General features: G+C 46.1%; 1 protein-coding gene and 1 long non-coding RNA gene across 8 annotated transcripts; both read left to right on the top strand.

The window, feature by feature from the left end:
• The first annotated feature begins 47,539 nt into the window (after positions 1-47,539).
• LOC131811438 (uncharacterized) lies at positions 47,540-60,847 on the top strand. 5 transcript variants are annotated; one of them, XR_009345935.1, is made up of 5 exons: positions 47,540-48,037; positions 52,051-52,154; positions 58,321-58,658; positions 58,818-59,026; positions 59,728-60,847. It is a non-coding gene; the product is annotated as an uncharacterized LOC131811438 (long non-coding RNA). The 5 variants fall into 5 exon arrangements; XR_009345931.1 differs by lacking the exon at positions 52,051-52,154 and having other exon boundaries at positions 47,549-48,037; XR_009345934.1 differs by lacking the exons at positions 47,540-48,037; positions 52,051-52,154 and adding an exon at positions 57,913-58,020.
• A 7,333-nt stretch (positions 60,848-68,180) lies between these two features.
• Positions 68,181-237,081, top strand: CCDC60 (coiled-coil domain containing 60). Of its 3 annotated transcripts, none has more exons than XM_059140267.1 (14): positions 68,181-68,471; positions 141,650-141,729; positions 183,325-183,495; positions 191,424-191,528; positions 199,923-200,030; positions 210,003-210,093; positions 214,511-214,745; positions 222,979-223,063; positions 226,060-226,131; positions 229,144-229,206; positions 229,859-229,981; positions 231,969-232,100; positions 234,123-234,312; positions 236,937-237,081. In XM_059140267.1, exons 1-14 carry the CDS (start codon positions 68,382-68,384, stop codon positions 236,988-236,990), a joined length of 1,599 nt encoding a protein of 532 aa, XP_058996250.1. In that variant the 5' UTR covers positions 68,181-68,381; the 3' UTR covers positions 236,991-237,081. The 3 variants fall into 3 exon arrangements, with proteins under 3 accessions (XP_058996250.1, XP_058996249.1, XP_058996248.1); XM_059140266.1 differs by having other exon boundaries at positions 236,352-237,075; XM_059140265.1 differs by lacking the exon at positions 236,937-237,081 and having other exon boundaries at positions 234,123-236,202.
• The last annotated feature ends 16,384 nt before the right edge of the window (positions 237,082-253,465 follow it).

Below are 253,465 nucleotides of genomic sequence, written 5' to 3'. Positions count from 1 at the left end.
GAGATATAATATGCAATAGCCAGCACAGACTTAAAAAGTACAATTTGAGATTTAAATGTATGTGTACACCAGTGAAATCATTACCACAATCAAGATAAGAGCATTATCCATTACCCGCCAAACTTCTTTCCTCCTCTCCTAATCCTCCCCCACCCCTTGCCTTAGGCAGTCACTGATCTGCTTTCTGTCACTAAAGATAAGCTTTACATTTCCTGAATTTTATTTAAAGAATCAAACAGCATATACCTTTTTTTTTTTTGGTCTCACTTCTCCCACTCAGCACAATTATTTTGAGATTCATCTGTGTTGGGTGTATCAACACTTCATTCCTTTCTATTGTTAAATAGCATACCATCATATGTATATCCCGGTGTGTTTAACCATTCATCTGTTGATGGACCTTCAGCTGGTTCCCATTTAGGGCTCTTACCAATAAGGCTGCTACAAGCATTGTGTGCAAGTTTTTATTTGGACATATACTTTCGTTTCTCTCAGGTAGATACCTAGGAGAACAATAGCTGAATCATACAATAGATATAATTTATTTTTTTTAAGACTGCCCAACTGATTTCCAAAATAGTTGTGCAATATTCCATTGCCAAAGGCAGCATCTAAGAGTTACAATTCCTTCATTCCTTGTCAGTGCTTGGTAGGGTTGGTCTTTAAAATTGTAGTCATTCTATAGCTGTGTGTCGTGGTATCTCGTGGTTTGTTTGGTTTTTTTTTTAGCTTAATGACGAATGATGTTGCGCATATTTTATTGTGATTTTTGGCATCCTCATAGCTGTCTGTTCAAATAGTTTGTCTATTTTTATTTATTTATTATTTTTAAAGATTTTATTTATTTATTTGTCAGAGAGAGTGAGCACAGGCAGACAGAGAGGCAGGCAGAGGCAGAGGGAGAAGCAGGCTCCCTGCTGAGCAAGGAGCCCGATGTGGAACTCGATCCCAGGACGCTGGGATCATGACCTGAGCTGAAGGCAGCCGCTTAACCAACTGAGCTACCCAGGCGTCCCAGTTTGTCTATTTTTAATTGGATTATTTGTTTCCTTATTATTAAGTTTTGAGCGTTCTTTATATATTCTGGGTACAAAGCCTTTATCAGATATACAATCTGCAAAATTTTGTCTTCCAGTCCATGGCATGTCTTTTCATTCTTTTAATAGTGCCTCTGAAGAGCATGCAAGCATCATCTCTGTTAAAAATCCTATGGAATCTGCCAAAAAGCTACTGTATCTAATAAATGAGTTTAGCAATGAATTATTAATAACAGCAAAGAATTATCTAACCCAACATGTCAATAAAAACTGAGTGTTTCTGTGTTCTTAAAATTCGTATGTTGAAATCCTAAGCATCAAGGTGATGGTATTAGAAGGTGGGGTCTCTGGGAGGTGATGAAGCCAGGAAGACATGTGGAGGTTGAGAAAGTCAAGGCCATCCCACCTCAGGTTTAGCCTTAGCATAAGTACAGTCATCTTAGCTCCGGCAGCCATCTCAGACCCCTGTGCCCAAGGGCTGAACTTACCCGCACCCTGCTTTAGTAAGCCCCACCCTGCTTTGGTTCCAGGAATCCCCACCCTGGTTTAGTAACAGAAAACCATAAATACCCCTACCTTAACTAAGCTCAGGGTCCAAGTCCCTACTCCACTGCTTCCAGTATATGTGGGCCCAAGCTTAAGCATGTCACCTTGGGGTCCAAGTCCCTACTCCGCTGCATCAGGTATACTTGGGCCCAAGCTTAAGCTTGTCGAATAAACCTTCGTGTGATTGCATTGGTGCTTGGCTCCTTGGTGGTCTCTAGAACGGTAAAACTTGGGCACAACAAGACAGAGCCCTGTTGAAGGGGATTAGTGCCCTTACATCAGAGAGCCCAGAAAGACAGCTCCCTCTCCCCTCTTACAGTGGGAGGACACGAGAATGTGCATTCTATGAACCAGGAAATGGGTCCTCACCAGACACTGAATTTGTTGGCACCTTGATCTTGGACTTCCAGCCTCCAAAACGGTGAGAAATAATTTCTGTGGTTTATAAGCCACCCAGCCTGTTGTACTTTGTTACAGCAGCCCCATCAGACTAGGAGCAGAAGATTTTAATTTTGACATGAAGTCTAATTTGCTCATTTTAGATCATGCTTTTATGTCATGTCATGTCAACGCATGTTTTGCTTAAACCAAGGTCACAAAAGTTTCCTCTTATGTATTCTTCTGAAACAAGCATTTCTCTACTTTCATACTATTGACATTTTGGGTTAGATAATTCTTTGCTGTTATTAATAATTCATTGCTAAACTCATTTATTAGATACAGTAGCTTTTTGGCAGATTCCATAGGATTTTTAACAGAGATGATCCCGTTGTCTGCAAATGAAGATCACTTGCTTCTTCCTCTCCAATCTGAGTGGCTTTTATTTCTTTGTCTTTCCTGATACTCCAAACTGTGTGAGCTATGATGTCAGTCAAAAGAACATCAGGATCAACAACAATTTAATTTATTTGATCAAAGCGGAATACAGAGACACAGGATCTGGTCCCGTGTGGATACGTGGGCTCTGAATTATTCAAATTCTTCGATTGGACCGTTGTGCTGAGGATGTCTATAATCGTGACTGCCCAGCCACAGAGCCTCAGAAAGGCAAATGTCTCTCCCCCATGCCCTGATTAAGAGATGGCCCCAAGGCAACCTTGATCTTGGCCCAGGGCTGATTGGACCACACCTGACTAGACCCACTTTATCTGATCCTATAGACTTGGCTGATGTAGCAGGGTAGGTCTCTGGCAAGTGAGGCTCTGATGGACCAGGAGCAGGAAGAGGCTTTGGGGAAGCAAAACAGAGGGTGAGCGGAAGGCACAGTGTGAGTGGGGAAGAACCCAAAGAAAAGAAGCCATGCCCGAAGAAAACCCAGCTAGTTCCTAAAGCAGCTTCAATTCCCAAATGTTCCCATTCCATTTCCGGCTGCAATTCACACGTATCCCTTTTGGAAATAACTTTTTTCTTTTCTGAACAGAAAAAAAATCGGCACAGAAAAAGCTCAGAAAAGAATGTAAAAATAACCCTCATTCTCAACTCCTCACACTGCTTTTATATATATCCCCCCCCCCCATTAAAACTGAGATCATACTATCCGCTACCCTGTTTGGTTTCTTTCACTTAACAATGTATCATAGAAATTTTGCCATTCAATACTCTTCTCAAATATGCTTCTCAATGATTTTTTTAAACAGTTTTTATTTATTTATTTGACAGAGAGATCACAAGTAGGCAGAGCAGCAGATTGGGGGGGCAGGCTCCCTGCTGAGCAGAGAGCCCGATTTGGGGCTCAATCCCAGGACCCTGGGATCATGACCTGAGCCAAAGGCAGAGGCTTAACCCACTGAGCCACTCAGGTACCCTGCTTTTAAATGATTTTATTCAAAGGCTATACCATCATTAATTTATGTAATTCCTTGTCATTGACGATTAGGTTTTTCAAGGTTTTTTGTTTTTTCCTTTGCTTTTACAAATAATGTTGCAAAGAACACAGCTGTAGTTGTCTTCAAACACGGTTAAGTGATTATCCTCTTATAATAAATGATTAGAAGGCTAATTGCTGGGTGAACGGGCATGCACATCTCTTAAATCTTTTGATAGATATCGTTACATTGCACTCCAGGAAGGCTGCAAAAATTTATATTCCCACCAATAGTGTATGAATGTGTCTGATCCAAGTTGTATTTTCACTGATTGTACCAGATGTTGGACACCCTATGGCCACTGTCTGGCTAGGTGTCTTGGTATACAGCAAGCACTCAATCCGTGCTTGATGGCCCAAACTTAAGTCACAAGGAGTGACTGAAGAATCTTGTTTCTTTCAAGTTTGGTTGATGATGGCTCTTGTATTTTCTGCAGCCATCACCCAGCTCCAACACACTTCCTAACCAGGTCTTCTCTGGGAAAACCATTTTTAATTTCATCAGAGAATGTAGAACCCGTGGGCAGAGACCCTCCCATCCAAATTTGAGTCCATGGTCGCCTAAGAGTAGAGCCTATCCTTTCTTCTCCACAACCCATGACCGGGTAGAGAAAGACAGAAGAAAATAAGACAGATGGAGGGCTCATTAAAACAATCAATTATTTTGATGCATTTGGACATGACAAAGTACACTGGGGCGTGTGGGTTTTTAATAAGGCCTATGCCGGGAGAGCAGCCGCAAGACCGACTGGCAGAGAATGAGACATTGCTTTCTAGAAGGCACCTACTGTGATAATGTTACCTGCCGCTTATGCTGTGGCAGAAAATAGACACGGAATCAGAGAACGTTAAATCTGAGATAATGGGTTTTTTAATTGTTTTCAAATTTTGGATGAGCATTTTAATTGAAGTGGTTGGGAGGTTAATATAACTTTTGTATTTGATTATCTGGCAAGGAGAGGGGGAAATGAAGAAAAGTGGGGTAAATGGAAGTAGTTTTTTTTTTTTAAACAAAACCTCTCATAACACATAACATGATAAATTCCGTTTTTGTACAATCATTTTCATTATATGTGGCAGAAGCAAAATGATTTCTGTACATAATTAGTGCCAAGATTAGAGAAATGCTAACAGCCTGAGGTTCTAAGTTAACCCTCTGCCTGCTGGGAAGAAGAAATGTTCCTTCTCTCAATTGTTGTTAAGTGTTGAGAAGGATCTGGTATTTTGGAGTGGCCACTGTTGACAGACACAATGCCAGCCAACTTCCATATTTTCTTTTCCTGTCTCTCACCAAGTCAATGAGATGTCTTATTACTCTTATTCTACAGATGAGGGAAATGTGGCTCAGAAAGGGTAAGCAACTTGTTGAAGGTCACACAGCAAATAAAAGCTCTGACCCAAACCTAGCTGACTTCAAGGTCAGCATCCCATCAGAAACAGAGGGGAGGGCCCGCAGCCTGGGTTCAGATCCCCCCTCTAGGTCCTCTGTGACTTTGGGCTTTACTTACTCAACTTTTCTGAGCCCCCAATTTCATCTTCTATCAAATGGTAATAACAATAGAAAATTATGATAGCATTTACCACCTGGGCTTTGTATTTCCCTTTGTTTTTGAGGATTTACTGAGGTAATGATTACTAAAGCCCTCAGCGTGGTTCCCAGAATACGGCAAGTAAACAGTGGCTGTGAGTATTAACAGGAATCTGCCTGTCTCTGTATAAAGCGTCTACCTATTTTCCAGGTCCTTTAAGGAAAAGAAGTTTCTGAAGGCATCGTTTGCACCCTGGGGGAGTTTACAGTATGTTGAGATGGTGGACCAGATTCCCCAGATTTCCAGGCATGTCCTCTCTGGTGAGTGGACAGGAGGTTGACAACCAAACATCCTTCCCCCAGTTTTTCTAGAATGTCAAATAGTCTATTTTATCATCAAAACATGCCTGCCCCTACCCGACCCTCATGAACTGCATGGATCTCAATTCTTCATTTTGGAAAAATATGATCCTTTTCTAGGTGATTCCATTCTGGCTTACTTTAACGAATGGCTGCTACAGACAGAGCCACAGTGCCCATGCTCTATTTCGAATATTCTGTTCTATTAGCAAGGCATCTTTTGCCATTTTGGATGGGGGTGGGGAATGGGCACGACAGGGCCTGGATTTTTTATGTTGCAGAAGAAAAGGGAATACTAGGGTGCTTGAATGCACAAGAGATGGCCTGGGGCAAATCACTTAACCTCTCTGAGCTTCTGTCTCTTCCCCTGTAAACGGGGACAAGAGCTGAGCAAATGCCCACCTGGCACCCACGGCTTTCTTCAGCTCCCAACATACGACACGCACCTTCCCTTTCTCTCTCTCTCTCTCCCTCTCTGCTGTCCTCTAGGATCTGTTTTGGTCACACCCAAGGAAGCAGGATGAGGTTAACTGGGGAGGAAGAGGGAGTGAATGGAGCCCAAACCTGGAATGAGCTCCCAGGTCACGAGAGGGAGTGAGGGCCAGCCGGAAGCCGATAGAAACATACATGGGACTCTTTGTGCCACATGGGCACAAGCAGAATAGCGGAGGCCTTTCTCCTTATCACCGCAGAGGATGACACCCCTGAGATCATCAGCATCACAGCGTCTCCCTGGCACGGACACTGGTGTTCTTGTAATGAGCACAGCAGGGGCCATGTCCCCACTCCGAGTAGCTTCAGTGACTGAGGACGTGTGGAACCAGAATGGAATAGGACAGCCTCACGGCATGTGTTGGGTGCACCCGCCTTTTGGGCTTCTCCCACAACTGGGAGTGGGAGAACATGGGACAGGGGCCTTCCATCATGCATGAGCAGGCTGGGACTCATGCCAAGCCAGGATGGATATGGAATCCCACCACTTCTCACCAGCCCCACGGTTGCCCCCTGGTCTGAGCTACCATTGTCTGTCATCCGGATGCTTGGAAGAGTCTCCTGACTAGTCCCCTGCTTCCCTCTTTTGCCTCCCAGACTGTTCTCAACATAGCTGCCAGAACTGTTAAACCTAAGTCAGATAGAATGACTTTTCAGCTCCAGACTCTGCAGTAGATAACCATTTCATTCAGAATAAAAACCAGAGTCCTTACAATGGCCATGAGGCCCACATGATTCAACATCTCTGCCTTTCCTGCTCCCGTCTACCTTTACTCTCCTCCTCACTTACTTAGTTCCTGAACACTGGCTTTCTCTCTAGTCTCCAAACATACCACAGGGCCTTTGCCCCTGCTATTCTTCTCTTCTTGTTATACTCTTCTCCAAAATTTGCGCATGGCTCACTTTTTGCCTGCCATATTGTAATTTATAATAAGAAATATATATTTGGTCTTCATCATTTCTGGCACAGAGCTCCTAAAACCCTTGGAATTTCCTAAGTAATGAGAGCGATACAGGTGCTTTTGTCATGTTAATGAGTGGCTTTTGGATATCTCTACCCCCCACCTAAGGATGGGGGCTGGTGGCCAGGAGAACCAACCCTGTCATTAGAGGGTTACAAAGTTCAGTCCCACCCATGACCTCCCAGAAGTGGAGAGCTGAAGTTTGAATCAATCACCAAAGGCCAAGGCCTGGATCAATTGTGCTTATGTCATGAGGCCTCTATAAAAATCCAAAAGGAGAGGGTTCAGAGAACTTCAGGGTCAGGGAACACATGCAGATTTGGGGAGAGTGGTGTGCCTGGAAAAACCATGGAAACTCCACACCTTCTCCCCATACCTTGCTCTATGCATCTCTTCCTGCTGGCTGTTCCCTCAATTATATCTTTTCGTAACAAACCACTGATCCCGTAAGTGAAACGTCTTTGAGTTCTGTGAGTCGCTCTAGAACCTTAATCAATCCCAAGGAGGGGTTCTTGGGAAAGTCGGGTCCACCGAAAGTACAGTTAACAAACTAGGCTTGCGCCTGGAGTCCAGCGAGGGGGTTAGGGGCACTCTCGAAGGACTGAACCTCTAACCCCTGGGATCTGATGCTACCCCTGGTAGACAGTGTCAGAATTAAGTTGAATTCTCAGACACTCTCCTGGTGTCTGTGAATCGTGTGGTGGTGTGGGGAAGCCGCCAACCACATATGTTGGAACTGCCACAGAAACCCAAAGAATTGGCTTTTTTCAGGTCTTTTCTCAAATGTCACCTTTTCAAGGGAGGCTTTTCCTGACCACGGTTCTTAACATTGCAAGCTCACCCTACCACACCCTGGCCACCCTGATTCCAGGCTTTCTCGTTCTCTCCTCGTCTGACACAAAAGGTGGACTTACTTGTTAGCTGCTGTGGACCCACAGCCTTTGAGAACACAGAGTATGGTCTTTTGGTCTGTCTGCTCTTCAGCGGGATCCCCAGCACCTAGAACAGTGCCTACCATACGCTGGGTGCCCAGGCAATGTCTGTTGAGTGAGTAAAGGAATGTATGAATGAATACAGAAAGTGTGACCTTTCTGATCATCACAGGGCAATGAGGCCTGACACAGGCAGGCTAGGCTGCCTCTTGGGTCATCAGAACATCAGCCGGGCTACGGGGCGTGAATGTGGGTGCACAGTACGCACTCAGTGAGTGGGAAGTATTATTCTCCCTGTCATTGTTATTGTCCCTCTGTCCTGGACACTCCCTGGTCCTATCCTCTCTGCACAATATTCCCAGCTCCCCTTATCCCCTGAACTTGTTCTCTATGGGTCTCCTCTCCTCATTTATCAGCTCCTAGCAGCCCTTCAATTTTCCTCTCTTGCAGCTACTCAGGGAGGCAGGCCAGCCCAGCGGGCTCCTGGGACCTCATTCTGTGTCTCCGCTGGGTCTGTCTTGCTCCCTGGGAAAGCGAATCGTCGTGAATCACTTCCTCCCTGGGCCAGAAACCCAAAGCATCCTTGACAACATGCACTGGTGCTGGCTACCGACAGACCTTTTCAGATGGGACAAGCTTCAAATCAATTTTCATTTCTTCCAGGTGAGAGAGAAAGGCTGTTTGGTGACCCAGGGGGCCCCTGTGAGCCTCCAGCAAGAAATCACTTTGGCTTCTACTTTTCTGCTTAGGTGAGCTGCCGGCCTCTCTGCAAAATCGGATCTTTCTCCAAATGATTCACAGAAACAAATGCTCCCCGAAGGCAGAGGCAGGCCCATGCCTATGTGCTGCACGGGCATCCCAAAAGAGAGCGGCCTTATTACTTATATTTAAGACAATCACTAAGTAATGGTGGTAATCATGAACCCTCACAAGCACTAACCAGGTGTCAGGCCCTCAACTGGTTAATAGTTGCTTATTTAACCCTCTCCACAACCTTGGTGGGAGATACTAGTCCCACTTCATAGAGATAGGCACAGAAATGTTCAGTAACTTGCCCAAGGTCACACAACTAATGAATGGAGAAGCCAGGATTTCAACCGAGTCAGTCTGGCTCCATTACTGAACACGTATTCTATGGCCAGACCCTGCTGGGTGCTAGGAATGCAGGAGGGAAGAAGAGAAGACACAGTCCCGGGGCGCCTGGGTGGATCAGTGGCTAAAGCCTCTGCCTTCGGCTCAGGTCATGATCCCAGCATCCTGGGATCAAGCCCCGCATCAGGCTCTCTGCTCGACAGGGAGCCTGCTTCCTCTTCTCTCTCTGCCTGCCTCTCTGCCTACTTGTGATCTCTGTCTGTCAAATAAGTAAATAAATAAAATCTTTAAAAAAAAAAAAGAAGAAGAAGAAGAAGAAGACAGGGGCTCTCATGGAGCTTATGGTCTACTGGAAGGCAGGGGCATGAAATCCTTGTAGAGCCACAGGTTGTCATGAGGCCGGGAAGGGAAAAGAGCCCAGCAGTCCCTTGGGCATCGTCTTGGAACAAATGATATCTGGAGAGTTCACTTTCACCAGGGCCCACCGGTAGCTTTTAATCCACAAAGACCTGGGCTCAGAGAAGCTAAGTAGCTCTATTATTTCTTGAGCACTAGGTAACAAAGGGCATGATTCCTACCCAAACACCTTTCATTCATTTCATTTTCATCCCCTTTGACAGATGGGAAACAGACTCAAAGAAGTCCAGGCCTTCTACCCGCAACAGTCAGAGCCAGGGCTGGATGCAACAGAGTCCAATGTTTTCTTCCGGATTATAGATCTGATTTCTCAACCTCGAAACCAATGACACTGGAGACCAGATAATTCTTCACATGTGGGACTGTCCTGTGCATTGCAAGACGGTGAGCAGCGTCTCTGGCCTTTACCCATTACAGGTCAGTTGTAGCCTCTCCCCAATCATTATGACTAAAGAGACCTCCAGACTCTTCCCAGTGTGAGGGGTGGGGGTGGGGATCGGTCCTGTTTGAAAACCATGGCTGTAGATGCCCACCCTTCCCTACCCCGTGAAGACTGCCTTCTTCATCCTCGACAACCTAACACCCAGCACAGCGTCTGGCCCACAGCTGGTGCTCAACAAAGTTTGTTCAATAAAAGGAAAGGAGGGGCGCCTGGGTGGCTCAGTGGATTAAGCTGCTGCCTTCGGCTCAGGTCATGATCTCAGGGTCCTGGGATCGAGCCCCGCATCGGGCTTTCTGCTCAGCAGGGAGCCTGCTTCCCCCTCTGTCTCTGCTTGCCTCTCTGCCTACTTGTGATCTCTCTCTCTGTCAAATAAAATAAATAAAATTTAAAAAAAAATATTTAAAAAAAAAATAAAAAAAAAAAATAAATAAAAGGAAAGGAGGCAGTGAGACAGGGAAGAGGAAGGACAAGGGACGGAAGGTGCCCTACTACGGACAGTCTGGAGATGATTCAACTCCAGTTGATTTTTTTTTTTTTTAATCTGACACAGAGAGATCACAAGTAGGCAGAGAGGCAGGCAGAGAGAGAGGAGGAAGCAGGCTCTCCACGGAGCAGAGAGCCCAATGCGGGACTGGATCCCAGGACCCTGGGATCATGACCTGAGCCGAAGGCAGAGGCTTTAACCCACTGAGGCACCCAGGCGCCCCTCAACCCCAGTTGATTTTGTGACCCAATCTATTCGAAGTACCCTGAGGGTAAAGTCAAGGTTTTAGAGAATCTTGTGAGAAATTCTTACATGAAATGAACAGTCTTTTCATGATATGATTTGGTGCGTACATACGAACACACACACACACAGAGGCAAAGATGCCTTGCAGGTTTGACTTTCCTACATGGTTCAGCCAGGGACCACCACCCTTGGCTCGAAGTGGGTTGAGCCAAGCCATCACCACTCCATTCAATGGGAATTCAATTACCCGTTTGGCAGAACACCCCAGGGCTCATGGAACAATATTTGTCAGTGATTGCTATTATGACCAAGAGGGTCCCAGTTGGCCTGGGAGACGTGTCTCACCACCCAGGTTCTCCCACTTCCAGGATATGGCTGGTCATACCACAGTCTCCGCTCAGAATGTCCCTGGACACAAGGACAACTTTTCTGTTTGCACGTTTGAATCAACAGAAGCTCCACTATTTCCAGGGCAGATGTTTCCTGTCCGTACTTTCTGTGTCCTGGGCGGGTGGCCTGTTAAGACTGCATTGTTGGACAAGCCTTTCAGTCAGTTTTTTATTCCTGGATATGAGTGATGGGCAACAGGAAAGGCCATTCTGATGTCAGAGCCAGGCAGGAGAGAACTGTGCAATCCACCGTCTCCGTGTGCTCCCACATGAGACCAAGACACATCCCTGCCTTGGGCGCCTGGTGAGGAGCCAGGCACGTGAGAGCACGCACGTGAACTTAAATCCCACCTTCAACATTTAGTACTTGAGTGGCTAGGAGAACATAGAAAAAATAGATATATATTGGCCTCTGCCCCTGGTTCCTGACACAAGAGTCCTAAAACCCTTGTAATTTTTTTAAGTGTTAAGAGCATGAGGAACATCTTTTGCTCTGGTAAGGTGACTCTGCATGGGGGTTGGTCCCAGAAAGACCAAGCCATGATTAGAGGCACCCCCCCATCGCCTAGCAAAGGGAGAGGATCTGGAAATGGAGTTAATGATTAATCCCACCTATGGGAGGAAGCCTCCACAAAAATCGCAATAGCATGGTTTTGGGGGAGCTTCCAGGCTGGTGAAGACATCACATACCGATTGGGATGATGAGCCTCAACTCCCCAGGAACAAAGCCGCTGTGCCCAGGATCCTCTCAGATCTCCCCCTGTGTACATATTCATCTTGCTGTTCATCCGTTTCCTTTATCCTGTCTTCTAACAAGCTGTAAACCTAAGTGTTCCCCAAGTTCTGTGAGCCATTCCAGCCAATTAATAGAACCTGAGCAGGGGGTCATGGGAACCTTCGATTTGAAGCCAAGTCTGACAGAAGTTACAGGTAACCTGGGAACCTACTATTTGTGGTTGCATCTGAAGGGGTTGGGGGCCAGTCTTGGGGGACGGAGCCCTTAACCTGTGGGATCTGATACACGATCTTCAAGTAGATCGTGTCACAGTGGAGTTAAACCACAGGACACGCAGCCGGTGTTGCGGAGAATTGCTTGGTGTGGGGAAAACCCTCCACATGTTTGGCGATCCCAAATGTCTGAAGTGAAGAGTGGTTCTGTGTGAGCAGTAAAGGAAATACACAGGAGGGGAAAACTGGGTTTTGTTTAATGCAGTGACTTCAGAGTGGCTGCTTTAGCTCTCTGGGTCACAGTGCCCTTGTTTATAAAATAGAAATGCTAATATTACCTACCTCATAGGTGGCTAGATATATTGTTAGCCAGTTCCAGGTGCTGTAGGTATAAACGATTTTTATGGAAATGAATTGGAATCCTGGAAAAAGCAGTGTGGCCAGGGTGGGGAAGTGATAGTCACAGTGATTTGATTTCTGACACAAGAATTCACTTGCGTATGTTAAACCTGAGTCAGCTTGACTTAGAAGGGTGTGTGCAGGGCCTTGAACAAAGCACTTGAAACTTGCTTCCATACAGCTATTTCCCCTAACAACACTGGAATTCCTATGCACTCAAGACAATGCCAAGTACTCCATCGCTTTCTCTGTTATCTGGAGTTTGGGCTGTCTGTATTGAATGGGCATGGACAGGAAGTTCCTGGCTCAGAATGATGGGCAGGAGTTTTCCGGTGTTTTTTTTTTTTAAAGAACAGAGCTAGTAGATTAAGTATGAAGAGTTGTTGGATAATTCTCCAGATTTTTTTTTTTTAAGATTTTTATTTATTTATTCGGCAAAGAGAGACACAACCAGGGGGAGTGGGAGAGGGAGAAGCAGGCTTCCCCCTACCGAGCAGGGAGCCGATGCGGGTCTTGATCCCCAGACCCTGGGACCATGACCTGACCTGAAGGCAGATGCTTAACCACTGAGCCACCCAGGCATCCCTAATCCTCCAGGTTTCTAGAGAAGCCTGGCATTTATCACATTGGATTTGAGACAGAAACCCTGAATTTATATCTTAATCCTCAAAGTCGGAGTCTGTGTGATGGGCAACAAGCCCATATTTGTCACAAAGTTAGGCCTCCTAACGTCTCTGAGCAGACACTTTGGGTTGTTTCTCCATACCACTTTCCCCTTTTCCACCAGAACATTCACATTTTTTTCTGAGTCACTCCTTCCAGGCCACCTTCAGCTCCCTTGCTGTCAAAGGAATTGATTCCACCCTCAGCTCTGTGGTGGCCTCTGATTGGCTTAAAACAATTAGTGCATATTATCTGTCATCCACTATGATTGGTTGAAGGATAGGTCTCTGACCAATAAGACATGAGGACAGGTTTTCTGAGATTTGGGGGATGAACAAGTGCACTGCTCTACATAAGACTTATTAGACATCATCTGTGTTCCTTTGGGGCATTGTCATGTGAGGATATAAGAACTGGAGGCCTCGGGGCACCGAGGTGGCTGAGTCAGTTAAGCATCTGCCTTTGGCTCAGAACATGATCCCAGGGTCCTGGAATTGAGCCATGCCTCAGGCTCTTTCTCAGTGGGGAGGCTGCTTCTCTAGCTCCCTCTGCTGTTCCCCCTGCTTGTGCTCTCTGTCTCTGTCTCTGTCTCTGTCTGTCTGTCTGTCTCTGTAAAATACATAAAATCTTAAAAAAAAAAAAAAAAAAAGAAAGAAAAGAAAAAGAAAAAAAGTGAATCAACTCGAGAAGGAAGCCAATGAGGCAGCAGAGATTCATCCAGAAACAAAGCCAGAGTCTTAATGACAGTGTGAAGCTTGGGATCAAACCATTCTTGAACCAGAACATCCCAGGGCAATTCAATTATATGAACCAACAGTCTTCCCAGCCCCCACCCAATTTCTTTCTTTCCTAAGCTAGTATAGGTTGAACTTTCTGTTGCTTGCAACCACAATATTCCCAACTAGAGCACTGTTTTCTCTGCCTTACTCCCTCCTTAAATTTCTGGAAAAACAAAATAAGATAATAAGGTATGGAAAATGATCTGTAAACTGTAAAGCACTGTACCAAATAGATGTGACAAAAATCAGAACAATTACTGTCACTGCCTCAAGGACTTCCTAGCCCAGAATAATTCAATTTGCAGCAGTTGTGGAATATTTCCTCCCATTCCTCTGAAATATATTAGTTTCATTATGTTGAAATTATTAGATCACACATTGATAATGGTGCTTAATGGGGCCAACAGTATTATTCTCCTGTAAACAGAAATGTATGTAATTAATAACTCTTTAAGACTTCTTCTGTTCATGGGTACTAGCTACGACTCAGTCTTTATTGATGTGAGTCTAATCTGAGTATTTGGCGTGGAAATGGACACCCCATCCTTGAGGAGAGAAATATGAAGACTGCACATTGGCACTGACTGCCAACCGGCAGCTTTGTCTGAAGTGGAGAGCACAAGACTGTGTTCCAGCTCTGCCACTGAATCTCTCTGTGACCTTGGACATGCCCCTTAACCTCTGTAGGCCTCAGTTTCCCCAACTACAAAATAAGGAAGTTAGACTTACTGGAGATTTCTAACTTTCAGTGAACACCCGTGAGAAGCTGCTGAAAATTCTGGGTCTTCTCCAGAGTAATGCTCTTCTGCTTTTTATTTATGGAATAATATTATATTTTATTGCAGAAGGCCCATGGAAAGCTTTATTCCCTCTCTCTTTTTCATCAAGCCAAACCAACAAGAAATCTAGATAAAATGACCTCTAGGGGCCCTTTAAGCTGTATTAAGTGTCCATAATTCCATGATTCCCAAGTAGTTATATTTGGGTTTTAGAAAGATTACTTTAAAAAAAAATGGAAATTCTCTGGGCATAGGTGTCAGTGAGGAGAAGTTAAAATGGGGAATCAATGAAGAAGTTGCAGAAGAAGAAGAATGTTTCTTTCTCAGGGGAAAGACATCTGGGGATAGACAGTCCAAGGCTTTGGGGAAGCTCTTCAATATTTAGAGAACTTGGTTCTTTCTACCTGTTCTGCCACCCTATCACATAAGTTCTAGCCTTAGGGCACAAAATGGCTGCAGGAGTTCCAGCCATCACACCAGTGTTTCAGAGTATATGAAGAAGAACTAGTGGAAGTGTAAAATGGAGCCCCCCTAAACAGCTTTCCAGGAAGCAAAGTTTCCACTTGTACCTCACCATAGAATAGAGTCATGTGGCCACACCTACCTGTAAGGGAGGTGGAGAAATGTAGTAATTAGTGAGTTGCTAGGCATATTGCTCAAAAGGGAAAAGGCTTGAACCAGAGCTAAAGATTTGAGAACCACTAGGATAGAAAGGACACATGGAATGAATCATCTCAAAGCAAACCTGATGGTCTCAAACTTCCATGCCATCCTCAAAGGAGTTCATGGTCTTCTCCCAGCTCTCAATGGTGAAAAATCCTTCAGGTCATCTACATCGATTTGTCATTTTCCAGCCCCAACCACTTCATGCCACTTACCCCTTTGCTTTCTAGAGCCAGGACACGGTCATCCCTGCTAAGGTCCTTGTGAGTGTCGGCCAGCCCCCCTCCTCCATCTCCAGCTCTCACATTCTACTGAATCACTTTCGTTGACCTTTACCAGCCTGGTAGAGTTGGAAAATGAGACTACTCTCCCCATTTTATAGTAAGCATAATACCAGCTCAAAGAGGGACAGGCTATCTCTAAGGTTACAGAACGGGTAAACAGCAGAACCAGAAATCAGAGCTGAATCTTCTAGCAGGTGGTACCCTGTTATCTGCATCCAGCATGCCTGACTGCTACCATTGGGGGTCTCTCCATTCTCTGATAAGAAAGGATGGAGAGAGAGAGAGAGAGAGAGAATGAGAGAAGCCCAGGACATTCAAAGAGCTGATTCCAGTGATGAGCTTATTCAATCAGTCCCGACAAAACCTTGCCTCATCGCTCTCTTCCCCGCCCCCTCCCCCACCCACCTTTCCTTCCCACTTCCCAGAAAAACTTGATTAATCCATTAGGTTTAACCTCTCTTTAACTTCCTGATTAGTTACATTTATAAACTCCATTTGTTTTTGCTTTCTCATCAAGCCAAACCAACACCCCCAGGGGGAAAAAAAAAATAGGCCAATTTTCAGTGCCACTGATTTACTGCAATTTCTGAAAATCAGACCGAACTGAGGAGAGACACGCCTGGAATTTCAATTTCTTGTGTTCACATTGCAGGGCTCTTTCCTGAATGCGAGGTAAGAACAATAGAGAAGAAAACTCAGTGATGGCAGGATCCCAGATTTGACCAAGGCAGCAAAGGACCAAGCCTGTTCATAAGGCAGATGAATTAATTCTGTAATATCCACCTCCTGGTTGAGGGACAAAGCCACAAAGTACAATAACAACCACAACAGCAGCTAAAGGTAAGAGATGATATGTTTTCATTGGCAAAGCAAAAGACTCAAAGTGGTGGTTTGAATGGTTGCATGGATGGTTGGTTTCCCTGCCTCTGTTTCCCTCTCTGCAACCCACAGTCCCCACAGCAGCTAGAGGGGATATTTAAAAATTAAACTCGTTCATATTTTAACAAGAATAATGCATGTACATAAAGTCCAATTTTATTGTAAAATTAATGACAAACTTTCAGAAGTCCCTTCTACTTCCTCATACACCATCTTTCCCACACCCCACGCCACCAAGGCAATAACCCTCAGTCCTCTGCGCTGTCTTTCCTGGTACTTAGCTCCATATTTTAAGTAACGTACCAATACTGTTATTTATGGGTTTATCACTTGTAAGCACTATTATAGTCCTATTATGAAGAATGAGAATTTGATTCTCTTATGTCATGATGACTCCCCCTACATCTCTCTCTCTCTATTTGTACATATGTAATAGTTTAAGGCACTGATGCATTTATATCCATCTTCTAATATTACTGTTAGCTGACTGGTGCCATTCAGATTCTTTTTTTTTTTTTTAAAGATTTTATTTATTTATTTGACAAGGCGAGATCACAAGTAGGCAGAGAGGCAGGCAGAGAGAGAGAGGAGGAAGCAGGCTCCCTGCTGAGCAGAGAGCCCGATGCGGGGCTCGATCCCAGGACCCTGGGATCATGACCTGAGCCGAAGGCAGAGGCTTTAACCCACTGAGCCACCCAGGCACCCCGCCATTGAGATTCTTGCATGTAACCTGTATTTCAATTTTTCTTCCCCTCTGGGATGCTTTTATGATATTCCTTTTATTCCTTCCATTTGAAAACAGCACAGTCATATGCCTTAGAGTGGATATATTTTCCCTTTCCTGATATAGATCGCTCAAAAGAGCCTCTTAATCTGAAATCCCATACCCTGTGGTTCTTGAGCATTTTCTAGTACTGTTTATTTAATGATCTTACTGCCTCTGTATTTTTTTTAAAGATTTTATTCATTTATTTGACAGAGAGAGATCACAAGTAGGCAGAGAGGCAGGCAGACAGAGAGAGAGAAGGAGAAGCAGACTCCCTGCTGAGCAGAGAGGCAACTTGGGGTTAGATCCCAGGACCCTGAGACCATGACCTGAGCCGAAGGCAGAGGCTTAACCCACTGAGACACCCAGGCACCCCTACCTCTGTATTTGAAATATTCTCTTTCTAGAACTCCTTTTATTCACATTTTGAACCTCTTACACCAAATCTCTAATGTCCTTACCTCTTCCTACTTTCCAGTTCTCTTTTTGTCCACCTTATGATATATTTTTTTCAACTTTTCCTCACAACCACTGTATTGATTTTTTCTTAGCAGTGTAATTTATTTTATTCTATTTTTAATCTTTTAAGTTGTAAAATATAATATAATATAATATAATATATATATGTTGAATAGTGGATAAAACAAAGATTGTACCCCCAGTGATTTATCACAAAACATCCATGTTCTCTTAAATTATTTTAATAACTCATTCTTGGGGCACCTGGGTGGCTCAGTGGGTTAAAGCCTCTGCCTTCGACTCAGGTCATGATCCCAGGGTCCTGGGATGGAGCCCTGAATCAGGCTCTCTGCTCAGCAGGGAGCCTGCTTCCCCCTCTCTCTATGCTTGCTGCTCTGCCTACTTGTGATCTCTGTCAAATAAATAAATAAAAATCTTTGAAAAAAAAAAAAACCTCATTCTTAACTCTTACTGCCCCTTTTGATAGTATCCTTTTCTTGTTTCATGGATGTAATAGCTTCTCTGAACTCAAAAAGGATATTATGTATTTCTTTCCTTTTTGCTTTACTTTAGTTTTCTGTTCCTCTATCATCTCTGTTTTCATCCAATTTCTGATTTCTGTGTGTTAACTTTGTATGATTCATGTTAGAGATTTTTCTTCAATGTTGGCCAATCATTGTATGTCCTGACTTATAATGTCATGTAACATATTTATCAGTTTAAAATAAACTATACAGCCAACTGGAATTCTTTCTTGTTCACAGGATTTTTCAACCCATGGACTTTATAAAAAGTGTCTAGATAGGAATCGGTCCCATCTTCTGGGTGTGTGTGTTGGCGGTATGGGGTGTCACCCCCGGTGTCTGATGCATAGTTGATTCTCAACAATTACTTGTTGAGTGACTAATATTAATTCCTGCATTGTTTATGTTAGTGAAAAGTTGGAATTTTAAAACTTCTTTTTTACCTTTTTATTATGGAAATTTCAAAGATACATAAAAGAAAGTTATCACGAATGCTGTGTATCCATCAGATTTTGACAAAGTTTGTTTCATCTGTATTCCACTCTCCAGAGGATTTTCAAGGAAATACCTGACATCAAATCACTTCACCTGGAAATAGAAAACACTTTTTGACATGTTGCCTTTGCACATGGGAGGAATATCTCTGGTTAGAACTCAAGATTGTGGGGATTTTCATTCTTCAGTTACCCCTGGTTTCAGGGGTAGCTCTTTGTCTCCTTCTACAATGGTGGGCCAACCCCACCAATGCCTTTGGGCTCAACCCAAGGAACAGTCTTAGGAATATTAGCCCCACGGAAATAATAATTCATTTCAGCAGAATCAAGACCTGTCCTTACCAGGTCTTGCTCTTTGAGAAATAAGGACAAAGGAAACCCTGCTAACAGAACTTTTGGAAGCTTTCCTGTCCTCAGGAAAGCCCACGATATCATGGCAGCAGGCGATGAGATGTTTAAATCTAAGCTCCCACAAGGAAAGTTAAACCAACTTTTGTGGAGCTTAATCTGCAGTGCCACCTTGCACAGTCCTCTGTACCTCTCCTGCCACTTTAGCAACCCATAATAAGTAGTCAGGACATTATCAGAAGAGACAAAAGGAGCTAGCCTGAAAATCTAGACTTCATTCCCTATCATTCTGGATTCCTTGATGCTTTCTTCCTGTAGGTGTTTGGCATCTTGTGATCCACAAGACCTACCTGTTGTGTCTGGAAACAGCCCCAGATGAGGAAGGATGCTCATAGCATCTCTGCATCAGGCTCATTCAACCCAAATTTCCCAGTCCTACACCCATTAGTATTACATGATTCTTAAGAGTTTCAGCTCGGATTTTCCAACCTGCTAACAGTGGTCAACCCACAAGGCACAGTTTCTAACCCAATGCTTCTTAACTTATCGTGAAAGATTAATTAGTTTTCCTAATCCTTCATAAGCCAAAACTTGTGGTCTATACTCTGTTCAGTAAGATGAATTTACTTATCACACACTTGGATGTTGTAATAAATGTTAAATTGCTCTGTAAGTTTTTAAATGCTTACCCTTGATTTCTGTGTTTATCTTGTCATGGCAAATAACAAACAGTTCATGAACCAGTGTACTCTCTATCAGTGTGTTCTGCCATTCGTGGATGGAGTGGGCATCCATCATGTGGCCAGGCTATCCCAGCATCTGTCTCTTCCTCCCACTTCTTTCCAACAGCTCTTAATTCCCATTTGGGGATCCACGTTTCTCTGGGGAGGATGACACCATTCCTGGCTATAGGCATGGGACATGTGACCTAAGAGAAGCCAATCAGTGAATTCCATCCCTCTGGCCTCAGAGATTGACTCCAGGGTTGATACATGACCCAAACTGGTCCAACTGGCCAAGTGGAATGAATCTCAAAACATTGCCTTGGAAGGCTGGGGAAAAGATGCTCTCTTCCCCTTCCCACACCCATTTGTGGTGTGTGGGTATGAGTTCTGATTCTGTAGCTGCTAATTTTACTGTAATGAGGCAAGCCCTCCTAAGGACAAGGACACAAAAGATGGCAGATCTGAGAAAATTAGAGAGAAATGAAGTCATAGTCCAGATCACACCCTGAAACTCTGGACCAAAACATACCCCAGCCCACCTTACATCTGAACACTTCTCTCTTTTTGTTAAACCAGATCAAGGTGGATTTTCTGTCCTTAATACCTGAAAGCTTCCTTTTCAATTCCTGAGTTGCATGCATTTTTCCTAACAGGCACCTATTAAGCATCTACTGTGTGCCAAATATGGTGTTAGGTCTAGGAAAAAAGCCCTCCCCACAAAAAAGACTATGAATGAGTCCAGGGAGTGTGGGTGGCTAATAAAGTTGGAAGCATTCATGGATAGCATCCAGCTTACATCAAGAGCCCCATGCAATTTTAAGATAATATTTAAAGCACAGGTGTTTGCATTTTATTTGCAAATTATTAACTTTGAAATTAAAAAATAGAGCCATTTTAAGGTTATCCCTAGAAAGACAACCTGACTTCCTCTGATGACAAAATCTGCTAATTTTACCATCTTTTCCATTTTTTGCATACCATCTATTCATTTTTATTTTAATACTTTTAAATTGATTCACTCACAGAACTTAAATAAATGTATTTGAAGAGGAAACTTCTATAATCCTCTCTAAATGGAAAAACGTGAATAGAAGGTAAGCGTAAAATAAATTCAACAAAATTATAGAATGTTAATAAATTCTGAGTTTTGTAATTTACCAAGGTCCTACTCCTCTGTCTTTCATGAAAGGAGAAATTAGCAAGTGTTTAAAAGATGTGTTTAAAGACCCGTGAATACCAAAGCTGAGTTTTTTTCTTTGTTGTATTTAGATGGCTTGAAATGAAATTGAAGAGGGGGGATTAATTTCAAGGAATTCACTGTTATTTGACACTGCCTCTGTGTATAACCGCAAATTCTCTCCTCTGTATAAATGTTTTCTCCTTACCACTTTTCAGGAAACACTATTCTGGCCAAACCCCATTTTGGACTCTACCAAGGCTTTCTGATTCCCAGCCTGCTCAGCTACCCAATATTCACTGATATTTGATGACTTGCATTGAACTCATACTGCGGTTACCTTCTAATCACGACAAGTGGCTCTGGTTTTTTTATTTATGGTCGTAATATCACATTTCCTTTCATCGTAAGCTTTGGTCGCTATGAAAGCTTCCCACAGTTGAGGCCAACTTGAAACAAGGCCCTTAGCATTGTTGCCAGCTATGTGTCCGCCAAGCATCCCCCCCCACCCCGCCCCAATCCCCATCACTCCCAGCTGTCAGCAGACACAGAGGACTTTCACCATCCTCTACTGCCCCTTGCTGGCATCCCCAGAAATGCCCCGTGATTTCAGCCCTTCCCTCCCTAGGCCTGTATGGAAAACTAGAAGCTGAGATGCAGAGGTCCTCTGAAGCGGGGTATCTCACTACGGCCATTTGGGGCTGAATAATCCTTTGTTATAGAATCTGTCCCGTGCCTCACTGGGGGGTTAGCAGTGCCCTGGCCTCTGCCCGCTAGATGCCAGCAGCACGTCCATCCAAAAATGTCTCCGGACATTGCCAAATGTCCCCTGGGAGCAAAATCATCCCTCCTCGAGCCACAAACTTCTCTGGCTGGCTGGCTGGCATGTTCTTATCTCAGCCCTACAAATTTTCCCAATAAACTTGAACTACAGAGCATCCCTTTGCCACAGCGTTGGGGCAACTGAAGTTATTTTTAAAAGGCTATTTTCTAAGAAAGGGATGTAATATCAGCTCCCCATAAGTTCACTCCCTTTAGACCATTCCTCCCAAGAGAAGGAAGTCTATGCGGTAGCACCTTCAACAACAGGTCCTCGCCCCTGCCCCCCCCACCCTCCCCACCCCCCCCACCCCCGGCTTCTCCACAGGGCCTCCTGGGGTGGGTATTTATTTCCTCTGAACCTTGTACAACTTTTGAAATTTAAAACCAGGGGCATTTCCGGGCCTCATCCTGGCATTTGAGGTCTGTTCACGGCGATGGTGTTAATGATGAAATGTACCTGAGAAAGTTCGAGAAAGTCTTAGGGTCCCAGAGAGCTACGTAAACTTCTTAGAGGAATAATCGATGTTAAAATACAGGTACTCTGGTAAAACGCGACTGAGTGACTGAATGAATGAAAGCATATGGGTGTTTACCCATTCATTATAAAATGCCATTGTCTTCTTTGGGGTTCCTCTAAAAAGAGACCCTGAGATGAGAATGGGTGCAAGGAGTTGATCTGGGACTGATCCCAGGAGGTGCAAAGAGAAAGGAGGCTGGGGGGACAGGAGACAGGGAAGGGAAGACAGGGAAGGGAATAGAGAGCCCATGAATGGGCTGTTTCTTACTGTGGGCTGCCGGGGCTCGGCCCTGCTGGGGACTTCGAGGAGGCAGGGCAAAACCTGCTGCCAACTGTCCCACTGAGGGGCATGGGAGCTAGGTTATCTGTCCATCTCTTCCTGTTCCTCACTGGTTGAGATGTCTCTCCTCTGGCTTTTCCTGCCTCCTCTGAGGGATACCCAGCACCCTGCTGTAGCCAGAGGACACCCTGAGGCTGAGAGACCAAGGAAGTCATCAGAGCTCGCAAGAAGTCATCAGAGTGCACAGAAACTGCACAGTCTCGGGGGTAAGCCTAGGGGACACAGGTGGATACCAACAGCATCTGCTTGGAGTAAGCACAGGAGGCTGCCAAGCTTGGAGGAGGTGACACTTGCACCTGGACCACCGCCCCATCCATGCACAGCCTCTGGGATCATTATAACAACTTCCTTGTCCTCATGTCTCCATTTGTCCCCTCTCCACCCGGCAGCCAGTGCGATCTTCCTAAAACATGAGTCTGGGTATACGCCCATCCCCCTTAAAACTCCTCAGGGGCTTTTAGGGTACCTTAGTGGCTCAGTGGGTTAAGTGTCCAAGCCCGTGTCCAGCTCTGCATGGGAGTGGAGCCTGCTTAAGATTCCCTTTCTCCATCTCCCTGCCCCTCCCCCCTCTAAAAACAAATAAACAAAAACAAAAACCAGAAAAACTCCTCAGAGGATTCAAGATGAAGCCCAAACCTTTCAACCATCCAACCTCATTTAACCTTGTAGACCACACCTTCTCGACTGAACTCCTGCAAGTCCCCAGACAGAGCACCTAGTAATGCCCAGAATTGTACCAAGCCCTGGAGATGAAGGAGACAGTACAGCCCACTCCCCATCCTCTGTGACATCATGAGGTCTATGGAACAGTCTAGCAGGGTCGTGGGGGGCCAGGGAGACCAAGATGGAAACAAGGAATTCTACTACTGTATGCCCCAAGAAGCTACTATGGAAAGATTGCATCACCTAGATGGAATCCACAAACACAGACTCACTCATTTCAGGATGAACCCTTTCCCCTTTGTAGTGACCTCCCAGAAAGTCAGAGGAGGGAGACACAGGACAGCTATGTTTGCAAAGAGAGTCTCTCCTAAGAGGTACAATAGTCGGCATATGAGCCCAGGAAGCAGTGGCATGGTGCCAGCTCTGGACGGAACCCAGAGGCAGAAACAGAAGGTGCAGAGTTTTGCTTCCTTATTAGCAGGCTTTGTGGCCCCAGGTGACAGCCCCTCCAGGGAGTGTCTCGGGATCCTTGGAGTTCAGCAGCCCCTACAGACTGATGAACCTCGGAGGTAGCTGGGCAGCTCCAGGAAGCTATAAGCAGAGCAAAGGGCGGGGGGGGGGGGGGGGTAGTGGGAGGGTGGATGGGTCTAATTATGCAGGAACCATTTTCTGTTTACATAAAATATCTCCAGTAATCAGCAGTGATGAGCAAGAAGAGGAAAGAGCCTGCCTGAGAGTCTGAGGATGTTATGATCAATTAAATACCATCTTTGCAAGCGTTCACAGAGGGAAATTTTAAGGTGGAACTGACTTTCACTTGGCCAAGGAAGATTTGAGGTGCTTCTCCTTGGGGCTCCCAAATGTAGACATATCTGCCTAGCCTCTGTTGCTAGTTTCACGAAGGTATATATTCCCTGGGTGTTATCACCCTACAGTTATAGGATAAGTTTAAAAAAAAAAAAAGAGTAAATCATGTTGCCTACTCCATGCCAGGGGTTTTGCAAATGTCTGAACTCGTGAAAACCCCCATAAGGACAAGCATTAGAATTCTAAAGAAACAAAGGCTTCAAGAGGTAAAGTGATTACTCTAAGGGGATATGAAGGGGCAGAGAGGTAAGGTCCATTTTCACAGTTATGCAAAGTTGGTGTGACTGCCTCATTTCCATTTCCAAGGTCAAGAACAAGGGTTGGAGAGCTGCCAATGCACCCCTGTCCCAGAAGACGGAAGCTGGGCTTAGCATGAGGATACCAAGATCTCACACCAGTCTCTTCTTCCTCTTCACGGCACAGCAAGACAGGACTTCATGAGAAACAGGCCCTACTAAACTCTTGTGGCCTCTCCTGGTCGGTAGGTTTGGTCATGGCCTTGTTGCTGTGGAAAGGAAGTTTTCTTTTCTTTTTTTTTTTTTTTTTAAAGATTTTATTTATTTATTTGACAGAGAGAAATCACAAGTAGATGGAGAGGCAGGCAGAGAGAGAGAGGGAAGCAGGCTTCCTGCTGAGCAAGGAGCCCAATGTGGGGCTCGATCCCAGGACCCTGAGATCATGACCTGAGCCAAAGGCAGCAGCTCAACCCAGTGAGCCACCCAGGTGCCCCAGAAAGGAAGTTTTCTGAGCAAAGAGCAAGGTGGAGATTATGTGTATTTTGGAGCCAGACAGGGTCCACTTGCAAGCTGGGTGATCTCGGAGAAGTTATTCAACCTCTCTGAGCTTCAGTTTTTACACAAGTGAGTGGGAAGTGAATAGACTCAGAATTACCAGTGCAAAATTCAATGTGATGATGTATGATCATCAATGAGGTATGATCCTCAAATGATCAATGACGATGATGATGCCATGCCTGGCACAGAGTGTGTGTGTTAAAGTGAGCCACCTTCCCGGTCCAGTCTGCAACATCCTTCCAGGCCAGCCCTGAGTTTGGGGTCCTTATCCCCTTCATGCAGGAATGCCTGTGTTGTGTTTAGAATGGGTCAGTTCTGTGAACTCCGCAAGTCATAGTCAGAGCACGATGATAAGAACTGTTATCATAAGGACCTTTCATTATTTTGTTATCATTGTTATTATTCTTTAAAAGTGTACCCCTGTCATCCAAAGAGGGATTAATAGGGATTCTATTAAGATTTTCACATATACCCTTACAGATACATAGAGTGTAAGAGAGAGGTCATACGGTACATACTCTTTGCCCTGAATCAGCCACCTAACTTCTATATTGTCAACCTCTTTTCATGCCCATGAATACCCATGCACACCATTACTTTTTAAAAAAAACTGTACAGTATTCTAGTATGTTTGCAAACCTGGAAACTTGCTGGATATTTAACTTTTTGCTCTTTTAAAGCTGCCATGAATACTACTATAACTAAGCTACCACAAACGTTCTTACTTCAGTTTAAAAATGCAGAATAAAGGCAAGTCATCAATTATATATTTATTGATTCATTTATTTAAAATGATGTCCTACAGCTGGATACTTAGGTCGTATGCACGTTTTGGCTCCTATAGATAATATTGATCCAAATGTCTGCAGATCACATCTTCATAACTTATCTGATTATTTCCTTGAGATAGATTCTTTTTTTTTTTTTAAGATTTTATTTATTTATTTGAGAGAGAGACAGCAAGAGAGGGAACATAATGGGGGAAGGGGACAGAGGGAGAAGAAGAAGCAGGCTCCTCCCTGAGCAGGGAGCCCAATTCGAGATACAATCCCAGAACCCTGGGATCGTGATCTGGGCAGAAGGCAGATGCTTAATGACTGAGTTACCCAGGTGCCCCGCCCCTCGTTGAGAGGAATTCCTAAGAAGGGGAATAAAGGGAGCCAGAGGGAATTTATATATATATATTTTTTTTAAATGTAGTTTTTTTTTTTAAATTTTATTTATTTATCAGAGAGGGGGGTGTGGAGAGCGAGCACAGGCAGACAGAATGGCAGGCAGAGGCAGAGGGAGAAGCAGGCTCCCTGCTGAGCAAGGAGCCCGATGTGGGACTCCATCCCAGGACGCTGGGATCATGACCTGAGCCGAAGGCAGCTGCTTAACCAACTGAGCCACCCAGGCGTCCCGGGAATTTATATTTTTAAGGTGTTGCAAACACTCTGCAAAATTGCCCCCAGAAAGTCTCCCAAGGGCTCATTCACCGGAGGTCTTACTCAAGCACTTGCATTCATTCAACAAACATTCCCTTTGTTGGGAGGGGCTCCTAACCCACACTTTCCTTCTTAATAATGCACTGCTGCAACCGAGCCCCAGCTAGATGTGCACTGGAGACTTGGCTCTGTCCCCCTTTGGCTGCGTGACCCTGGGCAAGTCTTTTCCCTTCCCTGAGCCCCTCTCCCCACCACCTCTCCAACCTGCAGGTTCACTGGAACAATCACTGAGAAGCAGGTCTTTGAAAGAGCTTTGGGGACTGAACAAATTGACAGGGACATGTTGCTAACACAAAGGGACTTTCTCATGCAGAGTTCTCATTATTGTGGTTTTTTTGCACAGAAACTTTAAGTTTGCCAGGAGACTCCTTATTAGGTTTTCTTAACTCTCCCTGCTGTGGTTACCAAGACACAGATGGAATATAATTTCTGATGGAGAAAACAGGCCCAGAGAGACTCGTGGTTTTCTCCAGATCACATCAGCCTCGGGGCTGCTACCCAACTTGCCATCAGCCCGCTCTCTGAGCCGTATTTCCTTTTTCTAGATTAGCAGCATAAAAATGGCTATTACCCCCAGAAGATGCACTTGTATTCATAGTGAATCTGATGGTGCCGGCAATTTAAAATGGAAAGGCAATTTACCATTTAGTGCTTTGTAGCCAAATAAAATGCAGTGACCCTTTCTTTCTCTTTCCAGAAGATTTGGAATTGTCTCTGAGGGTTGGAAGGGAGGAAAGAGAAATTATAAGACTGTGAAGGTTCCTTGAGCATCAAGTTTGCTATGTTTTTTCTGTGTTTACCATGGCATCTGAGCACAGCCCTAGGTCCCCATCGGAGGCATCCGTTGTGCCAAAGAATAAGCATTAGTGCCAAAGCCTAAAACCTATAGCCTAAATGGTTTTGCCACTTACTAGCTGATCAATCAATGTGTAACTTACCAGTTGTCTGCTTGGTGTCAAAACTGCCCTTAGTGGAGCACCTGGGGGGCTCAGTGGGTTAAGCCTCTGCCTTCAGCTCAGGTCATGATCCCAGGGTCCCAGGATGGAGTCCCACATCAGGCTCCTTGCTCAGCAGAGAGCCTGCTTCTCCCTCTGCCTGCCACTCCCCCTGCTTGTGCACTCTCTCTCTCATTCTAACAAATAAATAAAGTTAAAAAAAAACAAACTGCCCTTGGTGCTGTGCAGCTTTGAGCAAGCTCATTCACCTCTCTGCAACTTTGTTTCCTTTTCTAGATACTGGAGATAATTTCTACCCAATATGAGAATAAAAGGAAAAGATCTAGAGAAAGACTTGGTCATGTTGTGGAGGTTCAATAACGAGTCTGAATAAAACTCATAAAAAGACTGTTCCAATGACACGGCAGGACTGCTTTGAGTAAATATGTTAATTGAGCCCAGGACGTACAACCCCCTGAAATTTTGACAAAGGGAAGTGTGACTGCCCTCCTCAGGTGCCCCCCTCCACGGCATATAAATGATGCGGGGTCAGTAATATAGGACATACCTACCAATATATACCTACCAATATATTCCTGCCCTTGCCCACAGCAGACATTATTAATCAAACACATTGCTCTTTGCCAAAATCCTTCTCAAATAAGGACTTCCAGCCAGTTACCGCCAACAAAACAGGATTCACTGGTGTGATGAAACTTAGCCAGTCCCAGATTTAATTGATCAGAGCAACAGTTGTATTAAATAATCCTCCCCGGAGGATTTTCTTCTTGTGGTTGCTAAGTCACAATGCCCCTTTAAGGATTGTGCTGGTGAAGTAACACTTCCTCTCCGCTGAGGATCATCCCAGTACTCCTTTCAAGGGGGTTCATACTTCATAACCAATGGACCACAACAGAAGCTTCTTACAAATGCCGGGAATGCCAGAGACTTCTCAAGCCAGAAACCTCCGAAGCTCGGGCTTACTAAAGAGGGGGGTTTGCTGCCAGTTCTGAGTGGCTCTTGGTTCTACCCTCCACCCCTCCTCCAGAGAATGTATCCAGTCCAAAGTCAAACCAGCCTTCCTACTAGATGTTTAACCTTGGACAAGTTATTTACCTCTTTGTCCCTCCATTTGCTCAACTGTAAAATGGGACAATTAACAGAGTCTACCTCATCAATTTGCAAGAACATTAAATGAGATGATGCGTTTAAAGCCTGGGCATGTGGTTGGTGCTCAGTAAGCATTACTTATTAGTCGTCATTATTATTAAGCACTTACCAAGTGCTAGGCATCGTTGAGCATTATCTTAATTGCATCTTGAAAACAATCGTATAAGGCAGGTTTCCTGTTGTTACATTTTTTTTTTTTCAAAAACTAATTGTTGATTGATTTGTGCAAGCATATGGTGTTTGTTGGTAGAAAGCATTTAATGAGGAGTCTGTTGAGTTTCATGCCCCTTCGTTCCCGGGAGTCCTTGCCACCGCCGAGGAACACCAAGCTGGACATCGAAACCCTTGAATTTTACATGGCTTCGACCAAACAATGCGGCCATCACGTGGTGGGGGTCAAGATTTGAACCCAGGGTATGTGATTCTGTGGAGCCACGAGGCCCCCTCTGGGTCTCTACCACCCCTCTCTTCGTATCCCCTTTCATACAGAAAATAAAGACACAAAAACAAAACAAACAACATCAGAAACCTAACCTTTGTGCTTTTCTGGTGTACCAGGTAATTTCTTTTCTTTTTTTTTTTTTTTTAAGATTTTATTTATTTATTTGACAGAGATCACAAGTAGGCAGAGAGAGAGAGAGGAGGAAGCAGGTTCCCTGCCGAGCAGAGAGCCCGATGCGGGACTCGATCCCAGGACCCTGAGATCATGACTCGAGCTGAAGGCAGTGGCTTAACCCACTGAGCCACCCAGGTGCCCCTACCAGGTAATTTCTAACATGTTTATCCTCTCCGCTCACATCATTGTCACAAGAGCAACCCTTGAAAATACAGTCTTCCGGGGTGCCTGGGTGGCTCAGTGGGTTAAAGCCTCTGCCTTCGGCTCAGGTCATGATCCCAGGGTCCTAGGATTGAACCCGGTGTCGGGCTCTCTGCTCTGCGGGGAGCCTACTTCTTCCTTTCTCTCTCTGCCTGCCTCTCTGCCTACTTGTGATCTCTGTCTGTCAAATAAATAAATAAAATCTTAAAAAAAGAAGAAGAAGAAGAAAATACTGTCTTCCTGCCTTAGGCCCCTCCCACCGCTTACTGCCTATGGGAGCAAGGGCTCGTCCTAGATCCTCCATGTCTTTGTCTTTTAGAGATGGGAGTAATTACCCTGAGCCCCCAAGACTGCCCTTCATTAATTTGTTTGCTAAACATGTATTGGACCTCTAATGCCAAAAATTGTGTTACATGCCTGGTATATATAATGGAGGAAACAAAATGGGCATCATCTCTGACTCAGGGAGCTTCCTGTCCAGGGTTAAATGAGATTATTTGTATAAAAGTCTTAGCACAGAGCCTGGCAAAGAAAACATGCTCGGTAAAAATTCACATCACTGTTACTGATACTGTCAGGACCCAGTCAGGAGGCAAACAAACATATTTTGGGTTCTAAAATCCTTTCCATAAAATAGAGTTTAGTAGGAGGCCAGCAGATGAGAATAGAAGAGGACTTAGGGATGTCGAGAGAGGATTTCAGATGCTCACTTTTTAATATGTATAATAGCAGAATGCATTCCTTATCCCTCCCAAGCATTTTTTTTTTAGGTATTCTCACTTTCTTTCTCATCATCGAGCCCAGCCAGATGTATCCATCTTTAAATTTCCATAAACACACCCCTCTCTGTGGGAAAAAATGCATTTTTCCCTTGAATGTGGACCCCGTGTGTTTGATTTGCCTGGAAAGGTGTGGAAACCACCCAGACACGGTGCTAATGGGATGTGACAGAACTCGCAGCTTCCCCGGGCCTGGAAGGAAGAATGTTGACGAAGGGGAGCTTAATGAGCTTCCACCCACATTTCAATTATCCTAACAAGCTGCCAAAGGAAGCCCTGTTTGCAGTACTGTGTTCTGGAAAGTTTTGACAAGCCCAGGAGGAATCTATCTGGGCCGAAGCTGAGTATGTCTAAGGAAGGAAAACACTCTTCCTCTGGGAGAGAGGTATACAGCTGATGAGGCCCAGGTGGCAGTCAGCTTTGTCACCTGGTACTTGAGAGGGCCCTTCTTGAACACAACGCCCTCATTAGCTCTCCCCAGGCAAGTGTATCAGCTATCCACTGCCGCCATAACGCCACATAACAAGGGACCACAAAACCTCAGCAGCACAGCATAGCAATTTTTAATCGGTCAGCTGGGTGTTTCCAATCATCTGGGCTGAGTACAGATGGTTGGCTAGGTGGCTCTGCTGATCTTGGTTGGGTCGTCTCACTTGTCGGGGCAACTGGGCTGGCTTAGTATTTCTCTACACGATCTCTCATCCTAACCACAGGTTTCCTGACAGGGTAGTGGGAGTGTTCCTAGAGGGAATCCAACATTATGCAGGGTCCCACTGAGCCACCTAGGCGCCCCCGGATCCTACACATAGGAAAGGTGTAATGTCACTTCTGAGTTCTGTTGGTCAAAGCAAAAACAAGCCGAAATGAAATTCAAGTTTTGGGAAGTAGACTCCATCTCTTGATGGGAAAGACTACAAAGTTACAGGGTAGAATGTAGATACAGAAAGAACACTGATCGGGTCCATCAGTGCAGTCAGTCTCCCACAACGAAACGCAAAATAACAACCACCATCATTGAACGGCAACTCTGGGCCTGCTTTCTGTATATAAAAGGACGTTAAAATGGAATGCTTTGGGTCTTGGCTTCAGCTGAAGCCAAGAGTAAAATGAGACGTTCAAACACCTGACATTTCAGAGCAAGATGCTGGCTGGCCCTGCAAAGATCCCAGGCAAAAATAGGTTTGTAACCCTCGGTCCAACATCCCCCTCCAAGGCATAAAAGGGTTGAGTGGAAAACCAGGGAGAGAATTTTTGGAAGGAGTAGTCCAGTGTGAAGTGAGTCTCTGTCCCACTCGAGAAGGAGAGAGGCAAGGAGAGAGAGGGTAGCCATGGAAGCAGGTGCCAAGGATGTGTGAGTTTCCCATAGGTCAAGGAGATCAAGTCATCTTAAAAGTATCCTGCCCAAAAGAAGCAGGATGTCCCCCACCTGGCATGGAAGCTGGGAAGGAGGGGAGGAAACTAAAAATCTCCACCATGTCCAGGGACTGGGTCACACAGAAGGCTCTACAGGGGGCCCCCCAAAATCCTGGAAGAATACACTCAGTTTTGAACACCTGCCAAACCCAGAAGAACTTTAAATACTTGCCAAGCAGACTGTACCAACACCAAATTGTGACAGACAGTACTAGCCACAGAAGGCCTTCCCTGCCCTCACCAACTGTCCCTCTGTTCCTTCAGGCCCTTTGGGAGCAAGCAGGGAGGAGGTAGAGACAGAGGGAATCCAACCCCCTTCTCTAATGCCTGAGCTAAGAAAGGGGCAAAGCAGAGATACTACTCATGAACACTAATACTATGCCTTTGAACTAAAAAAAGATGTCCTACAAGAAGTCTTACTTCCATCTGCCTGAAATTTGTCCTGATATACTATAGTGTCTATTAGCAATAACAAGGTTTCCCAAAACTTGGTGGTTTAATACAACATTTATGACTTCATGGTCTCTGTGGATCATGCCGTCAAGGCATCCGCTGGGCTATGATCTCATCTGAAGGCTTGACTAGGGAAAGATCCACTTCCCAGCTCATCCGCATGGTTGTTGGAGGGCTGTTGGCTAAAGGCGCTCTTCAGGCCTTGCCATGTGGGCCTCGCTGTAAAATAATTCAACATGGAAGCTTTTCTCATCAGAATGAGCAGGGAAAAAAGCAACGAGGAGAATGCCAGCCAGATAGAAATCAGTCATTTATAATCTAATTTCAGAAGTGACATCCCATGACTTTTGACTGGATTCTATTCGTTAGACACAGGTCACTAGGTCCATCCCCAAAGCAGGAGATCACACAGTGTATAAATACCCAGAGGGAGATAACAGGGTCATCACAGAAGTCGGATGCCACATATACTGATTTTATTAGCACTACATACCACTGCTATTGCCAAAAGTCTGTCACAACAAACACACAGATCTACAATGCTACAATAAGAACAACAGCCACTAGTCTCATGTGCTGTACAACTTGCCAATCAGATGTGGTTGCTTTGTGCGGATGCTTTAACATTTTAAAAATATTTTTTGGTGGAAGTTTTCAACCAACTACAAAAGTAAGGGAAGTAGTAAGATAAAATAATAAAACAGAAGTGGTCATTCTTGTTTCACTTATGCCCCAACCCACTTGCCCCGTTGTCCCCAGTTGTTGAAAAGCAAATCCCAGACATCACCTTATTTCAGCATTAGGAATTCAACACCAAACCACATACCACATTTACCATTACACCATTAACAAGAATCCCCTAATTTCATCTACGAATTCAGTCAGTGTTCAAATTGCTCCAATTTTTTCCAATTTCAGTAGTGTCGTTTTTACAGTTGGTTTGTGTGGGGCGAAGAGCTTTGACATAGATTTTTTTAACCATGACTTAAGAGTGGGCATTTTAATTACCAAGATGGAACTATTCTGTGAGTGGAAATGACCGCAAGGCATTTTATTATGCAGGAAAACCAGTGAAGTGATGGAGATTGCTCGAGATTTTACCCGGCGGCTGACAAAGCCTAGCTCATCATGGCCTCGTTCACGGACATGACGGAAAAGAAGGCCACCTCCATTTTGGTACTCGATCACATGCTGTTTCTTCATCAGGGTGGCAACACACAGGCTATCTCGAATGCTCACTGGAGTCCTTCAGGCTGGGTGTTCTAACCCTCATGTTCACACGTGAGAAACTCTAGATGCAGGAGAAGGACCCTGCCTCAAGTCGTACCGCATTCTCCTGAGACAGCCAGTGCCCCAGCTTGAGTCTGCCCACCCTCCCCCAAAGGACCCTGGGAACAGGCTCTCATGTGGCCCTAGCTCCTAGGATGTGAAGATACCATCAGTGCCTTGTTAGTTGACCACATCTCTTCCTCATGAAAGCCTTTCTACCTCACGTTGGCAAGAACCAGACTATATCACTTCTGTTTCCTAGTACTCAGCACAGAATTGGGTACATCGTAGATGCCTAGCAAATGTAGCCCATGTAAGCCTGGCTAGCCTGCTTCAGCTCTGAAGTCACCATAACACAGAACCTCATGCAAAGAAACCCTATCTGACAGTCCCATAGGTCAAGGAGATCAAGTCATCTCAAGTCATCAAGTCATCTCCAGTATCTGATCCAGTCTGAGGAGAAATTTATGTTCCCTGCCCCAGCCCTGTCAGCCACAGAAGGGCAATGAGACAGATTCACGCCCCCACTGTAGACATTTACCTGGGAACATTCCATTTTCTTGGCTTTCTGGAAGCTGGGTGTTGGGAAGAATCTGGTGGATGCATTCCCAGCAGCGAGATCACAGGACAGCTATCATCCAAGGGTATTCTCCCACTACATGAAGCTTTCTCGAAAGCAGTTACTTGAGTCTGAAACCATCCATACACCCTACCCCCTCTCTTTGCCTGACACACTCCAGTTCCTTCAGGGTTCAGTATAAATCGCATCTGCCCTATGAAGCCTTATCTGTCTTTCCAAAGGAAGCATCACCCCCCTCTGATGTATCCATCACGTGCTCATCTGTCTTTCCCTCAGAACTACAAGCCTGATAAGGCAAAGACAGCATCTGTCATGCCTGGAACATATTAGGTACTCAATAAGTATTTGTTGATTGATTGTTTCATTTTAATTTTTTTTTAGGTTTTATTTATTTAAGTAATCTCCACACCCAACATGGGGCTCGAACTCACAGCCCCAAGATCAAGTGTCTCACTTTCCCCCAACTGAGCCAGCCAGGTACCCCTCTTTTTATTTAAAAGAAAAAAATCCCACGATTTGAAAACTGCATTTACTGTCTCTTAAAAAATACCACAGAGCCCAGATGCAAGGTCTCCAGAAAACAAGGCAAAACTTGAAATGGACTTTCTTCTTCCCATCGCTGTTGCCACAGTTCACTCCACCAAATCCCTCTCCTCTATTTTGCCAGCTTCCTAAACTCTCCAGACCTAACCGAACCAGCAGGCTCTCTAGCCTCGTCTTTCAATGCAGCCTTTTCTCCTATAATTAACGTGGCCCCCCTGTCTCTATTGACCCGTTCACCCATTCATTCATTCTCTGGATCCCAGAAGCAAAGTCTCGAGAGTGAAAAGAATCCTCCCTCCTTAGAAGGTGAGAGAGAATAATAAACTGAGGAAGACATGGGTTCTGGCCCATTTTCTTACCTGCTGTGCTCTCAGTGTTTGGGATAGCCCTTATTACATAGTTGGTGCTCAGTCAAGATTGCCTGGTTGGGGGGTGCTTGGTTGGGGGAAGCCTTTGCCTTCAGCTCAGTTCATGATCTCAGGGTCCTGGGATCTAGCCCCGCATCGGGCTCTCTGCTCAGCAGGGAGCCTGCTTCCCCCTCTCTCTGCCTGCCTCTCTGCCTACTTGTGACCTCTCTCCATCAAATAAATAAATAAAATATTTTTTTTTTTAAATTGCCTGGTTGGGTAATATATTTTCTTTTAAAGTCACATATTTTCATTGTTGTTACATGAGTGGGTGACTAAATAACGAGGTGTTTCGTGACAGAAAGAAAGCAAGGGAAAGACGAAAAACAACAACAACAAAAACCCACAATTCTTTTTTCCCCTCTATTTGGAGGACTGAGATGGGATGCTTGCCTGAAGAACCAAGGAGCCATAGCAAGTAGGGCACGGCTCCCGGTCACTCTCAGACTTAAAGGGCCGTCTGCTGCTGAATCAGCAGGAAAACAGCAATGGGGACCGGGGCTAGGTGCAGCCTGGCAGCGTGGCAGCAATTTAGCTGACAATTTCCTTCTATGTTTCAGCATAATTGAATTAGCATCCATGGAGACTGTCTCCCAGACATCGGCGAATGCAATCCTGTGAAGCAGGCGCCGCAATTCATCTGGCATTATGAGGCACTGAATTGCCATCCAATCCCGCACCTCTCCTCGTTGCTTTGTGTGTGCTCGTTAGAGGAAATTAGGTGGATGCGACGAGCCTGGGAACAATTAAAATCTTCCCACTTAGGCGATTCCCAGCAGTGGTACCCAAGTTCTCTTGAAAAGCACTCAGGTTCGCTCAGCTACTGAGCCTGCCCGACGTTCTGCATGTGCTTTCTTGTTTTGAGCAAAGGATGGCGAGTCACTTTGCTCCAGCGAAGGCTATGGACTGGTAGGGGACAGAGCAAAGAAGACATACAGGGACAGCTGTGATACGAACTAGCCAGAAGAGCATCCATAAGGGACAGTGCCACGGCTGGGAGTCTTGGGACTCAGTCCAATGGGGAAGAGTATTGCTCAAGATGAGTGTATTGGAAGGGGAGATGAACCATGAGAGATTGTGGACTCTGAAAAACAATCTGAGGGTTCTGGAGGGGCGGGGGGTGGGAGGTTAGGTGAGCCCGGTGGTGGGTATTATGGAGGGCACGTGTTGCATGGAACACTGGGTGTGGTGCATAAACAATGAATTCTGGAACACTGAAAAAAAATTTTAAAAATAAATAAATAAAAATAATTGGGAAAAAAAAGATGAATGTAAGCAATGGGGCTTGATGGTGGCCCACAGACCAGGACCGGGAAGATGGCACCCAGGGCAGCAAGTTGAGACTAGACACTGGGGAGACTAACAGTGGGATTAAGTGGGGGAGTGAAGAGTGGCATTTGGGCACATGGTTCAGAACCAAGGTCCTGAACATCAAAAGTGTGCTAGATTGAATATACTTTGAGGCTAGGAGTGGCCACTTAAAGGACGGTGTTTTACTAGCTGGAGGGAATGGCTGATAGCTGCTGGGGAGCAGAGTGGTATGGGAGAAAGAGAAGAGTTTTGGAGAAATATGGATTTGAGATTGCATACCAGTCCTACCCTGTTTGGTGGTTAAACCACGTCACCCCTAGGATCTTCCACCTCCTCGATGGAGAAAAGAAGACCTCTATCTTGCAAGGCTTAGAGAGGCTCAGGGTTGTGCTAAGTGATGCTGGAAGGGATCACGCGTTACAGGACTTTGTCTTGGTTTGGGTTCCACAAGAAAGGGACCTTGAGATAAGGATTATAAGGATCTGAGTGCAAGCAGTTTATCTGGGAGATGATGGAGGAGAAGTGGGAGAATGAGGCAGGGAAAGAAAGAAGCCAAGTGAGGATCTGTGATAGAGCCAGCAACCACTGAGAGCTCCAGAACTCATCCGCGGGTGACTCTGGGAAACCACACAGAACACAGGTCTTAGTATCAGCTTAGTGAGCAATCTGGGAATTTTAGACACTGACTCCCATCAGTCGTTCGCTGAGGGCTGCTCCTGGGGGCTATTCACTGCCAAGCACTTCTGGTGTGCCTTGGGAGTGGGCAGACCTGCCTTCCTCATCTTCAGAGAAAGCCTCCAGGCATGAAGGAAGTTGGCCTTTTCTGCTCTGAGATGGGGAGTCCTGAAGGGGGTACTGACAACTTCTGCTGGTGGGTGACATGTTGTCTCGGTTTGGACTGGGCTCCCTAAGCAAGCCAAGAACGAAACAGTAAGTACCAAGTGTTCCCGTGTTTCAAAGGCAGGTATAAGTCCCCCAACAAGACGAGCAAACTATTTCGTGACCCTTAGCCTTTCACCAAATTTGAGGATAGGGAATGGGAAGGACGGTTTCTTTAGAGAAAGTAGATGGAGCATCATAGTTCTCTCCCCAACCCCACAGGGACGAGAAGAGCTGGGCTCCCCTCACCTGCAGCCTAAAGGAAGAAGCTAAGAAGCTAAGAGGGGAACACATGAGAGTGTGATTTGCGTCCTCTGAAGATTGGAGTCCTTACACGCTGGACTTTGACTTGTGCCTGAGAAATCTAAGAGATACAAGGCAGGCTGAAGAAGGTTGCAGTGTGACAGCTGCTCTCCGGCCAAGTGTTTTCCTTGGGGTGGAGAAGGAGAGAGAGAGTGCGCGTGCGCATGCACAAGAGCTGACCCAGGGATGTTTAAAAGATGCATTGCCTAATAAGGCCCTCTAGAGGAACGAAAGTCCATCAAAGACAAACCACGAACAAAGAGAGCCAGAGGTGATGTCATTACTGGACAGTTAGAACACTTCTCATGCCAGACAACAGGTGACAGATGTGCACCCAGGGTCCCCGCGGACAGATGCCCACTCAGTGCACTGAACAAGGGGTTGGCTCAAGAGGATGCGTGTTGCAGAAATACAGCCACGCTCTGCTCTTATGGCTTGCAAAAACCTAGAGAACTTCCAAAAGACAGCATCCATGAGCCAAACTAGGCACCCACGAGACTGCATCTGAAGGCAGGGTAGATCTTTTTTCTAATTCCCACAAAGTTTTTGCTGTGTTTCAGAGCCAATGGAGACACATTCAAAGTTCACACAGCAGTCCAGGAGAGAGCAGTAGCTTGCAGAGCTCAGCTCATAGCAGTCCAGCCACAAGCAACCTTCTCTTTTGCTGTCCCCACTGCACCCTCGCCCACCTCAGAGAGGCAGAGCAGCCTGGCTGGGGTCGGGGTTGGAGGGCAGAATCACCACTCACTTAAGGGCCACTCAAGAAGCTGACTGGTCCTTTCCCCACAGCAGCTTCTGCCTGCAGCCAGCCTGAGCAAATGAAACCCAGGGGTTTGACTCTTGCACCAGACTGGACATAGGAATCACTGAACTGCCAAAGATGTGTTTATAACCGACAAATAAGCAGATGAGCTAAAGGGTCTGTCCAACATTCATTCAGAGACAGAGAGGGTCAGTCCTGGGATTACACAGGGGAGACTGGGGAGAAACAGAAGTAGCTCGATGATTGTACCCTGCAAGTCCTGCTCTTTCAATATATGGATTATTGAGAAAGCATCCAACAAGTTCTGTATATGGGAAGCATCTAAAATGTATCAATAGGGATGCCTGGGTGGCTCAGTTGATTAAGAGACCGCCTTCGGCTCAGGTCATGATCCTGGAGTCTGAAGATCGAGTCCCACATAGGGCTCCCTGCTCGGTGGGAGCCTGCTTCTCCCACTAACCTCTCTCCCTTCATAATTACACTCTTTCTCTCTCTCAAGTAAATAAATAAAATCTTTAAAAAAATAAAATGTATCACTAAACAGCCACTCTTGTCATTATGAGCCAATTGTTCAGGTGAGGGTTAAATCACAATTTTCAGACCATCAGGGCCAACTCCCAGCATCTTAGAACTTGGTACAGCCCTGGGCTGTACCAGCTCCCAGCACGGTGGGAGGAAATGAATGACAGAGAACAGGGTCTGTGTTACCAAGCAGAAGATGAGGGGCTCCCACACTCCACCCATGCTGTGGGGCATCAGCCCCAGGAAGACTACACTGGCTGTGCCCGTGATGCTGGCTCCTGGGAAGGCATTTGCTTATTCCCACTGGACAGCAACTATAGGAGGAGACTTGTTCATTGTTCTTCCGGAAGTTAAACCTCAGTGTACATTGAGGAGAGCAGTGGGGGTAGGAGCCAGGACGGTCTGCTGCCTACAGCAGCATCAGAGGACAGCAAACTGCTCACCCTGAGCTCAGATCCCAGGCAGTTGACAGGCCTTGTGAGAGAGGAGTGAAGGCTTATAAAGGCAAAAGCCACAAGGTTCCATAACTTGTTTTGAAAGAATTACGATTGGTCCCGACAAGGTTAAACTGACCATCTCCCTAACAATTGGCCATTTAGTTAACAGATACTACATTATCTCTGTTTCAGTCCTAAGTAGAAAGATGTGTTCTAGGATGCCAGTGGCGATGCAACTGACAAGATACAACTGACAACCATCAATTCCTGGTATTCCAAGAATTGAAACAGGGGAGTTCATAGGACCTGCTTCCACCACATGCTCCCAACCCTATGTTGAGGGGCTCTCTTAGCTATGTATACTTCACTTTGGAATCTGCTTTCATATACAAATCCCGGGACCTAGACCAGGGCTGATATAGGAGGAGAGTGTTTCCCAAGTCATGGTTTGAATCCTAGCTCTGCCACTGACCAGCTGTGTGACCTCAAGTAGGTCACTTCGCCTCTCGAGGGTCAGCTTCCTCATCTGAACCGTGAAAAAAAAAAAATACCTACCACCCAGTCTGGAGGAAATATAACTATATTTAATGCACTGATTCCAGTGATGGGCCCCCAACAAAATAGTAGCTGTCATCATCGTCATTATTTTCTGTGGACATCCTCTCATTTCTTCACAGTTATGTTAGACAATTCTGGTTCTCTTACAGAGTTTTAGTACAAAAATGGCTGGATCATTCATCTACTCAAGATGTTTGCCATTTTTGGTAAAAATCCATAGACATTGTCAGAGCTGAAAATGCTTTTTCATTATCAGATAAGAAAATCACTTTTGCAGTCTCCTCCTGCTCTAACTCTGCCTCCAGTTGTTCCTAAGAGATAGTAATCTTGCATGACACTTTAGGTTTGGAGCTAAAATCAAATTTAGCATCCCAGTTCCCAATGGGGCAAACCCAACATTTTCACACACTTCTCACATCTCAAAGAGAATAGATGCTTCTTTTGTTTCATGCCAATTTTCTCCAAGTCAGTTTTCTGCTTAGTAGTTTATTTGAGCCTTCATTGTTCCATCTGTGAAATGGAACCACTGATACCATCCTCTTTCATAAGGTGCTCTGAGAATGGATTAGTGATCAGAGAACTCGGGTTATTCATGCTGTTCCTTCCATAGATACCCTGCTGTGTCTGTGGAGGAAATGTGTGGTTCTAGTCCATTATGGCTGCTGGCCAACATTATGTCCAGGCTGAATTGGAGCTAATTTTCTCTGTTCAGCAAAACTGATCATCTAGCACACTTTTTGTGAATTCTGATCAAATATCCATCTGGTGTAACTGGAAAGGCCTGTTTAGTTTTCAGTGTTGTTAAACTCAAAAACAAACTCTCAGTTTACCAGCAAAAATGGGTTTATTCAGGACTAGCAAGACAATCGCAATTAAGGAGAAGCAAGCTACAGCAAAACCATAGGCAAATACCCAGAACAAAGGAGAGGAAGTCTCTTTTACAGGGTTGGGAGTGGGGGTACTGGGAGAGCTGCTGTAAACAAAAAGGCCACAGAGGAAACGGGGAATTTGAAGTATAGTGGCTTCTCATTGGCTGGGTTGTGATAGTTTCTCATTGGCTGGGCTGTCGCTGGGGGAGGGGATAACTTTTCTTCCTCCCACTGGGGTAGTAAAGTAGTATGACTTACAAGGTGTCTCTCTTCCTGTTGGGTTTGCAATTGATGGCAAGTGGTAGGGCATGAGAGCTCCCCCTGTTGGCCTCTGGACTCCATTTTAAAGAGGTTTCCTTTTATTAATTTTCACAGTGTTGGACCATTCAGAACTCTAATCTATACAAAGAACATGGAAGGGGGAGGCTTTAGGGGAGTGGTTAGGGACAAAGCTAAAGGAAAAAAAGGACAGGACCTTGAAGGTGAAGCTGCTGGCTGCCAAGTGGAAGAGCCTGAATGTTCTCCCCTAAGCATCAGGGACTGATCAGAACAGGAAAGAGTGCCTATCCCTTGTGCAATTCAATCAAGTGACCCCACATGGAAAAGTGTTCATTTCTGGTGTGGAAAGTCACCAAGGAAGGACAAAGGAGAGGTCAGAGAAAGTAACAGTTGCAGCTACAATTGCTATGTCTACACCTTAAATATGGCAGACATGCACCCCCTCCCGATAACCCAATGATGTAAGTCTTACTGTCCTCCTTATATAGAGATGGTCATTAAGCCCGGGGAAGTGCATTTCTCAATATTCCCCAAATGACTCTTTCTGCCCGGCCTTTCACGTTTCCATCTTTTATTCAAGCTTCAACAAGTATTTACGGAGTGTCAGGCCCCACATCAGGCACTGGACAGATTAGTATCAGGAAAGCAGGAAACAGAGAAGACTTCAGATGAAGGGTTCTGGGGGAACAGAAGTCCAAAGCCAGAAGCTGGTTTTGTTTTTTTCCAAAGTGCCCACAATGATGGTGCCAGCAGCTTGTGCCTAAAGGCAATCAGAAACAAAAGCAGAACCACAGTTCCTGGCAGGGAGAGGGTGTTCCCTCATCCTATCAGAGACCTAGCTGTCCTTGAATCAAAGACTTCCGGGAAGCACTCAGAGTAACAACAACCAGTAACACTGAACAATTTGCTTTGTGCTGAGCATTTTATAGGCTCACTTCACCCACACCAGCCCATTTCACTGTAACAATGATCCCATGAGGCAAAGAAGATTATGAGCCCCATGTAACAAACGTGCTGAAGCCCAGAGAGGTGAAATCACTTGCCCAAGTGATGAAGTTCAAATGTAAAGACTCACAGCCCCACGTTGGGCGCCATATGATGAAGTTCTAGAACCTAGGTGAGGTTTGGTGGGCTGAGGTCAGGAGCCGATGACCAAGAAAGAATTCTTGAGACATCTTTGGTGCAAAATGGTGGTTTATTAAAGCACGGGGACAGGACCCGTGGGCAGGAAGAGCTGCTGCCCCGGGTTGTTAGGAGTGGTTGGTTATATACACAGGAGTTGGGTAGGTGAGGACAAAGGGGTGTTCAGAAGGGCTATTGGGGCAAAGAATACCATCAGGATATTGAAGGCTTAGTTGCTATCAAGTAAAGACAATTGGAAGTCTGGTGGAATGTTACATTCCTGCTATCAAGCATCCTTGTTAATGAGATTTAAGTTTAGAAGAAATTTAACTTTATTTACTTTTCCTTCTACCTCCACCTCCTTCGGTTTTTATGGAGGGGAGGGTGACTTTAGGCTTGAGGAACTGAGTTCTGTGTCTTTGGAAATTGGGCTATTGATAAGGTAACTTCTTTGTTGTAATCTCAAGGACATTTGCAAACCAAGGGAGACTCCTGTCTTGTAGGATTGTGATCTCAGCAAGTTAACTATTTATCATTTTATGGCAGTCAGGGGTGCCTGAGGAATGCTATACCTATGGAGGGGAGCGGATGAAAAGGGGGGGTGCAAGGCGCCAGCTCTTGCTTTGTCCTCAGCCAGCCTCCTGCTCCCTCATCACAAGGACACACAGATTGGAAGTGGGGGAGTGGAGATCCAACTCCAGATCTACACAGTTCTAAAGGCTGTGTTCTGACCTTCCCCATGACACTAGCCCTCCCGCAGCTCGGGACTGCCCTCAGGGACTCACCCCACTTCTCTGTGGACAAGGGCTGACCACTCCTGGGAGGGTTTTAGCACATGAGAGAGGCAAGGGCAACCACACAACAGCTGGGCCACTTAGGAGCTGTGTGACGTTGGGCAAGCAACTTCACCCACGGCAGCCTCAGTCCCCTCATCTGTAGAATGGGAACTATATCAGAGAGGAACTGTGAGGACTTTACACAGGGCCTCATCTGCAGAAAACGGGCACACTGTCCACACTCCACCTCTCTTAAGGGTCTCCCAGCCCATCCTCGCTGCTCACAGGAAAACGGAGACAGAAGTCCCTGGAATAACAAAGAAAAGGCAGCAGCTCTTCTGTTACCAGGGGACTGTGGGACCCAGAGGCTAGGGAGGTGTCTCATCTGTTTTTCTCGCAGGGCTGGTCACATGACAGGCAGGTAATGACTGTTTCTTGTGAAAACACACACACACACACACACACACACACACACACACACAGCACAGGAAGGAAATACATCAGCATGTTCATCCCGGTTATCTCTGAGTTATGGCACCTTATCTTGCTTTTTGCTTATCTGCATTTTCTGACTTTCCTATAATAACATGTATTATTTGTGGCATTATCTAAGATCTTGAAAGACATACACCCAACTGGTACTATAGGTTACCTCTGGGAAATAGGGATGGGACGGCCTAGTTAATTGGGGGTGGGGATTTTTTTTTTTTAAACTTTATGTACAGCCCTACTTTTTGTGTTACTTTTGTAGTTTTTTAAAAGGGTTTTTATTTATTTATTTGATAAACAGATCACAAGTAGGCAGAGAGGCAGGCAGGCAGAGAGAGAGGAGGAAGCAGGCTCCCATGGACCAGAGAGCCTGACGTGGGGCTCGATCCCGTGACCCTGGGATCACGACCTGAGCCGGAGGCAGAGGCTTTAACCCACTGAGCCACCCAGGTGCCCCTACTACTGTAATTTTTTAAAAGAAAAATATAAGCCATGTGGCACATAATGGCAGAAATAGCAAGAAGGTCAGTGTGAGAAAGACTTGCCTTTAAATACGGACTCATCTACGAAGTAACCGCTCTGGATCTCAGTTTCTCCATCTGTAAAATGGGGTAAAAAATGCTGGTTCATTAAGTTTGTTGTAAGGATTAAAGATAACTTGTGCCAAAACACCACATTTCAGTACACAGTAAGTGATCAATAATTGAAAGCAGTTATTAGGGGCTTCTTTGGGGGTTATCTTGTCCATGGGTTTATTCTACATAAAGAGATGCTTTTCCAGGAACAAATATGGTGAAAAATAAACCCTTGCTAATCACCCAGTCAAAACTCTACATCTCACTACAGGGAAGCACATTAAAAAGGAAGCTATGGGGGCGATGGGTGGCTCAGTGGGTTAAAGCCTCTGCCTTCGGCTCAGGTCATGATCCCAGGGTCCTGGGATTGAGCCCCACATCGAGATCTCTACTCAGTAAGGAGCCTGCTTCCCTCTCTTTCTCTGCCTGCCTCTCTGTGTGTCAAATACATTAAAAAAAAAAAAAAAAAAAGTAAGGTGTTTGTGAAATAAAATGTCTATCTACCTTCTCTAGTATCAAATTTGACTCCTTAAGCTCCCTTAACTCAGCAGTCAGTGACAGATCTAAGCTGGACTTCTCTAAGCTGGGCAGAAAAATCTGGAGTATTTTGTTTTGTTCAGATTTATTGGTTCTTTTTCTATTCCTCCACAACGCCATCCTCTGGCTGGAAAATTTACTAGAACCCCTCCTCCATGCCTAAAAGACCACAGGGAAGTGAGATTTACCTCAGACACAATGGGGGAGCCCAGCTAATGTTTTCTTCTGTCTTTGGGAATTTGCTTGCCTGTTGACCCAGATGCCCTACACATGCTCACAAAACCCTTCTGCCAAAATTCATTAGCCATTTAGGCTTCTGTGGTGTTATTCTGAGTCCCTTATTTTCTGGCATTAATTTAAAGCAACATTTTCTCACCTCCACTGGCATGCTTCCACGAGTTAGAGGCTTAAAAAATGAATTGCAATGGATTTTGTCACAAATTGCCTAAAATCAAAATGTTTGGTTTCATCTCCTATTTCATTTCCAAATGATTAGCAGAGGCTGCCTGCAGCACCTGTTAGCAGGGCTCAGAGACCATTCCCAGGCAAAGCAAAAAACAAAAAACAAAATAAAAACAAAGTAAAATCATCATCAACAACCAAAAAACACCACAGTCTTGTCAATTCGTGTTTTCCACTAATGAGTTACTGATGTCTGTCATGGGCAGGAGATCAAGGACTGGTGACAATATCTGACATCCCAAATCTAATAAGCATTTTTTTTTTCTGTTCACCCCAAAGAAACGCACTGGTGGGAATTCCACATGGTTCAGCGTGACAATAGGGACAACTATTATTTATAGAGTGCCACTGTGAGCTAGGGTTTTTTCTATACATGATACCTCTTATAACAACTTCTCGATTATCAGGACAGTCTTGGTTGCAAGTATCAGACAACCAGCTCACACCAGCTTAAACAAAAGTGGAACTGTTTGGGCTCATGTAACTAAGAGGAGAATAGACTTTGTGCTTGGAATCACAGGAAGTTTCAGGAAACAGCGCCAGCAAGAAGCTCCAGAAACTTCTTTTCACATGTCTCATTTTTACTTCTCTGTTTGTCTTTGCCTGTTGGTCACGATTCCTCCTACTATAGACAGGGCTACTCCAGCTGAAGAGGAACATGGCTATCATGCTCCCAATGGATATAAAATGCTACTTTCTTAAAAAAAAAAAATGCTACTTTCTCCCAACTTGTGTATATTGGCCCCAGGGAAAAACTCTGATTGGACTGCCTGGGTCACATGCTTATCCCTTGGACCAACCACCATTTGTAGTCAGATGATTTGGCCAGAAATGGGTTATATTCTCATCCTTTTGGCCAGGGGTCTGCGTCTATTCATAGGAGAAAGGTTTTAAAAGCTTAATAAGGGGTTGCCAGGGTAGCTCAGTCAGTTAAGTGTCTGCCTTTTGCTCAGTTCATAATCCCACAGTCCCGGGATCGAGGCCCATGCTGGGCTCATTGCTCAGTGGGGAGCCTGTGTCTCCCTCTGCCTGCCACTCCCCTTGCTTGTACACATTCTCCCTCTGACAAATAAATAAATAAATAAATAGCAAGAAACAGTAAAGCTAGGATTCGAACCAGGGTCTCTGGCTCCAAAGCTCATGCTTTCCATATCATAACTCACTCAGCCACCTGTTGGGGTGTGGGGCTCACCAGGCTCCTAACAGCATGAGGAAGAAGTGAGATGAGTGGATTCTTTGTGCCTCTTCTCTTCGCAAAGCCAGCTATCCCCATAGGGATAATCTAACTAAGAAAGCCAAGCCAAGCCCAAGATAAGACACTTCACGAAAACTGTTTGCAAACAGCTTGGAAGTCATGGTGTTTCCCTTAAAAAGGTAATTTCTTGCTTGGAACAGTGAGAAATTAGATGCAATCTGTTTTGATTTCTTCCCAATTTAGGACACGCTTTAGTGACCAATCTGAAGACATGCCAGCATCCTTCTGTCTCGAGGATATGTTAGCTTCGTTTATGTCTCTGTTCATAAAGGACATCTAAATCATCCCAGAGGAAAGGCAGCCCAGAATTGATACAGCAGACATGGAGACAGACTGAGCTGCCTCTTCCTGGGTATTATTATTAATAAGAATAATAATAATTACCATTCACTGGGCATTTACTGTGTGCCATGCCTGATACTAGAGACATCCATCACTGTGCAGCCCTATTAGAAAGTCAGGGCAGGGTGTGGTTATTTTGGCTCCTCAGCATCTGAACATCTTTTCTGTTGGAGAAAAATCCTCCACTGGGTGATTCTTGGTGGAAGCTTGACCTGCTTCCTCCACAAAACCAGAAGAGATCAAAACTCTGTGAATTCCCCCATATCCTTCCAGAACATTCCATGTTTGCTTAAATTAACCAATGTCTGTGTCTGTTGTTTCCATCCAAGCGCCCTGCTACCTAAGTGTTCTCCCCATTATATAGGTAAGACTCTGAGACTCAGAGGGTATGAAACTTGGTCAAAGAGTTAAAAAAAGTGGGGGGTAGAGGGGAGCCTAAAGGCACAAGGAGGGCATAATGCGGTCAATATAAGCATGTAGTCAGGCTGCCTTGGGATATGAATGCCAGCTTCACCCTCTGGGGGACCCCTCCGCAAGTTATTTAACCTCCCTCTGTGTCTCAGTGTCTTCATCCAAAAAATGCAGATGGTTGTGCCAATACATGGAATTCTCGGGAGCATTAAAAGAAACCATCTAAAGAAAAGAAAAAAGAAAATCACCTACTACTGCTCCCAACATCATGTGTGGCACACAGAAAGTGCACAACACATGTTAGCTGTTGTATCTACCGTTATGACTCGTACTCATTAACCACTTTCTATCATGTCATAAGTGGGACTTATCTGACCATCTAGTAGGATTGTTTGCTTTGTCTCATCATCCCTTCCACCCCCCAGGGACATGGTTAAACAAAGTAGAGAGTGAATAATAAGTCCACCTGGAGTAATATTCTACCTCGCGGCACGGGGGTGACTTCTGAAACCAGACCTTCACTCGGGTTCTCTCCGTGTCTCAGGAGAATCCTGGCACAGACCCGCAAAGGCTCAGCCTGTGCTCATCGATCACACTAATGACGATGGATTTCCACCCCTTTGCCACTTGATCACCAGCTGCCCAGAGTTTTATCACCATTTCCCAGGGCAGAGCAGGCCACCCCCAACTCCTGCCCACAAGTGCCTTTTTGTTTTTCCTTACTCCGTGTCACCCAGAACAGAGCCAATTAAAGAACTCACTCATGTCTCCACCCTCCACCCCTTTAATTACAAACAGTGCTGAGAGTTGAATAACACAGAACAAAAGAGATTTATTTACCCCGGGATATAAACAAGATTATCAGAAACAAGCATTCAGGAGCCCTTAGCTCCTGGGAGAATTTTAATGGGCTGACCCCCTGCCTTACAGAAATCTCTGTTTTTTTCACATAATTATAAAACCCCAAGAGTTTCGCCCGTTTGAGTTATTTGTTGGCACACATTCACCATCCTGGCTCCTTGCTCTCATTGGCCAATCCTAAGTATCTCTGCTGGGGCTTTAAACCAGGCTCTTCCGAGACAACGCAGGAAGCCTGGAAGAAATTGCCTTTTCCTAGTGAAATTTCCCTTTCCTATTGCAGACTACCTGGGATGACCAGGGTACGCAAACGCGAGCAGCGAGGAGGCAACGCTACCCTGGCTTTCGGTCATGAATCATTTAACCTCGCATGGAAAGGACATGAACCAAAAAAAGGGAATGCACGGGCTCCTGGAACTAAAAAGTCCGCCCATAAAGCCTCGTTCAGGCATAGCTCAATTCAGCGGCTTCAAGCATGTCACAGGGCTCAGGCTCTCTGGACACGCCTCACCTGTCTTCCTGAGCAAGCTTCCTTCTCATGGGAAAGACGGTCCCCACAACTCTCAAGCTCCCAGCCTCTCAGCTCCTAGAATTGAACGCCATTGGATCCGTTTGGGTCACGTGCCCATGCTTGAGCCAATCACTGTGGCCGAAGGAAGAACTACACTGATTGGCTAGATCTGGGTCACATGCCGGATGTCGTCTCTGGAAAACGAGGCCGGTGTTGTTTGAAGGAGATGGACTGAGGATGTCAGGTGGGTGAATCCCCAAGGAAAAATCTGGGGGCTGTACCCAGAAGAGGGGAGATGGATGCTGGGCAGATGAAAACAGTGGATAACCGTCAGAGTGTTCCGTGGGGTAGGGATTGTAGAACACCCCCAGACGTCCAGAGGCAGCTTGGAAATGGTCCTTCAGCGTCTTCCCCTCCCCCCAAAGATTTTGTTTATTTAATAAATAAATATTGGACAGAGAGATAGAGAGAGAACATAAGTAGGCAGAGCAGCAGGCAGAGCGAGAAGAAGCAGGTTCTCCGCTGAGCAGAAAGCCAGAATCGGGGCTCGATTCCGGGACCCCGAGATCATAACCTGAGCCACCCAGGCACCCCTAGCAAGATGACGTTTTTAGCAGGAGTTTGGGGTGTTGGGAAATATCTCTCGGAGCAGATGAAAGGGGGAGGGGCTAACGTTAGAAGAAGAGAGAAGGGATGAGCCACATGAAGGCGGAAGGCAGAGGCGGGGAGAACGTTCCAGGTATTGAGACGCTTGAGAGGAGGAGGACAAGGCCCCCCCGGGTCACAGGGAGGTTAGGAAAGTGATCCCAGATCTCCGGAGCTTCCTCGCTTTTAGCAAACTCCCTTCCTTACCTAGTTTTCTTATTTCAGAGGCTTATTCATCTGGAAACTGTTGAGTATGACCCAGGTTCTGCTCTGAGGTTGTCTGGTACAGATATCACACGGGTCACATAGTGCACTTTTAGACTTTTCTAGGAGCCACTTTTAAAAAGGGGAAATTGGTGAGATTGGTTTTAGTAAGATATTTTATTTCACTTAATATACAAAGTATTGTCTTTGGGCATGTAAGCATATAAAAATGGTTGAGATATTTTGGCATCCCATTTTTTAGTACTGTCTTTGAAGCTTGCCTACATTTCATCCTTACAACATGACTTCATTAGGACTCCCCGCATTTCAGGTGCTCAGTAGCCAGATGAAGCTATGGCTACTGCCTTGGACAAATTCATCCCTAACCATCTGATGGGAGGAGAAAAGGGGCCCGTGGGGAAATTCTTTCAAGAATGTAGTAGGAGCGCAGTGCTGCAGGTGCACGTGGGCCAGAGTATGGGAATGTCATCCTGACTTCATGTCTCTTAACCTCAGTCTAAGAAAATAGGTATAGTAATGATATTAAAGTTGTCCAGCAGAGAGCCATGGGGCCCGTGATCTACCTGATAGTGGGGTGCCCTTTGAGGAGTGGAAATTCCCACGGACAGACATCCTGGAATGAGGTTAGGCAATGAGGAAGCAGAAAGGCCAGTCTTAGGCCGGGCAGGCCATGTGAACTCCCTTTCAGGCAGGCAATGCCAAGAACACTGTAGATGCTCACAGGGTAGAGGGAGCTCTGTAAATGTCCATGGGGTTGGATCCATGGTGGGCTCTGAGCATGGTACCTCCGGCAGGTAGCTGGAGCATTCGATCCTGGAACAATCCAGTCAAGTCAGCATAAAAGATGGAGCCTGTTCTTACTGTCACCCTGGGCAGCAGGGTCCGTCCTGTGCTGGAGGGGAAGTGCACAGGGCAGAGCCGCAGCAGCTGAAGGCAGAAGGAAGGGAGCTGAAGCAGAGAGAGTAGTGCCTCGTGGGAAATGTGAAGCAGTGGTCCAGAGAGCAGCGGCTGGCTGAGGTGACAAACAAGATGAATTTGTGAAACATGCACATGTCCTCCAGGGACGGGGGGAGAAACCTGATTTTACAAAGGAAAATAAAAAGAAAATAAGAGGGGAAATAGAAAGGAAGAAAGAGAAACTGAAAGGGAGAGAAACTTCTAGAAAATGAGAGTTTAAGCATCACAATGAAGGCCTTAAAAGGAGGAAGAGCACAACAGACTGGTAAAATCTGGGTCCTGTTGGTGAATGAATGAATGAATGAATAACTGTGTGTCCAGCTGCTGGAATGAGCCCTTTCCATGGCCCATTTATTTACTCCTCACAACAGTGAGGAGGCCTCCTCCTAACGGTGAGGCCAGTATGATTGTCTCACTTTATAGATGAAGATATTGAGGCTCAGAGAGGTTAAATAATTACTCAAGGTCACACAGCTAGAATCTCCGTCAAGGACTGAACCCAAGTCTGCTCTGAAGTGCTACACTCAAGCTTGTTGAGAGGTGTTCTGCAGAACAGCACACCCAGAGGTCTCTGTTAAAAAAGACACATATAATACAAAATAGGGGGAGGAAAGCAGGTTGGGAAGTTTGACCAAATAAAACTGCACAATGTGGCGTATTATCACCCACTTGGAAAGTCACAGCACACAGCAGGAGACTGCCACAGGCTGTTCCGTTATCTATTGTTGCACAACAAACAGCCAATGATGGTTTCCCCTTGGGAAGGGGATCCTGAGGGCCTCCAGGGAGGAGTGAAGAGGGAGGAGAGGGGGTCCTTCCTGTTTTCCGTTATGCTGCAGACTCCCACCTGGTTCTCAGGAGTCACTCTAACTGGGTCCCCTCACAGCAGTCTCACCCTCTCCGGCCTACTCCTGCACATGTTCCCCACTGCCTGCCTCTTCATTCTCTCTCCCTCATTTTCTTCCCGTGGAGACAGTGTTTTCTGTCCCTTCTTTGGCCCAGACCCAGCCTGACCAACAACAGCCATTTTTTAGGCTCAGCTCTTGAAACAGGAACGAGTATCTTCACTTCAGCCAGAAGCATGGTCTTTGATGCTTCCAGGGCCCCAGGGTCTCTCAGGAGGGAAGAGAACTGGGCCTGACCCAATCTGAACTATCTGACCCTCAGAGGTGGACCTGAGACATCCTCAAGACCCTAACATTTCTCCTTGGATAGGGGACCAGAGGGGCTTGGAATGTGGCGTAAAAACAAGGAGAAGTCACCTAAAGGATGTCAATGTTCTCTCCCTCTGCTTGGGTTGCATTTTCCAAAGTCACACTTTGCAGGTCAGCATTTCTAGTGAATATACAGAGTGAGACCACACTGGTGTGGACCCCTCCCCCTCAACCTTGGCCCTTTTCCGCTAATCAGAAACCAGGCAAGGGATCTCAGAAGACATAGGGGGAGGGCAGGGAAGATGCTGCGTGTTTTTGGCATAACTTCACTGGGATTTGGAATTCTTTTCTGTCTGAACACAAAGCCTGTTCTAGTCCTAGCTGGACACTTTGGGGGGGTGGGGGGTGAGGGTGGGGGTGGGGAGAATACTGTAATGAAACTGGTTAGTCAATGTTGTCTTAATATTGTTGACAATTCTGTAAAGTTTCTTTTTATGAGTATTTCTGTTTAAGCTATTTCACCTTTGTTTTGAAATCCTTCCCTTTTAGGAGAAAATGTAACACTTGTGAAAAAGCTTGTAAGAAAGCCCCTCTTCCATGACCCTTTTTTTTTTCCTTTAAACCTCCTTTAAATGACAAATCTAGGTAATTAAGGTTGTGAATTTTTATTTTTGCTTTGTTTTTAATGAACATTTGTCTTTCAGAATAGGAAAAAAAAAAAAAAAACACTCATGTACATGTCACCATGAAGGTGTTTCTTAGATGAGATTAACAGATCAGTAGTCTTTAGGTAAAGCAAATTAATCCTCCATAATGTGGGTGGGCCTCACCCAATCAGTTGAAGGCTTTACCATACACACACACACACACACACACACACACACACACAAAGACCAAACTCTCCTGAGTAAGGAAATTTTGCCTGCAGACCATGTTGGGACTCAAGCTGCAGCATCTACCCTTCCCTAGGTCTCCAGTCCCACCCTGCAGATTTTGAAAATCACGTATACACTTTACTGGTTCTGTTTACCTAAAGCACCCAGACTAATACGTTATATGTACGATATTACATAATACTAATGTCTTCTATATAATTATATAATAGTCTTCTATATAATACTATATAATGCTATGTCTTCTATATCACTTACACCTTATAATACTAATACTTTATGTATATGTGGCGTATATAAAGTGTGTATGTATGTGTATATGCATGTACATGTGACATATATAAAGTGTGTATGTATGTGTATATGCATGTACTTATATACAGGAGGGACCATTCATCTTTATTCCACTGTGGCTGGGCTTTCAACTCCAATGCCTCCTCCAACAGCTGGAATTATAACAGCTACAGCCAGAAGTCCCATTTCCCAGGTAACTTTGCTTTCGCCCGTCTGGCAACTCAAACAGATACCCAGAGGGGTGGACTCAGCTGGGACTGCTGGCCACAGAGTCTCCACATGCCCCTTGGGACAGGGCAGCCTAATATGCCAGCAAACAAGGTTGAAGTGGTATGTCCTTTTATGATCCAGCCTCAGATGTCACACAATGTCATTTCCACCATACTCTGCAGGCCTCACATTCCAGGGGAGGGGTCGAAGACCCCTCCTCTCAGTGGTGGTGTGTGTGTGAGAGATTGTGCAGCGAGGTGGTAAAACCTCAACAGAGGCCCCGAAGTAAAGACACCTGTTTCCTCTTGCTTAACCTGGCTTTTCTCATGATTCTGTTTATGTACCATCACAGGTGAAATTGTGTGTCAAAATTCAGAAGCCAAAGTCTTGACCCTCCCCCCCTGCCCCTGGTTTGGAAATACGGTCAGAGCAGGTACAATCAGTTCAGTGTAGATGAGGTCAGACTTGAGTAGGTGGGTCCCTAATCCAGTATGGTCAGCTCCTTATAAAGGGGGGGAATTTGGGCCCAGACAGACATGCACACAGGGAGAAAGACATGAGAAGATGAAGGCAGAGGTTGGGGTTAGTTATACATCAGAGACTGCCACCAGCCACCAGATGCTAGGAGAGAGGTGTGGACCAGATTCTCCCAGCCCTGAGAAGGAACCAACCCTGCTGATGCCTTGATCCTGTCCTTCTCGCTCCAGAACTGTGCGCGAATACATTTCTATTATTTAAGCCACCTACTTCCTGCTACTTTGTTACAGCAGCCCGAGCTGACTAATACAAGCATAAACTCCATTCGTGCATTCACTGACTCATTCAATCATATTGCAGACCCTTCACAATTCTCAATACCAATACCATTGCCATCTCAATACTCAATACCAATGCCATTCTCAATACTAATTCCCCTCACTTTCTGTTTCCTGAAGATTCAATAAAATAATACACTAAGATATATACTAAATAGGAAGTGCACAATAATCAGTCCCCTTTCTACAGCAGCATGTCCCCTCCTGGTTACTCCTGCTTGTTCTACTGACGATGCTGCTTGGGTTTGCCTTTCTTCTTAGATCTTGCATTCTGAGCCTCTCTTCCAGACATCTGAGCTGCCAGTCTCCTGAAAAGACTAGAACCCGACTCTTAAATAAGCTTCTCCTTCAGGTGCCATGCAGAGCCCCCAGGCAGCCCCAAGGCATGGGTGCAGGGCTCATGAGGGCATGCACTCAGGGAGAAAGAGCCTTGGGACATTTTCGGGGTTTGATGGGGGCAGTGGAAAAGAGGAAATGTTGCATGAGCGGACACACTGCTGAGCCTCACCAGGAGACTGCGCTCCATCTGGGCTCTAATAAAAATTAGATATAATGTATATATTGTATATGTATACACACACATAATAAATATATTATATTATATTATATATATTATAAAATATAATATAATAAAAATAAAAATAAGCTGCGTGATTTGGGGCAGGTTTTTGAAACTCTCTGGGCTTCAGTTACCCAGTTTATGCAACCCGGATATCCTCAAGGATTCTCTTTCCTTCATGATCTAGACAAGCTTAAAATAGTTATCTTTGTACAGGATACAAAGGAATTCAGCTCCTTCCTCAGCCTCCACCAAGCTAACTGCTCATTTGAAGCCCATATAGCTTATTTGATACCCACCTCTGACTCTTCCAATGTGAACCGAATTTTCTGGAAACCACTCTACATCCACCTCAAACCAAGTAAATATGGATGCAAGGCCATCTCTGGCTCTGAGGGTGAGCAGGTGATCAGAGCATCCCATCGCCATAGCCACAGTGATTAAGATGGCCATATCATCAATCAAAGATGGCCCTATGATCCTAGTCAATCAAATGAGAATTAGCTGTGGGCCTTTTGGGGAAAAAAAACAAAACAAAGAAAAAAAAAACTAGGAATCAATAGCTGGGAATGAACAGTTGGCCTAAAAAATAAAACTGCCAATTAATTTAGCAGCAAGAAAATGCATTTTCTGAGGAATAGCAGAGGATTACAATAAAGGACAAGCCAGCTACTGCAAAATCATAGGCAAGTCCTCAGGGCAAAGGAGAGGAACCGTCTTTCATAGAGGACAGTGGGAGTTGGGAAGGCTGTTAAAAAGTCCACTGGAGTGAGGCACCTGGGTGACTTGGTGGGTTAAAGCCTCTGCCTTGGGTTCAGGTCATGGTCGTGGTCCCAGGGTCCTGGGATTGGCCCCACATGGGGCTCTCTGCTCATCGAGGAGCCTGCTTCCTCCTCTCTCTCTGCCTGCCTCTCTGCCTCCATGTGATCTCTGTCTGTCTGTCAAATAAATAAATAAAAATCTTTGTTTTAAAGATTTTTATTTATTTATTTGATAGAGATCACACGGCGGCAGAGAAGCAGGCAGAGAGAGAGAGAGAGAGGAATGGAAGCAAGCTCCCTGCTGAGCAGGGAGCCCGATGGGGGACTCGATCCCAGGATCCTGGGATCATGACCTGAGCCGAAGGCAGAGGCTTTAACCCACTGAGCCACCCAGGTGTCCCTAAACAAACAAAATCGTAAAAAAAAAATCCACTGGAGTAAACTTAGAGTTTGAAGTACAGTGGCTTCTCATTGGCTGAGTTGTGACAGTCTCTCACTGGCTGGGCTGTTGCCAGGGCAGGAGGAAAGCCTTTTACCACCAAACTACTTTACCACCTACGCCAAGGTTCCTCTCCTCTTTGGTTCTGTAATTGACAAGGAATGGTAGGGCATGAGAGCTCCCCCTACTGGCCTCCCAACTCCATTCTAAAGGAGGTTTCCTTTTTCTTAATTTTCACAGAACCAAAAAAAGAGATAGAAAAGGACTCCAAATGTTGGGGCACTTGGGTGGCTCATTCAGTTAAGCGGCTGCCTTTGGCTCAGCTCATGATCCTTGGGTCCTGGGATGGAGCCCCTAATCGGACTCCCTGCTTCTCCCTATGCCTACTGCTCTTCCTACTTGTGCTCTCTTTGTCAAATAAATAAATAAAATCTTAAAAAAAAAAAAAAAAAGAGAGAGAGAGAGAGATACCAATTGTCAATAATGTAAGGACCTATTTTACTGTCCCTGCTCCCCTTCCCCCAGGGGACTTAAAAACAAGTCCTGGAAACCAGCTCCAGGTGTGGAGGCCAAGAAAAACAAGGCTGTACCCACCTCGAGTCTAGCCCTGACATAAGTACAGCCATCTTGGGAAAGCAAAAGCTGGCACCTTGCACTGTAAGAGTGGGTTAGCATAAGAATGGCCATCCTGAAGGCCGGGAAGCCATTTTACTGAGCGTCCCTAACCAGCCCACACTGCACACGTAACTTGAGATAAGAGAAAGTAGCTAAAACCTAAGAAACAACTTAATCATATACCACCAGGGCAGTTAGGTGATGGCGCCACAGGGACCAGATGTTAAAGAAAACAAATAGTTAACTTGCAGAGATCACAATCCTGCAAGACAGGAATCTCCCTTGCTTTGTAAATGTCCTCATGATTTACAACAAAAAGGCCCAATTTCCAGAGACAAAGGGCTCAGTTCCTCAAAGCCTAAGGTCGCCCTCCACACCATAAAACTGAGGGAGGCTGAGGCAGAAGGAAATGTAAATAAAGTTAAATTTCTTCTAAACCTAAGTCTCACTTAACCGCCAGGATGGCGCCAGGATGATGCTGGGGTGGCAAAAGGTTAAACAAAGTTAAACTATCAAAGTGGGGCGCAAGATATGTATGTAGCTATGGAAAAGTGCCTTGAAAATGCTATATAAACCCTTGGCTTTGAGGGCTCGGGGTCCTTATTGAAACCCGCTGTGCCGGGCGGATACTTGGACCCCAGCTAGCTGGAAATAAACCTCGCTGTGTGACTTGCATTATCGAGAGTGTTCTCTGTCTAATTGAGGGGTGGTCGACTCCGTACCCTAACAAATAACATGATTTAAGGCCCCGGACTCTGAACCCACCCATGTCTCGTGTATTCAGTTCATAAGCAAATAAACATTCCCAGCTTATTTTTTCTTAATCCAATCTGATTTTTTATCTCTATCACTTCTTCCCAAAGACACCTGATATTAAACTTCACTGAAAACTTGAGAGAGTAGATGAATTTACAGGGTAGCAATGCAAATAATATAAATTCAATATCAGATAGTTTAGTTCCTAGATATTCTTTGTTTTGCTATCTAAGCGTCTGCCCACTTCTGCCACAGGGCTCAATGATCTCCATTCCGAATTCCTGTTTATTCTTTGTATAGCTACTCCCAATGCAACACCCTTCCCCACTATAAGCAGTTATAAAGTATTTCCCTAAACAAAGAAAATTCCCTCCCTGAGGAGAATTCTTGTACCAGCTATTGAGAAAATAAATTTTCACTCCCCTGCCTATTCAGTGAAGAGGCAGGACAAGACTTCCTCTCGATTCCATGCAACTTAAAAACTCTGCAGTTCAAAATACAATAAAGCCATTAAAATTGTGGCCTAGGAGAATGTTTTTCAAAATGTAAGTCATAACCCATTAGTGGGTCTTGAAATCAATTTACTGGGTCATAACCAGCATTTTTTTTTAATGAAAAAGAACAAAATAGGAAAATAACCAGAGTACATCATATATAATAGAGGTGAGTAGTGGTTCATGAAACTTTTATTCCAATTAGAAACTGAGAGGTGCTGGACACAACAGTGAACTAGATCATAGTTTCAAATGTATTTCTCACCATGGTACAGAAAGTATGAAAGCTAAAGGTGAAAATCAGTACTTGCTGAGAGTGAAAGATGTCAGTAAGTTAAAAAAAAGTAAAAATCTAATTTTTGTCAAAGAAAACAATAGAAGAGACAAGACACAGATGTAGATGTGGATATGATGTGGGAAACCAAGGCAGAAGAAAAATTACTAAATTTCCTTACTACCTACAGTCCATTGACAAATCCTTGAAATAGGCCAAGTGACATTCCTCTAAGGACTCCACTGCCTCAATGTTAATACTTTGCTAAGGGCAAAATGCAATCCTAGCTTGAGCCCCCCTCCCCTTCCCCCCAATCCTGTAAGTGTACTTTAATGTATAAAAATTCCTTTAGAAATTTCCTGCATCTCCAAACCCCCTAAGATACATCTTAGCAATCACCCCCAAAGCCTGTGGCCCACCGCTACGCATCTGAAGGGTCTCGTGACTAAGGTATTACTACACAGTAATAAATAACCTTTCCCAGCTATAGCTAGCCCCTCAACGTCCTGGAAACCTTGCTTCCAAAATTCCTTCGAGACTTACACTGTCTCTAATCCCTTCCCAACTCCAGTATCTGATGCGCCCCTCCTCATAACCCCAGGGCAGTTCTTTCTGCCCTTGGGTCCTGTTCCCCTGCTTTAATAAAATCACCTTTTTACACCAAAAACATCTCAAGAATTCTTTCTTGGCCTCGTCTTTGAGCCCTAATACCTTTCCCACATCATTATGTGTACCGAAAGACTAAATTACTATCCCTACATGGGGGAGGAGGGATTTTGGTGTTTTTCATTTTCCTTGTATACCTTTTAAATCTTGCTTTAAAAAGAAAAAAAAAAAGTTTACTTCTATGATAAATTTAAATTTAACTTACTCCTACAGTAATTTTAAAAATTCATTAACGCCTATTTTTTTTAATTTTAAAGATTTATTTATTTATTTGACAGACAGAGATCACAAGTCGGCAAGAGGCAGGCAGAGAGAGAGGAGGAAGCAGGCTCCCTGCTGAGCAGAGAGCCCGATGGGGGGGGGGGGGCTCGATCCCAGGACCCTGGGGTCATGACCTGAGCTGAAGGCAGTGGCTTAATGCACTGAGCCACCCAGGCGCCCCTCATTAAAGCTTATTTTTGTTTTGAAAGGTAAGTATACTCCTAAAACCCTTCCAAGAAGAGAAATATACCCAAATATTAACAGTGGTTTTGTTTGTTTGTTTGTTTGTTTTCCTTAACTCTTTGTTTTCAATGTCCCCAGCACAGACAGGTGTTACTGTAAAAAGAAGAGGGAAAGGGTCTGTCTTAGTTTCAGGATTCTTCAGTGGGAGAAGTTTGCAGACAAAACTGGGAATATCAGAACATATAAAGAGGTGGGGGTCAGGATGAAAGATATGCAAATCCTTTGAATGGATTTTCCACACCAGCGAGGTCCCTTTCTTCTTTTAGCTACTGTCTGAAGAAGGTGTATATTCAAATGCAACTATTATATATTCCAAATGTCATATTCCTCAACACCTGTTTGAAAGAGCACATTTTATCAAGAAGGAACTGTCACCGAAGCTACGAGAAGGACAGTTTCTACCAAAGTGCCGGAAGTCAGGGGACTGTCAGACAAGAAACTGCTGTGTCCTTCTGAGGCTGTCCTTGACCAGGATGCGGATGGCAGCAGAGGGCAAAACCCAAGAGGGGTGGCAGAGAGAGTCTCTTCAAGGAAGATATTGTCAGGAAATTGAAAAATTGGGCTACCCCATCCAGACTGTCTAAACAAGAACGCCTGAAAGAAGGTAAGAGCGGGAAAATTGCCTCCCAAATGGTGAATTGAATTGTGAGCTCAAAATTATAAGTTATAAAAGGAAATTACGGGGGGAAAATGGGAGGGAGGGAAGAGAGGAACAAGGGAGGGAACAATAGTGGTGGATGAAACTCTTACTGTCACTTTTCAGAAGAACAGGGGGAAACGCAGCCTGGGGAAGAGATGCATTTGGGGTCAGAGAAACACAGATCTGGACATTTCCAACTTGTCATGGTAACCATCAATCGAGCAGCCTCATCCAGAATGCCGAGCGCTCTGGGATCCGGGGAAGAAGCTGTTATGCCCAAGCTTTGTGCCTGGGATGAGAAGCCGCTGGTTCTTGCCTCTTCTTTTCAGAGGGTAATACTTTCAGCTTCTGGGTGTAAAACGGGGAAAGGAACCCACAGTTACTTTTATTGGTGTGTTTTTAAAGTGACTCGGGCACACGAGTTAGGAAAAAATTGAAATACAACAAAAGGCCATCGCCTGTAAAGGAAGATAGGCTTTAGGCTATACAATGGCTTGCGCCCCTGCCCACCCCAGCTCCACATCCACTTTCTACTTGTAGGGCCCCAACTGGCTCCTGTGCCTTCTCGCTTCTAGGTGGGTCGAGCCAATGGGAGCCCCCAGGAGGAGATCAGAGGAAAGAAGTGGGGAGTGTTTGGGGCATCCTTAGTGTGAGTTTGCCTCAGTTTGCCTCAGACTGGCTAGGTCTCTCAGCTACAGATCACCACTCCTCCCAAGGCCCCTTTCTCTACAAGATCTCTCTCCTTCAGACCCTCCCCTCATCCCCTAGAGATGGCCTCAGCTTCAAGGATTCTAGCCCGCGGCCCCTGCACTTTGTCCTTGCCCCCCACACCCATGCTCGTGGAAATGGCCACATGGTAAATACACCTGCTTCCTTGACTTTGCCATCCTGACCTGCTGGGCCCAGACCTCACCTTGACTCTGCCATCCTGTCCTGCTGGGCCCAGACCTCTCTCAGTCCCTCTCTCTCCTCTCTCTCTTGCCTGAAAGTCAGCCTGTGATATACTTTGTTTTCCTCTCTTTGGTTTTTTCAGACTTCACGTATGTTGAAGATCCTGCTGGATGGTTTCTCTTTGCTCAGGTTCTACCCCACCCATTCTCTACTCCTCACCACCACGTTCAGTGCTTCTGGAGGCTGACCTGTATGGACTCGTCAACGGGCTCCTTGGCCCTGTCGCATCTAATTGGGCCTTGCTGTTGGGGGGCCAATTACAGATCGGAGGTACCTGCAACAGAGAAGCAGGCAACAGGAGAGTGAGCCTTGGGGTTCATCCCTCTGCCCCCTCCCTGCCAAGTTGCTGCTGTTGACTGTTTCCCTCTTCAGAAGGCCATAAATCCTCCAACAGGACAGCTCTCCTCTACGAAAAAAAAAAAATTATATAAATATCTTGAGGCTTTGAATAACATCACTCTTCAGAGAGCGATACTTTTGATTGATTGTTAGCAGTTAGGAGAGGGAAGACCACCCTTAATCGAGTCAGAGATTGAGCTGATTTCAAGGTGATTTTTTAGTCTTGGCAAAGGAGGGTTCTTGTCCTGTTTACTCTTATTCTTATAGTATTAGACCATCAGGGGATTCTTTTTTTTTTTTTTTTTTTTTTTTTAACTTAAATTCGATTAGCAAACATAGAGTACAGCATTAGTTTCAGATGTAGTGTTCAATAATGTATCAGTTGCTTATAACACCCAGTGCTCATTGCATCACGTGCCCTCCTGAATGTCCATCATCCGGTTACCCGTCCCCCAACCCACCTCCCCTCCAGCAACCCTCAGTTTGGTTCATATACTTAAATGTCTCTCATGGCTTTTCTTCCACTCTGATGACCTCCCATTCAGTTTACCCTCCCTTTCCCATGATCCTCTTCACCATTTCTTATAGTCCGCATATGAGTGAAACCACATAATTGTCTTTCTCCTAGATCTCCCTGATATGAGGAATTTGAGAAACAAGACAGAGGATCACAGGGGAAGGGAGGGGAAAATGAAACAAGATGAAACCAGAGAAAGAGACAAACCATAAGAGACTCTTAATCTCAGGAAACAAACTGGGGGTTGCTGGGGGTGGGAAGGTATGGGGTGGCTGAGTGATGGACATTGGGGAGGGTATGTGCTATGGTGAGTGCTGTGAATCACAGCCCTGTATCCCTGTACCCCTGAAACAAATAATATATGTTAATAAACTTATATAAAAATAATTATCTTTTTCTGATGGACTTATTTCACTCAGTATAATACCCTCCAGTTCCATCTGTGTCAATATAAATTATAAGTATTTATCCTTTTTGATGGCTGAGTACTATTCATATATATAGATGACATATATATATACACACACACACACACACACACACAAAGAAGATTATATATATAATCTTCTTTGTCCATTCATCTGTCAATGGACTTCTAGGCTCTTTCCCTAGTTTGGCTATTGTGGACGTTGCTGCAATAAACATTGGAGTGCAGATGCCCCTTCGGATCACTACATTGTATCTTTGGAACAAATAGCCAGTAGTGTAATTGCTGGGTCGTAGGGCTCTATTTTTTACTTCTGAGGAGCCTCCATACTGTTTTCCATAGTGGCTGCACCAGCTTGCATTCCCACCAACAGTGTAGGAGGGTTCCTCTCTCTCCACATCCTCACCAACATTTATCGTTTTCTGTTTTGTTAATTTTAGCCATTCAGACTGGAGTGAGGTGGTATGTCATTGTGGTTCTGATTTTTATTTCCGTGATGCCAAGTGATATGGAGCATTTTTTCATGTGTCTGTTGGCCATTTGTATGTCTTCTTTGGAGAAATGTCTGTCCATGTCTTCTGCCCATTTCTTGACTGGATTATTTGGTTTTTTGGTATTGGGTTTGATAAATTCTTTTTTTTAAGATTTTATTTATTTATTTGACAGAGAGAGATCACAGTAGGCAGAGAGGCAGGCAGAGAGAGGGGAAGGGAAGCAGGCCCCCTGCTGAGCAGAGAGCCCGATGTGGGACTCGATCCCAGGACCCTGAGATCACGACCTGAGCCGAAGGCAGCGGCTTAACCCACTGAGCCACCCAGGCGCCCAAGTTTGATAAATTCTTAATAGATCTTGGACACTAGCCCTTTCTCCATCAGTGGATTCTAAGGAGAAGGAAGAAAGGAGGGAAGGGGAAGGAAGAGAGGGAAGTTTTCCAAGACAAAAAGCTGATTGTGTTAGCCAGAGTTTATTTTGTACCTATTATGTGTTACATTTCTTACCTAGCATATGCATTAACATATGTTTTGTATCCAGTATATGTAGATGACAGAAAAATATAAGCAAAGAGATAGATAATTATGTCGTTTAACCTGCTAATGGCCCTATAAGTTCAGTGATTCAGTTTTTATTCTTTATTATAAGGAAACTGAAGCTTATATAAGTTAAGAAACTTGCCCAGGGTCACCCAGCTAACATACAGGATTAAAAATCAGGATTTAAACTCAGTTCCATTTGGCGTAAATGAATGTTTACATCTTATGTAAAACAGCAGCTTACAAACAGGATGTGTGGCAGGGTTCCTTCCCCGTCCCTGTGTGTTAGAATCACCTGGGAATTTTCTTTTTATTTAATTGAAAATTCAGTGATGCCTAATATTATATTTTAAGTCACTACCTCTACAGAGCCGTGCAGAGCCTCCTTCTATTATCCTAAGCCCTCAGAGCCATCCTGCTATCCCCAGGCCTGGGAAAGTCACATTTTGAGGGCGTAAAGAAATTGAGAAGAGGGAAGTGAAACCGAAGGAAGATGCGTGATGTGCTTGTTCTGTGGGGCTGCTGGAACAGCTTATCACAAAATGAGTGGATTAAAACAACAGAAATGGATTCTGTCGAAGTTTTGAAGCTGAAGTCCAGAATCAAGGCAGTGGCAAGGAACATGGTTCCTCCGAAGGTGCTAGGGGAGGGCCCTTCCTTGCCTCTCTCCTAGCTTCTGGCTGTTGCTGGTAATCCAGGGTGTTCCTTGGAATCAGAGGCATCCCCGAAGTCTCTACCTTCGTTGTCACATGGCGTTTGCCTTGTGTGTCTTCTGTCTCTACGTTCAAATTTCTTTCCTAAGGACACCATCCATGGGATTAGGGCCCATCCTAAACCAGCAGGACCTCACCGTACCTTGATTTTATCTGCAAAGACTCTTTTTTTTTTTTTTTTTTAATTTTATTTATTTATTTGACACAGAGAGAGATCACAAGTAGGCAGAGAGAGAGAGAGAGAAGCAGGCTCCGCTGAGCAGAGAGCCCGATGCGGGGCTCGATCCCAGGATCCTGGGATCATGACCTGAGCCGAAGGCAGAGGCTTTAACCCACTGAGCCACCCAAGACTCTTATTCCAAATAAGATCACGTTTACAGGTACTGAGGTTTAGAACCTGAACACAACTTTTGAGGGGGACACAATTCTATCCATATAGGAAGGAAGCACGTACTGAACAGCAAATTGAGGGCGACTTGAAAATCCATGGGAATACCTGGCAAGGGAGTGTTTTCCTACCCAGGATGGGGGTTGGAGAAGTCTTCTGTGGATAAAACAAGGCTGCCCACCCCCCTCAAGGCTAGCACGGAAGTTTTCCAGATGGCTTGGAAATCCCAGTTGTCTCTGCAGGGCTTGAGGATATGACCCTCGTGTGTGTGTGCGTGCACGCGCACACACACACACACACACACACACACACACACCCCTCTTCAAAGGAAAGAGCGTCCAGTCTGTGCGACAGAGTGCTGAAGGCAATCGCTGAGTCACTCATCAAACCTGGGTTAGTCTCAGGCAATCTCCACCGCTAACAACGTGCTCAATCCCACTAGCTTTGATTTTGACCTTTGTAAAACGGGACTAACAATTCCATAATTCCAACCTGTCCCCCAGCTCAGGATGCTGTGAGATGAAGCATGGCCAAGTGGGGAGCATTATTCATGGTGGAAGCTTGGGCTGCATCCTAGAATCCAGTGCGGGGGAATTCACTAAGAATATTCCTGAAGCCACACTACTTCCCCCACGACTGCGCCTGGTACACCAAAGCAAAGAAAAAAAGAGGAGGGAGACGATCCTAAACATTGCATTTTCTTCTCCTCATTTACAAAGATCCATCCTTCTTGGGGTGGAGCTTGGAGGGTAAGGCAGAAATGGGCTCCGGGATCACAGACCTCCCAAGGGGCCATGCAGCAAGTAGGAACTCTTCTTTAATCTCACGAAGTACAGGTGTCGTCGGAGGGGGTGCGAATACACATTAGCCAGTGGTATTTCCTCCTGGCATCAGTTCATTGATAGACTGCCAGCTACCAGGTGTCAAGGGACCCCCAAGTTTTCCTTTTGCCTTGGGCCCCATAATTTGTAAATCCGGTGCTGGCATTTCCGTAGAAACGCCCAGAAGGAGTTCTCTGGGTGCTAGCTGCAACACAGAAAAGTATATTAAAGATATTCAGAAAACGATGACTTTTCCAATAGGTTTTTAATGCCAAACATATGTACTCCTCGCCAAAATTCGAGTGTTTAGCAGATCCTGAGATTTCACTTCAACTACCCCAGCTGGCGTCCGACACTCCACAATTTTTCTTCTACTTGATACATCTATTTTTAATCCCTTCAGATGCCTTTCTTTTTGGCAAATTGGGAGGAGAGAGTGCCTGTCGCTCCGCGTCTTTCAATTCGTATTTTGCATAAATCAACCGGGACTTAAGAATTAAACAATCACTTCATATCTTAGTTGTCAAATATTTCACTGTTGGGAGATGCATTTGCATATCTGAAAACATGTTGGCCTCTCGGTACGTCAGGGATGTGGAGAATATATAAAGAAACTCACTGGGACACGGATGAGAACAACAGCAAGACAGTGATTTGGGACCAGGTGGTCAAAGAAGGTGGCAAGTCCACGGCCCCGTGTAGGTGAGGGGGAGGGCCCAACCTCCCTGGTTATTCCAGTCAACATTGACCTACATCAGGTTCCTCAGACACAGACCCAGACCAAGAGTTTGGATAGAAGGGGTTTCCTTGCGGGGGGGGGGGGGGGGCATCCAAGCAGACCTCAAGGGGGTGAGGAAGCGAAACAGGGAAAAAGAAGAAGCCAGTGCTGGGTCATCTGTGAACAGGCAGTTGCTACCAGCCCATCAGTCCTGAAGGAGACCTCTGGGGGAATATAGAGCACACCCCAGAGATGTCCCACCCGAGAGGCCAGCAGGTAAGGCATTAACCACAAACTCCTGCCCATCATTATTTCCGTCTACCCCTGTGCGTGTTAACTTCTCGCACATCCAGGCTGCTCAGCTCAAAAGAAAACACGGGCTTATGGCCTTATGGTTCCCAAACTAGGCGCCAAGGCACCCCAGGGTACCACAGAAAATTTGCAAGAGAGGATAGGGACATTTTAAATATTTGAGGGAAACAAAGCAATATCTATCCAACACTGTGTGAGCTACTAAGGGGAGGTAACTCAGTGGTATGGGTTGATTTGTGACCCCCCCACCTCAAATTCATATGTTGAAGTTTTAACCCCCAGTACCACAGAATGTGACCTTATTTGGTTGAATACCTCCAGTGCTGGGGAGCTCATTCTCTCCCTATGGAACATACCCCTTCCTAAACAGAAAAGGGAAATAGCATGCCTCGAGCCCTTACTGGGTACGAGGCTCTATAAATTATTTCACTCGGTGCTCCCACCTGTATAAGGAGGGCATAACCATCACTGTTTACATATGTGGTGAAAAGGACTTGGAGAGGTAAAATCCCTTGGCCAGGATCTCTTTACCAACAAATGGCAGAGCCAAGATTTGAACACAGGTCTTTTCAATTCCAGAGCCTTTCCTACTTGCAAATGTTACATGGCTCTTACAGGTCAGTAGAACAACAAAAGAAAAGAGGAGCTGACATTTACTGAGCACTTCCTTTTCCCTAGGCCTGGTTCTTCACATGGATTATCCTTTTGGTTTTCTTCATAGTCCTAGAAGATTACCGCTGAGGCTGCTCAGCAACCAAGTACGTCTGGCCCCAGAACTTATGCCTTTTATTTATGTATTTATAACGATTTTATCTATTTATTTTAGATAGAGCAAGCGAGGCAGGGGCGGGGCAGAATTAGAGAGAATCTGGAGCAGTCTCTGCCCTGAGCACAGAACCTGATGAGAGGCTCGATCCTATGACCCAGAGATCGTGGGTCTCATGACTCAGCTGACTGAGCCGTCAAGGTGCCCGGAACTTATGCCTTTTAAAGGGTAATCTGCTATGCATTTCCTCATATTGAGCCTAAACCCTCTTCCTGTTCTCTGGATGCATACAGAGCTATGAGTCCTTCTTCACCAAGCCTACCTCTCAAAGCTGTATGAAGACAGCCCTTTGTCTTTCTGTTCAGAGCTAAACATTTTTCCGTCCCATCTCGCTTCTCATCCCACCTCATCCCCAGCCCCATCTACAGAACACGGCTTGGTTTATCTGCATCTTTCTGAAAGTGCTTTCTGGTCGCTTAATGCTGCCCACAAAGGAAGCGAGAGGACTTCCTGTGGAAGGGAAGGTCAGACTCAGTCTTCAGACGATGGTGAAAAAATGATGACTTCCAAGCATCAGCGTCTGTAGCTGTGTGGCAGGGCATTTTGTACTCGATGGAGGGTCACCTTCCAGCGGATGCCTTCTAAGGAGAAACTGAGGTCATTGCGCAGCCGTGATGATATCATAACCATCGGCAGCTCAAGGTTTGTAGATAAAACATGAATCAGATTGATTTCGTGTGAAATAATGCCAAGGATAAAAGGATGCAAATCAGAACATGTGCCATAGATCTTCTGCAGGCTGAGAACCCACCCCATAGGGTTATTGGAAGACTTAAATAAATTAATGTATGGAAAGTGCTTAGTAGAGCACCTGTTACAGAACGAGCGATCAATAAATATTAGTATTAATATCAGCTGTGAAAAGAACACTGCCTGTAAAAATGAGTAATTCTTTCTGGGGATGGGATGTGAGGAAATAATAGTTGCCAATAGGCAACTAATAGTTGCCAAAAGGATTCCTTGTGTGCTCAGCCTTTTACATAAATTATCTGTTTTAATCCTTGACAACCTGTGGAAAAGTTATTTCCCCATTTTAAAGATATGGAAGCCAGGGCTCAGAAGAGTTAGGCATCTTATCCTGGGTCATGCAGCTAAACGGTTAAGAACTTGGGTTTTAGGGGTGCCTGGGTGGCTCAGTCTTTAAGCGTCTGCCTTCAGCTCAGGTCATGATATCATGGTCTTGGGATCAAGCCCTGAATCAGGATCCCTGCTTCCTGGGAAGCCTGCTTCTCCCTCTCCCACTCCCCCTCCCCCTGCTTGTGTTCCCTCTCTCACTGTGTCTCTCTCTCAAATAAATCAATAAAATCTTAAAAAGAAAAAAACTTGGGTTTTAGCCTCAAACAGGTCTGGCTTTTTTTTTTTTTTTTTTTTTAGATTTATTTATTTTGGAAAGAGAGAGTGAGCACAGGGGGAAGGGCAGAGGCAGAGGGAGAGAATCTCAAGCAGTCTCCCCATTGAAAAGTGAGCACAGAATGTGTAGGGTTCCACATGGGGCTTGATCCCACCACCCCAAGATCACGACCTGAGCCAAAATCAAGAGTCTAATGCTCAACTGAATGAGCTGCCTGAGTATCCCAAATGGTTCTGGTTTTGAATCCCAACCCAGGAGATTTCTGAGTGACTGGAAGCATGTCATTCAATTTCTCCGTGCCTCAGTTTCCTAGTCTGTTAAACAGGTTAATAAAATACTTTCCTTAAAGATGTGCTGTGGAGAGTGAATCAATATATGTAAAATGCTCAGAGCAATGTCTAACACATTCTAAATACTCACTAGAAATATCCATGTATGGGGGGGCTTTGAAGTATGCATAGGAGTTTGTCAGGCGGAAAGAGGAGAGAACTGCACATCTCAAGTTAAAGTAATTGTGGGGCTAAAGGCAAACATTTAGCTACCCAAGCTAAGGCATAAGAAATCACTAGTGGGTTAGTGGCAGGACAGAGTACAGTTTGGAAGGAAGGAGTTGCTTGTAGTTTGGCAGACAGAAGAGGTCAAGGTCCTCAGGTCTAAGAGGAGAAACCTGAGTTTGGAGAATGTGGCTCCCTGGTTAGTGGCCAGCTCCCAGCCGCCAACCCAGCAGCTCAGAGGAGTTCGCGACTCCGCCCCCACCAATCCCAGCCAATGAGCAAGCCCTGAGCCGCGTCTCGTTGCCAGGCAACCGAGTTGGCCCCTTCCTGGCAGTTAGCCGGCTTTCTCTAACTAGCAGTGGAAACCTGAGCCTCACGCCTGGGCCACCTTAGGGTAGGGGTCTGGTGGCCCCTCTGTGGGCCCCCTTCAGATTTTGTCAGTGGAGTGTTTTTTTGTGGTTTTTTTCGTTCGTATTTTATTTTTGTCTGTAGGAAAGATATCTCCTTACAAAGAAAGGAAAGCTCCTGAAAGTCTGTAACTTTCTAAAAACTTATGTAATTCCGGACTTGCCTGATTCCATCCCCTCTGGACTTCCTTATCCTGTTTGTGGGAAACCCAGATGACTTGCTTTCCTTACTCCTGGGTCAGAAGCCTATTTGGAATCTGTGTAATTGGCTTTACGAATCAGGAAGAAATTGCTGGAGCCTCTCATACCAGTGGCTGCTGAGGTAGAAGACTCTGGAAAAAGAAAAAACAAAACTTTTGAGGGGCCCAGGCTATGCCTGAAGGATTTCCAAGATGACCAAGATACCAGCCACCAAGAAGATGCAGAGTGCCCCCAACACAGGGGCCCTCTGGCCCTTTTATGCCTCAGAACATCTAACACAGGTAGGTCTTCCCGCTCTGCCGAAACCAATCATGTTTTCAAGACCAAGTGAAATAGGAATTAGCCTTCAGGCCAACAAGGGACAGAGGAAGAGAGGAGTCATGGTGTAATTAAATTGTCGAGACACATCCCTGTTGCTATCAATGGTTGGTTTCTCGTAAAGAATGAAAATGCCAGGCAGAACACTGAGCCGGGCCATCCTATTAGCCAGTAATTCCAAAATGATAGAATAAATCAGCAGTGACACGGTAGAACATCAGAAAAAAATTAAGATGAATTGTAGGTTTGCCATTGCAGAAATTATTTTCAGAGATCCACTGGGCTCGAGGTACGGGCACACCCTCTCTCTTACGGAAAGACTGCAGAGTCAAACTTTCAGTTGTGAAGCCTGAATTTTCTACTCACCAACTACTGAGATAAGACCGGTTGCTTAGCATCCCTGAGCCTTTATTTCCTTGTGTCTACAAAGTGAGACCAGGAACATCAACTAGGCAGAAACAGTGTTAGGACTAAGGAAGCTATGGAAGTTGGTTAGCAGGATTCTAACACTTGATAATGTATATATGTGACATAAAATACTTTTGTTGATCAAACACACACACACACACAACAGAAAAATCATTAATAGGTACTCAAAGACCCCAGTCAAGTGTTTCTGTTTTCAAATGGTCATTCCTGGACAGTTCTGTGTTGGTTAAGTGTGTCTTTGTTATTGTATCCACACACGGTATGTTCCCGCTGACTGGCCAAGGTAGGGGAAAGTGGGAAGGAGGGTCCCAGGCAACCCCAATCCACTGTGGTGTATCTTATGGCTCTTTATGAGTCCTGCCCCATAAAGGAGGGCCTGGGGAGAAGTCAGGGCACAAAGGAGAGCTTAAAAACCACCCTTGGTTCCCCAGTAGTCCAAGGTGTTTCTGAGCGTCTCCCTTCTAAGAATTAACACATCTGTACCCACCCCTCATTTTTCAGCTCTCTTAGTGAGCTCACTCTGCAAGATGCAGTCTTCCTGTTATCTCCTTTCATCTCAAAACGATACACAGAAGTGAGTTCCATCTGGAGCCGTCCCCTCTGGGACTGAACTTCCTTAGCAGTGGGGGAAGAGAATGAGGAGTGAGGTGGGCTTTTTGGAAGCAGGTGGAGCGTGAGAGCATGGGCTGTGGACCCAAACAGCCTGGATCTGAACCCTGGATCTGCCCCTTAGCAGCCCTGTGACCTTGGGCCATCTCCAGAATGTCTCTGCTTCTGTGTTACCACCTGTCAAACAGGGAAATCTCATTGTGCCTTCGCTTGATACATAGCAAACACTCCCTAGAATTCAGTTACATTGTTGTTTCATTCATTCAGCAAACATTTATGGAACCCCTATTATGTGCTAAACACCTGCTCTTGTAACAAATGGGGCTTGATTTTAAAAATTTCATGATCTATAGTGTGTATGTTTGGGAGGTGAAGGATAAGAAATAGATAATGATAATGCAGAGTGAAAAGCATCATTGGGTATTGTGAGAACTCAGAGAACGCTAACTCGTGTGTGTGTGTGTGTGTGTGTGTGTGTGTGAGAGAGAGAGAGAGAGAGAGAGAGAGATTTGAAGAACTAATGTACCCAAGTAAATGCAATAGAGTTTTCCATCCTGGGATAGAGAGATGGAGAAAAGTAGACGAAAGTACAGAGGTTGGAATGGCCATGTATTTCTTGGGAAAAGGGTTGATGGGACTCAGGGAGGTCAAGAGAAGGGAAGGAGGTTTCCAGGGAACTGCTGAATCAACTAAGACTTCAGACAAAAAAGGTTCATTGAAATCCCGCTGCCCTTGCCCCACTTTCTAGGAAATCATAACGACCCTAGGGAGTCACTGGCTCACATCTGAATTATCATGCTTTTAGAAATTGCAACTTTTTAGAGCTACTGTAAAGCACTGGTTCACCTAAATGAGGCTGACTAGCAAGAGACGAGCCACAAGGAAATGTGTACAAATTAGGATCCACTTCTGGTGTCAAACCAGTAATAACTACAGAGATGTTAAGGCCGATGGTAACAGCTGGCATAGCCTGAGTATTTACCACCTGCTGGATTCTGAGCTAGATCTTCCAGAACCATCTGCAACACTTCAAGGTGAGCTGTTAACCTCCTCACAAGATAGACGGCAACATGAAGGCCCAGAGAGAACAGATCCCTTATCCAAGGACACTGGCCAGCAGGGAATGGACTTGAACTTGGATCTGTCTGTCTCCAGGGTTCCAGTGCTCCCTGCGTCCGCATGTGGATCAAGCAGTGAGAGAGAGGTTAGCCTGCACCACAGGGGGATAGAAAAAGAGGGTCACCGGCCAGTCACTGGCTTCAGATCACCTTCAGGTTTATTGGGGAAGGGAGGCACAGGGAGAGGGCACATAGAGGCCCCCCTCACTCACCCAAGTGAGTGTCCGCTGCAGAGTGATTGAGGAAGGAGTTAGTTTCTCAGAGGAGAAGGGTGAGGCCACATTGGGCTGCATGGGAATCCCACCAACTATGGGTCCACCATGCTCTAGTGCAATGACATGTGGGGGGAATCCCTCCCCAAAGGGTCATGAAGCCCTCTGAAGCTAGGCATTGTCCTTCCAGGAAGGAAGGTGCTACGTCCTAATGTTATAATGGCACCGTCCCTTGCACAGTCTTCCTGTAGTTTTGAAAACCACAAATATGATATTCAAATCCTCTGCTGGAATGTCTTTTGTCCAGCAAACCTTATAGTTCCCCTCACCCCCACATTGGGCTCCCTAATCTTTGAGGGAGTTCCTTTTCCCTTTATTTCCCAAGGAAGCAGAGAGAAGACTAATGGGATTAGCCATGGGGAAGGGCGTGTGTGCAGATTACCAGGGATACATTCTCTTCCTTTAAAGGGGCTAAAAAAAGAGAGGCACTTGGCACCCCCCCCCCACCATGTTCTAGAATGGAAATGCAGAAATGGCATTTGGCAAAAATTCTAAAGCTGTGGAATCCTTTAGACAAGCTCTGTCTCTTGGTGCCTTAAATTTCTACCACGCTGTCATTCAACACCCAGAGAGAAAAGTAGGATCCCTAATTTGGGCAGATCTTGACTCTGCCAGGAGTCCTACTCGGCGCTCTGTTCATATCCTAGCTTAGCGATCTAAAGAGAAGATCCTTCAGCAAACAACGTGAGTTCCAAGCCCAGCTTTGCCACTTGTGGCCTTGAGCAAATAAATGAGGCCCCTGAGCCTCAGTTTGCACATCTGTGAAATGGGTGCATCGCATTTTTATCCAACTTAAGACACCTTCCATTTCAAGATGCGTCATCATCTTTTCGTGCCTCTAAGAAGGAAAACTCTGCTGATTAAACTATAACCTACTTTCAATTATGAGATGTGCCCCAGTTTGAGAGATGCTAAATGCGGAAAGAAAATGTGTATCTTAGAATAGATGAAACAGCTAAAAGTGCTCCCCTGTCGCAGGGTGTCTGGGGATTAGATGAGCTGATATGGGTAAAGCTCTCAGAAAAGAGCCTGGCACAGAGTAAATACTATGAACTATGAGCCATTATGGCTTTGTTGAATCCTCTGGCGGCTCTGTGACAGAGGTGTTCTTCTTAACCCCCTTTAGCACCTGGGTAGACTGAGGCTGAAAGAGGTCCAGGGTCTAGTTCTCTGCCAAGAGGGGAGAAGGGGGCAAATTAAGCAGAATCCCAGGTATAGAGGAGATTGGCCTGAGCATCTCTGCCCCCTCCCCCACTCTCCAGCTCCACCCCTGTCCCGTTCATTGCCCCCCACCCCACCCCTTGATGAGAACAGAACTGCCCAGATAAGATCTCAGGGGTCCAGCCCGGTGTACCGCCAGTTGGGCTGCCTGGAATCAGAAAAGGAGAACGAAGATATTTCAGAAAGAGATCCTCCAACAAGAGAAACCTGGACTCTCAGCATAAGACGTTCCTAGCCGCACAAACATGATATGATTTTCCTCCTTGTCCAGACAGGAGAAATTGTGGCCTGCAGAGGTTAAGTGGCAAGTCACCACCCATCTTTGTTGGAACTGGTCTCAGCTCTGGGTGATTTCTCTGGCCTCTAATCACAGAGGCCACGCCCCCTGCCCTGAATCACTGATTATGCCAGGGGTGGGAGGAATAAAAGCTCCCCAGACCACTCAAGATTCAATTCTGAAAAATGTGGCCAGCTGCACCTTCATTTTTTATACGACTCATGACTTAGGCGAGGGAAATAGCAACCAGTCTTTTTCTTTCTCCAAGGGATTCTTCTGGCTCCGTTGTTAACTGCCCGAGACAATTGCAGAATTCAAGATGCTTTGTTTTGTTGTTTTCTTTCTGCCCTGATGCTTCGAACTGGTAATGCCTGCTTTGGTGAATCTTGCTGTGTCTAATTGCAGGTCCATGTGACAGTGAGTTCCCCTCCATGATAAATTGCTGGGAAGGTGCATGTTCATTACCTCCTGACACAGGAAGAGCGATAGGCACTTTCTTTATGCTGGACAAAATGAAGCAAGCTCTTTGTCTTGGCTCCAAAGAGGCAGCTGCTCTGCATGGCAGGGTGGGGGAGGTAGAAGAAACACATCAAAGAACCTAATGGATGTGATATAAAGTTAGTGACTAGGGAGGAGTCCTGCCTTTGAGGTCCTGGAAAGGGGGGTTCAAATCCCCTCTTTGACAGTCTCTACTAGGTCGCTCTGTGAAGTGGGTCCAATTATAATCGGGTCTACTGCATCGATGTTTGGAAAGATTCAATAAAACGACACATGTGAGATACTGAGCATAATATCAAGACACAGTTAACACTCCCTCACACACACACAGCCGCAGCTCACTGGCCAGTAAGTGATGGCAGTAGTTATTACCAGTGCTCCTTGTTCTCGGACCAGACAGGAGTGTCTCTGTCACCACTTGGGAGACGTGTCAGCCCAGACATGAAGTCTGGAGGAGGCTGTGTGTTAACTGCAAAGTCACACAGTGCGGCGCATCATTAGTGAGGCTAAGTCCCAGCTTAAGGGGGGAAGGGAAGAAGGGGATCAGGGTTATTTTTTAGAACTGGCCTGAGAGTAGATGTGCATGAACGGGGGGGGTGCTGTTAACTGGAGGAGAAGGGTCATTCTGGTGGCAGAAATGTTTGCCTCAGTTAAAAACCCGAGTTGTAGAAAGGGGAGGGTGCCCCTATCATAATTTGAGTTTCTTGGATTTAATTCTCAGCCCATGCTTGAATCCCATGAAGACCCAGAAGGAAATGAAAAAAAGGGGGAAAACTCTGTGTATCAATTGGGATCATTTTGTAAAGCAGTGACATAAACAAATATGAATTTATTTTCCTCATATAAGAAATCTGGAGGTGAATGCCTGCTAGTTTTGGTTCTGAAGCTTGCTCATTTAGAAACAGGCAGGTCTTTTCCCCTCATGGTCATAGAATCGCTGCCCCAGCTCCAGGCATCACATTCCTATCCCAGCACAAAGAGAAGAAGGATAGTGTGAGCTATGTTTGTCCCTTTCATGAGGCAAACAAAGGCCTTCCAGGAACTTTCCTATTTCCTCTTGTGTTTCATTTGCCAGAATAGCGTTGCCTGCCTTTTCCTACCGCAAGAATGCAGTGTGCCTAGCGTGAGTGTGGAAAGCAAGGGCAAAGGAGAAACGAAAGTATGAGAAATAGGTATTGGATGGAGTAATCAGCAGTGACTATGAATCCCAAATGATTTTCCTAAAGCTCAGATATTGGGTGTCCCAAGCAACCCAGTGACTGTGGGGTTCTGGGGTCAGGGGAAGGTAGAAGCCCTCAGTGGAATCATTCAGTCCTTCAGGGAATATTTGTATATGACAACCATGGTGCTAGGTGTTGGGGATAGAGAAGTGAAAAAAGACAATCACATGGGACACCCTTCTGGAAACTCTGAAAAAATATGTAGAGGGATAACAGGAAGAGAGAGAGCGGTGACAGTGCAATGTGCAATGTGTGCCAAGGCGGCACACATTTGTGGGGGAGGGAAGCTTAAAGAAACTCGGGTTATATACAAGGCTTTGCACAACTATGGAATGAGCCCTGCCCTCGACACCCCTTCAGCAATCTCACAGCCTCCAAATACTCAGCCGTGAGCTGTGAAATTCAGAAGCTGCAGTATCCATGCGGGGTTCGGTGGCAAGTGAGCACTTACAGAAAATCTGACAGAAGCCAATTAAACCTTTATTGGACTGAATAAATCAACATATTTTTCTCGGAGATCTTTCTGACAGCTAAATTCAAAATCATGATGGTCGGTAATGGGACACCTTCTATCACGAGATGGTGGCGTTTTTCCTTTCTAAATTCCTGTGTTCAAATTCTCCTGAGAAAATGTCTTGCAGGGCTCAATTTTGATCGAATGCCTTTCTGCCTAAATTGGAATTTATGCAATCAGTAGTTTCATTTAATAACTCGAAAATTAGCCATGTCTGGCGACCAGCTTGCAAGCCTGGAAATGCCTCGGGGTTTCTGGGTTTCACAAAGGGAGAAGATTGTACTGCTGGGATGGGTTCAGTGTTGACAGGGCTTCAAAGAGTCCATGGTGGGCTGTAGCTCAGTGGTAGAAAAGACAGGGACTAATGCTCCAGAAACCTGTGTTCGGATCTTGCCGGATGTCCCCTTGAGGGCAAGATCATCTCCAGTAGAGAACCATGACAGTGAGGGACTACTAGTGTCCTCAACACCTTGCCCCAAGTTGAATGCTTCTCTGATGGGGAGATATTTCCCATTGCAATAAATGATGCCATTGTGTACCCAACTGTTCAGGCAGAAACCCAAACTTCCTCTTTGACCCCTCCTTCCCCAACAGCCCTTAGGTCCAGCCAGCTGCCTCAGGGCAGGTGTTCTGCAGGACTCTGGTTCCTTCCCCAAGGTCACTGTCTGGTCCAGCCCACCACTGTCTGTAGCCCGGCCTATTCCACCGGCCCCTGACTGCCCTCATTACCTTCAATTTGACCTTCTTCCAACCCATTCTCTTTCAGTGCAAGTAGGATATGGTCATTCCTCTGAATAGAACAATCAAATGGCCCTCCATTGCCCTCAAAATGAAGATTAATGTCTTTAACGAGGTTTAAAAGGCTCTGCAGGACCGGGTCCCTGCCAACTCTGCCTGCCTCGTCTCTCATTACTTGCCTCCGACTAGGACGCCAAGGTAGTTTCTGAATATGTCATGCTCTCTGTCTTCTTCCTCCTCCCGAAACATCCCCTGCCCTTGTTCCTCTGGGTTTCCATGGCAAGATGTTTCCAGAGCTCTGGACAGTGGTGGGAGAGGTATGGCCAGCTTCCAATCCCAGCTCTCCCACTACCTGGTCAGATCATTTAACCTCCTTTGCCTTCTTCATGTTTATCTGCAGGAGCAGGAAATTGAACCTCACAGTTTTGGGGTTCCCATCCTGCCATGAGACTCTGGAGAGCAAATGATGACTATCACTTGCTGAGTATCTGTGGTGCATCAGGTGCCTTGCATACACTGTTAAAATACACCCATGCCACGGGCAGGTGCATTTATTACCCCTATTTGCAGAGATAAGGAAACTGAGGTGTAGAAAGGTGACTTCCTTTGAGACGCCCAGAAAGTAGACGGTGGAGGCAGGATTTGAACCCAGGACCGATTCACTAGACAGACCCAGTGCCCTTAAGATAAGCCTGTCGACTGCAGTAACAATGGGCAGTAAGTAGATAAACAGCTCTCGGAAAGGGGCACCTGTCGGTTTGATTTTTAAAGCGTATATTCCCGAGTATCTGGCGCGAAAAAGGAGAGTGCCAGTTTTAGCTGGAGGCAATGCAAGCAAGAATGTGACGGTGCCTGTGACCACAGACAAGGACATTTGCATTTGCTTGAGCTCTTGCTAAAATATGCCAGTGAGCTTTTCTGGAAGAGAAATACAGCTAAGGATGGAGTGGGGGGAACCCTGGATGTGGCTTAGACTCATCTTTCTAAATAATGCTCATTTCAATGAAGATTTATAAATCACTTCTAATTAAAGCCGCATTTCTAAGAAAGGCATATTTTGATCCCGGGTCAGTATGCTGCCAAGACCTGCTAGATAAAACAGAATGGAAGGCAGGCCCAGCTAATGAGCAACGAGGTTCTAGTTTGTATGTGGCTAAGATGTTAATAAGCGTAAGCAGCTTAATTGGGTTGAATAATTTGGGCAAATATCTAGTTAAATGGATTCAGTTTGAATCCAAGCTCTGACCCACTGAATTTTTTATTTTCTACCAAAAAAAAAAAAAAAACAACCTCTGCATCATAATTGCCTGTTGATTTGTTCAACCCTACCCCTAAACTTGGAGCTTTTTGAGGGAAAGGACCGTGCCTTGCTCACAATTCTATCCCCAGAGCCTAGTGCGATGCCTGGCAATGGGTAGAAGATCACTTTTCTTTAGCGTCTGTTCTCAAGATCAAGAATAATCCCAGGTACCAGGTACATCCCTCAGAGAACTATAAATCCATCCGGACCAGGGCCACAAATGTTTTACTCACAAGTCATCCGCAGCATGTGCTGGGTGCGCCATAAATACAGATACCATTCTGGTACTTGCTAGGTGTGTGACTTTGGACAAGTTATGCTCTGGTGCCTCAGTTTCCTTGTCTCGCATGTGGAAGTTGTAACAGTCCCTGTTTTGCAGGGTTGTTGGGAACATCAACTGATGATGCTCAGAAAAGCCCCTGGCTATGAGTAAGCCCCTTGCCCCTGTAGTAAGTGCTCCTTATTTAGTGCTCCTTATTATATAGCACTGTAGTAAGTGCTCCTTAAATGCTGTCTTTTCATATTCCCGCTTGAGGATCAAAGCCATGGGCTCCCAAATATCAAGCATTAAAACATTTAAATACTGACATTTCCAAAGACGATGACTCTCATGCTGCTCATTTTTATGCATTCAGAAAAAGGCAGCCCAAAGAGTAACAGGACAAAAATGTTGCATTTCCGAGAGCCCTTGAAGAAAATGCCCAAAAGGCAATTAACGCGTGACTTGCCTGTGTTGTTATGGCTTATTAGCTCATCCCATCCTCTGCGAATCATATTGCTTCTTTGATATTTTTAGACCTTTTAAAAGAGGCCTTTCAAAACTCAGGAAGCCAAGCTTGTGGATAGGTACCAAGGAATGTGAGCTATGAATCTGGCATCTTCATAGAGATGGAAATGGAATGGAAAAATGGCAGACATGGGGAACATTCTCTGCGGGAGCCACGGGAACTGCCATAGGCAGCCTGAAGCCTTCTGTAGCCTTAACTAGCTCTCCTCACCTTCTCCCTCCCTGCCTCAAACCAACAAATCATCCCCCTTGTCCCCCTTTTCTGTAGCTCCAAGGTCTGCAATTTAAATGATCTCAATAAAGGGCAATTCTTGAGTTTCCTTGGCTTAGTACACAAACTCATGTCTTAGCATGATTGCCTTGGAACCGGGGCCATGAATTACCCAGGCTTCTAAGGCTTGGTTCTGCTGCCATTTGCCTGCTCTGTGACCCTGGACTATCTGCTTCACCTCTCTGATGCTGCATTTTCTCAAATGTGATTCAATCTTGTGAAGATTCAAGATAATATCCCTAAAGACTGGGTCCAGTGGGGAAGGATGATTGCCCACCATTTGCATTGACATGGATGGAACTGGAGGGGATTATGCTAAGTAAAGTAAGTCAAGCAGAGAAAGACAATTATCAGATGGTTTCACTCATATGTAGAACACAGCAATAACATGGAGGACCACAGGGAAAGGGAGGGAAATCTGAGGGGGGAGAAATCAGAGAGGGAGAGGAACCATGAGAGACTATGGACCCGGGGAAACAATCTGAGGGTTTCAGAGGGGAGGGAGTGGGAGGAAGGGTTAACAGGGTGATGGGTGTGGAGGAGGGCACGTGCTGTGATGAGCACTGGGTGTTATATGTAACTAGTGAATCACTGAGCACTGCATCAAAAACTAATGATGTACTAGACAGTCGCTAACTGAACATAATAATAATAATAATTTAAAAAGACTGGGTCCAGAATGATAACTGAGATTGATTTATGATGAATACCATTCCACATTTTGGTGCTTTAAGTACATCCAACCACCCCCAAGTGCTGTTGTGTGTAATGCCGATTTTTTGTGTATAAAATTTTTTGTGTGTAATGAGAGTTTTGTTTTGGTGTTTTTGTTTTTGTGGGGAGGGATTTTTTTGGTCAAGGAAAAATGGTATCACATTGAGAAAGAATTCAATCTCCTCATGAATTGCCATTCTTTCAAGGTTGTGCTGGGGATAGCCAAATGAAGTATACTTTTGTATCCTCCATGGGGTTAAAAACGGTATGATGTTTTAAAATTAAGTAAGTGGCACATGGTGTAGTCGTGATGATGATATTAGAAGTAACTGTTATGATTGGTTAACTACTTCCTATGTCCCACGTGCCCTGCCAAATTCTTCAGTGAATTATCCAATTCCAACCACTCGACAGTGCCAAAAGCTGGGCACTACTTACCCCATTTTGCAGGTGAGCAAACTGATACATAACTTGACCAGATTCCCAAGCTAGTTGGTGGCCCCTCTGCCTTTCGGACCCAACTTGGGTCAGACTACAAAGTCCCCATCCCTAACCATGATGTATTACTTTGCAGAGTCAAGCCTGGCCATCCACGGGGGCTATGGGTTGAGGGCAATTATGTCCCTACTCTCAGAAGAGGAACATGAAGAAGGAAAACCACCTCCTTGGAGGGGCTTTGGGGAAGGAGAAGGAATACTAACGGCATCTCATAGGCTATTCTCTTCTAGCTTGTCCTTACCGGCCAAGGTCAAAGTTCAGGGGGATTTCAAAGATACTCTAGTCACCCCAGAAGTCACTGAACTCAGCAGCTGACAAACATTGCACAGGACTCTCATTTCTTTCCAGCCCACTGCCCCAAATCTCACCAAGTCTCCATCCCACCTTCTGTAATACCAGCATTACGAAAGCCCTGTCCATTGAATGAAGCCTGGGATCCAATCAAAACAAGAATTTTATTTATTTATTTATTTTTTGGGGTGCCTCCCCAACTACCTTCAGTGATTTTTAGCAGGGGAAGCTTTTCTCCAGCCCCAGCATAAAGATGATGTATCCGGTGCCCTTCCTGCTTGCCCTTGGGTGGTACCAGCCTCACGGTCTCTCCCAAGTCACAAGACACAGTCACGATTCACAAATTACAAGCATTGATTCTCGGTACTAATATATTAAGCAACACTTCCACCTTCCTTCAAGGAGAAGAATGTGCTGTTAAGGACACCTACCTGCGGGGTGCCTGTGTGGCTCAGTTGTTAAGCGTCTGCCTTCAGCTCAGGTCATGATCCCCAGGTCCTGGGATCAAGCCCCACATCAGGCTCCCTGCTCAACAGGAAGCCTGCTTCTCCCTCTCCCACTCCCCCACCTGTGTTCCCTCTCTCACTGTGTCTCTCTCTGTCAAATAAATAAAACCTATTTAAAAAAAAAAAAAAAAAAAAAAGAACACCTACCTGTTAAGGACAGCTTAGGACGGCTTCCCGCAGGCCACTTGCCACGAGGGAGGGCAGTGTGGGGCAATACTCTTTCCTTCACCCACAGAGGAGCTCCTGCTCCCCTTAGCTTTCTGTGTCAGCTGGAAGGGAAAATAGGGAGCCCAGGAAAGTTCTCAGTGGTACCGCCATAAAAGATCTGTATTCTTGTAGGGCCTAGCAAAGGTCTGAAGCTAGCTCTTTTCTCCTATAGGCACCTCTGCTGGTCCTTTGGAAGTTCTTTACAGCGGCCTCCCAAATAATTCCAGCTCTCTACACATTGTCTATCAGATGCACATCCCGCAGATTCTGGTTTACCAGTAGTCCGCTCCACCCAGACTCCCAACCTTGGTGTCTCCCGGGCTTCTGATAGGAGTCACAGTGGGCAAAACCCTAGGTTAATATTCCTGCCTGGGGTGTCCCTTCTGGTGCCCAGGATTTACACCCGCTTGACACACCATCGAAGACAAACACCACTTCCTAACCCAGCACCAGCCCCAGGAGCACCCCCCGAGCCTGCCTCTGTCCTCTGGATTTGCCCAGAGAGGGTCTGGGACCAGCTCAGCAGTGCCCCAGCTGCTGGGATCACACTTCAAACTCGTGAGCAGGCCCACCAAAGCCTCTCTGTTATTCCCTCTGAAGTGAAGGACAAAGCTTCCTCCTCCCTTTGGGGTCAGGATTCAAAGCATCCCAGCAGGTGTGGTTGAAGAAATCCCTCCAGAAACCCCTTTCTCTCTTTCCATTCTCTGTTTTTTACATTCTCAAAGTGGATAAGGATCAAGGGATCCATTCTCCTACAGCCACCTTGGAGATGCCGTCAAGGTGGTCTCTCTCCCTTCATTTGGAGTGTGACTCCTGTGGCATCTTACGTCCTCAGTCTACACCATCCTACCTGTTGGCCCATCTTGCTTGCTATCCTGCTACCCACTGAAGGTTCACGATGCGCCAGATGATTTACAAACACTATCTTGAGGCCTTCTGACAGCCCCGTGAGGGAGGTGCTACCTCCTCCATTTTACAGGTCCAGACGACACTCAGTCCCAAAAGGTGACTCGGGTGACAGAGAAGCCGAGACTCCAACCCAGGCCAGCCTGGCTCCGAAGTCCCATCTCGTCCTCTCTGCTCCGTGCCCAAGGCTGCTAATATTCGCTGGGACGGGGACCCGGCTTCACCCTTAAGTCTCCACATTCAGTTCCAGGCCCGGCTTCCACAGCCACAATCTTCTTGTCGCCGAAGCCTTTCTGAGCTCGTCAGAAGTCACAGGAGCATCCTGGGGGAGAACGTCACACTGTCCACAGAAGTCACCTAAATGCAGCCGTCTCGTGGTTACTCACAAAACAAAGTGTCCTTTTTCTTCCTTTTTGATATTGGAACATGGTCCTACTGCAAACTGACTTGAAAGGAAGCCGGACTCTATTGTTCCTTGTCTGCCTGTGAAGGATGATCGCTACTCCTGGCTCCTAAAGGACCTGAATGTAATACAAGGGTAGGGCCCTTAATGAAGGGGCGGGGAGGCTGGTCAGAGGTCAGACACCCGCCCCTGGAAGCAGCCAGCCCCAATTCAGGGAGAATCAAAACCAGCCACTCCCCAGAAAGCAGTTTTGATTTCACTGAAGTTCTGGAAGCTGTTTCTTCCTCTCCCCCTCTCCCTCCCTCCCTCTCTGGCCTTTGTATCCTAACTTCAGCAATATCTGTTAGCTCTTCCTGTGCTTCCTTTGAGCTTTGTTAATTCTTATAACAATTTCACGTGTTTAAAAAAAGAGAAAAGGGGCACCTGGGTGGCTCAGTTGATTAAGCCGCTGCCTTCAGCTCAGGTCATGATCCCAGAGTCCTGGGATGGAGCCCCGCATCCGGCTCTCTGCTCAGCAGGGAGCCTGCTTCTCTCTCTGTCTCGGCCTGCTTGTGTGCACTCTCTCTCTCTCTCTCTCACGAATAAATAAGTAAAATCTTTGGGAAAAAAAGAGAGAGAGAGAGAGGGAAAGAAAGCCCCAGACAGCCTGGCCTCATGGACACCAGGGGGAGGCGGCATTTCAGACCAACCGCTGAGCCATCCAGTCCCACTCAGGGTTTCATTAATGCTCTTTTCATCTCCCCTGGATTGTAATGGAGCCTCTTCTGTAATTGTGTACTCCAGGTAAATAGATCGTTGGGTAAGATTGATAGCAGGGTGGCCCGAGTAACATTTTACACCAGAAGCAGAAGAGTACGAGGGTGTCTCCAGCTGTAAATGACAAGACCACAATTCATGCCATGTCATTTAAGGGTGTGGTGGGCTCTTCCAGCATAAATCAACATTTTCTGAAGCCTGGCTTTTCTGCTTTCACAAAGAAAAAGGCGCTTTCTTACCAGCTAGACACATAGCACCAGAGATTCAGGCAAATGGGGGGTTTGTTTTGATAATGAACTTGATACCCAGTTACAACTCATTAATACAGACCACGCGATGTCACTGCAGCTAATTCCTGCATTTTACAAAGCCTGGATCACAACAAAACATATTACGGGCCCCAGATGAATTTTTTAAAATGAACAGACCTCACAAGGGCCCAACGGGTTCAAGGCTGAAACAGTACAGTCGTGTGGAAAGCGCGAAGTCACTGGCGTGCCTTTGCTGCTGATTCAATCAGGGTCACCCAGCACTCAGATACGTCTTTGTCTTCATGGACAGGTAGATTGCAGGCCAACAGAACCCAAGCGGAAGAATTCCTTCCGTAGGTTCAGGAAGCAGAAGAACCCAGACCCACAGTTTCTCCAGCTGAGAAGTGCTGAAAATGAGGAGACGCCACCCAGAATCATAGAGCCCTAGGGATGCCTTGAAGGGCCTCTATCCAGCTGTCTGTCCAAGCCAGAGCATGGGATGATGGTATCGCTGGCCCTGGAGTCTGCCTGACACAGGATGAGCCCTGCTCTGCTACTTGTCGGCTGCAGGACTCTGGGCAAATTGCCTCTTGCTCCAAGTCTCTGTTCCCTTTTTGGCAAAATGGGGAATAAAGGCAGTCCCTACTGTTAGGATCCTCATAACTTAGGTAACCAGAGTACCCTGGTCTCAGAGAGCGCTGACCAGAGGTGGGTACAGTACTTAGATGTTTTCTGATCTATATCTTCTTCCTGCTTGTTGATAAAATTGCTGATGGAGACCAGGCTGATATTTAGGGCTTATTACAACAAGACAAAGTAGGATCTTCTCTTCAAGAAGCCTTCCCTGACTCCTTCCCTTGTCTCCTCCCCAACCCAGTTCTGCAGGGCTCCATAGTCCTATCTCCTGTCACACACCTGCTCATGGCTCTTGTGTCACTACCCACAAAGAGGGTCACTGAAGCAGGGACCTCCACTCATGCTTTTTGAATTCCCTGATTCATCCAGCAGCTATTTGCGGCACATCTATTATGTGCCAGTCTCGGGGAAGACAATAAATATTTGTTGACTGTATTATTTCAAGATCTTACCCAAAGAGAGAACCTATTATCTCCTTGTACATCTACTTGCTCTGAACAATACAAATCCTATTGGAAATGTATTGCTCTTGGTACACATTTTTTTTTTTAAGCATCCACTCATTCTTGCCTGTAGGTTTTCTGACAAAATTCGAGGAGCCTGTTCACTTCTGGGAACATGCGCTTCCTGCCATCTTTGGTGATATTTCTTTGACTATTTCAGCTCACGGGTGCTTTATAGAAGACTAGGTTTCCTTAAATGCTGCTCCTTCCTTTGTTACTGGAACTTTGCTTGCTTCTTCCTTTCATTTCAATCACATTCATTCATTCCCTCTTCTCCATGTGATTCATTTCATTTAAAATTTCATTTTCCAGAATCCCCACCCATCTAACCCCATGTTTCTTTCTAGAGCCTTTCGCCATGAGTTCGTATCAACCTTTTCATGAGATTTTTTTTTTTTTAGATTTTTTTTAAAGATTTTGTTTATTTATTTGACAGACAGAGATCACAAGTAGGCAGAAATGCAGAGAGAGGGGCGGGGAAGCAGGCTCCCTGCTGAGCAGAGAGCCCGATATGGGGCTCGATCCCAGGACCCTGGGATCATGACCTGAGCTGAAGGCAGAGGCTTTAACCCACTGTGTCACCCAGGCACCCAAATGCTTAAAAAGGCAACACAGAAAAATGCCTCTTCCAACAGCATCAATATTATTTTTTTTTAAATATTTTTTTATTTATTAGAGAGAGAGAGAGCGAGCAAGCACAGGCAGACAGAATGGCAGGCAGAGGCAGACAGAATGGCAGGCAGAGGCAGAAGCAGGCTCCCTGCCGAGCAAGGAGCCCGATGTGGGACTCGATCCATGGACGCTGGGATCATGACCTGAGCCGAAGGCAGCTGCTTAACCAACTGAGCCACCCAGGTGTCCCATCATCAATATTATTTTTAAGACTGGAAACAACCTAAAATCTCCTATGTCTGTAATCTATCTATCTACCCATCAGTATACATATATATGTTTATATATATATATATATATATATATATATATATATATTTATATGTCTTTATTTAAGAAAGACTGGGAAGTTGGGTACCTGGCTGCCTCAGCTGGTAGAGCACACAACTCTTGATCTTGGAGTCGTGAGTTGAAGCCCCACATTAGGTTTAGAGCTTACTTTAAAAAAAAGAAAGACTTGGAGGTTGATTGTAGGAAGCATGAGAAGGGGAAAACAGGGGTATATTTTGTTATTTTATTTAATTTGTTGAGGTATAAATTACACGCAATAAACTATTTAAATCTTAAATTGCACCTCAAAATTCAATTAAAATGTACATATCTAGATAAGCTGTGTAACCACCACATCAAGATAGGAATCATGCCCTTCCTCCCAGAAGATTCTCTTAAGGCTCTTCCTTATCCATGCTGCCCTCACACAGACGTCATGGCTCCTCTAACTTCTTTCACCAGAGACAGGTTTTGCTCATTCTTGGACCTCATATAGTGAATCATACAGCATGTTCTCTCTCACATCTGACTTCTTTGCTACCATTACATCTGTACAATTTATCAGTAGTTCATTCTTTTTTTAATCTTTTAATTTAATTATTAATTAATTAATAATTTAATTGATCATAATAAATTATTATTTAATTGTTATTTTAAAAGACTTTATTTACTTATTTGACAGACAGAGATCACAAATAGGCAGAGAGGCAGGCAGAGAGAGAGGGAGAAGCAGGCTCCCTGCTGAGCAGAGAGCCGGATGTGGGGCTCGATCCCAGGACCCTGGGATCATGACCTGAGCCAAACGCAGAGACTTTAACCTACTGAGCCACCCCAGTAGTTCATTGCTTTTTACTGGTGGGGAGTGTTGCATTGTTTGCATATACTGTGATTTGTTTATGCACTGTCCCATTGACAGACATATAGGGACTATTACAAGTTTGGGACTATTACGAATAAAGCTGCTTGAACATACTTTTTTATTTTGTGTGTGTGTGTGTGTGTGTGTGTGTGAACATATATATGCACAACTATTTCAGGAATTGCTGGGTCACAGAATAGGGGTATGTTTAGTTTTATCAGAAATCACCAGCATCCCAAATTGTCAGCCTTGTGTGAGCGTTCCAATTGTTCTCCATCCCCGTCAAAACAGCCTTGTTCATTTGAGCCCTTCTGGTTAGATGTGTAGGGAGAGCTGACTGTGACATTAATTTGCATTTCCCCGATGAGTAGTAATGTTAAGCATCTCTTCCTATGTTGATTGGCCATGTGGATTCCTCTTTGGGAAGTATCTGAGTCTCTTTTTTTCAATTGGGTCGTCTTTTTATTATTGATTTGTAGGAATTCTTTATATACCCTAGATAGGAGTCCTTTGCCACATGTATGTATATGCTATCCGGGCTCTTCTTACTCCTTCCATGGTGCCCACTGATGAGTAGAAGTTATTAACGAAGTCAGATTTATCAACACTCTCTTATTAAAGTTACTGCTTTTTTTTTTTTAAGATTTTATTTATTTATTTGACAGACAGAGATCACAAGTAGGCAGAAATGCAGAGAGAGGGGCGGGGAAGCAGGCTCCCTGCTGAGCAGAGAGCCCGATGTGGGGCTCGATCCCAGGACCCTGGGATCATGACCTGAGCTGAAGGCAGAGGCTTTAACCCACTGTGTCACCCAGGCACCCAAATGCTTAAAAAGGCAACACAGAAAAATGCCTCTTCCAACAGCATCAATATTATTTTTTTTTAAATATTTTTTTATTTATTAGAGAGAGAGAGAGCGAGCAAGCACAGGCAGACAGAATGGCAGGCAGAGGCAGACAGAATGGCAGGCAGAGGCAGAAGCAGGCTCCCTGCCGAGCAAGGAGCCCGATGTGGGACTCGATCCATGGACGCTGGGATCATGACCTGAGCCGAAGGCAGCTGCTTAACCAACTGAGCCACCCAGGTGTCCCATCATCAATATTATTTTTAAGACTGGAAACAACCTAAAATCTCCTATGTCTGTAATCTATCTATCTACCCATCAGTATACATATATATGTTTATATATATATATATATATATATATATATATATATATATTTATATGTCTTTATTTAAGAAAGACTGGGAAGTTGGGTACCTGGCTGCCTCAGCTGGTAGAGCACACAACTCTTGATCTTGGAGTCGTGAGTTGAAGCCCCACATTAGGTTTAGAGCTTACTTTAAAAAAAAGAAAGACTTGGAGGTTGATTGTAGGAAGCATGAGAAGGGGAAAACAGGGGTATATTTTGTTATTTTATTTAATTTGTTGAGGTATAAATTACACGCAATAAACTATTTAAATCTTAAATTGCACCTCAAAATTCAATTAAAATGTACATATCTAGATAAGCTGTGTAACCACCACATCAAGATAGGAATCATGCCCTTCCTCCCAGAAGATTCTCTTAAGGCTCTTCCTTATCCATGCTGCCCTCACACAGACGTCATGGCTCCTCTAACTTCTTTCACCAGAGACAGGTTTTGCTCATTCTTGGACCTCATATAGTGAATCATACAGCATGTTCTCTCTCACATCTGACTTCTTTGCTACCATTACATCTGTACAATTTATCAGTAGTTCATTCTTTTTTTAATCTTTTAATTTAATTATTAATTAATTAATAATTTAATTGATCATAATAAATTATTATTTAATTGTTATTTTAAAAGACTTTATTTACTTATTTGACAGACAGAGATCACAAATAGGCAGAGAGGCAGGCAGAGAGAGAGGGAGAAGCAGGCTCCCTGCTGAGCAGAGAGCCGGATGTGGGGCTCGATCCCAGGACCCTGGGATCATGACCTGAGCCAAACGCAGAGACTTTAACCTACTGAGCCACCCCAGTAGTTCATTGCTTTTTACTGGTGGGGAGTGTTGCATTGTTTGCATATACTGTGATTTGTTTATGCACTGTCCCATTGACAGACATATAGGGACTATTACAAGTTTGGGACTATTACGAATAAAGCTGCTTGAACATACTTTTTTATTTTGTGTGTGTGTGTGTGTGTGTGTGAACATATATATGCACAACTATTTCAGGAATTGCTGGGTCACAGAATAGGGGTATGTTTAGTTTTATCAGAAATCACCAGCATCCCAAATTGTCAGCCTTGTGTGAGCGTTCCAATTGTTCTCCATCCCCGTCAAAACAGCCTTGTTCATTTGAGCCCTTCTGGTTAGATGTGTAGGGAGAGCTGACTGTGACATTAATTTGCATTTCCCCGATGAGTAGTAATGTTAAGCATCTCTTCCTATGTTGATTGGCCATGTGGATTCCTCTTTGGGAAGTATCTGAGTCTCTTTTTTTCAATTGGGTCGTCTTTTTATTATTGATTTGTAGGAATTCTTTATATACCCTAGATAGGAGTCCTTTGCCACATGTATGTATATGCTATCCGGGCTCTTCTTACTCCTTCCATGGTGCCCACTGATGAGTAGAAGTTATTAACGAAGTCAGATTTATCAACACTCTCTTATTAAAGTTACTGCTTTTTTTTTTTTAAGATTTTATTTATTTATTTGACAGACAGAGATCACAAGTAGGCAGAAATGCAGAGAGAGGGGCGGGGAAGCAGGCTCCCTGCTGAGCAGAGAGCCCGATGTGGGGCTCGATCCCAGGACCCTGGGATCATGACCTGAGCTGAAGGCAGAGGCTTTAACCCACTGTGTCACCCAGGCACCCAAATGCTTAAAAAGGCAACACAGAAAAATGCCTCTTCCAACAGCATCAATATTATTTTTTTTTAAATATTTTTTTATTTATTAGAGAGAGAGAGAGCGAGCAAGCACAGGCAGACAGAATGGCAGGCAGAGGCAGACAGAATGGCAGGCAGAGGCAGAAGCAGGCTCCCTGCCGAGCAAGGAGCCCGATGTGGGACTCGATCCATGGATGCTGGGATCATGACCTGAGCCGAAGGCAGCTGCTTAACCAACTGAGCCACCCAGGTGTCCCATCATCAATATTATTTTTAAGACTGGAAACAACCTAAAATCTCCTATGTCTGTAATCTATCTATCTACCCATCAGTATACATATATATGTTTATATATATATATATATATATATATATATATATATATATTTATATGTCTTTATTTAAGAAAGACTGGGAAGTTGGGTACCTGGCTGCCTCAGCTGGTAGAGCACACAACTCTTGATCTTGGAGTCGTGAGTTGAAGCCCCACATTAGGTTTAGAGCTTACTTTAAAAAAAAGAAAGACTTGGAGGTTGATTGTAGGAAGCATGAGAAGGGGAAAACAGGGGTATATTTTGTTATTTTATTTAATTTGTTGAGGTATAAATTACACGCAATAAACTATTTAAATCTTAAATTGCACCTCAAAATTCAATTAAAATGTACATATCTAGATAAGCTGTGTAACCACCACATCAAGATAGGAATCATGCCCTTCCTCCCAGAAGATTCTCTTAAGGCTCTTCCTTATCCATGCTGCCCTCACACAGACGTCATGGCTCCTCTAACTTCTTTCACCAGAGACAGGTTTTGCTCATTCTTGGACCTCATATAGTGAATCATACAGCATGTTCTCTCTCACATCTGACTTCTTTGCTACCATTACATCTGTACAATTTATCAGTAGTTCATTCTTTTTTTAATCTTTTAATTTAATTATTAATTAATTAATAATTTAATTGATCATAATAAATTATTATTTAATTGTTATTTTAAAAGACTTTATTTACTTATTTGACAGACAGAGATCACAAATAGGCAGAGAGGCAGGCAGAGAGAGAGGGAGAAGCAGGCTCCCTGCTGAGCAGAGAGCCGGATGTGGGGCTCGATCCCAGGACCCTGGGATCATGACCTGAGCCAAACGCAGAGACTTTAACCTACTGAGCCACCCCAGTAGTTCATTGCTTTTTACTGGTGGGGAGTGTTGCATTGTTTGCATATACTGTGATTTGTTTATGCACTGTCCCATTGACAGACATATAGGGACTATTACAAGTTTGGGACTATTACGAATAAAGCTGCTTGAACATACTTTTTTATTTTGTGTGTGTGTGTGTGTGTGTGTGTGTGAACATATATATGCACAACTATTTCAGGAATTGCTGGGTCACAGAATAGGGGTATGTTTAGTTTTATCAGAAATCACCAGCATCCCAAATTGTCAGCCTTGTGTGAGCGTTCCAATTGTTCTCCATCCCCGTCAAAACAGCCTTGTTCATTTGAGCCCTTCTGGTTAGATGTGTAGGGAGAGCTGACTGTGACATTAATTTGCATTTCCCCGATGAGTAGTAATGTTAAGCATCTCTTCCTATGTTGATTGGCCATGTGGATTCCTCTTTGGGAAGTATCTGAGTCTCTTTTTTTCAATTGGGTCGTCTTTTTATTATTGATTTGTAGGAATTCTTTATATACCCTAGATAGGAGTCCTTTGCCACATGTATGTATATGCTATCCGGGCTCTTCTTACTCCTTCCATGGTGCCCACTGATGAGTAGAAGTTATTAACGAAGTCAGATTTATCAACACTCTCTTATTAAAGTTACTGCTTTTTTTTTTTTAAGATTTTATTTATTTATTTGACAGACAGAGATCACAAGTAGGCAGAGAGGCAGGCAGAGAGAGAGAGGAGGAAGCAGGCTCCCCGCTGAGCAGACAGCCCGATGTGGGACTCGATCCCCGGACCCTGGGATCATGACCTGAGCCAAAGGCAGAGGCTTAATCCACTGAGCCACCCAAGGGCCCCACAATTACTGCTTTAAAAATATATATATATTTAGGGCACCTGTGTGTCTCAGTTGGTTGGGCCACTGCCTCAGGTCAGGTCATGGTCCCAGAGTGTCCCGGGATGCAGTCCCGCATCAGGCTCCAGTTCCGCGGGGAATCTGCTTCTTTCTCTGACCTTTTCCCCTCTCATGCTCTCTCTCTGTCTCTCTCTCTCAAATAAATAAATAAAATCTTTAAATATATATATATTAGGGGCACCTGGGTGGCTCAGTGGGTTAAAGCCTCTGCCTTTGGCTCGGGTCATGATCCCAGGGTCCTGGGATCGAGCCCCGCATCGGGCTCTCTGCTCAGTGGAGAGCCTGCTTCTGCCTCTCTCTCTCTCTCTACCTGCCTCTCAGCCTACTTGTGATCTCTGTCAAATAAATAAATAAAATCTTTAAAAAAAAATAAAATAAAAATCCCTGTTTTAAAAAATATATATATTATATTTATTTAAATATATTTAAATATTATATATTTAAATATATTGAAAGATTTTATTTATTTATTTATTATTTAAATATATATATTTAAATAAAGCCACAAGACATGGTTATTAACATGGCTTTAAACAGTCAATTTTCTATCCATGTGAAGAGACTCTGGTCTCTCTCTGCATCTGGGAACAACTTCCTCAGCTAGGAGACTAGTGTTCGTGTTTCTTGTGGTTCAGGATTGCTGGTGACAAATCCCCTCAGCTTCTGTGTGTCTGCAATGTCTTTATTTTGCTGTCATTTTTGAAGGGTATTTTTACTGGCTGCAGAACTAGAGGTGGGCAGGATTTTTGTTTTGCTTTTTCATGCTCTCGAGATGTTATTCCATTGTCTGATGGCTTTCATAATTTCTGGAAAAGACCCTTCTCTCCCTGGAATTTTAGTCCATCTACTCTTATTTCCATGGCTTTTCAGTGTCTTTGAAAATATTACTTTTGTCCTCTATCTTTTTATCTTCTTGTTACAATGAGAACAGTGGGTTTCCACTAACTACTGCATCGACTCGGAAACTGAAGTCAGCCTCTTACCGGGGAGAATTCAAGCTGCCACCCTTCTTCCTTCACCTGGTTTTTCATTTGTTTGTTCTTTCTTCCCTTCCTTCTTTTTTTTCCCTTCTTTGTGCTTTTTGTTTCCCTAGTTTATTTTTTATTTTTATTTTTTTTTTAATTTTTTTTAATTTTATTTATTTATTTGACAGAGAGAGATTACAAGCAGGCAGAGAGGAAGGTAGAGAGAGAGAGAGGAGGAAGCAGGCTCCCTGCTGAGAAGAGAGCCCGATGCGGGACTCGATCCCAGGACCCTGAGATCATGACCTGAGCCGAAGGCAGCGGCTTAACCCACTGAGCCACCCAGGCGCCCCCTAGTTTATTTTTTAATCAACTTTTTCGAGTATAATTTACATACACTAAAATGCAAAAGTCCACAGTTCAGTGAGATTTGACAAACATGCACGCCCCCCCATGCACCCACCCACCTGCCCAATCAAAACAGAGAGCAGTTCCATCATCATTTCCTGCTCCTCTGGAGTCAATCGCTTCCTCACACCCCAGCCCCAGGCAGCCACTGATCTACTTGCTGTCACCATAGATGACTCTGGCCTGCTCTCACATTTCCTATAACACATACTCTTCTATCTCTGGCTTTTTTTCATTCAACATGTCCAAGACTCATCCCCGTTGCTGGATATACCCATACGTGGCTTGCTCCTTGTTACTGGTGAACTGTATTCCATTGTGTGACTGTATCAGAGTTTATCCATTCTCTTGTTGGTGGACATGTGAGTTGGTTCCAGTTTTCCTTCCTTATTAAAATCCGAAACGCTGTCAGTAATTTGCCAGTGCAGCTCATAACAGATGCACGTCCTAGTGACCAGAGCCCAGTCCTGGTGCTCGTGCAAGCTTCAGCCTCGATGTCAGATCCGTGTCAGAAAAGTAATCACAGGTGTGGTGAGTGTTGCAGAAAGGCACACCCGGGCTGCCCCAGAGCAAACAGCAAGAACACCCTGGAGAAAGCATTTGAGATGAGAATCAGGAATGGCAGGGAGGGAACACAGTGAAGTTTGAGACAGGGTCTGGGTGCAAAAGAAAACTCAGCAGACATAGAAGGCAGACGGAATTAGTTCATCACTGAACGTCTACCTAGTGACAGAGAAACCGTGGTAGACATTTTATTTTTTCAAAGATTTTATTTATTTATCAGAGACAGAGTGAGAGAGAGAGAGAGAGAGAGAGCACACACATAAGCAGGCAGAGTGGCAGGCAGAGAAGCAGGCTCCCTGCCGAGCAAGGAGCCCAATGCGGGATTTGATCCCAGGATCCTGGAATCATGACCTGAGCCGAGGGCAGTGGCTTAACCAACTGAGCCACCCAGACGTCCCTGTGGTATACCTTTAAAAATATATATGTATTATTTCATCTAATCCTCAAAACAACTGTGGGAAGTATTTATGGCTCCATTTTGGCAACAAGGAGGCTGACGTTCAGGTAAATGAGCTAATAATTAGTCCCAGGGGACACCCTTATTGGTCAACTAGGATTCAAGCCCAGCTCTGTCTGGCTCCAACCTCCACACCTCCCTCCTGACCTGAGGCCCAACCCTGGTGAGACTGAGTGCAGGGGAGATGGAAAGACAAGAATACATTAGAGAAAGATCAATGAACACATACATACACACAGAGAGAGAGAAAACACAAAAAACAAAAACAAGCCAGAAACATATTTATTAGGTGAATAAATATCTAAGAAAAAAAGCCTTAGCATATTTTCTCGTTTGTATTTATTTAATCGCTTAAAGATAAAAATAGTCATCTCTGCCACATTTATCAAATCCTATCCATTCTGCCCCACAATGTCCCATCATGTGAGTGCAGGCTTTGGTGGTGTGGTGGTGTCTGTGTGTGTGTGTGTGTGTGCGCGCGTGCAGGTGCGCATGTGTGTTTTGTGGTCAGAGGCAAGAGCTAGAAGAAAGCAGGATCAGAGAAATACCAAGAGGTGTTTACAAACTAAAGGGCAGAGAGATCTATCAGTTAACCACAGTGAGATAAATAGTACTGCCAATTAATTTCCTATTCTCAGAAGCGGGGAGCAGAGAACACTGCCGGAACAAGGAAAGCGTCACTGGGAGCTTTCATATTTGGTGGCGTCTGCCATGTCATTTATCCCCTTTTTCCACACAGAAATGTGTGGTATTAACTGGGGGATGTGATTGGAATACCGGCGGAGGCTGACTTTGATGGGAAACACACAGGCGGGTGCCTAACAGCCGATGGAGATCAGAGACGGTCTCTCTCCAGTAAACTCACAAATTGCGATCTGCTTAATAAGGGAAGGGCATTGGGGCCAAGACCGCAATGCGTACAAGGACTGGGCCTCCCACCGGGCTTCCGGGCCTCCCAGTAACATAGTTAAGATGCACTGACAGCTTACCGGCTCCATGCAGAGGGCATGGTGGTCCTTCATCTGCACTCATCCATTTCATCCCCAAACAGGCACAGAAGGGAGATGATTTTATTACCCCCATTTTAGAGAGAAGAAAACTGAGGATAAAGATGCTCGGTGACTCGGTTGAGGATGTGGAGCCAGCAGTCCCGTCTGCCTTTCATCAAAGCCCTTGACTTTAAACTTTTGCTTTATCCTGGATCCGTAGGGGAGAGGGGGCACCGGCGGTTTCTCTGCCAGAAAGCCTGAAAAACCCCACTCCCATGTGGACAGAGAAACTGCGGTCTGCGGGGTGGAGATGATGCTCCATGAGGAGATCCAAGCAGTCAGAGAGAATCGTAAACTCCCAGAACGCATGCGCCCATTCTCCTCTAATTTGAAGGTTAGGAAAACTGAGGTCCAGAGCAAGGCCAGCGGGCCTTGTGTATGTTTCGCACAAGAAATACAGTCTTGGGGTGCCTGGGCGGCTCAGTGGGTTAAAGCCTCTGCCTCTGGCTCAGGTCATGATCCTAGGGTTCTGGGATCGAGCCCCGAATCAGGCTCTCTGCTCAGCAGGGAGCCTGCTTCCTCCTCTCTCTGCCTACTTATGATCTCTAGCTGTCAAATAAATAAATCAAAATCTTAAAAAAAGAAAGAAAGAAAGAAAGACATATAGCCTTCAGCGACCGGCCCCTGTGTCCCAGTAGGATCAAGGTGAGCCACCCCAGAAGGCATCTCCTAGGTAAGAACAGAAGTAATAGCAAACACTTCTACTGTACTTCCTATGTGCCAGGCACTGTCCTAACTACTTTCACAAAGATTAACTCATTTAGCTTCCATGTGACTCAAAAGGGCAGGTACTGTTATCATTCCCCTCAATTTACAGACGAGGAAACTATGGCACAGAGAGCTTAGGAGGCTTCTCTGAGGTCCCTGGGGCACACCTCCCCACCCTCTGAGTTAATTCCATCTGTCACCATTCACACAACAGCCTAGACCTCTCTGGAAAGAGCAGTGACACCTTCCCCCTTATTCCTCTGTGGCCGCTCATGGCTTTCCTTCCCCACATGGTGATCCTGCGTCGCGCACTCCCTGAGTACCCCCCGCCCCGCTCCCCGACTTGGCATTTGATGTATAGGGGCGTCTCATCTTTTTCCTCAGTGACACGGAACGAGTCTCCATGTTAGTGTTTGTGTGCAGGAGCTCAGGAGGCAGACCTGGATCTGAGTCCCAGGGTTACCCTTCACGGTGACCTTCGCTAAGCTTATACGGACACCCCAATCAACACTTGAGCTCTGCCCAAATGTCCCTCAGCTGACGGGTGGGTGAACAAGGCGTATCCGCGCAGTGGACTATTACTCGACCACAAACAAGGAAGGAAGTACTGATACACCCACCGATGTGGACAAGCCTTGGAGCCGCGATCCCGAGTGAGAGAAGCCGGACACGCCCAAGGACACAACGTAGGATCCACTCATATGGGATTCCAGGAAAGGAAAATCTATAGAGACAAAAGATGTCTGTGGCTTCCAGGGACTAGGGAGACCGGGAGGGTAATGGAGTGATAGCTCAAGGGTTTCTTTTTGAGCGGATGAAAATGTTCTAAACGGACTGTCGTGATGGTCGCCCAGATCTGGGCATTGATACAAAACCCATGGAAATGCACACTGCAAGGGGGTGAACTGCGCAGTACGTGGATTACATCTCAGTGAAGCTGCTGAAGAAGAAGAAATGGGGAACGAGAAGGAATAGGAGGAGGAAACTCTGAAGCAGGACTGCTCAGGTTCCAAAAGCGAATCTGCCACTCCCTCGCTCTGCAGCCTCTGGGCGCTCCGCCTGCCTCCCTTTTCTAATCTAGTAAGAGTGGAGGATGGTGGTAACTGATACGAAAAGCACAGCGAGAACTTTGGACCAGCCCTTAACCCTCTGGCTGCTGGATCGCGGGGAGGAGGGGTGCGGGGAGTGCAGGAGACAGGCTGGGGGTTGGGGGAAGGGGGGCCTTAGAGCATCCCTCCTTGCCCACCAGCAAAGAATCACAGACTTCTGCACTTCGAGTTTGCAACCACAGGAGAAACCACCGGAAATTCGGTTTGTCATTAGCAGCCACTGAAGCCGTGACTTGCAGGAACACAACAGCGCGTCTGGAGCACTTCTTCTGCCCTCTTGGAGCCCCGTTTTCCAGTGCAGAGATTTCCATATAATTAACGCGGGTTCATAAATGTGCCCAACTTGGGTTTCCATGGAGACTCCCTGAGCTTAATTAACGTGGCCAGGGTTGCACCGCTGCTCCTCAGTTCAGGCTAACCTCCACTTACTCTCCATTTTATTTTTAATACCCCCAATTTAATAGGCGCTAATTATTTCTCCTCCTCCACTGGTGTCACCCTGCTCCCTTTGCAGTTCTTTTCCCTCTTTCTTCTCCTTTCTTGCTTTCCTAATTAATACCTCCGGAGGAGGAAGAAAAGTGGGGAGGTAAGACAAAACCCGTTTCTCTTGGGCGACAGAGGAGGAACCCATGCAAAAGAAAATCTCACACTGGGGCACATGGTCATGTATCTGGCTGATAAAACTCAGGGTTGCAAAAGAGGAATGCAGTGGGGGCAGGGCGGGGTTGGGGGGGGCTGCGGGGATAAAAGCCAGGCAGGCAGATTTGTTTGAGGATATGCAAACATCGCAGGCGTGACCTTATATGGGGCCTTCCTCGCCTCTGGTGGGGGATGGACCGTGAATCCATGCTGGTGAAGTCACTATATTTGGAGAGGAAGATGCTTGCCGTGTAGTTTTTAAGATTTACAACGCACAAAGGCTTATCTCCGGACCAGTCTTTCTTGAATTCCAGAAAGGGGTGAAGACTGCAGGTGGAGGCCTGACAAATTGCATTCCTTGGCGGGGAGGAAGACCTTTCCAGCAGCACCGGGTTAAAAAAACATTTGCATCACCTTGCACTTCTCAGATCTGCGGAGCGGGTAGGGATTCAGAGGGCGGCAGGAGTTTAAAGCCAGACAGATTACTGAAAGCTAATGTTAGATCCCCAGGAATCATTCTTTTCCTCGAGAATCAGTGATGTTTTAAGAATACGGCCTCAGCGGCTGTGCAACCACGGGCAAATTACTTCACCTCCCTGAGCCTTAGCGTCCCCATCTGTAACATGAGGACAGTAGTAATACTTGCCCCGAGGGTTTGTTACGCAGATAAATGGGTCAGGCATTGAAGCAGCGTCTGGCAAGTTAAGTAATCCTCACGGAGTGTTAATTACCATTGTCGGCCTCCGCCCTGGCACCCAGCACTGGGCCTGGCATCGAGTAGCTGCCACTTAATGACTGTCAAATGAATGAATGTGATTAAATGGGGGTCCAGAAGCCCGCCAAAGGAATCAGTAAGTGCCTCTGTTACGCTCACTTTTGCTTCTTAATCCACTTCCTAAAAGCAAGGATTTCACATTTAAATGCCACTCCCACCTACCCACCCCCGCCACCACTAGGCAGGAAATAAAAATGAGCAACTAGGCTTGCAGATGAGGACACATACCTCTCTTTCAAACACTAGGGAAGTCCTGGCCAGACCCAGCCTTGAGACCCGGTCAGAAACAGGGGTCGTTGGATCTGTCCAAACCTGCCCAACGTCTGGTTCCATCCCAGCCCCATCCCCACGCTCTTGACAACTCCAAACACCAGCACCCATTTTTAAAGTTCCGTTCCTCCAACCCAAAGTACCCATCATGAATTACGGAAAGCAGATCACATACAATCACGCATTGTTGTTAAGCTCTTGGCAAAGTTGCCGGTGTCAGGCAGTTGGCACACCCGTTCTGCGGTCCGTGCCTGGGACTGTGGCTTAAGTTGTCATAATAACGAATTGCCGCGCTCACTTAGGCTTGGGAACGGATCCAGAACATCATGTTGGGTTGAGACAAGCAGTACCTCGCAGAGGTGACACCTTGTACCTCATTTACAAGGCAACAATCCCAAACACACATCACAGTTGGATGCGTGAGAGAAGCTTCTTTTCAACTCGGCTCTTTAAACCTGTACTCAAGGGTCTGAAATCTATTTTAAGGGGTCGCACGGGAGGAGCCTTCTGCTCCTTCCTGCCCATCTCTGCCATCCCCCTACTGGCCCAGGAATTAAAGGCTGAAATGCATATGTTGGGTAAGAACATAGGCCTGGGGGCGGGGGGTCATTCCTCAAAAACCCTTATGCTCCCCCTGTTTGGCTGAAAATACGTGAGCAAGTGTGTCATCAGCTTGAGCCCTAAGACCTAGATGCCTCAGCTGCTGGGGGGTTTCGCTCTCCCTACCTGATTCCGTGTCTTGAAACATCCTCATATTTCTTCATTAAGCAACCATCCCTGGGGAATTGATTCTTTCTGTAAGAGAGTGAGATGGTGACGTCGTGTCTACACCAGCAAATAGATAATTGAGATAATCAACAAAAAAAATGCAAGAGCCCCAGGTGGTGTCTGTGTCCAGTGGGGGCTGGGGGTGGAGGCCTTAAGGATTTCTGGATTTAAATCCAGAAAATTCTAGGTGTTTGTCTCCAGCGCCCCAATCTCAAACATTCCCAAGACCTCGACAGAGCCATGGCTTAATAAATAGTTGTGAAATGAATGAATGACCCAGTGGTCTGTGTGTCAGGAAATACAACTGCCTTGTAGTCAGAACTTGGTTAGGGGCACCTGAGTGGCTCAGTCAGTTGAGCATCTGCCTTCGGCTCAGGTCATGATCTCAGGGTCCTGGGATCGAGCCCCATATCAGGCTCCCTGCTCAGCAGGAAGTCTGCTTCTCCCTCTCTCTCTGCCCGTCTCCCTGCTCATTGTGCTCTCTCTCAAATAAATAAATAAAACCTTAAAATAAATAAATAAATAAAAGACCTGGGTTAGAATCCCAACTCTACCACTTAAATGCTGTAAAATTTGATCAACACACGACTTGTCTGAGCCTTGGTTTTCCCACTGTCAGAACTTCAGAAGCTGCCCTAAGCTGCTGTTCAGATTTTCTAAAGCAAAGCCCAACATCCACCCAGTTCTCTAAGCGGCTGTGCTTTCTTACCCCAGGGGCTGTTCATTTCTTCAGGAGTAGGCTATCCTCCAGACCTCAAGAAATACATTGCCTTGGAAAGCTCCCTCTCTGTTCTGCAGAACCTGGCCAGGGAACCCCATCCTCCCTCTGGCTGTTGGAGGTACCAGCAGCAGCAGCCTACCTGCCATATCCACTACTGACAGGCACATCTGCTGATTTCCTATAGTGGTGATCCCAGCCAGAGACCCTCCCAAATCTGCTGATCTCAGGTGGGAGAGGACATCAGGACAAGGGCCAGCATGACGGCTAAGCCTATTTAAGAGTCCGGGTTTGGGGGCGCCTGGGTGGCACAGTCAGTTGAGCATCCGACTCTTGGTTTCAGGTCAGGTTGTGATCTCAGGGTCTCTCAGGGTCATGAGATGGAGCCCTGTGTCAGGCTCTGCACTCAACACTGAGTCTGTTTAACACTCTCTCGCCCTCTCCTTCTGCCCCTTCCCTCTCAAAAACATAAATACATTTTTAAAAGAAAAAAGAGAGAGAGAGTCTGGGTTTTGAAGGTAGGCTGAGCCGGGCTTGAACCTGGGCTCCCCTCCCTGCCTGCTAGCTTTGCCACTTTGCCTCTGAGTCCTCATCTGGAACGTGGGAGTATCGTGTGAATCTTACAAGGGACTATGAGTTTTAGGGATGGTGCATGGGAAACATGGTAGCCGAGAGCCATCCTCCCATAGCTATGGACTCTGAGGTCTCAGGGCACAAAAATCAAGACCAATGCCGTCATCTGGCAAAATCTGAGAGGTCTGATTGACCATGAAGGAGGCCCCACACCGCTGAAGTCAGGCAGTGCCTTGCTCCTCCCTTCTTCTTGAAAGTGCTCCCGTCTTCAGCACCCACCAAAGAACCTCCACGCTGAGAAACATCTCAGCGCTTGGGGCACGCCAAGGCCACCCTGTCAGCCGGCGTGACATAAAGTTCACATGACACCCAGGCCATGCTGCCCAGAGGCTTCTAGACAAGCCACCAGCGGTAAGCAAGATGATTTTATGTGCTGCAACAATGTTTCATCTTAATAATTATGTGTTGATTTTGACCGTGCATCACGAAAACTCTAACAAGCCCCTGAAAGGCATAGCATCATGGGCGTTAGTGCTTAGGAGAAGACTAAAGTAGATATTTAAGGAGTTTTTGTTGCTGTTGTTCAATGTTAATGCAAAACCAAACATGAATAGTAAAAGTAGTGCGTGGCTATCACAATCGACTGTGATGATTATAGGGGTAAGACTGGATTCTGGAAAACGTGGGATCAGGCAGAGGGGGAAATGTCAGGTTTAAACTACAAAACAGGAGATGTGGCCTTTCCTAAGTCCTGAAAAGGGGAGACGTCCAGTCCCAGCCCTAGAGCAGCAGTGACTCCCCGATGCCAACGAGGAGTGTCCAATTCCCTGCCAGTCATGAAATGCCTAGCACATAGTACACACGCCATCCATCACCCTGGCCCTCATCCTGGTCCTGAAGCAGAGGCACCCAGCCCAGGGCCCCCCACCAGCAGCTTTGTGACCCTAGGCAAGGCACTCAACCTCTCTGAGCCTCACTCCCTCCCCCAAGATGGGGATTTTCATCAGACCAGCCCTGCTTGTCTGAGCGAAGGCCCTTGCCTGAGAACTTGGTTCCCCCACCACTTAATACCGGCGTGTTCGCGGGGGACTGTGTGCCCGGCGCTGTGGCAAACAATTCTACCCAACACTGAGCAGTGTGCTGGGCCTGACGCACACCGGTTAGAGTTTCTTTGCCCTCACGCTGCCACCAAAACGTTACCTTAGGCAAGATATTTCCCCTCTGGGCAGGGGTTTCCTCATCTGTAAAAGGGAGGAGGGCCCCCGTTCGTTTCCCCAAGTTCTCACTAAGGGAAGCGTGGCTTGGCCCCCTTTCCAGCCATCCAGATGTTTCTGAAATATACCAGTCCTGACATCGTAGAGACCAAACATGTGGGTGATTGACTACGTTTTTCACATTTCATTTGTCATCTCGACAGGCTTTAAGTATGTGGATAATGAACTCCGAATTCCAAATGAACTTAAACCAATTCCTTTCGTGCTCTCTCTTGGAGGCGAAAAAGCTTTCTTTGAAGGGAAAGAGAACTTCATCTTGTTTTTCCCCATTCCTGGCAGAACACCAGGGCTTGCCGGAGGCTGCGTGGTGGGCAGCGGGCCTGCCCCAAAGAGAAGGCACATGCTGCAGAGGGAGTTCAGTATGGTGGTTCAGACTCACAGGCTTTGGGATTCCAAAAGCTCTGGTTTCCAATCCCACATCTGTCTGTGAGCCTTCTATCCAGTTACTTGAAATCTTGAGGCCTTCCCTTGCTGGTGTAGATAATAATATCAGTGTCACTGGGTTATCGTAAAGATTAGATATATTAAAATGTTAGACATACACAGTGCTCCTGGGTGGCTCAGTTGGTAAAGCATCTGACTCTTGGTTCCAGATCAGGTCTTGATCTCAGGGTCATGAGTTCAAGACCTGCATTGGGCTCCACGCTGGACAAGGAGCCTACCTAAAAAAAAAAAAAAATAGCGAGTCCCAGAGAGGTTCACTGATGAGCCCGATGTCAGAGGTAGTGAGCGGTAGACATAGGAAGGGGAACATTACAGAAATGGTAGACACACAGATGATTACAGTTGGGAAAGAAAGAGTTTGATGAGAACTGCTATCAGTGATGGGGTTTAGGGAAAATGCCTCTGAGGAATGAGTCTATACAGACAGAAATTTTGCCCCAGTGATGTTCCCTAGAAAAATAACAAACAAAAAATGCTAGGTTTGTAGTGTTTGCCCATTTCTGTGGTGTAAATACCCCCACTGTGGCAGATTCTGCACCACCAAGATGGCTGAGTTGGGAAGGAGACACACACAGCTCAGAACAAGTCACCTTCACAAGCCACCACAGCCGTTTTTGTCCCCACCCGACTTCCAGTAATCTTTCTGGAAAGACTCCGTTAGCCGTCCTTCCTGGGCCATGTCACGGGATATGCTGGTCCAGACGGAACACGTACATGAGGCCCCACATTAGCTCACTCTGAGCAGCTTCCCGAAGGTGATGTCTGATTGGATCGGTCCGTGATGGGGTGTGGGGGTCAGCCAGTGGGGGAACGGTGTCCTTGCTCGCCCTGAATGGCTTCCTGCACACAACAGTGCCAGCTTTCAGCAAAATGGACAGCGTGAGGCTGTGCAGAAGGAAGTGGCTCTGATGTCATTAAAATTACATGTATTTCTGGTGCACACAAACTGTAATGTGGGAGGCTGCCCTGGAGGCCCCGGAGCCCATTTCCAAAATGAATCAAGTCCACGGCTCCTTCACGCCGCGGCCACCCCCTCCCTCCAGAGCGCCTAATGTAAAGCCTGACAAATGTAGCGCCGCCTAATTAACTTGACTATTGTCTCCTAAAAATACCTCTTCTCCTGGCTTTCCTTTGGCAAAAAGAGCAGACTGGTAATCAGACGGAAAGGTCACATTATACCGGGAAATGGGACTGTGCTGGAAGGCGGCCCGCACACCCTCTCTCCGGCGCAGTTTTATGTGTTGGACACATTTCCTCTCTGTCCTTCATTAATAACGAAGAAAGCGTGGCCGCCTTCAGAGGAACCCACTTGCTGCCGCCCCTCGTGAACCTTAGCCTTCTCCACCCAAGCAGCGGTGGCGGAATCGCTCCCTGAGCCCATGACTGGGTTCTGCGAACTGGCTCCCACCGCAAGGCTCTTCCTGCACCACCGCGCCTTCCCCCCGTGACTCTTTTCCCCAAATACGTGCAGGTGTCCAAGTAACCAGAAGGGAGAAGCTGGCTCACTGGGGCCGGAGGAACATAGGTACTTATGTCGGTTTGGGTCCTTTGGAAAACAAGTACCAAGACAGAGTTAGAAAAGCAACAGATAATGTTGGGGGGAGCGCACGTGATAGTCCGAGAGGAGAGGGAACGGGATGGAGCAGGGAATGCATTCAGACTGGGATGAGATCTGACGCCCGGGAAAGAAGAGACGGTGGGAGACCGGGGTTTTGAGTAAGTGGAACATCAGACTGCAGTGCAGCTCCAAGAGAGCTCCCTGGCCAGCCCCATGGAGAGTTCCAGAACAAAGCTGCGTGTTGGAGGCGCCTTACATGGGGCAGCAGTGCAGGCCCTAGGATGCTCATGGTGCTGTTACTGGCTAAACCTGGCCAGGCAGTGAGGGTCTTCAGCTCCAATGCTTGGCTTTTTTTTTTTTTTTTCAAGGTTTTATTTATTTATTTGACACAGAGAAAGAGATCACAAGTAGGCAGAGAGGCAGGTGGGGGTGGTGGTGGTGAGCAGGCTCCCCACTGAGCAGAGAACCGATGCGGGGCTCACTGCCAGGACCCTGAGATCATGACCTGAGCCGAAGGCAGAGGCTTAACCCACTGAGCTACCCAGGTGCCCCCCAATGCTTGGCTTTTAACCAACTCAGGGGTTGACCTAAGTGCAAGGCAGCAGCATCTCAGGATGTTGGCTCTGTTCTGTCCATTCTCGATCCTCTCGTAGATTCCTATCCTTTAAGCCATTTGTTCTGTATATTTCCAACATTGGGGCCCCACTGTAGATAATGGAGTGGCAGTAACTCGGAGTGGAGGTCACGTCCCCATTTCAGAATATGGGAGGGGGTTGCTCTGCAGCTGCCAGGACTTTGGGTGAGAGCGTATTAGCAGACTGCCACCCAATCATGTGTACCCTCCAGATTCCAACTCAAGTCAAAAGAGACAGAGATGTAGAAGAGGAAGTATATCCCAGCCACAGAAAGCCTCCTCTGTGTGGCCCACGAAAATCTGGGAAACTCGAATAACCAGTTCTGTTTTTTTGTTCTCAGTGTTCATACACAGAAACCATATCCTAAATACATTAACCTTGTAAACAATTACAGTATTATGAATCAGGCGGAAGGCTTTGACTAGCATGCCAAGCCGGTTCTCAGCCAGACGTAGGTGCTGTTAACTACTTAGTGATTCCTTCCACAGTCCCCCCACTTTTATGCACAACTAGTAAAAAGGCAAACTTAAAATGAAGCCCAGACAGTTCGATTCCAAAGTCTTTCCACGTTACCTCTAAACATTTTCTCCTACGCCACCTGTAGCTAACACCATGAACACTGGCTCTTAAATGCTTTGCCAAGAAGCAGAAAGAGGTGCTGACTGGAGGCCAGGCACGGGGCTAAGTACCTCAGTTAATCTTTACAACAACACTGTGAGGGGTGGTGGTATTGATCCCACTTTACTGACGTACAAACGGAGGCTAAGCAAGGTTGTAACTGTCAGTGATGAGCATCAGAGATGGGATTTGAACCCCGGTTCGTCCACGCTCTTGACAACCGATGCACCTACCTCCCAGGACACAACTGAAATCTTATCTCCCCGCCAAAGAGCAGCAAGTGCATTGCTGAAATTGCTTTCCTCTGCCAAACTCCTCAAGACACAAGCCTAGATAATATCACAGCAAAAGCCCTAGGCCCAGGCCAGGCCCTACCAAGGCTTGTCAAGACCCAGGCAGCGGGACTGCGGGGTGTGTGCAGAGAGCCAGACCCCTGGCAGACTTCTCCCTCATCACATGATGGCAAGCCAGTAACCTAAGGTGTCGGTAACAGCTGACACTCGGCCCAGCCTACACGTTCTGCCAGTCCTGGGATCGGGGAGCAAGGGGGGCGGGCATGGTCGTCGGATGCCCAGCTGTGTTCTTCGCTTGTCCCAGAAACCCCCAGCTCGGCCTGGTGAGGTCATACCAGACAGTGGCCAATTCTGATGATGAGAGGGGGGAGGGGAGGGGGGAAAACCATGACAGGGCTCGTGCCAGACCTTTGTCAGGAAGCTAAAAATAGCTGTTGCTGCGGACAGCCAGAGATCATGAAACACATATGCCGACATGAGAGGCCTGTGCAAAACTGTCCCACTCAGTGTGTCCTCCGAGCCACTCACAATGAAGCTTAAGTGATGATATATAGAGCATCATTTTCCAGGTGGAGGATACCCAACTGCCTTGTGGCCTGGGTCCCCAGGAGGTGCTGGGAGGGCCAGCCTGGACTGAAGAACGGCCAGGGCTTGCATCTGGAGCTCTTGGCAGCCCCACGGCCATCAGTGAGTGTTGATGGGTGGCCCAGGGCACCGTTCTGGGCTTTGTTAGGGCACAGGAAGAAAGAGAAAGCACGGCACAGCTTGGCAGAGGGGGTTAGCGTCTTATTTAACCCTTGCCGCTGCCTTTCTGTGAAAGAGACTCACGGAACGCCTGACACTGAGTGGGTCCTTGACAGAATGTCCTCTAGGCCCGGTTCGTCCCTGAAAGTATTACGGTGAAACGAGCAAACAGATCAGGTGAAGATTTAATTGCTGTAATAATGCACAGTAATTCACCTGCATCTAAACTCTAGACACAGAGGGGACTTGACATGCAGGAGATGCTAGCCCTCGGAAAGTGGCAATGGGTGGGACGTGACCCGGAGAAGCTACTAGAGGGGGTAATGACCCTCGCGCTGTGGCTTCACAGTTAAGCAGGCAGGAGACCCAACACCTTGCAGGATACAAGGCAGAACTACAGTGGAGCTTCGATGGCAGGTGAAATGCAGATGTGAATCAGATACGGTGTGCAGAAAGTGGACAAAACCAAGTCCCAAATTGTCTGTCTGGGGGAGCAGATGTCCCCGAAATGGCACAGATGGAATCTGACTGTGGAGATGGGATTGCAAGAAACTTCTAGTTCATTCTAGAACCAGTTCTGGGATCAGGTCGTCGGAAGCCCATGCTCATGCTCTGAGAGAGGACCAAGGGTCTCAGAGGTGTTCTGGATATTTCCAAGTACTGGATCTAAATCTCTTTTGTGCATTTTTACTTGATATCTTTAAGGGGACAGCCGCAGTTGGGTAGGGACAGTCCCATGCTGATGCCAGCTCACGCTGTCTCCCAAGAGCCCCCTGTCCTCGTGTCTCCCCAGCTCTGCATTCGGTGACGTCATGTTGAAGGCTTGAAATCAGCCATGCTAGGAGTAGCGACACCATTGGAATGGACAAACAATACAAATCAGGGATTTTTTTGTTGTTGTTTTCTCTCCTGGAGAGCAGATTGTCCAACATTCGCTGGAATTGACTGGGTCGGAAGTTCATATCCTGAAAGTACATCGTGGGGTCATAAAATCTCCGACTTGGAAGGGATTTTAGATCTCTTACCTAAGTCTCGGGTTAAGCGCTAGAATTCTCCTAGACATTTCCCTAACAGGGAGAAAGGCACCACTGGCAAATAGCGAGACGAATTTTTGGTGTTATACCGACTGTAACATGAAATCGCATTGTGGAGGAGGTAATCATTTTTCAATTCTCTCCTGTCCGTTTCTATTATGCAAAGGAGAAAGTCTCAGTTTGGTGCTAGTTCAGTCTTTAATGCCTCCCTAACACTTGTAACTGTCCCTGTGGACAAAGAGAGGTCTGACTCTAGCCCAGAGCCTCATGCAGGCAACCCAGCCTTGCTGTGACTGCAAACATTGTTTTGTTTCTACCATATTTGCACTTAGAGTTACCTGCCATTTGTGACATGCAATATTGGCTTTCTACCTACTGCGGTGGCCTTGAGTTTCTTTTTTACTGTGTTTTGCAAGTGTGGGGAACACAGACGTACCCTAAGTCAGGCAGTCTTCCCTTGAATCCATCCAGCCACAGGGAAGTCACCACTTCTCAAAGCATCCCTGCTGTTACCATGATCAGTGAAATGTGCCATTCAAATAAAAAAGGCTTGGAGCACCTGGCTGGTTCAGGTGATAGACCACGTGACTCTTAATCTCAGGGCCCTGAGTTCAAGTCCCTCACTGGGCATGGAGTCTACTATTTAAAAAAAAAAAAAGCTTATTTTGTCTTCCTCTCCACAAGACCACCACTATTTTCAAACTAAGTGTATTTCCTATACTAGGGTCCTATTGAACCAAAAACCCTTAGTCCCCAAGTTTTCTAATTTGCATTCTTGGAAATCCCCATTCATTGTCATGAACTTTGGGAGCTTTGTGGTGAACAGGGCCATAATGTCCCTAAGGTCTAGTTTTGTCCTTGGTGTGCCCACATTTCTTCCCCCAAAGGGGATCTGCCCCTACAGGATGAATTGAGCAAGAGCCACAGGATACTTTGTTTTGAAGCATAATCACTCTAGAATTACAGTCATTGGCTCCCTCTCTACGTCGTTTGGTGGACCAGCGTCCCCTGTGATGTCCTAATGCCGAGACTCAATGGTGGCCAAGACCTGCTCTTGTATTGGGCCTCCTGTGCACTGGGTGCCACGTCGAGAGCCCCACATGCACCCTCTCATTCTCTGCCCTGCACCTCACCACAGCTCCGCGATCCTTTGCTGTCACTACTCTGTTCTACAGATGAGGAAGCTGCAGCTCCCAAGACGTGAAGCCACTCACCCAAGGTCACCCAGCCAGGAAGCAGGCGAGCCTGGACTCCTAGGCAGACCTGTGAGCCTCCCAAGTCAGTGTTCTTAGCTCATGACAAGGATTTTTGGCCTCAGATCCTCAGACCTGCTATGGGAAGCAGAACAGGTGACAAGGGGAGATGCCTCGGCTATGACCAGAGACCCTTGAAGAAAAGGTCTTGTCTTCTACAGTCAGAAGAACGTGCAATAAGAGAACACAAAGCAGGCCGGCTCTCTGGGGCCTCTGGCACATTCGTGGGCTCATCGCAGGTTTAGCACTGGCGACTGCAGGGTGGGACAGGGAGGGAGAGAAGAGGTACTCCGCTTGACCCTCCCCTGGGCCAACGCTTACTTCTCTTCCACCTCCGCAAACGGAGAGCCAATGTTCAGGTGCCTTAATCATAATTCTTTGCCTCTTGCCAATAGTCATTAAGACTTAAAAAAAAAAAAAAAAAAGTGTGAATGGGCTCAATTGCAGTTTGCCGCGTGTTACCATGAGGTAGGATGGCTCTCCCAGCCTCTTTCCAACACTTCCCCCATTCAGCAGACACTGCCTCTCGCTGTCCTGTGTGCCAGGCATGTTTTGGTACAAGAGAGGCGAGGCGGGCATCCCTTCTGTCCTCGATGGACATCCCAACAAGCATACCGCTGTGACAGGTGTGGCAGAGGAGGGGGACAGAGTGGACAGAGTGCTGCGGTGGCACCTGACCGGTGCAAGGACAGTGTACCTTGTCTGTGAGGTCTCTGAGCCAGGAGAAGGCAGAAGGAGCTCAAAGAGGTCTAGGATGGCCCATGCTAGGGGGCTGGCCCGTAGCAGGTCTTTAGGCAGGCAGGGGTGAATGAGGGAGTAAAGGGAGGAGCAGGGGGTACAAGGAGAGCAGTAGGAGGTAAAGATGGGAACATACACTCAGTCGGCCATGATGTCTTTGAAGTTTGTTATGAGGAGTTTCAGCCTTGATCTTGACTTTGAGGGGAAGCCATGGAAGCACTCTAAACCACAATGATGTGATCATATTCATGCCTCTCCAGAAACACTGGGCCACTGAGCTATGCCTACCCCATTCACCCTGACACCCTCCAATATCAACAGGAAGATTAATTTCTCCCCTGTGCCATGAGGCAGCTAGAAATGCCCAGATCCTTAGGAATTGTCTCTCATGTCCTCTCAGCCATCCATTCCTCCAACAGTTTTACACAGGGAGGAACTACTCTGTGCCTGCCTATTTGCCATTTTCTCAAGTCTCAACTTGCAAGAGTGACTCTGCTTGGGGTCCCCCTAGACCCTTCTCCAAGGTCAATAAACCAACAGACTTACTATTTAATTTTGGTTCCCAAACAAAAGCAGAGCCTGAGGCAAGGATTTGAGTTTATTTGGAAGGTGATCCTGAAAAGCAGGAATGGGGGGGGGGGGATGGGAAGAGGGAGAGCAAAGGAGGACAAATCAATAAAGGGTGCATCATTGAGCCTCTGTTACCATTGTGGGCCAGATGGCATCCAAGCCTTCCAGGAAACCGCCTGGGAATGGGAGGCTGGGGTGTTTACTTATTTGCACCCTCCGTTGGGTGGGGGTTGCCCCTGAGGTATTAACTCCCCCAAATTTGTGGACTTTGGAGGAAGACCAAAAGCAGAGAGGAGGAGATGCCGGTGCTGGAGGTGGGCCATAGTGTACAGGAACTGTCCCCACCACACCAGCTGAGGTTGGAAGAGGGCGAAGAGGTTGGGGCATGTGCCACTAAGTAACATTCCCTGGGCATCTACCTTGCGCCAGGTATGGTATCCCATACTTAGACGCACCTCAACCACTTCAACCCACCCCAAAACACTGTGAAGCAAATCTTCACACCATCCCATGCCAGACAAAGACACTGGGTCTCAGTGATATGACTTGATAAAGGCCACAGATTTGGAAGCAGTGATTCGAGTGGGCAGATCTGCTTTCTGGAAGTTCTAGTGAAGTCATTCCGGCTCCACCCCCATCCCCTGTCTTTGACGGGGGAAGGTCTCCATATGACATAGTCCCAGATGACTGGACCCAAGAAAACCACCTAATCCCAGCCGTACCAATCAGCTTCTCCTCTCTGAGAACTTGGACTTCACAACTACTCCGGATGGCCACAGAGGATAGAGATGACATTCAACCAAATCCAGGGTGGGGACCCCGTTTTGCCACAGCTGGGAAAGAAAAGACACAGCTGTGCAGAAATCCGCAGTCTCGAGCGCTCATGCTTTTTTGAAGAGCCCAAGAGACAGAACAAGTAGCTAAGTTTTCCTGCCATCGGATTCCATCTTCCCCCGCCTTCAGTTGGATGAATGCATTTCTATCTCCCAACCACAGATCCCTGAATAAAACACAGTCTTTAAAAAAAAAAAAAAAAAAAAAAGACAAGAACCATTAAGAGGGCACAACATGAGAGGGCTGAGCGTTCTGTAGGCAGACGAGATCTGGGGTGTCCATGCCCCCATAAAGAGACCAAGCAAAGGTAGTCCTCAGACGATGGAGAAGAAAGGGAGAAAGATGTCAAACGTGCCTACAAAGTGAAAGACATTTCAATAGGGGTCCGGTGTCTGCTGCTGCTTTGTTCCGATTCTGCTTTTTAATAAAAGTAAGGAGCTCAGCTCGGGCCGCATCCTTCACCACGGCTTTCCCGCTAATAAAAGCAGCTGGGCGATGGGCTTCAGCACCCAGAAGACTCCCGGTTCATTTTTCGCCCTTCTGTTGGCTGCAGTGTAAGACAGCTCGAGAAGAAATTAATACTCGGAGTTGGTGTCAGCCCCGTTGACAGCAGATCAAGGCCAAAAGACAAATTGCTCATTAGAGTTCAGGGAGCTGGAGACGGGAGAAGACAGCCGGGCCATCCCCTGCCAGCTCTGGGCTGCTCCCACCAGAGACTGACTTCAGCCCGGGCACCCGCCCTGGCTTCTGCCTGCCTGTGGGGTTGCAGGGGCTGTGGCGGAAGTAGGGGTGACTTCCTGCTTATGGGTGAGCAACTGCTTTGGTCCACCTCGTAGTCCCTCATCAACCAAGCTTGCATCATGTCGCCGCTGGGACTCAACCTAAAGCTCTGGAGAAGGTGCTTGGTTGGGTCACTCGCTCATCCCAGGGTCACGGTGGTACCCCTTGGTGACAACAGAGCCAGCAGGAAGGCAGAGGGGCCTGGAACAATGAGAAATCAAACGTGGACAGAAACCCCACCGTCATCCCTTTGGCTTCCACTCTCTACCACTGTCCCCTGCTCTTGTTATGAAGGACACCTTCATAACACACAGAGCCTTAGACTCAAAGGGCCCCCAGGGGCTGATATCCAGCCGTGCTGCCTTCACTCGCCACCTGCTCCCGTGCAGGGCTGCAGACCTTTGGACAGAGGGTAGCTCCTCGTAATCTGCATTAAGGTGCTGCCTGGATTCGTGCAAGTCTTGGCAATGTGACATCTGAGAGCCCTTGTCTTATTTATTGTTCATCTCCGCCAAGCAGAATATAACCTCAGTCAGAACGGTGACGGTGCCGGGAAGATTCCACCTGCCTCTCCTAGTCCCCTTGTCCCCCCGGTCCTCCCTGCTCCATGCCTGGGGAAGATGACCTCCACGGTCTACCTCAGTGAGCTCCCTTGCCCTCAGTCTTCAGGCTGGATTCAGCCCAGAGGAGGCAGCCCTGGAAGACCAAAGCGTGGGAGAGTGGTTTCCTCCTTACGCAGCTGCAGCTCGACTGCTGGGAACTGGTCACCACGACTGTCCCTCTCTCCCCACCTGTGTTCAGCAGACCCCCAAACTCCCCGTTCTCAACCACATGTTTCAAATGATAACCGGACCCTGTCTGAAAAATGTTGCTTTTCTCTCTCACTGAGGGGTAAAAAATAAATAAATAAATAAGTAAGTAAGTAAAAATAAGTGTTACATTCAGGGAAGCATCCTTTTCAATTTCCAGAACAATATTTCTTCTGACATTCTTTTTTTCTTTATATCCATTTGCCAGATCTCTTCTAAATTAGTGCTGGGGGGCTGCGTGGCAGGCTTCCTCTCAAACACGTTAATTCTACTCTGAGGAAGCATGGGGCCGACACCAGACACAACAGAGCTCTTCAAGTCCCGGAAGACGCTGTGCCCTCACAACAAAGGTGTGAGTCTTCAGGGCAACCATGCAAGGGCTCTTGGATATAACGACCAGGTGGCAGCATTCTTGTGTCCTGGGGACTGTGCGGTGTTCTCCCTCCAGAGAAAACAATGATTTCATGGCAGCATGACAGGAACCTTGGGACTAATGGTACTCAGCCCAAAAATCAGAGCCAGGCAAATGTAGGAGACAACTGAAAGGCAATTATCACGCAGCCCATGCCGACAACTCTGTCGTTACCACCTGAGCCTTGCAGGAAGGTCAGATTCAGAAGGTGCTAAGTAGTTGAAAGAAAAGAGCTGAGGCCTGGGGACAATAGGACAGATCTTTCAAGGAAGAATTTTCCAGAATTATAAACAGAGCACCTTATCCACCACCTCTCTTTCCCTCTCTCTCTTCTTTGCTTTCCCTGTCTCTCTCTCTCTCTCTCACACACACACACACACAAACACACACACACACGCACACACACACACACACACACACGCTTCAATCCCAATGATACAGCTCATCTGTTTTCCAAACCCAGTTCCCACCAAGCTTTGTTTATGCAGGCTAGGAAAAGTGACATCGCCTACTCGACAAGTAGCTTTTGATTAAAAACACTGAACTCTGCCCAAGTAATTGTACTATACACAAGAAAAAACATTTGAGGGCCTGAAGAGAAGTTTCCCTTTGTTCCCAGCCTGAACCACTGAAATAGTGGTTAAAAAAGAAAAGAAAAGAAAAAGATCTCCAGCTCGCATTGTTTGAACAAAACTCGCATCTGTACATTCTAGAATTTGCTCCATTTTTCCACAATGAGCACGCAGGATGTTTTTCTATACATTATTTTTAATGGCAAAAGTCATAAGTAAAATCCCTTTGTGCTGCCAAAAAGCCAGCTGCTATACACACAAAAACAGAAGTCTCTCTTGAGGACCACTTCCCGTCCATTTCCCATCTCTGGAGGTAAATACTTTTGTGTCTGACGTGGCTCCTCCCACACCCTTTCTCTATAGGCATAAACGTATGCAGGTGAATCTTAACACATATTTTACTTTGAGGATAATTTCATTTTTCATGACTTGGATTCGACGACTTATTACTTTGCAACTTTTAAAAACTTAAAAATACTCGCAGGGATCTTTGCATGGTGGGGTCAGTGCATATAAATTTACCTTTTGGTTTCCAATGCTTGGCTAGAATTCAGTAGTTTAACAAACAGCTGAATACACCATAGTTTACTTCACTAGGTCCCTCCCTATAAAGGCCTGTTCAGGCGATTCCTAACATCTGGTTATTACAAGTAGTGTTGCTGTCTTGGATGTATGAGTCCTTATTTCTATATGGGAGAGACTATTATATCAATTAGGACACTCAGGGCTTTATGTATGAGAAGTCTAATGTGGGTCAGTTCCCAAGATGACTAATGGGAGGGCTCAGTGCCATTATCACGGACATACGGGCCTCCTCTCCATCCTTCTGTTACACCACCCTGGGAAGGGGATAATGCCTCCCTTCGGGATCACATGATAGCTGGAGGTGTTCTAGGTGACTCTGCAGAAATATGTGCACTTTCCTCAGGCCGAACTGAGCTGCTGGCTGACACATATACCGGCCCCTGGCAAGGGCTATGCACCCACCCTAACCGGCATGGACTGGCATGGACCACCATGATCCCTCCTCTGGCTCTTGGAGGAAGATAGGGGAGAAAAAAAATTGTTTTTTAAATTCTATTTATTTGACACACAGAGAGAAAGATCACAAGTAGGCAGAGAGGCAGGCGGGGGCGGGGGGTGCGGGGGAGGAAGCAGGCTACCTGCTGAGCAGAGAGCCTGATGTGGGGCTCGATCCCAGGACCCTGAGATCATGACCTGAGCTGAAGGCAGAGGCTTAACCCACTGAGCCACCCGTGCACCTGAAAATGGGTTTTATTCATCCATATGCCATCCAGAAAACCTGTATCCATTTACAGGCTACCAACAGCACCAGAGTACCAGTTTCTTCCCATATTCATCTGTTCTTAATAAGATGTCTAAATTATTGCCAATAAGATGGGCAAAGAGGGCATTTCATTTTCGACTTAACTCAATTTCTAACGAGATGGATGATCATCTATATATTTATTGCTCATTTTTATTTTCTCTTCCGAGACTTACCTGTTTGTATCATTCGCCTTACTTTCTATTGGAGAGTGTGCTGTGTTTTTCTGTTGATTGGTTTGAGTTCGATATATACATCCTGGACACGCATAATCAAGAAATTTTAAAAAGGTTGTTAAGAGTAAAGAACACTTAACTCATCTATCTTTGTCCTTCCTGGGATTCTCAAGGGTTTCCTATCACAGCTCAGGAAACAAAGGAAGAAATTGCATTTCACGGAAAAGGTTATGTTGATATGCTTTCCGAACTGCATGCTTCAGAACAAAAGTGCCTCGCCAGATGTTACAGTACATTTTGGGAAACACTGCATAAAATGTCTGTCTTTCCTAGTCTCACAAATATGCCAAGAGCCATAGCGACTAGCTCCGTGTTTTCTTGGTGAGCGCCCCCTAGCTGTGGGACCATCATTCTATCTCCCTGAGCCTTGTTTTCCGCAGGGTACCGTGGACCTCACAGGGCTGTTAAGGAGCAGAGCAGACGGGTCCACGCTTGGCTCTTCCCATGCGTGTGCACATCCCCGGTCCTCTGTCTGTGGTCTGAGGCAGTCCAGAAGGGGAAGTTCAGAAGGATAATGCCCCCAGAAGCAGCCTTCCACCAACGGCAGATAAATGTTGATGGGTAAGGACCTGGACTGTGTGGCCTTCAAAGGCAACAACTCTGGAGGCACATTCTGTACCAAAAGGGGACGAACCACAGCTCCCCGGCTAAGCCCAGCCACCACCTGCCGTTCTAAGGTTTCATTGGCAAACAGACATGCCCACTTGTTCATACATTGTGCCTACTGTCTGTGGCTGCTTTCAAGCTAGGAGGAGAGAGTTGCATACACAACAGGGACTCTGTGCCCTGCAAAGCCTAAAATATTTACCATGTGTCCCCTTCCACACAATTGCTGACCCTCACTCTATTCATCCCCTGGGGTTCCAGCGGGTTGAGCGCAGCTCACCCACAGTGGGTAACCCCCTTGCTCATCGGCACCCTTTTCTTCTTGTCGTTCCACTCCCTTCCTGGTGTTTTCTGGGATCACCTCCCAAACACATTCCTTGTGCACATAAAGCTGTGATGTCCTGGGAAGATCTGGAGAAGAGTGGACTGAATAGAAAAAGGCAGAGAGGCTTGTAGGCAATGATGGGTCTGAGATGTAGGGCCAAGACATCTTGAGGGTTAGAATCCTCACCACCTTCACTTCTGTAAGTACTACGTGCATGCGCACTCGCGCGCGCACACACACACACACACACACCTCCCCACATGCAAGCACATACGTACCGCGAGCCTGTCATCTGTTTGGGGGTGGCTGGCTCATGTTATGTTCATGGACGGGGACTTGCAAACTGATGGAAAATGCAAACAGGAAGATGAAGATGCATTTCTCTCCCTGGACCCTGACTCCTGGCTAGTGAGCCGCCACATGAAAGAGTAGACTTTCTCCACCCAGAAATGTCTGTTTAGTCTGTAACCACGTGTATGTGCATGCATGAAACAAACAGGTCACCAAACATCTCTCTGAGGGGGAGAGGGCCTCCTAATGTCTTCCCCATTACTCGCAGTGCTACAATAATGCCACTCTCAAAATTCAGGGAACAAGACTGTAGTCTTCAACGTACCCAGCCTCATCCCACCTCTGGACCTCTACACCAGCGGCCGCTGCTGCTGGAATCCTCCCTTAGTACATGCGCTGGTGTCATTTGAATCTTAGTTTAGATGTCACTTCCCCCAAAGAAGCCTTCCCTATTTCTCCCTCCAAGGGTCGCTAAGCAGTCCGGGTGCTCTGTAACACCGTGTCTGCTGTGCTTACCAGACTGTTCCATCATGGTTCTTAACCATAATAACTCAGTACATGTTTGCTGAATGTCTTCCTCTCTGACCAGACTCAAAGCTTCATGTGTATAGAAGTTTCTTTTGAGTACATATATCCAGAAATGGAATTGCAGGATTACATGCTAGTTCTAGTTTTAATTTTTTTTTTTTAAGGAATGGCCATACTCTTTTCCACTGCAGCTGTACCATTTTATATTCTATCTTCTCTCTCTCTTTTTTTTCTATCTTCTCTTAAATGCCATCTGCATTGGGGTGCCTGCAGGATTTATAGAAGATAGTCTGAGAACTTGGACACTAGCTGTTAAATTACTGGGGTGCCAGACAGAGATTCAATGCTTTAGGCATGGAAATAAATGCTAGAGCTTGGACTGTAGTCTCACACTTATTTGCACTGGAAGACCCAACTCCCACACATAAGAGCTGTGTGACTTTGTGTAGGTTACTTAACCATCCTCAGTTTCTGTCTCTATACAATGACAGCAGTAATAATTCCTATCTGAAAGGGCTGTTGTGAAGGTCACCTAGAAAAGTGTGTGTAGAGTGTGTGCTGCAGGATTGGGCACATAGCACGTGTCGATAAATGAGAGTGTGTTCTTATTGTTACGTTATTATTGTTGATAGCCCCCGGAGAAAGCTAAGACAATTTTGATGTGTAGGTTGAAGAAACTTTTCTGCATGAGAATAGTTGAAGGTCCAGTGTCTTTTCTTCCTTCTGAACCCTGGAAAATTGCTTGGCCTCAGGTTGCTACTTGTAGAAACTTCTGCCGCAGGGTCCTGCAGTGTGCCTGTGGGATGCTTGGCAACTCTAAGAGCTCAAGACACCTATTTGCACACTCACCGGTGTGCTCCACTGCAGGGCATGTTATTGCAAAGGTACAGAGGCCAGAATTCAGGGCAGGCCCTTGGAAATACTCAGAGATCTGTGACTTCAAGATCAGCTCACCCATGCCCTCTTGGACATAAGTAATACAAACCTCTGCAGAGAGGTTTGATCAAAAGGGGAGAATTTATCCCAAGGACAAGGGATGTCCTAGGGAATTCAACAGCAGAAGTTGCAGTGGAGCCTCCCAAGAAGGATCCCAGAACCTAGGACATAAGACATTGTCCCTTCATCTCTCCTCACATCCACTCTCCACAGACCAGCATACGTGGATGAGGGGGGCTGCTCCCAGAGACAATGCTCCTCTGAGAACTGCCTTCTGCTGGATGGTAGCCAGCTTTGAACCACGCACCCCGGTTGCCCCCTCTTCACCTCCTCGGTGAACAGAGGTGGACACGTGACCCACGCTGGGCCAATCAGATTCTTCCTGGGGAATCTCCGATCGAGGCTGATTAGTCTTGGCTGGTTTTCTCCTCTGCAACACGGTGCTGATAATAATAATATTTACCTTGTCAGGGCACCTGGGTGGCTCAGTGGGTTAAGCCGCTGCCTTCAGCTCAGGTCATGATCTCAGAGTCCTGGGATCGAGTCCCGCATCGGGCTCTCTGCTCAGCAGAGAGCCTGCTTCCCTCTCTCTCTCTCTGCCTGCCTCTCCATCTACTTGTGATTTCTCTCTGTCAAATAAATAAATAAAATCTTTAAAAAAAATAATATTTACCTTGTCAGATTGTGGAGGCATAAGCAAAAAGAAGCCATACCAAGTTCTTAGCACTCAGTACTAAGCTTTACTGGTATTATCGCTGTTCTCCAAAATACCGAGCTCCGTAGCCTCGCACACAGTGGTGCTCAATAAATATTTATTGGATGAATGAATGAATGAATGAATGAGTCAACAAGAGGATGTCATCAACTGCAGTCATGCTAATTGATGGTGCTCAGTTACAACAATACAAGGACCTCATGTTTGTGCAAAAGGCTCCTTTCTTCCAAACACGGGACTTTGCTGCCTAAATAAACTCAAGTCAAACATCCTGCAAGCCCGGGCCCTCGTGTTGTGAGGTGCAGGTGCTTATCTGAGGGTTCTGAGAGTTGCCAGGTGCTCATGATACATTTTACAGGTCGTTAAACCTCTAGTTAGACAAACTCCATCATGTGTATTCGTTAAAATGAGATTTGGGCCATTTCGGAGACGAGGCTCATAGTGCAGGAAATATGGTCTGAGTTTTCCTTTGACAGCGAGGTGGGGGGAAATGCATTCCACAATCGCATCGAAGAGTTCCACAGCCAATTTCTCATTTTATAGTTTCTGTGGTCGTTCTCCCTCTTCTGAATGGTTCCTGTTCTGTGTTCATGACTCCTAAATAGCATTTATTTTGTCTGAGTCTCCGCCTATACCACAGGCTCAGAAATGCACATCCTGGAGATTTGTACCTGCATTAAACACGGAGAATGTTTATATTTTTAAAATGGAGCTGGCAATAAATGACTTCTGAAATGTACCTTGGACAAACACAGACAAACACGATTCATCAACTCGCCCTCAAGAGTGCAAGTCACCGGGAAGAATTTTGCAAAGAGGAATCTTTCTCCTGGTGCTTGAGAAAAGAGCCTTAGAAGTCGTCACCGTGTCCACACCGGGGGCAGGTTTCAAGAGAAGGGAAATATCAGACTGTAGCTTCCTACGTCCGTGTGACATTTGCAGCAAAGAAATCCAGCAAGGAAATAAGGACTCATTTAATGGAACTCCCCTCAGCAGTGTGGACAAGATGACAAAAGGTCAGATGACCTTTTCTGGTCCAGCGGGGCTACAATGGAGCCATCGGGCATTAACAAGCACCTTCTGGAAGAGAACACTCGCACACACCTCCTTTGGTCTGGCAAAGAGCGTTTCACAGCCCCAAGCATCTTGAGCTTAAACGTGTTTGAGTCGCAAGATCTGGGAACAATGACAAGCCTTTAATGGGTCCCCAGAAAATATTTGCCTCGTTCATAATATTCTTGCTAGACAAAAGGAAAAAGACAGTTACCATTTACCAACAGCTGGCTACATACCAGACACTCTGAATAGACTAGTTCTACCGGTCACAAGCACCCTGAGAGGCAGGCCTTGGGATGAATAACTTCCTCGTTGTAGGCGTAAGAACACTGAGGCTTGGAGAAGATAAAGCCCCTGTCCAAAGAAGACCCCACCAGCAAGTAGAAGACTGAGGTTTTGAAATCTGTGTCTGGCCTTAAAGTCTGCCCTCTTGGCCTCTTGTGCTCTCCAGCCCTCTCCTCTAGCTTTCTAAGTGCACCTGCTCTAGCTCCTTCTGCCAGCCATGATGAGGCAGGGGATAAGATCCCTGTGCTGGGCGCTGCCCCACCCTGTGGTAGTCCATCCCGGGACCCTATTCCTTAGCGCCTCCTGGGCCTGAAGAGGCTTCTGCCTGCTTCCAAGCATGCCCCCCAAAGCACAGCTACACCTTCTAATTGCTCCCAGAGTGGGCAGCCTCCTGGCTATACAGAATACAGTAATTCTCACGGGCGAGCAGGGCATGGTGTGAGACAAAACACGGGCAACTTGTCTCCCCGAGACTGATTAGGAAGACTGATGATCTTGATCCTCTGTACCCTTTTCAAGCTGGCGTATATTCTGCGACCTTCCAGTTCTTGCAGCTCCTATCACATGACATCAGTCCCCTCCCTCTTGCAAGACGCATTCCAGGGAGTCATCTGGTCAACCCACAAACATTTCCTGATCGCTTGCAAAGACAAGACCATCTGGGCACGGGTAGCACACAAACAGCTCCGGTGCCTGAGCTCAGTGTTCCAAGGAGAAAGATTTGTCAGTATGCAACGGGAGCAGAGAAGCATGCCTAACGTGGCCAGGAGAGGGAGAGTTAAAGAAGGGGGTTCCCAGGAAGGCTTCAGAGAGGTAGAGATATTTAAATTGAGTCTCAGAGGAGGAGTAGAAGTTTTCAGAGTGGGAGAGGAAAGAAGGAGCATTCCCTACAGGAGACATAATGCGTTCCCAGGAGTGTACGTGTTTCCAAGGCATCCAGAGAGATTAAGCAGGGGACAGGGTGCTGGGGTGGGAGAGGTATAGCCAGCAGACGCAGGCATGAAAGGCTCCGTAGAAAACCCCAAAGAACTGGGACATTGCTTTGAGGTCAACGGGGAGCCATTGAAGGGTTTCAAGTAAAAGAGTGATAGTGAGTTTTGTTATAGAAAGATGGTATGTTAGTGTCCTAGGGTTGCCTTAACTATCACAAACTTGGTGGCCTAAAACAATAGAAACTTATTTTCTCATAGTTCATGGTCAGGAGGCCAAAATCAAGACATCAGCAGGGTTGGTTCCTTCTGGAGAGACTGAGCTCTCTCCTGGCTCCTGGGGGGTCATGGTATGACCCTAAGTCTCCCTGGGCTTGCACCTGTGTCTCTCTAATCTCTGCCTCCTCCTTCACACGGCCTCTCCTCTGCATCCTTTTCTTATAAGGACATCAGTCATCAGATTAGGGCCCACCCCTCATCGGGTATAACCCGATGACATCTGCAAAAACCCTATTTCCAAAGAAGGTCCCATTCTGTTGCAGGTGGACATGGGTGTGCAGGGGGACACTATGAAACCCACTACAGATGGTGAAGAGGCAAGAATGCCAGTGAGAACTCCCTCCTCCCCACCCCGCCCGAGATCAAGCCGGAAATCAAGTCCAGAGAGGGAGTGGGGCCTGGAAATGGAAGAGGGACCCATCGCCACCCTGAGGACTTTCATGTGGGTCTTTTCCCAAGGGGAAGGGGGAGGTAATGGCTCAATAAGCCCTGTTGAAAAGGATCTGAGGAATCAAAGCATCCACTCTTGCTCTGTTTACTGATGAAAGTGCTCACAGATGCCAGTAAGTGTTGGAACCAGCATTTTTACAACCAGATAGTCTGTCTCCCTTTATATTCTTAAGATTGTTTTTAATGCATACTGGCTTTGTCTAGTAAGCTTTCGCTTAGACAAGGCCTTCAGGAGCTGAGGAGCTTATTGGCAGAACTCATAATTGTCTTAATAGCCAACATTTATTAAGCACACATAAAATGCCAGGTGCGATGTGAGGGGCCTTGAATTCATTAGCTGCGATTCTCACATCGTGTCTGAAAAGAAAAGCCATATTATGAATGTCCTCATTTGACAGGAGAGAAAATGTGTGCTTAGTGAGGTTATAACTCACCCAGGGTCACACAGGGGTAAAGCTGAACTGGCAAAAAAAAAAAAAACAACAACAAATTTTTTTTTTTTTTTTTTTAAGAACCTATCATTGAGAAAAATATACAGGGTTAGGGAAATGGGGTATGAAAATCTGATCAAGTAGCCCCAAATTTAATTCGGTCTGAATGAAGGAGCTTCCCTGTCCCTCGCTTGGGATAAAGAACCCATTCTGGAAGCCTGGATGACAAGGTGGGGTCACCCCTCCCCACCCACATCTGCAGGGGAGCTCAGAGGAGATGCATATGGAACCCAGAAGGGCACCCTCCTGTCAAGTGAGGGGCTGGGGCTCTGCCTTAATTAATCCCCTTCTCCCTGCCAACATTTCCCTTGCCCTCCTGTCTGTTCGAAAGAAGCCTTTTCCTCTCTGGGGATTAAGGGACCTTTTCATCTCCAGCTTATTCAGAATAAGGTTCTTTCGAACGAGTGGCCAACTTTTTTTTTTCCCTTTCAGCCTGACACGCAGAGCCAGCTGTTGAATCAGGAAACTGCCAAGAGAGCCTGTCATGCCCAGATATCTGGTATCTGCTTGGGTGTGTTTGTGTTTTTTAATACTTATAGGGTTTTTCCTTTTAATTATTATTATTCAAAAGGAATCTGAAACTTCCAGATGCAAAGATCAAGAGGGGCCTTGTTCCTCCCTAAATGCCCCGACAGGACTCTGAAGATAGAGAGGGAAGGACAGCGAGGAGGTTGACACCATCGTCCTGACTGATCTCAGCCCTCCCTCATCCCATAGCTTCCTGTGCTCCTTTGCTTTCACCCGTGATGGCTACCAAAGGGCATCCTGATCAGCCAACTGGTCTCCCTGGTGTGGCCAGAATATCAGGTTACCCATGGACTGTAATCAGCGTGGTCTCACCCTAAAACATACCCCAACCCCAAATCTGGTGCATGCCTAAGTTACACCATTTTCCAAGCATACCATTGGGTTACCCACTGCCTGCTCCCTGCACTCCATTTTCAGGGTGAAAATGCTGCTCGGCTCAGTGACACCTCATGTCACTCCCACCTCGTATAAATTAGTCTACAGATTGGTTTCCATAAATCAGAGCAGCACGAGGACATTTGGCACCTTGGGGTGGAGAGAAGGAACAGTTAATGGGGAAGAGTAAATATTAGACACCACTGGAGAATGAAAGAGAAGGAAACCAGAAGTTAGTAGGCACCTACTGAGTGCCAGTCCTTTACATATATATTATTTCTATTCTCCTAACAACCCTCTAAAGTTGACACGATCATCCACATTTTGTAGCTGACTCACCAGCATCCATCCCAGCTGAATTGTCTAACCCTGGGGTTCTCCGACTGCAGCAGGCGGAGGAATCCTCAGAAGAGTCTGATGGAGAGGATTCCTGGACCCCATCCCCAGAGGTCTTGTATGCGGTCCAGGAGTTTGCAGGTATAATAAGCTCCCAAGTGATGCTCATGATACTGGCCCACGGACCACAGTCTGAGCAGCATGGGTCTGGTCATGGCAATCCTATTCACCTGGCCAGTGATTCGTTCAAATGATGGACCAGCAAGCTCGTTTGGACCAATGGACCAGGAAAGATTCATCAGGGCTTTTGGGAAAGAAGTGTTGACCTTGACTGCTACCAGCAGCCATTTTACAAATGTGAGGGAAGATGTCAAAGGCTGAAGCTAATTCTGTGAAGGCTGACCCTGTGGGCAGCTCAATGCAGGACAGAGCCTTAAAGCCAACCCCAGATCCTACTCTGGACTCCCTGATACATAAAGTAATGTGTTTCCCTATATTCTAAGCAAGGGTGGGTGGAGTTTACTGTTTCCTTCAGCTCAAAGCATCCTAACAGACATTACTATGATTCTCGGATGAAGAGAGAAATATTTGATTCAAGACCAAGATCACACAGGTGAACCCAGTTCTGGGAGGTGTCAAATGTCTTTCCAATCCATCACGTTGCCTGCATGACTTTCTGTCCAATACCTAATGTGGCTCCCTGGCCACATCTACTCTGGCCATAGTTTTGGGGCCAGACCCACCTACTCTTTTATTATCAAGAGGTCAAGGATTATATCCGTCCATCTGTCCATCCTTTGCTTCATCAACTGTTCATTCCATGCTTGCTGAACATCATGCCCTGTGCTTGTGATCCACTGGAGGACAAGATCCAGTCTTAGCCTTGAAGGAGCTCAAATTGAGAGGAAGAGACAGCCCTACAGTCTCAGCATCTCCTTCTCCCTTCCCAAGACTTTAGCACTGCAGTCAGCCCACTGGTGCCCAGATGCCCAGTCTTGTTGAGTTTCTAAGCTGTTGGCAGATAATAAAAACCCAATCTTTTATTCAACTCAGACTGATTTATATACCTTTGGGAAATTGGAATTTAAAAAAAAAATTAGTAAAGCAATTCAAGATCCTCAGTAATGGGGATTATATAAATATTCAACCATCACATTTCTCTGTTTATAGAGCATCAAAGTGCACAGCACATTATAAAACTTCTAATTAATCCTCGTAATGCTCTGGTGTCAGGAGCAAAGGGCAGATAATAACCCTATTTTACCAATGGGACCAAGGGCCACTGTAATTCAGCAACTTGCCCGTGGTCATGTGGCAGACACCTGCGTTTTACACCTTCATTAACGGCACAGCTTATTAATTATAACAATTACATTAACAACTAGCATTTACTGAGAGACCCCATAAACCCGGCTCCGTCCTGAGAACTTGACACGCATTAGCACATTAAATCTCCATCACAACTCTACAAAGTAGGGTCTGTGTGTGAGAAAACAAGCGTAAAGAGCCATTGCATTTGCCAAAGACTCTGTCTCCGAATCTCATGGCTGCCCTTCCATTTGTTGTGCCTGGTGGGCGGCTGTTGGGAAGCCAGGCCCTGTGTATTCTTGTCCCGAGTCTCTGCTCCTTTACTGTGTGGCCTTAGGAAAGTTCCCAGCCTCTCTGGGGCTTGGACTGCTCATCTGTTTGTGAAGCATGGACAGTGCCCACTCTTGAAGCAAGCCAAGGCTTGAATTTCAACGATTCCACCTCGGCCCCGTCCTGGTCACGTAAGCCTGTAAATGTACCCCACTTCTCTGTGAGTCCCTTTTCTAACCTGTGAGACAGAGTTTAGAACAATCCTGTACAGTCCTGTACACAAAGCGTGTTGCAAGGTGAAATGAGTTAATACATGTAAAGCGCCTACAACAGCCCCCAACACTTAGTAAGCATTTGGTAAAGGCGGCCATTTTTAGTATATCTGTCGTGTGACAGAGGGGGCTATGCCGGCTAATACCTCAACTCTTATGATCTCTGATGACTTTAACATTGTGCTCTCCCCGGGGCACCCAGGTGGCTCAGTCAGTTAAGCATCTGACTTCAGCTCAGGTCATGATGCCAGGGTCCTGAGATCGAGCCTCAGGTCGGGCTCTGCGCTCAGCAGGGAGTCAGCTCATCCCTCTGCCCATTCCCCCACTCTTGCTCTCAAATTAAAAAAAAAAAAAATTAAAAAAGAAAAGCTGTATAAAATCAGTGCTCTCCCATGGGTTTTGGTTTAGACACAGGAAATAGTATAACTCTCCTGGGGTATAGTTTAGGGTCATCTAGACTAGTCACAATACGATAACCATTTGCAATATGAATCATCGTCAGGAGCTTTTGATCGCAAATGATAGAAAAACTCAACTCAAAGTGGCCTAAGCAAAAGAGAAAATTAATTGTCTCAAGTAAGCACCAAGTCTGCAGGTAAATCTCATTAGGTCTGGGTGCTCCAACAATGTCTTTACCTTTCTTTCCTCTATGTCGGCTTCATTCTCAAGTAGGCTTTGCCAAAATGGTGACCAAGGTGACCAACCAAGAGCTCTAGGTGGACATTCTCCCAGGTCAGCAACCCCTACAGAAAGAGATCTCTTTCTTAACAGCTGCAGCAAGTATCCTGGGATTGAAAATCATTAGGCTGTTGGGTCTCAGATTAAAAGAAGCAAAGCCTCCCTAGGGGCAGGGAGCTGCTGGCATATTTTCACTAGCCAGGGCTGCATCATGTGCCCATCCTTGAAGCCACATGGACTGAGGTTGGCAGAGGCAGCTCTCCTGGGAAGGTGATTACTGGGTCTGTGCCTAGGAGGAGGTTACTGTAGCTCTAGCTGTCCACAGATTTCCCTGGCCAGGGCTCCAAGGGTCTAACTCTGAGCTTTAATCAGCTCAAGCTGCAAATAAGTTGTCCCATCTCCAGTCCCAGGAGGCTGGGTAGGCTCCCAGCTACCATGCTTAAATAGGAAGGTCCTCTATCATCTCCAGATCTTTGGACACACTGTTCCTCTGCCTGGAACAGCATCCACCTCGCTCTTCTTTTAGATCCCCCTAGTCCTTCAAGTCTCCACTTGGCCTTAGGAGTCACTTCCTTCATCTCTGACTGCTCCCTGCCCTGGCTGTGTCACCAACACCCACAGCACCCCCAGGCCCACTCCTACCCCTTCCTGTATTCCCTGCTTAATTATCTGCCTACACATTACAACTGTTGAGTGGGAACTTTGGGAAGGATGTGTATTTCCTAGCATGGAGCTGGAATCCCTAGAGGGACTCGGTAAGACTTTTTTTTTTTTCTTAAGATTTTATTATTTATTTGAGAGAGAGAATGAGAGAGCGGCAGCATAAGAGGAGAGAGGTCAGTGGGAGAAGCAGACTGATGTGGGACTTGATCCTAGGACTCCAGGATCATGACGTGAGCCGAAGGCAGTCGCTTAACCAACTGAGCCACCCAGGCACCTGGTGAGTCTTTTTTGAACAAAAAATATTCAGTGTATCCTGGACAGTGGGGATGACCCACTGACAAGTCCCACGGAACAGGGGAGCCAAGAGTAAGGCACAGAGTGTGAGAGGGAAGTGAGAAGGCCCTAGCCAGCTCGCTGTCAGGAGACCCCAGTGTTGATGGAGACAGGTAGGTCTGCATGAGGTTAGGCAAATGGTGCACACTTAGATTCCAGCTCTAGACAGAATTTTAGTCCATAACAAATAACCATGTCCCAGAAAGATCTAGAAGGTGTGCCCAGCAGGGCCCCTTTGGAACAATGATCCTCACCACCTCCCTAGAAAAGCGCATCCAAGATTGTTTCAAAGAAATCTGTGTAGTTCCCACACAGAACTTTGTGCTCCGAAAACAAAAACACTCTCCCACTCACTACTCCTGGGGTGTTCGGTTCACCTCCCTCTAACTTACACGGCTAACTAGCTTCTCCCCTGGTGAGCATCAGCAAGGCACGGAGATGAACACCTGACACCATCAAGGGCATCCATGCTTTCAAATCTTTGGAGAAGGGCTCTCTGTGCAGACTTTCACCCTTTGAAAACATAAAATAAAAAATAAGCAGGTGACCCACACCCGGGCTGCCGGCCACCGTTCTCTCCTGCCTCCGCCCACCTCCACCCAGGAATCATGTTTGCTGACTGTGAGAAGCAGGTGTTTTGCTATTTCAAACAAGTCTGAACCCCAATTTGTTTCTCAGTAACTTGATTCTCATTGGTGACGACTGTGGTTTCTCATCTAGCGTTGTTATTGATTTGGTCAGAAGTAATTAAGGAGATAATTCTTACTCAATTACATTTCCCTGAATTTCCTGAGGTTGCTAACTCTGCTCCCTGGCTGAATTTTCTTTTCTAAATTATTTTTGTCTTGACTTCGAAATGAGAATGGATATTAGGGGCTTGTTGTGCTTGTTGGTTTTCTTTCTTTCTTTCTTTCTTTTTTTTTTTTTAAAGATTTTATTTATTTGTTTGACAGAGAGAAATCATAAGTAGATGGAGAGGCAGACAGAGAGATAGAGGGAAGCAGGCTCCCCACTGAGCAGAGAGCCCGATGCGGGGCTTGATCCCAGGACCCTGAGATCATGACCCGAGCCGGAAGGCAGCGGCTTAACCCACTGAGCCACCCAGGTGCCCCTGCTTGTTGGTTTTCATAGGACAAAGTAGGGCTCTGTACTTTTCGTTCCTTCTGACTAGAGTTCTCAAACTATTTTAATATTAAAAAAAAAATAATGTAAAACATACGCTGGTTAAAAAAAAAATACGAAAGAGTAGGAGTCCCTCTTCCAAGCCCACTTTTCACTACTGAAGGCATTCCCCAGGCTTCCACTTCTAACACTTTCCTATTATTTCTTCCAATGATCTACATTTCAAATTATTCAATTTGGATTGCATTTTATATGTCTCAGTTTATATGCTTAAGACTTTAAAGACTTCCCGTTATGAAAAATGAGGATCTGGCTCCTTGGCATCCTTACACACTCCCCACCTCCAACCCCTATCTTCCCCCGAATGTATTACCTTTAGTTCTGTCACCGGTTAATGCTGCAGCTTTAAAAAATGTGTTAGGAGGGCAGTGAAGGTCTTCCACATGATACTATTGTGACAGATACGTGTTGTTAGACTTTCATCCAAACCCACAGAATGTGCATTCATGGTGACCCCTAATGTAAACTAGGAACTTGAGGTGATAATGATGTGTCAGTGTAGGTTTCATCGGTTGTAACAAGCGCCCTCCTCGGGTGCTGCTGACACTACGGGAGGCTGTGCGTGTGTGTGTGGCCAGGGACTATACAGGGAAAGTCTCTGTACCTTCTGCTCAATTAAAAAAAATAAAGATAGTCTTTTTACTGTGTTACACTTGCATTTCGTTCCCCATTCATTCAGAGAGTATCTCTGATTCCTCACTTGGTAGAGGAGGAGCTCGGCTCATCATCTCTCCTTGGGTCTTTTACTACTACGTTGACATCATCAGGATGGCCAGCCTCCATCTGTTCTGGGCCTGTGGGTCAGTTTTCGAGGCTATGTCTAGGAGATGAGTCGAAGAGTTGAAAATCAAAGAATATTCCCGCTTAGTTTCCACCGGTTCATCCACCCACTCAACAGCCAAGAAACCACTCTGGTTTGGCTCCATGCCAGAGACCTAAGAGGCAATGTGACAGACAAGGTCACACTCCCTGCATGCTTTGCGAGGCTCGAATTTAGAGGAGGGAGGGACAACACACAATCTACAACATAAGCAGTGGTTTTCAACTTCACATTAAAAATAGGAAACACGCTAAAGAGATAAGCTAAATGTAACAAATATTTTTTTTAGAAGGGGGTCCTTCGCCCCTCTTTTTGTTTTTTTAAGATTTTTTTATTTACTTATTTGACAGAGAGATCACAAGTAGGCAGAGAGGCAAGCGGGGGCAGGGGAAGCAGGCTCCCCACCGAGCAGAGAGCCCGATGTGGGGCTCGATCCCAGGACCCTGGGATCATGACGCGAGCTGAAAGCAGAGGCTTTAAGCCACTGAGCCACCCAGGCACCCCGAACAAATATTTTAAATAAGAAGTGCTGGTTTTCCTTTTCCTTTGTGAACAGAAGTAGAGCCTTGGTGCTCAAACCATGGCCCACTTGCCTTCCCCACAGCGATCCTCAGGCCAAAGCCAGAAGACTAGAAGGTTTTTACATCCTGGGGATAATCTCCTTCCTCCAGGGATGGAGAGACAGTGAGATGCATCGTTGCTGCAGTTCCGTTCTGTGTTTCTAAAGCTCCTTCCTCAGTAGGGAGCCTTTGCAGCTTGAATGTATTGGTCCAGAACACACGGGGCTGGAAATATCATTCTGATGGCAGCTGGGAACCCACATCTGCTAGGCATGACAGGTGCCAGACCTGTCACCCTGACGCCCGAGGGGCCAGTGCAGGACACCAAGGGGGCCTCTGGGGCTGTGGAGGGAGTGTTCTGCCCCACCCCCCACCCCCGGCATGGCCGTCCCATCCAGGTGGTACAGCGGGCGTGTGCATGTGTGTACACGCATGTGTGCATTTGCTTATTAGACAATAGAATCTCTCTGGAAGGATCCACAAGAACTTGGTAACACTCATCCTCTCCGGGGTTGGAAATGAATAGCTTGAAGACAAGATGGAAGTAATATTTTTTAACTACATACCCTTTTGTTTGTTTTCAAACCATTTGAAAATCCTGCCTATTCAAAAGAAAAAACTAAGATAAAAAATGAAATAAAACTCAAGGCTTCATCTTCAGTCCTTAGCGAGGGCTCTCGTCTGTGAGCTTGTTTGCTGAAGTGGCTTCTCATGGCTTCTCAGCAGCATTACCAGCTTTGGGCATATTTTCTCCTGCCTGGGGGCGTCAGGAGACCCTCCATCGCTCCCCCTTCCCAAGCCAAACCCTACAATCCCAATTCCTCATGGTTCACTCTGTCTCAAACTGTTCTTGCTCCAATTTTTCTGTTCAGCTCAGTCAGGACCTCAGCCAGTAACCTCCCCTCACCAGCCTTGAGCTGGTGTCCATGAGGGCACATGTCACCGTGTTATAGCTGAACTGCCTGTTTGATATCTGTCTCCCCCATTAGACCGTGAGCTCCTTGAGGGCAGGAGGGCTGTCTCATTCCACATCATATCCCCGATCAGTTTCTAATGCATAGTGGGAATTTAAGAAATATTTGAACTACTCCTGCCCCTCCCTCAGTGTCCTGACATGGTCCACATAACCTGGCATTGGAAGGCATCCTGTGGACAGCACCATAGAAGTCACATCAAGGCAGCCCTGGAGACACAGGAAGGCTCATCCCCAGGGGAATTCAAGCCCCCATCAGCAATTCTGCATCCTCAATCTTTTCCCTTCTGCCACTGACTTAATCTCATCTCTGCTTCTGCTTCTCACAGGAGAAATGAGGTTAAATGAGTCTAACCAATGGAAGGCTTGGGTTTCTTTGGACCGTCAAGGGATTCACTGGAATTTTGCGAAGATGTTGACTTCATCTGCCTCCAGGCAGAGAGAGAAAAGGAACTGAAGACATATGTTGCATTTATCACCCCCCACCCCCGCCCTACACACACACACACACACACACACATACACACATACACGTAAAGTGCCTTGCATGGGAAGGGCAGTTGTCTGTCTGGATGCTACCTTTCCTTCCTGGAACCAAGGCAGATATTGCTAATCAATCACAGAATTCTTCTGATGAGATCAGACTGCAGGCAGCTCCAGATAGCCACTGCTACAAATGGAGATTGAAGCTGGCACTCAAGGCAGAGCCCATGTGCCATCTCCAGCCCAACACATGGGAGGTCCTGAAAATTTAGGCATAATTATTTAGGCATAAATTTAGGCATGATTATCAAGCAGAATGGCTGCTGGCAAGATGGTTGATGCATCCTGGGGGCCTGTGTCCAGAAGGTCCAGAAGCTCCTCCAGGACTATGAATGCCCATAGCATGGATTCCCATTGGCTACTGCTGCCCAACAGCTGGACTGCTGGCCCCTCATATCTAGTCTTTCAAAAGGGTTTATGAGATTAATGTATTTCATTAATTTTTTTTTTTTTTTTTTTTTACTGGGTGGATATAGCACATAGGCTGCTGGCATGTCCGCTCAATCCCAGGGCTGATGGGGGCTCACTGATGCTGGCAGCCAATTTCCATTTCAATCAAGTGCGAGTGGAGAGTGGCAGAGAAAGACTTGAAGGAAACCCCGGCTTGACGGAAAGCTATGGCATCTAGCGCCACCTACTGTTAAATCGGTGCATCGCTACCATTGCTGACTCTCCAGATGGGTCTTCATCCGTCCTTCCTGAGTTTGTCTGGGAATATTTTTGTAATCTCACTCAAATTATACTCTTCATCTTCAATTTAGACTTCAATTCTGTAAAAATTCCACGTACTTATGATATAGTGATGATGATAGTAACCTTCTCTGGCATGTTTGGTTCACCAAGCTGCTTCTCACAGCATCTTGACTGAAGACTGGGCAGGTGCCAGTTGGGGGCCCTGATGTGCAGAGGGGAGTGACAGACCTCCGGCCACACAGCTAGAGGGGCAAGGAGCTGGGACTCTGAACCCACATCCCATCCCCCCTCTGTATCTGTCACTCCTCCACCCCTGATCTCCCCTGCACACTTGGGGCCTGGCTTACACCTTGTCCAGCCCCTCAAAGCATAACTATCACTTAAAAAATTCCAGTGTGTAATGTGGATTTCACTGGAGGGTTCATGGAAGAGATGGAGAGGAGTGTTACTTTGAGCCCCACGGAGGAAAAATCAATAAAACGGTCCTTCACACTGGTGCATTTTTTCTGGATATGAGCTGCCCCCGCCCCACCCCCAAGGCTCTCTCCCCACGCTTCATGATAGCTCACTCTACTTTTACCAACTGGAACCCTTCATCCTCCTGCTTCTCCAGTAGCCATCTTCACACTCATCTCCCTTCCCAACAAACCAATTACCCTCCTTAAAAACAAGGAGGATTTGAGGAACAAATTATGGAACAATGTTGTCTTTCCCTCCAACACGAAGGCTTGGAAACAAGGCTTTGAACTTTCAGGGAGGCTTAATGGTTGAGGACCCCAGTTTTAACCACAAGTTGTCTGGATGTACTCGAGTTCTCTGAAACAGAGCCAATAGGATGCATAGAGATAAAAGAGATTCCTTACGAGGAATTGGTTCGTGCAATTCTGGAGGCTGACAAGACCCAAGACTTGTAATTTCCAAGCTGGAGACCCAGGAGAGCGGGTGGTGTATATTCTAGTCTGAAAGCCACCCAGCTGAAGACCCAGAAAGAGCTGATGTTTCAGTTCCAGTGCACAGGCAAGAAAAAAACCGAAGTCCCAGCTCCAAGGATAGATAGGCGAGAGGAGTTAAGTCTTATGGGCCTGGGGAGATGAGCTTTTGTTCTATTCTGGCTTCACCTGATTGAATGAGGCCCACCCACACTAGCAAGCGCAATCTTCTCTACTCAGTCTATTGATTCAGATGTTTATACTCATCCAAAAACATCCGCAGAGAAACACCCGGAATAGTGCCTGACAAGCTCTCTGAGCACTCGGCAGTCCAGTCAGGCTGATACCTCAAATCAGCCATCGCCCTAGGGTTCTAGTCTCGGCTCTGAGAGCCAACCAGCTGTGCGAACTTGCATGACTTCCTCTGCGCTCTTCCTGTAAAATGGGTTTATTAATAACTATGGGGAGAAGCTAATGGGATGGATGGCATAAAACGCTGAGCACGGTGGTGATGTGTTACAATTCCACAATAATTTGTCCATTTATGAGGCTTGGCCATTCCCCCTCGCCCCCACCCCACTTTCAACGGAGAAGCAGCCTACACATTCCATGTTTTCTGCAACCTTTTATGTCATTGCACAGCCAGAAATCTGAGTGTGCGTGTGAAAGATCCTCGTTTCTAGAGGTAGGAAATGAATTCCAAATGATTGTAAACACTGCACAGATCAAATGAATTCTTCAAGCCACCAGACTGACATTTCTGTGTCTCATTTATGAAACAGAGTCCCCTCAGTTTGCAGTGATGTTAAAAAAAGGGTGTGAATGTGTTCTAGTAAGTTCCAGAAAAAAACTCCCAATTTACAAATGCCAACAGCAGAGCCTTGTTTGCTGGCCCCTGGACTAGGGAATTGTGGGTAAGGGGGAAAGGTGTCAAGGAATGCAAGCTACTGAGCTCCCCCACTGACGACCCATGGGCCCTTAGATAAACAGCTTAACCTCTAGGGTCCCGAGATTCCTTTCCAGCAAAACAGGAATAAGTAGCCTTATTCCTCACAAAGGTTAGTGTGAGGATTAAATAAAACTATGCAAAAAAAGGCCCCCAGTCCCAGACACCCATCCAGTCCCACGGCAGCTATCTACATAGTTGGGGCCCTCTCATGCAGAGGGGGTGACAGGTACACATGATGGAAGTCACGGAGGTGTGTCTCTTGGATCTCTCTCCAAGAAAGAACTTGCCATTCAGCCCTAAGGAGTACAGGTAGCTGAGAGCCTCTAGTTACTGGTACTTTCAGAGTACAGGGTCCTTTCAGATCTCCTTCAGAGGCCAGGATCAACATGCCCCACCCCCAACTGATGAGCCCTGGTCATTTCTGCCCTACGCTTGCTTGCCCTTCCTTCATGTGCAGGCTTTGTTCTAGAACTCCCTGTCGCATTGGCTGAGGCTCTGGCAGATCCCGTCGTGGTCTGAGGCCATCTCTTCCCAGTGCTGTTCTGTCTCACAGGCTCATCCCAATAAACCTCCCGTACTCCCATCCCCGTGCCTGTTCCCCAGAGGCGCCGACTGACACAGGCGTTGACATTTTCCAAGATTCCAGGTTCATTTATTTTATAGAATGACCCTCACCTTTTATTTTTCTCATCCTTCCTTCCTGACCACTCTTGGACTGGGGCAGAAATACCACGTAGGTGACGCTGTGTCCTCCCCAGTGCACTGCTCCAAGGGCACGTGACATCGGCGTGTCCCATCACTGGTGACGCAGAGGGGACTCGCGCTGGTTCAGGTGGTATCCGCCAGGGCTTGTCTTTATGCAGATACCTTGTTCCCTCTGTAATTAACAATTAACCTATAGGGTTGAACCTTGAGACCGTGATGCATTCATCTCATCGTTCAGCAATGATGGATTGAACTCGGGGTCAGACACTGTGTCAGAATCTGCAGATCAGACGCTCTCTTCCCAGGGACCATTGTCATCGCTCTCTTTTCCACCCCCCAGAGATTCCTGCTGCTTGTTTTATCCTTCAGTTCCCAGCAGGACGCACTCCTCTCCCTGGATGAGCGTCCCCTTTTCCACTAACCCACTATTCACCAGGTCCCCAACCTCATTTCTCCAGGGTCCGTAGGAAGATGAGAAAAATAAGAGTAACTCAATCACTCTAAAGGATGGGGGCACCTGGGTGGCTCCGTGGGTTCAGCTCAGGTCATGATCCCAGGGTCCTGGGATGAGCCTTGAGTTGGGCTCTCTGCTCAGCAGGGAGCCTGCTTCCCCCCCCCCACCCCTGCTCTCTGCCTGCCTCTCTGCCTACTTGTGATCTCTCTCTCTGTCAAATAAATATATAAAATCTTAAAAAACAAAACAAAACAACACTCTAAAGGATGCACCCTGCCTTCAGGGAAGAAATTCTTTAAGGAATTCAATAGCATACTTCATATTTCAGTTAGAAGTGTCTACACGGGGATGAAGTCCCTCATTCCGGGTTATCCCAATAGGTAGATATCCCTATATTTATGATGACAAACAACAAGTACAAAACAACCCTCATTCTCCCCAAAGGAAGGAATGATCACCATCATAAAACCACCCAAAGCTTAAATATCAGCGTGCAAAGATGTCTGGGCTCACGCGTATGCTCTTGCCATAGATCCGACCCACTCTCTGCCCATTTTGTTCTTTACAGCTTCCCCATAATGAGCCTGAGATTTGCTAATCGTCTTGCTTGCTCCTCAATGCTCTCAGCTTTTCACATGGCCTCCCTTCCCCGTCGCCACTTGACGGAGCATCCCAGCTGTTCTCCTGATATCTGTATCAGCCCAAGTACATTTAGCAGGAATTCATTTCCATCTTAATCTGATTCTAGGATGTAGATCATATTTTAAGAAATAACAAAGACGGGTTTGGAACATTCTTTCAGAAAGAGGCAGAGAACAACAGATATTTAAAAGATTGGCTTTCCAGCCATGACCTCCAACAAATCATTCTGATTTTTCGCCATATGACAATGTTTGTGACAAGATCCAATAAAATTCAGTGGCCAGGCTTTAGAGGTAGTATCTCTAAATTAATAGCTAGCACATGCAATCCTCTATTTAGCCCCCATGGTGTAAAAGGGGAATCAGAGTGAAGTCATGGTCAAGTATACATGCTCTGATGTCACTTGAACTTGAGCTCAGATCCAGACTTCACCATGGACAGAAGGTCATGTTCACCTTTCAAAGCCTCAGTTTGCTTCTCTATAAAATGGAAACAATAATACGGCAAGGTCTAAATGGAATCATGTATTTCAAAGAAGAACACACTTAGAATGGTGTGTGGCACACCGATGAATAGTAATGTTATTGGTAGACAGCGTTCACCCCATTTCACAGACGGGAAAACAGACACGGAGAGGGTATGCAACTTGTCTGAGTCACTCAACCCCCACGGGACAGAGCCAGCACTCAAACCTGGGTCTTTCAGACAACAAAGCTCTTTCCATTCATTCCCACAACCTCTCACTTCTCAGCTGTCAGGTTAAACCAAATCATTTCCAAATGTTACTGGTTTAAACAGTCCCAGCACATGAATATTAAATGTGAGGACACCTGCCCAAAAAACCATCCCCATCTAAGGCGTCACTTGAGCTGTACTCCTGCCCTCCACATTTATCAGCTTTTAACCTGACACATTACAGGGTGACATGCGGTATTTCTCACAGACCTGCTGTCAAAGACGCATTTACAGATCAATCAGAAAAGGGAAATGTGGACAGGGCAGAGATTTGACTTTGTTTTCCAAGGAACAAAGATTGGAGGCATCTTCTTCTTCTTCTTTTTTTTAAAATTTATTTATTTGACAGAGATCACAAGTAGGCAGAGAGGCAGGCAGGGATGGGGCGGCAGGCTCCCTGCCGAGCAGAGAGCCAGATGCGGGTCTCAATCCCAGGACCCTGAGATCATGACCTGAGCCAAAGGCAAAGGCTTAACCCACTGAGCCACCCAAGCACCCCGTGGAGGCAGCTTCTCTGCTCTGCAAGTCAATGGAATAACTGAAGGCTCTTAAGGCCGGTGGCAGTCCCCAGGGAGGCAAGGGCAGAAAACTGAAGTCCACTGTCCCGGGATGGTTTTTGTGAATCCCGGCTGGAAGTCGTCACAGCAAGCAAGGTAAAGGACATCCAAAGTGATGGTGATGGGGTGATACTTGGCTTTTATTTTCTCCTAGTTTTTCTATCTTTTGTCGATTTTTTTGCAATGTTCATTAGTGAGTTTCATAACCAGAATACAATCTTAAATGTAGAATTGTATTGCAAATGTGGGTGATCTGAGAGTAGATTACCTGGGTAGGGAGACACATTACTCAGTGTCAGCAGGGAGGCAATAGTTAGCATCAGCTTGTTTATCCTATGGGACATAGGACATATAAATTTTGGAGCAAGAGGAAGCGGTCTATGAAGATTCTGGAATATATGATTCAGTTGACCCTTGAACAACATGGGAATTAGGAGCACCGAATCCCTCCCACACACACAGTCAAAAATCTGCACATAATTTTTAATCCCCCCCCCAACTTAACTACTAATAACCCACTACTGAAGAGAAGCCTTAATGACAAGGTAAACAGTTGATGAACACATATTTTGCATTTAGATGTATTTGTATATTGTATTCTTACAATGAATTGAACTAGAGAAAATAAATTGTTATTAAGAAAATCATTCAAAGAGAACATATTTTTACAGTACCGTGCTGTTAAAAAAAAACAAGAAATCCAAATAAGAGTTATGACATGCACAGTTCTTCCCAGGGAAAGAAACTGGAAGAAGTAGGTGGGTTCTGGGTACTTTAGAAACCTGGGTTTTGATAATGATTTTGAGAGAGAGAGAATGATTCCCAAATCTGGATATGTACTTAAGCCATGGAAGATTCTAAGAACCTCAAACTTAGGGTCCAAAAATAAGGAATATCCAACATTACCATCTGCAAAGGCATCCTTATTAATAGGAGAACCAGCTTTATAGTCCAAAAATCACTGGTCAGCACCCAGAGCATAAACTACAACCACAGCCATTTGATTTTGGCCCTCATTTCCATTTTCATGTCCTGCTCCCCATAGGGGGCTAATCCTTGCAAACTACATTTCCCAGGTGCCCTCCCCAGGGAGCTTCCAGGTAGATTTAGCCAATAGGAGGTGTGAAGAGGAAATGGGCAAGTCAGAGGAAGGAAGAAGCCAGAGTATTTCTCCCCTTCCCTTTAGTCAGCTTCTGGCAGCAGCCCCAACTGAAACTACATCTCCTCCATGAGCCCACCTTCTGCCAGGACTCTTGAAAGTTATCTCTCCCCTCAGCCCCTCCATCCCTGGAGGTGGAAGAAGCTTCTTTCTTCGGCCAATCTCAAGTGTGTCATGCCATCCCCTATTTAGCTTTTCAGTTCTTCCAACACCTTAGTAACTGCTACCCTATATTAAATTCCTGTATTGAACGAGCTCTGCCACGAGCTCTGTTTCCTGCCTAGACCCTGCCTGATACAGTGTGCTAAAATAAACAATTAGCTTACATCACCCCAGACTCTCAGATGACTCAATTGAAAACAGCACTGAGGGGCTCCCGTTTGGCTCAGTCCGTAGAGTGCCTGCCTATAGCTCAGGTCATGATCCCAGGCTCCTGGGATCCCAGGCTTCTGCTCAGTGGGGAGCGTGCTTTTCCGTCTCCCTCTGGCCCTCCCTCCACTTGTGTGTGCCCTCTCTCTCTCTCTCTTTCTCTCACTCTTTCTCAAATACATAAAAATCTTAAAAAATAAATAAAACAGCACTGAAAACTTCCACTTAGCTTATACTGATAGAATCAATCAGAATTGCTCTACAGACCCCAAAACGCTGTTATTTTCTTAGATAATTAATACAGGTCAATTTTTAAAAAAGATTTTATCATTTATTTGACAGAGAGAGAGAGATCACAAGTAGATAGAGAGGCAGACAGAGAGAGAGAGGGGGAAGCAGGCTCCCCGCTAAGTAGAGAGCCCAATGTGGGGCTCGATCCCAGGACCCTGAGATCATGACCTGAGCCAAAGGCAGAGGCTTACCCTACTGAGCCACCCAGGTATCCCAGGTAAATTATTTCTACGAAAGTTAAAAAGATGACCCAAATTAAAAATTACTGCTTACCCATAATTCAAACACCCTGAGATAATATCCCCATTAGCAATCTGTTATATTTACTTCCAGCTTATTATGCCATTGCATATGCACCTTGCCATATATCATTAATTCAAAACATAATTTGTATTCATGCACATACGCTTTTAGAAATATCTATAGATTTCTATGAATATGAATCTCAAAACTCTCTACGATCTAAGTTCTTTATATTTTAGTAACATTCATCTTCACTTGAAATTATATTCTTTTCCATAGCAACAAATATACGTCAATAGCAAGTTAAACAGCAGCACCAAATTCAAACGCATCATTTGCCATCATCTGGATAGACAGTGATTTATCCCCTCAATGCTCATTGCTGGACATTTAGATGTTTTCCACTGTTATTCATACTGCTGTGATAGGCATCCTCATGGGTAAATCTTTTAATCCTTTCTGCAAACTTTCCTGGGATAAAAGTAGAATTGCTGGGGATATGAGCATATACGCTTTGAAGGTCACATACACACAAGGCTAAATTGTCCTCTGGAAAGCTGTAAAGATAGTGATTTTTGGATGTGTTGTGTACTTTTAATTGTGTTAATATCAGGTAGTATTGGTAAATGTCCTGACAACCAAGACTCCCTCATTCCATAGCAATTATTACAACTGGCTTATTATAATTGTGCTTAAACAAATGGTCCCAGTGAAAATGGTTTCCTGAGACTCCACTGAAATGCTGACATAATCACAGAGATTGAGGCACGGATCTTGTCCTGCTCAAGTTTTATGTCAGATCAAGGGGACAACTTGACTTTGCTGCTATGAGTTGTTCAGCACCAACACCAGTCCATACAAATTCTCTTTTAGAGGCAACTCTCAATAGAGGCAAGATTTGGGGTCATATTTGGACAGTATCATATTTGCTTCCCGGGTGTGGGGGGGTGAAACTTGAGACATTTAAGAGAGTGATGTGTACGTAACTGTGACTTCAAGCAGCATCTCAACTGCGTATTTTCAAATTATCTGGCAGGGAAATTTGAGTGTGTTTGGTTTTATCTTTGTAAGTATTTTTAATTCACAATATGCTTTAAGAAAGTTACTTTGGTCCTGCAAGGAATAGTTAATGAGGTGCTCAGAAAAAGAGAAGGATCAGGAAAAGGTAACCTTGACTTCAAATGTTTGATTTCAACATGACCAATCTCATTGTTTTCACTGCAAAATGCACCAAGATGGATGTCACTTGATATTGGTCACCCAAGAGAGGAAGGAAAGGGAAGGGAAAAGAGGACAAGTTAAAATAATTCTTGATCTATTGACTGCCTTGGCACACCCAAGGAAGGACATATTTCAGATAGAAATCTTATGGTTGTAGGTAACAGAAAATCCAGTTCAAGCTGGCTTAAATAATAAGAGAGAAGTTCATGAAAAGTCTAGAGATGCTTGATTAGTTCAACAAGGCACCACGGGACAAGTTTTTCTTTGACTCTCTTCTCTGCCTTCCCCCACATCTTCAGCTGGAGGCTGGCAACCCTCATGGGCACAAAATGGCTGCCAGCAACTCCCAGGGATATCTGCTTCTCCAATTATAGTCAATGAGGAAAGAAGACTTCTCTGCCTGTGGTTCCTCAAAAGATCTAGGAATCATGCTTTCTAGAAACCCCTGGCAAATGCTTGCTTGCATCTCATTTGCCCAAACAACATCATAAAGACCATTCCTAAACCAGTCACTGTGATGGGAGATGGGCTGCACTGTTTGACTGCAGTCACTCCGAACAACCCAGCTGTTGGTCCCATGACTATCCACCATGGTGCAAGTGCCCCCAGGGGAGAGTAGCAAATGGTCTAATGAGGGAACTAGTATCAAGGCGGAGGCTGAAGAGATCCTGGGGTGTGAGGAAAGCAAATGTCCATCATGTAGAAGTTCTAGAAAGTACTCCTGGAGATCCTTACCTGCTTCCTTGGGGGTCTGTCGCCGCCCCCACTTCACCCATCCCTCAAGGTCCAAACTGACAGGTGTGTCATTAATTTTCAGCCAAGGGGTTGAAACACCCGGGAGTATTAAGATATATCACCTGTAATTCATGGTTAAGAATACCCACGGAGATAAAGTTGATACATGATCCCACTGTTTCGTATCTAGTTGAGCTTATTTGAGGCTATCCTGGATGCTTTTTTGGTACCTTAGAGTGGAAGAGAAGAGAGGCATGACTAGCATTTTGGGGGATTGCCAGAGACTCTCCATCCCCCCCCTTTTTTTTTTAAGATTTTATTTATTTATATATTTGGAGAGAGAGAACATGCACACGTGAACGGGCAGAGGAGCAGAGAGAAAGAGAGGGAGAGAGAGAATCTCAAGCAGATTCTGTACTGAGTGCAGAGCCTGACAGGGGCTCGATCTCACACCCTAGATCATGATCTGAACCAAAATCAGGAGTCAGATCCTTAACCTACTGAGTCACCCAGGTGCCCCGAGACTCTCCATTCTTCATCTATCCGCCTGGCACAGGACGTGTGCTGGGTGACCCAGGAGAAAAGCAGCTGGGGATCAGGCAGGCCAGAAACAGTCCCTTCGCCCCAGCTCCAGATGCCCACTCTCCACCGCGCCACACTGCCACACACGCCAGCCGCCTCCCACGCAGCTGCGCGCCTCCCCTTCCACGTTCCATGTAAAATCCCCAGAGCAGCAGACATCACCGCCCAGTTTCATTTCCAGAGAAAGCGGGTGATGAGAGCTGCTGGGTGATGAGAGCCTCCCCAGAGGCGTCAGGTGCCACACTGTGATTTCCGTCGGGTGAGCACACTGCCGGTCCTCACTCTGCTGTTGGGAAAATACTCTCCACACAGCCCTACCAGTCGGCCTTTGCCAAACTTCACTTGGTCACTGAAAGGTTTTTTGTAATCTTTTCTCTTTGTTTATCACATAGCCCAGCAATGCTCGTTGCAGAGCACTAGGAATTTCACATAAGCTTAGGAAAAGTAAAATAAGATTCGCCATAATCCCACCCTCAGAGAGACTCCCTTCATTGGTGTGTGTGGGGGGGTAATGGCTTTCCGCACCTTTGGAGATGTGCACATGCACACAGATCATTTAAAAAAAAAAAAAAGCAGAATTTTGTGATACATTGCAACATGACTTCCCGCTCGAAGAACTGAGACATCTCCGTATGACAGTAAATACATTCCCATCACTGTATTGTCACCCCATTTAATTGCTGCATACTATTCCACTGTTTACATGCACCATAATTATTTAGCCTGTCTTCTGTTGGGAAGACATATGGGTGGCTTCCAAGAGTTTGCTCTCACAAGCAGCCTCCCGGTGAACAATTCTGTTGATGGATCTCCGTGTCCACGCAGGGATATTCCCATAGGATGCCTGGCAGCAGAAGGATCGTTAGATCCGGAGGCAAGCACGCCATCGCAGCATTTAGTATGCACGGACGAATCGCCCTTCACAAAAGTCACTGCAATGCATTCTCCCACCAGCTTCCTCTGAAAGCGCCCATTTCCCCATAATTTCTTGAGATTTCCTTTGATTAAAAAAAAATTAGTACTGCTGGAATCCATTTCAAGACAGGGTAATCCAGATAATGGTCTTATTATTGTTTCGCAGAGCCAGGGCTGAGAAAAGTGGCTTTTATATTATAATACAGTTAATTTAACTCTCTTCTTTACATTGACCTGGTATCAACCTCTGAGTAATGAATTTAAGTCTTGTGAGGTCTCCCTCATGGCGAGGCAAGGCAAGGCAAATGAATAGTGGAGAGGGAGGGAAAAACCACGAACCACCACCTTTTTTTTTTTTTTTTAAAAGATTTTATTTATTTATTTGTCAGAGAGAGAGCGAGTGAGAGCGAGCACAGGCATACAGAGTGGAAGGCAGAGTCAGAGGGAGAAGCAGGCTCCCTGCGGAGCAAGGAGCCTGATGTGGGACTCGATCCCAGGACGCTGGGATCATGACCTGAGCCGAAGGCAGCTGCTTAACCAACTGAGCCACCCAGGCGTCCCGATAATTTACTCCTTAAGCCCTGCTTGGGGATGGCAAGGGGAAAAAAGTGCCTGGGCATATCTACATTGACAAGATTCCGCTTTCCAAATCGGCTGCCTATGCCACCAACAACGATTATTTTTTTTTACATGATTGTTAAACGTTTTTATTTTTTTACTATGTTCATTTAGCCAGCATACAGTGAGTACATCGTAAGTTTCTGATGTAATGTTCAACGATTCATTAGTTGCATATAACACCCAGTGCTCATCACAGCATATAAGGAGTAGAGCAGAGGACCACAGAGGAAAGGAGGGAAAATTGGGTGGGCAGAAATCAGAGCGGGGAGACAAACCATGAAAGACTCTGGACTCCGGGAAACAAACTGAGAGTTACAGAAGGGAGGGGGCCGGGGGGATGGGGTAACCGGGTGATGGGTATCAAGGAGCGCATGTGTTGTGACCAACAACGACTACTAACATTTAGTTCTTCGCTTTATTTTGAGTATGATGCTAATGAGAGCCTCCATGTATCAGATGCTTGCTATGAGTCAGGAATGTGGCAATGAATTTACTTGTCACAACAACGTAAAAATTACTCCTCCATTCTGTGGAAGAAACTGAGGCCCAGAGATGTCGAGTAATTTGTCCGAGATCACACAGCCAGCCACAAGACAGAACTAGGGTCAGAGCTCGGGTCTGTCTCCAAAGCTCTTGCTAGTTCCACTGTGTACGTGGCCCCTCTTGGTGTAGAGAAGGTCACTGTGCCACCCAGCACCCCTTCAACCTGGTCAGAGATCTCAGATGAACGCACGGGCTTCCTGAAGCCCGGCTCTGTTTGTAAGGGTTATACTAACACTTTTATCTTTTACTTCTTGCCTTCCCATCAGGTGCCAGACAAGCCAATGAGGAGCATCAAGTATATGGACAAGGAAATAATAAACCTCAAAAAAGACCTTGCACGAAGCCGGTGAGTGAGGCCATCAGGGAATAACGGGGGGGGGGGGGGGGCGGGTCCTTCCAAGTTCTTGCTGAGCCCCAAGCCTAAATGTTCAGCAGAAGACTTGCAGGAGAGTAGCCCTCGGCTGGAATTTTTGGGGAGTGCCTACACTGGGCTGATGGCTGCACCTCTGCTCATGTCAGTCCCTGCCTAGAATTTCCTTCTGCTTTCCTTCCTAGACCTGAATCCAACTCGGGAGAGCTCCCAGTGCTCCAGAAAAATCTCTCCTTTCTACTTTAGGCCACAGCATGGTAGCCCAGAGTCAGACAACCTTCCCGAGTGTCTGTGTTCTCGCCTGTAAAATTAATAGAATATGTGATCGCCAGAAGGTCCGGATGAAATAATGTATATAAAGCGCCCCCTTGCGTAGCCTTAAACCAGAGCCGTCCCTTTCCATCGCCCGCCCTCTGCCACCGCACTGCCCAGCCCCTTCCTGTACTGACAGTGTGGACCAGCCGAGGTCCAGGACCGTATCTTCGTCATCTCTGGGTGGTGAGCTGAGCTCTTTCTCTCTCTCGCCCCTTAACTCTGTTCTGGGACCTAGAATGTTCCAAGGTGGGGACATACATGGGACTGTTGGCAAAGCACTTGGAGACAGAGTAAGGGACAGAGACTCTCACAAGGATGTGTGAAGAGGGGGTCATACAGGCATAGTGGACAGCCCGTCTCTCTTACTTGTCTCCCATTCTGAGCCAGACCACAGACAGTCAGGGTGACACATTTCCTTGTTTCATCTCCCTCCTCTGAAAACGTCGGTCTCCACTGCCCGCCTGCGTCTCCACACTTTCCCCAGCGTGCAGCACAGCCGACGAGACTGGATGGCTGAGCCCGGCAGGAGCCTGGCAGTGTGGGCATGGACGGTGGGCAGGAGGAACGGCACGAAGGGACAAAGGCAGGTATCGCCACTCTCTGCACAGCAGAAAAGTAATGCGAGTTGTGCATGGGATTTCAAATTTTTGAGCAGCCACACTGTTTTTAAAAAAGCAAAAAGAAACAGGCGATAGTCCTTCTAATACCGTATTCTATTTGCCCCAAGATAGCCAAAGCGTTCTCATTTCTCATGCTGTCGATATAAAAAATATTAATGAACTACTATATTCCATTTTCATACAAGAAGAAAAGTGACAAAATGATGCAAAGAGAGAAGTGATGAATTTATGTGTAGGGCCATGTCCGTTTGAACCCCACAAATTCCAAGCACTCCGTGGTTGTTTCAGAATGAATTGTGTTGCCCCCCCACCCCAATTCATATGTTGCAGCCCTAACCCCCAATGACTGTATTTGGAGACAAGATCACTAAAGAGGTAATTAGGTTAAGTGGGGTCACAGAGATGGGCTCCTCATTCGTCAGGACTGGTGTCCTTATTAGAAGAGGAAGGAATATCAGGAAAGTAGTGTCCACAACCCAAGGAAGAAGCCCTCAGGAGAAACCAATCCTACCGACACCTTGATCTTGAGTTTCCAGGCTCCAAAACAGAAAAAATAAATGTCTGTTTTTAACGTCCCTCAGTCCGTGACATTCTATGATGACAGCCCAAGCAGACTCACTGAACAGTCAATATTGAGATAATCCTGCAGAGAATGTCACCAGCTCAAGAGGTGATGGACCCCAGTCTCAGACCTCACGGGGAGTTGAGCTCAAGGACAGCATATGAATGAACTTGGGCCTCAGAATTGAGGGCTGAGATCCACAAGGACTCGTCTGTTAGTGGTGGACATATTGGCCTCTACGGTGTTTGAACCCAGGCTAGAGGGCTTTTGAGACTGATGCCTTGGGAAACTTGGGGCCCCAAGGGAATGGTGAGAGGTAACGTCAGGAAGTCAAGAGTCTCCTGAATGGGGAGAGCATCTGTGACAGGCAGCAAAGAAAGAGAATCACATACAGAGGATAAGCGCCTCAGCAGGGATCTGGACTCTGACCCACGGTCACGACTGGAGGATATTCAGGCTCCAGAAGGAATCAGGCAATGCAGCACAGAATTTGGATCAGAAGCAAGGTTCGAAATACAGAACCACCGTACGTCATGGGTGTCAATGAATCACATCAGACCCTGGCCATACAACCATTATGACCGGGTTGGTTCTTACCAGCTAATTATGATCAGCCTTAATGTAGATGATTCTAACCCAAACCACCAGCTGCAAGTGCCTACCAGTATCTCTAGAGTCTGAGAAATGACAGTTTCTACAATCATCTGTATCCTGTAGACAGACAGTTGATCACTAAAGGTACCACCAGATGGCTTGATCTATGTAAGTTCCAGCTACTGAGACTTGATCCAGACCAAGAAGGACCACAAGCCGTGTCGAGCCAGCTTGTAACCCAAACAGGGCGCTAAGTGTTCAGGAAATTTGCAAACCCGTTATTAAACACAGCTATGGTTAAAAATTATATAAACTTACAATTAAATACATCATATTAAAACAAAGGTCACGAAGACCCCCAAACCCATCACTTCCTGATGGTTCTGTACATTTCACTGCTACGTGTACTCCTGACGTTATTTCTGGCTACGGCACCGGTGGGCGCGCCGCGTAACAAGAAATCCTATAAATGACTTCCCAGCTCCGTGTTTACGGACATCACATTGGAGGCTCAGAATCAGCCCCCGGGGAAATACTGATGGCACAGAAATCCACAAACGCCACAAATCAGGGTTTATTTGTCCCCCCTCACCCAGAGAGAGGATCCTTAAGCATTCTCCCGCCTATCCCTGGGGACAGGTCCCCCGAAAATGACCCGGGTTGAATTTTCTATTAATCCAGCAGCATATAGGGGTTTCGTCAAAAGGTGATGAAGACAGTGGCTTTCCTGCCACACTTGAACTGGCAAGCTGAGCCTGTCACTCCAGCCAGACACATTTACCACGGCTCTGAGACTCGCTAGGATTGAACGTCCTCATTGGACAGGCTTAGCCTGTCCACCTGCAGGACATGAAAGAGAATGGGGAAGAGGCCAGGCAGAAAAGCCACGAGCAAGAAAACGAGAAACGACAATAAAACGTTCCATCTGGCCACACTCCCGGATCCCACTGACATTTAAGGCAACAGCATGCCCCCTTCAGTGGGAAACACCCTGCTTTGCTGGGGAAATCATCTCTCCGAGAGACACAAACCCAGCATGCCCATCTCCCAGGACTAAATGAGGCGAATTATTAGCAAAGGAGATGTTGTCTTTTCCACTTACTGTGTTTCAGACCAGCTTCGCCTCCTATTAGACGTCAGCTCACCATGAACCAAACACCTTGACTACCTCTTAGATTTTATTTAATACTTCAGCCCTCTTATAATTCAGCTGCACCATCCCCAGTTTCATGGCCAGTTTAACATGACGCTAAAAAGAATAAAAGTCTAACTGCTTTCCTGCTCACCCGCTCCGCCAGACGTCTGTGGCACGAGGCAACACGCTAAGCGCTTACATGCTGCATCCTAGTGGAAGTCGACAACCTGGAGCACCGGCCTGCACATGCCCCGTTCTTGGGTGACTCGCGCAGCCAATGGCATATCTTCTTCCAAAGCTGCTGGCGCTTTTTATTGTGAGAGTTTTAAGTAAAATAAACAACTCTGCAACTAACACGTTGACCTGAAGCCAGGAGTTGCCCATGGCGAAGTTTAGTTGGGTATACAGGCAATAGCAAATAAATGGTGATAAATCACTCCCCTCCCCATGAGCCCCTGCAGACCCCAGCAGGGCACAGATTACAAAAGTGTTTTTGAGGCTTGAGATGCTGTTTTCTAGCTGCACTTGGCAGATGGCTGAAGCAAGGCTGTTAGAAATAACAAAGGTGGGGGTGCCTGGGTGGCTCAGTAGGTTAAGGCCTCTGCCTTCAGCTCAGGTCATGATCCCGGGGTCCTGGGATCAAGCCCCACATCGGGCTTTCTGCTCAGCCTGCTTCCTCCTCTCTCTCTCTCTCTGGCTGCTGCTCTTAAAAAAACAAAAAGAACAAAGGTGGAATTTTGGCAAAGGAAGAAACTTTTTTTTTTTTTTTTTTGTATGAGGTCAGGCACTTCTTGGTTTCTCCTTAGTTTTCTGTGCTCATTTTCTTCAACAAATATTGAATATCAGGTACTTCCATATGTAACCAGACATCACCGCATACAGTGGAGTCATGGCAGTGAACGCAACGGTCAAAATTCCTGTCCTCGGTGAATAAGGGGCAATGATGTGCCTTAAAATGGGGCAAAGACAGCAAACAAGTTATCAAGTGCTTAAACAGGATTTGGGGGGTGTGTTGGCTATATATTATGAGAATATAAAACAAGGTGTTGGGGCGCCTAGGTTGTTCAGTGGGTTAAGCCTCTGCCTTCGGCTCAGGTCATGATCTCAGGGTCCTGGGATGGAGTCCCGCATCGGGTTCTCTGCTCAGCGGGGAGCCTGCTTCCTCCTCTCTCTCTGCCTGCCTCTCTGTCTACTTGTGATCTCTATCAAATAAATATACAAAATCTTAAAACAACAACAACAACAAGATGTTGGGCATAGCATGGCGATGGAGAGAAAGCTTCTACTTGAGCGAGAGTGAGCAGAGGAGGCCGTTCTGTAAAGGGGGTCTTGGGCTGACATCTGTACGATGAGAGAGAGAGAAAGAACCATTCCCATAAAGATACAGGAGGAAGAGAGGTAGAAGACCACGGGTGGATTCCAGACGACAGTAAGGGGATGTGTGCCAAGGCTGGAACAAGCTGGAAGTGTTGGAGAAGCAGAGAAAAATCCAGAGGGGCTGGAGCTGAGTGAGAGAGGGTGAGAGAAGCAGTGAATGACCTTGGAGAGATGGGCCTCGGGCTTCATACATAGGCCATGGTGAGCATTTGAGTCTTGGCCTAAATGTAATGAGAACCCACTGAATGGCCCTGAACAAGAGAAGATTATGATCTGATTATTTATTTATTTATTTATTATTTATTTTTAAAAGATTTTATATATTTATTTGACAGACAGAGATCACAAGTAGGCAGAGAGGCAGGCAGAGAGAGAGGAGGAAGCAGGGTCCCTGCTGAGCAGAGAACCCGACGCGGGGCTCGATCCCAGGACCCTGAGATCCTGACCTGAGCTGAAGGCAGAGGCTTCAACCCACTGAGCCACCCAGGCGCCCCTATGATCTGATGTTTCAGAAAACATTCCATCCACTACGTAGGGCCCAGCTGAAGGGTTGTAAGAGTTGACAATGGCCTGGCAGACAAATAGCAGTGAACTGGAGGGAAGTGGATGGATTCAGGATTTATTTGGAGCCCGGGACTGGATAATGGATCAGATGTGAGCGACAAAGGAAGAGCTGGGTCAAGGTGTTCCAATGACTTGTTTACATCTCTGCCTCCCTCACTAGGACGTAAGATCTATCATAGTCTACACTATACACGTCTGCTGTCATGGTCCCCAAGTAAAGGTTTGTTGATGGGATGAATTAATTCTTTATGAGCTGACAGTGTTCAATAAGGGATATTCATTTTGAGATATGGTTTGTGTCTGAGTTGGTAGGTACAGTAAGTCACCCAACTTTTTTTTTTTTTCTGAAACAAGAAGAGATGAGACTAATAATTTAATTGAAAGTTAGATCCAGGATGATAGCTCTGTGGCTGACATACCCCCACTTCTCTCTCCTGTGTCCAACCAAGGCAGACATTGCTAGTGGATCACAGCATTCTTCATTTGAGCCCAGATTTGGTTTTGAAAATCCTTGCAACCCAGCACCCCAGACAAGCAGCCCTACTGATTAGCGTTGCTACCCAGAACGTAATTTATTTGTCATCTCTAAACTAAAAGATTCAAAAGGAGGCTTTGGTGTCTATAATGACACCTTGTTGATTCGATTTGAGGGTTGGCACAGAAGAGACCAACAGGAGGAACAGACCTCACTCAAATCCCTTTATGGATGAGGCTGATTTTTTTTTTTAAAGATTTTATTTATTTATTTGAGAGAGAGACAGTGAGAGAGAACATGAGAGGGGAGAAAGTCAGAGGGAGAAGCAGACTCTCCAAGGAGCAGGGAGCCCGATGTGGGACTCGATCCCAGGACTCTGGGATCATGACCTGAGCTGAAGGCAGTCACTTAACCAACTGAGCCACCCAGGCGCCCTGAGGCTGATTTTTAATCAGGGAACCTAAATAGTATGAAGAATTATTGTTGACCTCAGACGTCCACTGACGGACGGCTCTCAGTAACTTCGGCATCTCACCATTCAACACCCAGGACTTCCATGTCCAGAACCTGGAACTCAGAACTTCTTCGTTTAGAAGTTCTGATTCTTCCCCTGACCCCTCCCCCTGACTTGAGACTTACCTCAAAGCCCCAGAATTATTCAAGATCATGGATTTATATGCAGGTCAATGTCTTGGATGTAGGCAAAGTTAAGGCTTCTGAACTGCACCTCATGAATCATTCAAAGAAGACCTTAGTCCTCCCCCCCATGTCCCCTCACCCCCACACCCTGCAGCCAGCGCGTGGATATTAGTGAGTCCCCGACCTGTTCCATAAAGGCAAGCACTTGGCCCCACATCCTTAGGCCAGAACTGATAAAAGAAAAAAAAAAAAAAGCCGCATACCCAACGGGTAGGTCACTGCTGTGGGCTGGAGGAACCTGGCTCAAGTTAATTGCATTTTTATCATCTTGAATGTGACCCAGAGGCCCTGCCCATTTTTTTCTCTGTTACTGATGTCTTCGTGTCTCTTTGACACGTCTAGTTAACCATAGTTCCAGGGCAAATTTTCTTTGCTTTTCTTGTGCTGCTCTCCACTGAGGGTAAATATCTTTTTAATTCTTTGTCTTGGGGCTAGGGCTACCTCAGAGGATCCCACATAAAAAAGAATTTGACTATAAGACCATGTTTTCAAATTTAAGTATCCAAATATCTTGAACCCTTGGTTACATAAAGGTTTGCACAAAACCTTGTTTTCTGAAATTATTTCCCTGATGGCTGGCAAGGTGCTCAGTCTTCTAGCTAGGCTTGGAGGGCTTACAATCAGTAAGATCAATTACAATAATACAATCAGAAAATCCATCAGCTTTGGAGTCAGTGGTGGGTTCAAATCCCAGCTCTACCAGTTATTAGCTAAGTGGCCATGAATACATCAATTCATTTTTCTAGACCTCGGTTGCTTTACCTGTGGTATGGGGTACAGGGCTAACAAGACCTACTTCACGTTTGCGAGAGCAGATATGGGTGAGGAATGTCAGAATAAACCAGTAAAGGGTAGTCTTGGTTTTTCAGCTGGTTTTGTGAAATCATCGTAATACAGACCAAAAAAAAAAAAAAAAAAAAAAAAAAAAGACATCCCAGTCTTGTCTTCCTTGTCCACGGAGTGACCCTGCTCTGGTCATTTTACCTCCCCCAACCTCAGTTTCTCATCTGTAGGATGAATCCATGCCTCCTTCCAAATATTTCTTTGATGAGGACAAAAGGAGACGACACGTATCAGATCTCCTGTTGTACTTCACTCCCTCCCTTTGCCCTTCTAATGCTCTAAGAACAGAGATGAGACCAGGGAATTCAAAGGCACCACATATAAGCCACGTCGTGATGAACAAACTGCCCAATTTCTCGGAGCCCCAGAGTGGGCATTGCATAAATACTTCCCCCCTCTCGTAGGGCTCCTGTGAGGATTAAATGAGTTCATACATGGGAAACACTTAGAGCAGTGCCTGTCACTTACCCATGGTAAGTGCTTGATAAACGGTAGCGGTATATGTTACATCACCCATGTACCCTGAATAACTGTGACTGCCCAATTTCTCAGAGCGCCAGAGTGGGCATTGCATATGTTATAATACGATCATGATCTCATGGATTCCTCCCAGTCCCCAGTCAGGGGGCTCCAGGCCGAGCTCAGCATGACATGAGGAACATCACACCCAAGCCCAGGTTCTGAACCTTGGAGGGTCGGGTTTTAGGGAGAGCTGGAGCAAATATGATTGGGGATGAGGGGAGTCAAGATGGACAGTTCATAAGTGGAGACTGCAAATTAGCGGTTAGTACTGGATTTCCATATTAATTTTAAATCTCTTCCTATGGGGATTGTTGAACAAGCCATTACTCTAATGGATGTAACCACAGGCTACATAATAAAGCACTCATCCACCACTTAGAGCAGACGCTGCATGCATTAAGCCCTGTAACTTTTTTGGAAATTTTTATTGAAATATGACATAATACAGGAAAGCACACAAATCATTAAGCCTCCAGCTCAACAGACTTTCACAAAGCGAACACACCCAGGTTACCCACACCCACCTTAAGGAAAGGAACATTACCAAGGGCCCCCAGAAAGCCTCCTCGTGTCCCCTCCAGTCACTAACTACCCTACCCTGCCTCCCACAGTCACCATCCTGACTTCTAAGACGGAGATCAGCTGATCCTGTTTTGAACTTTACATGAAGGAAATTGTATATACTTGGCACTCTCACAGCATCTGGTTGCTTCCACTCAACATGATTCTGAGTTTTATCCCCACTGTCTCACAAAGAAATATGGATAGAGTCTGCGCACGCTCTCTCTCTCAATTTCTATCTAGTTTCCATCCTGTGAAGATAGCACGGTGTATCCATTTCAGTGCTGATGGACACTTGGGTGGTTTCCACTTTGAGACTATTATGAACAGAGCTGCGACGAACATTCTTATACATGTGTTTCACTGAACAGGTGTATTTCTGGTGAGAATATACCTAAAAGTGGAATTGTGGGCTCACAGAGCTGGCATATGGTCAGCTTTAGAAGACACGTCCTAAATCCCAAGCCCTGTATTTTAAAGAACTTTAAAAAAATACACAAATAAGTCAATCCTGAAACACTAGAAAACACAAGCCAGTAGACATAAATAAGTAATAGAATCATGCACACACATGATTACATCACTGAAGAACGATTATTCATATTCTGGCCTATCCACTTCCAATATTTCTCTATATGGACATGTAATTTTTATAAGGGAAAAGAACCATTCCGCATATACCATTTGGTAACCTGATTTTTTATTTAGCAACAGATTATGAACAACTTCTAAGTCAACACATACACATGTCCAACTTCATTTTTTAAGCTTTTTAGTATGAAAATAAGCTTTTTAGTATAAAAATGTTTAAATAGCCATAAAGGCAGACAGAATAATATAATTAACCTCTAAGATCAATAGCCATCAACTCATAGCCAATTTTTTTCATTTATATATCATCTTCCCTCATTATTCTGAAGTATGTTATTTTATCTGTAAATATTTAAATGACTATCTCAAGAAGGACTCTTTTTTTTTTAAAAGATTTTATTTATTTATTTGACAGAGAGAGAGATCACAAGTAGGCAGAGAGGCAGGCAAAGAGAGAGGGGGAGGCAGGCTTCCTGCTGAGCAGAGAGCCCAATGTGGGGCTTGATCCCAGGACCCTGGGATCATGACCTGAGCCAAAGGCAGAGGCTTTAAACCCACTGAGCCACCCAGGCACCCTGAGAAGGACTCTTCTTTAAAACCACAACCACAATAACATCACTGCATCAAAAAAACAGCAATCATTCTTCAATATCAAATATCCACTCAAGCGTACCAACCATCTTAATGGCTGTATAATATTCCATTGTAAGAATATAGCATAATTTATCCAACCCATTTCCTGCTGCTGGACTTCGATGTTTTCCATTTGTTCCCATTATATAAACAATGCTGAGATGGATATATTCAGAGTTAGATCATTGTTACTTTAGTTCCTTAGGATAAACTCTTTTTTTTTTTTTTTTTTTTTTTTTTTTGACAGGCAGAGATCACAAGTAGGCAGGGAGGCAGGCAGATAGAGAGAGAGCTAGAAGCAGGATCCCTGCTGAGCAGAGAGCCCAATGCAGGGCTTGATCCCAGGACCCCGGGATCATGACCCGAGCCGAAAGCAGAGGCTTTTTTTTTTTTTTATTTTAAAGAGAGATCACAAGTAGGCAGAGAGGCAGGCAGAGAGAGGGGCGGGGGAAGCAGGCTCCCCGCTAAGCAGAGAGCCCGATGTGGGGCTCGATCCCAGAACCCTGAGACCATGACCTGAGCTGAAGGCAGAGGCTTTAACCCACTGAGCCACCCAGGCGCCCCCTTTAGGATAAACTCTTAAAGCATGCCAGCAGCTTTGAGGTTCTGGACCCTTCACAGAAGTCATTACACTTAGAATGTGTTTCAGTTGCTAAAAAGTAGCTAACTCGGGAATGTTTGATACATAATGAGCTCCTCTTAAGAAATGAGAGAAACGCAAGAACTACAGGGTAAGAGGGTGAAAATATGAGACATGGCTCTGCCCGTTTTCCCTTTAGCATCGTCTCCAGCAGCCAATAACAGCAGTTTATGGAAAGCACAATGAAAACGTAAAGTATTCGTGAAATATGACCCCCCCTAAATTTACTGGCCACATCCAGCTGAGCCACAGGCAGAGCCAGCCTGCATCAGTGAGGTCATTTCCCAGCCCCGGGATTCTTCACATAAAATACTTGTCCTACTTAGCACTTCCTGTAATCCCAGCCCCCACCTCCCGGAAGTGACGGTTCACATTAGATGAACCAGACTGTTTGTGCCCAGATAAGCCTATTCCCGGGGGCTATATTCCATTCACCCTTTGCGATGCAAGTGAAAACTTCCAATTTTCCGGAAACAGACTATAGCCTCCGACCACGTCTCTGCCTGGGTCTTTTCTCTTAGTGTTTATTGACATGCTGCAGTCATGATTTCACTTAAAAGTGAAAGAAGACAAAATTGCATTAAAAAGCCAGAAACAGGTTTGCCAAGTTCATCGCAGAACACCTGAACAGTGCTTGGGCGCAGCACTTGGGATGCTTGACCCAAAACCACGAGAGAGCCCACTGTGAGAAAAGTGACACTCTGTCATTCGTCCAACCCACAACCCACAGGAGCACAACACAATAACAATAATAAAAAATAGCAGGCAGCTTAAACCCTGTTATTCCAAAATTAATGCTTGTAAATATATTTCCACAGGTATTAATTTACTCATGACTCTATTCCAGAAGTGGATAAGAACAAGAAACATCTTTAAAACTGGTTTCCCGGGCACCCACCCTTCACCTGATCTAATGTACCGACAGATAGTTTAGGGCTTCGTGACTTTTGGAGCCTGCGGAAATCCTGGCTTGGCCCCCGATAAGGTGTTTATATATGGGCAAGTGACCTAATCTTGGAGTCTCATTGACCTCATCTGTAAAATGAGGAGAATAATGAAATCTCCTTCCGAGGGCAGTTATGAAAATAAAATGAGTCAAAATGCACATGTCTGGCACTTGGATTGCTTAAGTGTTAAATACACAATACAACCAGAAAAGCCACTACTCCTGATGGCCAGTGTGTATCCCTCATCCAGACTGCGTGACCACTGTTTAGGTCAGACTTTCTGATCACCTGTGAGGGGACCCGGAAATGTCTCATTCCCGTCCGATTGGAAACCCAGGTGCTGGAGAGCATGCAACTTGTAAGAAATTAAGGATGCTATAGTTTACTCTTAACCTTGAGAGAAAAAGAGCTACCTGGATCCCTTTTGGACACTGTTTTTAAAAGATTTTATTTATTTATTTGAGAGAGAGAGACAGTGAGAGAGAGCATCAGCGAGGAGAAGGTCAGAGGGAGAAGCAGACTCCCTATGGAGCTGGGAGCCCGATGCGGGACTCGATCCCGGGACTCCGGGATCATGACCTGAGCCGAAGGCAGTCGTCCAACCAACTGAGCCACCCAGGCGTCCCTTGGACACTGTTTTTAAGATAACATTGGTCAGCACATAGAAAGCACTTAGAATAGAGTCGCCACAGTAAGCGTTGGCTCTTATCGTTATTAGCGTTTTTCCTATTACTATTACTTTGATTGGAAGTGGAGTAAGCTGCTTGAATGAGTGGAAAGAGAAAAGGATGGATAACAACCGAACCAGCCTACGTCCCTCCTCCACACCCACAAATCCCATCCTCAAGAGCAAAATAAGTTACAATATCATCAGACCCTGTTTTGTAATACAAAAGAGGCTACAGATTTAAGTCCCACTTCTTTTATTTTTCCAGTTAGCCATCACAGGAGGTGTCTCAGGAAGTCAAGTGTCTGCTCTGGGAGCTTCACTTTCCCTCTTTGGGTTGTCTAACAAACAGAGATTTACTGGTTACCTCTGGATACCCAGAGGAGAAGCAAGCTAGGCTCACTGCATCCTCTGCTGCCATTGCTCTTTGCTACCACAAGGTGTCGTTGTAGAGAATGGGTCCTCCAATACCTCACAGACCATACTGGCCATTCTTTGCTGACATCTCTCTGATCCCATCACCATAGCTCTCAAAACCCACCGGGTTTCATTAGACTCCTTGTCCCAATCAGTTTACCTACTCATGGAAGGTTACCTTTAGGGACTCTAAGATGCTCTATTCCTGTTCAATATTAAGGAACCTGCCCAAGTGTCTGACTAAAGCCATTTTCAGGCCCTTTTTTGGGAAAAAAAAAATTTACAGAGAGAATACAATTTTTTCCCTATGGAGGAGCCCAGATACGTCATATAAATCATCTTCATATATGGCCAAAGAGGTGAAGTGAAATGTTTCTCCAAAATCAAACCCCACCACAGCCACACCTTGTCATACACCACAAGATAAGGGGGGCTCCTTAGAAAATTACCCGGACTTCATCCTCTCAAAATTTCCCACAAAAAACAAGAACAAAGTCACCAAGAATGCTCACAGCAGCACTTTCCTGCCCTGAGCTGAAAAAATCCAGGACAGCCACATCAAACAGCCTGAGAAGTGTCTAATGATGTTCCAGCAAGTTCTCGCAGGGTGTGTCTAAGGCAGACAAAAAGTTTGAGGGTCAGGGATTTCTGAATGTCTTGGTGCTGCTCTGTCAGTCCCATGGGGGCCGTTTAATGGCCTGGCCCTTCAGCACCTCTAACTGCATGTTTAGCTTTAGGAATCATTCTGGGTCAGTTAGCTCCCAACAAGAGTTTCCTGGCAGCATATGGCTGCAAAATTGAAGAAATCAATCAGAACATTATTTTGCAAGATAATTCTCTCCCCCTCATCTTTTTTTTGTTTGTTTGTTTTTGAGAGAGAAGGAGAGAGAGCACAAGCAGGGGAGGGGCAGAGGGAGAGACTCTTAAGCAGGCTGCACACTTAGCATGGAGGGCTGGATGCAGGGCTCGATCTCATGACCCTGAGATCATGACCTGAGTCAAAATCAAAAGTTGGGTGCTTAATTGACTGAGTCAGCCAGGAACCCCTTGCAAGATAATTCTTTAAATAAGAAGAGCTTTTGCAAGAGTCTATTCAATAAAGTAAGATCCAAACAACCACGTACAGCAGGACTCTGAATCCCCATCCCTGCCCTGAGACAGCCCAAAGTGCACGGTAACTGCAAAGCAACCCTTAGATCCTGTGGACTTTACCTGAAGGTCTTCTTCAGGGGCTCAGGGACTCGCAGGGAGGCAGTATATGTTCAGAGCAGGTTCTGCCCCCTTGAACAATTCCAGGGGCACCATTCACAATGTGTGCTCTGGGGGGAATGGTGCCCCCAAAATACCATTTGTAGAATACAATGTTGATAATGCCCCTGGGGTTGTACAATTGAGCAGCTCTTTATTGGTAGTCATAGTTAAAAATAAGAGTTTAAAGAGCTCTCAGGGCTTGGGGGAGGAAGTATGTGTATGGATTGAAAGAGAGAGAGAGAGAGAATGAACCACAGAGCAGATTATTGGTAAAAGTGTCTCTGGTGGTTCACAGACTAGATACAGCCTTAAAAAGGAGTCTGTTCGGGCTCATGTACCTTTACCTGCAATACGCTTGGAGGTCTTTGAGTTTGTACTTACTGGGAGTGTTTGGCCTAGAAAAGTGAATAGGAAAAGGCCAAATAAAACAGAAAGAGGGAGCAGGGGGAGGTAGAGAAAATATTATGCACATGGTCACAGTCAGGACAGGACCTGGAAGGCTGGGTGACTACAGATATCCCTTACCAAGTTCCTGCTCTGTGTCAGGCACCAGACTATGACTTGAGGTCAGGTTGTCTCAAAGGTGAGGGGAAGATGAGAGATGACAGCTTAACTCTGGGGACCAAACAGTGACGGGAACAGCAGCACCCCTGCAGCACCACGCCTCAGACCCACGCCCTTGTCCTGCTTAGTGGAACAGCCGCTGTGAATTCCTGAGGAGTGTTCCCTGTCTCCAGCAAGTCAACCCCACCATCCATCAGGCAGGAGAACGTGGGTCCAGAGATGGCAGGCAGGTGGTCTTGTGCTTTATTCCATTGTCTGGGGTTTGTTTCGAATTATACGCCCGGAGGGCTCTGGAGATGGCTGGTGTGTTCTAGAAAAAGCCTCTCTCTGCCTGCTAATGCATTTTTTATGTGCAGGCTGGCAGGTCCATGAAGAACCATCACCCCGTCCCATTTAGTCATTAAGCACAATGCATTACCTGTTGTGTATTGTGGGGTCGGGTAGGGTCTGCATTCCTTGGGGGAAAAAAAAAAAAAGTCAACCAGTTTATCTCCGAACTGAAAGCAGACCGAACTCCCTCCAGAGGCTGTGCCCAGCTTCTGCCTTCTCGGCGCCTGTGTGCCAACAGGGCAGCAGGACAGCACAGCAGTCTAGACAGTCTAGACAGACCAGACCGAGACTGCCACCTTCTTGTAGGGCGACTTTAGGCCAGTGGCTTCCATTTCTGTGAGACTCAGTTTCCCCATCTTCAAAATGATAGTGCCGGCCTCGTAGGGCTACTGAAGGATGCGGTGCGCTAACACGGGTTAGGCTCAAGGACCCAGTATGACCCTTAGAAAGTGCTCTGGACCTCATGGCTGGCATTCCGATGATTTGCCAAGCCTTAGTCCTCCCCAAGGTTCTGGCCCTCAAGGATATTTAACTTCTTCTGCCCTCCCCCTCCAAAAGCCGTAATTCGCTTCTAAATGCGAGGAGCCCAACAGACAAGAAGGAAGGTGGGGAGGTGACAGGAGCGGGACGAGGCACATTAGACTCCGGCACATGCACACTTACCCACATTCCCGAACTCCTAATGGCAGTTGCCTAGAAACGGAGCTGCGGTGGGCTTCTGCTCCCTTCCAGAAATCACCCTAATTGGGATGCATGTAGAACTGTTTGTTGACACTTGGCAGGTTTTTCTTCTTCTTCTTCCAGAAGAGACGCAGTCCTCTCATGCAAATGCTCACCCACACTCATTAAAGAGTAGCCCTTGGTCAGGCACCTTTTAACCACACAGAAGCCGGTGGCGGGGGGCTGGGGGACAGCGTTGGTCCATGTCCTCTGACAAAACGGCCAGTTCAGGTCCCCCTCACCACATCTGCCTGTCAGGATGGGCACAGGGTCGGAGGCGACTTCCAGGGGCAGGACGGTGTGTGTGAGGGTACGTGTGCGTGAGCGGCGAGGTCACAGGAAACTTGCCAAGTCCAGAAAACTCAATCAAGGGACGACATGTGCATACTGTGTCACCTGATATTAGATGCTGGAGGTGCCTGCCTTTTGGGGATTTAAATACCACTTGTAGTCATTTGACACAGGTAGGTCGGAGACCACATTACAAGCTAAAGAAATAACTTTCCTGAGAGGCACACGGGGAGCCTGTTTCATTTGTTCACTTCTTAGAACACAGCTATATTCTAGCTCCCAGTTGGAAAGAGTATATATATTTCAAAGGCATCCATTTATCTTTTTCCTGTTTGGATGATTCAGCTTCTGCACAGATGGTTCCAAACGCATGCTCCGTCCAAGGTGAACGTGCACAGACCCCGTCAGACTATGGCTGTGGTGGGGGGTTCGGTGCCAGAAAGCCGCCGTGTATTTAATTAGGTTCTGAAATGCAAGAATTTCAAGTGATTTAGTTATTCATGCAATCGGTATTTTATGAGGATTTCCTTTGTGCTGGTTCTGGGGTGGGGGGAGAGGAGATTTAGAAATTGGCCCTGCCCTCGGGGAGCTCAGTCTGGTTGGTAGGGCGGGAAGAGGAAGCGCGTGGGCAGACAGGTCAGTCAGCAGCTCAGGGAGCCTAACACAGCCTGGGAAAAGCAGAGGTGACTTCTGGGGTGGGATGGGGTCACCTGAGCAAGTTCTGAAGGATAAAGTAAAATTAGCCATGTGAAGAAGAAGGAAAGAGCATTCCAGGCAGGGGAGCGTATGAGCAAAGGCACTGAGGTGGAGAAGAGCATGGTCTTGCAGCTTGGTAAGACTAGAGAGGCACTTGACAAGGAAGAAGCCAAGGAACCCGGACGAATCCAGATCATGCAGAGCCACAGGGGACTACCCTGGGAAGTCTGGAGATGATACACAATATTGGGAAGGGCAGAGGTGGGGAAGAGGTCCAAGGCAGGGAGGCCAGTGAAGAGGGAGGGGCAGATATCCAGAGGAGACAAGATGGCAGCCGGATTTCAGAGAATGGCGACTGGGAGGGAAGACTTTGGTACTCAGTGCCACAGAGGGGTAGAGCCCTGAGACAGAGCAGTGAGGACAGAAGGGGGTCACTGAGGTTTTGGCCCTGAGCCAAAACCAAGAGTCGGTGGCTCAACTGACTGAGCTACCCAGGAGCCCCAGAGCCTCACTGGAGGGCTTAGAACAGCAGAGCGGTGCACTTTTCACAAGGTGCCCATCCTCACATCAACGAAGTTGGGTCTGTGCTCCAGGGAGGACCAAAATGGCAGAGGAGCAGAGCTAAGAAGCAAAAACATTTTGGTCCTGCTGAGATTTTCAAACATCCAGCTAAACAGATCCTGCGTTGTGGCTCTTCGAGTGATGCCTGAGGTGACAGAGGGTTTAGACACGCTGCATTGGACAACTGGGAATCCAGAGACCCCATCATGGTCTTGGCTCTGCCTCAGACTTCCTCTCTGGGCCTGTTTCCTCATTTGCGAATCAAGGGTTTGGAGCTTCCCCAGCGGTCTTCTCACCTCCAGAATGTTCAGTCTAGCTTCTGACTCGGGGTAGAAGAATGATTCCCAAGGTCAAGCTGCAGACACCGGGAGTTAGGGTAGTTGGGGGGGGTGGCGGAGGAGTTCTGGCACCAGACACCAACTAGAATGCAAATTCTCTGAAGACAAAGGCCAAATAGCTTGATTCTGGCATCCTTCCTCAGCCCCACATGGCACCTTGTATACCGTCCATGTCCAAGAAGGATATCAGGAAGGAAACATAGAAATGGCATCGGTAAGCAGTGAAGGGATTTAGATTAGGTAAATACTCACTGACAGTCAGTTTGGGAGCCATGAAAAATGTTGCCTGAAAATGCCGGTCTCTAATTCTAGAGACAGAGAAGGAGAGAACTGACCTCCACCACGAAACAAATAATCCACAGGGCCCTTCTTCTTTTTTTAAACTCACTGATTCAGCTTGCCTTGTTTTATATTGGCCATCAAAAATAGTATTATATTCTTATCACGTGCCAAAGAATGGGAAGGGGGTGTGGAGGAGAGGTGGTGAGTGTGATACGGCGAAAGCCTTCGAGGAATTTCATTTCTGGAAGTGCGCTTAGCCCACACTCCGGAGACATTTTTGCACAGAGCTGCAGCTTCTTTGCAGCTCAGTTTCACTCCTCACCTCCTAGTCCATGCCTGTGTGTGTGTGTGTACATGTGGGCATATGCCCTACCCTGATGAGAGAGCCTGCTTTTCCAACCGCGGCCCTGGCAATTAGCAATCCTGAGATTAGGCGGGAAGGGCCAATCCTTCCTCTTCACAAAACTCTTCGGAATCTCCAGTTTCCAAACGCCACCTGTGCTTGCACGATCTCTTCTTTAAATGCCTTCATGTCTATTTCTTCATTTCTCAGCTTTCATAACAAGTCAGATAAGACAATATTATCTCAAGGAACAGGGGAGGAAGACGGGCGCAGGCCTCCACTCCGCCCCCGATGGGTAACCTTACCGCGAAGTCCCTGACCCCTCTCTGTCCTTCAAATTCCTTATGATGATGAAATACATGAAATACGCCTCCCGCAGCTTCTGCTCCCAGCTGAGCACAGAGCCTGAGGCAAGGCTTGATCTCAGGACCCATGAGATCATGACCTGAGCCAAAACCAAGAGTCGGTGGCTCAACTGACTGAGCCATCCAGGAGCTCCAGAGCCTAGCTTTTTATTTATTTTAATTTATTTAGTTTTTCAAAAGATTTTATTTATTTATTTGACAGACAGAGATCACAAGTAGGCAGAGAGGCAGGAGAGAGAGAAAGGGAAGCAGGCTCCCTGCTGAGCAGAGAGCCTGGTGCCCATATTGATCCCAGGACCCCGGGATCATGACCTGAGCCGAAGGCAGAGGCTTTAACTCACTCAGCCACCCAGGCACCCAAGCCTAGCTTTTAAACTGATGTTAATGTACATCCCACTTTCGCCTAAACCCATAGGTCTGATGTGAATTCATTGTTATCAGCAGTCACCCTCTGAAACACCCACATGTCTATGATATGGGTCCCTTAGATGATGCTTTCCATCTTTTTCCTCCTCCTCTTTGTCTTTCTCCTCTTCCCCTTCCACTTCCTTCATTTTTTTCCCTATTACTGAAGATCTGAGATAGAGATTAAATAAAAAACCCAGAAAAGAAAACCACTTAAAATAATTAGAAGGTTTCTGCATGTAATTTCTTATTCAGCAGAGCAGAGGTTAATTCCCGGGCCCTTTAGCTTAATAAATTTCATTACTTACATGATAACCAAGTGTTTTTGCCACCACCACTATGGGCAGGCGATTCTTGGACTTTTTTTTAATGAATTACTGCATAATGCAATTTACCAAATCCCAAAATAATTGCAGTCTAATTACACTGTTCTTGCCACCACCCTCAAAGCACAGAACCTCCTAAGCTTGCCACTTGAACCAAGTGCCACTTCCTAGAAGCCTGGCAGGGCTTAGAGCCAAACCAACCCCCCCCCCCCCCGGGCTGTGTGCACAGCAAGAGAGTTGTAACAGCAACCATTCATGGCTTTGACCATGACAATGGTGATGAAAACCATGATTGCTACCATTTACTGAATAGCTCCCAGGTTCCCGGCACTATGCTAACTGCTTCTCATGCACGGTCCTAGGCTGGGTATTCATTTATCCCAGTTATGCAGATGAGGAAAAGTGAGTCTGGGGGAGGAGACAATGACCCACCCACAGTCACAGACACTGAGACACAAGGAAACCATAACTAGTTTAAACTAGAACAGACCATTTCCCGAAACCAGTGCATGTTCCTCCTGCAACACTTTGGATCAAACCATCTGGGTTTAAATTCCAGAACCACCACTTACTGACCTTCGGTTAGACTATTTGACCCCTCTGAGCCTTAGTTTGCTCCTTGGCAAAATGGGGATAACTACCTAGTCCCTGGGGGTGTTGCGAGGATTCAAGGAGATGATGCGTGTTGGGGTCCCTTGTTCAGCACCTCGCTCGGATGCTTGCTGGGTACAGTCTTCCTCCTCCCCGAACCTAGCTGCTTCTCTTCCACAGCACCCACCGCCCTGCCTCCCAGTCCTCACTCTAACAGGTTCAGATCCTCCTACATCTGGTTCCTCACTGCCCTGACGCCCTCAAGGGCGACTCTCCGAGACCTACTTCTTTTGGCAGAGTTTCAGCCAAGGATGATGGTATTTTAAAGGCGGGAACCTTGGGGCGCCTGGTTGCTTCAGTCGGTTAAGCATCTGCCTTTGCTCAGGTCTGATCTCAGCGTCCTGGGACTGAGCCCCGCTTTAGGCTCCCTGCTCAGAGGGAGTCGGCTTCCCCTCCCCATTCATGTTCTCTTTCTCTCTCAAGTAAATGAAAATAAATCTTAAAAAAAAAATAAATAAAAATAAAAGTGAGAATCATGACAATTGAGTCAAGTGACAGAGACAGAGAGACACTCAGCTGGGACCACATTCTGCAGCATAGTGAACAGAGCTGGGAACTACCAGGACTCGAGGTAAAGGCTTACCTCCCTCACATAAAAGAGGTTCGCCTTCAGGAGGAAGTACAAATATGGAGGCCTCATGATCATGTAGGACCCAGCTTCCATCTGTCTTTCAGTCCACTATTCTTACTAATCGCCTCCAACTGCAGAGTTTCCTCACACTCACATAATAGCTGCTGGGGCTGCAGTCATCACCCCTAAGTCTTAGGCAGCAGGAAGGAAGAAGGCAAAGGTCGAAGGGCATATCCCCTCCCCCCACGCCTTGTTAACTCCCTTCAAAGCGGTTTCCCAGAAGCCCCTCCCAATACAGTGTTGCCTGTTGTTCTCTCGTTGATTTTTTTTTTTTAATCTAGGCATTTAAATGCCCAAGATAATGTGGTTTGTTACCAAGGAAGCTGGGGAAATGGGTATTTGGCAGGTAACCAGCACGTTCTGCCGTTAGAACAAAGGAAAGGAGGCCGAGGAGGAAATCCAGCAAGTATAGATCGCCTTTGCTCTGTGAGGCACAGTCTTCAAGGAGCCCATGGTCTAGTAGGAAAAGCAGACCAAAAGACAGGCCATCACCATGGAGGGTGATGAGCACAGCGGGGAGCACGTAAGCAGGAGGAGGGGTGGGTGGGGGAAGCCTGGAGGAGGGACTTGAACCAGCCCTGAGCTGGGTGGGGAGAGTGTGAGACTGAAGGGTCCACAGCTGACAATTTTTCCCAAACCTTGAAGGACAAGTAGCGATCAGCCAAGTGAAGAAGCAGAAGGTAGTGCCAGAAGAAGCAAAATCGGGGGCCATTTAAAGGGGTAGCGAGTTGCAAAGAAATGGCTGGATAAGAGGTTGTAGATTGCTGGGCAGGAAAACTCTTCCCTTCTTCCCTTCTAGGTTCTTTGGCAGGCCTAATAATTACACTGACAGGAGACAGATCAATAGGAGCAAAAGGAAAAATGTAATTTTGCATATACAGGTGTCTGTAGAAATAGGATACTCAGAAGTCCCCAAAGCAGGCACCTTTTATACCTTCCGGACAAAGAAACAACCTATCAGTGAAGAACTGACCAGAGCAAGGGGTTTGGGCTTGGGGTCGCCAATTAGTGGAGAAGCACCAAGGGCGGTTCACACAGCCTTCTGGGCCTTGAATTTTCCCTCCCTGGTGATAAGTGGTGTAGGAAAGATGTTAGGGTTTGAAGACAATGGTCAAGAAAGAATTCTTGAGACATCTTTGGTGCAAAAAGGAGGCTTTATAAAAGCACAGGGACAGGCCCCCGGGGCGGGAAGAGTTGCGCCGGGGTCATGAGTGGCCCATTTAAGGGTGGAAGGGGGTTCGGGGTAGCGTAAGTCTTCTCGAAGGAATTTGGAAGCAACGTTTCCAGGACCTTGAGGGGCAAAGTATTGTTGTCTAATAAAACCTGAGTCATGAGACCCTTCAGACGTTTATCGGTGGGTCATATACTTAAGGGTTGACTGCCAACATGTATCTGGGGAGTAGCGATAAAGGAAGTTTCCAAAGGATTTTTTATATGTTAAAGTAGACTCACAGGTTCTTAGGGGTTGGGCTAAGACTGCCTTTTGGCTTTAGCAAAGTATCAATGTTGAGGCAGTCGAGTTCCTGGGGGAATGTCACTCTGCCTGTTTGGAGGATATGTCCGTGGGCTGCAGGTCGTAAGGAAAGTCAGTAAGTTTTCTTCTGTCTTTGTTTCCCACATCACTAAGGATGCCTCTCTTCCTCCTGGTACATGGAGGGTGCCTTACACCGGGAAGATTTATTTCCTGCTCTCAGGGGGACAAAAGAGGGTCAGAGTGTCCTCCTCGCACTGGCTGTATCTTAAAACAAAATCATCTTAATTCTAATCATCTTAATTCAAAACCATCAATATGCCACAGAGGCATATTTGGGGACGGCATATTCTATTTCCCTTCAAAATAAAGCCCACATCTCAGCAGGCCTTACTGTCATGGAAGATTCGGGACTTTGTCCTGAGGACAGTGGAGAGCCGTGGAAGGGTTGGGCGTGCTCTGATGGGAATGATGATGATCTCTGCATTTTTATTTTATTTTATTTTATTTTAAGATTGTATTTATTTGTCAGAGAGCGAGCACAAGCAGGCAGAGCGGCAGGCAGAGGCAGAGGAAAATGCAGGCTCCCTGCTGGACAAGGAACCCAATGCGAGACTCGATCCCAAGAGCCTGAGATCATGACCTGAGCCGAAGGCAGTGGCTTAACCGACTGAGCCACCCAGGCGAGGTCTGCATTTCAGAAAGCACCCTGTGGCATCCAAGTAGACACAGGCTGAGAAAGGGAAAAGGACCAGGAAGCCACTTTGAATAACAGAGGCAAGGAAGGACGGTTTCTGACTCAGATGGCGGCGACAGGAAGGCAGGCAGTCAGGGGCTGTTGAAGAGGTTGAGCTGGCATCGCTTCCTGAGAAGCTGGTGGACATGACCCCTTCAAGGGGTCAGAAGTCATCTCCCCGTTTGACAGGTGAGACACGCTGCTTTTTGCCACCCTAGAGGGACTCCTGAACAACACACTCACCCGCGGCCAAAGAAACACTCTACGTCTTACCTCCCTCCACCTCAAACGGTGTCCGCTAGGGGCAGGTGCACGGTGCCACGCCTCAGAAATGCCACCTGACTTTTGCAAAGGAATCAGAGAGAATAAAACCAAAGGAGGTACTTGGCGATATCTCCACAGACGATCGGGTCCCAGCCGTGTTTTCCTTCCACGTGCTTTAGAGACCAAAAGGAACCCACAAACGGGACCCACAAACGAGACCCACAAACGGGACCTCTTTGCGGGCTGAGTCATTCAGGCAGGACCAAGATCCGAATGGAAGCTTTTGATCTGAGGGGTAAAATCCTGACTGGGCAAATCTCCCATTGTTGGGCATTACAATTAGCAAATGACCCAGGGACGGTAAAGAGATGTTCGGGTGTGATTTAATAAGAATGTGGTTGCCATAAGTACCCAGAATATGTTTGCCGTCAATTTGCTGTATACACAATATGCTACCAGTGCAATCTTTTGTGTATGCAGTTGACCTTTATCTCTGGCAATCTTGTCCTATAAAGAAGAGTGAAATCCTCCATTGCAAATCATTAGCACTCAGGAAATGGCTTTAATTTGCATGCTGACAAAGATATTAACTTGGGTGGTGGTGGAGGGGGGCACACTACAACACGTCCTTTTGTCTGAAAGGCAGTTCAAAATCTGTGTTGTGACTACAGTTGACTGAAGTTCAATTGCTGTAATAAATGTATTCCAAATTTCATCTCAATTGCATTTGCATTTTAATGAATGATTCTCACCTTCTTGTCAATTTGGCAGCCAGGCTAGATTTATTAAGTTATTGTATAAACAGGGCATTCTAATGCGGGAATTTAAATGCAAAATATTTGCTGGGTGCATGTGAACTGGGGCTGCGTTATTAATTTTTTGCCTGTATGGGTTGCCTGAAAATTCAAGAATTTAAGGATGGCATTTCAGATGCCTTCTCTCCATCAGGTTGGCTCTCTCCCTCTCGGAAATCAATATGTCTGGGTGGGCTGACAAAGCAAGGCGAGAGCCAGCCAGATGAAAAGGGCTCTCCAAGTCTCCAGGCTCCACGAACTGAAAAGAAACTTGATGTCTTTGCTATCCTTTGAAAACAGTAAAATTTGCTTAAGTGAAAATTTCCCGTGTAGGCGATTCCCGTCTTTGAGAGCAGGACATCCCCGAAATCGGATTGCCGGTCTTGTTTGTTCATTTTAATGTCATTCTGCCTTTCCCCATTGAACCACTCCTGGTTTTACAGCCTCATATTTCTTGCAGACAGAGACAGAAAATATGAGTGAAAACCAGCTGGAGGAAGAGCCGTAATGCCATTAAAAGTTAGGTTTTGGTTCTTTGGATTTTGTTTTGTTTTGTTTTGTTTTTTAAAGTACATCTGGGCTCTTGGTTTTTAACAAAGTGATTTGCGGAGGTTAATCCCCCCCCCCCCCCAGGAGAGAGGGTGACCATGAGTTCCCTTTGCTACTCCCCCAGCACCGTACCGCAGAACTCCACAGCTTCTAGAAAGGCCCCTGTGAAGGGAGCTGGGCTGCTTTCGATGCTGCTCAGCCCTAGTTTCCTCTACGGCCCTCAGGATGGAGCGGATTCTGTTAAAAAGGAGACTTACTGCAAGCCAAGCGCCCTCAAAGGTTGACAGTGTCTACTACCCATGTGCTTCAGGAATTTTCTGCGATGAAGTGATCGCTAGCACGTGTTAAAGTTTTACTCCAAACCTGGATCAAGGGAAGCAAGCTTCTAATAGATCAACGATTTGTAACAGAAATAGAGTTCTAATAGTTCAAAGATTTCTTCCTGGAGAATTCTTTTGTTTTGTTGGAGGCTTTTTGTTTTGTTTTTTGTTTTTGTTCTCTCTTTTTTTAGGATTTTATTTATTTATTTGACAGACAGAGATCACAAGTAGGCAGAGAGGCAGGCGAGAGAGAGGAAGGGAAGCAGGCTCCTGGCTGAGCAGAGACCCGGATGTGGCGCTCGATCCCAGGACCCTGGGATCATGACCTGAGCCGAAGGCATAGGCTTTAACCCACTGAGCCACCCAGGTGCCCGTTTTTGTTTTCTTAATAGAGGAAAGGGGACAGCCAGACTAATGCATCTCAGACCTCAGTGCATATATGAATCACCTGGGGGTCCTCCTAAAATGCAGTTTCTCATTCAGGAGGTCTGAAGGGGACCCAAGATTCTGCCTTTCTCACAAACTCCTAAGTGATGTGGATGATGCTAGTAAAAAGACCACCACACTTTGAGTAACAAGGAGCTAGTTAGATAGCCCTGCCCAAGGGAGGAATGGTTTGTTAAAAGTTAAGAGCCTTGGGGTGCCTGGGTGGCTCAGTGGGTTAAGCCTCTGCCTTCAGCTCAGGTCATGGTCCCGGGGTCCTGGGATCGAGCCCCACATCAGGCTCTCTGCTCAGCGGGGAGCCTGCTTCTCCCTCTCTCTGCTTGCCTCTCTGCCTGCTTGTGATCTCTGCCTGTCAAATAAATAAAATCTTAAAAAAAAAAAAAAGTTAAGAGCCTTGTTACAAGTCTGATGGGCCAGTTGTGTGGGGCAATCTAACATCCCGAAAGGGCTCTTTATGTCATCAAAAGATATCAGAAGTTTGCACAAGTATTTTATTAAGTATGCTAGATACTTCTCAGAATGAGCTGTAAATTATTTTGTGATCTAAGCTCTATTCTGGACCATCTTTTCTCAAGTCTGAGGCGATTTCTTTCTTATTACCATATTTTATCTTATCTAAGAGGGACATTATCCCCCACACATTTGAACACCTCCGAACTGGGGATGTAATGTACAATTATTTTCTTAATTTAACTGGCATGGGTCTTTCCTTCTTTGTGCTCAAAAATAAAAGTGCAGGGGCACCTGGGTGGCTCAATGGGTTAAACCTTTGCCTTCAGCTCGGGTCATGATCTCAGGGTCCTGGGATCGAGGCCCGCCATTGGGCTCCCTGCTCAGCAGGGAGCCTGCTTCCCCCCTTCTCTCTCTTTCTGCCTCTCTGCCTTCATGTGATCTCTGTCTGTCAAATAAGCAAATAAAATCTTAAAAAACAAAACAAAACAATGAGAAATTCAAAGCTTTAAAAAATAAAAGTGCATCTTATAATAGACAATGTGTTGGTCAGCTATTTTCACCATAACGCTATGTAACAAGCTGCCCCAAACTCAGTGACCTGCAGGACATATTTCTTCCTTTGCCCATGTGTCTATAGGTTAACTGAGGCTTGGCCGATCTTGGCTGAGATTCAGTGGGTTTAGTTCTGTTCCTCATGCCTTTCTCATTCTTCCGGGTTCAGCAAAAGAGTGGGGTTTGTTATCGTCATGGACCCAATTCAAGCTTCTGTTCAAGTGACATCTGCTAACATCCATAGGCCAAGGAAGTCACATGAAAGGCAAAAGCCAAGGTGCTGGGAAAGGGGGAGTGTGAATAATGACTTCAATCTGCCACAGGTGGTATCTGGGATTGGGTGAAACATGGTCTAAAAGCGGAAAAGCTAAGCCACCAGTTTCTATTCTATAAGCCTAGAAATGACCTCTGCACACAACATACAGCCTGGAGATAAACAAACTCCAAGCTTTACAGCTTCCTGCTGAATGTGCTTGAACTGGCAGCGCACAGGTGGAGACGGGAACATTCTGGAACCAGCTCTCCTGGCTTCCAAGCCCTGCTTTTCCCACGTTCCAGCTGTGATGGACCCTCATCGTTTACCAACAACTTTCCATGTTTTCTCACCTGGAAATCACACCAACCCCTCGGGAATGTTAGCAAGTTGGCAATAACAATGTTAGCAGTAACAGCTCCAGCTCCCAATCATTGGGTCCTATGTACCAGGCACCATTCTAAGCTCTTTATATCCACCAACTCACTTAATCCTCTCAAAGGCCCTTGAAGGCAAGATCTAAGATTTTTCCCATTCAAAGTTGAAGAGTCTGTAGTTCAGAGAGGTTTTTGGGGGTGTGTGTTGTGTGTGTGTGTGTGTGTTTAAGATTTTATTTCTTTATTTGAGAGAGACAGAGCAGGAGTGAGAGGAGGGACAGGAAAGGGAGAAGCTGAGCAGGGAAGCTGATGTGGGGCTGTATCTCAGGACCCCGGGATCATGACCTGAGCCAAAGACAGATGCTTAACCAACTGCCCCTGTAGTTCAGAGAGGTTTAAAACCTGCCGAAGAGAGGGGTTAAAGTAAAGGTCCCATGCAGAGGCTGTCCCCAGCAAGCCTCACCATGTACTTATGGCTCCTCAAGTCTGAAGGTGCTGGGGAAGAAAAACCTGGGCTTCCTTACCGGACAGCAGGACTCCATAGCCAAAGACAGCCTCTGGTCTGTCTCAGCTAAGCCCTGCTCAGAACATTCCCACTGCCGAAGTGCGCAATCTCCATTCACGGGATCGCACGTAGACTCCCGTACCGAGAACATATGTCCCTTAGAAATAAAAACCCACCCCCATGCACTGGTTAGGAATAAGTGGCACTGGGTAGAGGAAGCTTTCCATTTTATAATCGGCTTCTTCCTCCGCTTGCCTGATGCAGTTAATTATTTGACTCCCCATCGTTCCTCTTGCGATGTTAGCCAGGGGAGTTTTACAGCGTGGAAAGCGGTGAACAGGAGGCCCCGGGTGAGTGGATTTAAAGGCGAAAACTGCTCTTCCCTGCAAATAGCTCCCTTCACACCAATAGCCTGGTAATCAGCAATAATGATGGGGAAATGTAGGGAGAATACAAGGGAATTAGATAGGAATTTGCTAAAATATTAAGTATTTTTAAACGGGCCTCCATGGTGCCGTGGGAGCGCTTCTCGGCGTACCGACTGAACATCCTGTAGCCTGAAGTTCCCAGAATAGACTGGAGTGTCTGACGTGAGGGCCCAGACCCCCCTCCCGACCACGCTTGTCTCTCACCCGGCTCTTTCCAGAAGATCTAGCAGCTGGGAGTCTGGCTGCTTTGGTTTGCTTTGGTTTGGATGGTAATTCCAATAGAACACCTGCTGACTAGATTCCCCAAGCCCGGTTCCCCTACCCCATTCTGTGAGTTACAGAGGCCTTCGCCACTCTGGGCATTTAGGGTTCTGTTACAGACGTGGTTTTACACAGGACCCTCCCTGTACAGGTCCTTGAGCGAAATCTCTTCCCAGTTTCAGCACCAGGAATAAGGAGGCATCTCCCGAGCAGGTCTCTAAAAACTGTATGGTCATTAGGAATCACACGAGGGATTGTGTTTCCCTCCTTGCATTAGCCACCAGGATGCTCAGGGCCAAACTGGCACCCCTGATCACGTGGTACAGGTTTTGACACCTGTCTGACCTGATGTTGGCCTTCTTGTTTTCCTCGCCTTTTTCACTTTTAAAAAAATGTTCTGCCTCTAATACTTTTTGGAATAAGGGCATCACTGAGTCAAACTGAGTCTCACCAACCTCTTCATTACAATAAAAGGACAGCTCACTAAGACTGCAGAGGGAAAGGCTGTGAATTCTCTGAGGATGTGTTCACCTTTGTAACGCCAGTGCCTCAAACACGACCTAACACAGAGTCAGGGTCTAACACAGAGTCCAACGCCTAACAGGTGTGCAGCCTAAGGCGTGCCATGTCATAGTCAAGCCCTTTTCTTTTTTTTTTTTTTTTTTTTTAAAGATTTTATTTATTTAACAGACAGAGATCACAAGTAGGCAGAGAGGCAGGCAGAGAGAGAGAGGGAAGCAGGCTCCCTGCTGAGCAGAGAGCCCGATGCGGGACTCGATCCCAGGTCCCTGGGATCATGACCTGAGCTGAAGGCAGCGGCTTAACCCACTGAGCCACCCAGGCGCCCCTCAAGCCCTTTTCATTTGCTGTGGCACGGACCATCAGCGTGGCCCTTTCTATAAATTAATTTAATCGGGATGTGGTGGACCCTCACAGCCAAAGACAATAGAAACAGTAAGCGGTTCCATGATCGCACTGCAACAGTTTGAGCAGAAATGTGCTGTCTCACACTTGTGGAGGCTGGAAGTCCAAGGTCAGTGTGTTGGGGGATTGGTTCCTTCGGAGCCCTGTAAGGGAGACTCCGTACCATGCCTCCACCCAGCTTCTCAAGACTGCCAAGCCATTTCTGGTGTTCCCCATTGCCAGTGGAAACATCACCCACATCTCTGCCTCCATCTTTATATGGCCTTCTCCCTGTGTGCGGGCCTCGGTCCAAACTTCCCCTTTTGATAAGGACACCAGTCCTACTGGATGAGGGCCCACCCTACGCCAGCACCACCTCATCTTACCTAATTGCCTGAGCAATGACCTTATTTCTAAGTAAGGTCACATTCTGGATACTGGGAGTTAAGGCTTCAACCTACGCATTGTAGGGGGACACAGTTCAATCCATAATACACAGCCTCCGTAATTCATAATACACAGCTTCAGGGGAAGACAGTGGCTTTGAAATCAGACACTGAAATCCAAGCCCAAAGCCCACCAAACTGGCCAGGTCTGTTCCGTCCGTGGGACCCTCCCCTTGTCATGCTCAATCATCAGACATGATGAGTCTTCCCCACACCTGCCTCCGCTCTTTCTGTCCCTGAAGACCATGGTCTGTCCTGGGACAGACACCTTTCAATGATGACCTTTCACTCCCTAAGAGAATCTGGGCAACTCCAAGGGAGGTTTCATAGGTAAAGGCCTTGCCAGTCAAGGCCAAGTCACTCAAGTTCGCCAAGGACCCAGTGACCCACAGAGTCTCTAAAGTTGATGGACCTTCGGGGTAGGCAGGTGAGACTTCCCGGGGGAAGTCTATAACCCAGCACACCGGACAGCAGGACTCCGTAGCTCAACCTACTACCAGGTTCAGACCCAGTGATAACGGCAGCGTCTAGATACAACACAGAGCTGTTATGAGAATACATAAGTTAATCCACGCCTCCAGGAGCAAGAGGGTTGGGGAGGGGCAGAAACAGAGGCAATCAGGGCTAAGGTCTACCACAGATGTGAAACCCTATCACTGCCTAGTTCACTTCAAAGGCCTCTTCTCTACATGGTTTGTTACATCTCAAGAACACACTGGAAGCAGGTGAGTCTTATTGAACTCCAGCAGCAGAGAGGGGCCTCTACAGCTCTGTTACTGGGTTCCTGCACAAGAGGATGTTAGATTGAGTTAATAGCAATGAACTTCTTAATTAAAATGGTAAAATCTACTGCCTCCTGGAGTAGTGCCCTGGAGCAAGGCTGTGGGGAAGGAGCAGGTACCCGAAGCCGCAGAGTCCCCTGGTATTTTCCTGCGTATCCCAGTCCAGGACACAGCTCTTCCTTTCTTCCTCTCTCCTTTCCTTCCCTCTTTCCTTTTCCCCTTCTTTCCTTTCTCTCTTTTTCCCTTCTTTCCTTCCTTCCATTTTTAGAGCAGGACCTTTCTACCACAAGTCTTAAATAGAACACCAATATCTAAAGCAAATACAATGCATCAATAGCAAAAGTGCATTGTGCAATATCACATTTTATTCCATGAAAATTAAACTTCCTTACTCTAAAATTGTAATTGCCCAGGGCCTTTGCATATGCTGCTCCCTTTACTTGAAACACTCTTCCCCCAGAAACCTGCATGCCACCTTCTCAGCAAGACCTTTTGTTGGTCATCTATGTATTTTAATTTTATTTACATTCAATTAATTAACATAGAGCATACTATTAGTGTCAGAGGTAGAGTTCAGTGATTCATCAGTTGCATATAAAGCCCAGGGCTCATTACACAACGTGTCCTCCTTAATGCCCATCCCCCAGCTACCCCATCCCCCACCAACCTCCCCTCCAACGAGCCTCAGTTTCTTTCCTAGAGTTAAAGAGTCTCTTACGGTTTGTCTCCCTCTCTGATTTCAACTTATTTTATTTTTCCCCCTCCCTTCCTCTATGCTCCTCTGTTTTGTTTCTTAAATTCCACATATGAGTGAAATCATAAGATAATTGCCTTTCTCTGGTTGACTTGTTTTGCTTAGCATTATACCCTCTAGTTCCAGCCACATTATTGCAAATGGCAAGATTTCTTTTTCTCGTGGCTGAGTAACATCTCATTGTCTATATACGTATATACCACATCTTCTTTATCCATTCAGCTGAGCTTGTATTTCAACCTGCACACACTCTCCCCCTACCCCTGGCAGCCACTCCCCCCCACGTCCCGACTTTATGATCTTCCGCAGCACCTCACATACTGTCTAGAGCTCACTTCTTCATTTTCATCCTTCTCCACCTGACTTTCCCGAGCGCAGGAATATTGCGGCTGTTTTGTTCGCTGCTGTATCTCAGCACCTAGAGGGAGTGCCTGGCACACAGTAAGAATTCAATAAATTACCGTCTGATGGTTGATAATGATGCAGTTATCCAAGCAGACAGACAAAGATCAAGTTGGGCGTGAATCACTGCAATGAAGAATCTAACAACATTTTTGATGTATGACTCCCGACAGCCTTCAAGCTCCCCCCCCACCACTGTCTCTTTCCCTTCTGTCCACCCCTGGGCAAGCTAACAAGAAGGTCCAGCTGCTGCTTTTGGTGCTGGAGGGAAGCTCAAGCCACAGGCAAGGGACTGCTCACCCCAGCCCCACTCCCTGACCACGATAAAACCCTGAGGCAGTCACCCGTCTCTGCTCTCGCAGGCTGATTTCAGACCTGCTTGGGAACCTCCCTGCTCTGCCCAGAAAGTCTCATTATGTGAGTACAAAGTTGCTTCACACCTTTTTAGTACATCTGTGATGTCTGTTTCAAACTCGGAACCAAATTTTGAGCAAGGAGCCTCAGTGAAGTAACACAACAAAGGTGGCTGTCACATCAGCCCCAGCCCCCAGGTTGGCTCTGCAATAGCTTTGTTTGTGCTACAGCAAGAAAACCGTCATTTGTGAAATTAAGAGGTTGCCAGTGGTAACAGTTTTCTTTTTTATCAGATTATCCTGTAACCTCAGGACACTCTTTTGATTAGTGGATTCAGAAGCTTAAAAGCAAAATAGAAGCACACTGTTGTTCCAAACACGAATTCCACATCATATCAACGGCTCGCATTCCTCAACCTAAAAATAAAAGCCAGGAAAAAGCTCCTAGACAATTAAGGGCCAAAGTTATCTGTCACACAGTTTCACTGGGTTACCCCAGGTTACACATTCATTTATTTTTGCACAATTTTGTCCGAGAGGAAACTGAGAGATTATTTTGCTATGACAAGAATATGAACTGGGAGAATATGTGATCCTTGCCTGCAACTGGCTGGCTGGGTTGGACATGTGACACGTAGTGTAGACATTCAGAAAATGTGACATGAGCCGAGAAGCAGGGTCTAAGTGTAGAAAAAGATGACTGATGTCACCTGTCAGTGACATATTTGTAAGAAATTCAAATACCATAGGCTGTCATTGAGGCTAAGACACATCACTTAAAACAAAACAAGATAAAAAATACTGCCAATTAAATTAAGACAATGCTTTCTTATCCCTTTAGAACTTCTATTTCATAAAAATATTATGTCACGATTTTTAAAAGCTTCTCTTCACTATCCTAGACGATTTTTAATATATCACTCTCTGCATTAAAGGGAAAATGTAAGAGAAATACATTGCTTAAGAGATTCTTTTTTTTTTTTTTTTTTTTTTTTTTTTTTATAAACATATATTTTTATCCCCAGGGGTACAGGTCTGTGAATCGCCAGGTTTACACACTTCACAGCACTCACCAAATCACATGCCCTCCCCAATGTCCATAATCCCAACCCCTTCTCCCAAACCCCCTCCCCCCGGCAACCCTCAGTTTGTTTTGTGAGATTAAGAGTCACTTATGGTTTGTCTCCCTCCCAATCCCATCTTGTTTCATTTCTTCTTCTTCTACCCACTTAAGCCTCCATGTTGCATCACCACTTCCTCATATCAGGGAGATCATATGATAGTTGTCTTTCTCTGCTTGACTTATTTCGCTAAGCATGATACGCTCTAGTTCCATCCATGTTGTTGCAAATGGCAAGATTTCATTTCTTTTGATGGCTGCATAGTATTCCATTGTGTATATATACCACATCTTCTTGATCCATTCATCTGTTGATGGACATCTAGGTTCTTTCCATAGTTTGGCTATTGTGGACATTGCTGCTATAAACATTCGGGTGCATGTGCCCCTTTGGATCACTACATTTGTATCTTTAGGGTAAATACCCAATAGTGCAATTGCTGGGTCATAGGGCAGTTCTATTTTCAACATTTTGAGGAACCTCCATGCTGTTTTCCAGAGTGGCTGCACCAGCTTGCATTCCCACCAACAGTGTAGGAGGGTTCCCCTTTCTCCGCATCCTCGCCAGCATCTGTCATTTCCTGACTTGTTGATTTTAGCCATTCTGACTGGTGTGAGGTGATATCTCATTGTGGTTTTGATTTGTATTTCCCTGATGCCGAGTGATATGGAGCACTTTTTCATGTGTCTGTTCGCCATCTGGATGTCTTCTTTGCAGAAATGTCTGTTCATGTCCTCTGCCCATTTCTTGATTGGATTATTTGTTCTTTGGGTGTTGAGTTGGCTAAGTTCTTTATAGATTCTGGACACTAGTCCTTTATCTGATATGTCGTTTGCAAATATCTTCTCCCATTCTGTCAGTTGTCTTTTGATTTTGTTAACTGTTTCCTTTGCTGTGCAAAAGCTTTTGATCTTGATGAAATCCCAGTAGTTCATTTTTTCCCTTGCTTCCCTTGCCTTTTGCGTTGTTCCTAGGAAGATGTTGCTGCGGCAGAGGTCGAAGAGGTTGCTGCCCGTGTTCTCCTCAAGGATTTTGATGGATTCCTTTCGTACATTGAGGTCCTTCATCCATTTTGAGTCTATTTTTGTGTGTGGTGTAAGGGAATGGTCCAATTTCATTTTTCTGCATGTGGCTGTCCAATTTTCCCAGCACCATTTATTGAAAAGGCTGTCTTTTTTCCATTGGACATTCTTTCCTGCTTTGTCGAAGATTAGTTGACCATAGATTTGAGGGTCTATTTCTGGGCTCTCTATTCTGTTCCATTGATCTATGTGTCTGTTTTTGTGCCAGTACCATGCTGTCTTGATGATGACAGCTTTGCAATAGAGCCTGAAGTCCGGAATTCTGATGCCACCAACGTTGGCTTTCTTTTTCAATATCCCTTTGGCTATTCGAGGTCTTTTCTGGTTCCATATAAATTTTAGCATTATTTGTTCCATTTCTTTGAAAAAGATGGATGGTACTTTGATAGGAATTGCATTAAATGTGTAGATTGCTTTAGGTAGCATAGACATTTTCACAATATTTATTCTTCCAATCCAGGAGCATGGAACATTTTTCCATTTCTTTGTGTCTTCCTCAATTTCTTTCATGAGTACTTTATAGTTTTCTGAGTATAGATTCTGTGTCTCTTTGGTTAGGTTTATTCCTAGGTATCTTATGGTTTTGGATGCAATTGTAAATGGGATTGACTCCTTAATATCTCTTTCTTCTGTCTTGCTGTTGGTGTAGAGAAATGCAACTGATTTCTGTGCATTGATTTTATATCCTGACACTTTACTGAATTCCTGTATAAGTTCTAGCAGTTTTGGAGTGGAGTCTTTTGGGTTTTCCACATATAGTACCATATCATCTGCGAAGAGTGATAATTTGACTTCTTCTTTGCCGATTTGGATGCCTTTAATTTCCTTTTGTTGTCTGATTGCTGAGGCTAGGACCTCTAGTACGATGTTGAATAGCAGTGGTGATAATGGACATCCCTGCCGTGTTCCTGACCTTAGCGGAAAAGCTTTCAGTTTTTCTCCATTGAGAATGATATTTGCGGTGGGTTTTTCATAGATGGCTTTGATGATATTGAGGTATGTGCCCTCTATCCCTACACTTTGAAGAGTTTTGATCAGGAAGGGATGTTGTACTTTGTCAAATGCTTTTTCAGCATCTATTGAGAGTATCATATGGTTCTTGTTCTTTCTTTTATTGATGTGTTGTATCACATTGACTGATTTGCGGATGTTGAACCAACCTTGCAGCCCTGGAATAAATCCCACTTGGTCGTGGTGAATAATCTTTTTAATGTACTGTTGAATCCTATTGGCTAGTATTTTGTTGAGTATTTTCGCATCTGTGTTCATCAAGGATATCGGTCTATAGCTCTCTTTTTTGGTGGGATCCTTGTCTGGTTTTGGGATCAAGGTGATGCTGGCTTCATAAAATGAGTTTGGAAGTTTTCCTTCCATTTCTATTTTTTGGAACAGTTTCAGGAGAATAGGAATTAGTTCTTCTTTAAATGTTTGGTAGAATTCCCCCGGGAAGCCGTCTGGCCCTGGTCTTTTGTTTGTTTGGAGATTTTTAATGACTGTTTCAATCTCCTTACTGGTTATGGGTCTGTTCAGGCTTTCTATTTCTTCCTGGTTCAGTTGTGGTAGTTTATATGTTTCTAGGAATGCATCCATTTCTTCCAGATTGTCAAATTTATTGCCATAGAGTTGCTCATAGTATGTTCTTATAATAGTTTGTATTTCTTTGGTGTTAGTTGTGATCTCTCCTCTTTCATTCATGATTTTATTTATTTGGGTCCTTTCTCTTTTCTTTTTGATAAGTCGGGCCAGGGGTTTATCAATTTTATTAATTCTTTCAAAGAACCAGCTCCTAGTTTCGTTGATTTGTTCTATTGTTTTTTTGGTTTCTATTTCATTGATTTCTGCTCTGATCTTTATGATTTCTCTTCTCCTGCTGGGCTTAGGGTTTCTTTCTTGTTCTTTCTCCAGCTCCTTTAGGTGTAGGGTTAGGTTGTGTACCTGAGACCTTTCTTGTTTCTTGAGAAAGGCTTGTACCGCTATATATTTTCCTCTCAGGACTGCCTTTGTTGTGTCCCACAGATTTTGAACCGTTGTATTTTCATTATCATTTGTTTCCATGATTTTTTTCAATTCTTCTTTAATTTCCCGGTTGACCCATTCATTCTTTAGAAGGATACTGTTTAGTCTCCATGTATTTGGGTTCTTTCCAAACTTCCTTTTGTGGTTGAGTTCTAGCTTTAGAGCATTGTGGTCTGAAAATATGCAGGGAATGATCCCAATCTTTTGATACCGGTTGAGTCCTGATTTAGGACCGAGGATGTGATCTATTCTGGAGAATGTTCCATGTGCACTAGAGAAGAATGTGTATTCTGTTGCTTTGGGATGAAATGCTCTGAATATATCTGTGATGTCCATCTGGTCCAGTGTGTCGTTTAAGGCCTTTATTTCCTTGCTGATCTTTTGCTTGGATGACCTGTCTATTTCAGTGAGGGGAGTGTTAAAGTCCCCTACTATTATTGTATTATTGTTGATGTGTTTCTTTGATTTTGTTATTAATTGGTTTATATAGTTGGCTGCTCCCACATTGGGGGCATAGATATTTAAAATTGTTAAATCTTTTTGTTGGACAGACCCTTTGAGTATGATATAGTGTCCTTCCTCATCTCTTATTATAGTCTTTGGCTTAAAATCTAATTGATCTGATATAAGGATTGCCACTCCTGCTTTCTTCTGATGTCCATTAGCATGGTAAATTCTTTTCCACCCCCTCACTTTAAATCTGGAGGTGTCTTCGGGCTTAAAATGTGTTTCTTGGAGGCAACATATAGATGGGTTTTGTTTTTTAATCCATTCTGATACCCTGTGTCTTTTGACAGGGGCATTTAGCCCATTCACATTCAGGGTAAGTATTGAGAGATATGAATTTAGTGCCATTGTATTGCCTGTAAGGTGACTGTTACTGTATATGGTCTCTGTTCCTTTCTGATCTACCACTTGTAGGCTCTCTCTTTGCTTAGAGGACCCCTTTCAAGATTTCCTGTAGAGCTGGTTTGGTATTTGCAAATTCTTTCAGTTTTTGTTTGTCCTGGAAGCTTTTAATCTCTCCTTCTATTTTCAATGATAGCCTAGCTGGATATAGTATTCTTGGCTGCATGTTTTTCTCGTTTAGTGCTCTGAAAATATCATGCCAGCTCTTTCTGGCCTGCCAGGTCTCTGTGGATAAGTCAGCTGCCAATCTAATATTTTTACCATTGTATGTTACAGACTTCTTTTCCCGGGCTGCTTTCAGGATTTTCTCTTTGTCATTGAGACTTGTAAGTTTTACTATTAGGTGACGGGGTGTGGGCCTATTCTTATTGATTTTGAGGGGCGTTCTCTGAACCTCCTGAATTTTGATGCTCGTTCCCTTTGCCATATTGGGGAAATTCTCCCCAATAATTCTCTCCAGTATACCTTCTGCTCCCCTCTCTCTTTCTTCTTCTTCTGGAATCCCAATTATTCTAATGTTGTTTCGTCTTATGGTGTCACTTACCTCTCGAATTCTCCCCTCGTGGTCCAGTAGCTGTTTGTCCCTCTTTTGCTCAGCTTCTTTATTCTCTGTCATTTGGTCTTCTATATCACTAATTCTTTCTTCTGCCTCATTTATCCTAGCAGGTAGAGCCTCCATTTTTGATTGCATCTCATTAATAGCTTTTTTGATTTCACCTTGGTTAGATTTTAGTTCTTTTATTTCTCCAGAAAGGGCTTTTATATCTCTCGAGAGGGTTTCTCTAATATCTTCCATGCCTTTTTCGAGCCCGGCTAGAACCTTGAGAATTGTCATTCTGAACTCTAGATCTGACATATTACCGATGTCTGTATTGATTAGGTCCCTAGCCTTCGGTACTGCCTCTTGTTCTTTTTTTTGTGTTGAATTTTTATGTCTTGTCATTTTGTCCAGATAAGAGTAAATGAAGGGGCAAGTAAAATACTAAAAGGGTGGCAACAACCCCAGGAAAATATGCTTTAACCAAATTAGAAGAGATCCAAAATCGTGAGTGGGGAGAAAGGGGATAAAAAGAGGTTCAAAAAGGAAGAAAGAAAAAAAAAAAAAAAAAGAAAAGAAAAAAAAAGAAAAGAAAAGAAAAGAAAAGAATTTTTAAAAAAAGAAAACACCTAAGAAAAATGTAAAAAAGAAAAAATATATATATTAGATAAACTAGTAAAAAATCGTTAAAAAAGAAAAAGGTAACAGTTAAAAAAAAAAAATTTTACCCGAAGGCGAGAAAAAAAAAAAAAATGAAAAAGAAAAAATTAAATTAACTGCAAGACTAAAAAAAATCACAGGAAAAAAGCCATGAGTTCCGTGTTTGGCTTTCTCCTCCTCTTTAATTCTGCTGCTCTCCTTGGTATTGAAACCGCACTCCTTGGTAGGTGAACTTGGTCTCGGCTGGATTTCTTGTTGATCTTCTGGGGGAGGGGCCTGGTGTAGTGATTCTCAAGTGTCTTTGCCCCAGGCGGAATTACACCGCCCTTACCCGGGGCCGGGGTGAGTAATCCGCTCGGGTTTGCTTCCAGGAGCTTTCGTTCCCTGAGCGCTTTCCGTAGAGTTCTGGAGGACGGGAATACAAATGGCGGCCTCCTGGTCTCCGGCCCGGAGGAGCCGAGAGCCCAGGGCCCCACTCCTCAGTGCGCCCTCAGAGAACAGCGCCCAGTTACTCCCGTCTGCCTGACCTCCGGCCGCGCTCCGAGCTCACCGAGCCTGGGACCGGTTCAAGGTAACACGGAGCTGCGAGCTTACTGTCGGCTCTGCCTCTGTAGCCGGCTTTCCCGTTCCAATACCCGCAAGCTCTGCGACACTCAGACACCCCCGATCCTTCTGTGACCCTGCGGGACCTGAGGCCACGCTGACCCCGCATGGGCTTCGCCCCGGTTTAGCCTCTGGAGCGATGTCCCTCAGCGGAACAGACTTTTAAAAGTCCTGATTTTGTGCGCGGTTGCTCCGCCGCTTGCCGGGAGCCAGCCCCTCCCCCCGGGGCCTATCTTCCCGTCGCTTTGGATTCACTTCTCCGCCGGTCCTACCTTTCAGAAAGTGGTTGTTTTTCTGTTTCCAGAATTGCTGTTCTTCTTCTCTTCGATCTGCCGATGGATTTTCAGGTGTTTGCAATCTTTAGATAAGCTATCTAGCTGATCTCCGGCTAGCTGAAGCAGTCTCAGCCTGCTACTTCTCTGCCATCTTGACTCCTCCGATTCTTTTTTTTTTTTAAGATTTTTATTTATTTGACAGAAAGACAGCGCGCATGAGAGGGGAGAAGGTCAGAGAGAGAAACAGAGTCCCCGTTGAGCAGGGAGCCCAATGTGGGACTCCATTCAGGGACTCCAGGATCATGACCCGAGCCGCAGGCAGTCACTTAACCAACTGAGGCACCCAGGCACCCCACTTAAAAGATTCTACAAATTTTTGCATATTTAAAATCCAGCTCCTCTGAATCCCATGTTTTCATTAAAGTCAACAGTGCTGTATGCAACATTTCTTAAAAAGATGCTTTGCGGGGCCCCTGGGTGGCTCAGTGGGTTAAGCCTCTCTCTGCCTTCGGCTCAGGTCATGATCTCACGGTCCTGAGATCGAGCCCTGGGCTCTCCGCTCGGCAGGGAGCCTGCTACCCTCTCTCTCTGTCTGTCTCTCTGCCTACTTGTGATCTCTCTCTCTCCCTCTCTCTCTCTCTCTCGTCAAATAAATAAATAAAGTCTTAAAAAAAAAATGGATGCTTTGCTATTGTTGCCAGATTTTCTTCCTAGCTACTGATCCCCGGTCTGCAAATTTTCATACTGTCACTATCTTGATTTTATAAGAGTATGTTTTTTTAAAATGTACATTTCAGACCCCAACTCATGATCCAGTGGTTTTGTGGTCTAAAACATCAAGGGAGGCTATTGTGTGGTCAGGCTGTCCAGAGTCACAAAAAAGTTAGAATGTGTAGATGATGACAAACACAATAAAATGAGACACACACTTGTCTCACACATGTTAAGATGTGAAAAAAATGTGCTTTGCAGAATTGGTCAACACAACAGAAATGGCAGGAAAAGCTTATACAAAATGAACCAATCTGGTATCTAACAGGATGTTTTGTAGTTTTGTACTGTCATTAGCTTGAAAAACTGTTTATAAAAACTCAAACATTTGCAGATTCCTGAAACATTTCTAGAAGTTCTATTTCTAGCAACTCCCAGATCAGGGCTCACTTCAATCCAGACCCCAAAGCCCTGAACCACCTGCTCCCTGCCAGGTGCCAGCTTTTGCTCTGGCCACTCTCCCGTATTCCTTCTGTGCTCCAGCTTTTTAAAGACACTTGTAGTTTCCTAAACGGGCCATCTTCGGATTCAGCCGTCCTAGTCAGTTCCAGCTGCTATAATAAAGTACCATAGACTGCGTGGCTTGCAAATGACAAAAACTTATTTCCCACGTTCTGGACACTGGAAGTCTGGATCAAAGTGCCAGCATGGGCAGGTTCTGGTGAGAACCTCTTCCGGGTTGTGGACTGCTGGAATCTTGTTGTATCCTCACATGATGGGCAGCAGAGAAAGGAAGGAAGCTTTCCCATGACCCTTTTAAGCGTACTAATCCCTTTCATGAGGGCTCCACCCTTATGACCTCATCTAATCCTAACCTTCTGATACCATCACATTGGGGGTAGGGTTTCAACATATAAATTTTAAGGGGACACAAACATTTAGTCGATAATTCACCTCTTCGCATTTATAACTAACTGCTATTCCATCCACTTATATGCCATTTCCCACGTGTTTTCCTACTGGTAAATCCCTACTTATTCCAAATGTCACCTCCCCCGGGAAGCCCTCTTAGATTTCTCTAGGTCCCTGTAGCTCTTTCTACATTGTGCTCAGAGTGTATGTTCATGGGTGTACTTCCTCTATCATACTGTGAACTCTCTGGCCGCAGATGCCTTATCTTATTGCTGTGTGTAACTTCAGTCTCCTCACAGTGTCTGGACTAGCAGGTTCTCAGGCAATGTCTGCCCGAGAACTAAATGAATGAAAAGTTATCACTGTGTGATACAATTTAAAAAAATACTGGGAAAGCTCCACCCCCTGCCTCCCAGCATATTTTTCCCAGTGGACATTATGAGAAGCCACTGCTGACATGCAAATGTCCTCAGTAACACCTTAACTCTTCCTAGAAAATGAACAAGGATTAATTAATCCATCAAAATCTAACCAAGACAGCTTGCTGAGAACATTCCCCTCCAAAGCTGAGCACGAGAGAAAGACAAGGAGACAGAAAGAGGTTACTCAGAACAAAGGAAAGGAGGTCTCGCTTCATGCAGGAAGATGTCTCCAACCACCCCCTAGTCTGAATTAGGTGCTCTCTTCTGACAAAGCTCAGAGTCCTTCTCACCTCCGTCATTCTTCACCATCATTGGTTTACTCTTAGAGCAGCATTCTGTTCATCACCGTGTCCCCAGTGGTGAGCACAGTCCCCAGCACACACTGGTTGCTCAAGAGGAATTTTGAGAATAAAAGTAAATCTCGGAACTGATACTCACGGCTGGGGAAACATGGTGGTGGTTCAACACGGTGCCTAACAACTTCCCAGAGAGTCAGGACAGACAGAGAGATGGGTTCAGTCCTTCTCCACCAGAGTGCTTCAAACTCCAACCCCAAGGTGACAAACGGCAAAATGGGGGAGGGGTGTAGACCAGTCAGCACAGAATGTCTTGGCATCAAGCCAGTATCAGGACGTCTGATTAGGAAACAGTGGTGGGGTCACGAAGTCTCAACGTATGTCACATGACACAGCAAACACCTATACACCTTACTGCCTCCACTTTGCAGCCCTTGTGAAGCATGTGAAGCAAATGTGAGCATTTAGGTGAATCTGAGAGAAGGCAGCCTTGGCCAGGAGCCCAGGCCCTACAGGACTGATCTGCCACCGATTATCACGGATGAGCCCCTTTCCAAGCATAAAAGTGTCTCATCTTGCGGGGTGTGGATTATTATGCTCATTTCATAGCATCTAACAGAGTGTCTGGCACATAATAGTTGCTCAATAAATATTTGTTGAATAATGGACTGAAGAAGGAACTGAGGCCAGAGAGATCCTTCTGGCTCTGGAGTTCCAATGGCAAGGAGGTTCCTGCCCTGGAGGTATGAGGGTGTCCTTCAGAGATGATCAGACCCAGGACAATGTAACACTGTCTTTGGGGCACCTGGGTGGCTCAGTCGGTTAAGCATCTGCCTTCGACTCAGGTCATGATCCCAGAGTCCTGGGATCGAGCCCCGCTTCGGGCAGCAGAGAGCCTGCTTCTCCCTCTCCCTCTGCCTGTTGCTCTGCCTCCTTGTGCTCTCTCTCCATCTCTCTAATAAATAAATAAATAAAATCTTTAAAATATATATATATAACACTGTCTTCACGATCAGCTCAACTTTGTTGCTCTCTCCTCCCCCCGCCCCCCATCCCCCTCCAGCATGCTGATCCAGTCCACGAAGATAGGCCGCGGCTACTTCAGCATGCTGCGAGAAGAGAGCGCCTTGAAAAAGAAGCAACAGCAACTTCAGAAACTCAAAGAGGAAGAAAGACACAAATTCCAGCCAGCCAAAAAGATGTCAGACATCCATTACAGCGAAATTCTTCTGACGTAAGTAGATGCGGCAGCTGCAGCGCCCACAGTCTGGGGAAGGGCTGTGCCGAGCGAAAGCCGCCTGCCTGGGCCAGGAGATGGCGGTTGTCTCTGACCAGAAGCCCCCTCTCAGGCTGGCATCTGACCATTGCTTTTAGTCTGCTCCTACCTACCTCTCAGCCTGACCTCCTGGGACTCCGTGGAGTATCTTCTGCTACAGATGTCTGTTCTCATGTCTGATGTCAAGAGCTATCCAAGAACTCCTGTTGGTTCCCAAATGTGTCTCTTTCCCTCCCTCTACACGGCCTGCCCCTCGCCCTAGGCCTCTCCTCATGCTGTTCCTTGGGCCTTCAATAACAGCCTTTCCCACATCCTCTTCTGACTAACGTTCTACTTATGGAAAGCCCAAGGTGAATGGCGCCCTTTCCTGATATTTCCTGGACTCCAGATCAACCCCTTCCGAAACCTACTCAGATTCGGGGTTCCTGTACCGTGTTTGTGTGCTCGTTTACTTTAACCCACATTAGGATCTCTATTCTAGACCTTCAGCTGCACCCTCAAATCCTAGCTCAGTGTCCACCCAAAGCAGGTGCACAAGAAATGGTTGTTGGCTTGTTGACTAAAGTAGCCCCCACTTTCTGTACCGCTCTGTCCTCTGGTTGGGAGAGGACCATCAATGGACCGGTCCATCACGAAATGTCCATTCACGTAACAACAGCAATGGGGAAGATGACAGTAACAACCACAACAATAATTATAACGAGTGTCTAATCTGTGCTTTATGCACATCTTCTCATCTAAATTTCAAAATATTCCTTAGATAGGTAATACTTTTACCCACCCCCTTTTTGAGATTAGGAATGAAGTTTAGAAATGCTCACATAATTCCCCTGTTACTCAGGTCATAAATTAAAAAGCATCCCTGAGGGGTGTCTGGGTGGCTCAGTGGGTTAAAGCCTCTGCCTTCGGCTCAGGTCATGATCTCAGGGTCCTGGGATCGAACCCAGCATGGGCCTCTCTGCTCAGCGGGGAGTCTGCTTCCCTTCCTCTCTCTGCCTGCCTCTCTGCCTACTTGGGATCTGTCAGATAAATAAATAAAATCTTAAAATAAAATAAAATAAAAAGCATCCCTGAGTCCCTGAGTGACACCAAAATTCCTAGGCTATGCCATTCCGCATGGACAGACTCCTAGGATACTTGGACTTCAATAAGGCATGAATCTGGGATGGAAAGGAGGTATTGAGGCAGGTGGAGAGGGAAGGATGGTGGAAATGGCCTGTCCCCATAGCCATTGTGCTGTTACAGCCAAGGTCTCAACCCTGGCTACACATCGGAATCACCTGGGCAGTTTTATTTTTTAAATACCAATGCCCAGAGAAAGATGGCAGAGTAGGAGGACCCAAAGCTCACTTCATCCCATGGATACAACTAGATAACACAAAATACCAATGCCCAGGGTGCTTCCCAGACCAACTACATCAGACCCTCTGGAGGTGCTGCTTGTGTCCAGGTATGTTTGAAAGTATGTTTGAGTATGTTTGAAAGTTCCCACAATGACTTCCACGTGGAGCCAAGGTCGACAGCCACTCTGCTAGGGCTTCCAGGACCCACACTGCCAGGCTGCCAGCTAAAGAGGAAAGGAATCCACAGCAGACACCCCCTTTCCTCCACAATATGTCCCAAATTCTGTTCTTCACTGTGTGAACTTAGAGAAGTATCAATATGTGCTTCTTTTTTTTCTTTTTTTAAGATTTATATATGTACTTGAGAGAGACAGAGAGAGAGAGAAAGAGAGCGTGAGAAGGAGGGGCAGAGGGAGAGGGAGAGAGACCCTCAAGCAGACCCATTCTGAGCATGGAGCCAGATGTGGGGCTCAATCCCAGGATCCTGAGATCGTGACCTGAGCTGAAACCAAGAGTCGGATGCTTAATGGGATATGCCATCCAGGCGCCCCTCAACATATGCTGCTTAAAAACAAGGGTCCTATCTGTGAGATCCTATATCACGTGACCTTTCTGCGTATGGCTCCCTTCACTTACCAGAATGTTTTTGAGGTTTATCTCAGACAGAAAGCAGATTGGTGGTTGCCAGGGGCCGAGGGAGTGAGGGAGTGGGGAGTAACTGCTTAATGGGAAGGGGGCCTCCTTGGGGGTGATGAAAATGTTCTGGAACCACACTGAGTTGATGGTATCATAAGGCATTCCTACCACGCAGGAAATTCCAAAGGGTTAAGGAGTTTGGTGCCAAGAACCAGAGTCTAAGACCAAATATTAGAACAAAGGATATTCCTAGTGCTGTTACCACTTAGGAGATTAGAAGGGTTTGGAGAGCCTTATGCCAGAAGCTGGGGGGCAGAGAACATAGATAGCATTTCTATGATTTCACTAATGCCTATCCCCTCAAGGTTAGGGGGCAAAAAGAGAGTCTGGATAGATACTCCAGAAGCGTGACTTTTGAGCAGGATCTTTAATGCTGAATAGAAAGAGATGTGGTGGGGCGCCTGGGTGGCTCAGTGGGTTAAGCGGCTGCCTTCGGCTCAGGTCATGATCCTGGGATCGAGCCCCGTATCGGGCCCTCTGCTCAGCAGAGAGCCTGCTTCTCCTCTCTTTCTCTGCCTGCCTCTCTGCCTATTTGTGATCTCTTTCTGTCCAATAAATAAATAAAATTTTTAAAAAAAGAAAAAAGAAAGAAAGAGACGTGGTTAGACCCATCAGTATCAGCCCAGCAGAAGTTCCTACGGGCAGCATTTCTGGTTAGGAAGACCAGAGCTGAAAGTGGACGGCATTGATGGTGTCATCTTTCGGAAACGTGATTTTCAGAGTGAAAAGAAAGCAGGCAAGTCATGACCTGAGCCACCAGCATCCATCCACTAAATGGGCCACCAATAACACCTGCTCATGGGATAGAGGCACATGATAGAGAGAAGGCCAGCCACTCAATGAGGAAGGCAGTTCTTACTTTACCCATGAGGGTTCCAAGAGCTTAGTGCAAACTCTGCTTTCCCTGAGCCAACGGTGCTTAGAGCCCAGGATTCTTTTTTTTTTTTTTTCCATTATGTTATGTTAGTCACCATACAGCCCATCATTAATTTGGGGGGCTCCTACTGACAAGCAGCCAGCTGGCAGACTTTCCAGGACATAAGGAGAAGGAAAGAACTCGGGATTCCTTCTTGCAGGAGCTGCACTCAGATTAACGGGCCAACGAACAGGCGCTGGGGAAGGGGGAGAGGCGTCTGTTAAAGAGTCTCTTGCAACTTTCTCAAGGCTTCTGTTGCCACGTCTCCCTTGTTTGAATGGGGTTTTAATCCACGGTCATAGAACACGATTCTCTCTTCTCCCATCCATGTTTCAGAGCGTGAGACACGGTTTATTTAAAGTTTAATAAGCTTAAATATGCATGAGATCGTTCTTCTCATAGACACTGGTCTCCTTGTGTCTTATCTGGTGGATTCTAGGAGCAGCACAAGTGTGGCTGTTAAAATAAAAGGGGAGGCCGTGACTGCTGTGTAGCCATCAAATGCAGGTGGAGAAGCAAGGGTTAAAAAATAGCAATGGCGGGCGCCTGGGCGGCTCAGTGGGTTAAGCTGCTGCCTTTGGCTCAGGTCATGATCGCAGGGTCTTGGGATCGAGTCCTGCATCGGGCTCTCTGCTCAGCAGGGAACCTGCTTCCCTCTCTCTCTCTCTCTGCTTGCCTCTCTGTCTACTGTGATCTCTCTCTGTCAAATAAATAAATAAAATCTTTTAAAAAAAAAAGAGAAAAAAAATAACAATGGGGAATTCTCCATACCAGGACCACCAGTGGATAAGTTGGGTTGGAGTCAGGACTTTTCCCATACAGCTGTTCAACTCTGGGCCAGTCACTGCACCTCTCTGAGCCTCCTTCACCCAGATGCCTGGTACCAAACTCCCAGGTTTGTTACGAGGACCCAATGAAACAGGGCTTAGCGTAGAGCCTGGCATACCAGACAAGAAGCCCTCAGTAACTATTATTATTCAATAAGGTGAATTTGATCTCTCTGGGCCTCAATTACCAAAAATCCTCAGATTTATGGCAAAAAATCTTCCTTTCCAGGCAGACCCGAAAGCATCTCTCATCTAAGAGCCGCGTGCTACAAACATAATTCCAGTCACAGAAGTATCAGAAAGACAAGTGTTCATTTATAATACTTTTTTAACAAGGTATTTGATCTTGCGCATTATAAAAGCGAGAGGGATTACTCCACTCCCCCCCCCACCCCCCCATCTCCACCCCGCGGATCCAAGACCATAGGATAAGTTCTTTCAGACAGAAGTTTTAAGTCTGACAAAGTAGGCAAAGGGAAAAAGAAAATCAAGCATGTCCCGAAAGATTTCTGCCTGCTAGCGGCTTTCCCACCATGCTCAATGACCTCGTTTTTCAGTTGCAGATTTAGCTGAAAAGGTGGGAAAAAAAACAAGGGTGGAATTTTTCTTGTTATCCTGGTTGAAGGAGGACAGAAAACCAGAGCTTAAGGACTGGAACAGTTGGGTTAATGTCTATGTCGTCTAAACCACTGGAGATACAGTTGCCCCACAGGGGCAAGCCTAGGTATTTGCTTCTGGCTCCTCAGCTCTAGGACTGAATAAAGAGTGCGTGGAAATGGAAATCAGTGGACCTAGATTCTGGTCCTGTTTTTCAGTTAACTCTGTGACCCCAGGATCGTCCTCGAATTCTCAGGAGGAAGCTAAATTCCTAATGTGTGTCCCCACGCCACCTCCTCTGTCCTACTGCTCAGCCTCATTCCCCGCACAGAACCAGAGTGATCTTCTCAAGACATAAGTTGCTTTCAGCTTAAAGCTGAAATGGGGTTTTTGGCTGCCATTCCTAAAAGGATAAAGACCAAAGTCTGAGCGGGGCCACAAGAGTCTGGATGGGCTAGTCCTCTCTTTCTCCCCCTGCCCCAGCCACACACACTTCACCTACTCCTGCACTCATGATATGTCCCCCCACTGGAGGGCTTTCCCCCATCCCATGCACTTACTTAATTCCCATTCAACCTTCAGATTTTAGCTCACTGTTTGTTCCAGTTTCTGCTGATGGGAACAACCACTCCAAAATTTAAGAACTCAAGGCAACAAACCTTTATTTCACTCACAACTCTGCAGCTTGAGCTGGGCGAATGGGCAAGGACTGTCTCCAGCACCACTAGCCAGGGCAGCTCGAAGGGTCCATTTCCAACACGGTGTGTCCACACGGGTGGCCCCTCGGAGCTGGCGGTCAGCTTGTGAGCTCGGCTAGGGCTGAGACCCAGCAGCTATGGTGCTTCTCCCTACGAGCTTCAGGCTGCCAGCTTCCTCACAGCACGCCCCTGACTGGGCGCTAACAGTGAGCATCCGGAGAAACAAGAAGGAGACGCTGCCAGTTTGTGGAGCCTAGGCCCAAAAATGGGCATCACGCCAATTGCTTTTGACGGACACGTTCTAACAGCTCAACCACTCACAAAACCAAGATTCCAGGGGAAGGGCCCACAGGGCCATCTCTCCCTTGGAAGAGAGTCAAAGAACATGGGGCTTGTGGTTCTAAATGGCCACGACCTCCTCCAAGAAGTATTCCCTGCCTCTTTTTCAGCCAACGCCCCTATTTTGTGCTATCAAAGAACCATCTACTCTTCTGCTCAGCCTCATCGCCACTGCAGGTTTCATTATACCTGTTTCTGCCCCTAGACTCTACGCTTCGCAGGGGAGAGGCTGGGTCTGTCTCGTTCATTCATTGCTGGGTCCACAGCCTCCAGCCATCCAGAGACGTTCAATAAATCTAGGTGAAAATGAATGAAACAGGGAACCCATCAGTGATTCAATCAATGAAGGTACTTAGACTGAGACTCAGAAAGTAAAAAGGCCCAAAGGGAATTCGCACGTAGCAGGAAATAAGAAGTCTGATGAGGAGTGAGAAGCCAGATGTGCAGGAGTCTCTGGCAACCCTCCAAGAAGCCCACAGCACATGTAAAGCGGGCAGCGGCCTTGATCTTGGGCCCCACCTGACTCTAGCCAGCCAGAACACAGGCCCAGAGGAGCAAGAGTTTTCAAGTTTTCAAAACGAAAACATCTCCATTTTTATGTGAAATCTCACAGTTTTAAAATACAATTGATTCCATTACACACCCAGTAGGCTTCTTAAAATGTGTCCATGGGCTAGATTTGGTCATGGCTTATATATATATATATAAAAAACCAAGGCCTGCTAGAAAGGGAAAAAAAAAAAAGAAACTATTTTCTATAACTGAAAGGACTTGCTCCATGATGGTGGAGAAAAAAAAAATTTTAATATGGCATCAAATGTAACTTACTCTGTTTCATTTTCTAACAGTCTTTTTTGGGTAAACGACCAGGGGTTTCAAAGATGAACTGCCTGTCTGGGCTATGTCGCTTCTCTAAGCAAGCCCCCTCCTTCCCTTTCCCAGATGGTGTCTGGCTTGACAGGAAGTTTCCATATTCTCCATCTTCTCTATGCGGCAGAGCATGGGGTTCTGGTTTCCCACAGCAGCCTGCCTGCTGGCTGTGGGGGCAAGACTGGTTATGGCTGAACTTTGGGGGCACAGTTGTATCTGCTTCTAAAGTTTGAGATCCCGATATTTCCTGGCTGATTCGACCAACCAATGAGTCAGCAATCTGTAGAGTTGGATGAAGCCTCTTTAAGGAAAGGGCCAGAAACAGGAGCCACAAACTCCAAGCAGTTCCTTGCCTATGTCTCATACCTTCATTGCAACTCTTCACTGTCTCCATGGCCAGGACCCCATGGCCAAGCTGAAGCCACCTTCCTCTCTCAGGCTAGAATTATTACAATGCCCCTAACAGGTCTCCTTGTCTCTGTCCTTGCTCTCCACCCCCACCATAGACCATTTTCAAAACAGCAGTGAGAAGGATCCTTTCTGAATGCAAGTCAGACGTGTTTTCTCTCAGCTCAAAATCCTTTACTCTCATTTAGAGAAAAGGCCAAGTCCCCGCAGTGATCTGTAAGGCTCTGTTCTCTCTCTCTCCTCCTCCCCCTCACCTCCCTATTGTCTCTGAAACGCAGCCCCACCTCAGGACATTTGCACCTGCTGTTCACTCTATCCAGTGCACTGCCCCAAGACATCTGAATGCCTCGCTCCTTTATGTACTGCAGAATTTTTATCAAATGTCACCTTCTCAGTGACACCTCCCTTCATCACCCTATTTAAAATTGCAATTCCCACCCCTCCCAGCCCTTCTGAATTCTCTTTCTGTTTTTTATCCCCCAGAGCATGTCTATTTAGTACAGCAGGGTTAGCAAACTCCAGCCCATGGGCCACATCCAGCCCCTAGACTGGTTTTATAAATAAAGTTTTACTGAAACACTGACATTTACATATTGTTTCCATAGGCCGACGGTTGCTTTCATTCTACTAAGTAGTTTCGACATAGACTGCATGTCCAACAAAGTCATAAATACTTACCTGGCCTTTTCAGAAAACATACCCCACCCCTAATCTTTGTTGACATACCACAGCATTTCCCCACTTATCTTGTTAATTCTCTTTGCTCCTCTGCTAGGATATATGCTCCAGGAGAGCAGGGTTTTCATATGATCTGTTCACTGGCTGCACCTAGAAGCCTCATCTCTTGAGCTGGAATTATTGCCTGGCACATAGTAGGTGCCCAGTCATATCTGGCATAAAACCCTGGCAAGAGAAGAAGGTATTTGAAACGGCCGCTCCTTGAGGCACCGGGTGGCTCAGTTGGTGAAGCGTCTGCCTTCGGCTCAAGTCATGATCGCAGGGTTCTGGGATTGAGACCTGCAGCATCGGGCTCCCTGCTCATCCGGACACCTGCTTCTCCCTCTCCCTCTGCTCCTCCCCTGCCTCGTGTGCTCTCTCTCCGATAAATAAATAAAATTAAAAAAAAAAAAAAACCCAACTGCTGCTCTTTGCTCACTCTGTTTTTCTCTTTCTGCTTCTCCTCCAACACCAGCACATACGATGACGAGAAGGTTAAGAAGACGGGCGCTGGATTCATTCGCCCCTTCATCCCCGTGCACAGCTGTATCATCCTGCCCTCGCTGCCCGAGGCTCACGTGTAAGTAGTCCCTCCTCTGGCTCGTCTGCCTCGCTAGCTTATCAATGGAAGCCAAGGTGAAATGACTCAAGGGGCTAACGAGGCACTGGGAAACTGTTGAGCTGTTCCCGTGTCCTCCTGAAAAGGACATGGAGCCTGGAGCTGGCAATGCCATTTGGCGCACAAAAATAACAGAAAAGCAGACACGGTGCTTTAGAGCTAAGTGGCAAATCAGCTGGGACTGGGTCATTTCATTCCTTCCCAAGCCAGACGCTCTACTGTCAAATAGTTTGCAAAGCCTGATAAAACCCGTCTGCAGCCTCCCTGAGCGTGTGCAACAATGTGTCAGCCTGGGCTCAGGGGACATGTTTTCCCCAAAACTCAAGGAGCTCTATTTCCCAGAGAAGCACCTGCTGTCTCCTGACCCGAGGCATGAACTCATCATTGCATGGTGTACCAGGGGCTAATCAACCCTCTACAAAGAACACTCTGGCTTTCTAAAAACCTGGGCGTCTTGTTCCCCTTGGGTCTATTCCAAAGAATTCCAAACCCAGTGCTTTCTTTTGTGCTCGTTAGCCCTGTTCAATTGGAAGATGTCAGGTGCAAAGACAGAAGCTTTTGACTTTAGGGCAGGGTTTCTCAACCTCCACACTACTCACATGTAGGGAGGAATAAATTTTTGTCATGAAGGACTGTCCTGTGTACTGTAAGGTATTTGGAAGCATCCCTGGTCTTGACCTACTAGAAGCCAGTGGCTCCCCACCCGTGAGTTGTAACAACCAAAAATGTCTCTGGATGCTGACCAATGTCCCACCCCGGGGGGGGGGGTGCAAAATCATGCCCACCCTTTCCCCCCGTATCTCCCCCCCGCTCCCGGCCATGTTAAGACACATGGCTTTAGGGCAATGAAAATGGTACAATGGATTGTAGACTTCTCTGCTCATTTGTCAAATATTTATTAGGTCCCTAAGGGGTGCACAGTAATACTGGCATTACTGACTTCTCTGTAGGCATATCTCATTCGGTTCTCCCAGCAGCCGTTATATAGGTGCATTATTACCCTCCTTGCAGATGAGAAAGCAGCAATCAGAGAGGTGTGCTCCTCTGCCCAAGGTCACAGAGCTCAGCGTGGTGTTGTGTTGGGGTCTTCAGCCAAGTCTGTTTGACTTCACAGCCCAAACACTCATCACCAGGCACCACACAGAAAGTACGAGCCTCTGAGGAGCTTGTGATATATTTGGAGAGCCAAGTCTCATGTACTGAAGAGTAGAACAATGCATTGTTGTCGATAACCCTCCCTAATATTCCAGCTTCTGATAAGTCCACTCCCCACTTTCCTGCTCCTCCCCTTCCATTGACCTTATGACTGGATTCTTGATAGCGATCTCTCGATCTCTTGATCAAGAAGTCCAACTCATTTGTTCAGGGACTTTCCAACTGGCAACTTGAACTTGATGATCTTAAAACACCTCCTTGCAAAAAGAGATTTTGCAATTTCTCATCATGTCCCTTGGAAACACTTCCCCTTCTGCCTGTCTCTCCTGTGGACAACCCTTCTGAAAGCAAATGGTATAGATCAGTGGTTCTTAAGCTTTCACTTGCATGTGGATCCTCCGAGGTCCGAAGTGGGGATGACGCCTGGAAAATGCAGATTCCTGGGCCCCACCCTTGGTTCATTTGGTCTAAACAAGCTGAGGCTTAAATCTACCTTGGAAGTAACTGGAGAGTTTCTAACTCATCCTCCTTCAAGACCCAGTAAGGAAACCGAAGCCCAGAGCAGGGCAAAATCTGCCCCAATTCTTACAACAGGAATTCTGACCTCCTCACTCCTAAATCAGATCTTTATAACCAGGTTTGTTAGATAGGCCAGGATGACGACGATGATGATGGTGATGAACAGTGGTGGTTGTCGGTGTCTATCGCCCCCTAGACCAGGGGTCAGCAGACTTTCTCCTAAAGGGACAAACAGTAAATACCTTAGACTTTGCAGACCAGATGGTCTCTCTTGCAATTACTTAACTTCGCCATTGCAGCGTGAAAGTTGCAATGAATGGATGTGGCTGTGTTCCAATAAAGTTTTATTTGCGAACAGACAGTAGCCCCCCACTGGCTAGAGTTTGTAAAGCTGCCCTTTCTTTTCCTTGGCTGTTAAAAGGCTCTGGCTGCCTTCAGTGAGTGTATCAGTCATTTGTTGCTGTATTACCGAATACCTCAAAACGGAGTTGCTTGAAACAATAACCATTTCCTGTTGCTCTCAAGTATACAGGTGAACTGGGTGGTTCTGTCAGTTGGGGTTGGCTTGGCTAATCCTGCCTGGGTTTGTGCATGTCTGTGTGCCCAGATGATGGGTATGCACGATGCTGGCCATCGAGGTTGGCATCACTCACAGGTCTGTTGGATGACTGGTTGCTAGGGTGACAAGTATAACTGGGCCCCATGTTTCTCATCATGCACCAGCCTAGCCCGGGCAGTCAGGATGGGTTCCAAGAACAGGAGCCCGAGCAACAAAGTCTCTTGAGGCTGAGGCTCAGAATGGACACAGTGCTGCTTCCACCACATTCTACTGGCCAAAGCATCAAGCCAGCCCAGATGCAAGGAATGAGGAAAAGATTCCAGCTCTTGATGAGGAAGACACAAAGTCACATTATACAGTGTACACATACAGGGAGGGACATTACTGTATTCCGTCTACCAAAAGGCATCAGGGCAGGGCATGCCTGATCAGTTCTCAAATCCTCAGTTGTCACATCAGCCGACACAGATCAGAGCCCGGCCAGTCTCTTTGCTCCAAGGTAACTGATCCCCAAACTGGCTGAATATTCTGGATTGACTGTACAGGGATCAATTCAATCATGTCAAGGGAGCCTTGATCTTTATCTATAAAAACGTGGGCAGGATGGTCTCTAGAAATGAGAAAGAGCTCCTCCTTTCCTCTCTGAGAGGCCGGGCTGCCCTGCACAGCCTTCCCATAAGCGAGGGAACCACAGGAGCCGTTCCGGCGCCCTGTCTGGGGCTGTCCTCAGCAGTTGGCATGGGGTGCGTGAAATGGCTTGGTAGGTATTTTCCGATTTCTCTTGGTAGAAGCACAAAACCCTTTCTTCTCAGGGATGTCTCCGCCCACTCGCATTCAATAGAATGGGCTATTCAGCTGTGCTCCCCTGGAGTTCTGAACAAGGGAACTTCAGAAGCAGCCTCCGTGCACCCCCCTTCGGTGTTTTCATCTATTATGGCCCACGCTTCAGAAAATAAATGCCTTCTCTTTTAATTCGGGAAAATCCAAAACACTGCGCTATGACCTGACATACAGTCATTATGAGACAGTACTGATTTCTATCGTACCGATCTCCAGGGACTTTCTTTCTCCCCCCCACCCCCCTCTTATTTTACTGCACATGAGATGAAAAATTGTCAGGTTTGAGGCACTTTTGTTTTTTTCCATTAAAACTTCTTTTTTCTTTTTTTTTTGTTTTAGAACAGCCTTAGTGTGTTGGAGATACAGAGACTCTCATTATAACCCCTGCCCTGTCTGTGCTCAGCCTCTCCCGTTAAGCAACCTCCCCCACCAGAGGGGGTGTGGGGGTTACCACCAATGCATCTACACTGACAAGGTCATCAGCTGAAGTCCACAGTTTCCGTTGGGACTCACTCGGGGGTTGTGCACGCTGTTGGCTTGGACAGGGGTATAATAGCATGCATCCGCCATCGGAGCGCCATACAGAGTGTGCTCACGGCCATAAAGACCCTCTCTGCCCCACCTGTTCATCCTCCTTCCCCCAGGACCCTTAGCAACGACTGATCTTCCCACCATCTCCATAGTTTTGTCTTTTCAAGAATGTCGTACGGTTGGAATCACACACGATGTAGCCTTTTCGGGTTGGCTTCTCTCACTTAGCCATAGGCATTTCCCCTCCATGTCTTTTTCTGGCTTGAGAGCTCATTTCTTGTCAGCCCTGAATATTCTATTGTCTGGGTGTGTGTACCACTGATTATTTATCCCTCCAACTACTGAAGGACATCTTGGCTCTTTCCAAGTTTTGGCAGTTCTGAATAAAGCTGTTATATATAAATAACAGGTTTTCATGAGGCATTTCTTGTAAATGGAGGTTTTCACGAGGCACTTCTTGTAAATGGAGACGAAAGTCCAGACCCATTGGACGAGACACTATTCTAGTGAAAAGGGAGGGCTCTCCCTGGTGACAAGAGACAACATCAATATCATAGATAAAGCACAGATTCAGGAACCAGACTGCCTGGGCTAAGATTCAAGCCTTGCCATTTGCTGGCTGCTTTGAATCTGAACAGGCCACATGGCCTCAGTTTCCTTATCTACAAAATGGGGATGCCAATAATACTATCCTCACAGGGATGACCTTAGTCAACATACATAGAGCACTTGACACTGAGTCTGCTGGAACAGTGTAAATGCTCTGTGGGACGTGTTTGCTATTATTATGCTGTTGTTGTTACTATTCTTCATTATTTCAGTGGTTCTGCAAATGCGAATTTTGCCCAAGTTATCAGCTCCAGAAGATGTCAGATTTGAACCAGTTCACTGCCACCACCTTCCATTCAAGAGACAGCAATATATTGAGCCTACTCTGTGCCCAGCAGTAATCTGCAGTGGCCAAGACTCTGCAGCTTGCAGGGCTAGAGAGACAGGTAAACAGATAGTTACAGTAGAGCAGGAACTGGGAATGTAGGGGCAAAGAGATACACTATAAAGATGGGATGCTTTAGGACACTGGAAGAGAGGGTAACCCAGACCTGGAGAAATCAAGGAAGGCTTCCTGGTGGGGGCGGGGGACATCTGAGCTGAGAGGCAGAGAAGGAGAGGAAAAGAAATATATATCAGGGCAGAGAACAGTCCCAACCACCTCTTCTCACCCTCAATCTAACAATTCCTGCCGTTTTATAGGTGAGGAAAGTGAGGCTCGCGAAGTGATTTCACCAAAAGCACATAGTTAGTAGGTGGCAAAGCTAGGATTTTAACTCAGGAGGTGCTAAGTGAGAGTGTGGTGAGCCTGAGCGACTGAGCAGAATTTCCCTAGACCTGCAGATGACGGAAGAGGGGCCGTGCGGATACTTGAGGCACGTGAGATGGATTGGAGTCTCATAGGGGACTGTGTGTTAGTTTCCCAGGGCTGCCCTAACAGGCTGCCCTAACAATATGCTTCAATGGCAGAAATTCATTTCTCATCGTTCTAGAGGCTGGAAGTCCAGGGGTTGTCAGCAGGGTTGGTTTCTTCTGAGGCTTCCTTCTCCCTGTATCCTCAAATGGTCTTTCCTTCCAGCATGTGCATCACAGATGTCTATGTGTCCTAATTTCCCCTTCTCATAGGAACACCAGTCAGACTAGATTAGGGTGCACCCTAGTTAGGGCCTCATTTTTCAAAAAAATTTTTTAATTAATATATAATGTATTATTAGCCCCAGGGGTACATGTCTGGGAACCATCAGGTTTACACACTTCACAGCACTCACCATAGCACATACCCTCCCCAATGTCCATAAGCCCACCACCCTCTCCCTACCCCCCTACCCCCAGCATCCCTCAGTTTGTTTTGTGAGATTAAGAGTCTCTTATGGTTTGTCTCCCTCCCGATCCCATCTTGTTTCATTTACTCTTTTCCTATCCCCCAAACCCCTCACGTTGCGTCTCCACTTCCTCATATCAGGGAGTTGTCTTTCTCCAATTGATTTATTTTGCTCAGCATAATACCCTCTAGTTCCATCCACGTCATCGCAAATGGCAAGATTTCATTTATTTTGTTGGCTGCATGCATAGTATTCCATTGTGTATATATACCACATCTTCTTTATCCATTCATCTGTTGGTGGACATCTAGGTTCTTTCCATAGTTTGGCTATTGTGGACATTGCTGCTATAAACATTCGGGTGCACGTGCCCCTTTGGATCACTATGCTTGTACCTTTAAGGTAAATAGTGCAATTGCTGGGTCATAGGGTAGCTCTATTTTCAACTTTTTGAGGAACCTCCATGCTGTGTTCCAGAGTGGTTGCACCAGTCTGCATTCCCATCAACAGTGTAGGAGGGTTCCCCTTTCTCCACACCCTCACCAGCATCTGTCGTTTCCTGACTTGTTCGTTTTAGCCATTCTGACTGCCGTGAGGTAGTATCTCATTGTGGTTTTGATTTGTATTTCCCTGATGCTGAATGATGTGAAGCACTTTTTCATGGGTCTGTTGGCCATCTGGATGTCTTCTTTGCAGAATGTCTGTTCATGTCCTCTGCCCATTTCTTGATTGGATTCTTTGTTCTTTGAGTGTTGAGTTTGATAAGTTCTTTATAGATTTTGGATACTAGGTTAGGGCCTTATTTTAATACAATCACCACATCAAAGTCTCCATCTCCAAATATGGGCTCATTCTGAGGTCTCAGTGTGGAAGAGGTTAGGACTTCCACATACAAATTTTGAGGGGGACACAATTTAGCCCAAAACAGATAGTGTAGAGAGTTTGAAGAGTTTAAGCAAGGGAAGGGAAGAGTTGGGTTTATGCCTGTGCTTATCACCTGCAGAAATTAATCTGATGCTCACATGCCTGCATCCTCACACCCACCATGACCAAGCAGACCCCACCTCACCAATTAACACCCTTTGCTTATCCCTTCCTCCCAGTCTCCACCCCCACAACCCAAAGCCCAGGCTGGCAGGGGCTCTCTATGGTGAACAGAAGAGGGGACATGTCCCAGGGACTTTTGCAATGTCCTGGGTTATGGTGAGGGTAACATGGGGGTGCCAAGCACATGGCAGAACTAGCTGCTGCTCTGGGTGAAACGCTGGACATGGCCCAGTGCTCAGAGCTGCGAAATGCACCTGTAAGGACCCGGGTGGTGCTAAGGGGGAAGACAGACCAGAACTGGAAGGGTGAGAGGCTTGCAGTACCTTTAAATTAGAAATGGGGGAATAGTAGGTGTTCGTAAACAATGTATGGAAAGGAAGGAGGAAGGAAGGGCTCCAGAGCAGAAGAAAGAGAGCTGACGACCCTGGCTTTCCTAAGACCCCATGGTTTTCCTAAGACCCCCAAGGGATGCCTCTCAGGGGATTCACCGGGACAGCCCTGGGTCAGCTCCACACTTGGCCCCCACCTTCTGGAGTGGGGCCTTCCTGGAAGCAGAGAGGGTGGATCCCTTCCTGCCCCTCTGCCCATCAGGCCCAGGAACCCTGGGGATTATTGATCAAGATCAACTTCAGAGAAGAGCAATTACACAGGTTCATAATGGAGGCATCTCACCCATTAGTGTAAGAGGAGAGATCATGCAGGGAGGGGGTGACCTTGTTTCCAGGAAAAGTGCAGGCAGCAGGTTAACCCTCTCCTGAGCGTGTGCCCCAGGTGACCACTGCATCAGCTTCGTCAGCACCATGGACAGAGCTAGGACCCAGGAAAGCATATACTCTGAGGTGAAACAGACAGGGCTTCAGATCCCTACCATCCCTAGCAATGTGACCTTGAGCAATTTCCCTTACCTAAGCCCCTCGCCTGCAAAGAGGGCACAGTAACAGTACCCTTCCTATGGGGTTGTTGGGAGCCCTGAATGAGATATTCAGATCCCGCCTCTGTCACCCACAAGCTGTGTGACAGTGTATCTCTGAGCCTTAGTTTCCTCTTCTTTAAAATGTGGACAACAATTCATACCCCTGTAGGTTGCTGGGAGAATTAAATAAAGGGTGTAAGGTGCCCTACTCAATGCCTGGTTTCCTGTAATACATGATGCCACCCTAAATCAGAAAATACAGGTGAGATATGCTTATATACAATGTTTAAGCTACTTTTCAAATAATGCGTTCATTGTGGTTTTCTTCAATATCCAGCTACATTTTCAGGCAAAGGACCTATAAATTTAAAACAATGGGTCCATCTGTTGATCGGGGGGAGGAGGGAGATTATAATAAATCCAGTTTCCTTGCGTGTCCAGCCCTCTTTGACACTCTTAGTGTATTTACTGTACTTTTATCAGATGAACAGGCAGATACCTATACGATATAAATGTCCCTCAACCTACTCACTTTGCCTGAATCAAGACCTCTAGCTGGGGGACCGCTCCATTGTTTCTCCTGTCCCACACAGAAATCTCCCCACCCCATGACCAGCACATGATCATCTCCCATCAAATCATGGTTCTGCCACCTGCCAACTCAGCAAACTGCCACACGTTCCTTCACTCCGCTGAGCCTCACATGCCTCATCTATAACATGAGCCCACGAATGCCTCATGGACACATTGCAAAGGCTCGATGAGATGAGGAACGGGAAATACCATGCCTGGAACGAACATAGATAGCAGCAGCTCTCTAACAGGAAAGCCAGCACAACTGTCTCGGTGCCTATTATTGTGAAGGATGTAGTTCCAACAGGATCCCGCTGTGTTCCCCCCTCCCACCTCTGTCTTTGCAGGGAGCCCCTCTTCCGCCAGCTCTGTGCCCTCCACTGGCTTCTGGAGGCCTTGACTATCGACCACACCCACCACACCATGAAGCCTGTGATCACCTGCTGGAATCCAAAGTAGGTCTCAGTCCTTGAACCTGCCATACTAGCAGTGAACTATGTCATGGGGGAGGGCTTCTTATCTGTTCTTCCCCTCCTTTTGCTGTTTTTGTTGGATGGGTTACACATCCCTGATGTGCTCTGTAGGATCCAGTCAGGGGTGAGCTCAGAGCCAGGGCATACAGGTCATATGGGCTCATGAGAGCCAATGGTGTGCCTCTCCTCTCAGGGGAGGGTTCATGCAAAAGCCCTGCGGCCACTGTTGCAGGAGCTGCATTGCCCCCACATGGGCAGGTGGACCATGAACAGGCAGACATATAAGGCCTTTATGTTCTTTATGGAGAGTCATGTTGACTCCAAGAATAGTGCTAAATGGTAAGGGGCCCTAACCTGAGGAATCAATTTGCTCTGTGAAAATCCCATGCTGAGTGATGAAAAATAGTTTCCCTTCCCCCATAAGTGGAAACCCCCTCAAGTCCCACCCCAATAAACTGACAATGGCCTCTTTCTCACTGCCCTGCCCACCCCCCAGCTGAATTCAATCTTCCTTCTCTTCCCAAATCTTAATTAATTCCATCTTCCTAAGGGTGTTTTCCACCCACCTCCCAAACACTTACCCTACTCCCTGCTCTAATTCACCCCTTGCACCAGAGCCCAGATAAACTAACATCAAATGCAACCAGAACTATAAATCATGCATCTATTGATAGACTAGTAACTCTAACTGATTCCATGTTTGGGGGTGAGATGAACTGAAAACTGTAATTTCCCTTGGTGCTCTGGTTTATAACCTTGATGATTTTTTTAAAAGCACCAGAATTTTTTTTTTAATGGAAACCCCAATAATGTAAAACAAATTTTTAAAAATGTAACTTCTATACAAAGCAGGAAGTTGGGAGGCCTGGGGGGACCTGGGGCCCCTCCAGCTCTCTCCCATCCCCACAAAGACACCCCAGTTATTTCCAAAATATCTATGTGGTTCAAAGAATTTGTTTGAAAATGACAGGTTTAAAACATTTCCCATGTATTACTCATTTTTCTTAGAAAAAGTTCCCTTTAAAGGTCTGAGGTATGACCTTCCTCCTTCTAGACCTAATGCCTTCCCCTTATGAATCTATGTAAGTATACCCCCCTTTTTTTCTTAACAGAATTGGCATCATGAATATTGCTCTGAATATTGAACATTTTTCTACTTTTCCCCCTTTAAAATATCTTATGCAGGCACCTGGGTAGTTCAGTCAGTTAAGCATCTGACTCTTGAATTTGGCTCAGGTCATGATCTCAGGGTTATGAGACTGAGCCCCACACAGGGCTCCACACACAATGGGGAGTTTGCTTAATATTCTGTCCCTCCCTCTGCCCCTCCTCCCATTCACTTGCTCGCTCTCTAAAATAAATAAATAAATCATTAAAAATAAGATAAAATATCTCATGGATATCTTCCCATGATGGTACGTACAAAGTTCCTACATTCTTTTGACAATTTCCACCGTCCTTTAACAGAATACCATCCCTTATAAAGAATAGTTAGCCACGGTCTATGGCAGGGGCGAACCACAATTTAGATAACCATTTCTCTACTGGGAGACACTAAGGTTGTTCCCAAGTGTTGGCCATTTCAAGTAGTACTGCACGGAACACCCTCGTACATATATTTATACCCAGTTGAAAATATCTCTGTTGGCCAGATTCTGAGAAATGGTATTTCTGAGTCAAGGCAACATCTAATTTTTTTTTTCACAGTTGATGGCTTAGATTCTAAGAAAAGAGTCCCTCAGCCAGTGTACTTCTAATAGCATTTCATCTCCCCAAGCTACTAGCAGCAACACTTTGGCCTCCCAACATTTGGGCATCCATTCTCCCAAACTGAGGCAAGAATATAATGTAGGGTTTGGATTGAGAAGATAAAAAAAGAAGCATCTTTATTTCTTTTGCTGGGTTTTAGAAATGTCCCTGGCACGTGACCAAAAACTCACCTGCGGTTTAAAAAAAAAAAAAAAAAAGACATGGTGGTCACACTGGGAGTTATGGAGATTCCCCCGTGACTTGCCAGGGCAGAATTCCATCAGGGATCCACGGAGATCGATCAGAGCAGAACAGGAACCAGAACCTCTGTCTGACAGAAAAATGCATCCAGAAAGATTCCCATGGGAAGTCAGAGCATTTGCTGGGGCTTGCTTTTTCCTAGTGAACCATTTGCTCCTGATGGTGGTTTTAGTTTGATGGTTTGCTGGTACATGTTTAATAAATGTTTAATAAACAGAACAGTTCTCCAAGAAGGAAAATCCATGATGTGTAACAATGTCAATTTCCACAGTGGACATCATCCAGCCATGGCTGACTTCAGGCTTACCAACATGACCGTGGGGCTAGGGACAGGGGCACATGTTCAGTTCTTGTGAGCCAACAGAAGCCAACTCCAGCACACCATTTTGGGGGATCAATTTATTTTTTTTAAGATTTTATTTATTTATTTGTCAGAGAGAGGGAGAGAGAGAGCGCGCAAGCAGGCAGAACTGCAAGCAGAGGCAGAGAGAGAAGCAGGCTCCCCACTGAGCAAGGAGCCAGACGCAGGACACTATGCCAGGACCCTGGGATCATGACCTGAGCTGAAGGCAGTGGCTTAACCGACTGAGCCACTCAGGCATCCCTGATTTTTTTTTTTTAATAGATAAATCTGAGGGTGGGGGTTGGGCAAGGGCTTAGGTTTCCTAGAAAGTGCCAGAAAATGTCTTTTTAGTTAGCAAGAAAGGAGAAGGTTGTCTTGCGTTTAATGTCCAATTCCTGTTTATGTTTTTTCATCCTGATATCTTAACTCAAATGTCTCTAAATCTTCAAATGCACTTTTTAAAGCCCAGATGAATTGAGAGGGAGTAAAAGCAAGGGCTTGAGCATCAGATGGACCTGCACAAGTCCAGGCTCTGCTGCTTGGTCATTAACATCTCTGGACCTCTATTTCTTCACCTATCATATGGGCTCCTGCTCAGAAGAGTTATTGTGAGCATCAAGAAGATAAAGAACACGGAGCATTTAGCCCAGTGACTGGGAGCACTGTGAGGGCTCACTGAACGATAGCTATTCAAGATTAAAATCCCCATTTCCAAGAGCAGTTGGCTCTTTGATTATCAAAGCCATTGAGACTTCAGGCAAGGAAAGAAAGAATCTTCTGAGTAGAGTTTTAGCAACAGATGAGATCCCCGTTCACAGGGAGAATGAACAAACACACAGACAGGAAGAAAGCTAAGCAAGGTCAACCAAAATCTGGATGCAAAGACAAACAATCCAGGGAATGATGCCAATAGAGTAATACCAAACTTCCAGTCCTCCTGACTGTGCTGTTCTGAGTTTCCTTCCTCAAGCAGCCAGTATCTCCTGCTTTTCAAGCATCTGAAACACAAACCCGGAGCCCTGACACCTACCATGCACTTTCCAAAACATCCATCATCAGGAACCTGTAGATCCCAGAGGTTTCTCCTCTATTAGGCATGATGATGGCTGTGGATCCAACCCCATCCCCTTATGGATTTTATAGCAAGGAAGTGGGGTGGTTCAATATCTCAACACAGGCTTTCTACAGGCAGCAAAATTTTTACTAACTGGCAGCTAGTGTGCCACAAGCAGAAGATGACCTTTGTTCATTATTTGGCTAGAACTAGTGGATGGTGGGATGAATGGACAGATGACAGATTAGGATGTCATTATGAGTTTCATCTGAGGCTGTGCCTTATCGGGAGGGGGAGGCTGTCCCAAATTCATCATGTGACAATTCAAACACATTAACATTTCCCAGCATCCTCATTAATCCCATGGCTCGCAGGGAGAGTTTATTTCAATTGACAAGATGATCAGGTCCACAAGAGAGCAGAAACTGGGCTTTCAATACCAGGTGTGCTAATTACCCTTCTCTGAGAGATGCAAGGCTCTATTCTGCAAAGTAAGACTTATTTTATATATAAAGTTACCCAAGTCTTTATCTAAACGTTTGGGACCACCTGAATTTCAGAATTGCTTTTTTTTTTTTCTTTTTTGGCATTTTAGAAAGGCAATATGGGGCATACACTGTAGAAAACATCACACCCACAGAGGGAACTGGAGCAGCAGACTATCATCCAACACAATATTTCCGCAGGGGAAAAAAAAAATGAACATTTACACTAAGTGCATAATAAAAATAAATAAAGGTCATTGGTAGCCACCCATCAGTTCAGGTCATGTTTTGCTGCCAAATCAGTTATTAAACTTGTCCTGGTTTTAAATGCCTTTTGGATTTTGGGGTTGGATTAGGGCTTATGAACTTAAATTGGTATCAGTTTGGTGTTTTTTAGAGACTAATTTTCAAAGGATTGACTAGAAATGAGTGACCAGAGACGCAGAGGAGATGAGGTGTAAGCGAGCACCTCTCCTCCCTAGTTCCGCTCAACCCCAGCCCCAGTCCCTGGGGTTCCCATGGGAAAGAACCTGGCAGGACCCCTGGCCAGGCAGGAGAGTCAAGAGCCCCCTGATTCGCCTTCTGGGCAAGGCACAGCATACAGCGTGGAGTGAACGTGTGAGGGGCTGTCCCCTGGGTAGCAAAACCATCTATGTCCTACTCCTAGGGCTGTCCTAGAGAGACATCATCACAGCCGCTCTTAACTAGGGAGTCCAGGTGGGTATGATCTTGACTTTTATTAAGGGAGTCCAGACACTCAAGGGCCAGGGTACCCAGGCACAAAGAACCTGCTGTTCCTTTAGAAAAACGTGGGTGGCTAAAAGGCAGCCACACTCCGACGTTCCAAATAGGACACAGGCACCTAAATCTAACAATTGTGTCCTGATGGAAACAGCTGGCTCTGAGTGCTCCCCACGTCAAGCACTGCTCTGAGTACATTCCTCCAGTTGGCCTCATTCCGACAGAAGAGGAGCCCGAGGCACAGAAAACTTAAGTAACGTGCTCAAAATCACATAGCTCATAAAAGCTAAGGACTGGAATTCAGGTAAGCCCAGCTGCAGAGCACATGTGCTTAATCACTAAGAGACGGTTTCCTCTGCCCAGCAAAAGCCTGAAAGTCTTGCAATTAATTTAGGGCACAATGTGGTGTCCAAAAACGAAAAGAGTAACTCATCACAAAGCAGGATTTGCCAGGCGACCCCAGGATACAAAAGGAACTGCCCCTTGCCAAGATAATATGATATGTACAGATACAGTTTTCTTTTAAACAACAAAGAAGGCCACTCCATACTTATGGCTTTGGTAGTCAAGTTAATATATGGAAACCAAATCTCCATAGCAAAACCTCTTTCGATGACTGCAGAGTTAATCACCATATTTAACCAATTCCTGTAAGAACTTCTAATTTGCCAGACTGTCAATCTCAGGGCGGGGCGGGGGGGGGGGGGCGATGCAACATCTGCACAAGCAATATGCAAAATAACAATTATTATATTGAAGTTGTTTTTTTCCTCTGTCCCATGCACCCCTCCCACCCCCAGAAATGCTCCTTTCCCTCAAAAACCTGCTTTTTTCAGGCACTACTGGGGATAGAGCAGAGAAGGGAGCAGACATCCCTATTCTCTGGAGCGTCTGATCTAGGCGACGTGGGGAGAGCAGCAGATAATAAACATGCAGTAATCAAGCTGTTTTGAGGTAGCATTAAGCGTCACGAAGAAATTGATGAGGGGATAGGACAGGGGCAGGTGGGGGGTGACTTTTAAATTGGGTCGTCTGGGAAAGACTCACTCAGGAGGTGACATTTGAGTGAAATCTCTGATTCCGCCTGCTCTCCACTCTGCACTGACTTAATTGCATCGTGCCTCCACTGCTTTACTCAAGAGGACATCTCTGCGGGAGTAGGGGACCGTGGCAGGATGATCGGAGCACCTGCCACAAGGGAGGTGACCCGCTTGGGAGGTCCCGGGAGCTCTGGTCTCCGTCCCCTCCCTGGCGCGCCACTGGCAGCTGGCTCTGTCCTTCCAACTCGGTCGTGGACACACTCATGCCTTCTAAACCAGCCAACAGACTTTCCGCTCTGAGAAGCAGGTGTTTTACCCCAAATGACAGTTCGCAAAGAGAGAGAGGGAATTATTGGAGAAGACGACTCTGATTGCTACTGCAGGGAGACATTTCAAGTGACTCGCCGGGAACAAAATGTGCTTGGCGGGTACAGTTAAATGAGATGCGACGGCGCTCCATGCTTTCATCCCTTGATTTCTGGCAACCAGGATCCCCTCCTCCGAAAGCTTCAGCAGTGGGGAAATTATGGTCTGAAAATCACAGCCACTTCTCCCCCACAGATCTGTCCTACTGCCTTGTTCCCCACCATCAGCCCCTCCCCCAAGCCACGCTAAGCTGTCTGTCCGAAAAACACGTGGTTCATCGTTAAACTGTGTTCAGTTCTCTATATATGACACCCCCCACAAACCCTTAACAAGCCCCGCCCCATCCTCACACCAAGCCTCTGACGTAGCTAATATTATTCCCTCCATTTTACAGATGAGAGCACTGAGGCTTCGAGAGGCTACATAGCTTACACCAACACACACCTCGGAAGCAGCAGGGCAGGCACAGGACTCGAACACCCAGTCCACCTGATTCTCAAACCTGCTGTTAACCACCAACATAGGCTACTTCTCTTGGTTCTCTCACTCAAAGAGATTTGCCCAAGGTCACACAAACAGTGCATCAGGAACACCAATTAGATAAACTAAGTTAAGCTGCCATAATGAACAACCCGAAAATCTCAGCGGCTTAGTGCAACCCAAGTTCATTTCCTGCTCACCCCACCCACCATCGACACGGGGCTGTGCTCATTTCGGTCACTCGAGGACCCAGGCTGATAGGAGTTTTTGTCTCAACACAAGCTTTCACCATCAACAAGGCAGAGAAAGGAAACTGCCTTGAGGGCTAGCCCTTAAAGCACCCACTCTCGATGCCATATGTCACTGTCACTCATGCATTTTTTTTTAAGATTTTATTTATTTATTTGACAGAGAGAAATTACACTGAGAGGCAGGCAGAGAGAGAGAGAGAAGGAAGCAGGCTCCCTGCTGAGCAGAGAGCCCGATGTGGGACTCGATCCCAGGACCCTGAGATCATGACCTGAGCCGAAGGCAGCGGCTTAACCCACTGAGCCACCCAGGCGCCCACTCATGCATTTTTAAAGAAAGCAAGTCACAGGGCTGCCCCTGATGCCGAGGAGCCCAAAAGACCCGGGACTACTTGGTAAACAGCACTAATGACTATCCCACCAAGCCCTGGGGAGGAGCGTCCCCTTGCCGTGTCCATCTTGGACAAAGTGTTCACTAGGCCCCTTGTGGACAAAAAACCTCAGGTGGTTTCTTTCTTTTCCTGCCCCTGAGCTTCCTTTTTGGTTTATTTGCTCCTGAGAATGAAACATCAGAGAGACCGATTCTGTCTAACCAGGCCCTTTCTTTATCAGTGGCTTTGCATGAGCAAAGGTGCAGGGCGATTTTAAGATCTCGGGGAGACTTGCTGTATTTTTAGCTCATTTACCTGGTGCCTCAAATCGCAATGGATTTCGGGTCATCTAGGACGCGTTAACAGAAAACCTCCATCTTCCCGATTGGGCTTGAATATTTAAGATTTTGAAAGCTCAGCTAGGACCCGATTTAATTTTAAAAGGGGAGGGGGGTTGCTTTTGAACTTCAAGAAGGAGGCTGGAGGCACAGCAGGAGCTACGTGAGCAAAGGGAAGAAGCCGAAAAGCCCTGTGGTCTTGAAAGAAATGCTCCAAAGCTGAACCGCGAAAGCTTCCAGTCGGTGAGCCTTAAATCAGACTTCAAAAGTGCCACTAGTTTAAATATTGTTTATAGGACTGGTGTATTGCTAGTCCTTCCTCTGGCTGGATTTTAAATATTCCCTAATTTGATTACTCGGGGGAGAAGCAGGCAGAACCAACGTTAAATGAGCTTCACTGTTAATTATTCAGAGGGCTTTTTATTGTGTAATCAAACATAAAGTCTTACAAAAAGCTTGGAGGCACATTCTCACCCCGCCCTCCCCAGCCCGACTTCCATCGCCTGTGTGCGATGCTTGCATTGTGGCCGTGGGCTGCTAGATGCTCGGCAAAGTCCTGCCATCCACGAGAGCATGACTTCCTTCATGTCTGTGCTAGCAAAAGCCTCCGACTTTGCTACCTAGAGCCCCGTGCCACAGAAGCCAGTCTGAGGCAAGTTTTAGCTCCCGTATCTTTTACCTCCTATATCTGAGCATCTCCCCAGCACTCAGCAGCCCTGTCAACGCGTCCCTTCATGAGTCTGATCTGGCCATCTCATTCCCTCATGTCCCTGCTCCGTGCTAAGTGACAGCCAGCTAAATGATCTGAAGGATCCCAGCCATCCAAAACCCTTTCGCAAGAGAAAAAGGAAATAAAGAAAGGGCTGGATGGAAGGATGGATGGATCAGTCAATCTACCAGTAGGAAGGTAGAGGGCTTTGAAAGCGCACGTGCTGAGTCTCCCCACTTGCTTATCAACTGCCCTATAGCCCCAAGTTCAAAATCCAAAAGGCTCTGAACACTCAATTTTTCCATAACCCATTTGACAGTAAAACTTGACGTGAACAAAACTAGATTTGGTGGCAAAATTTGACCTGAAGCTATTTACATTCTTTATCCCACTTAGTGTAAATATATATATATATATATATATATATATATATATATATATATATATATATACCAGTGTGTTTGGTTCCAGGATGCTGTCCCCGACCCCACTAGGAGGATCATGGTAACATATGGTATACGCATGTATACCCTTTCCCAAAATACCAACAGGGCAACACATCAGGTCCCTTGGGTTTTAGATGAGGGATTACAGGCATGTCACCCACAAAACCTGCCGGAGGTTCAGTCTCGTACTGAGAAATTTCCCAACCCATGCGGGGAAGACCCAGGATTTAGGGTATCTGAAGTTTAATTAATTGGGGGAGGGCAGTGCTTTAAGAAAAAGAATATAAAATTACAACAGAAAATGATTCACAGACCTGTACCCCTGAAGCAAATAATACATTATATGTTAATAAAAATAATAATAAGATAAATGAAAATAAATTTAAAAAAAAAAAGAAATTAGGTACAGGGCCCCAGAGGAACCCATTCCAGTGAGGGTCATTTGTTTCACTGTGAATCTGTATCTGGGTGAGTGACTTGAGCCCTGCCCCCGCCCCACCCAGTCTGTTTTCGCATCTGTAAAATGGGATGGCAACAATGTAATGTTTTATTGAGAGGATTCAGTGAGAATGCACAAAAGTATCTTGCACATAGCATCGTACAGAGTTCTGTTCAGTACACTCCAAACCAGTGATTTTCACCATGGAACCCACTTCACAGGCTGTCCCCAGTCCCCCCGCGCCCAGTAACTCACTCTCTGTGTTACTTGGGAGTGTCCCTCGTGGGGGGATTGTTAAGCCCAAAAGCTGAATGGACTTTTCAGCTCACTCCCAGAAGTACCTGCTCTGGAGTAGACCTGCCCTGGGGTCTAAGAGAGGACCCAAGTCCTTGAGGGGCCTGGGTGGCTCAGTGGGTTAAAGCCTCTGCCTTCGGCTCAGGTCATGATCCCAGGGTTTTGGGATTGAGCCCCGCAATGGGCTCTCTGCTCAGCAGGGAGCCTGCTTCCTCCTCTCTCTGCCTGTCTCTCTGCCTACTTGTAATCTCAGTCTGTCAAATAAATAAATAAAATCTTTAAAAAAGAGAGAGAGAGAGAAAGAGGACCCAAGACCAAAAGGCAGACAGACGCAGATCACACACATTCTGCCTCTCTCACCCCACTGTGTAAGCAGGGGTCCCTCCTAACCTCAATTTCCACGGACAAGACCCAGCTATGGCAATGTGTCCCTCTCACTTCTTCATCCACACAGGGGGTGGGGGGAAAAGAAAAAAGCCCATCACAGAGAACAGCCACCATCCATCCTCCACTTATTGCATTTCCTAAAAGCACTTGTAGTAAACCGAGGCTCTGGGAACGGAAAACTCATTAAGCTGTTTCTCACTCAGGGACCCGGGTGGAAGCAAGAGCACAATAAAAAAAATCAATAAGGACAAGTCCATGGGACAGAGGTGGGAGCACTTCGTCACGGCGCCTAAGGTAACTGCCAGCACGCGACGCGACAGCTTGGCTGCTGCGGCCCCCACTTCGGTGGGAGGCGTTTCTGCCCATCTTTTCTCTGAGGGAAATTTTTTTCTCATTGGTTCTCTGAGCAGGGAGAAGTCAGAACCGCATGCTGTTGGGGCAGTTTTTGTAAATTTTAATTAAAATGGTTATCTGGGGATTATAGGAGAAATGACATTTGGCTGGACGCCACTTGGTGGGGAAGGGGAGGGGTGGCTGAGGCGCTGGTCCATAAGACATCACCAGAGGGAAGTGGACTCACCTCACCCCCACGATTTTTAATCAATAACAGTCATTTCTCTGTCTCGAGCTCACTCTCTCTTTAACTTGGCCAGAAAATAAGAAACAGGCGATTCAACAGATACGGTTTTCTATACACTAGAACGCGCAGTCACCGCTAAGAGAACATCAGGAAGTCTATTCTTTTCACTCGAAGCTCTTCCTAACCCTAAACTCATCTACCCAACAAACAAGCACCATGAAATCATAACGACAAGAGATCGAGTGTAGGGAGGCAAATGCAGTTGAAAAAGCAGGTTGCTGCACCTGCGCCTTTACCTACAACATGAGTATAATGCCCATCCCCACCTACTTCATAACATTAGTAAAGAACCCCAGGAAACGACATGCAAACTCACTCTGAACATGTTAAAAGGCTGAGAATTACTGCTTATAATTTTTAGAGGCCACCTTTTAACATAATTGTCATGTGCCAGGTTCTATGCTTAAGAAGTGCTTTGGGGTCTATTAACCAGCTCTGCCTTCCTACTAACCCCAGGGGGCACTATTTTAATCGCCAGTTGGAAGAGGAGGGAGTTGGGGCTCAGAGAGGTTAAGTGATTTGTATGAGGTCACACAGCTGAGTCATGGCAGAGCCAAGAGTGAATCCTGGGCCTGTTCGCTGAACACTGTTTATTAAACACTGAGCTCATCAAATGCATACTTTCCATGGTGTCACAACTACAATTGCTCTCATGAAGAGTGTCATTATTTTCTTGCTCCTTCATCAGGGTGTGCCTAGATCTGAAAAGGAAAAGCCTTTGTTTTTGTCACAAAGTTGCTATGGAGACACTGTGTGCCTCTGTCTCCAGAGAGGCACAGAAAAAGCAGCAGAAGCAGCAAACCTTTAAAAAAAAAAAAAATCCTCCAGGAATATTCCTAACAAAAATTGAGGGAGGGAACACAGCAAGTCAGCGCACTGGAACTCTCACAAAATTGAATTCCCCAGGAAGTTTCTAGATCAAACTCGGGGCTAAAGGGTGGTCCACTCTGACGATGGGGGAGCACTCGATTAAGAATCAGGAGACCTAGCTTAGCCACGGTGACCCAGTTCACTGGGTGGCTTCAGATAAGTCCTTTTCTCTCTTCCGACTTCAGTTTCTGCACCTACAAAATGAGGACTTTGAAAGCAAAGCTCCAATCAACTCCACACAGCAACTAATAATTCTTCTGTGCATTTAGAGCTTGTCAGGGCCAAGACAGCACTCGCGAGAGCCTGGCAAATGGAGTAAATGAAAAAAAATCAGGCTGGGTCTAATGCAATAGGGAGGGGTGAGGTCTGTGGCAAATGGCCTAGACAGCTAAAGGGAAGAACTTCTGTCCAGCTCTAGCCACTTTGCCACGTGAGAATGGGAATCCAGGGCTTACTGTTTTCAAGAGAGACCAATAACCTAGGTGGTTATATAAAAATCTCCCCAATTTGTAAAATTCTGGGCAGTTAATCACGTCTCCCCGTGGGCCACCAGTTGGCCCTTTCTCCTTCTGAGAAAATGTAAGGAATCTCTCAGGGAAAGCTTTCCCTTTGTTGCCCCAAAGCAGTCCGTACTGAGGTAGAACACAGCAGCTAGTTAACACTGCTTCTAAGTGAAATATAAAAAAATAGAGAGGCAGCATATGGGGATTTAAGTCAATTCAGACTGAGTCAGTTCAATAAAGGGCAAGCGAGATGCTGAAACTGCCTGTCACATCATCCCCTGCATTTTATTTTTCTGCCACTCTCAATTAATCAAAAGTGTCAGCCCTTCACTTTGGATTTCCTGGCTAAGGTTGTTAATTGAATTTTAATTGATGGCGACTTTAGGAGCACAAAATGAAATCGTGGCCCAAGGAAGATGCACACGGAGCTCTGGATATGGAAAGCTCTTCCGAGACCATCCCAACCCGTCCTCCCTGTTTGCTAGACCAGGAAACGGAGGCAAGATGGTAACTTGTTCAAGGGCCCGCTGAGGTCCCCTGGCTCCGAGTTCAGTGCTCACTGCAAGACTCCAGGCTTCCCCTGGGCCACAATGTGCCGAGCCTTCAAAACAACATGGAGCTAGAGTCTGGTTTCCAGAGTCTGGGATTCATATGGGGCCAGAGGAGACAGGATGAGGAGACACCGCTGCGGTGTCAGGACAAAGGGGACCCTGTACCAAGCTCCTGATCCGTCAAAGGAGAGAACGTGCCATCTTTGGGCATTTGCTTTTTATCACAGTCATTTGGTAGCCCATGTGCTCCCTTGGAGAGCTGGGTAAACCCACCTTGTCCTTCCCCTGTGCCACCAGGAAACCCCTCCCCTCTCCCAGGGCACCAAGGTTCGACCTGCCATCATGGCCCCACAAGGTAGCCAATCAAAACACTACTTCTGGGGGCGCCTGGGTGGCTCAGTCGGGTAAACATCTGACTTCGGTTCAGATCATGATCTCAGGGTTCTGGGATTGAGCCCCACATTGGGCTCAGTGGGGAGTTTGCTTGTCTTTCTCTCTCTGCCCCTCCCCCTGCTTATGCTTGCTCACTCGCTCTCTCACAAATAAAATAAAAAATAAATATATTTTTAAAACAAACAAAAAAACCCTCTACCTCTGACCCCATGCAGTGGGCTCCATGATACGAATCCTGCTGGAGACAACGATCTCCACCCGTTAGATAGTTATGAGAGGTAGGTGCAGCCTTTGGTGCTGTCTCTTCTCCCTCTCTGCTTTCTGAGGGTATCACAACCCTATGATCAAAAAGGTGACCTCAGTGGGCCCTGCAAGAACTTCCCTTTTAAATGTTCTCAAACAGAACTGTCCCTGTTGATTGAGTATAAACCACAGCCCAGGGTTCTAGCCGCTGAGGGCCTACTTTGCCCCACCGTGAGCCTGGCATTTTCAAAGTCACGAAATATCATCAGCATGGGACCAAGGACACTTTCAATGCCCCCCAAAAGGGCATTGCTGAAAGAATTTTTAAGCAAGGCATAATAATTAGCGTTGGTGTTAGCCTGACTTGGACTGGAATCCTGGCTCTGCCCCTCGCTAGCTTTGTGACCTTGGGAAAATAAGAAACCCTCTGGAAGACTTGGTTCATGAGTTAAATGAAGACATGACCTGGCACGGTACACTCCGAAGTGATATCAATCATGCAAGAGGGTGGTGTGAACACACACACACACACACACACACACACACACACACATACACATACACATACATACACAACCCATCCTCTCTGATGGGTTCCTTTCCTCCCAAAACTCCACATTCTCCTTACAAGATTTTCTCTATCTACCCCTACTTACCTTCTAGGACTTGTCATCTAGGCCCTTCCATCCACCACAACCATAGCTCCTCTCCCTACCCGGAAAAGAACGCTATCCTATCAGACACATTCACTTCCCTAAATGTCAGGTCTAGAATTTTCTCCATCTTGTACTCTTCAGAAGACCCCAGTAAACACAAATCCTGATTCTTTGAGGGCCTGGTGTCAACTTGGTGAACAAGAAGTTGATCCATGGAATTTGGGGTCAGACCACCAAGAGGTAGCTAAAGAAATGAGATCCATCCTCCTACAGTTTTAAAAAATCAACTCCCTGGGCGCCTGGGTGGCTCAGCTGGTTAAAGCCTCTGCCTTCGGCTCAGGTCATGATCCCAGGGTCCTGGGATCGAGCCCCGCATCGGGCTCTCTGCTCAGCAGGGAGCCTGCCTCCCCCTCTCTCTCTGCCTGCCTCTCTGCCTACTTGTGATCTCTATCAAATAAATAAATAAAAACCTTAAAAAAAAAAAAGTCCAGAACTCCTCTGGTCCCTCATAACATAGTTGGAATATGTGTTTGGTCCCCTGAGGTGACTACTTGGTCAACCGTGGTGTTCACTTCAGATAAAACCCATTTTAAATTATCTTGATCTGTGACAGAAGGTCACCAAGACCCAGGACATGTGTCCCGGTGTTTGGAAAGAACCAAAAGAAATTCACATTCAGAGCCAGGTTTTGTTTTTTTTTCTTTCTTAGTTTCCTTCCTTCTCGCCTCCCTTTTTTCTTGTCTCCCTTCCTCCCTCTTTCCCGTCTAGTCACCCTCCTCCCTCCTCCTCTCCTTCCTTCCATCACCCTGTTCTCCCTCCCTTCTTTCTGAGATCGCTCTTCCCTCTCTCCTTCAGACCAAGAAATTCAAAATTCCTGTACTCCGCGTCACCAGCCGCAAACCAAGCCGGCGAGCCTCCACACTCAGTCTGTCTCGGACCAGTGGGGGATCATCCCCCCAGAGCAGCATGGTCTCCATGAACCCCGGCTCAGATGAGCCCCCGAGTGTGATCACCCAGGCGACAGGCAGCAAGGACATTGAGGACAATGAATCCTCTTCAACCAAGCCTGATGAAGAACCCCTCCATGTCAGTAAGTCCTACCCGAGAGCTGACCAATCCGCCTTGACTCTTTGCCTCAAAGCCAGACATCAAGAACCCCTCCTGCTCCAACCTTGACCCCCCCACATTCAGTTAGTTAAAGGAGACACAGGGGTCCCCTAGCCCTGTTCAATTTCCTTGGTCCCTTTTGATTCCCCCCCCCCCAGTGAGTATCAGAAATATACCCTCTAACTTGGATTACTCTGAGCAATTTCTCTGTGAGAGACAGCCCATGGTCATCAATTGCTCTCTTTAAAATTTTAGTAATATATTCCATTCGGCCCAACTTATATAAAATATTGCCATTTCAACACGTAATCAATACAAAATTATTAATGCGATATCTCATATCTTTTTCATACTGAGTTTTTGAAATTCAGTATTGACTTTTTCAAACAACTTTATGGAAGTCTAATTTACATACGATAAAATTCATTCTTTTTAAGGGTGCAACTCAATGACTGTTAGTCAATTTACAGAGTTGGGTAACTCTCACCATGATCTAATTTTAGAACCTTTCAATCAAGCTAAATAATTTTAGAGCATTTCAGTCAAGCTAAATGAAAACTCGTATCCATTGGCAGTCCCTCCCCTTTGCCACCCCCCAACCCCAGGCAATCATAAATCTACTTCCTGTCTCTAGGAATTTGTCTTTTCCTAGCATATTACATATGGAAGTTGTATCACTCTGTGACCCCCATCCCCACTCTGGAACAAGTTTTTTCAGTAGTTCACAATTTGTGGGACACAGGTTCTTTAGAAAATCCATTAAAAGCCATAGGTCCTTTCCCCAGAAGAAAATTTATACACACATATATGCACAGTTTTGCATGCTCTTTTAGGAGGAGCCTACGGACTTCCACTAGACAGAAGCATAACTAAGGGGCACCTTGATGGCTCAGTCCATTAAGCATCAGTCTTTGGCTCAGGTCGTGATCCCAGGGTCCTGGGATCCCTGCTCAGTGGGGAGCCTCCTTCTCCCTCTCTCTCTGCCCTTACTCCCTGCGAGTGCCTGCTCTCTCTCTCGTGCTCTCTCTCTCTCTCTCTCAAATACAATCTTTTTTTTTTTTTAAGATTTCATTTATTTATTTATTTTTCAGAGAGAGACAGAGAGATACAGAGAGACAGAGCACAAGTAGGCAGAGTGGCAGGCAGAGGCAGAGAGAGAAGCAGGCTCCCTGCTGAGCAAGGAGTCCAATGCAGGACTCAATCCCAGGACCCTGGGATCATGACCTGAGCTGAAGGCAGAGGCTTAACCAACTGAGCCACTCAGGTGTCCCCAAATACAATGTTTAAAAAAAGAAAGAAAGAATTGTAACTAGATTCCCTAAGTCATGTAAAAAAAAAAAAAATTATTCTCCGAATTTTCTGGCCTGAGCAGGTATAGTCAAAGGAGATAGGAAAAGAAGGGATTTATGCAGAAAGAGTAGGTAGAAGGGGGAAAACAAGAGAAAGGATCATAAAAGAGGCTGACCGGTGCAAAATTATTGCTTTCTGGTGCATGGGATCTCTTCCTTAAGGCCACATCTCCTGTGTCCCCTCAGTGGCACCCAAACTGAGGCCTGCCTTCTTAGCCAGGGCTCTTTCACACCACCTAGAATGCCCATCACAACAACCAAGGTCGGGTTGGGCTGATCTGAAAAAGATTGGGGTGGTACAGATTCGAGGAGGTTGAACAAGAGGTGAAGGTAGACCAGAAAGCCTGACTGAACCCTTATCATCAAAACCAAAAATGGGCAGAAGGGCAAAAACCCAGTTAGTGGTCAGGACTCAGAGCAAGGACTACCAGTGAGAAACAAATCCTACCCTTATCCACAAGCAACCATGAAAGGCTCCACACCCTGAAAAGCTGTTTGCTGAACAGATTATCTAAGATAGAGTGGCACGAAGATCAACCCTCCATAGACGTGTAGCTTTTACAGATATCTTGAACCTTCTTACATTTCAAAACCTATCTACTGATCAGCTGCTGAGTGCCTGGAACCGAGAATTACAGTTCCTGCCCTCCCCCCAAGCTTACGTTTTATTTTATTTTATTTTTATAATATTTTATTTATTTATTTGACAGAGATCACAAGTAGGCAGAGAGGAACAGAGAGAGGAGGAAGCAGGCTCCCTGCAGAGCAGAGAGCCCGATGCGGGGCTTGATCCCAGGACCCCGAGATCATGACCGGAGCCGAAGGCAGAGGCCCCAACCCATTGGGCCACCCAGGCACCCCGCCAAGCTTACATTTTAGAAGGAAGAAGCAGGGGTGCCTGGGTGGCTCAGTGGGTTGGGGCCTCTGCCTTTGGCTCAGGTCATGATCTCGGGGTTCTGGGATCAAGCCCCGCATTGGGCTCTCTGCTCAGCAGGGAGCCCGCTTACCCCTCTTTGCCTGCCTCTCTGCCTGCTTGTGATCTGTCAAATAAATAAATAACATCTTAAAAAAAAAAAAAAAGGGAAGAAGCAAATGATATGTGATTGAAAGATCATAAAACCAAGGCATGGGCTAGAGACAGACTGGTGGCAGGAATGCGGCTAGCCAGAGTGGTCAGGAAAAGACCCTCTCAGCTCTGACATTTAGGCTGAGATCTGAGGATACGAAGCCGGGGAAGGAGGCAGGAGTCAGAGTGGGCATCGTCTTTGTAGGGTCAGGTAAGGACTTCAGAGTGATTCTGAGTGTAAGAGGAAGTCTCTGGAAGGCTTTCAGTATAGGAGTAACAGGATCCGGTTTTCTTTTCAAAGGTGTCTGTGTGGTTATTAGTGTCATATCCATGCTGTGTGTCTTTTAACCCTGAAAGCCTTGCAAGTAAGAAGCGTCTCCAGCTTCAAGAACGGGCTTGGTCCAGAAGCGGCACCAGTGGCGGCAGGAACGAGGGAGGCAGCGGAGGGGGAAGGGGACTGTGATGAGCAGAGGGTGGACGGCGCCATCTCTGCAGACACCCGAGACACCACTGAGCCGTCCCCAGTGGCTGCCTCCCCCCACATCTAACCAGCTGACTTGCTCCCATCAGTCCCGTCTCCTAAAGTCTTTTGAACCTTCTCTCTGCATTTCCGTTACTTCATCTTAGAAAACTGGGGCACGTAGGCTAGTTTCTGACACTTAAGTTTTGCTTCATACACAAGGGCTTTGTTAAAAAAAAAAAAAAAAGTGGGAATGATATTTTAATATTTGAGAGATTTTATATAAAAATTTAGATTAAAAACAACAACAATAGCAACACTGTGACAAGAGTGGACCCTCGACCCTGCACAGTGTTTAACTAGAGCTGCTCTTCTTAGGTGGGGCACGTGCTGGCTAGTTTTCCCCAGTCTCCATCAGTCCCTACTCCCCCCAATCACTGCTCCCAGTTGGCCAAGTGCATGGCCATTTACTGTCTCATTTGCCCCACTGTATTCCTGAGAATAAGGATGATAAGGATCACCATGACGACAGTACAATAGTTAATACTTAAGAAGATTTTATGTATCGGGCACTATTCTAACTTCTAATATATACATACTAAGTGTGTACACACACACGAATGTATATATTTGCATATAAATTCAATGAATCCTTGCAACAGTTTTACGCCTATTTTGTAGGTGAGAAAATTGGAGCACAGAGAGATGACATCACTTGCCCAAAGTCACACATCTCGTAAGTGATGAGGCCAAAATTTGAACCCAGGCAATCTAGCCCTTATGTCACAGTCACACTTCATCTATATGCTTTACCCAAGTCTCTAGAAAAAGTGGGAAATGAAAGACCAGGAGGGAAACTCGATTTTTCTTACACTAGCTCCTGTCACCATCTGGTGCCTGCCACCTGTAGGTACCTGAGTCTGGAACACTGCTTTTCCCTGGCCCGCACTCCCATTTCCTCTCACCCATGTGGACTGCTACAGCCTCCTTGTCTTCTTGTCTTGCCCTCACATGTCTATGCACTCTTCTCCCTGTTGAGTCAGAAAGAACTTTCTGAATGAAAAATCCGATATAAGGGCACTAGAGTGGCTCAGTCAGTTAAGCGTCTGATTCTTGATTTCAGTTCAGGTTATGATCCCAGGGTCCTGACATTGAGCCTGATGTTGGGCTCTGCAGTGGGCATGGAGCCTGCTTAAGATTCTCTCTCTCCCTCTTTTTCTGTCCTTTCCCCCCAGCCTCTTTTTTTAAAAAAGGAGGTGGGGCAACTTGGTGGCTCAACGGGTGAAGCGTCCAAGTCTTGATTTCAGTGCAGGTCATGATCTTAGGGTCATGAATTGGAGCCCCTTGTTGGGTGCCATGCTCAGTGGGGCATCTGCTTAGGATTATTTCTCTCCATCTTCCTCTGCCCCTACCCCCACTCTCTCTCTAAAAAAATAAATACATAAGTATATAAATACATAAAATATTTTTTTTAAAATCTGATATAGATGTTCCCAGCTTAACATCTTTCAAGATTCCCCATTGCCTCTAAGACTTCGCCTCTGATCTTGTCACAGGCTTTCATAATAAGCTTAGCTCTTACCACTTCTCACCTTACACCAGACACTCCAACCTCACCAAAATGCTTTCCTCTTCTTAAACAATGCACATTCTTTCATGTCACTGTCTGCAGTGTTCCTTCACCTGTGACCCTTTAGTCTGGTGGACTCCTACTCAACCCTCAAGACCCAGATCAAATGTTCCCTCCACTGTGAGGTCTTCCCTAACACTCCTGGGTTCCCCCCTCTCAATTCTCTTAGTACTTTGATCTTTGATTTTGCTTTTATTGAGCACTTAAATTTTAATTTACAACTGTGTCTCATAATAAGTAGGAACTCCTTCTGGCTGGATACAAAGATCTGAAAAATAGTGCCTTAAAACAGATAAAAGTCCATTTTTCTTGCAGATTAAAGAAGACCAGTCCATGGCTGGTATGGCTCCCAGAGGTCACTGGGAACCCGGCTTCCTTCTGTTTTTCTTTGCCACTGTGCTCGGCATGGCTTTATGATCAAAATGGCTGGAATGCCACTCATCCCAGCCACATGCTAGGCTGAAAGCAGAAAAAAGTAGGTGACGTTAGAGAAGTGCTTACTCCCCACTGAGTGGAAGCAGTCTTCTCAGAAGCTTCATAAAACAGTTCTACTAAACCCTCATTGTCCAGAATTTCATCCCAAAGGCACACCTGGCTGCAAAGATGTTGGACAATTGGTCTAGTAAATGCTTACCCTCACACACACACACACACACACACACACACACAAGAACATAAACACACGCATGCACACTGATATACACACACACACATGCACACACATATGCACATATTTCTATCACTAAGGTAGACAGGGGAGAGGAACATGAGCTCGCTACTGGTGTGGAACAATGACGTCTTATTCACCCTCAGCCCAGCACACACCGGGTTCACAAGGACCAGGAGATGCATTTCCACCAGAGGCCTACGTCCCAGGGAGAAAGTCTTTCTACATTCAATTCCCCATCCTCCCCCTCTATTTATGCCTTAACCTCCCTCCCATTTGTCATGGCCTTAACAAAAGTAGATTAATTTCCCAGACTTCCACTGCCTTCTGAAACCTCCTCAAATTTTATTCTGAATTCATGAATCCTATTCTGAGAGACACACCATTTAACCAAGGTCTAATTTCCAGGCTGGCTGCATAATGAAGTCTTTGTGGAGGGAAATCACTGGGGACAGCAGGTTGTGGCCTCTCCATGGGCTGATCGCCTCCCCAAATCAATGGCGAGGGGAGTCAAAAGACACCAAAGCCCAGGCCGTTCCTCCTGCTAGTCTTGAAGCTCCCAGTCCTGGAACTGTTAGAGGAGAAACACATTTGAACAGAAGCTCAGAAAGATGGCTCCTATGGCGGCCAACGTTCCTCCGGAACCCAACCCTATACAACAAAAAGACCTTCTCTGTTTTTCCCCAAAAAGGAAGAAACAAGATTAGTCACTCAAGAGTGAGGTTTATGGACTGGCTATGGATGAGAGAGGGAGGAAGGAAGTCAGAATTTTTTTGAAATTTGAAAACAGAAGGTGCCATTGTACGTAAACAATGGATAATGTCATCCCCATAGCTCTGAGAACTGAGGACCAAGCAGGTTTCTCTGAGTGTGGGTCTCATTATAGGGCCCTATTCCTCAGGGAAACATATTTTGTGACATCTGCACCCCCGGCAAACAAGTGTCTGCTCCCAGGTAGCCTTGAGGGGTAGATGTAGACCTCCGGAGTGCCCAGGATTCATTTCAGTTCATAGGTCTCCAACCTCAGCTACATGATGGAGGGAGCTTGATACTGCTGGGCGCCAACCTGCCCAGAGGTACTGTTGACAAACAGGAAGAAAAACCTTTAGTGCATTAAGTGAATGTGGAAGCTTCCTCGTGATTCTCTACGAGAGAAGGCCATCTGCTGGTATCCACCTACCCTTAGGCTGGCTTGAGTACGGGTGGAGGAAGGAATGGGGAAGCAGTCGGATGTTGCGCCTCGGTTCCCAGGAGATAGGAAGAAAGTGGAGGAACCAGCCACAGCTTCCTTACTAATAGGCTTCTAGACACTCCCCAAAAATTCTGGGATGTGCTACATAGGGGAGGTGGGTGTGACGAGACAATGATGAAGACCAGATTCAGGTCAACTGGAATCATGCCCACAAATGACTAGGAGGATACAACACTAGGGAATGAGGAAGGTGGAGTGGAAAATGGCTGAATGCAGCCTAGAGGGCTCCAGGATCATTAAGGGGCAGCACCCTTGCCCTAGCACCCAGTGACCACATTCGTAAACAAGGCTGGATACAAATGGTGGTGGGAAGCACTGGGCTTCGCTCCCACAGGCATGGCTTTTGAGACCTGCACTTGCGTTGATGATGGGCACCTACTGAAGGGTGCAAAGTATCCCCACTGCCACTGTCCTCCTTTCCTGATGCCCCAAATCCAGCTCAAGTTTTCCCATATCCTTCCTTCCTTTTCTCTTCTCCTTAGCCACTCACTTCTGCAATCAGCAAGTGTTGACTGGGACCCCTCCATGACAAGCACAGTGCCAAGAACTTGCAAACGTGTATCCACATAAAACATGTAGGACTTCCACCATCCCACTTTTGGGGAAGCATACAGCTTACTCTAAGTATATTTCATATTCCAACTTTCAAATCAGTGTATTAGCTTCCTGGGGCTGCCATAATGCAGTCCCATGAACTGAGAGGCTGAAAACAACAGGAATTTATTGTCTCAGGCAGTTCTAGAGGCCGGAATCCAAAATCAAGGTGTGGCAGGGCTGTGATTCCTCTGGAACCCAGAGGGGGGAGCCCTCCCCTGCCTCTCCTAGCTCCTGGTAGTAACTGGCGACCCTCGGCACTTGGCTCTAGCTGCACCGTCAGTCCATCTGCCTCTGTCATCACGGGTCATCCTCTCCCTGAGTGACTGTCCCCTCTTGTTATAAGGACACCAGTCATAAAGGATCAAGGCCCCACTCCATGGCAGTATGACTTCATCTTAACCACATGCACGACGTCTCCATTTCCAAACAAGATGTGAATACTTCACATTCTGAAATACTGGGAGATTAGGACACCCACGTGTCTTTTGGGAAGACACGCTTCAACCCGTAACAGTCAGGCACAAAGATGTATTTCTGCACTAGGTAAAAAGCAGCAATGTTAAGTATGCAAGGAGAAGTCACCTAGCGCAAGGAGGAGGGCAAGAGCACTGAGGGGGCGGGGCGGGGGGGAGCGGCCGGAGCATGCGCACCGGCCCGAAGTCCACCCTTCCGCGCGCAGCAAGAATGAACCCCATCTCAAAGTCTTTTCCGAAAGCAGAAGGTCTGGATTTTTACAGGAAACCTTCCAGTTTTAAAAGGTTAGCCTCTATGTCAAATCAAACGAAACACGAGTGAGTAAGATTCAGCCTGTGGATCACCAGGTTGGAACTTCAGGAGCATGGGATCAGGAAGGGTTTCCCAAGCAAGATGATTTCTTCCCAGAATTGGAAACTGTTCTCTCTGGCAACACTAGGGTTTAAGGTCAGGGAGGGAAGTGGGAGGGGAGGCAGGAGAGAAAACAAGCAGCCAGATCCTGCAATACCTCAGAGGCCACAGGGAGGAAGGCAGGTGTTATCCAAAGGGAAAATGACAAGTCGCTGGTTTTAAGCAGGGAGGTGATATCTGCCCTACAACATTCCAACCAGTATTGGCTCTCTACACCTTGATCTATCCCTCTCCAGCTCACCACACACAGGAGCTGAGAGATACCAGCCCCGCCTGCCTTCTGGACAATGACCTCTCATGTTCCCATCAGATTTGCAGAAGCTGCTGGAAATGGTTCGGGAAGATGCCCGAAGGACAATCATGTTGGAAAATGGGATGCAAAGAAAAGCACCCAGGTACGTTCTCTTGACCCACGGGGCAAATAAAGGATGTCAGAATAGCAGTGATAACATTAGCCATAGCAGTTCCACGTTCCTGAACGTTTTTCTTTGTGACAGGCACTGAGTCATATACTTTGTCCATGTGTCTCATGTTGTTCTTACAACAACCCTCTGAGGAAGATCCTATTATCTTTATCTTACAAATGAGAAAAAGGGGTCTCAGAGAGGCTAAGCAACTTGTCCAAGGTCACCCACTAATGAATGGTAAGGGCACAACTTGAATGCAGATCCTTCTAATTCCAAAAAACATCCTCTTAACCACCACGCTGCACTGCTTCCCAGGAATTGTAAGAGCCTTTGTTCACTCATTTACTGAATGGTTATGAGTATGTCTGGATGAGGTACTAATTATTGCAGGAAGCCTTATAAAAGGAAAGCTCAGACCTAAAAGAATGAATAATAGGAGAACCTCATCTAGTCTGGGACAGGGACGGGAATGGGGATCAGAAAAGTTTTCTCCGAGGAAGAGACTGTGACTCACAGCCAACACGGGGCAGGTGAACATTTCAGGTAGCACGTGGGCAAATGCACTCAGAAGACACCATGGCACCTTCAAGGAAACTAAATGCGGCCAGAAAGGGGTAGAAAGAGGCATGAGTCTGTCCAGGGACCTTGAAAACCACATCCAGGATTCTGGTGTCTTTCCTAAGAACAACAAAGATCCTCAGAAGTGTCAAGCGGGTGACCTAGGTGATTGGCTCATGGCATCAGACTTGAGCCTGAAGGGTCCTCCTTCCGGTAGGAAGGCTTATCCACGGGATTTCTGGCCTCGAACAGCCTCAGAGACCATGCCAACTGGATCTGGAGTTTCCTTCCCAAGTACATACCCTCTGAGTTAGCTAATTACTTCCTGAAAATAAATGATGCTCTAGAAGAGCTTCTTCATTGCTTCCAGCCTACGGGGAGGCCCGTTATGACTTATGGGTTATTGTTATTACCGTAATTACAGTTCACCGAGCCCTTGCTCATGAATCACACCCACCGCTGCTTACTGATGACGAATTTCTGCTGCTGCTGTCTCGACTTGCATGGGGGGCTCGGAGGGTGGCCTGTGGAGGCATCCTGAGACCGTGTTGGCCCTCTGAGCCCTGGCTGCTGTTCCTGATTCACCAGCGTAGCTCCATGAGTCTCCCACCTTTGTAAGAACCCACGGCACGAACACCTGCGTTGGAGTCAGACTGACACGCATCTGAAAGCTAGAAAAGGTCCACTTAGCCTTCCTCTTTAGAGGAAAAAGGTTTTAACCTTTCCTCATCTATAAGATGAGATTTTGTGACTTCAAAGCACTGGCCTTGGAACCACGTAGGCTAGGCTGGATGGATCTCCGTCCTCATCACTGAACTGCTGTGTGATGTTGAGCAAGTGGCTTCACCTCTCTGAGCCTGATTCCAGTTCTGTAAAAGGAGGCTCAAGAGCCATAATATTCTCTTTGTAAAGCATTATGATGGTTGTGAAAACGATGTCTATTCCAATGAGTCCTTTTAAGAATTTAGGTGAAATGATGCATTTAACATAAGAGCACGGGCCTACCACATTACAAGCACTCAATCCATGATGGCGGCGGCGGTGGTCCCTTCATCCCACACACAGCCTCACGCAGAATCTTCCCAGTATGTTGCCAACGCAGACTTGTTAACAACCACCCGTTGCCAACAACCCACCATAGGGATGGAGAAGGGCAATGAGTGTTTTGCAGAAGGACCCTCCAAAGACAAAACCACACAAAAACAGAAAACTCATGGCGTGGCCTCTGTGTTCACTTCGGTGATCCAATAACCATGGAGACAGACCAAGAACCGGTTGAAATTTCCCATCCTCCTCAATTCCTCCAGGATCAAAATCTCCCTAATCTCTCCCCGAGGCAGCAGATATTGGAGGCTTCTCCGTAAAGCTGCCGAGACACAGTGAGGAAAAGTCGCACATTTTCCTTTGGCATCCTCACATTAGAATCTGGATTCCTTTTCCAATGGACGCCCCAGATCTGCTCCCCTAGGGGCTGACCTAGGAATCCGGGGTTTTCCAGAACCCCTAACAGGCAACTGGACCAGCCCCAGCCTCAAAGCCAGACTGCCCTCTGGTCGTCTTAGTCTCTTTGGGCTGCTGTTAACAAAAATACCCAGGACTGGATGGTTTACAAACAACAGAAATTTATTTCTCACCGTTCTGGAGGCAAGGAAGCCCCAAAATCAAGGTGCCAGCAGATTCGGAGTCTGCTGAGGGCCATCCCCATAGATGTTTTCTTGCTGTAACTTACATGGGGGAAGGGAGCTCCCTAGAGTTTCTTTTATAAAGGCACTAATCTCAATCATGAGGGTTCTGACCTCAGGAGCTGATCACTTCCCAAAGGCCCCTACCTCCTAACACCCTCACCTTGGGGGTTCGGATTTCAACATCCTCCTCAAGAGCCATAATATTCTTGGGGGGGATGCAAACATTTGGACCGTAGCATCACCTAGGAGGATGACCTTTTCTTAAAATCTTCTACCAGTCTTTTCTAAATGTCTCTGAGGGTCAGAATTAGCTGGGACGCTTGTTAAAAATATGAATGTATAGTCTTCATTCCAGACCCACTGAATTGGAATCTGCAGAGGAAACTGTATTTTTTAACAAGTGCTTCAAGTGGGCACCATTTCTCAGGATGCTGAGAAATTCTAAGGTTTCAAAATGGGCTCTCTGCACACCTGTATCAGAAGTGTGCGTGTGTGTGTGCACGTGCGCGTGCGTGCACATGCATGTGTAGTTCTACATGCAGCTTCTGGGCCTCACTCTAGGCCTGATGCATCCCCCCTGGGAGCATGTATTAGGACCGATCTCTCCAGGTGATCCCATGCCCAGCAAAGTCCAAGGATCCCTGCTCTAGAAAGAGAATTCTCCATCCTCCCACAGACACTTCCTGCCTCAGGGGCCCTGTATGTTCTGTGTGTTACTAAGAGACTTGTCTTGCTTTGCAGTATCTTGTCTATGCTCAAACAAAACAAGAGTGATTTGGCCTATAAAGACATGCAGACCACCCGCAAGTCAAGGTAGGAGGCACCCCCCGATCCCAGGGACTGTTGCAGCGGTGCCCCTCACCAGCCCGTCGGAAGGAGGGCAGGGAGGGGGGACTTTCTCCTTCTTCACTGGAAATAAGCCCCTTAATTTCTGGGGCTGGGGGGTGAGTGTCCAGGCGGCTCTTCCCCCAGTCAAACAGTATAAGGTTAAAATCTTCCAGTCGTGGTGAGACATGAACCAGGGAGAGCGTGGCATCCTGTACAGGACTGCCTTTTTCCTCTTCACTTGGGGTGGCTTTGAATGAGGGAGAGGAGCTCCAGCCCCATTTCATTTATTTATCTCGACTGTACTCATCAGTTCCTCCCACCCCACCCCGTGCCAGGAACCGTGCTAGGTTTGGAGGGATTCAACAGCAAATAGGACATATGTAGTCTGCCCTCGCAGAGCTCACCGTCCGGACTGGGTGGGCTCCTAACTTTTGTGCTCTGGACCCTTTCAGAAAAATGTTTTTTTCTTTTTTTTTAAGATTTTATTTATTCACTTGACAGACAGAGATCACAAGTAGACGGAGAAGCAGGCGGCGGGGTGGGGGAAGCAGGGTCCCCGCCGAGCAGAGAGCCCGATGTGGGCCCCGATCCCAGGACCCTGAGATCATGACCTGAGCCGAACGCAGAGGCTTCAACCCACTAAGCCATCCAGGCACCCTGCAGAAAAAACACTTTTAAAGGCACACTGTAAACCACAAAGGTTTGCGACAAAATATGCAGCACTATAGATTATGATATTATAATCAAATTGGGGATATAGTCATCTATGGGCTCCTTTAGCAATGAATTATATAAAAATACTTAGCAGCAGATCTAATGACTACTGTAATTTTAGATTAGGGTTGAGTGTAAATGACCTCTCGAAGTATCTGCCACAATTGCAACGTGTTGTGCAAATACATGCAATTTCTATTTCTGCTAAAGGTTGGTTGAAATAAAAATGTAACCTTTTTTCCATCTGCATTCATGGACGCCTTGAATCCTGCCTGTGGTTAAGAATCACTGGTCTAGGAGCACATGGGTGGTTCAGTGGGTTAAAGCCTCTGCCTTCAGCTCAGGTCATGGCCCCAGGGTCCTGGGATAGATCCCTGCATCGGACTCTCTGCTTAGCAGGGAGCCTGTTTCTTTCTTTCTCTCTCTCTCTCTCTCTGCCTGCCTCTCTGCCTACTTGTGATCTCTGTCCGTCAAATAAATAAATAAATAAAATCTTTTTAAAAAAACCTTTAAGCAATTAATAAAAAATAAAATAAAAATAAATCACTGGTCTAATGGGAGAGCCATGCATTTATTAAATAATGCCACAGAGTTAGCCATATAATCATGACTATGGAAAGTGTTCTGAAGGAAAAGTAAGGAGGACTGGGTGCATGATGGGCACTAGAGGTCTAAGATTGAGTTAGACATCTTCTTTCTGTTAAAAGAAGATTTAGCTAGCCTATGGTGGGGATAGGTGGGGATAGTGTTCCAAGCAAAAGGAACAGCCTATGCAAAGGGCCTGAGACTGGAGGAAGCTAAGAGGCACTGAACAGAAATCCATATGGCTGAAACTCAAGGAGAGTCAAGGAACAGGGAGACAGAGAGGAGCAAAGGGTCCTTTGTTGTTTATTTCTGCTTGTTCTTTTATCACAGCTAATACAACTACTTCCCTCACTTTCCACCTTGTCCCTGAGTCACATTGTCAGTGCTAGAAAAGAAGAGAGCCATCTCCAGGAGGGAGGTCAAAGCCAACACACTCCCCCAAAGAATTCATCTGCAGGGGTTGGGGCAGCTGGTTGGAATCCAAACACAAGGACCTCTGCGTACTATTACTGGGGCCCTGGATCCCAGCAAGATGGGATAAGTGCTCCATCCATCACCTGTCAGAGATAAGACCTCTAGATCCAGCCCCCTGAGCCTCTGGGAAAAGCAGCAAAGGTCAGGACCTTTCCTGCAGAGAGGGGTCCAGGAAGTGGCGATCCTCGTGAAGCAAGTTCTAGGTGCTACAAGGCCAATAGGGAAGGGTCAGCTGCACATCACAAGGATAAAAACAAAACAAACAAACAAACAAAAAACCAGGCTCATTCTCTAGAACCAGACAGAGAAGGCAGTCAAGTAAGCCTTCCAAGCATTTGGTAAAAAGGGAGACAGGGCAAGAGAGAAGGTGTAAGACACTGGTATTAAAGGACCTGGGAGAAGGCGCAGGGGAGGGATGGACATGGGCAAAGGAGCTTCACCCCCTTCTAGGAACTCGGACCAGCAAAGTCACAGGAGGAAGTGGCCACTCAAGGGATTCAGTCAGCCCACACCTTGAAAGGGTTCAATGTCATGAAGAGTTGACTGATCACAGATGAGGACAGTGACAGTCCAGAGCCGAGGTGCTTGCCCGAAAACTGGGAGGTGGTGGTACCCAGGTTGGGCTCTGGAGTCAGCTCTGTCTTCAAAGTAAACCAAAGTGAATGGTCAGCTCAGAGTCCAGTTCAAAGAAGAGAATCCTTGAGTGAAGAAGTGGTCTGGGGTTGGGAACATCAACATCATGACTAGAAGGACTTGACCATCCTGTCACCAAACCTGTAACTCAGGCCGGGGGGTTACATATTAATCGGTATAGAGAGGAAAATGGAAGGGGCCTAAGTAAACTTGTCCTCCAGAGGCAAAGATCGATTTTGTACAAATGAATCTGGGATCCAGAAAATATGTCATTCTGACAATACACAGAGACAGAAAGTCAAATTCAGACTAAGAGTCAGAGCAGGAAGAACTTGCTATAGACCATGAAACAGTGTTGGATTGGGACAGGAGGAGAAGAAACAAGAAGGGCCCTCCAGGTGGGGCATATGGGTAGAAGCAAGGGCCAAGAGATGGGAAATAAATATACTCAGTTCTATGACTGGTCCCTTAATTAGAGCCAGCTCCCTTACCTGAACCCGGAAGGCTAGCAGGTGTCATGGGAGCCCCGAAGGCACCCTTTTTATGAAAAGCAGGCTCCAGGCAACCTGACACTATCCTTTTGTGTTTCAGTGACAGATCCAGCAGTACAAGTGGAGAAAGCCACACCCAAGTCATCCAGAAGAAGTCTAAAAGGTAGGCCAGTTGGGCAACAGAACAAGCTGGGCAAAGGCACTGCGGCAACCACATTGCCTGTCTCCCCAGGGGTGTGGAAATAACCCAGTGCAGACCACACTCCCTGAAGTCATACACACTGCTTAAAGATAAGGGATGTCCAGGGCAAGGGGGTCACAGCCAAGATGGCAATGCAGACAATGACAATAAATTCACCCCAGGCATGGGGTGAAGCATTCCATATTATCTTACTTATTCCCCAAAACCAATTCTATGAGGTGGGAGCATTATCCCATTCTATGGAGGGGCAAACTGAGACCTGGCCAGGTGAGATGTCTTGCCCAAGGCCAAGAAATAGTGGTGCTGAGTTAGAGCCTGAGTCTCCCAGCTCCAAATTCCATTTTCATTGCACTGTCTTTAACATTTGCTGGCCTTAGGTGAACGGATGTCTCTCTGTGGGCTTACTTATTAAAGCCTGAACCACTAGCCTTATGTTGGGAAGATCTGTTCTTCCCACATCTAGGGGAATGTGAAGGGAAGATCCAGGTGAGGGTAGAGAACTGGGTGGTACAGAGAGTCTCCACAGCAGAGCACCCTGGGGCTCAGGGAGGCCAGCCTCATGGGTCTGATCCTGGGGCTCCATCCCTTAAGCCCTTTGTATCTGTGTCGACAGCCGCACCAACCGTGACATCATCCAATGCAAGACTGGCGTGTGCAGCTCCATGAGGGCCAAGTTCTACAGCGTGGCCCAAGAGGCTGGTTTCTGTCTTCAAGACAAGATGGAAATCCTTATGAAGTAAGGGCACACAAGCATCTATGCATCCAGAGGACACTCATCTAGTACCCAGGATGGGCCCGCTAATGTCAGGTGCTGGGGCTTAGCAGGGAATAAGGACATATTTCCTGCCTTTGGAGAGCCTAGAGTCTCCTGGAAAGTATGGGTAGAAACGAACAACATAGTTGATAAATATATAGGCACAAATTATAATCACTGCTATACAGAAAGAGAACAGGGTACTGTGAGAGAAAGAAACCATGAGGACCTAATTTAGGTTGGGTAATCCAGGAGGACATCTCCAGGGAGGTGACTTTAGGCTGAGCCCTGACAGATGAGGAGGAGCTGGTGATGTGGTAAGAAGGCAGCAGGAGAAGTACACACAAAACCACCAAAGTATGAAGGGATGTGGAAAATTTGAAGAGAAAGGAGTGTGGTGGGCTACTGGAAGATTTACTTTCCTACTCTGACCACCCAGTAACTGTCTCCCTTCCCAGGCTCCCCCTTGACTGTGGTCACCATTCACCCCCATAAAACCCATCCATTCCATTCAACTAAGGTTATATGGTAACTCTCACAATTTTTGTGAGAGTTATATTGGATATAATATATTATATTATTATATAACATATTATATAATGTTATAATATATCATATTATTATATAACACAGTATATTATAATATAATATGCTTATGTTATTATATACTGTGTTATATATATTGGTCTCTCACCATTTGAGAATGGAGGGGTCAGCTGCTCTGACTGTTCATTGGGAGATGACCTGCCCCCACCTTCTGGAAGACCCCAAGCTTATGAAGGAGACGAACAGATCATTACCACACAGGTTGATGAGGGCCAAAATGGGAGTGAGACTGGGACCAAGGGATCACGTGAAAAGGATATCTTGCCTAGCATGAGAAGCAATCAGAAGTCTTCCTGGAGGAAACATTTTCAGTTTAATAAAAATTGATGAGATTTCCAGGGTACATACTACATACCAGCCAAAGGGTGTAAGAGTTTTGTATTTATCATTTAGCCCTCACAAAAATCCTAGGAAGTAGGTGCTGTTATTAGACCCACCTTATAGATGAGAAAAGTGGGCACAGAAATGTCTCTTGTCAAAGGTAATAAAGGTGGAATTTGAGCCCAGAGAGTCACATAGGAAGAGGGAAGGAGGGTTGGGAGTTCCAGAGGAAAGCAACAGCAAAGTCTCGGAGGCCAAAAGGGGCACAGGGCACCAGGAACGGCCAGTAGATGTGTGTGGCTGGGGCTTGGGTTGCTTTCATGGTAATCAGAGAAAAAGATAGAGACCAGATCATAAAAGATCTTACTAGTCCAGCTATGGAGGTTGAACTTTACCTCAGAACTTTGTTCACTAGCCAAAGTATAAAATGCCAAGCTGGAAAATGCTGTAGAGGCTGAATAATCCAGAGCCTTGGAAGGCAAGTTACTCAGGAAACTTTATTGCAAGTAAAATGGAGTCACTGAAAGTTGTACACAGGTGTGTGGCACAGTTATGTTTATACTGGAAAAGCTCCTTAGAGAGCTAGAACATATGCCCAGAATGATAAAGGGGAGTGAAGAAGAGAGGAACCAACTTGAGTCAAACACCTACTTGCATCTGGCCCTAAGCTTGGCACTTCACCCACATTGTATCATTTAATCCTCACCTCCAAGAAACGGAACCATTATTAGTCTCCATTTTACAGTTAGAAAGTGTGTCAGTGCAATCAAAAAGTAGTAGGGAGAGAATGAAGGTTGATTTTTAAAAAAAAGAAAAAGAAAAAGAAGTGGTGACTGGATTTAGCACAAAAGGACCATTTCAGGACCCTGGAGAGAGTCGTGTCTCTTGTGGCCTAAGCCACGTTGTAAATTGAAAAGCATCTGAGAGGGCTGAGTATTTCATGAAGAAAATGGTGTTTAAGTCAGACCTCAAAAGAACAACTAGGATGGACAAAGAAGGAATGGGTCTGATCTTCTTCTTTTTCATACAACCTCTGATACAGGCGCCAAGAAGAGAGAGGTCTCCAGAAGTTCCATTCTTTCGTCATTGTCTCAAATTTTAAAAAGGATATAGCAAAAATGAGGCATCAAGTCTCCATGGCAAAAGGAGATGCAGAAGAAATTGCAGACCATTGGTAAAGATCCTGAGAGCCAGATAAGAGGGTCCTTGAGGCGGGGGGAGGGGGAAGGGGACTGTTATTACAGAATTACAGAATTGATCCCATTATCCTTCGAGACCGTTCTTGGCCACGAACAGGGCCCCCCAAACAGGCAGTCATGCAAGAACCCCTCAGTTCCTGAGCCACAGATAATCCAACAACTGTGGGCTCCATACTTATCTTCTGTTTGATTCAGACTTGCAAATGAAAACTAATATGCCAACCCCTTGCAAGAGGCAGATGAGGCAACCACCTAAAAATTTCTACAAATTGTGAGGTCTAGGAGGCAATCCCTATATTCCCCAAATAGCCTGACCCCTGAAGGATATAAAACCAGACAGGCATATCCTAGGAGCGCTGTGCCTCAGCATGGAAGTGATAATAGAATTACAACAAAAAGCACCGTGAATTGAGTGATTATAGGGTGGCAGACATGACCCAGGAAATTTTCCTAAATTATCTATTTTATTTCCCACAAAACTCCTGAAAGTTAAATATGAATCCCCACTCCATAAACAAGGACACCTCAAGGTTTAAACTCCTGTCTGACCCCAATCTCTACGCTAATCTGCAGTACAGATTTGGAGTGTGCCACGAGCCCCATCATGGCAGGGTGGGGGAATGAGGATCTGAGAATAAGATGAGAACATCTAGAAATGCACCCCAAATCCCTTCTGTGATTTTAATAATGTGGAATGGGAGTTTTCAAGAAGACAAGAATACATATATACCACAAAATATAAAATACAAAGCAGTGCACATCACCCAAAGTTAGACAATCAATTTCTTCTTCAAATCCCTTTATAATTGATTCAGCTCTATCAGGGTCGGGGCGAGGAAGAATCCTTTTTTCTTTTTTAAAGAGGAGCCATCCTCTGCCTGAAACCCTGGTCATACCTGAACCGCCTCCAGGTTGGAATCTACCTTATTCCTATCATCTCAAGAATGGGTTACCAGAGGCATCTGGGTGGCTCAGTGGGTTAAGGCCTCCTTCAGCTCAGGTCATGATCTCAGGGTCCTGGGATGGAGCCCCGCATCAGGCTCTCTGCTCAGCAGGGAGCCTGCTTCCCTTCCACTCTCTCTCTCTCTCTGCCTGCCTCTCTGCCTACTTGTGACCTCTGTCTCTCTGTCCAATAAATAAATAAAATATTTAAAATAATAACAGGGCGCCTGGGTGGCTCAGTGGGTTAAGCCGCTGCCTTCGGCTCAGGTCATGATCTCAGGGTCCTGGGATCGAGTCCCGCATCGGGCTCTCTGCTCAGCAGGGAGCCTGCTTCCCCCCCCCTCTCTCTCTCTGCCTGCCTCTATGCCTACTTGTGATCTCTCTCTGTCAAATAAATAAATAAAAAATCTAAAAAAAAAAAAAAAAAAAAAAAAATAAAATAATAATAATAAAAAAAAGAATGGGTTACCAAATGACCCTCAGACCCTACTACAGCATTCAGGAAGGTTCTCAAAACCCACCGAAACGCACAAAGCTGCAGGCCAGGCTTACTCACTAACAGGGATGTTGAAAATACACACACGATTTCCCCTTCCTTGTCCCCCTCCTCGTCCATCCTGGCCGTGAGAGCCCCCTGCATCATGGCAGGGGTCCCACAGATATATCTGCGACCTCCCTGGCCTGATAACTCTCAAAAGAGAAGCTTCAGAATCTCAGTGCCCCTTCCTTTCTTGTGGTTTTTCACACTGTCTGCTTGATTAGAAAAACCATAAATGCTTTAAAGCGTGTCCTTAATTTGTTTTTTTAATGAGATGCAAATCATGCTCCAGCTTTTACTACCCCCGGAAAAACAAAAGACTTGCCTGAGCTGTGTGGGCCCTTTACGTTCAGGAGTGGAGACAGTCCTCCCAGAGAAGGACAGCACTGCCCTGGGGACATCCCAGGAGAGGTAGAAAGAGAGAGTGGGGACAGAAGACCTGAGATACACAGATTCCCCCCTCTCCCCCCAAGCAGCTTCCTAACTGGCCCTCTCTCCTTGGGATCTGGATTTGAAGGTACTTTGACCTGCTGTCCAAACTCCCTGAGGATCTGAAGAATTTCCGCCCCGCCAAAAAGATCCTGGCGAAACTCCAGAAGTTTGGGGAAAACCTGGACCTCAGGATCCGGCCCCATGTCCTCCTGAAGGTGCTGCAGGACCTGAGAATCTGGGAGCTGTGCTCTCCGGACATTGCTGTGGCTATCGAGGTAATCACTGTGTTCTGTCCGCTCCTTGCTATGCCTCCCGTGCCCTTATTCGGGCATCTCTCAATGTCCAGGCACTGGTTAAGCACTGCAGACCCAACTGAAAAGACATAAGGTCTCTGCCTTCACGGAGCTCATCATCTAACAGGCGAGGGATTACCATATGACCTTGGTGGTTCAACTCCAGGGGAAATTATATTCAGGTAAACGGTGCCCCCAGGGGAAACCTGGAAGCTTTAGAGAGACATAAATAAATGCGCAAGTGAATAAAATAACTTAACAATCATAATAAGGAGCTCTCTAAATGTGGCCCATGGGCCAGCAAGCATAGACCTCACCTGGGTGCTTGTTAGAAATGTGGAATCTCGGGCTTCAAACCATTATCTACGGGACTCAGAATCTACATTTAAATGAGATCCCAGGTGATTTGTATGCACAATACAGTTTAAGGAGCACTGATTTAGGGTAAACATAGAGGGAACCTATCTTAACTAGGGCGACTGGGAACCTTAACTAAGGTGACTTTTTTGAGCTGAAACAGAACTTGACTTGTGGGAGGGACTCATTGGCAGTCAATGGGTTGAGAAGGAAGCAAGCAAGGAGGGGCGAGGTTGCCAGGGGACTGGAGAGGTCAGTCTGTGCAGACTTTTGGAAAGTCAGGTTAAGGATTTAGATCCTTCTCTCAAGGCTGCAGGAAAGCCTCTGAATGGTTTTTAATGGTAACTTATCATCACCACCCACCCTAGACATTCTTAGGGTATCAGCAGATGACGGAGAGTCTGAGAGTCACTTCCTTAATTTCATCAGATGGCCTAAGTACATTTTTTTTTTTAAGTGGGCTCCATGCCCAGCGTGATGCCCAACACAGGGCTTGAACTTATGAGCATGAGATTGAGACCCAAGCTGAGATCAAGAGTCAGAAGCTTAACTGATGAAGCCACCGAGGTGCCCCAGATGGTCTATGTACATTTTAATAGGGCTTTCAATGTCTCAAGATAAAAACGGGACTCAAACGGTGGAGTTCTCAGTCCTCTGGGTGTTTTCCTGCTGAGCTGGCCCTCTCACAGGCTGACCTGGGAGTGTATACGTGGTGTAAGGTCAGGAGTGGGGGAAGGGGGTGACCCTGTGGACAAATTCATAGGTCCAGACTGCACCCCCCACATCCTGTGAGGCTCCTTAAGGAAAGACTGGGAAGCCAGTCCAAAACTCACTCAAGGGCAACTCTCCACTCCCCACTTGCCAGTTATGGGGTCCACCATCCACCTGCCAATTATGGGGTTGTAGAAGAGGCAATCTCCAACTGGGTTACGTGTTAGAAACGTGGAATCTCGGGCTTCAAATCATTATCTACTGACTCAGAATCTACATTTAAATGAGGTCCCAGGTGATTTGTATGCACAATACAGTTTAAGGAGCACTGATTTAAGGTAAACATAGAGGGAACCTATCTTAACTAGGGCGACTGGGAACCTTAACTAAGGTGACTTTTTTGAGCTGAAACAGAACTTGGGGTGGGTGTATGCAGGCTCAGAGGTGAGTTCGCCACCCTGGCTAGTAAAACTCAGCATGCTCTTCTCCCAGTGAGAACATCACGGAATGTCTGATACCCGGGACATGGGAGTCTTTTAATCTAGAACTTGTATGAAACCACATTTTGTGTCCTAAAAGCCTTTTTCGGAAGTGAGCTCTTAGTAACCATCAATTCTCAAAGAGGTCTACAAACAAACAAACAAACAAAACTGTTTAAGGACAACTGACTTTTAAAGATATTAAGGATTAGGACAGAAAGAAAAAAAGAAAAATGCAGAGAGCTGGGGTTTTCCTGCCCCCCCCCCAATTTCTCTGGGTCAGCAGTAACAAAAAGGGGCTTACAATTAGTCTGCTGAACCAGGAAGCTGGTTTATTACGCATGCCTGGATGGTCAGAGGACTCCTGCAGCCACCAGCCTCAGTCACACATCTTGCAAGATCTTGGAGGTGGGGCAGGAAAGTGAGTCTAGCTTTCAGACCAGATCTGAAGTCGCTACTGTATTTGCCCTGCAGTTTGTACGTGAACACATCATCCATATGTCTCAAGAGGATTATATCACCTGGCTACAGACCCGCATCAATATCCCCATCCGATTCCAAAGTCTACGGGCATAGCCTGTACCTGGGTCAACCAGCTGTCCCAGCGGAGGAGGGCTAGACTACACTCTGTTCCTGTTTCCTACCTGTGTTCCTGCTTCCTGCCTACTCTCACACACACCCACAAGAATATAGGAGGGTCTGACTTCTGGCAACATTCTAGAAGAAGATACTCCCAGGTGGAAACTCCCCTCAAACTTACACCCCTTGAACTCCCAGTCTCTGTTCCTCATTGGTCCAGCCTGACTCTACCCATTCCCTCTCCAGATGCCTCCACCTTACTCCTCTTCCTCAAATCTTGGTTAATAAAATGGAGCTGAGTGTTTGATGTCTGGCTGGGAAAAAGTTGGAACTGTGGAATTGGGGCATGGTATTCAGATCCTAATAGTAACCACGGTTACTATTTATCAAGCTTTGGTTATGCAATAGGCCCAGTGCTGGGTGAAGTTATATTGCCTGCTACTATCATTCAATCTCACAATATCTTGGTTAATTGAATAGGGAATGATGATACTGTCCCCATTTTACACCACCGGAGCTACAACATATTTCTAAACATTATATACAAGCCATGGATGGATAGCTGGGTAGGTGGGTAAATGAATGGATGAGTGGATGGAAGGATGGATGGATGGATGGATGGGTGGATGGATGGATGGATGGATGGATGGATGGATAGATGGGTGGGTGGTTGGATGGATGGGTGGGTGGATGGAAGGGTGGATGGATGGATGGGTGGATGGATGGATGGATGGATGGATGGGTGGATGGATGGGTGGGTGTGTGGATGGGTAGATGGGTGGATGGATGGATGGATGGATGGATGGATGGATGGATGGATAGATGGTTGGGTGGATGGATGGGTGGATGGATGGGTCATTCTCCAAAATGGCAAATGGTGTGCAAGAAAACTTCAGCCTAAACAGTTCTCATATATTTTCTGGTGGTCTTGGTTGCACAAGGAAACTTAACTTTCTGTCATCTCAAAATGTATGTGGACTCAGTGCCATTTTACCTCTTTCCTCGTTTTAGTCTTATGCTTACCTACATGCTCATTTAAGTTACGGAACAGGAAGTCATTTTAACTCACTGATGGCCCAGATGAATTAATGATTAAACAACTGGGCTTGATTTGCTCCTATTCCCAGATTTTCAGAGCACTCATATATGGCCTTCTGCATCTCTGCAAGATAATCTAGAAGGGAGGGAGGAAGGCCGAATGGGCGCTCCTTTCAGCTCCTTCCATTCACCTGGTCAAGTCATTTACTCATTCATTCAGTGAATGTTTAGAGAGCTCACTATGCATCAACCAAGTTCTAGGTTCTGAAGATACAGCCATGACTAAAGCAGATGAAGTCCCTGCTCTCTTGGAGGTTACATGGAGACAGACAAGTCCACAAAACGCAATGGGGTAGGAAGAGGGATTGCACAGTACCACACGTCTCTTCACACGGACATCCTCTCCTCTGGACAGGCCACTGAGGTGGAAAGGTGAGATACTGCCTATGAGAAGTCTGCAAAGTTAAGAGACCCCACATCTTGCTGTGTTAAATAGGAATTTAGGTGAGGGGGCGGTGAGAAGAAAGGAGGAGGGCCAAGGAGGAAAAAAGAGGAAGGAGGAAAGGGGGCTGAGTAACGGAGTGAAAAGGAATCTTGGGGGAAAACCAACCAGGGGCAAGTTCCGAGGTGGGTGTGGCTAGGGGATCTCCAAGAGCTACAGGCCAAACCAATGCCCTCCACTACCTCACCCTGGGTCTTCAGTAATTTCTGACACATACTCGAGTTTCCTTGTGAATGGTGTTTTGAAGAAAAAGGAAAAGAAGCTGTGTTCCCTATCCGGGTCTGCCTAGGGGCAAAGAAAGGGCTTGAGAGGGGAGCCTGGGTGGCTCAGTGGGTTAAGCCGCTGCCTTCGCTCAGGTCATGATCTCAGGGTCCTGGGATCGAGTCCCGCATTGGGCTTTCTGCTCAGCAGGGAGCCTGCTTCCCTCTCTCTCTCTCTCTCTCTCTGCCTGCCTCTCGGTCTGCTTGTGATCTCTCTCTGTCAAATAAATAAATAAAATCTTTTAAAAAAAAAAGAAAAAGAAAGGGCTTGAGAGACCCCAAATGGAACACAATAAAGAGTTCAGTAGGAGCAAGAACCCCAAGACAGCCTACTACTCCCTAAGTTCTCTAAATCTATAGAAAACTTTGCTTTACGATTTTATTTATTTGACAGAGAGCACAAGCGGGGGAGTGGCAGGCAGAAGGAGAGGGAAAAGCAGGCTGCCTGTTGAGCAGAGAGCCCAGCGACATGGGGTTCCATCCCAAGACCCTGGGATCATGACTAGGGCTGAAGGCAGATGTTTAACCAACTGAGCCATGCAGGCGCCCCTGTAGAAATATTGAATGAACATTTGGCTTCCCACTAGATAGGGGATGGGACTCTGCAAAATTGATATGTATCTCATCTCTCAAACGTCAGGTGACATTTAATTACACTAGAGAATCAGTGCAACGATGCCAAATTAAAGCAAGTACAAGATCATCTCAGGGGACACAGGGCTGGGGATGGCAGGAGGGGGTGGGGCTCCTCCTACTTGAGATGTCAGGAAACTCTTGCCAGAGAGGGTGATGATAGCTGTAAATGAGCTAGAGCCAGGGAGGGAAAGGTAAGCCAGACAAGGAGGGAGGGAAGAATGTTCCATGTGCGATGGCCTAGAGGCAAAAAGAAACTTGATGTCGTTTGAGGAAATACAATAACAAGGTCTGGCTAAACTGTCAGATCAGGTTGTTGGCAGGACAGGGAAATGGAGAAGGCAGTACAGACAAGTCTGGAAACGCTTTCTAGGCCATGTCACTAGCAACAGGGAGCCATGGAAGGATTCTGAGCAGGAGCATAATCGGGCTTGTGTTCCAGAAAAAAAGAAAAGGCTACTGTGTAAGTGCAAGGCGCGAGGCGGGTAGCTAAGGTGAGGCTGTCGCTGTGACTGTGGGGAGAGCAGCAGCAGTGGGGACCGAAAGTCTCTCAAAAAAAATCAACAGAACTTGGCGTAGTGGGTTACAAGTGGGCAGAAGGCAGAGTTATCAGGAACCATGTCCGGTTTTGCAGCTTGGACCTCTGTGTGGAGTACGGTGCCTTCGATGTAACACGAAGAAAGGAAGAAAAGAAGGTTCTGAATGTTCCGTTTTGAGCATATTGAGTGGGACAGTCAATTAGAAGGATCTGAAAATCAGGCGGGAGGACCGAGCTGTAAAGAGGACATCAACATCACGTGGGCCATGATGGTTAAGGTAGGAAGTAGGAGGAGAGACAAGGAGAGCCGCCTGCAGGACAGAATGACAAACGCCTCAAGCAGCCCAGTCACAACCCAGCCCTGACTGAGGGACTGCTTTGTTCCAGACACTCTGGAAAGTGCTTGACATGGTTTATCTCATTTCATCTTCATGATCCTGCAACGCCAGGCTCCCCTGCTTTACAGACAATGAAACTGAGCTTCCCAAGAGTGTCCTGAACTCACATCCAGCTGACTCATTCCCTCCCGCCAATTCCCTCTCGCCCTCCACCGCTGCCTTCTCTGACCCCTGTCCTCACTGCAGGAGACAAGGAGGTCATGAAAGTTATCTTGCTTTTGGAATCATACCCAAGGAACAGCCCTAACGCCAGGGCTCCCTGGCATTGTATTTACTTACATTTGCACAGTTTGCAAATAAGATAATATTCCCATCAACAGCGTATTTGATGCTCACAACATCCCTGTTAGGTGGGATAATCCATATTTTACAAGGACAGTAAGGATGCCAGAACTAAAGGTCATTTGCCAACAGTCACACAGCTGGTAAGTGGCAGAGCCAAGTCCAGAACGGGTCCATCTTGGGCAGGGAGATGCTAAAATCACGAGACACTGGATCTTCCCGACAGCCACTTTCTGAGCCTGGTTCTCGGAGTTGTAGCTCCATCTAGTGGTCCACATTAGTATTGCGCTAGTAGAACCTCCTACTTCAGTCAAGCTCTAACAGCCCCAACAAGACCAACTCTGCTTAGACAAGGGGTACTCACTCAAACAGGGAAGATATTTCACAGCTAAGAAAGACTGGGGACTCGGAGGAAGGACCACATCACCTCCCAGCTCCCACGCTCAAAGAACAGCCACAGGGAGAAACAGTTGTGCTGTGAGCATCTTTTCTCAGAATCATAATTAAGCACCTACTGAGTGCCAAGCCTGGACCAAATGACCAGGATCCGCTGTCCTGCTGCTCTGACCAAGCCACCTGCATGGCTGTCATGAGAGTTGTTAAAAACCACACGTACCCTGCAGAAGCTTTCTCTGTAAAGGAGCAGAGAGTAAATATCTGTTGCATATTCTTTTTATGTATGTAGCCCTTTAAAAATGTAAAAGCCATTCTTATACTGGAGTCCATATAAAGCAGACTACACCCAGATTTGGGCCATAGGCTATAATGTGCTGACTCTTGCTGGAGCGTCAATTGAAGGAAGAAAGGGAATTTTCTTCCCCAAAACCTGAGAGGAGGAGGGCTGGTGAAAATAATATGGTAAATATGTTGACAAAGTATTTTTTTTTTTGCACTGTTCATAATAGGGAATATTACATTTTCTTTAGGAAATGGGGGAAAGGAAATGTATGTACATGTTAAAAAATTGTAACACTGTGGGGCACCTGGGTGGCTCGGTTGTTAAGCATCTGCCTTCGGCTCAGGTCATGATCCCAGGGTCCTGAGTTCGAGTCCCATATTGGGTTTCCTGCTGGGCGGGAAGTGGGCTTCTCCTTCTCCCACTCCCCCTGCTTGTGTTCCCTCTCTCGCTGTGTCTCTCTCTGTCAAATAAATAAAATCTTTTAAAAAAATTGTAACACTGCAAAAGGACATTTGCTAAATAATATTTCTTTCCCCTCCAAACCTCAGGCCCCACTCCCATCTAGAGAGGCAATCTCGCTGTGCCTAGTAGCCTATGTATCTTCCAGATTACTCTGTGCATATACAAGCTAAAAACACATGAGCAAATAAAAATGGAACATTTATTATATATTTACTGTGTGCCAGGTATTGTTCCAAGCACCCTGTGTGTTCATCTTGGTTTATCCTGAGAGCAGCTCTATGAGACCAGTATGACTCTGACATTAATATTAGAGGAAATTCGGGTGCAGAAAAGCTGAGGAACCTGCCCAAAGCTACATAATTTAGGTGGATATCCCTTTTTCTTTCTAACAGAAATAGTGAGCCTGGTGTACTGTTTACAATATATAATAATAATAATTATAATATATAAATGAATGTACTCGTGCATTCATTTATGTTGGTGGGGATTTCACTTCCTACAGTCCGACTTTATATGAAGGAGAAAAGTGGCTGGAGTTTCATAAGATGGAAACTGCTGCACTGTCATCACCCTTGGTCCTGACATTTCTTTTTTTTTTTTTTTTTAAAGATTTTACTTATTTATTTATTTGAGAGAATGAGAGAGAGAGAGAGCATGAGTGGAGAAAGGTCAGTAGGGGAAGCAGACTCCCTGCCAAGCAGGGAGCCCGATGCGGGACTCGATCCCAGGACTCCAGGATCATGACCTGAGCCAAAGGCAGCCGCTTAACCAACTGAGCCACCCAGGCGTCCCCTGACATTTCTTTTCATAGGTTCCAAATCAGGACCTGGACCAAAGGCTATGACCAACTGTAAAGAGTGATACTGGAATAAAAGCCCAAGTTAACTTTTTTTTTTTTTTAAGATTTTATTTATTCATTTGACAGACAGAGATCACAAGTAGGCAGAGAGGCAGGCAGAGACAGAGGAGGAAGCAGGCCTCCCACCAAGCAGAGAGCCCAATGTGGGGCTCAATCCCAGGACCCTGGGATCATGACCTGAGCTGAAGGCAGAGGCTTTAACCCACTGAGCCACCCAGGCGCCCCCCCAAGCTAACTTTAAAGTCACTCCCCCAACACTTCCCTCTTGACCAAAGCTACTCTTTTTTGGGCCCGTGAGCCTCACTCTCCATGGCTGAAGCCGAGTGTCCTCCCCTGTTTGGGGTCCCAGAGATAGCCAGGGGAAACCATATACAGATGAGGTAGAGTAAAAAATTAATAGAAGTGATAATTTTCTGAGTGACTTAGGCCAGACATTATGTCATTCATTTACATAAGGATCCTTGGCTGAATCCTCAAGATCGCTGAGGTTGGCGTTATTGTGTTTATTCTCATTTTACAGAGGAAAAAAGCTGATGTTCAACAAGGTGGTGACTTGCCCAAGTCACATACCTTCAATCAATGGATCCAGAGTTCAAATTCTGGTTGTTTTGAGATTTTGTAACATTCTTTCAATGGTATTACACTGCTTCTCTACTTACATGGAGGCTTTTGTGTTGGGATTCAAATTGCTCATTTTCTGATGGGGGTCAGAGCCACAGCTTTAGTGATAATAAATTTCAAAAACCATTTACATCTGTCAAAAGACGTTCATATCCATTCATTCTACATGATCTTCAAAGCAATCTTCTGAGATGTGCAAGCAAATCTTACTCACATTTCAAAGACATGACACGCCCAGTAACTTGAAACTTAGACCTGCCTCTCTGACCCTCAACTCTCCCCACTTCACTAGCCAGGGAGACTGAGCACAGGAACCACATTAGCCCACACTGGGGGGACAAAGTCCTTTCGGTTCTGGTCTCAAAATAGCTCCCAAAATGTTTGTTGGTTTACTTGTTTATTGTTTGTCTCTCCAATTAGATTTAGGTCTGTGAGGACAAGGATTGAATCTTCTTGATTCGTCAATACATTCCCAGCACCTATCACAGAACTCTTGGCATCAACTGGGTAGATGGATGGATGGATGGATGGATGGTTGGGTACATAGATAGGTAGATGGATGGTGGAAGGAAGGAAGGAAGGGTAGACAGATAGATGGTTGGGTGCATGAGAAGATACATAGGTAGTGGATGGTTGGGTAGATGAATGAATGAAGGAAGGAAGGATGGATGGATGGATGGATAGATGGATGGATGGTTGGATGGATGGATGGATGGATGGATGGTTGGATGGATGGTTGGATAGATGAGTAGAGAGATGGATAGCCAGCTATCTGGCTAGATGGGTGGGTGGGTAGGTGGGTGAATGGAGGGAGGGAGGGAAGGATGGAGAGATGAGTACATGGATGAATGGATGGATGGGTGAACAGACAGATGGATAGCTGGCTGGCTGGGTGGATGGATGGATGCAGGGAGGGATGGATGGATGAAGCGAGGGAGGGAGGGATGACAGTGAGAGAAGCCATCATCAGGGTTCCTCCGATACCTGCTGTCTCCTGGGAAATATGGATGCCCACAAGGTAGCAGATATGCAAGACTACCCATCCTGAGAAAGCTGGGGACTAAAGCGTATATAGAAATAAACACAAAGCTTAGTGTACTGAGGCAAAACAGGCACAAACACTTCTACTACCATGACCCATCAGGTTGACGAGAGTAGAGCTAAAGCATTCCGATTACCTCAGAGTTTTAAAAGTGACCAAAACGTACTTTCAGAGCTTAGGACAAGATTACTATTAAACAACAGAGATTCGGGCTCTCTGATCACTTAACCCCAAGTCAGCAAATACCCTCCATCTACTCTTTTCCCAATCCATTTTCTGTGTTCCTGTGAAAAGTCTTCCCCACTTGCCCTTCAGGACTACACCCATCACCATTAATGCTACCCAACAGCCAGTTCCCATTCTGCCTTCGCTAAAGGAGACCTGATTTTGTACAGGTGTCTACCCCTCCTCTGCATGTGAACTGGGGTAAATCCTGATTGGTCTAAATCCCCCTGCCAGGACTGCTTTACAAATGATCATGTAACCCACAAATTTTACCAATGAGATGCAAAAGGGAGCTTTTGAAAAAGCTTAAAGACAGACACAGGGGAAAATAGTCTTTCCTCTGCTGGAGGTTATCACCTAGGTCCAATTTGTTCAGGCATCTTGCTGTCAATAGGGGGCAGAGCCAAGAGAGTTACGTTGGTTTGGACTTTCTGCAATGTGAGATGATACAGCCTCTCATTGTTCTAGGTAGTTGCGTCTGGGTTTTCTGTTACTTACAGCAGAAAGCCCTCAGTTATGGTAAGTAAGCCTATTAGCAATGTCATTCTTCTCACCTAACCAACATCTGCTCTTTTAACGCCCATTTGAATGACCATGCTCTCCTTCACTAATTTCAGAGAAAGTCTTTGACTCTGTTAAGCAAGGTGTCATAATACCACAGAAAATCCTGATTTGTTATTTGGAGTGCCACAAAAAGGCAACATGTCTTCCAAATACAGAAATTATCCATGCCAGACCTTTTCTGAAGGTTTAAACTCTTACCAAAAATGTGAAATTCTTCTCCCCAAAAAACTGGAGGCTGGAGGACATGAGACTGTACAAGGTGCTCTAAGAGGCACCTTCATTCCCAAAGACCCAAAAATCTAGGAACAGAAGTGAAAAACTGGAAATTGGGGCAAATTTTCAACTTTACATTGACTTGAAGGTGTTTGTGGGAATAAGCTATGTGAAGGTAGAGAATGATTCAATTTAATCAAGAAACAAGTCCTAGAGATTGCAATCAGAAGAAAGGAGCCAAGGGAGCGAAAACATGAACCAGGTGGGTGAGGGGTGCTTGAGCAGCTCATAGATGTTCATGAAGTGTTTGAACCAGATGAGATCTTGTCATCTACTTGAGTTCAAGTATTCACTGAACACTTGCCTGGACCAGGCCATGTGAGATGCCAGAGGTAAAAAAAATTGAGATACCTTTGGGGCACCTGGGTGGCTTAGTCATTAAGCGTCTGCCTTCAGCTCAGGTCATGATCCCAGGGTCCTGGGATCAAGCCCCACATCAGGTTCCCTGCTCCGCAGGAAGCCTGCTGCTTCCTTTCCCACTCCCCCTGCTTGCATTCCCTCTCTCGCTGTGTCTCTCTGTCAAATAAATAAAATCTTAAAAAAAAAAAATAGAGATACCTTAGACTCTATCTTCTGGGGTTAGATCCAAAAGGCTTAAGTGCAAAAGGGTTAAATGATGGTCCTATAGCATGATGGTTGAGAGAGAAGATCTCACTGTCAGACTGAGAAAGTTCAGATTCAAATTGTGCTCTCACTAGCTTCATGACCTCGGGAGGTATCTTCACGTCTCTGTATGTCATCTGTAAAATGGCTATACCACTAAGACAATCAATAAGACAAAATGTGTAAAGCCTCTGGCTCACAGTAAAAACTCAATACATGATCGCGATGCCAACAATGGTGGTGGTAACAGAGAAAACGGTGCAGACAGAGCACGCAGAAGCCGTCTTCCCAGTCAGGTAAGGAAGATGCATCAAGGTCAAGAAAGGTGTATCTTTAGACATAAGCAATAGAATCTGATTCTGGCTCATTTAACCCTGAGTCTTTACATCGCTGATTCTGAGAACTTACGTTCTGATTGCCCAAGTCTAGCTCACAGCCAAGCTGCCAGAAAGGCTGAGAAAGCAAGTTTGGACTTTTCATCTTTTTTATAATAGAGGAAGATTCATCTCATAAAATGCAAGATTCTAAAAAAAAAGAGGAGATGTTAGCCATGGAAAAAACCAGAAGTATCTTCTAGAGAAAGCTTCCTAGAGTGGTAAATACCATCCCAACTGAGCTGAAATGAATCCATAATTTGTATTTTACCACTGAAGAAATGAGACACAGAGGAGCGGACTTTTCTAAGGTCATGGGCTTTGGGAGGAAGAGAAAGTAGGACTGGGAATAGGGAGAAACAGCGTTGAGCGGGGTACTCCAGAGGAGACCTCTCATAGGGCTATGGGAGGAAAATGCTGTTAAGTCCCAGCTACAAGTTGAGGTTGAGTCTAGAAGTGGTGGGAGCAGAAGAGAATAGTGGGCAGCGGTTCATCTCCAAGCCTGGAAAGAAGTTGGGATCCAGCATGGAGGAGCATTACATCATAAATTCTCTAGTCTTTATCTCCAGTTCTCTGATGGAAGCCTCTAAACCCTCAGAAGTTCTCAGATGACAGAAGTATCTTTGTTATTCATGGTGAGCCCCTTGAGCCACACCTGAATTTATGCAACGGAAGTATCCCACAGTGGGTCCCTAGATAGATAGTTTTAGGCTGGGTACTGGCCATATCAGAGAGACCAACCATGTGATTTGAGGATTGGGACTTTGAGTCCTATGGTATCAGTCTGTCCTCCTGAGGCACAGGGGCTGGAGATCAGTTCAGCCACAGGACCAACAATTCAATTCAGCCATGCCTACACAGTAAACCCTAATAAAAACTCTGAGTGCCTACAGCTCCAGGGAGCTTTCTTTGTTGATAATCACCCACTGATGTGCCAAAAGGGTGATGTTTCTTGAGGACACGGAAGCATCACAACTGGGACCCTCCCAGACCTCATCCTACGAAACTCTTAACTTAGAAGGTCTTGATATATACCCTTTATAATAAAACTGTGAACCTGATTATCACTCTTTTCTTAGTTCTAGGAGTTGTTCTAGTAAACTGCTGCATCTGAAGGGCAATCATAGCCTGCTGGTCAGAAATGTAGATGATTGCTGGGGATCCCTAAACTTGTGGATGATATCTTGAAGATACCCTTGTTGGGTCTATGTCTTAACCTGTGAGATTTGATCCAATCTTGGGTAGTTAGCATCACAACTGCATTGCAAGAAGAAATCTATAATCCAGGCAAAGAACCATATTGTTCCAACACTGCGGTTGAGCCTCTGTCAAGGGAAGTCATTCAAAAATGTGGAAGATATGGGTAGCTTGTGCCCACCCATGCTCTTTAGACAGTAGCCCCTTCCTTGATCCTTATGCTGTATTCATGTGACGAAGACCTGAATAGTCCAAGCAAATGACTCGGGAATGGACATCCAAGGTAATCCAACAGAAGTCAAACCCAGAACTGCCACAGGAATCGTTGAGAACAATGCATTTTCTTCTGGAATTGTTGACTCTAAGGATAAAAAAAAAAAAAAAAAAAAAAAGCCTAGAGCTTCTTGGAACCACCCCATACAGAGACGCTGCCAACAAAGAGAGGAAAATCAAGCTAAGAGTAAGAGAGAGGTTAAATCTTGGTTACCCCATTTGAGCAGCTGGTTCTAGCCACACCTTTGAAATACTTACCTGTGGGGGCCAACCAATTCTCTTTTCTGCATAAGCCAGATTCAGTTTAGTTTCCTTCACTGGCAACAAAAAGATCCAATGAATGTGGAAGGCAGAGAAAGGGAATCTCTGGGTGAGCCTACCCAAATCCTAGACACCCCTGAGCAAGAGCCTCTCCTCTCAAGGGCTGGTGGGTTAGTCAGGGGAAGAGACTAATATCAGATGTATCACGCAGGTAAAGCTAGAGAAATTCTCCAGTTAAACCCACAACATCAATCAAAAGAAAAGGGAAAGACAAGGAACACAGATGTTTTATCACTTAGCTCTGTAGCAGGTGTGAAAGTGCCAATTTGGATTTAAAAGAGCATGAAACAAATGTAAGGTAGGGACTGTTATCACAGCCAAGCCTCGTGTATCTATCACTATGAAAAGAGGGTCTGGGGAAGTGGATTTCCTCGCTCAGTGGTCTCCCCAAGTGGGATAGGCCGGGAGAGCAAAGGTACACAAGACAGTCCTTCAGGGGAGCAGAAGACGATACTGGAACTTTTATTTACAGGTATCTCAGCTAAAGTCTATTTTAAGCACTGAAAGTGAGGTAGACGTGAATTAGCCCTGGAATCTTCGCTCCGTCTCTACTGAGAACGGCACCACGTGTCTAGAATCAAACAGTCAAGCCAGGAAAGCCAAGAGGAAATGAGAGAGTCCCATAACTGGGAGAGGTTAATCATGACTTTGCTGGTTTCTCATCCATGGCCTTATTTCCAATAAACTAGAATACCTCTTCTTTTTTTTCCCCAGTTTTAATTATTTTTTTCAAATTGAGATGTAATCGACAGATAACATTGTACTAGTTTTAGGTGTACAACATTATATATATATATATATATATATATACACATATATATATCATATATATATATACACACATATATATACATATATATATATTAATATATACCAAACATCACCATTCATTTTTACAATTTTTCTCTCAGGATAGGAACTTTGAAGATCTACTCAGCAACTTGCAAATGCACACTACAGTATTTTGTTAACTATAAACACCACGTTGGACATTATATCCCTGGGACTTACTTATCTTACAACCAGAAGTTTGTAAGATCACCTTTGCACAATTACCTCACCCCACCCCAACTCTTGGCAATGACTCATCTGTTCTCTGTATCTACGAGTTCAGTTTTTTTCAATACCTCTTCTTTAATGCCTGCCATATTCTTTCTAGAACACCAGGTATGCCTGTGAAACGGGCACTGTTCTCTCTATGCCCCGGCAATGTTCTCAGGTGTTGGGAGATGTGACACCTGGGCTTGCACTAAGCGGGCCCCAGCCAAGGGCTTTCCCCATTAACTGCACCTCTGTCTCCTCCTTGGCTCCCTGGCTTTTCTCCCAGTGAAACTGAGGTTGCCAAGAGAAAAAGTGGACCCAACCCGTTCAATTAGGAAGCTTAACTTTACATAGAGTTGTTTTTTTCTCCCTAAGTCCCTGTTGAATGGTCCCATTTCCCATGGCTGGGACTACTAGGCAGTCAGATGGTCACAAAGCCAATCACGGAGCACGAAACACCACCCTGCGATGCCGGCTAGTTACCCCGCGAAATAGCTCTTCGAAGCACATTCTAATTACCTCTCTCAGCCCTGATAACAAAGAGGTCTGATGCTTTAGAGGATCAAAGCAGCAGATAATCTACCCCCAAGTGATTTCTTTTTTTACTTGGGGTAGCACAGAGACACCATCGTCCGCTCTGCTAGAACAGCAGCAGGATCTCCCCATGTGAGCTGTCCCAGTTGGAGAGGGAGGAGATAAAAATGTACAAAAATGATAAATGTGACACTCGTTCCCGTCTGTACCAGAATGCACAAGAGCATTCCATTACAACCCAGCCACTCTGGGGCATCTTCAATGTGGTCTCATTTACAAACATTTATACTTTATTATTTCATGAACCACCAATGACAAAAAGTAGATTCACTTTCCCCCACTGCTTCAAACTAATATTGTTTTATGCATCCAGAAAACCCACCAAATAAGAGTAGGGTAGCTGAGTAGGACTGGCCCAGACATAGGCCAGATGGCAACAGAGTTAGTGCTTTTCTCTTCTGGGGCCTCAGTTTCCCCATCTGTAAAACAAGACAGCTAGATCTTGAGGGCCCTGAACTTAGGTTTCTACAAACCAGGCAAGTAATAAAAATGAGCGGGGATTGGGTGAAACATAATGTGTTCCCTACTTGACAAGAACTTATTGAGAAAAGCACTGGAAGCAGACGGATGGATAAGCTGTGATTCCCTTCCCTGGTGAAGTGCTCCATTGTGTAAGGGAAGCAAATATGTGAATTGGGACCAACAAATGTGATTTTTAAAAAAAGCTATATTCAGTCACTGTATGAACGCAAAGAGAGTTGGACTAACCCTTCCTAATGAATCTTTTAAAACTTTTAAAAGTTTTAAAACTTTTAAAAGGAGCAGACATTTGGTTACGTCTCTATTTTTTTTAAAGATTTTATTTATTTATTTGACAGAGATCACAAGTAGGCAGAGAGTCAGACAGAGAGGAGGGGAAGCAGGCTCCCTGGTGAGCAGAGAGCCTAACGTGGGGCTCGATCCCAGGACCCCAGGACCATGACCTGAGCCAAAGGCAGAGGCTTAACCCACTGAGCCACCCAGGTGCCCCTAGGTCTCTCTTTATTTAACACAATTGGAAAGGAATGATTTTTCTAGTGAAGAAGCGGGAAGAGAAGGAGCCACATTCCACATCAAGGAAACCATCCTCACAAGGGCACAGAAACCTGGAAAACAAAGTGTATTTGGCGGGGAAAGAAGGATGTTTGTTAAGGCTGGAGTCTCCACATGTGATGAGAAGTCTGGAAAGGTTAGTTAGATCCTAATCAGAAAGGGCTTTTGTGGACTTTATCTTGAGAGTAATGGGGAGACAGAGACGTGTTTTAAAATCTTGAGAAAACCGGTGACATTGACATTGCAGGGTGGAGAACGGGTTAGAGCCTCAATGTCCAATAGGGTAGCCATTACTCACATAGGACTTAAAAACACATGACACCCACCTGGTCCAAAGTGAGATATGTTATGACTATAAAATATACATGGGTCTCGGAACACTTAGCATAAACAAAAGGAATGTACAATATCGCATTCATATGTTTTAATACTGATTACGTGTCACAAGAATACTATTTGGGGAATACTGGGTTAAATAAAATATTGTAGTCCAGTGTTCCCTGTACGCGGCTCCGGGTACACAGTGGGGCTAGCCCAGGGCTGGATGCTGGCATTTTTCAAAGAGGAAGGAAACAATCCTAAAATTTGTATGGAATTAGAAGAAACCCCGAATTGCTAAGGAAATATTGAAAAATGTTGAAAAAACTGGGGGCATCACGTTGCCTAATTTCAAGCATAACTACAAAGCTGTGATTACCAAGATAGCATGGCACTGGCATAAAAATGGACACTTAGACCAGAGGAAGAGAGTGAAGAGCCCAGATATCGACCCTCAACTCTATGGTCAAATAATCTTTGACAAAGCAGGAAAAAATATACAGTGGAAAAAAGTCTTTTCAGGAAATGGTGCTGAAAAAATTGGACAGCTATGTATACAAGAATGAGACTCGACCATTCTCTTACACATTACACAAAGATAAACTCGAAATCAATAAAAGATCTCAACGTGAGGCAGGAATCCATTAGAATCCTAGAGGAGAACATTGGCAGTAACCTCTTTGACATCTGCCACAGCAACTTCTTTCAAGATGTCTCCAAAGGCAAAGGAAACAAAAGAGAAAATGAATTTTTGGGACTTCATCAAGATCAAAAGTTTCTGCACAGCAAAGGAAACAGCCAACAAAACAAAGAGGAAACCCACAGAATGGGAGAAGTTACTCCCAAATGACACTACAGACAAAAGGCTGATATCCAGGATCTATAAAGAACTCCTCAAACTCAACAACACGAAACAGATAATCATGTCAAAAAATGGGCAGAAGACATGAACAGACACTTCTCCAATGAAGACATACAAATGGCTAACAGACACATGAAAACATATTCACCATCACTAGCCATCAGGGAGATTCAAATTAAAACCACATTGAGATACCACCTTACACCAGTTAGAATGGCGAAAATTAACAAGACAATAAACAACATGTGTTGGAGAGGATGCAGAGAAAGGGGAACCCTCTTACACTGTTGGTGGGAATGCAAGTTGGTGCAGCCACTTTGGAAAACAGTGTGGAGATTCCTTAAGAAATTAAAAATAGAACTTCCCTATGACCCTGCAATTGCACTACTGGGTATTTACCCCAAAGATACAGATGTAGTGAAAAAAGGGCCATCTGTACCCCAATGCTCATAGCAGCAATGGCCACAGTCACCCAACTGTGGAAAGAACCAAGATGTCCTTCAACAGACGAATGGATAAGGAAGATGTGGTCCATATACACTATGGAGTATTATGCCTCCATCAGAAAGGATGAACACCCAACTTTTGTTTCAACATGGATGGGACTGGAAGAGATTATGCTGAGTGAAATAAGTCAAGCAGAGAGAGTCAATTATCCTATGGTTTTGCTTATCTGTGGAGCATAAGAAATAACATGGATGACATGGGGAGAAGGAGAGAAGAAGGGAGTTGGGGAAATTGGAGGGGGAGATGAACCATGAGAGACTGTGGACTCTGAAAAACAAACTGAGGGTTTTGGAGGGGTTGGGGGTGGGAGGTTTGGTGAGCCTGGTGGTGGTTATTATGGAGGGCATGTATTGCATGGAGTACTGGGTGTGATGCATAAACAGTGAATTCTGGAACAGAAATTTTTTAAAAAAGAACCAAAAAATAAAATAAAATATTCTATTAGGATTAGTTTCACCTGCTTCTTTTTACTTTTTTAAAATGTGACCCATAGAAAATTTAGAATCACATTGTGACATGCATTATAATTCTGTTGGACAAATCTGAATCAGCCCAAAGGCCAGAAGATGAATGAGGAGTTGAAAATACCCAGAAGAGACCACAAGAGGATGAGGCATCCTCAGGCTTGGGGACCGAAGAGAAGAGGGCAGAAGTACAAGCCTCTGTTGTAGACTATGGTATGGTGTGTGGTTGTGGTGTTGTAGGATGAAGAGCATGGACTCAGACCAGTCTGGCTCCAAACATAGCTCTGACATGCACCAGCTGTGTGACCCTGGACGAGTCACCTAACATGTCTGTTGTGCCTCAGTTTCTAACTGTACAATACCTGCTTCCTAGGATTCAGGTGAGTGGATACAATGAATTCATTCTCTGATTCTCATACTTCACGGCACATCCAAACCACCTGGGGAGTTTTTTAAATTCCCAATGCCCTAAAATTCTGATTTTGTTGGTGTAGGGTGTGGCCTGGGCATCTGGGCATCTACAAATTGCCCAGGTAATTTCCCATGCGCTGCACAGTTTGTGAACCATTGAGTTAGTAGATGCAGAGGGCTTAAATCAGTATCTGGCACAGCACTACCATGATTTAAGTGTTTGCTGTTACTATACTTTGAATGCCTTGAATAATTCATAATCCATTTAAAATAATAATTGAGGGCGCCTGGGTGGCTCAGTTGGTTGAGCAACTGCCTTCCGCTCAGGTCATGGTCCCAGAGTCCTGGGATCGAGTCCCACATCGGGCACATAGAGTTGGGAAACTCTATGGGGAGTCTGCTTCTCCCTCTGACCTCCCCTCTCCTGCTCTCTCTCACTCTGTCTCTCTCAAAATAAATAAATAAAAATCTTTAAAAAATAAAATAAAATAATAGTTGAGGGCCTACTGTGTGCGACTACCTGCCACTGCAGGAGCAGGACATCTTCCGAATGAATTTGCAGAGCTCACGAGGAACATGTCAACGTGTCCTCCCTGGTGAGCACAGGTGGGCGAACTGGAGACCAGCGTCCGTTCT

Source organism: Mustela lutreola, chromosome 11, assembly GCF_030435805.1.
Source record: "Mustela lutreola isolate mMusLut2 chromosome 11, mMusLut2.pri, whole genome shotgun sequence".
Classification (NCBI taxonomy): Eukaryota; Metazoa; Chordata; class Mammalia; order Carnivora; family Mustelidae; genus Mustela; species Mustela lutreola.
The sequence above is the reverse complement of the archived record's forward strand: the minus strand, read 5'-3'. Positions and strand labels throughout refer to the sequence as shown.

What these genes read in the sequence shown, in the direction of transcription:
- CCDC60 (XM_059140265.1), top strand. Translation starts at nt 68,382, where the DNA reads ATGACCAAGATACCAGCCACCAAGAAGATGCAGAGTGCCCCCAACACA. An exon ending in TACAGCGAAATTCTTCTGAC is followed by an intron (nt 183,496 to 191,423) that starts GTAAGTAGATGC and finishes CTCCAACACCAG; the next exon opens with CACATACGATGACGAGAAGG. An exon ending in ACTTCGTCACGGCGCCTAAG is followed by an intron (nt 210,094 to 214,510) that starts GTAACTGCCAGC and finishes TCTCTCCTTCAG; the next exon opens with ACCAAGAAATTCAAAATTCC.